The 288,358-nt window shown below is 39.3% G+C and overlaps 2 protein-coding genes, 1 non-coding gene and 1 pseudogene across 9 annotated transcripts; 3 read left to right on the plus strand and 1 right to left on the minus strand.

The window, feature by feature from the left end:
* Positions 1 to 53,581: 53,581 nt before the first annotated feature.
* Positions 53,582 to 95,710, plus strand: SEH1L (SEH1 like nucleoporin). 2 transcript variants are annotated; one of them, XM_037805600.1, is made up of 9 exons: positions 53,582 to 53,851; positions 57,778 to 57,828; positions 72,871 to 73,017; positions 74,897 to 75,108; positions 86,485 to 86,583; positions 90,325 to 90,465; positions 91,215 to 91,372; positions 92,197 to 92,347; positions 94,941 to 95,710. In XM_037805600.1, exons 1-9 carry the CDS (start codon positions 53,741 to 53,743, stop codon positions 95,122 to 95,124), a joined length of 1,254 nt encoding a protein of 417 aa, XP_037661528.1. In that variant the 5' UTR covers positions 53,582 to 53,740; the 3' UTR covers positions 95,125 to 95,710. The 2 variants fall into 2 exon arrangements, with proteins under 2 accessions (XP_037661528.1, XP_037661529.1); XM_037805601.1 differs by having other exon boundaries at positions 93,319 to 95,079.
* Positions 95,711 to 97,128: 1,418 nt separating this feature from the next.
* LOC119511316 lies at positions 97,129 to 103,631 on the minus strand (annotated as a pseudogene).
* A 408-nt stretch (positions 103,632 to 104,039) lies between these two features.
* On the plus strand, positions 104,040 to 236,946 carry CEP192 (centrosomal protein 192). 6 transcript variants are annotated; one of them, XM_037805595.1, is made up of 46 exons: positions 104,040 to 104,100; positions 104,517 to 104,581; positions 110,377 to 110,544; positions 112,192 to 112,317; positions 114,768 to 114,931; positions 117,897 to 117,949; positions 122,779 to 122,884; positions 125,081 to 125,229; positions 126,351 to 126,495; positions 126,933 to 127,066; positions 136,671 to 136,905; positions 137,360 to 137,503; positions 146,511 to 146,575; positions 147,099 to 147,308; positions 172,238 to 172,364; positions 173,278 to 173,408; positions 179,781 to 180,606; positions 180,688 to 180,814; positions 185,877 to 186,048; positions 187,582 to 188,503; positions 189,513 to 189,661; positions 191,145 to 191,375; positions 194,087 to 194,212; positions 194,404 to 194,547; positions 194,666 to 194,729; positions 195,140 to 195,279; positions 195,382 to 195,474; positions 196,025 to 196,143; positions 197,191 to 197,364; positions 201,295 to 201,385; positions 201,547 to 201,723; positions 205,238 to 205,498; positions 205,763 to 205,878; positions 207,414 to 207,523; positions 213,080 to 213,221; positions 216,047 to 216,225; positions 216,752 to 216,875; positions 218,318 to 218,423; positions 218,895 to 219,108; positions 220,149 to 220,228; positions 221,838 to 221,933; positions 226,785 to 226,904; positions 227,272 to 227,393; positions 228,060 to 228,186; positions 228,654 to 228,712; positions 236,486 to 236,946. In XM_037805595.1, the coding sequence occupies exons 3-46, from the start codon at positions 110,381 to 110,383 to the stop codon at positions 236,622 to 236,624; spliced, it is 7,503 nt and encodes a 2,500-aa protein (XP_037661523.1). In that variant the 5' UTR covers positions 104,040 to 104,100; positions 104,517 to 104,581; positions 110,377 to 110,380; the 3' UTR covers positions 236,625 to 236,946. The 6 variants fall into 6 exon arrangements, 5 of the variants coding, with proteins under 5 accessions (XP_037661523.1, XP_037661527.1, XP_037661526.1 ...); XM_037805596.1 differs by having other exon boundaries at positions 104,062 to 104,100; positions 104,431 to 104,581; XM_037805598.1 differs by lacking the exon at positions 104,517 to 104,581 and having other exon boundaries at positions 104,055 to 104,100.
* On the plus strand, positions 118,052 to 118,163 carry LOC119511913. Its single transcript, XR_005212260.1, has one exon. It is a non-coding gene; the product is annotated as a U5 spliceosomal RNA (small nuclear RNA).
* Positions 236,947 to 288,358: the final 51,412 nt, after the last annotated feature.

Genomic DNA, 288,358 nt, shown 5'->3' on the forward strand with positions numbered 1-288,358 from the left:
AAGTGCTGGAGAGGATGCAGAGAAAGAGGCACACTTATTCATTGCTGGTGGGAATATGGAATCATGCAACCACTCTGGAAGACAGTGTGGAGGTTCCTCAGGAAGCTAAGTATAGATCTGCCATATGACACAACTATTCCATTGCTAGTTATATACTCAAAGGAACTAAAAGACACAAATGGACATTTGTAAACTGATGTTTATCATGGCATTATTCACAATTGCCAAGAGATGTAAGCAGCCCAAATGTCCATCAGTGGACAAGTGGATAAACAAACTGTGGTATATACAAATGATGGAATATTATGCAGCTGGAAGACAGAACAAAGACATGGAACATATAATAATGTGGATGAACCTTGAGGACGTTATGTTGGGTGAAGTTAGCCAGAAACAAATGGACAAATACTTTATGGTCTCACTAATATGAATTAACATTATGAGCAAACTTTAAGAATTAAAACCTGATAACACATGTTACTAGGAGATAGAAAGAGGGTAGAGATCAGGCATTTATTGCTGAAGGACTACAGAAAGTTCAGCAGGATTGATTGTATAGATCCAGAAATAAATAGCATAATATTGTGTGAAGGTAGCACAATATTGTAAGTAAACTGAACAAAGATGTCTGTTAGTAAAGTTGAAAGAGGTGGGATAGGGGAATGTATGACACCAGAGGTAAAGATAGATGATAAAGACTGGGACTGTATAACTTGCCAAAAACTAGAGTGGCTAGCTACTGTTGCTAAATGTACAAATATAAAAATGTTTTTACATGTGGGAGAACAAATGAATGTCAACCATGCAGAGTGTTGAAAAAGGGATGGTATTTGGGAAAAAAAAACATAATCAAAGCAAACTGGAGTCTGTGGTCAACAGTAACATTGTAATATGCTTTCATTAAATGTAACAAAGGCAATATAACAAAGTTAAATGTGTATGAGAGAGGGATATATGGGAGGGATATGGGATTCTTGGTAGCTGTGTTGTTTTCTGTCATTATTATTATATTGCATAGTATGACATGTTATTTTTCTTTTTATTACCTTTTTTATTATTTGCCAAAAAAAAAAACACATACTTTTTCATGGCAATCAATATGTTCAAGTGCTGACTGTGGTGATAAATGTACAGTGGATGAGTGTACAGTATCACTCTATGATGATACTGTGAACAACTGACTGTACACTGTGAATAATTGTATGGTATGTGAATATATCTCTGTAAAATTGTAGGATAAAATATAAATATGGGTAAAAGTGCTGGAGAAAACATGGAGAGAGGGATGTACACATTTACTGTTGATGAGACAGAATGGTGTAGCCTTTCTGGAGGTCAGTGTGGTGATTCCACAAGAAGGTATGTGGGGGGCATAAAGTCCTGCAACCTCATTATGGGGTATGTCTTTGGAAGATCTGAGAGCAGAGACATGAATGGACATTTGCACACTGGTGTTTATGGAGGCAGTATTCATGATTTGCAATGGCTGGAGGTGGCCTAAGGGTTCACCAACTGAGGGACAGAATGGTGAACTGTGATGTATGCATACAGTGAATACTGAGTAACTATGAGGAGTGAAGCTGTGAGACACACGAGGTGAATGGATCCTGTAGACAGCATGTTGAGTGAAGTACACCAAAAACCAAGGCAAACATTATAATGCCTCACCAATATGGACTGACTACAATGTATAAACTCAGAATTGAACTTAGAGCACAGCCTAACAAGGAAATGCTTATAATTGTGCCTAAGAGTCTCCCCCTGAGTGCCTCTTTGTTCATCAGATGTGGCTCTTCCTCTCTAGCTAAGTGACCTCGGTGGGTGATCTCGCTGACCTCCACCCTACATGGGACCTCTCTTGCAGGGGTGTAAATCTCCCTGGCAACATGGGATATGACTCCCAGAGATTAATCTGGACCCAGCCATCATGGGATTGAGAACATCTTCCTGACCAAAAGGGGGCTGTGAAATGAAACAAAATAAAGCTTCAGTGGCTGAGATTTCAAATGGAGTTGAGAGGTCACTCTGGTGGGCACTCTTATGCACCATATAGATAACACTTTTCAGGTTTTAATGTATTGGTATAGCTGGAAGTAAAGACCTGAAATTACCAAACTCCAACCCAGTAGCTTTAACTCTTAAAGATGATTGTGTAACAGTGTAGCTTACAAGGGGTAAGACACTGTGATTGTGAAAACCTTGTGGATCACACTCCCTTTATCCAGTGTATGGTTGGATGAGTAGAAGAATGGGGACAAAGACTGATTTAAAAATAGGGTGGAAGGAGGGGATGATTTGGGTGTTCTTTTTTACTTTTATTTCTTATTCTTATTCTGATTCTTTCTGGTGTAAGGAAAGGGGTCAAAAATAGATTGTAATGATGATGGCATGACTATATGATGGTACTGTAAACAGTTGATTGTACACCATAGATGATTGTATGGTATGTGAATATATCTCAGTAAAACTGAATTTAATTAAAAAAAAAAAAAAAGAAACCCTGTACCCTTTAGCCATCACCATCCTATTTCCCTATCCTTCTTAGTCCTGAGCAATCACTAATCTACCTTCTGTGTGTATAGATTTCCCTATTTTTGACCTTTCATATAAATGGATTCATATAAAATATTAGTGGCTTTTGTAATTAGCCATACAGTTACCCTTACCAGAGTTCTTTATTTCTTTATGCCACTTTCATCCACTGTCTAGTGTACTTTCCTTTCAGTCTGAAGAACTCCATTTAGTGTTGTTTATAGGTTAGGTTTAGTGGTGAGAAATGCCCTTAGCTTTTGTTTATATGGGAATGTCTTAATCTCCCTGCATTTTTGAAAGACAGTGTCACCAGATATAAAATTCTTGGTTGACAATTGTTTTCTTTTAGCACTTTAAATATGTTTTCCCACTCCTTTCTTTTCTCTATGGTTTCTGATGAGAAATTGGAATTTAATCATGTTGGAACTCTCTTGTGCATAACACATTGCTTTTCTCTTGCAGCTTCCAGAACTCTCTTTTTCCTTGGCATTCAACAGTATTACTACTATGTGTCTGGAGGTGTTTCTCTTTGAGTTTATCCTGTTTGGGGCTCATTTGGGCCCAATGAGTAGGCATATTCATGTCTTTTGTTAAATTTGGGATGTTTTCTGCCTTTATTTCTTTTAATATTCCTGCTGTTCCTTTCTGTCTTTTTTCTCCTTCTGTAACTCCCATAATGCATATATTGGTACACCTGATAGTGTCCCATGGGTCTGTCAGGCTCTGTTCACATTTTGAACTTCTTTTTCCTTTCTGCTCCTCAGTCTCAATCATTTCAATTTTCTTGCATTCGGGTTTGTTGATTTTGCCTTCTGCCAGTTCAAGTCTGCTGTTGAAACGCTCTAGAGAATTTTTCATTCAGTTTTTATGATCTTCAACTCCAGTATTTTTGTTTGGTTTCTTTTTAAAATTTCTATCTCTTGATCATTTTGTTAATTCATTGCTTTCCTGATACCCTTTAGTGCTTTCTCTGTGTTTCCATTATTTTCTTGAGCATATGGAGGATCATTTTTAAAACAATTTTTATGGTGAAATTTAACATATAGAGAGAAAAGTAATAACTTTCAAAGTACAATCTAAGAAATAGAGAACAAATTTCAAAGAGTGTTATGGGTTACAGTTCCACAATTTAAGTTATTTCCTTATTGTGAAATATAATATATGGAGAAAAGTGATAACCTTCAAAGTACAATTTAACAAGTAGCTATAGAGCAAATTTCAAAGACTGTTATGGGTTACAGTTCCATCTTTTCAGTTATTTCCTTCTAGGTATTCTAATACCCTAAAAATTTAACAAAATGTATTTACATAAGGATTCAGTATTTATAATCCTTTGCTAAATCCTATCTTCTGTGTTGCTACTCTTCCCTCTCATTTGATCACTGTCTCAATCTTCAGGGATATCTGGGCAGTGACCACCCTAACTTATTCATACTGAAAGGGGGTATTGATATTATGGTGAAGGGGATGCATCTGGCTGATGTTCTTGGAAAGGCTGTTGCCTCTAAGTTTTGAGACTTATCTGGCATAGGAACACTAAAGTTTCTGAAAAGTAAACTTAGTGAGTGAAATTTTACAGTCTCAGATAGGGACTGTGCTAGTGTGAATCTATTATGTCTCCCCCAAAAGTCATGCTTTTTTTAGTCTAATTTTGTGAGTGCAGACTTATTATGGATGGGATCTTTTGATTAGGTTGTTTCCATTGAGATGTGACCTTAATGGGTGGGTCTTAGTTAGATCACTGGAGTTCTTAAGGGAGCTGAGAGTGCATACAGACCCAGATGGTTGGAAATGCTGAAGTTGCAGACAGAAAGACATTTGGAGATGCTAATCTTAAAGATGATGCCCAGAGCTTGTCCCAGAGAAGCTAAGAGAGGACCCCCAGATGCCTAGAGAGAAATGCACTGGGAGAAGAAGCAAGGATGCACAGGAGCTAAAAGAGAGAAGCTATGAGAGACAGAAACCCAGAGACATTTTGGAGAAAGTCATTTTGAAACCAGAACCCAGGAGCAAAGGATCAGCAGATGCCAGCCACATGCCTTCCCAGCTGAGAGAGGTTATCTAGACACCATTGGCCTTTCTTCAGTGAATGTATCATCTTCTTGATACCTTGGTTTGCACATTTTTATGACCTTAGAACTGTAAATTTGTAACTTAATAAATCCCCTTTATAAAAGCCTATCCATTTCTTTATTTTGCATAATGGCAGCTTTAGCAAACCAGAACAGGGACCTAGGTATTCTTTAGTATTTTGGGACTACTGTTGATTAGGGCTTGACATACTGTGGCCATTGGAATAGCCAGCTGATGCTTGCATAAGAGTGACCTCCAGGATAGCCTCTTGACTCTATTTGAAATCTCTTAGTCACTGAAACCATATTTTGCTAGCTTTCTTTTCCCCCTTTTGGTCAAGAAGGCAAAGTCAATCCACTGATGCCAGGGCCAGGCTCATTCCTGGGAGTCATATCCCACACTGGCTGGGAGATTCACTCCTCTGTGACTCCCACATAGTGGGGAGGGTAATGACTTTATTGCAGAATTGATCTTAGAGAAAGGTCACATCTGAGCAACAAAAGAGGTTCTTTGGAGGTGACCCCGAGGCATAATTATAGGTAGACTTAGCCTCTTCTTTATAGCCATAAGTTTCACAAAAGGAAGCCTCAAGAGTGAGGGCTTGACTTATTAAGTATGGGGTTCCTAATTACACAGAGCATATACTGTCACTAAGATAAACAATGTCTCACATTATCTTCACTTAGTTGTACAATCATCATCACTCAATTTTAAACAATTATCATAACCCAAAACACCCCAAAACTCTTATCAGCCCCTAATTTTTATCCTTAGTATTAGTGTGGTACTACAAGGTATTCCTACTAAATATAGTACCTAGTATGCAATAGGTAGTTATTCTTATATACTATTCTGTTTCTAACTCTTTGTACCTCTGTGGTACCTTAGAACTAGATCATGCAGGCACTTACTTATATTTGTAGTGCTAATCTGTGGGGTACATACCTTTAAACAACCCCTTTCAATCATATTTGCCTTGAATATGGCACTGATACCTATAATCCCATTGATGAACTACCATCACCCCTGTCCATTTCCATACATTAAGTTCACTCTCATTATCATGCCTGTACATATTAGGTTATCAACCACCTTCACTAGCTTCTGCCTATCTCTAGGTCCCCTATATTCCACATTATAAGACCCTCATTTTACATTGCTCAGGGGGTTCATAGTAGTGGTAACATACAATATCTCTCCTTTTGGGTCTGACTTATTTCACTCAGCATTATGTCTTCAAGGTTCATCCATGTTGTCAGATATTTCAAGACCTCATTCCTTCTTATTGATGCATAGTATTCCATCATATGTACATACCACATTTTGTTTGCCCATGCATCATTTGATGGACACCTGTGTTGTTTCCATCTCTTGGCAATTGTGAACAATGCTGCTATGAACATTGGTGTGCAAATGTCTGTTTGTGTCACTGCTTTCACATCTTGTGGGTATATGTGGATGAGTGAAATTGCCAGGTTGTGGGTTACCTCGATATTTAGTTTTCTGAGGAACTGCCAAACTGTCTTCCATAGTGGCTGTACCACCAGCAGTGGATAAATGTTCCGGTTTCTCCACATCCTCCCCAGCATTTGTAGTTTCCTGTTTGTTTAATGGCAGCCATTCATATTGGTGTGAGATGCTATCTCGTTGTGGTTTTGATTTGCATTTTCCTAATATTTATTGAAAATAAACATTTGCACATGTTTTTTAGACATTTCTGTTTCCTCTTTGGACAAATTTCTTTTCATGTCTTTTGCTTATTTTATAATTGGGCTGTTTGTACCATTGTTGAGTTGTAGGATTTCTTTATATGCTGGATATCAGTCTCTTATCAGATTTATGATTTTCAAATATTTTCTCCCTTTGTGTTGGCTGCCTCTTCACCTTTTTGACAATGTCCTTTGAGGCACACAAGCTTTTGATTTCAAGGAATTCCCATTGTCTATTTTCTTTCATTACTTGTGCTTTGGGTGTAAGGTCTAAGAAGCCACCTCCTATTAATAAATCTTGAAGATGTTTCCCTATATTATTTTCTAGGAATTTTATGGTACTATCTCTTATACTGTGGTCTTGGATCCATTTTGAGTTAAATTTTGTGTAGGGTTTGAGATAGGGGTCCTCTTTCTTTCTTTTCATTATTGATGTCCAGTTCTCCAGCCCCATTTGTTGAAGAGACTGTTCTGACCCAGTTCAGTGGATTTGTGGGCCTTATAAAAAAATGAGTTGACCATAGATCTGGGGATCTATTTCCAAACTCTCAATACAATTCTATTGATCAATATGTCTATCTGTGTGCCAATACCATGCTGAGTTTTTGTCCTTGCAATTTTATTGAGATATGGTTACATACAATTACAATCATCCAAAATGTACAATCAGTTGTTCACAGTATCATCATATAATTGTGCATTCACCACAATTTTTGAACATTTTCATTACTCCAAAAAAATAAAATAAAATAAGAATAAAAATAAAAGTGAAAAGGAACACCCAAAACAACCATTCCCCCCATCCCTTGCTATTATTCATTCACTTTTTGTCCCCATTTTTCTACTCATCTGTCCATACACTGGATAAAGGGAGTTTGAGACACAAAGTTCTCTACAATCACAGGGTTACACCATGCAAGCTACATAGTTATGCAATCATCTTCAAGAAACAATTCTACTGATTTGGAGTTCAACAGTTTCAGGTATTTCCTTCTATTTTAATACATTAAATACTAAAAAGGGATATCTATATAATGCATAAGAAAAATCTCCAGAATGACCTGACTCCATTTGAAATCTCAGCCCCTGACACTTTGTTTTATTTCTCTTCCCTCCTTTGGTCAAGAAGGCTTTCTCAATCCCATGATGCTGGGTCCAGGCTCATCCCCAGGAGTCATGTCCTGGGTTTCCAGGGAGAGTTACTCCCTTGGGAATCACGTCCCACAAAGGGGGAAGGCAGTGAGTCCGCCTGTCAAGATGGCTTAGAGATAGAGGCCACATCTGAGCTACAAAAGAAGTTCTCTGGGGATGATTCTTAGGCAAATTATAAGTAGGCTTAGCCTCTCCTTTGCAGTAACAGGCTTGATAAGGGCAAGCCCCAAGAATGAGGGCTTGGCCTATTAAATTGGTAGTTCCCAATGTTTGTAAGAATATAACAAATTCCCCAGGTGGGTAAATTTAGTATTTCCATGTTTTCCCTTGAGTCCCTCAAGGGGGCTTTTCAAATACTTCTTTATCCTCTGCCCAAACTACTCTGAGATGTATTGGTAATTCACACTAACCTAGTACCATGGTGTTTTGACTACTCTGGATTTATAGTAGGCTTAAACTCAGGAAGTGCAAGTCCTCCCACTTTGTTTCTTCATTTTTTAATTGTTTTTGGCAATTTGAGACCCCTTTCCCTTCCAAATAAATTTGATAACTAGATTTTCCAAGTCTACACTGTAGGTTGTTGGAATTTTGATTGGAAATGCATTGAATCTGTCAATTAGGTTTGGGTAGAATTGACATCTTAATGATGTTTAGCCTTCTTATCCATGAACATGGCATGTCTTTCCAACTATTTAGGTCCTCTTTGATTTCTTTTAGTAAAGTTTTGTAATTTTCTGTGTAGAGGTGTTTTACATCTTTTGTTAAGTTTATTCCCAGGTACTTGATTTTTTTAGTTGTTATTGTGAATGGAATTTTTTTCTTGATTCCCTCTTCAGTTAGGTGTATAGGAACACTACTGACTTTCACAGATTAATCTTGCATCCTACCACTTTACAGAACTTGTTTATTAGCTCAAGTAACTTTGTCATTGATTTCTCCAAATTTACCAAATATAAGATCATGTTATCTGCAAAATGACAGTATTATTTCTTCCTTTCCAACTTGGATGCCTTTTATTTCTATGTCTTGTCAAATTGCTCTGTCTAGAACCTCTAGCAAAATATTGAATAATAGTGGTGACAGTGGGCATAATTGCCTTACTCCTGATCTTCAATGGAGGAATTTCAGTCTCTCACTATTGAGTACTATGCTGGCTGTGAGCTTTTCATATATGCCCTTTATCATATTGAGGAAGTTTCCTTCAATTCCTACTTTTTGAAGAGTTTTTATGAAAAAACCTCTAGAAACAGGGTAGATGGTGGCATAGAGAGGAGTAGAAGCTAAGCAGTCCCCCTGGAACAACTGAAAAAAAAAAACAGAAACAACTAGTGAATGATCCAGAATAACTGCAGGGGGGAAGCAAATGAGACCATCCGCTCATCATATACCAACCTGAATTGGGAGGAATGCCCGAGATCACAGCATAAAATCTGTAAGTAAAACCTGCAGACCCAAGTCATGAGACACCCTCTCCCATAGCCTGAGCTGCAAAGCCTCATGGTGCCAGAGAAAAGCTCTCTACCAGCAAGTGAATATAGCTCAGCTGAGCTCCAACTGGGGTTTTAAGTAGCGAGTGTTAACTGCTCACTACAGATATGAATCCCCCAAAAATAGACAGAGGCTTTGGGTGATGACTGACCTTGGAGATCTGGAGGGTCACCTTGGACTAGGTTTGAAGGGGACTATCGGTTTCTTTTTTGGCTCAGTGGAGAAAGCCCCAGGCATTTTCAGTTCCTAGTGCTGTGACTCAGAGAAGGGTGGAGATAGCACAAGCAGAGAGAGAAACCATTGAAATGCTAATGACCTCCCCCTAGGGGGTCTATCTCTCCAAGAGGAAAGGAGTGGGGCCCTTTCCATTCAGAACCAGACCCAGAGCCTGGGGGAACATGGCCATACCTCCTCACACCAGTCAAGAATTATAGGCTAAAAATGAGAAAAAAATGCACAACTTGCAGCCATCTCCCCAGTGGGTGGGGGCACTCCTACCTGGGGCCAAACCCACAGCACAGAGCCATGCCAAAAAACCCAGTGTGACAGGGAGTCTTTCCTGCAGCACCTCACACATGCCACAATATCAGCCATGGACAGTGGTCTTGAATACACCCTCGGCTGATTGTCCCAAAGCTTGGAGGGCAGAGTTGAGTGGAAGGGGGAAGTTAATGTATCCCATTCAACCATCTTTGAAGCAGGCTGGGAATACCCCTGCACAGCCCAGCATCCCAGGGCTTCCCTGGAGGCCAGCATGTACTAGTGACATGGCACAGCCTTCCCTCAGCAGAGGTCCTAGAAGAGCACAGCAGGGAAGGGGGAACCACTTGGAAATCCCAGGGAACCCATGCCAATACCAAGGACTTTTGGGTCAGCAACAGAGAACAGCCTTAAATCTCTGGGAACACCTGGGATGTTTGATTATTAAAGCTGCTCTTCCTCCCTAACTGCTCAGACATAAACCCTTAATTCGGGGTGGATGGCACTGAGAGTATACCCAAATTAAGTGCACCAAGAGGACCCCATGGGGGTCTGATCCCCACATACCACAAAGACAGGGTTGGGGAGAGCTGACTTGAGGGGAATTGGTGACTCACAGATGCCATCTGCTGGTTGGTTGGAGAGAGTGTACGTCACCAAACTGCAATTCTGACAAATTAAAGGTCAAGTAAAGCAAATGCCAAGAGGCCAAAAACAACAGAAAATCTTAAAGCTTATGATAAAACCAGAGGATATGGAGAACTCAAACCTAAACACCCAAATTAAAAGATCAGAAGACACACAGTACTTGGTGCAATTAATCAAAGAAGTGCAGACAGGCAATGAGAGAATGGCACAGGATATAAAGGACTTGAAGAAGAGTATGGCACAGGATATAAGAGATAGAAAGAAGACCCTAGAAGACCATAAAGAAGAAATTGCAAGAGTAAATAAAAAAAATAGAAGATCTGATGGAAATTAAAGAAACTGTAGGCCAAATTAAAAAGACTCTGGATACTCATAATACAAGATTAGAAGAAGCTGAACAACAACTCAGCCTCCTAGAGGAGCACAGAACAGAAAATGAAAGAACAAAAGAAAGAATGGGGAAAAATTTTGAAAAAATTAAAATGGATCTCAGGGATATGATAGATAAAATAAAACTTCCAAATTTAAGACTCATTGGTGTCCCAGAAGGGGAAGAGAAGGGTAAGGGTCTAGAAAGAGTATTCAAAGATATTGTTAGGGAAAACTTCCCAAACCTTCTACACAATATAAATACACAAAGCATAAATGCCCAGTGAACTCCAAATAGAATAAATCCAAATAAACCCACTCCAAGACATATTCTGGTCAGACTGTCAAATACTGAAGAGAAGGAGCAAGTTCTGAAAGCAGTAAGAGAAAAGCAATTCACCACATACAAAGGAAACAACATAAGACTAAGTAGTGACTACTCCGTGGCCACCATGGAGGCAAGAATGTAGTGCATGACATATTTAAAATTCTGAGAGAGAAAAATTTCCAACGAAGAATACTTTATCCAGCAAAACTCTCCTTCAAATTTGAGGGAGAGCTTAAATTTTTCACAGACAAACAAATGCTGAGAGATTTTTGCTAATAAAAGACCTGCCCTACTTCAGATACTAAAGGGAGCCCTACCAACAGAGAAATAAAGAAAGGAGAGAGAGAGAGAGAGAGAATTTTAACAGATATATATAGAATATTACATCCCAGGTCACTGGGACACACATTCTTCTCTAGTGATCATGGATCTTTCTCCAGAATGGACTGTATGCTGGGACATAAAAACAAGCCTTGATAAAAAAAAATGAATTAGTTCAAAGCACATTCTCTGACCAGTGGAATACAAATAGAAGTCAATAACCATCAAAGACTTGGAGAATTCACAAACACCTGGAGGATAAAAACGAGGGGGAGATGAAAACATTCCTGGATAATCAAAAGCTGAGGGGCTTCATCACCAGTAATCAGTCCTATAAGAAATGCTAAAGGGAGTTGAGCAGGCTGAAAGGAAGGGACACTAAACAATTGACTGAAACTACATGAAGAAATAAAGATTTCCAGTAAAGATCACATGGTAAATATAAATACCAATACTACTATATTTTTGATTTATAACTCCACTATTTACTTCCTACAAGATCTAAAATACATAAACTGTAATGACAAATCAGTGGTTTTGGACTCAATGTAAAATACGTAATTTTTGACAAGAACTACATAAAGGTGGGGGAATGATGGAGTATAGGAACATAGTTTATGTGTCATATGGAAGTTAAGTTGGTATCAAAGAAAAACAAGATAGTTATAGATTTAAGATGTTAAATTTAAGCCCCACAGTAAACACAAAGAAAGTATCAGAGAATATGACCATAGAGATGAGAAGTAAAGTATGGGTTATGAGAAGTGGGGGAAGGGGCAGTGGGGAGTTAAGAAATGAGAGTAGGGTTTCTGTTTGGGGTGGAGGGAAACTTTTAGAAATAGATGGTGGGAAGGTGATAGCATTGCAACATTCTAAATGTGATTAATCCCACTAATGGAATGCTAGGGAGGGTGTGGAATGGGAAGATTTAGGTATATATATGTTTCCACAATTGAAAAAAAAAAAGACAGCCTAAATAGATGATAATTAAATGCCAAGGATGATCCTGGATGGGATCTGAGGATGGAGGAGAGGAGGCTCAAAGGGACATAGATGCGACACAAGAAAAAAAAAAAAAGGAAATACAGAATGTAAGCTTTATATCAATGTTGAATTTCTTGAACTTCTTAGCTGCACTTAATGAGATTGCATAAAAGAATGTTCTTGTCCATGGGAAAGGTATACGTGAATTACGTTGTTTGTTCAAAGATATGTGCAGCTTGCTCTCGTATGTTCAGAGGACAGAGCAATAGATGATGGATGATAGGGAGGGAGGGAGAGAGGGAGGGAAAAAAAGAAACGGTGGTGTGACAGGATGTTAAAGGTGGTGGATCAGGGTATCAGGGGAGTGGGTGTGATGGAGCTCTATGTAAGGCGTTGGTACTGTTTTTGCAACTGTTCCTGTAAGATTGAATTTATTTCAAAATAAAATTTATTAAAGAAAAACCCTCTATCAAGATGATCATTTGATTTTTCCCTTTTGATTTGTTAATGTGTTGTATTACAGTGATTGATTTTCTTATGTTAAAACCCCTTGCACACCTGGAATGAACCCCACTTGGTCATGGTGTATAATTCTTTTAATGTGCCTTTTTATTCAATTTGCAAGTATTCTGTTGAGAATTTTTTGCATCTATATTCATTAAGGAGATTGGCCTGTAGTTTTCCTTTTTCGTATCTTGTAGTATCTTTTTCTAGGTTTTGGTATTAAAGTCAGCTTCATAAAACAAATTAGGTAGTATTCTTTTTCTTCAATTTTTTGAAAGAATTTGAGCAGGAATGGTTCCAATTCTTTTTGGAAAGTTTGGTAAAATTCCCCTGTGAAGCCATCTGGCCCTGGGCTTTAGTTTGTAGAAAGTTTTTTTGATGACTGATTGGATCTCTTTACTTGTGATTGCTTTGTTGAGGTTCTTCTATTTTTGGGGGGGTCAGTCTAGGCTGTTCATGTGTTTCCAGGAAATTGACTATTCTTCTCTAAATTGTCTAGTTTGTGTGGTGCACAATTGTTCATAGTATTCTCTTATAATTTTTTAAATTTCTTGAGATCCATGGTAATGACCCCCTTCTCATTTCTGATTTTGTTTACTTGGGTCTTCTCTCTTTTTTTACTTTGTCATTCTAAGTCTTTGCCAATTTTGTTGATCTTCCCAAGAACCAACTTTGAGTTTTATTTATTCTCTCTATTGTTTTGTGTTCTCCAGCTGTAACGGTTAGGTTCATGCATTAACTTGGCCAGGTGATGGTACCCAGCTGTCTGGTCAAGCAAGCACTGGCCTAACCACTGCTGTGAGGATGTTTGTGTCTGGTTAATAAACCAACAGGCTGGTTTATCAAATCATGTCAATTGGCTGCAGCTGTGACCGATGACATCAGCAAAGAGTGTGTGTCTTCCACAATGAAAGCATGCAGTTGGCTGGATTTAATCCAGTCAATCAGTTGAAGACTTTTAAGTGAGCCAGATAGAGGACTTTCACTTCTTCTTTGGCTAACCAGTGAAGCATTTCCTGAGGAGTTTGTTGAAGTTGCCAGTTTGTTTCCTGAGGAGTTCATCAAACATGTTCATTGAAGTTGCCAGTTCATTTCCTGAGGAGTTTGTCGAAGTTGCCAGTTCATTTCATGAGGAGTTCATCAGACATCTTCATTGGAGTTGCCAGTTTGCTGCCTGCCCTATGGAATTTGGACTCATGAATACCCACAGTTGTGAGACACTTCTATAAATCTTATATTCATAGATATCTCTCATTGATTCTGTTTCCCTAGACAACCCTAACTAATACAATCTGGTACCATGAGTGGTTCTTGAGAAACAGAATCTTAAAACGAGCTTTTATAATTTGTTTTCTACTCTGATTAGATTCAAAGGTACTAATGACTCCATTTCCAATAATCAAGAGGGCACTGACAGTCCACGGCATGAGTTGGCAAAGGAGATATGCAAAATAGCACTGTTTGATTATCCTAATCATATTCTTGTATGAAGCAAGGCTCTGGGTGATAGTGTTTTTGACACCATCACAGAGTTTTGCAGAATTAAGAGGTATAGTGATGTTCACTGGCTGCTCTTAGATATGTTGGATAAAGTTATAAGAGAAAGGGATGAGCTAAAGGCTTCAAATTTAAAACTTAAATGCCGTATGACAGATGTAAAGGTTTCTATGTGTGTCCTGAAAGAAAGTCTTATTTCCTGTGGCCACAGACTTGAGATTTCTGAAAACCAGATGCAGACTCTCTTTGTGTCAGTAGCAGATTTACAATGTAACCTAAAATCTCAACCTCTCAAGGTGTCTGCTGTTAAAGTAAAGGCATTGATTGGAAAAGAATGGGATCCCAAAACTTGGGATGGGGACACGTGGATTGGTAATAATGGCAGTGAGGACATTGGAACCCTGGATTCTGCTGAGTCATTGTTAGATTTACCTGTAGAGGGCTGTCCTGAGGAAACAGCTTCCCCACCTCCAGTCTGCCCTAAGGAGCCTGCCATCCAACCCCCACCTACAGAGATTAACCCTTCAGTGCCTGCTAAACCTGTAATCACCTCCCCTGAGGAAGCAGCCCTCACTCCTCTGTCTGGAGAGATTAATCCTGTTTTAAGAGATGAAAATGAAACAGAATGACCAGAGGTAAATGGCTTGAGGGATAATTCTAATTCTTTTCATGACCCACCCCCACCATGAGTCTTTGCTTCATGACCTATAACTAGACTAAAGTTCCAACAGGCCCCGAAGGGTGAGGTACAAAGTGTGACCTATGAAGAAGTATGTTATACTCCAGAAGAAGTGTAAGAATTTTCCAACTTATACAGACAGAGACCAGGGGAATATGCATGGGAATGGATATTAAGGGTGTGGGATAATGGTGGAAGGAATATAAGGCTGGATCAGGCTGGATTTACTGATATGGGCCCACTAATCAGAGATTCTGCATTCAGTGTTGTAGCTCAAGGGGTTAGAAAGGGTGTTAACCATTTGGGTGGCTGGCTGAAACATGGATCAAAAGGTGGCCAGCATTACTGAGGTTGAAATGCTAGAACTGCCCTGGTATATTTAGAGGAGGGGATTCAAAGGCTTAGAGAGATTGGAATGTTAGAGTGGATTTATCATGGAAGACCTGCTCACACAGCCCTGGAATGTCCAGAGGACACACCTTTTACCGGGACTGTGAACAATAAATTTGTGAGACTAGCTCCATCATCCCTGAAGAGCTCTGTAGTTACACTTCTCTGTAGGTAAGACATTACTGTAGGAACTGTTGTCACTGAGCTGGAATCCTTAAACACAAAGGGGATAATTGGATCCCAAGTTGGCAGAAGCCAAGTGGCTGCAGTTAATTGCCATAGACAATATGGGCATGGCTACCATAATGGAAAACAGGCTCAAAGCAGCAATGAAAATCATCTGACTTGCAGACACTTATGGCATTGGCTAGTAGATCATGAAGTACCTACAAGTAAAATAGATGGGCAATCTATTTTATGAACTTTATAAGCAGAAGAATTCTAGGTCAAGTGAACAAAAGTCTCCCTTGAACTACAAAAACAGAGAGTCATGGTCCCTTAATCAATTCCAAGACTTGAGACACTTTACAGATCCAGAGCCCCTTGAATGAGGGGAAGGCCAGGTATCCTTGGGGAAGGACCCTGTTACACTGCCAAAAATTTATACCATTAATCTTCCTCCCAGCCTTCCCCAGGGGGACCTACAGCCTTTTACCAGGGTAACTGTGCATTGGGAAAAAGGAAATGATCAGATACTTCATGGATTATTAGACACTGGTTCAGAAGTGACATTAATTCCAGGAGACCCAAAACATCACTCTGGTCCACCAGTCAGAGTTGGGGCATATGGAGGTCAGGTGATTGATGGATTCTTAACTCAGGTCCATCTCACAGTGGGTCCAGTGGGCCCCTGGACCCATTCTGTGGTTATTTCCCCAGTGCTGGAATGCATAATTGGAATAGACATACTCAGCAACTGGCAGAATCCTCACATTGGTTCCCTGACTCATGGAGTGAGGGATATTATGGTGGGAAAGGCCAAGTGGAAGCTACTAGAACTGCCTCTGCCTAATAAAACAGCAAACCAGAAGCAATACCAGATTCCTGGAGGGATTGCAGAGATTAATGCCACTCATAAGGACTTGAAGGATGCAGAAGTAGTGATTCCCACCACATCCCCATTCAACTACCTTATTTGGTCTGTGCAGAAAACAGATGGGTCTTGGAGGATGACAATGGATTATCATAAGCATAACCAGGTGGTAACTCCAGTTGCAGCTACTGTTCCAGATGTGGTATCATTGCTTGATCAAATTAACACATCCCCTGGTACCTGGTATGCAGCTATTGATCTGGCAAATGCTATTTTCTCAATTGCTATTAGTAAGGACTACCAGAAACAGTTTGCATTCAGCTGGCAAGGCCAGCAGTTTACATTCACTGTGCTACTTCAGGGTTATATTAACTCTCCAGCCCTGTCATAATATTGTCCACAGAGAACTTGATTGTCTCTCTCTCCCACAAGACATCACACTGGTCCATTATATTGATGATATGTTGATTGGACCTAGTGAGCAAGAAATAGCAGCTACTCTAGATTTGTTGGTAAGGTATTTGTGTGGCAGAGGATGGGAGATAAATCCAACAAAAATACAGGGGCCTTCCACCTCAGTAAAATTTCTAGGTGTCCAGTGGTGTGGTGTCTGTCAAGATATCCCTTCTAAGGTGAAGGATAAGCTGTTGCATCTGGCCCCTCCTATGACCAAAAAAGAGGCACAATGCTTAGTTGGCCTCTTTGGATTTTGGAGACAACATGGTCCTCATTTGGGTGTGCCACTCCAGCCCATTTAACGAGTGACCAGAAAAGCTTCTAGTTTTGAGTGGGGACCAGAACAAGATAAGGCTCTGTGACAGGTCCAGGCTGCTGTGCAAGCTGCTCTGTCACTTGGACCATATGATCCAGCTGACCCAATGGTGCTGGAAATGTCAATGGCAAATAGAGATGCTGTTTGGAGCCTTTGTCAGGCTCCTATAAGAGAATCACAATGCAGACCCTTAGGATTTTGGAGCTTTAGCACCCTTTTTAGAGAACTACTCTCCATTTGAGAAACAGCTGTTGGCCTGCTACTGGGCCTTAGTAGAGACAGAATGCTTAACCATGGGCCACCAAGTTACCATGAGACCTGAGTTACCTATCATGAGTGGGTGTTGTCCAACTTGCCAAGCCATAAAGTTGGGTGTGTACAGCAGCACTCCATCATAAAATGGAAATGGTATACGAGATAGAGCTCGAGCGGGTCCTGAAGGCACAAGTAAGTTATATGAGGAAGTGGCCCAAATGCCCATGTTCCCCACTCCTTCCACCTTACCTTCTCTTTCCCAACCCACAGCTATGGCATCTTGGGGAGTTCCTTACAATCGGTTGACTGAGGAAGAGAAAACTCAGGCCTGGTTTACAGATGGTTCTGCATAATATGCAGGCACCACCTGAAAGTGGACAGCTGCAGCACTGCAGCCCTTCTCTGGGATGTCTCTGAAGGACAGTGGTGAGGGGAAATCCTCCCAGTGGGCAGAATTTTGAGCAGTGCACATGGTTGTTCACTTTGTTTGGAAGGAGAACGGGCCAGAGGTGCATTTGTATACTGATTCCTGGGCTGCTGCTAATGGTTTGGCTAGATGGTCAGGGACTTGGAAGAACATGATTGGAAGGTTGGTGACAAAGAAGTCTGGGGAAGGGGTATGTGGATAGACCTTTCTGAGTGGGCAAAAAACATGAAGATACTTGTGTCCCATGTGAATGCTCACCACAAGGTGACTTCAGCAGAAGAAAATTTTAATAACCAAGTGGATAAAATGACCCATTTGGTGGATACCAATCAGCCTCTTTCCCCAGCAACTCCTGTCATTGCCCAATGGGCTTATGCACAAAGTGGTCATGGTGGTAGGGATGGAGGTTATGCATGGGCTCAGCAACATGGACTTCCACTCACCAAGGCTGACCTGGCCACAGCCACTGCTGAGTGCCTAATCTGCCAGCAGCAGAGACCCACACTCAGTGCCCAATATGGTGCCATTCCCCAAGGTGATCAGCCTGCTACCTGGTAGCAGGTTGATTACATTTGACCACTTTCATCATGGAAGGGGCAGCAATTTGTTCTTACTGGAATAGACACATACTCCAGATGTGGGTTTGCCTTCCCTGCATGAAGTGCTTCTGCCAAAACCATCATCCATGGACTTTCAGAATGCCTTATCCACCATCATGATATTCCACACTGCATTGCTTCTGACCAAGGAACCCATTTCACAGCAAATGAAGTGAGGAAATGGGCACATGCTCATGGAATTCTATGGTCTTACCATGTTCCCCATCATCCAGAGGCAGCTGGGTTGATAGAACAGTGGAATGGCCTGTTGAAGACTCAATTACAGTGCCAACTAGATGGCAATACCTTGAAGTTCTGGGGCAGTGTTCTCCAGGAGGCTGTGTATGCTCTGAATCAGCATCCACTCTATGGTGCTGTTTCTCCTATAGCCAGGATTCACGGGTCCAGGAATCAAGGGATGGAAACAGGAGAGGTCCTATAGACCTCTGCTGGTCTACAAGTCTTTGTTCCAAAAGGAGGAGTGCTTCCACTGGGAAACACAACAATAATCCCATTGAATTGGAAGTTAAGACTGCCACCTGGCCACTTTGGGCTTCTTATGCCTCTGAATCAACATGCAAGGAAGGGGATTACTGTACTGGCTGGGGTGATTGGTCGGTCCTGACTATCAAGGGTAAATAGCACTGCAACTACACAATGGAAGTAAAGAAGAGTTTCATGGAATACAGGAGATCCCCTAGGGTGTCTGTTAGTACTACCATGCCCTGTGATTAAAGTCAATGGAAAACTGCAACAACCCAATCCAGGCAGGACTACCAATGGCCAAGAAACTTCAGGAATGAAGGTTTCAGTCACCCCACCAGGCAAAGAACCATCGCCAGCTGAAGTGCTTGCTGAGGGTAAAGGGAACATGGAATGGGTAGTGGAAGAAGGTAGTGATAAATATGAACTGTGGCCACATGATCAGTTACAGGAATGAGGACTATGATGGCATGAATATTTCCTCCCTGTTTTGTTTGGATTATGTTTGTATTTGTCTGTAAAGCAAATATCTTTGCTTTCTTCTCTGTCTTATCCCCTTATTATATGGCATAAGCTGTATCATTCATTTTGCTGTATTTAAGCTAAAGGAAATCAATTTTAAGAGTTAACGTCACCCAAGGACTTGCATCCTATTCTGCACTAAGTATTTCCAATTGTATGCTGCACAGTGGAGTATTGTTAGCAAAGTATATGTCTGTTATTGTTCTATACTTAGAGACAAAATATGGTTTTAGATGATGTGTATAACTGCCAGATTGACAAGGGGTGGACTGCGTGGGTAGGTTCATGTGCCAACTTGGCCAGTTGATGGTACCCAGTGTCTTGTCAAGCAAGCACTGGCCTAACTATTGCTGTGAGGATGTTTGTGGCTGGTTAATAAACCAACAGGCTGGTTTATCAAATCATCAATTAGCTGCAGCTATGACTGATGACGTCAACAAAAGGGCATGTGTTCCACAGTGAGAGAATGCAGTTGGATGGATTTAATCCAATCAATCAGTTGAAGACTTTTAAGCAAGCCCAATAAAGGAACTTCACTTCTTTGGCTAACCAGTGAAGCCTTTACTGAGGAGTTCATAAAAGTTGCCAGTTCATTTCCTGAGGAGTTTGTCAAAGTTGCCAGTTCATTTCCTGAGGAGTTCATCAAACAGCTTCATTGGAGTTGACAGTTTGCTGCTTGCCCTACAGCATTTGGACTCATGCATACCCACAGTTGCATGAGACACTTCTATAAATCTTATATTCATAGATATCTCTCATTGATTCTGTTTCCCTGGAGAACCCTAACTAATACACCAGCTCATTTATTTCTGCTTTAATCTTTGCTATTTCTTTTCATCTACTTGTTTTAGGGTTAGTTTGCTAATCATTCTCTAGCTTCTTCAGTTGTTCAGGTAGGTCTTTGTTTTTAGCTCTTTCTTCCTTTTTTTAAACAAATCATATTTTATTGTAGCATATAACAAATATACATAGAAGTGATAACTTTCCAAATGCACTAAGAAGTAGTTAGAGAGCAAATTTCAAAGAATATTATGGGTTACACCTCTACAGTTTCAAAGTATGATTTAACAAGTAGTTATATAGGTAATTTCCAAAGTTTATTATGAGTTACAGTGCCATAGTTTCAGTTATTCCCCCATTGTGAAATACATATACAAAAAGGTGATAGTTTTCAAATTACAATTTAACAAGTAGCAATAAAATTTAAAGTAAAATTTTAAAGGATGCTTTAGGTTACAGTTCCATCAATTCAATTCTTTCCTTCTAGTTATTCTATACTCTAGCAACTAAGAAAAAGAAAATTATATAGAGATTCAGTATGCATCATCCTTTGTTAAATTCCATCTTGTTTAATAACTTTCCCAATCTTCAGAGATGTCTAGGGGGTGACCACCCTAAGTTGTTCATATTGATAGGGTGTTGACATTATGAGAAAAGGATACACATCTGGTTGATGTTCATAGAGAGTCTATTGCCTCTGGGTTTTGGGACCTAGCTGACATAGAAGTTCTGTGAAGGATTTATGTTTCTGAGGAATAAACTTAGTGAATGAAACTTTTATAGAGTCTTAGATAAAGATCTGGGTATTCATTAAGGTTTTGAGGGCTACTATTGGCTAAGAGAATTCAAATGGAGTCAAGAGATTGTCCAGGAGGTTACTCCTATGTAAGCTTCACCTAGATATGCCAAATGACCACAATATGATAAGCCCAAGTCTTTCTTCCTTTTTAACATGCACAATTAGAGCTAAAAATTTCCCTTCTAGCACTGCCTGTGCTGCATCCCATAGGTTTTGCTATGTTGTGTTCCCATTTTCATTCATCTCTAGGTATTTACTGGTTTCTCTGCCATTTCTCCTTTGATCCCACTGATTGTTTAGGAGTGTGTTGTTTAACCTCCATTTATCAGTGAAAGTTCTGGTTCTTTGATGGTTATTCATTTCTAGTTGCATTCCATTGTGGTAAGAGGATGTGCTTTGAATTATTTCAATCTTTTTTTTTTATCTTCATTTTATTGAGATATATTCACATACCACACAGTCATACAAAACAAATCGTACTTTCGATTGTTCACAGTACCATTACACAGTTGTACATTCATCACCTAAATCAATCCCTGACACCTTCATTAGCACACACACAAAAATAACAAGAATAATAATTAGAGTGAAAAAGAGCAATTGAAGTAAAAAAGAACACTGGGTACCTTTGTTTGTTTCCTTCCCCTATTTTTCTACTCATCCATCCATAAACTAGACAAAGTGGAGTGTGGTCCTTATGGCTTTCCCAATCCCATTGTCACCCCTCATAAGCTACATTTTTATACAACTGTCTTCGAGATTCATGGGTTCTGGGTTGTAGTTTGATAGTTTCAGGTATCCACCACCAGCTACCCCAATTCTTTGGAACCTAAAAAGGGTTGTCTAAAGTGTGCATAAGAGTGCCCACCAGAGTGACCTCTCGGCTCCTTTTGGAATCTCTCTGCTACTGAAGCTTATTTCATTTCCTTTCACATCCCCCTTTTGGTCAAGAAGATGTTCTCCGTCCCACGATGCCAGGTCTACATTCTTCCCTGGGAGTCATATTCCACGTTGCCAGGGAGATTCAGTCCACTGGGTGTCTGATCCCACGTCGGGGGGAGGGCAGTGATTTCACCTTTCAAGTTGGCTTAGCCAGAGAGAGAGGGCCACATCTGAGCAACAAAGAGGCATTTGGGAGGAGGCTCTTAGGCACAACCATAGGGAGGCCTAGCCTCTCCTTTGCAGCAACCGTCTTCCCAAGTGTAAAACCTATGGTAGAAGGCTCAACCCATCCAACCACCAGTCCCCTATGTCTGTGGTCATGTTAGCAACCATCGAGGTGGGGTAGGCCAATACCCCTGCATTCTCCACAGGCTCCTCAAGGGGGCACTACATCTTTTTTTCCTTGTTTTTCTTTTCTTTTTTTTTTAACTTTCCCTTCTTTTTTAAATCAACTGTATGAAAAAAAAGTTAAAAAGAAAATAAACATATAATAAAAGAACATTTCAAAGAGACCATAACAAGGGAGTAAGAAAAAGACAACTAACCGAAGATAACTGCTTTACTTCCAACCTGTTCCTACTTTACCCCAAGAAAGTTACATAATATAGCAACATTTCTGTGAACTTGTTCCTACTATATCCATCAGAAATTAACAGACCATAGTCATTCCTGGGCATCCCCAGAACGTTAAATAGCTTATCTGTTCTTCTTGGATTATTGTTCCCCCTTCCTTAATTGCTCTCTATTGCTAGTTCCCCTACATTCTACATTATAAACCATCTGTTATACATTTTTCAAAGTTCACATTAGTGGTAGCATATAATATTTCTGTTTTTGTGCCTGGCTGATTTCACTCAGCATTATGTCTTCAAGGTTCATCCATGTTGTCATATGTTTCACCAGATCGTTCCTTTTTACTGCTGTGTAGTATTCCATCGTGTGTATATACCACATTTTATTTATCCACTCATCTGTTGAAGGACATTTGGGTTGTTTCCATCTCTTGGCGATTGTGAATAATGCTGCTATGAAGATTGGCGTGCAGATATCTGTTCGTGTCACTGCTTTCCGATCTTCCGGGTGTATACTGAGAAGTGCAATTGCTGGATCGAATGGTAACTCTATATCTAGTTTTCTAAGGAACTGCCAGACTGACTTCCAGAGTGGCTGAACCATTATACAGTCCCACCAACAATGAATAAGAGCTCCAATTTCTCCACATCCTCTCCAGCATTTGTAGTTTCCTGTTTGTTTAGTGGCAGCCATTCTAATCGGTGTTAGATGGTATCTCATTGTGGTCTTAATTTGCATCTCTCTAATAGCTAGTGAAGCTGAACATTTTTTCATGTGTTTCTTGGCCATTTGTATTTCCTCTTCAGAGAACTGTCTTTTCATATCTTTTGCCCATTTTATAATTGGGCTGTCTGTACTACTGTCATTGAGTTGTAGGATTTCTTTATATATGCAAGATATCAGTCTTTTGTCAGATACATGGTTTCCAAAAATTTTTTCCCATTGAGTTGGCTGCCTCTTTACCTTTTTGAGAAATTCCTTTGAGGTGCAGAAACTTCTAAGCTTGAGGAGTTCCCATTTATCTATTTTCTCTTTTGTTGCTTGTGCTTTGGGTGTAAAGTCTAGGAAGTGGCCGCCTAATACAAGGTCTTGAAGATGTTTTCCTACATTATCTTCTAGGAGTTTTATGGTACTTTCTTTTATATTGAGATCTTTCGTCCATTTTGAGTTCATTTTTGTGTAGGGTGTGAGGTAGGGGTCCTCTTTCATTCTTTTGGATATGGATATCCAACTCTCCCAGCCCCATTTGTTGAAAAGACCATTATGACTCAGTTCAGTGACTTTGGGGGCCTTATCAAAGATCAGTCGGCCATAGATCTGAGGGTCTATCTCTGAATTCTCAATTCGGTTCCATTGATCTATGTGTCTATCTTTGTGCCAGTACCATGCTGTTTTGACAACTGTGGTTTTATAATAAGCTTCAAAGTCAGGAAGTGTAAGTCCTCCCACTTCGTTTTTCTTTTTTAGACTGTCTTTAGCAATTCGAGGCATCTTCCCTTTCCAAATAATTTTGATAACTAGCTTTTCCAAGTCTGCAAAGTAGGTTGTTGGAATTTTGATTGGGATTGCATTGAATCTGTAGATGAGTTTGGGTAGAATTGACATCTTAATGACATTTAGCCTTCCTATCCATGAACATGGAATACTTTTCCATCTTTTAAGGTCCCCTTCTATTTCTTTTAGTAGAGTTATGTAGTTTTCTTTGTATTGGTCTTTTACATCTTTGGTTAAGTTTATTCCTAGGTACTTGATTTTTTTAGTTGCTATTGAAAATGGTATCTTTTTCTTGAGTGTCTCTTCAGTTTGTTCATTTCTAGCATATGGAAACATTACTGACTTATGTGCATTAATCTTGTATCCCGCTACTTTGCTAAATTTGTTTATTAGCTCTAGTAGCTGTATCGTCGATTTCTTGGGGTTTTCCAGATATAAGATCATATCATCTGCAAACAATGACAGTTTTACTTCTTCTTTTCCAATTTGGATGCCTTTTATTTCTTTGTCTTCCGGATTGCCCTGGGTAGCACTTCCAGCACAATGTTGAATAACAGTGGTGACAGCGGGCATCCTTGTCTTGTTCCTGATCTTTGAGGGAAGGCTTTCAGTCTCTCACCATTGAGTACTATGCTGGCTGTGGGTTTTTCATATATGCTCCTTATCATATTGAGGAAGTTTCCTTCAATTCCTACCTTTTGAAGTGTTTTTATCAAAAACAGATGTTGGATTTTGTCAAATGATTTTTCAGCATCTATTGAGATGATCATTTGATTTTTCCCTTTTGACTTGTTAATGTGTTGTAATACATTGATTGATTTTCTTATGTTGAACCATCCTTGCATGCCTGGAATGAACCCCACTTGGTCATGGTGTATGATTTTTTTAATGTGTCTTTGGATTCGATTTGCAAGTATTTTGTTGAGGATTTTTGCATCTATATTCATTAGGGAGATTGGCCGGTAGCTTTCCTTTTTTGTAGCATCTTTGCCTGGTTTTGGTATTAGATTGATGTTAGCTTCATAAAATGAGTTAGGTAGTGTTCCATTTTCTTCAATGTTTTGAAAGAGTTTGAGTAAGATTGGTGTCAGTTCTTTCTGGAAAGTTTGGTAGAATTCCCCTGTGAAGCCATCTGGCCCTGGGCATTTATTTGTGGGAAGATTTTTGATGACTGATTGGATCTCTTTGCTTGTGATGGGTTGGACTGAGGTCTTCTATTTCTTCTCTGGTCAGTCTAGGTTGTTCATATGTTTCCAGGAAATTGTCCATTTCCTCTACATTATCCAGTTTGTTGCCATACAGTTGTTCTTAGTATCCTCGTATAATTTTTTTAATTTCTTCAGGATCTGCAGTTATGTCACCCTTTTCATTCATTATTTTGTTTATATGGGTCTTCTCTTTTTTTGATTTTGTCAGTCTAGCTAGGGGCTTGTCAATCTTGTTGATCTTCTCAAAGAACCAACTTTTGGTGATATTTATCCTCTCTATTGTTTTTTTTGTTCTCTATGTCATTTATTTCTGCTTTAATCCTTGTTATTTCTTTTCTTGTACTTGGTTTAGGATTGGTTTGCTGTTCATTTTCTAGCTTCTTCAGTTGATCCCATTAGTTCTTTGATTTTGGCTCTTTCTTCCTTTTTAATATATGCGTTTAGTGCTATAAATTTCCCCCTCAGTACTGCTTTTGCTGCATCCCATAGGTTTTGGTATGTTGTGTTCTCATTTTCATTCGTCTCTATATATTTAGCAATTTCTCTTGCTATTTCTTCTTTAACCCACTGATTGTTTAGGAGTGTGTTGTTTAACCTCCAGGTATTTGTGAATTTTCTAAGTCTCTTAGGGTTATTGATTTCTAATTGTATTCCATTGTGGTCAGAGAATGTGCTTTGAATAATTTCAATCTTTTTAAATTTATTGAGGCTTGTTTTATGTCCCAGCATATGATCTATTCTGGAGAAAGTTCCATGAGCACCAGAAAAGTATGTGTATCCTGGTGTTTTGGGATGTAATGTTCTATACATATCTGTTAAATCTAATTCATTTGTGAGATTGTTTAGGTTTTCAATTTCCTTATTGTTCTTCTGTCTGGTTGATCTGTCTATAGGAGAGAGTGATGTGTTGAAGTCTCCCACAATTATTGTGGAAACATCAATTGCTTCCTTTAGTTTTGCCAGTGTTTCTCTCATGTATTTTGTGGCACCTTGATTGCGTGCATAAGCATTTATGATTGTTATTTCTTCTTGTTGAATTGACCCTTTTTTTAGTATGTAGTGGCCTTCTTTGTCTCTCAAAACATCCCTGCATTTAAAGTCTATTTTATCTGAGATTAATATTGCTACACCTGCTTTCTTTTGGCTGTAGCTTGCATGAAATATTTTTTTCCATCCTTTCACTTTCAATTTCTTTGTGTCTCTGTGTCTATGACGAGTCTCTTGTAGGCAACATATTGATGGTTCATTTTTTTTTGATCCATTCTGCCAATCTATATCTTTTAATTGGGGAGTTTAATCCATTTACATTCAACATTATAACCGTGAAGGCATTTCTTGAATCAGCCATCTTATCCTTTGGTTTATGTTTGTCATATATATTTTTCCCCCTCTCTCTATTAATATCCTTTATTGTACCCATACCGAATCTCTTTAGTACTGAACCTTTCTCCAAGTCTCTCTGTCCTTTCTTTGTTTCTCTGTCTGTAGGGCTTCCTTTAGTATCTCCAGTAGGGCAGGTCTCTTGTTAGCAAATTCTCTCAGCATTTGTTTGTCTGTGAAAAATTTAATCTCTCCCTCAAATTTGAAGGAGAGCTTTGCTGGATAAAGTATTCTTGGTTGGAAATTTTTCTCACTCAGAATTTTAAATATATCGTGCCACTGCCTTCTCGCCTCCATGGTGGCTGCTGAGTAGTCACTACTTAGTCTTATGCTGTTTCCTTTGTATGTGGTGAATTGCTTTTCTCTTGCTGCTTTCAGAACTTGCTCCTTCTCTTCTATGTTTGACAGCATGATCAGAATATGTCTCGGAGTGGGTTTATTTGGATTTATTCTATTTGGAGTTCGCTGGGCATTTATGATTTGTGTATTTATGTTGTTTAAAAGATTTGGGAAGTTTTCCCCAACAATTTCTTTGAATACTCTTCCTAGACCTTTACCCTTTTTTTCCCCTTCTGGAATACCAATGAGTCTTATATTCGGATGTTTTATATTGTCTATCATATCCCTGAGGTCCATTTCGATTTTTTCAATTTTTTTCCCCATTCTTTCTTTTATGCTTTCATTTTCCATTCTTTCATCTTCCAGGTCACTGATTCATTGTTCAACTTCCTCTAGTCTTGTACTATGAGTGTCCAGAATCTTTTTAATTTGGTCAACAGTTTCTTTAATTTCCATAAGATCATCCATTTTTTTTATTTAGTCTTACAATGTCTTCTTTATGCTCTTCTAGGGTCTTCTTGATATCCTTTGTATCCCGTACTATGGTCTCATTGTTCATCTTTAGTTCTTTGAGTAGCTGCTCTAGGTGCTGTGTCTCTTCTGGTCTTTTGATTTGGGTGCTTGGGTTTGGGTTATCCATATTGCCTGTTTTTTTCATATTTGCTTTATAATTTTCTGTTGTTTTTGGCCTCTTGGCATTTGCTGAACTTGATAGGGTTCTTTTAGGATTTGTAGACCAATTGAAGTCCTTATCTCTAATTTATCAGATCTACAGCTTCATGGAGTACACTTTCTCTAACTAACCAGCAGGTGGCGTCCACGAGCCACCTGTTCTTCACAAGCCAGTTCTCCCCTGCTTTGCCTTTGTGGTGAGTGGGGGAGTGAGTCTTGTGGGGTCCAATTGGTTTTACCTGTACCCCAAGCTTGCGTGTGTAGTTGGTGTTGCCCGCCCTGTATAAGGGGCGTGTTTCTGGGCAGTCAGGGAGTGGGGGGGCTCTAACAATCAAATCTCCCTGGTGATCCTGGAGTTTTAAAGCTGCTGCAATAGTCTAATCCTTCAGTTCAGTCCTGCCACAGTTTGTCTCTGCCACTGACCCACAAATCCTTGGTATTGGCATATGGCTCCTGAGACTTGCGAGTGGGTCCCTCTTCCAGCCCGTGCACCCCTTGGTCCTCTGTTGAGGGATGACTGTGCTATGTCACAGGTGAGTGCCATCCCCCCAGGGCAGTTCTGGGCTGCTGGGCTGTGTAGGGAGGCTCCTAGTCTGCTGAAATGATGGCTGAATGGGGCTTTGTTAATTCACAGTGCTCCACCTTCCCAACTCTGGGACAATCAGCTGAGGTTGCAGGGGAGGCTAATGTCCACACCCAGTTTTGTGGTGTGTGCCTGTTATTTGAAGCACTTCCGTCACACTGGGTTGTCTGGGGCAGCTCTGGGCTATGGGGGCTGGCGATGGGCAGGAGTGTTTCCTGTCCACCAGGATGATGGCTGTGAGCGGACACCCCCCTTTTCTTGGGAAGTTGTGGTGTATAGTGAATTTTCTCAGCCACTGGATTATTGCCTTTTGTCTCAGAGCTCTCTTAGTTCTGCTCTTGTCTTGACCTGCCCAAATTGCAAGTCTTTGAGGCTTTCTGTATTGGGCTTCGTAGAGTAATTGTTTTAGAAAAAGAAAAAAGGATTAAAAAAAAAAAGGTGCCCTCCTCACAGATGTAATGGGTTATGAAATGCTAAGAGACAAAGCAATCAGGGCCATTAAGGAAAGGTCCACAGGGCAGAGAGATCAGCTTTTCTTCGGGATTTGCACATGAGCCTCAGGGCCTGAGCTCTGCCCTTCCCCTTTCTATGTTCACCAGAACTCCAAAATTTATTTTTTAATTTTATTTTTGGAGTTTTATTTTTGGAGTTTTTCGTGCTGTTTTTTTCTATGCCTGTCTCCTCTCTGCTGGGCTGGCTGCTCTCAGATTCTCTGGTGTCTGGTCTCAGTCTATCTATGGTTGGAGTTTGGATTAGTAGAATGAGTTTCCGATAAGGGCTGCCACTGCAGTTCTCCCTTCTCCTTCCCGGAGCTGACAGCCCCTCCTCCAATGGGACTGAGCCTGGCAGGGAGGGGTGTGGGTCCCCTGGCCACAAAAATGTACAGATTTCGCTGATCTCAGCAGTTCGACATTTTCATGAGTGTTTGTATGAAGTATGCCCCAAAGTCAAGATTGCTCTGTGGTGTCCAGTCCCACGCAGTTCCTGGCTTTCTACCTACTTTCCTGGAGGAGTAAACTAAAACATACAGCTCCACCATGTCTGCCATCTTGGCCCTGCCTCCCCTAGAGTATATTTATAATTTGATCTACAGCATCTTTTATTTCCATAAGATCTTCTATTTTTTAAATTTGCTCTTTCAAATTCTTCTTTATGCTCTTCTAGAGTCTTCTTGATGTCCTTTATGTCTTTGGCCAACCCATTGAAGTTGTTTTGGAGATTTGTATGTACTTTCTTTTATTAATTGCTCCAAGTTCCTTGTCTCCTTGGCTTTTTAATATGGTCATTTTGCTTGTCCATATCTCCTGAGTCTTCATGTGCTTTGGGATTTTCTGTTGACTTTGGGGCATTTGCTCATCTTGATAAGGTTCTTTTGGGAAATGCAAGATTATTTGATCATTTATATAGAATGTGGCAGAACCATCACTTGCTGGAGTGCATTTTCCTGTCATCTAGCAGATAGCCCTCTTGAGCCTCCTCTTACCCTCAAGCCAGCTTTTCCCTAACTGCAGCCTGTGCAATTAGGTAGGAAGTCTGCTTAATAGCACAATAGGTCTGGTAATTCCTGTGCCTCTGAATGGATCACTCTTCAGCTGTGGGGCTGCACCTCTCACCCTCCAGCTCAAATGTGCCCCAGCCCCTGCCTGCCATGCACCCACAAGACTCTGGGGTGTGGGAGAGTCTCCTGGTGCTTCCATGTGGTGCCCTCACATATCTCCATCTCTTGCCCATGCACACTGTGGGCTTCCGTGGAAGAACAACAAATGCACTGGGTTTTCTTTGCAGATCGTCTGTTTTCCAAGTTCCCTCATGGGAGCTCCCAGCTGCAGGGCTGAGAAGGATCTTCTCCCCAGCTAATTGCTCAAGATCAGTATGTGGGAGTGGAGAGTTGCTTCCTTCCCTGCTTGGCAGCCAGCTCATAACTGCCAGACCCCTAGTGATCCCAGTTGAACAAACTCACCCCTACCTTTCAGACATAATTTCTCCACTTTTTCATCCAAGTCCCCACTACTTGTTTTAGCGGTTCTTTTCTGACATCTTGTACCCTGGAACCAATGTCCCAGGTTTTTTCTGCCTTTTCTCTAGTTTTTTTTTCACAGAGGAGAAGTTTGCTCTGCCTCTCCTATTCTGTCATCTTCCTAGGTATCCAGTCAATACTTACTGAATGAACATTTATCACAGGGCTAAAAAGCATGCAAATTTGGGCTGTCTGAAGATTCTGAATGTCTTCTCTTCTGGTTGTTATGACTCTTTAGGAGAATGAGATGGTGTCATGAAGGTAGAGGTCCTTCCAGTTAGCAGATAAGGGAGCTAAATTTGACAGTTCCCACAGAAGAACAAAGCAGGCCAGTCAGGACTGCAAGGAGAAAACAACAGGATCAGTCACAAGGCAAAGAGAGCCAGAATGAACAAAGTGAAGATCATTTTTTAATAGTGTTTGTCTGGTATGTTCATAATCTGATCTTCTCTGTTAATGGTTTCTGGGTTTTTATCCTGTTCCTTTGGATGGGCCATCATTCCTGTTTGTTTATCTTGTAATCTTTTGTTGCATCCTGCCACTTTACTATTTTAAAGTATTAACTCTGGGATTTAGTCCCTGAACTGTCTCTTTCTTAAGTTTGTAACCAACTAATGATATGACAGAGATTTCCCTGAGTGCCAAGAGCTAACAAAAATAAACACTCCAATGCAAAAACCACCTTTCACAGTCTTTGCAAATTGGCTTTGTGTGGTCTGTGGATCTCAGGTAGAATTCAACCCTCATCTTAAGAATATTCCTCTGAGATGAATGTGAAGTGCTGGGCCCTCCCTGTCTTTTCTGAGCTTGTGTCTTTTCTTGGGTTTTTGTTTGCTTGTGGCCTTAGGAATTCCCTTATTTACAGGAATTCAAAGGTCCCCTATACTTCCTAAAAAATAGACTTTCTCTCCATCCTGAGGGCTCTGTTTTATGACTTGAAGCAGATAATATTTTGCTTCAGGCCACTTAATTTTTCTTACACTGTTTTAGCTGTCAGTAAGTTTCTCCTGACTGTAGGGAAAGTTCTGGAAGGGTGAACCAAGGATGAATTTCCTGGTTCAGTCGTTCAAGCTGCCACCTGGTTGGCTGGCATCAACAAGTGGTACCCCAGTGTGTGCATAAGGGTTATTCTGCTCCTGCCAGATCACAGGTTGGTTCCATGTTGTGATGGGAAGGAGGTGGGGGAGGGGCCAGCGAGGACATCACAAGTATCTGCTACCATTTTTAAAGCTGTGTTTTCTTGATTCAGCAGTTTCCAATTACTGCAACCCTTTAACAGTTTTCCAGAGTTTTTTTGGAAGACAGCTCTTGCAGTTTTTCCCAATTGTTCAAAGATTCTGTGGAGGAATGGTACCCTGGAGTATCTCACACTGCCACCTTGGGCAACCAGTCAACTTATCCCTTGATGTTGAATTTGATCATCTTGTGAAAGTAATGTTTACCATGTTTCTTGACTATAAAGTTACCCTTTACTCCTTCTTGCTATACTATTCTTTTTGGGAGGAGGTCACTATGTGCAGCCCACAATTAAGGAGTGGAGTGTAATGCTTTCCCTTCTTGAAGGTAGAGAATTTATATAATTGTTTGTCATTCTTCCACATGGGAGATTTTTCTTTTGTATTTCATTTATTTATTTATTCAGTCATTAATTTATAATGTTATGGATTTAGGGATATTTCTTTAGACATTCTTTGGTTTATAACGTAGCAATATTTTATGTACTTTATTACTCAGATTGTTCCAGCTTTGGCTGATGGGAGCTGTTTCAGTTAGCTTCTGTGTTTCTTCAATGTACCCCCATCATTTGTTTGTTTTTTGTTTTTCTTCTTGAGCACTTCATTACTTTCATTACTTTAGATACTCTAGGTTTGGCTTGTATATTTTCTTCTCCATCTCCATAATCAATCATTTCTCCAAGGAGCTCTGGTTCTTTTTATTGGAGAATGATTTCAGAAACCAAGATCTTGTGGTGGTGGTTGCTTCTGGGCTGTCTCACCTGACCATGCAAGGAAACATATCTGTGTATGCTACTATCTGTCATTATTTCTATATCTATAGAAAGCTAAATAGAAGTTCATACTGATGTCTCCAATGCTAATCCATTACCACATAGATGCTTCCAGCTTTCTCCTTTTGCTTATCTGTAACCTCCCACCCCAACGTGACTCCCACCTGCACAGTTGTTTCAGAACCTCTTAAAAGGAATTTTGAGGCAGGCTAGAACAACTAAAGAAGAAAGAGGAGGTCAGGGAAGAGCCAAAGGGGGCCAATCAATATGGTGGAAGTTAAAACCTGAGGATTAAAGAGCCCAGTACGAAATTCTAGTTGCAGGACTCTGGAGGACTTATAAGAACCAAGATGTCTCCAACAAATGGGAAGAGATGTGCAACCTCACTTCTAAACAGAGAAGTGCAGAGTTAAGCAGTAAAGCCATTATTATCTATCATATAGGGGAAAAATTAAAAACTGTGATGTTACTCCCCTAATGGCTAAGCGTGTGTAGAAGATGTTGGTCAGATTACGAATTAATGCAAGCATTCCAAAGGCCAATATGTCAAATTTAATCAAAATGTAATGTGTGTATGCTCTTTGCCCCAGAAGTTTCACAAGGATATTTATTATTTCATTGTTTGCAATAGCAACACATTGGAACCTAAATGCCCATTGATAGGAGATGGCCTAAAATGCCTGGCACATGGGATATGCTCACTAAATGTGTATTGAATGAATGACTATGTACATCTATAAAATGAAACATGTTCAGCAGTTTAAATATATATATGTATACACATACATATACATATTCATGCATACATATATACACATGCAAAGATGGTCAAGATATAATGCTGAGTAAACAAACTAAATCACATAATACTATTATAATATGAGCATATTTTAAAAAATATGCTTGTATATCCATAACAAATCTCTGGAAAGATACATAAAAAAACATAATTCTGTCTATTTTACCGATGAGAGGATGTTTAGATGGAATCATGAAGAGTGAATAGACAAGTTTTCTAGAAGGACAGTGTTAGTGGAACACTCTAGGAATAGGAAAGACATGTGTTGATAGACATTAATAGCATTCATTAAGGTCCAGGGACTGTATTTCCTGGCCACCTTCCAGCTAGCCAGGGCCATATGACCAGTTTTGTCTGATGGGCTGTGAGTTCCAGGCTGAGGCCTCTGTTGAGCCTTCCAGCTCTCTCTTAAATGGCTGAGGCAACCTGAAGCCATGTGAAATGATAGAGACATGAGATGCATGCAGACTGAACCCCCGAGTCCCTTCACATAACAGCTCTCCTGGGGAGCTGAACATGGGTGAGCAAGAAACACATTCATGTGGTGAACCACTGGTATTCCAAGGCTAAGGTGTTGCTGCAGCATGACTTAGCCTGTAGAGACTAAGATGTGTGCTCCCTTCCTGGGGTTTGAATAGCACATGGCCTGGGAACTGGTGGAGGTTCATCCCATCTACCAGAGAGGCTTTGTGTGGACCACAGCAGAACTATGGTGTGAACTGTGCTACCATCTCTGCTGCCTCTGAAGCTCCTTTGTTTCCCACCTGCTCTCCAAGTCATATCCTCCAGCTATGCATGGATTGTGGGAGTCCCAGTATCTCTCCAGTAAATTTTGCCTACATGTATAATTACAACCAAGAAAGCTGATTGATAAATACATTAAATGTGGTAGAAACCAAATTCACCTTATACCAAATTTCACTCTACAGCAAAGATAATTATTTTACAGCTCCAGCATAGCTATAAGTGTACATGTTCCAGTTTGTTAATGCTGCCTTTTTGCAAAACACCAGAAATGGATTGGCTTTTATAAAGGGGGTTTATTTGGTTACAAAGTTACAGTCTTAAGGCCATAAAGTGTCCAATGTAAGGCATCAACAAAGGGTACTGTCATTGGAGAAAGGCCATTGGCATCCAAAAACCTCTGTTAGCTGGGAAGGCACATGGCTGGGGTCTGCTTGCTCCCAGGTTGTATTTCAAAGTGGTATTCTCCAAAGCATTGCTCTTGGGGCATTTTGTCCTCTCTTAGCTGTAGCTCCTCCATGTCCTGTCCTGTGTGGCTTTTTTAAAGTACTCCAGTGATCCAATAAAGACCCACCTTGAATGGGTGGGGCAACACCTCCATGGAAATAATCCAATGAAAGGTCTCACCCACAGTTGATTGAGTCACTTCTCCATAGAAACACTGAACCAATAGGTTCCAACATAATCAACACTAATATATCTGCCCCTACAGGATTGCATCAAAGAATATGGCTTTTTCTGGAGGACATAATATATACCAACTGGCACAGTACAGCTTTTGAATTAGTTTGGTATTTGCTGATATACTTGCAAAATTAGGGAATAGGTGACAAGACTGTCCTCACTTCTGACACCAAATGCAAATTTGGGAGGTTCCCCCAACCACCTTGAGGTACTTTAATTAGCTGGAAGGACTTACAGAACCCACAGAATGTTGTTATACTTGCAGTTATGGTTTATTACAGGGAAAAGATACTGATTAGCATCAGACAAGGGATCAAGCACATAGGCAGGAATCCAGGAAAGTACCAAACGTGTAGCTCCCAGCCTTGGTGTCCAGAGTCTTTACTGGGACTCCATCACTGCAGTAGATTGAATTATCTACCCCAATTTAAGCATGTTCTTTTTCTTAAATTCAGTTTTGTTGAGATGTATTCACGTACCATACAATCATCCACAGTGTACAATCACTGTTCATAGTACCATCAGATACTTGTGCATTCATCACCAAAATCAAATTTTGAACATTTTCATTACTCCAAAAAAATTAAAATAAGAATAAAAATACAAGTAAAGAAGAACACCCAAAACACCCCACCCCCCACCCCCCATTATTCATTTAATTTTTGTTCCCATTTTTCTACTCATCTGTCTATACACTGGATAAAGAGAGTGTGAGCCACAAGGTTTTCACAGTCACAAAATTACACTGTGTAAGCTACATAGTTATACAATTGTCTTCAAGAATCAAGGCTGCAGTTCAATGGTTTCAGGTACTTCCTTCTAGCTATTCTAAAACACTTAAAACTAAAAAGGATATCTATACAATGCATAAGAATAACCTCCAGAATGACCTCTTGACTCCATTTGAAATCTCTCAGCCCCTGAAATTTTACTTTGTTTTGTTTCTCTTCTCCCTTTTGGTCAAAAAGATGTTCTCAATCCCATGATGCTGGGTGCAGTCTCATCCCTGGGAGTCATGTCCCATGTTGCCAGGGAGATTTACATCCCTGGGAATCATGTCCCATGTAGGAAGGGGGAGGGCAGTGACTTTACCTGCAGTGTTGGCTTAGAGAGAAAGATTACATCTGAACAACAAAAGAGGTTCTCTCGGGGAGACTCTTAGGCACAACTATAGGTAGGCTTAGCCTTTCCTTTGCAGTAACAAGTTAAGCATGTTCTTAATCTTCATCCACATTCATGAGGGTATGAACAGATTGTAAATTGGACCCCTCAAAGATGTAATTTTTAGTGAAGGCATGGCCCAATGGAGTGAGGGTGGGTCTTACTGTGGATTACGGGAAGCCTTATAAAGAGCCAGAAGCTGGAAGTCTGTGGAGAACAAGAAGGACAGAAGGAAAGGGCATCCCCATGTGATGGGAAACCAAAGAGCCCTATGGCAGGCAGCCCCAGATTGCTACAGTCTTTTGGGAGAAAACAGACCTTGCTGATATTTCAGTGTTAGACTTCTGGCCACTGAACCTATGAGCCAATAAATGCTTGTTTAAGCCAACTCACTGGGTGGTATTTGTCATACTAGCCTGGTGAACTAAGACACTCTATAGGCACGGTTGACTGCCCATGTGACTGATCTCAGCCTCCAGCCCCTCACGAGGCTATGCTATTACCATGTGACACATGACCCATGTGACCCTAAACCACATTTTTTCTCTCTGACCCACATGACCCACATGACCCTAAACCACATTGTTACTCTCTGGCTGCCCCTAAGCCCCCAGGCAAACAAAGACTCTCCTATTGGGCATGGAAGTTACTCCCAAGAAGCTGAGGGCAAGGTTAACTTCTTTACTACACAATACCAAGTACCACCTGTGCATGTAAATGGTTTAGAAATAAAGTGTGATCTCATCTTTTGACATGGATGTCAGAAAGGAGCACAGGTAATTAGAAAGGCTTCTTGGAGATTACAGGCTTCAGCTGTCATAGGGATGTCCCAAGGATTTCACAACATGAATGCATGTACAGTGACAGTAAGATGCACAGGGGGGTGGTAGGCATATTGATTTAATTGGAGGAGACAGCCAAATAGGACAATGAAGTAAGGATCCCGAGGAAATACCAGGGTCAAAGGCAAGTAGAAGGGAGGTCTTTACTGTGGGGCTTAGACCATACTATTCTACTGTTACGCTATTCAAAATACCAGATTATACTACTCAAAATAAGAGACCTGGAGGAAGGAACAAGTGTGGAAGGCAGCTAGTAGAGTGACATTGCACTCTACATAGTACAGGCACACCTCGGAGAGACTGCAGGCCTGATTCCAGACCATAGCAGTAAAGCAAATTTCACAATAAAGTGAGTCATATGAATTTTTTTGGCTTCCCTGTGCATATAAAAGTTATGATTACATTATACTGCAATAGCACACTTAATAGACCTTAATTTAAAAATGCACAGACCTTAATTAAATACATTATTGCCAAAAAATGCTAACCATCACCTGAGTCTTTAGCAAACTGTGATCTTTTTGCTGGTGGAGGCTCTTGCTTCGATGTTGATGGCTGCTGACTGATCAGCTGTTTGATAGCATTTTACCCACAAACTGGAGACAATCCTCTCAAATCCTGCTGCTGCTTATGAACTAAGTTTCTGTAATATTCTAAATCCTTTATTGTAATTTCAACAATGTTCACAGCATCATCACCAAGAGTAGAGGGAATCTCAGGAAACCACTTTCTTTGCTCCTCTGTAGGAAGCAACTCCTCATCCATTTAAGTTTTATCATGAGATTGCAGCCATTTAGTCTCATCCACAGGCTCCACTTCTAATTCTAGTTCTCTTGCTATTTCCTCCATGTTCTAGTTTGCTAATGTTGCCAGAATGCAAAACACCAGAGACGGATTGGCTTTTATAAAAGGAGGGTTTATTTGGTTAAATAGTTACAGTCTTAAAACCATAAAGTGTCCAGGGTAACACATCAACAATCGGGTACCTTCACTGGAGGATGGCCAATGATGTCCAGAAAACCTCTGTTAGCTGGGAAGGCACATGGCTGGCATCTGCTCCAAAGTTCTGGTTTCAAAATGGCTTTCTCCCAGGATGTTCCTCTCTAGGCTGCAGTTCCTCAAAAATTTCACTCCTAGTTGCTCTTGGGGTGTTTGTCCTCTCTTAGCTTCTCTGGAGCAAAAGTCTGCTTTCAATGGCTGTCTTCAAACTGTCTCTCATCTGCAGCTACTCTCTCAGCTTCTGTGCAATCTTTGAAGTGTACCTCTTGGCTGTAGCAAGCTCGCTCCTTCTGTCTGAGCTTATATAGTGCTCCAGTGAACTAATTCAGACCCACCCTGAATGGGTGGGGCAACAACTCCATGGAGATTGTCCAACCAAAGTTCTTGTCCACAGTTGATTGAATCACATCTCCATGGAAACACCCAATGGATTCCAAAATCTAATCAACACTAATATGTCTGCCCACACAAGACTGCATCAAAGACAATGACATTTGGGGGGACATAATACATCAAACTGGCATACTCCACATCTGCAGTTACTTCCTCCACTGAAGTCTTGAACCTCTCAAAGTCACCCATGAAGGTTGGAATCAACTTCTTCCAAACTCCTGTTAATGTTGATATTTTGTTCTCCTCCCATGAATCATAAACGTTCTCAATAGCATTCAGAATGGTGAATCTTTTCCAGGAGGTTTTCAATTGACTTTGCCCAGATCCATCAGAGGAATCATTACTGGTGGCAGTTATAGCCTTATGAAATGTATTCTTTAAATAATAAGACTTGAAAGTCAAAATGACTCCTTGATCCATGGGCTGCAGAACGGATGTTGTGTCAGCAGGCATGAAAACAACATTCATCCCATTGTCCATTTCCATCAGAGCTCTTGGGTGACGAGGTGCATTGTCAATGAGAAGTAATATTTTGAAAAGAATCTTTTTTCTGAGCAATAGGTCTCAAAAGTTGGCTTAAAATATTCAGTCAACCATGTTATAAACAGATGCACTGTCATCCAGGCTTTGTTGCGCCATTTACAGAGCACAGGCAGAGTAGATTTAGCATAATTCTTAAGGGCCTCAGGATTTTCAGAATGATAAGTGAGCATTGGCTTCAACTTAAAGCTACAAGCTGCATTAGGCCCTAATAAGAGAGTCAGCCTATCCTGTGAAGCTTTGAAGCCAGGCATTGGCTTCTCTCTAGCTATGAAAGTCCTAGATGGCATCTTCTTCCAATAGAAGTCTACTTCACGTATATTGAAAATCTGTTGTTCAGCATAGCCACCTCCATCAGTGATCTTAGCCAGATTTTCTGGATAATTTGCTTCACCTTCTACATCAGCACTAGCTGCTTCACCCCGTACTTTGATGTTACGGAGAAGGCTTCTTTTCTTAAACCCCATGAATCAACTTCTGCTATCTTCAGACTTTTCTTCTGCAGCTTCCTCACCTCTCTCAGCCTTCATGGAATTAAAGAGATTTAGGGCCTTGCTCTGGATTAGGCTTCAGCTTAAAGGAATGTTGTGGCTGGTTTAATCTCCTATCCTGACCACTAACATTTTCTCCATATCTGCAATAAGGCTGTTTTGCCTTATCATTCATCTGTTCACCAGAGTAGCACTTTCAATTTCCTTCAAGAACTTTTTTTTTCATTCACAACTTGGCTAAGCATTTGGCACAAGAGGCCTGGCTTTCAGCCTGTCTCAGCTCTCGACATGTTTTCCTCCCTAAGCTTAATCATTTCTATCTTTTGATTTAAAGTGAGAGACTTTGACTCTTCCTTTCCCTTGAACACTTAGTGGCCATAGTAGGGTTATTAATTGGCCTGATTTTAATACTGTTGTGTCTCTCTGAGAGGGAGAGAGGTGGAACTGTGGGTCAGGAACGATCAGAACACAGGCAACATTTACTGGTTAAGCTCGCCCTCTCATATGGACATGGTTTACAGTGCCCCAAAACAATTGTAGTAGGAACATCCAAGATCACCCATCACAGATCACTATGACAAATATAGTATGTTCACCTAAATAATCTGTATTTAAGCCTTAATTAGCCAAAATTATCATCTTGAAAATGGGGAAATCAAGCCTCAGCCAAAGGTAAGTGCTTGCTGTAGCCCAGAAGGCCCAGAAAGCAGAGCTGGCAGCAAAGGGTGATGTGCTTCCACTATACCAGGGGGTCCCTTCCCAGAGAGCAGGCCAAGGAGAATGAAAAAGGGAAAGTGGAAGATTCAATTTGAGAGGTTTTTTGAGCTGCCCATTGCTAAGTGCAGGTGTCTGCTTGATCTGTGGGCCGTCCTGAGATGCAGTATAACCGTCTCAGAACACAGGCTGCAGTCCCTGCATCCCATTCCCCAGGTGACCGCATGGGAAGTTAAGGCCCCCATGCTTCTGCATTGCGCATGCGTGGGCCTGAGCCAGAAGTCCACCCATCCCTCACCTTAAGCCTACTGAGAGCCGGGGGATACGTAGGAGGGGTGAACAGAGGCAAAGTGTGGTGAGGGCGCCTTGTGGGAGGAGGTGTCTATACAGGGCTGTTCACCCATAGGCGTTGTTCCCAGTTCTGCGTCACAGGAAATGTGATTAGATTCACCAGGCTGTGGATAGTCCAGACCTTAGGAGGGGTATTCAGTTTAGGATTATTTTTAGTATAATGTAGGACTTTCCACGGTCTTATAGTTTCTATCTCAAGCCAGAAACTATATAAATTGTTGACTTATATGAGTACAATTGAAATTTTTGGATAAAAGTTATACGGGGCTGACTTTCATTCATTTATGATTTGAAAAAATACATGTGCATTTTACAACAGTTCTGTCCAGTTGGAACGTCATACTGTATAGGTACAGTGAGTAATGAAAGACCTTGGCGGTAACTGCCTGCGTTTTGCTCAGATATGGGAAAATTGTTTCCAGGTGGGAGTTCCTTCTTCCGAACTTCTCACCTTGAAGTAGACTTGAGTGTATGATAAAATCTCATTTATCACCCCCGTCCTCCACCCATGGTATAAAGAAGTTAACCACATTAAAAACACCCTTGATTTACTGTGAGAAATTGAATTAGAATGATGACAGATGAATCACAAAAATAGGTAGATGTAGACTGAGGTTTATTTTTGAATTAAAAGTTCCATTATAACTGCAGATTACTCAATGAGTTTTGAGTTATTATTAGCAAGTTCTATAAGTTGCCTGGAAAACATCCATCACTAGGCAGGGTAGCCACTAACGAGCAGGAATATGAACTGTGTGGAAGAAATCCATTAAGCTGCCCTCCAGTGTCCTTGCAGAAAAATGACTGTATGGAAATTCATTGTAAAGTCCTGCTCTCTACAAGGTCTTTATAAACAGTGATGGTAGCATATCCACTCATTGCGTGTATTGGTCAAAATGTACTTTTCATGCAACTTTCTAAGAATTAAAATTCATTCCAATGGAAAAATATCACTTATTTCTTCTTGTTGGAGTTCTGATTTATAATCATGAAAATCAATAACTTAATTTACTTGCTCTTTACCGTCAACTAAATCATTATTAAATGAAACCAAAAGATGAGCTTCTCTTTGTCTCTAAGTAGAAGTGTGCATACAATTTATGTTAAGATAGTTTGCAAAGCAACCTCACTTTCCGAAAACACTTAATAATGGCTTGGCAAATTGTCCTCTTAGGACCCAGTGCTATTTTTGGATTCAGGAGCATCTTGACGCAGAAAGACCTCAGGGGACTGAATAAACGACATCTTCTCTTAAGATGGGCCAAAGGGCAAGTCCAGACTCCCTAATCTCTTTCCCAAAACCAAGACCTTAAATTAGCTAAGTTTAGTCACCCTAACTCTCCGTTTGCTGATGGCTTGGTTTGCCGATCTCTGATGTCCACAGGAGCCAAAGCTGCCTCTTCTCATGCAGCACAGGTGCAGGCTCAGAGAGACACATGGGGGAGATGGGGCACCCCAGGAGAGTCTAGATGCTCAGGTGATTCATGTGTGTCTCAAAGGGAGAGAAGCCAGGTGCAGGCGCACAGATGTGGAGCCAGAAATCGAACTTCTTGTTGCAGCTCTGGGTTTTACTGTCACCTCTGAGCCTCAGCTCCTTTTTCTGCAAACCAGAGATGGTAATAATAGTCCATTCCATTCCTTCCTCAAAAGATTGTTATAAGGATTAAGTTAAAATAAATATATAAAAGCACTCTGGACGCTGTTCATCACTCTGCTTGAAGAGCCAGCGGGATAAGGACATGGTGTCAGGAACTCTGATTCCGTTCAGATCTACGATGGCCCATGACTCAGAGCTGCATGTGCTCCCGGTTGGACAACTGCCTGGTGGGTCTGAGCCCTGATCCCAAAGGAAACCAGGTGTGAGAGTGAACCAGTTTAGCAGTTTGAGTATTTGACATACCTGGGGCCAATTCCAGTTGCAAAATTTTGCATTTAGTATATCTTGCATGGTCAAACTCTGCATTTGTGAGGGCTGGCACAGGCCCACCCCATCTTCCCTTTTCCCTTTTTAGCTGGAGGCTATAGATACAAAGGCATTAAGGAAAGTCAATACTCCATTGGATACTATTTTCAAGGATTTCCTCATATGTCCAGAGTATTATAACTGCGCCTCCCACACAGCATAAAATAAAATCGAGGGCAAATACTGGTGACCTGAAAAATTTCCCTAAAATAGAATATATTCTATATAAGCCTGTGAAATTTTGAACTAAAAACCTGATACTGCCCTGAAGGTATCATAATCTACGTTTGTAGTGCCAGCTGCCATACTAAAGTTTCTGCGTACTACTTTAATTATTTTTTTTATTGTAGAACATATATATAATGAAAATTTGCCCCTTTAACCATTTTCAGTGTGCAATTCAGTGGCATTAATTACATTTATAATGTTGCACAAACATCACCACTCTCTATTTCCAAAATTTTTCATCAACCCAAACAGAAACTCTGTACCCATTAAGCAATAACTCCCCATTCCACCTTCTCCTCAGCCTCTGGTAACCTCTGATCCAATTTCTGTTTCTATGGATTTCCTTATTATGGATATTTCCGTAAGTGGAATCATACAATATTTGTCCTTTTGTGTCTGTCTTCTTTCACTTAGTGTAATGTTTTCTAGGTTCATCCATTTGTAGCATTTATCAGAAGCTCATTTCCTTTTTTGGATGTTATCTCCTTTACTTATTATTAACAGTACTATTATTAACTCTACTTTAGAAATGAGAAAATTGGGGTACAGAGCTATTATGTGATTTGCCTGAAGTCACACAGCAGGCAAGTGTTGAAGCCAAAGCCAAAGCCAGGCAGCCTGACTCCAAACTTTGCAGTTGACCCAATTTCACCCTTCCAGGACAAGCAGAAAATTAGCACTTGGTCAGTGGTCTCGCCCTTTGACTACATGTTACAGTCACCTGGGCAGCTTTAAAAAACACTGATGTCCCATAGACTGGGGTAAAAAAAAATCCACAGTTCATCTTTCTGTTAAAAGTCTTGTATTCAGAATATATAAAGAATTCCCACAAAAGAAAATAAAAAGATAAGCAACCCAGTTTAGAAAAAAAAAAACAGCAAGACTGAACAGCTGTGTCACAAAAGTATACGTATGAATGGGCAATAAGCACAGAGAGATAACTGAAAATAAAATGACAATGAGATGTCATTTCACACCCACTAGAATGACTAAAATCAAGAAGACTGTTAACACCAAATGTTGGCAAATATGTAGAGCAACAGAAACTCTCAGATGCAGCTGTTAGGAGTGTAAAACATTAAAACCATATTGGAGAACTGTGGCAATTTCACATAAAGTTGAGCAGTCATTTGCTCTTCAACCCAGCAAATCCCTTGGATGTTCTTAACCAAGAAAAAGGAATGCACAGTTCCCAAAACTGACTTCTTCCAGAATGTTCTCAGCAACATTGTTCCCATTATTCACTGTGGCTAAAAAACTACCCCTAAGTTGGTGGCATAAAACAACCACCACTGCTTGTACTTCTGGGTTTCACAGGTCAGGGACTCAGAGGGGACACCGTGGGGCAGGTCTTCTCTGGCTGGCACGGCCGTTCCCAGATGGTTTGTCTACTCAAGTGTCTAGCACCTGGTCTGGGCTCGGCTGGGACTGTCAACCAGATACCTGAGGGGACCCCTCCAGCACGGTGGTCTCAGGTGGGCAGACTGCTTTCACTGCAGCTGGGCTCCAAGGCAAGGGTCCCAGGGAATAAGGGGAAAGCTGCAAAGTCTTTTATAATACACCCTTGGAAGTCACATAGGTTTCCTTCCCCTCTTCTCTATTAGCCAAAGCAGCCCCAAGCTTGCCCAGCTGCAAGGGGAGGGGATCTACAGCCCATTTTTGATGAAGGGCTGTCAAAGACTTTGTGACCAGGTTTTTAAACCACTATGTAGTATTAATTATCCAAACCTGTAAGCCATATAAAAATCCATCAACACGAGCCTGGATAAATTATGATTTATTCATATAATCATATTCAACATTAAAAAGAAATGGACAACTGATGTATACAACCATGTGGGTGAGTCTCAAAATTATTATTTTGAGCAAAAGAAGCCAGAGGCCCCCTCCTCCCACCTAAATATGCTCTGTATGATTCCATTTATGTGAAGTTCAAGAACAGGCAAAACTTATCTACAGTGATAAAAGTCAGAAAACGGTTGCCTTTGGGTGGCTGGAATTCACTGCAAAGGAGCATGATACAACTTTCTGTTGAGATGGAAATTTTCCATAATTTGTTTTGGGTGGTTTTAGGTTACATGAGTGGTGTTTTAGTTTCTTAGGCTGCTCAAAGCATATAATATTACATGGGTTGGCTTTAAACAATGGGAATTCATTAGCTTACAGTTTGAGGCTGTGAGAATGTTCAAATGCAGGAATCATCACAGCAAAGCTTCCTTTCTGAAGATCAGCAGGCGATCCTTGGCTCCTCTGCCACAGAGCAAGGGACTTAGCAGTGTCTGCTGGTCTTTCCCTTCTCTTCTGGGTTTCATTGCTTTCAGCTTCTTGCTTCCATGGCTCTCTCTCCCTGTCTGAATTTCACTCCCTTATAAAGGACTCCAGTAGTAGGATTAAGACCCAGCCTGAATGAGGTGGGTCACACCTTAACTGAAGTAACCTCATCAAAAGGTCCTACTTACAATGAGGTCACACCCACAGGAATGGGTTAAGTTTCAGGACATGCTTTTCTGGGGCACATTCAGTTTCAAACCACCACAGGTGTGTACAACTGTCAAAACAAACACCTAAGATATGTACATTTTATTTTCATGTGGATGATTTCCCTGTTTAAAAAAAAATGAGTTTTGTTTAAGATTTGGACACATGACCCCAGATGGACCAATCAGAGTCCCTCTCTGTAGCTCTGTACCACACAATCTTGTGTGGGCAGACAAGTATTAGTGTTGATTAGATTGCAATTGCAATTCTTTGATTGAGAATTTCCATGGAGATGTGACCCACCCAACTGTAGGTGATAACTCTGACTGGATAATTTCCATGCAGGTGTGGCCCTGCCCATTCAGCGTGGGCCTTGATTAGTTTACTAGAGCACTATATAAGCTCAGAGAGAAGGAGCATCCTTGCTATAGCCAAGATGGACACTTTGAAGAATGCACAGAAGCTGAAAGAGTAGCTGCAGATGAGAGACGGTTTGAAGACAGCCATTGGAAGCTGATGCAGACATTTTGGAGAACACCATTTTAAAATGCAACCTGGGAGCAAGCAGACGCCAACCACATGCCTTCCCAGCTAACAGAAGTTTTTCAGACGCCATTGGCCATCCTCCAGTGAAGGTACCCCATTGTTGATGCCTTACTTTGGACACTTTATGGCCTTAAGACTGTAACTGTGTAACCAAATAAACTTCCATTTATAAAAGCCAATCCATTTCTGGTGTTTTCATCCTGGCAGCATTGGCAAACTGGAACACTCTCAAACAATTTTTTTTAATGGAGTTTGGATGAAAACCTCTTTTCTCTGTTGTTGGAGTTGTGAGGATGGAAACCCAGAGCTGCTGGTGGCCATGACCCCTGGTTAAGAAGAAGCTGAGGAGAACGAAGATGACGAGGCTCCCTCAACCCCATCTCCTCCGCAGTAATATCACCTCACTTCAAATGCCAAGGTGAGGCTCGCTGCTGGCAGATGCTTCTGGCCACATCTTACACAGTGTTCTCTCTCCTCTCACAGTGGGTCGATTTCCGTTATTTTCATGGTAAGTTCACATTTATGAATATGGGTGCCTATTGACCAACCTAAAGACAGAACCAGGCTGGATTCCCAGCCTGTTTGTGTGGTTTTTGTCAAAACACTTATTTGAGCCCCCGTTTCATCATTCAAAGCTTAGAAATGATAATCACACTTATTAAACTGGGTTACTGAGAAGATTGACTAGATATCATACATGCCTGGCTAAAGAAATACTTGTTTCTATCTTAAAAAAAATGATTCATGAGTTGTATTTCCAGATTCTGATTCAATTAATTTGGGATATATCTTGGACAAGAGGATCCTCCACAGTTCTCCATATGATTCCAACATAAAGCAAGGGTTGAGGACTGCTGTACCCAGTGAATACAAGGTCTTGGGTGGAAGGAGAGGCCTGAAAACCTCCTCTGTTAGGAGCCAGTGCTTGCAGTGTGTATTAGCTTCCTATGGCTGCCATAATAAATTACTACCAGCCTCGTGGCTGAAAATGGTGCATATTTATTCTCTTATAGTTTAGAGGTCAGAGATTTGAAATGAGTCCTAAGGGGCTAAAATCAAGGAGTTCCAGAGGTTCTGAGGAAGTATCTGTACCTTGCCTTTTCCAGTTTCTGGAGGCAGCTGTATTTCTTGGCTACTCTACTCATGGCCATACTCCTCCATTCTCTGCTTCTCATGGCACACCTTCTCCCACAACTTTGAATCCTCCTGCCTCCTGTTTTAAAGACTGCTGTGATGACACTGGGCCCACTTTGATAATCCCAGATAAGCTCCCCATCTCAAGATCCTTCACTTAGTCACACCTGCCAAGCCCCTTCACCATGTGAGGGGACATATTTGCAGGTTCTGGGGATTACAGCCTGGGCACCTTTGAGGCCATTTTTCAACTTCCTCACTGTGCTGTATTTGAGCCCAACGGGCTTAGAATGTTTCTACAGGCATCTTAAACTATTTCTTAAAAGTGACCTGCAAAAAATTTTCCATCTCTCCCTAGACTACGGCATTAAACATCAGCTGTCCCAAATAACCAGGCCCTGGGGTGGTGAACACATTAACCTAAAACTCAATTTCCTTCTCAGGTCCCAGCACAACAAGCCCCATTACAATTTGAGGCCTTGAGTGGGGCCAGGTGGAGGCAGGTGGTGTGGTCTGGGGTGTGTGTGGGGGCAGCTGGCTTCTCAGAGGTGCAACCCACACCCCAAATCCTCACCCCCTGGCTGGGTTCACTCCTCAGGTAACCATGAGCAACTGGAAGGTTGTGATGAAAAAATGCAGACACGTTGGAGGAGACGCAACAGACCTTGAAGAGCACGCTGCTCAGGCATTGGAGATATGGAACACAGAGAAGGACGTCATGGACCAGCCCAAGGAGTATGACAAGAAATACAACCCCACCTGGCATCGCATTGTGGGGAGCAACCTTGACAGGTGTGTGACTTGTGAAACCAAGCACTTCATCTACTTCCACCTGGCCTAAGAGACCTTTCTTGAGTACAAATCCCATGAAACCACTGACTGCACCACTTGCCTGGGAGCCATCAAAAACAGGGACCGCAGCCTAAACTCCAAATACCAGAGGCTGAAATCCTCAGCCTTGCTAAGGGAACACCTAATTTCTCAACCTTTATTGCATTGTTTTGTTCAGGACATTAAAAAAACAAACTTAATTTTGAAATAATTTCAAACTTACTGGACAGTTGCAAAAATCATACAAATTCCATACAGAGAATCCAACATGCCCCATACTCAGATGCCAGATCCAACTGTTTTTAACATTTTGCCACATTTGCTGTATGATTCTATAGCTTTCATCTGTCTGTCCATCCATCCACCATCCATCCAACCAGCCAGCCAGCCAGCCAGCCAGCCATCTATCTATCTAAATCTGTTTACTAAACATTTGAGAGTAGGTGGTACACGTCATGTTCTCTCCAAACATTTTTGAGAGCTGTCTGCGGGCCAGGCAATGAACACTAAGAAACTGGTCTTTCTCCACTCCCTCATTCTTCCAGTTTCCTCCAGATGACATTTCTAAAATACCCCCTTTTTATGTTGTTTCCCTGCATATGAACCACCAGTTCTCTCTTTTGCCTACAGGATAGAGACTAGTCTTTGGTCTGGAACTCAAGGCCTTTCATGATGTATCCCCAGCTGGTTCTCTCTCATGCTTACTGGCATGAATCTTGCACGAATCTAAATACAGATTCTCCAGTGTTTTCTACTATATCGCTCCAGTACTAAATTCTCGACACAAAGCATCATAAAGTATCCTTTTCTGCATTTTACAGTTGAAGACATGAAGGCTTAGATTAAGTAGTTTATCTCACATCTGCCTGATTCTGAAGTTGGTGCCTTCAGCTTCTTGCTCGAGGACTCCCAAGCACCCTGTTGGTCACTTCCCAGCTGGGGGCCGCACCCTCCCTGTGGCTCCCTTGGTCCATACTGCCTCTTCTTGCCCAAACTCCCACCACCAGTTCTGATCCCCAAATGAGAAACTTCTGGAGGGTCAGATGTGTCGTATGAGAGGGTTGGCCACAGTAGCCCAAGCAGTCCCATGATGCGTCATGCAGCTCCTTGGACAAGGTGGTCAGTCTCTGAGGTCCTTTCTACCAGTGAAAATCGGTTATTCTGTAATTTTCCTCCTAATGTGGCCTTTTAACATACAATACAAACGAGAACGGGAAGTAAAATCCCAGGGAAGTAACTAAGGTAGGCATGCCCTTCCCTGACTTCCAACAAGCCCAGGTGTCCCAGTATGAAAAAACAGACCCTTCTTGGAGTTCAATCCAAAAATGCCCTCTGAATCCTTTGCTGGAAAGAGATTGGGTCCTGCATCCTGCCCCAAACCCTGCTGTACACTGAGGGAGAGGCTAGCATAGCCAAGACTTCCCTCTGAGATGAGTCAGGGTTCTGGGGACCGTCTGGATTTCTACCAAGCCATGGCTTAGCTTGGAAAGGCCCCATGCAGCTCTCTGTGCTGGGCCGATTCCGGGGCTCGGCAGCCCCTCTGCTCTCTCTCCAGCCTCACTGAGCCTCAGTGTACCACCTCCCTCTCTTCAGAGACTTCTCTGCTCCAAGCTGAAAGGCAACTTGCCCCAGGGGTTCTCTGCCTCTGTTTAGGCAGGCTCTCTCTTGCAAAGCTTAGGAGCAGAGAAGCAGAGGGTGTGTGTGTGACATCCTTTCCTACCAGCTGCTATGGGGAGACAGAGGGGGAAGCTACCTTCTAGAAGGTTTAGAAGGAAAAAAGCAGGAAAGGCCCAGAGGCCCCAGGTCCATCTGTGGTCCCTAGGTTTGCAGCCTTCTTGCCCAGAGGGCTGAGGCTAAGCCTCACAAGCTTAGAGACTCCATCCTGTGACCATCTTTTCTGACCCCTCAAACCTCCTACCAAACCTCACCTTCCATCTCCTCCCTGTTGGGAGATGATTCTCCGTGTGATGATACACTCACATTTCTGCATGTGTTGCAAGCAAGGCACTGGCTTCCCTTTGTTCTGGATTGTCCTTTCAAGAATGTTTGTAGAGCCCACAGCCTTGCAGGATGGAAGATAGTGTCTTTCTGCAAAGCGAAGGGCAGGTTTGCTGGCAAGATAGAGAGCTAGACCAAGGTGATCGGTGGCCTACTGCCCATTGTCACATATTCAGGTCCCCTGAGCTCAGTGTGCCTTTCATATAAGGCAGCCTGCTGCAAGGGCAGTGGGCATCTGGTCCTGTCATGGTGGGGCTCAGGAAAATGGCAAGAAAATATGGCTATCTGGCTCCTGCTTTTGTTGTGAGTAACCAGGCATCTTCCACCACACCAAGGGACCTGTGGTCAGCTGAGCCGGTGGCTTGCAAAGAGGGTAGACCTCAGCCCCTTGCCGTGGGCCTTTGGAGTGTCAGACTCAGAGCACATCAGAACCCCTGACCTACTACCCTGACAAGGCCTCCAGTCCTGGGCACTCCAAATCGATTGAGTCAACTAGCATTGAATTTAGAAACTAACTACTTAAAGATTTCATTTCAGATGTAATGATTTGCTGTCTGTTCCATTTTAGGCCACTGAAAATTCAATTTCGGTTGTTGCTGGCACCCAGGAATCTGCACAGTCACTGGGCATTTGAAAATTTGATATAAAATGCTGTAACGCCCCCTACTGGCTACTTCCTAGACCTCCCAGTTGGTCAGTCTGAGGCCTGCAGCAGCATCCCAGGCCTTAGCCGAGTGGATGTGTGTGTGCAGCAAAAGACAAGACACAACAAAACAAAACAAAACTTGCCTGAACTTAAAAAATAAATTTTATGCTTCCCAACTGGCTGCTGGAGACCATGGAGAGATTGGACTCCTCAGGGCTGGCCCTTTGCCTGCTGTGATCTCTTTGTGACCCAAGCAAATCCACACTGCAGCTACAGAAGAGCAGCATCCGAAAGAGGGGAAAATTCCACTTGTAAAAACACTTTCTAAACAACTGTGGGGCTAAACATCAAACAAGAACTCAAATGATGTACTATTTAGAAATTAATAACAATGACAGAATTTCTCAGAGGAAAATAGATAAACTTGATTTTTCTAGGAAATGAAAGATTGAAAGCAAATGAATTAGGGTTTCTATATGACAAAGTAGAAAAACCATAAATACCTGAAGAAAGTACAAGAACTAATAAAGATAAAATAGACATGAATGAAATAGGAAAAGAAAAACAAGGAGACTCAGTCAATAGCATCCAACCTGTTGATACTAATACAACAGGCAAACCTCTAGGAAAAATGATTAAGAAATGAAAATGAAAAACACAATGAAATGCCATGATGCAGCCACAAGGATTACCATAACAGAAAAGATGACAAATACCAAATGTTGCTGAGACTGTGAAGAGACAGGAACGACCACACACTGCTGGGGTAGTGTAAAACGGTTCAACCATTTTGGAAAAATTATCAGCAGTATCTATTAAATCTGAACACGTGCATGCCCTATGGTCTAGCAATTCCTGTCCTAGGTATTATATCCAAGAAAAAAGCACACATACATTCACCAAAATTCAGGTACTAGAATGTTCACAGCAACACTATTAACAGATGCAAATTGGAACTTACCTGTATGTCCAAGAGTTGATGGACATTTGCAAAATACGGATGAATCTCACAAATATAGAGTAAAAGAAGCCAGAGAGAAAAGAGTATATATTGTATAATTTCATTTACATAAAGGACAAAACCAGGCAAAACTAATCTGTGCTGCTAGAAATCAGGATAGTAGTTATCTTTGGTTATCTTTAACACAAGGGAGCACAAGGAGAGCTTCTGGGATGCTGGCCATGTTCTGTGTCTTGATCTGATGATGGTTATATGGATGTGTTCAGGTTTGTGGGAAATTCTGTGAGCTGTATACTTATGATATGTGCACTTTTGGGAAAGAATATTATACTTCAGTGAAGTTTAAAATGTTAAGAAAAAAGAAGTGAGACAAAAAACAATGCAAACAACAAAAAATCATTGGAGGGAATTTTTAAAAAATCATAAGAAATTATGTGTAATTAAAATGATCAATTTTTTAAAGGAAAGCATAAATAATCAAAGTTGACTTGAGAAAAGGTAGAAAATTTGAAGAGACCAATGACAAAATATGTTTGAGAGCTAGTTAAAATTAACTACCTCCTTAACAGCAAGGCATGAAGTCTATATAATTTTATGGATGTCATCTACCAAATTTTCACAGAATACTAATTCCCATATCATTTGAACTGTTCCAGAGCAGAGAAAATATGAAAATTTTGTAATCTCTTATACCTGGTTAAAATAATTCAGAAACCATAAAAGGACAAGAACAGCACGCATGTAAATGTATAAGCAAAATATATACCAATAATACTTACAAATATAGAAGCAAAAATCCTAAATATTAGTGAATCACTAGCAATGTATTAAAACACAATGTACTAAAGCAGTAATGGTTCAGCATTTAGAAATTTATTAATGTACTGATAAGAAAAAAGTGATTAAAACACTAATTCCTAAGGAAGATTCCTATCAAGCTAGAAATAGAAACCTAGTCTTTTGAAAAGTTATGCCACATTAGAAGACTGTTTCATTAACATCTGGAACAGGATAAGTATGGCTATAGCTATGATTCATGACACTGTTGCTGGAATGGAGGAGAAAGAGAGAAGTCTTTTTTCCCCTTTTTTGTGGTGACATCTCAGACAGCTGCAGCAGTGGTGGCAGTGGGTGGTTCTGGCTTCCTGGCCTCCTGAGGAGGGGCTGGGATCCTAATGGTTGCAGGAGCAGTGGCGGAAGCTCCAGGACCCTTGGCTGTCCAGAGCTGGTGAACCCCAGCTCCATCAGCTGTTGCTATGTTGGACGCCTGCTGCATCAGGTGGAGAATTTGGCCCCTGACTTCCTACTGGATGGTGGTGAAGATTCCAGTATCAGCAGTCTCAGAGGTTCAGTGGTAGGCCCTAGGTAAAACTGTTTTCCCTTTCTTTTTTTTCCAGTCCTAAGAGTGGGAAGTTTATTGCAGTTACTAATCTCTGGATAACCTCACCTGTTCCCTTTTTGCTCTTACTTTGCCATTCCAATATACTTGTAACCAATTTCCTGTGTTAAATTCCCTGTGTTTGAAATAACTACAGAGGATACAAAGTATCTGTAACTCATTATTTGTAGCTAATATGATTATTTACCTGTATACCCAAAAGAACAAATGTAGAAGCTAAAAGAACTAAGAGTCCAAAATAAGGGAACAGATACAAAATGAACATACAGAATTTAATAGGTTTTTCATAAACAATATAGAAGAGCCCACTCATATGGTGTGGAAAATTATAAAAAGTTTTAATAAACCAAATGAGAAACATGCAAAGCTGTATGAAAACTTCAGAACTATAATGAACTATAATTCGATGAAGAAATAAATCATGTTTACAGTGATCTTTACATGCTTTCACATTAGAATAGGAATGCTTAAATAAAGCATAATACAGCTACATTTTGGAATGCATGGGTAAAAGATGGAAAGGATGAACTAGACCCATGTGGAAAGCTCTCCAAGACATATTGGATACTTTTAAAAAGACAAAGTATTTATCAATTTAAAAACAGCAAAATGACATTTCTACATTTCTGTGTACTATTACTTTATGTGCTACTACTAGGTACACGCATCTTACAAAAAGTGTGTAAGAGTACACAATAATAATGGTTATCTTGTGCAAGGACGTTAGATTGTGGGACGAAAAGAAACTTTTTTTACTCTATATACACCTGTGGCTTAACAAATTTCTTACAATAAACATGTAGTCCCATAGTAATTATGTAACTCTAAAAAAAAAAAAAAAAAAAAGACACATAAAGAAAATTCCAGAAAGCCTAGGTCGTTTCCCCGCCTCCCTTTGCAACCATCTGTGAAATCCATCAAGGGACAGCTGGGACTAACTGTTTTGAAAACTTTCTAGCCTGCTGATCTCATCATGCCTCGCACTCTTGTCATCCCTGAGCATAAGCCAAAATACAAACCCCTTCTGCGGTCTCATTTTCCATTTTTTTCCCCAGTAGTTTCACTCCCCTGACCCAATCTTCCAAGTTCCGACCCTCTCCGCCTTGTACCTCCCTCTTACTGTACCTGCCCTCTGACCTTTTAAAACCCTCATTTTCTCCTTCTCACCCCCATCTCAGCTATTAAGCCTGGCCTCCTTGGTTCATCTCTTCCATTTCTACATTCTTTCTTGCTCCTTAGTAGTTCCAGCAACGCTCCACTGGGACCAAGTCTCCGGGGATTCTTCCTAGCACTTTTCTGGGAGGAAACACCCAAATGTTGACACGCACTGACTTAGGGTCGAGGACTGTGCGTTTCTGATTATCTTTAATTTCCAGGCCTTCAACAATGAGCTCTTATTACGTAAAAAATAAGACAACATTTCTGGAAGCAAGGCGAATTCACGACCACGGGTTCTCACAAGCACCACCCACAGAGCAGACACAGAAGCATTAGCAGCGCCCGCAAGGCATGCCGGGGCCGAGAGGCGGGCCGCGCCTAGAGCGCAGACCCGGAAGCGCCTGCGAGGCATGCCGGGGCCGAGAGGGACAGCGCGGCCCAAGCAGAGACGCAGGAACTCCCAGCGGCGCTCGCGCGGCATGCCGGGGTCGGGGGGCGGGGCGCGGTAGCGCGCGCCCGCGGTGGGAGAGCGCGCGGCGTTGAGGGCCCTGCGAAGGGCCGGTCTGCACGCGCTGGTGCTCGGGCTCCTTCTCGGGGGTCGGACAGGGCCAGCGCAGTAGGCTTGGGCCCGGCGGGAGCGATGTTCGTAGCGCGCAGCATCGCGGCGGATCACAAGGATCTCATCCACGATGTGTCCTTCGACTTCCACGGGCGGCGGATGGCGACCTGCTCCAGTGACCAGAGCGTCAAGGTGCCCGCAGCGTCTGGGTTGGGCCGAGGCCGGAGGAAGCGGCGCTGGGAGCGGGCGGAAGACCCGGGGTCCGAGCAGGGAGATCTGGGGCGGGGGCTTCTCACGCGCAGTGCTTCCTGAGCCCCAGGCGTGCCTCCGGGCACGGGACCTGGAGCCTCCGGGAGCCGGTCAGACCCTGCCCCGCCCGTTGCCGCCGCCTCCCCAGCGCAGGGCCCGCCTTGCCGGCCGCATTGTGGGGTCACGGCTGCCCGGTGGGGCGCGCTCCCTTTGCGCCTGCGCGGATTGGCCCGCAGGGGTGGGCAGGTCTTCCTGCCCACGTGCTTGCTCCCTCCGACCGCCCTTTGGCTTTTGAGCCCCGGCCTTGAGGCTCACTGCACCCCTTGCGCTCAGATAGATGCCCCTCTCACGGGCATCCAGGGTGTAGACAAACTCAGTTGCTAATGTTAAGGTTGAGCACTCAACCTTGTCCGTTCTAGGAGTAGTTGGGAGTAGTTGACCTAACTCACCGAACTAGTTCAGGGCTTGTAGGAAAGTATTTCCCAGAGCTCGAGTTCTGTCTGCCTGCTCCTCACCTGGGAGATCCTTCTTCATTTGTGTTAAGAAAAGAAACAGTTTTTTTCGCGATGAAAGGAAAATCCAAAGTAGTTCTTCTGTGCTTCCGGTGTAGGAATTGGAATGTTTGTTTTCTGAAGTTCCTGTAAAGGACTGCAGGCTATTCTGATAAGCAGACTATTGGTATGAGGATAAACTTCAGAGATAGAAGTTACAGGGATATGATAATAGCTGGAGTGTGGTTTACATTCTCCACTCTTCCAACATAATTGAAAATCTGAAGGACAGGGTTTTTCTCCTTGCTTTTCACTTTCAAGTTTGTTACCAGTGGTCCCAAAGATAAAATTATAACAGCTAGTGTTACATTTTGAAGAAAGTACCACCAAATCCATCCAATAACTATAGTGTTGCAGCTTTTAAAAGGTGTTAAGAAATTAACTATATAGTGGACCTTTTGGAGGAAACATTTCTCATATATATATAATCGTTATAAATTACCTACATGAATAGTTCAGGTATACTGGTTAAATATATAATGAATTTATACACTGTATGACAACTTGAGATCAGTTTTATCGATTTATAAAGAGATTGCATAGGAAGGGTGTTTTTCCCTGAAAAAGTTATTAGGTGGGAATAATACTGAATTACAGATGTTTATATATCAATAGTGTTTCATTACTTTGTATCCTTATGTCCATTTCTTGCAGAGTACTTTTTCTTCCCGAAGGTCATATATTTATTTACACACACATATGCACATACATGCACATAAACACGTATGTTTTTAATTGTGCAAGTACTATGCCTTTTCTTTTTAGGAAAAGAAAAAAAATTATAGGCTTATTGGTCACCTTATCTCTCCTTGTTAAGATTTAGTGATTTCCTTATCCTTTTCCTTACAGTGTTTTAAGTAATTGTCATGGTGGTATATATAGGTAAACCTTTTCATGCAGAATTAAATTTTCCTCCGTTATTGCTGCATTGTCAACAACTAATAATCACCATTTCTAATCATTTAATTAATGTCTAACTGAATGGGCCATAATTTTTTCATTATTCGCTTATTGCCAGATCTTTCAGTAGATCTTTCAATTTGTAGGTTTTCTGTCTCAGAATGTTGCAGTGAAAATCCACATTAACTTAAATTTTTAAATATTTTGGATAAATTTCCTTAGACTAATTCTGGATGAAAATTAGTGAATGTTTTGAGCTTTTGAAAAGAATAGGCAAATTGTCTTTTTGAAGGTTGTACCATTTTATACTGCAATAAGAGTACTGATTTAATAGACTATGTTGGGCAAAATCATTTTTTAAAAGGTTAAAATGGTACCTTTAACAAGGTATAATCTGTATTTTTTTGTTGGTTGTGAGATTCAGTATTTTGCTGTAATGTTTGTTAATGTAAGGTCTAAAGTGCATCTGTTACCAGTTACTAGAGCTTGGGCTCTTTGATCTCTTAATGCATAGCCCAATTCCTGACACGTCCAGGGTTCTCAATAAATATTTCACTGAATGAATGAATGCTTGCATACTGGTAATTCTTTTCTGCATCTTATATTCACATCCTTTGCCCATATACTGATTTTGTTTGTTTGTTTGTTTAGTCATACTTGTGATTTATTTTGCATCAAGAACAGTGAAAAGATGAGCATCATCTGTCAGTATACAAGTCTGGAATATGCAGCAAAAATAACTGAAAACATCTTAAAAATACCACTTTTGTGGGTTAAGAAAATTAACTTTTATGTTTACAAGAGATGTTGAGTCTCTAAAGCTTGTAATTTTAAGACTTTGAATATAGAATATGGGGTGAAGGGCAAGTCATGGTAACTGTGTGCTAAATGCCCTTGTTTGGTGTGATACGTGCTTGCTAAGAAATAGAAAAGATACAAATCATTTTTATGAGATTAATACATACATTTTGAAGGAAACAGAGAATGGGTTGATAGTTTTAACAGCTGTTAATTTTGAGGCACAATAACAATATGATTCCAAGTGGAAATAAATTAAACAGAAAGTAAGCCTAAAGGGTTAGTTAGATGTGAGTGGAAAATTAAGCAATTATAATTAGGGATAGTTAGAAAGGCTTAAGGAGAAAATGAAAAATATTTTGGTTTCCTAGCTGCTAAAGCAAATACCATCAATGTGTTGACTTAAACAATGGGAATTTATTGACTCACAGTTTTGAGGCTAGGAGAGTCCAAAATCAAGGCTTCAAGACAGTGCTATCTCTCAAAAGACTGGCATTCTGGGGCTGTCTGCTGGTGATCTTTGGTCCTTAGTTTTTCTGTCAGGGGGCAGTGCAAATGGCAGCATCATCTGGCTTCTCAGTTGTTGACTTCCAGCTTCTGGCTGATCCCATGTGGCTTTCTCTCTCTCTTTCCTGCCCTATAAGGCCTTCCATATACTGATTTTTTTAATTTGCAAATTTTATTGAGATATATTCCCATACCATATATTCCATCTGAAGTATGGAATTTCTCACAGTATCACACCTAGCTGTGCAATCATCATCACATTCAATTACGGACCATTTTCATTGCTCCAAAAAGAAAAATATCAGAAAGAGATGAAAGAAGAACACTCCAAACACCCCATATCCCTTATCCCTCCCATTACTGACTCCTAGCATTGGCATGGCACACCTGCCACCATTGATGAAAGAACATTAAGGTATTACTGTTAACCATAGTCCATAGCTTGCAACAGGTAATTTTTCCCCATATACCATTCTATGATTAACTCTTTGTACAAGTGCTGTACATTTGTGCTAGTTCATGCAAGAACTTATTTGTATTTGTAGTGTTAATCGGAAACATACATCACTCTAAACAACCCCTTTCAACCAAATTCACCCACCATACAGCACTGTTACTCTTAATGCCAATAATGAGCTACTCTCACCTCCATCCATTTCCAAGCATTTAAGTTCAACCTTGTTAAAAACTTTACATATCAGGTAACCGCTCCCCTTCTCTAGCTTCTGTCTATTTCTAGGTACCCTATATTCTATGTTTTAAGACCTCCGAGTTTACATATTCTAGTTAGTTCATATTTGTGAAATCATACAATATCTATCCTTTTGTATCTGGTGTATTTCACTCAGCATTATGTCCTCGAGGTTTACTCATGTTGTCACATGTTTCAGGAACTCATTCCTTCTTACTGCTGCATAATATTCCATCATATGTGATACCACATTTTGTTTATCTATGCATCGGTTGATGGGCATTTGGTTTTCGTCTTTTGGCAATGTGAATAATGCTGCTGTGAACATTGGCATGCAGATGTCTGATTTTTCATCTTAATGTTTTTTGTCTTAATTTGTAGGAATTCTTTCTATAAACGATCTGACTTTTATTTTCTTATAGGTCTGGGATAAAAGTGAAAGTGGAGATTGGCATTGTACTGCTAGCTGGAAGGTTAGTGTTTATTTCTATGGTGATTTAAAAACATTGAAATGTTTACTGTTTATTATGTAGTATCAATGACTTGCTGTTCTTCTCAGAGAGAATTTATAGTTCTTTTCCTGAAAAGATATTATACAGTTTTTTACCTATTAAAATAACACAAATGCAGTTCAGAAAATTTGATGGTAAGAAATTTATAATTCTACAACATTTAAACATAATTTTTCTTAGCACTTCAGCATATTCCTTTATTGCTTTTTTTCCTTTATATATATACACACACACACACACATATTTTGTTAGAGCATTTGTAGGTATACAGAAAAATCATTCAGAAAATAGAGTTTATACTCCCCTCTCACACAAGCAGTGTTTTCTATTATTAACACTGTATTAGTGTGGTACATTTGTTACAATTGATGAAACAGTATCACACTGTTTATTATTCTAATTATTATATATTATAATTATGCTATTATTTTTACGGCATTGTTTACATTAAAGTTCACTCTTTGTGTTGTATGGTTCCGTGGGTTTATTTGTGTAGTAACTTATATATAATATATAAATTTCCATTATTATTCCTTTTCAAATATTCAATTCAGTGGTGTAAATTTCATTGCCAATTCATTGGATTTGGCAGCCTTGTCAAAAATCATTTGGCCATAGATGTGAGGGTCTATTTCTAAACTCTCACTTTGATTCCATTGGTCAATATCCTTGAACTAGTACTATGCTGTATAGCTTTGTAATAAGTTTTAAAGTCAGGAAATGTGAATCCTCCAACTTCGTTCTTTTTCAAGGTGGCTTGAGCTATTCGGAGTCTCTTACCCTTTCAAATAAATTTAATAGTTGGGTTTTCCATTTCTACAAAGTAGGCTATTGGAATTTCTTTTTTTAATACAGTTTTATTGACACACCATGCAAACCATCAGAAGTGTACAATCACTGGCTCATAATATCATCACATAGTTGTGCATACAACCCCATAATCAATTTTAAACATTTTCATTACTCCAGAAAAGAAATAAAAATAAAAACGAAAACCCAAATCCTCACATACCCCTTAGGCCCCCTTATTATTGACCTGTAATATTGATACAGACATTTGTTTCTATCGATGAAAGAGTACTAAAATATTACCATTAACTATAGTCAATATTTTGCAATAGGTACATTTTTCCCCATATACTCCCCTATTGTTAGCTCCTTGTAATTGTGTCACACATTTATTCTAGTTCCTGAAAGAACTTTTTTATATTTGCACAGTTAATCACGAACATTGTCCACCACAAGATTCACTGTGTTATGCATTCCCATGTTTTTTACCTCCAGTTTTCCTTCTGGTTACATATATGACTCTAAACTTCCCCTTTCTACCACATTCATACACTATTCAGCACTGTTAATTATTCTCACCGTAATGTGCTACCATTACCTCTGTCCATTTCCAGTTGTTTAAGTTCAACCTGGTTAAACATTTTGCACATACTAAGCAGCCACTCCTCATTCTTTAGCCTCATTCTATGTCCTGTTGTCCTTTATTCTATATTTTATGTCTATGAGGTTACGTATTATAATTAGTTTATATCAGTGAGATCCAATATTTGTCCTTTTGTGTCTGTCTTATTTCACATAACAGTTTCCTCAAGGTTCATCCATGTTGTTGCATGCTTCTTTTACTTTTTACTGCTGAATAATATTCTATCATATGTATATACCACATTTTATTTATCCATTCATCTGTTGATGGGCACTTGGGTTGTTTTCATCTTCTGGCAATTGGGTATATCAGTGTGCAAATGTCTGTTCATGTCCCTGCTTTCAGATCTTCTGGGTATATCTTGAGAAGCAGAATTGCCGGGTCCTAAGGCAGCTCTATACTTAGCTCCCTAAGGAACTGCCAAACCGTCATTCACAGCAGCTGTACCATTTTACATTCCCATCCACAGTGAATAAGTGTTCCAATTTCTCCACATCCTCCCCAACACTTCTAGTTGCCTGTTTATTTAACGCCAGCCATTCTAGTAGGTGTGAGATGATATCTCATGATTTTGATTTGCATTTCCCTAATAGCTAGTGAAGCTGAGCATCTTCTCATGTGCTTTTTAGCTATTTGTATTTCTTCTTTGGAGAAATGTCTATTCATGTCTTTTGCCCATTTTTAAATTGGATTGTTTGTCTTTTTATTATTGAGTAGTAGGATTCCTTTATATATTCTGGATATGAAACCCTTATCAGATATATGGTTTCCAAATATTTTCTCCCATTGAGTTGGTTGCCTTTTTACCCTTTTGACATAGTGTTTTGGAGCACTGAAGTATTCGATTTTGATGCGTTCCCATTTATCTATTTTTTCTTTCCCTGCTTGTGCTTTGGGTGTAAGGTCTAAGTAGCTATCCTATTACTAGATCTTGAAGATTTCTAAGAAACTACTGCCTATCATTAGATCTTGGAGATGTTTCCCTATACTTTCTTCTAGGAGTTTCATGGTACTGGTTCTTATATTTAGGTGTTTGATCCATTTTGAGTTAATTTTTGTATAGGGTGTGAAATAGAGGGTCCTCTTTTATTCTTTTGTTTATTTATTGAAGAGACTGTTCTGTCCCAGTTGAGCAGGCTTGGGAACCTTGTCAGAAATCAACTAGCCATAGATTTGAGGGTCTATTTCTTAACTCTCAGTTTGATTCCATTGATCAGCATGTCCATCTTTATGCCAGTGTCATGCTGTTTTGACTACTGTGGCTTTTTAGTATGCTTTCAAGTTAGGAAGTGTGATCTCTTCCACTTCATTCTTCTTTTTCAAGATGTTTTTAGCTATTCAGGGTTGCTTACCCTTCCAAATAAAATTGATAATTAGCTTTTCAATTTTTGCAAAGTAGTTTGTTGGAATTTTGATTGGTATTGTGTTGAAACTGTACATCAATTTGGGTAGAATTGGCATTTTAGTGACATTTTAGTCTTAAAATATCTTAATGATATTTTGTCTTCCTGTCCATGAACACAGAGTGTCCTTCCATTTATTTAAGTCTTGGATTTCTTTTAGCATTGTTTTGTACACAAGTCTTTTACATCCTTGATTAAATTTATTCCCAGATATTTGATTCGTTTAATTGCTGTTGTAATTGGATTTTTTTCCTTGATTCCCTCCTCAGATTGCTCATTACTAGTGTATCGAAACACTACCAATTTTTCTCTGTTGATCTTGTACTGTGCCATTTTGCTGAATTTATATAATAGTCCTGGTAGCTGTGTTGTAGATTGTTAGGGAGGATCACGTCATCTGCAAATAGTGAAAGTTTTACTTCTTCCTTTCCAATTTGGATGTCTTTTTTTTCTTTTCTTGCCTAACTGGTCTGGCTAGAACTTCTAGTACATTGTTGAATAACAGTGGTGGCAGTGGGCATCTTTGTATTGTTCCAGATTTTAGATGTAAAGCTTTCAATCTTTCACCATTGAGTATGATTTTAGCTGTGAAATTTTCCTATATGTCCTTTAATCATGTTGAGTAATTTTCCTTCTATTCCTATTTTTCTAAGTGGTTTTATCAAGAAGCGATGCTGGATTCTGTCAAATGCCTTTTCTGCATCGTTCAAGATGATCATGTGATTTTCCGTTTTGATTTGTTGATGTGGTATATTATGTTAATTGATTTTCTTATGTAGAACCACCCTTGAATATCTGGGATAAAAGCTACTGGGTATTGGTGTCTAATGCTTTAATATGCTTTGGATTTGATTTGCAAGTATTTTGTTGAGATTTTTTCTGTTTATATTCATAACAGAAATTCATGCATAATTTTCTTTTCTTGTAGTATCTCTATCTGACATTGGTATTAGGGTGATGTTGGTCTCAGAGAATGAGTTAGGTAATGTACCTTCCTCTTCAATTTTTTGGAAGAGTTTGAGCAGGAATGGTACTAATTCTTTCTAGAATGATTTGTAGAATTCCCCTGTGAAGCCATCTGGTCCTGGGCTTTTCTTTTTTGGGCAATTTTTGATGAGTGATTCAATCTCTTTACTTGTAATTGGTCTGTTGAAGTCTTCTATTTCTTCTAGAGTCAGTGTAGGTGGTTCATGTATTTCTAGGAATTTTTCCGTTTCATCGAGGTTGTCTAATTTGTTGGCATACAGTTGTTCATAGTATTATCTTATGATCTTTTTTCTCTGGTGTTTTAGTTTGCTAATGCTGCAGAATGCAAAACACCAGAGATGGGTAGGCTTTTATAAAACGGGGGTTTATTTCACTGCACAGTAACAGTCTTAAGGCCACAAAGCATCCAAGGTAACACCTCAGCAATTGGGTACCTACACTGTAGGATGGCCAATGGCGTCCGGAAAACCTCTGCTAGCTAGGAAGGCAGCTGGCATCTGCTCCAAAGCTCCGGCCTCAAAACGGCTTTCTCCCAGGACGTTCCTCTCTAGCAAGCTTGCTCCTCTTCAAAACATCACTCCCAGCTGCACTCTGTTCCCCACCCCCCAGTCGGCTCATTTATATAGCTCCACTGATCAAGGCCCACCCTGAATGGGCGGGGCCATGCCTCCATGGGAACATCTCATCAGAATCACTGCCCACAGCTGGGTGGGGCACATTCCAAGCAAATCCAACCATCACCAAAACGTCTGCCCCACAGGACTACAAAGATAATGGCATTTGGGGGACACAATACATTCAAACCGGCACATCTGGGGTCAGTGGTGATGTCCCCTCATTTCTTTTTTTTTTTTCTTTTTTGTAGGTGAGAACTTTAATGAATTGAATATCAGTAAAGTATTAAAAAATCAAAACCCTGTGCAACCTATAAGAAACTGCCATTTTATGTCAAGAGAAAATTTCTCAGGATGGCAAAAACACATGTCCTGTCCACGTGGCTGACATGTCCTATCCACCCTCATGGCGGGCACACTGAGACTTGGGGAACATGTTTATTTCTCAGAATAAAACCCCCTTTCTCTGAGAAAATACACAAGAGAGATGAAGGAAGAGGGTCTGTCCAGACGGAAGGAGGTGATGACTGGGGACACTGTTTGGAGAGCCTTTTTGGGGACCCTGTGCCCTGAAATTCCTCAGAATTTCAGGGGAATGACCAGCTGCTTCTTGTCGCAGTGCTTGTCGAAGCTCAGCTGCACTGCAGCCTCCATGGCCTGGATCTTGGCAGCACTGTCCCCATACGGGCACTTCATATCGGCCTGGTGCCTCTTGCCGGGCCTCTTGGAGGGGAATTCCCACTGCAGATGCCCACATTCTAGAAGGTCTAGACCCCATCCACATGACCTCCCTAATGTCCAGGCACCCATGAAAAAAGTCCTGGATCCATCCATGGAGGAGGAGATGGAGAGTGAGTCAGATGGGGAGACAGAATGCGACCTGAGCAACTGGGCGAGCAAGGCTTTATTTTTCACTGGGGAAGCGGAGGGGTTGTGAGTGTGAGAGGTGTTGCCTGCCACCAAGCAGCGGGTGTTGCAGTACAGGTTGTGGTTGGCTCTCACGTAGTCCTCCTCCAGGCGCTCCTGGTCCAGCTGCTGCTGCCACCATCGCTCTTCTCTGTGTCTCTTGGTCTCTGCAAAGTACTGGCGGAGCTCCTCAGTGATTTCCCTGTTGCTCAGGTCTTTGCTTCCATCTCTGACTGTGAAAGTCCAAGTAGGCACAGACACTTGCAGGAAGGCGCGTAGCTTGCATACCTCAGGCGCTGGGCGAGCAAGGCTTTATTTTTCACTGGGGAAGCGGAGGGGGTGTGAGTGCGAGAGGTGTTGCCTGAGCGAGCCCTCCTCATTTCTGATTTTATTTGTGTCTTCTGTTTTTTTGGTCAATTTGTCAATGTTATTAATCTTTTCAAAGAACTGACTTGGTTTTGTTGATTCTGTTGTTTTTTTTTTAATCTCAATTTCATTTATTTCTGTTCTAATCTTTTTTATTTTTTTTTTCCTTCTTGTTATTTTGGAATAGGTATGCCTTTAAGTCTCTGACCTTAGTTCTTTCTTCCTTTTTAATGTAAGTGTTTAGAGCTATAAATTCCCCCCTCGGCACTGCCTTCGCTGCCTCTCATAAGTTTTGATATGTTGTGTTCTCATTTTCATTCATCTCAAGATATTTACTGATTTTCCTTGCAATTTCTTCTTTGATCCACTGATTAGGTATGTTTTTTAACCTCCATATATAATCTCTGTCTGTTACTGATTTCCTGCTTCATTCCATTATGGACAGATGCAATGCTTTTCATAATTTCAATCGTTTTAAATTTTTTGAGACTTGTTTTGTGACCCAACATGTAGTCTATCCTGGAAAATGATCTGTGTGCACTTGAGAGGAATGTATATCCTGCTATTTGGGGTGCAGTATTCTGTATATGTCTGTTAGGTCTAGTTCTTTATCATATTATTCAAGTTCTGCGTTTCCTGATTGTTTTTTTCTGTCTGTTGATGAGATTATTGAATTGAAATCTCCAACTATTATTGTTAGAGTGTGTTTCTCCCTTCAGTTGGCTAATGTTTGCCTCATGTATTTTGGGGTACCATGATTAGATGCATAAATATTTGCGATTATGTCTCCTTGGTGGATTGTGCCTGTTATTAATACATTGTGTCCTCCTTTGTCTCTTATAACAGCATTTGATTTAAAGTCTATTTTGTCCGATACTAGTATAGCTACTATTCGCATGGAATATCTTTTGTCATCCTTTCATTTTCAACCTATTTGTGACTTTCAGTCTAAGGTGAGTCTCCTGTAAACAACGTATAGTTGGATCATGCTTGTTTTTTAATAAGAAATTTTATTTTGAGATAAATTCAAACTTACAGGAACAGTTGCAAAAACAGTACAAACTCATACATAGAACTCCATCGTACCCTGACCCCCCTCCACCGATACTGCAATCCACCATCTTTAACATCCTGTCACACCACCATTTCTTTCTTTCTTTCCCTCCCTCCCTCCCTCCCTATTATCCATCATCTATTGCTCTGTCTTCTGAACATATGAGAGCAAGCTGCACACATCCTTGAAAAAAACAATATAATTCACATATACATTTCCCATGAACAAGAACATTCTTTTATGCAATCCCGTTAAACGCAGCTAAGAAGTTCAAGAAATTCAACCTTGATACAAAGCTTACATTCTATATTTCCTTTTTTTTTTTTTTCCCCTTATGTCCCATCTGTGTCTCTTTGAGCCTCCTCTCCTCCATCCTCAGATCCCATCCCAAGATCATCCTTGGCATTTAATTGTCATCTATTTAGACTGTTTTTTTTTCAGTTGTGGAAACATATATACAGCCTAAATCTTTCCATTCCACCCCCTCCCTAGCATTCCATTAGTGGGATTAATCACATATAGAATGTTGCAATGCCATCACCTTACCACCATCCCTTTCTAGAAGTTTCCCTTCACCCCAAACAGAAACCCTATACTCATTTCTTAACTCCCATTGCCCCTTCCCCCACTTCTTGGAACCCCTACTCTACTTTTCATCTCTATGGTCATATTCTCTGATACCTTCTTTGTGTTTACCGTGGGGCTTAAATTCAACACCTTAAATCTATAACCATCTTGTTTTTCTTTGATACCAACTTAACTTCGATATGACACATGAACTATGTTCCTATACTCTCTCATTCCCCCACGTTTATGTAGTTCTGTCAAAAATTACATATTTTACATTGAGTCCAAAACCACTGATTTGTCATTACAGTTTATGTATTTTAGGTCCTGTAGGAAGTAAATAGTGGAGTTGCAAATCAAAAATACAGTAGTATTGGTATTTATATTTACCATGTGATTTTTAGTGATACCCTTTATTTCTTCATGTAGTTTCAGTCAGTTGTTTAGTGTCCCTTCCTTTCAGCCTGCTCAACTCCCTTTAGCATTTCTTATGGGACTGATCTACTGGTGGTGAAGTCCCTCAGCTTTTTTCTGTCGGTAGGGCTCCCTTTAGTATCTGAAGTAGGGCAGGTCTTTTATTAGCAAAATCTCTCAGCATTTGTTTGTCTGTGAAAAATTTAAGCTCTCCGTCAAATTTGAAGGAGCGTTTTGCTGGATAAAGTATTCTTGGTTGGAAATTTTTCTCTCTCAGAGTTTTAAATATGTCATGCCACTGCCTTCTTGCCTCCATGGTAGCCGTTGAGTAGTCGCTACTTAGTCTTATGTTGTTTCCTTTGTATGTGGTGAATTGCTTTTCTCTCGCTGCTTTCAGAACTTGCTCCTTGTCTTCAGTATTTGACAGTCTGTTCAGAATATGTCTTGGAGTGGGTTTATTTGGATTTATTCTATTTGGAGTTCACTGGGCATTTATGCTTTGTGTATTTATATTGTGTATAAGGTTTGGGAAGTTTTCCCCAGCAATTTCTTCGAATACTCTTTCTAGACCCTCTTCTCTTTCCCTTCTGGGACACCAATGAGTCTTAAATTTGGACTTTTTTTTTTATCTATCATATCCCTTAGATCCATTTCGATTTTTTCAGTTTTTCTCCCCATTCTTGCTTTTGTTCTTTCATTTTCTGTACTGTTGTCCTTGAGGAGGCTGAGTTGTTCAACTTCCTCTAATCTTGTATTATGAGTATCCAGAGTCTTTTTAATTTGGCCAGCAGTTTCTTTTATTTCCATAAGATCTTCTATTTTTTTTAATTTACTCTTACAGTTTCTTCTTTATGCTCTTCTAGGGCCTTCTTTATGTCCTTTATATCCTGTGCCATGCTCTTCTTCATGTACTTTATATCCTGAGCCATGCTCTTGTTGCCTGTCTGTAATTGTTTGATTAATTGTGCCAAGTACTGTGTGTCTTCTGATCTTTTGATTTGGGTGTTTTGGTTTGGGTTCTCCATATCGTCTGGTTTTATCATATGCTTTAAGATTTTCTGTTGTTTCTGGCCTCTTGGCATTTGCTTTACTTGATCTCTAATTTGACAGAACAGCAGCTTGGCGGCGTACACTTTCTCTAACTAATCAGCAGATGACGTCCGTGAGTCACCTGTTCCCCTCAAGTCAGTTCTCCCCAACTTTGTCTTTGTGGTGTGTGGGGGTCTGATTCTTGTGGGGTCCAATTGGTGCACCAAGCTTGGGTGTGTTGCTGGTGCTGTCCGCCCTGAATGTGGGGCGTGTGTCTGTGTGGTTAGGCAGGCAGGGCAGCTTTAATAATCAAATCTCCCAGGTGTTCCCGGAGATTTAAGGCTGTTGCAGGAGCCTAAGCCTTCATTTCAGTCTTCCCACCGATTGTCTCTGCTGCTGACCCACAAGTCCTTGTTATTCTCATAGAGTTCCTGGGATTTCCGAGTGGTTCCCCCTTTCCCAGCTGTGCTCTTCCAGGATCTCTGCTGAGGGAGGGTCGCGCCACGTCACTAGTGCGCGCCGGCCCGCCAGGGAAGCCCTGGGTCGCTGGGCTGTGCAGGGGAGCTCCCAGCCTGCTTCAAAGATGGTTGAATGGGACGCATTAACTTCCCCCTTTTCGCACAGTTCCGCCCTCCCAGCTCCGGGACAATCAGCCATGGATGTATTAAAGGCCACTGTCAACTGCCGGTATTGTGGCTTGTGTGTAGTGCTGTGGGAAAGATTCCCCATCACACTGGGTTTCTTAGCGCAGCTCTGGGCTATGGGTCTAGCCCCGGGCAGGAGTGTCCCCCACCCGCTGGGGAGACGGCTGCAAGGGATGCAGTTTTTTTTTCTCCTTTTGTCTCCCCTCTGCTCCTCTGGTCTCGAGACAGTCAGCAGTGGGTGTGGGAAGGGGTATTTATCCTCCACTCCAGACACCAAGGCGTTAGCCCAGCCCACTCCCGCCGTGCTTCACTGTATGGCTCTCCCTGTCGTATCTGCAGCCGCTCCTGGGCTTTTTTTTTTTTTTTTTAAATAACTAGTCTGTCTCCAAATGCCAGCCCACCATTTACCCACACTGTAGCGCGGCCACGGGACTTTCAGCTGGCTCACTCGTTTCAGAATGCAAGCTCCTGGTTTCACCAAATACACGTTCCCTGTGGATTTAGCAAACCTTGTCCGGCTGGTGCATCGCTGGCAGTGGTGTTCTGGGTCACTTTCTGGTTTTTATCTAGTATTTTTCACAGAGGTGTTTTTTTGCCCTGTCTCACCTAGCCGCTATCTTAGGTTCTCCTGGATCATGCTTTTTTATCCATTCTGCCGATCTTTGTCTTTTGATTGGGGAATTTAATTTGTTAACATTCAATGCTATTACTTTAAAGGCAATTCTTACTTTGGCCCTTTTTTCCTTTGACTTTAAATGTCACGTCTTTTCTCGTCTCTCTTTTCCTTTATTGCAACCTCTTTTTCTGTACCTCTTTTTTGATCTTTTGTGACGTATCTGACTGATCGGTTTCTCAGTTTTATTTCTGTATTTTAAAACAATGCTTTGTGGTTACCCTGAGGTTTATATCACACAACCTGCAACTGTAACCTACTAATTTGAGAAGATACCTACCTTGCTTCAATAGCATACATGTTCTCTGCTCCCATGTCCCTCTGTTTCCCCTCTTTATGTTATTTTGTCCCACTTTACCACTTTTTATTTTGCATGTCCATTATCAGGAAACAAGCCGTTTCTTTTCTCATTATATTCTTGCTCTGTAGGAGTTCAAGTGTAGAGTTATGTATTGAGGGTGCGGTACTGTTGTGTTTTGCATTTACCCTTTTAGTTACCCTTAGTGGTAATCTTTGTTTCTTCACACTACTCCAAGCCACTCTCTCCTGTCTTTTCCTTTTAGTCTGCTGGACTCCTTTTAATAATTGTTTTAGGGCAGGTCTCTTGTTGACAAACTGTTCAGTTTCTGTTTATTTGTGAACACTTTATCCTCTCCCTCATTTTTGAAGGACAGTTTTTCCAGATAAAGAATTCTTGGCTGGCAGTTTTTCTCTTTCAGTGCCTTAAAATATCTGTCATACACTGCCTTCTTGCCTCATGGACCTTGGTCTTATTTCAGATCCCTTGTATGTAATGAATCACTTTTCTCTTGCAGCTTTTAGAATTCTTTCTCTTTGGCATTTGACTTTTTGAATAATACATGTTTCAGGGTAAGTCCATTTGGATTTATTCTCTTTGGAGTGTGTTGCCTTCCTGGACGTGTATATTTATGTCTTTTATAAAAGAGTTGGGAAATTTTCAGCCATTGTGTTCTAAAATATTCTTTCTGCCCCCTTTCCCTTCTCTTCTCCTTCTGGGATACCCATGACACGTAGGTTTGTATACTTTGTGCTGTCACTCAAATCTCTGAGACACTGCTCAATTTTTTCTATTCATTTGTTCCTACTGTATGATTTTGATTGTCCTGGCTAATAGTTTGCTGATTCTTTCTCCTGCCTATTCATATCTGCTGTTGTATACCTCTGGTGTATCTTTATTCTCTTCTATTGTGCCTTTCATCCCCATAATGTCTGTTATGTTTCTTTTTATACTTTAAATTCTTCTTATACTCACAAACTGTCTTAATATCTTTTATCTCTTTATGCATATTTTCCTTAATCTCCTTCAATGGATTTAGGAGATTTGTTTGAACTTCTTTGATTAGTTGTTCCAAATTCTTTGTTTCCTCTGAAGTTTTAATTTGTCACTTGTCTGAGCCATGACTTGAGGTTTCTTACTGTGAATTTCAATTTTTTTCTGATGTCTAGGCTTCTGATTATCTTTATGAATTTACTCTGAAGGTCAGTTTCTCCCTCTTGCCTAGGGTTTTATTGTAAGTTGGCTGTGTGTTAAGGCTCTTCTTTGATGCATGGTCCAACTTATTTTAGACCTTTAGACTTGCCTGTGTTTAACTGACCAGATTTTCTCAGTTCTTCCTTATTTGATTCTAGCCCTGGAATGCGGTACAATTTTTAAGATTGCAAATTTTGTGTAATTGTTTCACCTCCTGGAGAAAATTTCCTTTACTGTTTCTTCTGTGGGAATCTTGACCTATTCTGTTAGTTTTTTTGTAGAGTTTACTCCCCAGCTCCTATGATTTGTTTAAATTCTCTCCCTCTCTTAGTGCCCTGTTTCTTTTCAGTCCTAGGACCCTCCTGTCTTACAGAAGTTTAGGTTAGTCTCTGCCTCTCCCTGCCAGCTTGGAGAGCAATCCTTGTGTGCTTGAGGAGAGTGTATCCTGCTGTTTGGGGTGCAGTGTTCTGTAAACGACTGTTAGAGCTCGTTCATTTAGAGTATTTTTCAAGTTTCCATTTCCTTATTGATTTTCTGTCTAGATGTTCTGTCTGTTGATGAGAGCGATATATTGAAGTCTCCATCATTATTGTGGAAGTGTCTATTCATTTTTTTCATGTATTTTGGGGCACTCATGTGTTTTCAGGCACTGTGGTTAGATACATAAATATTTATGATTGTTATTTCTTGGTGGATTGACCTTTTACTAATATATATAGTATCTTTTGTCTCTTGTAAGTTTTTGACTTATGTCTATTTTTTTGCTGATATTTGTAGCTACCCTAGCTCTATTTTGGTCAGTGTTTACATGGAGTATTTTTTTTCTGTCCTTTCATTGCTGACTTATTTGTCTTTGGGTGTAAACAGCATGTAATTTGTCTTGCTGTTTAAAATCCAATCTGCCAATCTTTGTCTTTTGATTGGCCAGTTTAATCCATTTGCATTCAGTGTAATTACAGATAAGACAGGACTTACTTCGCCATGTTGTCCTTTGTTTCTTATAAGTCTTATACCTTTTTTGTCCTTGTTTTCCTTTTGCAGACTTCTTTTGTGTATGGTTCATCATTTGTGATATAACTGATCTTTTGCTCATTTCCGTTTCCTTATATATTTTGAATACTTTCTTTGTGCTTACCCTGGGATTTGTGTTAAAACAACCTACATCTATAATTACTGGTTTGAAGAGATTCCAGCTTACCTTAAATAGCACACACAGTCTCTGCTTCTGTACCCTGCTGCTTCTCTTATATATGTTGTTTCTGCACACATTGTCTCTGTATATTTTGCTTGTCCCTAACCTGGAAATATGACTGTTTCTTATTCAGTTGTGTCCTAAACTTCAATGGAAATAAATAGACATACATACCAAGGATACCATACTTTCAGGGTTTGCATTCACCCATGTGATTACCTATACTGGGGAGCTGTACTCCCTCCACGTTGCTCCAAGCTAGTGTCGCCCATCCTGTCCTTGAAGCCTGAAGAACTCCCTTTGGCGTTTCTTGAAGAGTAGGTCTGTTGGTGATGAATTCTCAGTTTTTGTTTATCCATGAGGGTCTTAAACTCTTCCACATTTTTGAAGGACAGTTTTGCTGGATCAACAATTTTTGACTGGTGTTTTTTTCTTTCAGTGCCTTAACTATGTTGTACCACTGCGTTTTCTCCCCCTTAGTTTCCGAGGAGAAATCGGTACTTAGTCTTATTGAGGATCCCTTGTATTTTCTCTTGCTGCTTTCAGAATTCTCTCTGTCTTTGGCATTTGGCATTTTGTATGTGTATGTGTCTTGGAGTAGGTCTATTAGGGTTTATCCTGTTGGGAGTTCATTGCACTTCTTGGACTTGCATATTCATGTCTTTTGTAAGATTTGGGAAATTTTTGGCCATTATTTTCTCAAATATTCTTTCTGCCCTGTTTGCTTTCTCCTCTCCTTCTGAGACTGCCATAATGGGTGTGTTGGTGCACTTCATGTTGTCCCACAGGCCTCTTAGGCTCTGCTCACTTTTTTTCATTCTTTTCTCTATCTGTTCTTCTAACTGTGATTTTGATTGTCCTGTCTTCTGGTTCTCTGATTCTTTCTTCCGTCTGTTCAGATATGCTGTTGAATGCCTCTGTAGTGTATTTTTAATTTCAATTATTGTGTTTTTTACCCCCAAAAGTTCTATTATGTTACTTTTTAAACTTTCTAGTTATTTTTGTTTACATACTGTCTTCTTTATGTCCTTTAGTTCTATATCCAAATTAGTTTATTTCTATCCATATTTTCCTTTAGCTCTTTGATTTGATTTAGGTGATTTGACTGAATGCGTTTGAGTAGCTGTTCTTTTGTCTGAAGTTTTAATTTGTTTCCTTGACTGAGCCATCCCTTCCTGTTTCTTTGTATGGCTTGTGATTTTTTGTTGATGTCTGTGCATTTGATGTTCTAAGTCAGTTTCTCCCCCTTGTCTAGGGTTTTAGTGTAGATTGGCTGTGTGTTAAGGCTCTTCTTCAGTGTTTGGACTAGATGATTCCAATCCTTTAGAGCAGCCTGTATATAATAGTCTAGATTTTCTCAGGTCTTAACTGCACCTGCCTTTGCCATAGGCATGTGCAGTGACTGTTAAGATTACCCTGTTTTGTGCGACTTTTCTTTCCAGGGGAGGATTTACTTTCCTCTCTTCCTCCTCCAGGAGTCCTGGGCTGTTCTCTTTGTTTTAATAAACATTTTCCTCCCTGACAGCTACGATTTGCTCAACTCCTCTTCTTTGCTCTGGATGGCCTTTTCAATGCACCTTTCGGCCCTGCATTTGCCCTGCCTTACAGTAGTTGTTTCCCCTTTTCATGACATTTTCTGCCTCTGGTAACATTTACATTAGGGGATCCCAGCCCATGGAGCCAGATGGGCTTAGTGTTAAAAAATACCCAGTTTTTTCCTTTGGGTGCACCAGCAAGCATGGACTAGGCTGGGAAAATGCATAGTTCGCCAGTGGTTTTGCTGCAGGTAACGATGACTTCTTGGGGGCCGCTTTTTATAGGCTTGTGCGTGCTGACTATAGGGCCCTGCCTTGGAACCATACGGCCTCGGGTCCTGGTGCCCGAAGGGCTCTAAGTCACTGTTGTTCCTAGAACTCCAGCTTTTCTCACCTGATGCAGTCAACTTTATCAGGCTGGATTTTTATTAGTGAAATGTTAGAAGAACTTGACTCAAGGAAGGCCACAATTTTAAATAGAGAGTATTTTCTAAAGGTTAAAAAATTCTAGAATTTAACTTTTTAATTAACAATTAAATTGGGTAGATTTCTCTGATTGAAGCCAAAAACGCCTGTATTCTATGTCATCACATAAAACCTGTATGAAATATGAGCAAACTGTAAGGTTTTGTAAAGGGAAAGAAGAGTCCTAGGATATTGAGTATCTGTCTCCTTTTTTTTTTTTCATTCCGCAGACACATAGTGGTTCTGTGTGGCGTGTGACGTGGGCCCATCCTGAGTTTGGACAGGTTTTAGCTTCCTGCTCCTTTGACCGAACAGCAGCTGTTTGGGAAGAAATAGTAGGAGAATCGAACGACAAACTGCGAGGACAGAGTCACTGGGTAAGACATTTACTAGCGTTTGGGTGGTGGGGCAGGTGCCGCAGCCACGACCTATCCATCCTCGCAGGAACATCTTGGGTACTTGGTAGTATGCTACCACCACTGCTGTTTTTACCATTTCCAGTTTTTTCCTTCATATTTTTCTCCTACGTGCCTGCTTAATTTTTGTCTTGGGCCTAAAGTGGTCCTCTATGGCACCTATTGTTTAATATGTCTCATGGTGACTCCAGAACATCTGCTTTGTTTCTGAGTACCCCTAAGATCCTTTAAAATTTGTTTTTTTTTTCCCATTTTGTAGTTCATTTTGCTTTCCTATAAAATATATTTTCCTTTAACTGCATCTAGTTTTTAGTTCTCACCCTACCCTGATTGGATGCTTGTATTTGGGCCGGTAATAGAATCTGCTAACTGCATCTAGTTTTTAGTTCTTGCTCTGCCCTGATTGGATGCTTGCATTTGGGCTGGTAATATAATCTACATGCTGCTTAGGTTCCTCATCGATAAAGTGAGAAAATCGCACTAGATTGTCTTTAGGACCCTCTCCAGGATTTTCATTTTAAAGTTTTGTGATCTGCAGTCTCCTTTGTGCCTCTTTGTTTTTTTGGAATGAATAGTTAACGCCCATGGTGTAAAAGTCAGAAGGCATGAAGGGCTGTGTGCAGTGAGAACTTTCTCCTCTTGCTGCTGTCTGGTTCTCTCCTGGAAGCAAACACTGTTACCATTTTTTTGCATATCTTTCCTGATACAGTCTATGCTGCTGCCCCGTAGGCACCACTCACACGCACACGCACACTTGCATGCTGTTCCTGCTGTGCAAGTCTTTTTTTTGTGAGGGGGTGGGCTTGTCTGATTGCCTTTTCTCTCTGACTTCCCTAAAGCAAACAACTGTTTATGGGGAGAAGGGAAGGGAAGGCTTACAACTGCAGGGATATTTCTGACAGTCCGTCTGAGATACATTAGTTTATTATTCCTTAGGTTGGATTTACGAGTGATGGCATATAGAGGATTTTTTTCTTACACTTAAAGATGTATTTATTTGTATTTAGTTTAATTAGCTATCTTTAATACATTATTTTCTCCACGTTTGTGGTTTAATGTTCTTCAGAAGTGTTTGTAGAAAAAAATTTGCAAAGATGCTATCTTTGGGGTTTATGTCATATTATTCTTTTAATATAGGTAATCCTTAAGGGGTACCTTGGTAGCCATAGACCAGTGAACTGTTGATTTCTGTATTTTTTTGGTGTTTCCTTAAAGAAAAAAAATTGTCCTAAGTAGGTGGGAGAAAGTAGCTTGTAGGTACTGTGTTGAAGCTCTGTGACTATCACAGTGCCAGCTTTGTACCATTCCCCTGGTCTTTAGTAAATACCTTTGCTTAAAACTGGATAGTGGTGGACCAAGTAGGGTTGTGACATGCTTGAGAGAGGAAGTTGCATGCCTTCAGTTTTATTGTTAAAGAATCTTTATTCATTTAATTTACTGCTTGCAACATACTTTGCATTTTCTGGTTTTGTGACCAGGCTACTTAAGAAAGATTGCTTACACAATTTAATAAAGTCAGATGTTCTTATTCCTTAAGAGGAGTAATTAATGGGTTAGTGATTGCCAGCTCTGTATGGAGCAGTGCTTTATAGGAAACGGAGGCCTAGACAGGTTAAATAACTCACTCAAGGGTATACAGCTACTGAAGGGCAGAGGAATTTTGTGTGATCCACAGCCTGTTTTCCTTCCATTGTCATGCTTTTTAATATTATCATTATTATTATTATTATTATTAACTTTATTTGTTAGTTTAAACCAAGGCATGAAGGTCGGCAGTGAGCCACAAATGCTGCTACGTGCTTATTGTTTGCATGCAATTAAAATTGTTAATTTTTTTCAGGTGAAGAGAACAACTTTGGTGGATAGCAGAACATCAGTTACCGATGTGAAATTTGCTCCCAAGCATATGGGTCTTATGTTGGCAACCTGTTCAGCAGATGGTATCGTAAGAATATATGAGGCGCCCGACGTGATGAACCTCAGTCAGTGGTCTCTGCAGCATGAGATTTCATGTAAGCTGAGCTGTAGTTGTATTTCCTGGAATCCTTCAAGGTAAGGTAAATCTCTGATGGTATAATCTTAGGAAAGCAAAGTAGTGATATTTTTTCTTAAAATTTCATTTTGAAATTATTTCAAGCTTCCAGGACTGTGGCTAAAATAAAGAAAAATCCATACAGAGAACTCCAACAGACTATCCCTCCCCAAGTACCCAGATCAGCAGTTTCAGCATTTGATCACATGATGTATCATTCCATCTGTCCATTTATCTATCTGCTTACCTACCTACCTACCTACTTTCTAAACATTTAAAAGTAGATTACATGTATCATGCTCCTTGAACACATAATAATTCCATGCACATTTTCTAAAAACAAGCATATTCACTAATGTAACCACCTTAAATAAAGTATCAAGTTCAAGAACTTAAATATTGATATAAAGCTTTTAGTCTATATTCCAATTTCTTTTCTGTGTCCCAATAATGTCCTTTATGGGCCTTTTCTCCTTCATTCCTAGATCCAGTCTAGGATCATGTATTGCATTTAATTGTCATCTCTTTAGTTGCTCTTTTTTTTTTTTTTTTTTAAATTGTAGAACCATATACTACATAAAATTTCCCATTGCAAACACTTCCTAGCATATCATTCAGTGGAATTAATCACATTAACAATGTTGTGTTACCCTCTTCGACATCCATTACAAGATTTTCCCATCACTCCAAACAGAAACCCTACACCCATTATGCGTTAACTCCCCATTCCCTCTTTCCACTGCCCTTGGCAACCTGTACTCTACTTCTTGACTCTGTGTCTGCATAATCTAGCTATTTCATATAGGTGGAATCGTACAATATCTGTCCTTTTGTATCTTACTTACGTCACTCAACATGGTATCTTCAGGGTTTATCCATGTAGTGGCATGGATCTGGATTTTGTTTCTTTTTAAGGCTGAGTACCATGAGTCCATGGTATGTATACAATGGATTTGGTTTATTAGTTTGTCTACTGATGGACATTTTGGTTGCTTCTACTTTCTGGCTAGTGTGAATAATGCTGCTCTGAACATTGGTGCACAAATACCTGTCTGAGTCCTTTCTTTTCAGTTTTTTTGGGTATATATCTACAAGTGGAGTTGCTGGATTTTATGGTAATTTCATGTTTAAATTTTTGTGGAACTGCCAAACTTTTCCATAGCAGTGGCAGCATTTTACCTTTGCACCAACAATGTACGAGGGTTTTCTATTTCTCCGCATCCTGGCCAGCACTTAACTGTTTTACAATTTTTGAAAAATAGCCGTTCCATTATCTCTTTATGGCTTTGAGTTGCATTGCCCTAATCACTAATTTGTTGAGCATCTTTTCATGTGCTTATTGGCCATCTGTATATGGTTTTTTTTGGAGAAATGTTTATTCAGTCTTTTGCCCATTTTAAATTGGGTTGTTTGTCTTTTCATCGTTGAATTGTAGTTCTTTACATGTATATATTTATACTACACCCTTGTCATACATAAGGTTTCCAAATATTTTCTCTCATTCTGTTGGTTATCTTTTCACTTTCTTAATAAAGTTCTTAGATGCACAAAAGTTTTTAATTGTGGTGAAGTCCGATATATCTATTTTTTCTTTTGTTACTCGTGCTTTTGGTATAAGGTCTAGGAATTCATTACCTAATTCAAGTTCCTACAGTTATTTCTTTGTTTTCCTCTAAGAGTTCTGTAGTTTTAGCTCTTATATATAAGTCATTGGTTCATTTTGATTTAATTTTTGTGTACTGTATGAGGTAGGGGTCCACTTTCATTTTTTTGCATGTGGATATACAGTTTTCCCAGCACACTTTGTTGAAGAGAGTATTCTTTCCCCATTGAGTGGAGTTGGTTCCCTTGTCAAAAACCAATGACTATAAATGTGTGAGGTTATTTCTGTGCTTTCAGTTCTATTCCATTAGTCCATGTGTTTGTCCTTGTGCCAGTACACACTGTTTTGTTTATTGTAGCAATGAGTTTTGAACTGGAATGTTTGAGTCCTTCAAATTTGTTCTTCTTTTGTAATTTGATTTGGCTATTTGGAGTACTCTACCCTTCCAAATGAATTTGATGAGTAGCTTTTCCATTTCTGTGAAGAAAGCCGTTGGAATTTTGACTGGGATTGTGTTGAATCTGTAAGTCACTTTGGATAGTATCAACACCTTAATGATATTAAGTCTTCCAATCCATGAGCATTTATTTAGTCTTGTTTAATTTCTTTGTTATAATTTGTGTTTTTTTGCATTCAAGTCCCCTAATCCTTGGTTAAATTTATTCTTAGATATTTTATTCTTTTATGGCTATACTAAATGAAGTTATTTATTGATTTTCTTTTCAGATTGTTCATTGCTGGTATATGGAAAAACCTCTGATTTTTGAGTATGGATTTTGTACCCTGCCACTTTGTTGAATTCGTTTATTAGTTCTAGTATCTTTGTTGTGGATTTTTCAGGTTTTCTCTGTGTAGGATTATGCCATCTCCAAATAGAGGATTGTTTTACTTTTTCCTTTCCAATTCAGATGCTTTTTATTTCTTCTTGGCTAATTGTGCTGGCTAACACTTCCAGCACAGTGTTGAGTAGCAATGATGATGGTGGGCATCTTTATCTTGTTCCTGGTCTTAGGGGGATATCTTTCAGTCTTTCTCTATTGAATGTGCTATTACCTGTGTTATTTTCACAAATGCCTTGTATTTGTCAGGGTTCTCTAGGGAAACAGAACCAACAGGAGATACCTGTAAGTATGAGATTTTATAAAAGTGTCTCATGCAAGTGTGGGGATGTATGAGTCCAAATTCTGTAGGGCAGGCTGTGAGCTGGCAATTCCGAAAAAGGTCTTAGATGAACTCCTCAGAAGAGGCTGACTGGTTGGCTGGCTGGCTGGCTGGTGAAGAAGTGAAAGTTGTCTCTTCTCCGTTACAAGTCTTCAGCTGATTGAACTAACTCCAACTAATAGGATTCTCTCATTGTGGAAGACACTCCCTTAGTTGATAGTAGACTTAATCAGCCACAGATGAAATCAGTTGGCTGATGACTTAATAAACCAGCCTTCTGGTTTATTAACCAGCCATGAAATGTCCTTGCAGTAACGGTAGTTACAGACACTTGGACACCATCACCTGGCCAAGTTGATATATGAACCTAACCATCACATGCCTTTTATCGTGTTGAAGAAGTTACCTTCTATTCCTATTTTTTTAAGTTTTTTTTTTTTCAAGAAAAGGATTTTATCATTTGTGTTTTCTGCATCGAGATGATCACGTGTTTTTTTTTTTTTCCCTTCATTCTGTTAATGTGGGGTATTACATTGATTTTCTTATCTTGAACCATCCTTACTGTTACCCTTTCACTGTTTTCCAGAGCTCTGAGAAAGTTGGTTTTGCCAGTTTCTGCGTGTTTTTCAGTGTTTTCTGTAGGGGAATTGAATTTTGGAGCTTCTTAGTCTGCAGTCTTACTTATATTACTCACCATAGTTGAGTTTTTAAAAGCTGTTTTAAAGAAATTAAAAGTACAATTACAGGTACAGAATATTCAAATAAGAATGTATAGATGTTGTGTTTTCTTTCTTGATTCCTTTGCTTCTGGGTTATAACCTAGCTGAAACAATTTTTCAGGTTACATGTTGTCTTTAGATTCTTTTTCATTTTGGTGGCACGACCATTTCAAGTAATTTTTTTCCCCTATGGGATAGATGGCAAACTCCTTGAATTCTAGCATACTTGAAAATGTCTTAATTTTACCCCATGCTTAATTGCTGGCTTGGCTAGTTTTAGAGTTTCTACGTTCAAAATGGAAGAATTTTGAAGATAACTGTTGTCTTGTCTTTTAAACTTCAGGTTTTAATGAGAAGTCTTAGGGTCAGTTTGATGATGCTGCTTTTGCAGGTAGCTTGTTCTTTCTGGACGTTTTTAGGATTTTGTAGTTTTAAATTTGAACTTTGTGAGTATATTCTTCTCACAGTATGTGGTTTGTCATTTGATAATTTTTTGATGACTTGATAATCAACAGAAAATTCTTAATTTCAGTGTTGCCAGATTTATCAGTCTTTGCTTTATTGTGATAGGGCTTTTTGTGTTTTCCTTGAGAAATTCTTCCTCCCTTTGAGGTTGTGAATATATTCTGAAAGGTTTTTGGTTTTGCCTTTCACATTTAGGTCATTAAACATTCTGGAATTTCATTGTATTGTTTGAGAATTTTAAAATTTAATCAGGATGTTTCTAGATATTTTCTACATTTTAAAAGGTCTTTTTTTTTTAACTAGGGAAAATTTCATATATAGTAAAGGTAAGGTTTAACAAAGATGTAATGTACCGTTCCTCATATTTATCAATTAGCTGCAATAATTATGTTTTTTCTTAATTTTTTAAAATTATTTCAGTAATATATATGCAACCTAAAATTTCCCCTTTTAATTGCATTCAAATATATAATTCAGTGCTGTTAATTATGTTCGCAGTGTTGTGCTACTATTGGCACCATCTGTTACAAAACTTTCCATCATCCCAAATAGAAACTCTGTACAGTTTACGCATCAATTCCCTCTTCCCCACCCCCGCCTTGTCTCCTGGTAACCTGTATTCTGGATTCTGACTCTATGAGTTTGCTTATTCTAATTATTTCATATCAGTAACGTCATATAGTATTTGTTCTTTTCCTTCTGGCTTATTTCACTCAGCATGATGTCTTCAAGGTTCAAAGTGGAATAAAGAAATATAATTCAAAGTACTCTTGCTTCACATATATATGCCTTTCCCTTTTCCCTCAGGACCCCTTCAAAAAAAAAAAAAAAAAACAACTGCTATTTTGAAGTAAATGCAAATGTATAATATTAGATGTTTATTTATTTATTTATTTTTAAATCCTGCTTGGCATTTAGTGGTCCCTATCCAAATGAAGGTTCTTGTCTTCAGATTGACGATGCATTATATTTCTTTGATGATTTCTTTTTTTCTGTTGTGTCTCTTCTCTCTGGAACTCATATTTGATTGTTCATGGATTTACTCTCCATTTCTTTGAAATTATTTGGAGATTTATTAGTCTTTCTTCCAGCTCTCCAATTTGTTATCCAGGTATACATTTTATCCCATCCATTGAATTTGAGTGGGCGGGTTGGGAGTGGAGATGAGGGCAGCAGTCATTTTTAATTTTTAAGAAGTCTTTCTTAATTAGAGGTCTGTCTCAATTAGATTTTTTGATTTACAATTGTTCTCTGAATTATCTACTGTTAAAAGAAAAACTTGTCAAGAACTTTAAATTTTGGATCTCACAGCTTTATTGAGTGATTAATGAATTGGGCAGCATCCCACTCAGTAAGCAGAAGAGAGCTCCGCAGAGGAGTGGAAAGGAGAAGCTCATATGGCAGACATGGAAGCAAGTGAGGAAATGTTCTGATTGGCTCATGTTAAGTTTCCATTTTGCTTGGGGTGAGGGGCTCTTACAAAGTGGGGAGCAGATATATAGTGATTAGTATGGTATGCTTGTCCATTCTGGACCCAAGCTAGTTTTATCACCAGGCCTTGCTTATCTGCAGTTCTGTAGGGTGCCTTCTGTTTTCTTGGAAAGCCCCAGCAGGTCATTTGGTTTTGTCTTCTAGAAATGCCCTTTTCCTGGCAACACCCAATGTAGGCAACCATTTTATTTTTCTCAGCACTTTTCTCAACAATCAGTTGTTCTGTGTGGGTACCTTGGTCTTTATTGTTCATGCCCTCTTTTTTCCTCCAGTCTTTGATTATTTATGTTTATGAAAAAGGGTCCGTTATTGTTCATAGAGAAAACTGGTATTGTTATTCTGCTCCTGTTATGGGCTCAGTTTTCTCTGAAATAGGAAGGCTGACATTTTACAGACAGGTTTCCTTGTAGGGTGTGTGGACTAAGAGCAAGCTCGCAGATTGGGATGCCCACAAATTGCCTTTCTTTGGGGCAGAGCACCTTACCGTATATTATTCCTCCTTGCCATATTCCCTGCCAGTTTTGGAGTACTGCTGTACATTGTTTCAGATTCTTAACACTGCTCTTTCAAACTCTAGTCATCTCACTAGGATCCTTCCTCAGACTTTCTCTAGGGCAGAGAAAGATTATTCATTTAAATAAATTCTTTGCATTTATTTTGCATTTATTGATTGGAGGTTGAGCTTCTGGAATTTCCTATTTACCAAATCTGATCTCCTTTTGCTTCCTCTCTTCTAGAATTCCTCCACCTTACTTTATTTCTTGACTTTTGGATTAGATTGGTGTTCATTTTCTAGCTTCTCCAGTTGTTTTATTAGTTCTTTGATTTTAGCTCTTTCTTCCTTTTTAATGTATGCATTTAGAGCTGTAAATTTCCCCCTCAGTACCTTCTTTGCTGCATCCCATAGGTTTTGATATGTTGTGCTCTCATTTTCATTCGTCTCTAAATATTTAGCAATTTCTCCTGCAATTTCTTCTTTGGTCCATTGATTGTTTAGGAGTGTGTTGTTTAACCTCCAGATATTGTGAATGTTCTAGATCTTTGATGGTTATTGACTTCTAGTTGTATTCCATTGTGATCAGAAAATGTGCTTTGAATAATTTCAGTCTTTTTAAATTTTTTAAGGCTTGTTTTATGCCCCAGCATATGATCTATCCTGGAGAAAGTTCCGTGAGCACTGGAGAAGAATGTGTATCCTGCTAATTTTGGGTGTAATGCTCTACATATGTCTGTTAAGTCTAATTCATTTATCACATTGTTTAGGTTCTCAGTTTCCTTATTGGTTGTCTCTCTGGTTGATTTGTCTATAGGAGAGAGTGATGTATTGAAGTTGCCCATCTATTGCTTCCTTCAGTTTTGCCAATGTTTGTCTCATGTACTTAGGGGCACCTTGATTGGGTGCATAAACATTTATGGTTATTTCTTCTTGTTGAATTGTCCCTTTTATTAGTATTTTAGTGTCCTTTTTCACTTACGACATCCTTGCATTTAAAGTCTATTTTATCTGAAATTGATTACTGCTACCACTGCTTTCTTTTGGCTGTAGCTTGCATTGAATATTTTTTTTTCCATCCTTTCACTTTCAATTTCTTTGTGTCACTGGGACTAAAATGGGTCTCTTGTAAGCAACATATTGATGGTTCATATTTTTTAATCCAGTCTGCCAGTCTATATCTTTTGATAGCAGAGTTGAGTCCATTCACATTCAGTGTTATTACTGTGAAGGCAGTTCTTGAATCAGCCGTCATATCCTTTGGTTTTTATTTGTCAGATGTGTTTTCTCTCCTTTCTCTCTTTATTTCCTTTAAGGTATCCTTACTAAAACTCTTCAGTTCTGTGCCATTTTCCAGACCTCTCTTGCCTTTTTTTTTTTCTCAGCTAGTAGCATTCCCTTTAGCATTTCTTGTAGGGTAGGTTTCTTGTTAGCAGATTTTCTCAGCATTTGTTTGTCTGTGAAAATTTTAAACTCTCCCTCAATTTTGAAGGAGAACTTTGCTAGATAAAGAATTCTTGGTTGGCAATTTTTCTCTTTCAGAATTTTAAATATGTCATACCACTGCCTTCTCACCTCCATGGTGGCTGCTGAGTAGTCACTGCTTATTCTTATGTTGTTTCCCTTGTGTGTGGTGAATTGCTTCTCTCTTACTGCTCTTAGAACTTTCTCCTTCTCTTTAGCATTTGTCAATCTGATCAGAATATGCCTCGGAATGGGTTTATTTAGATTTATTCTATTTGGAGTTTGTTGGGCATCTGTGATTTGCATATTTATGTCATTAAGAAGGGTTGGGAAGTTTTCCCCGACAATGTCTTCGAATACTCTCCCTAGCCCTTTTATTCTCTTCCCCTTCTGGGACTCCGATAATTCTTTTATTCATGTGCTTCATGTTGTACATCATTTCCCTGAGATCTAGTTCAAATTTTTCAGTTTTTTTCACCATTTGTTCTTTTGCGCTTTCACTTTCCGTCATGCTATACTTGAGTTTGCTAATTCTTTTCTGTCTCTTCAAATCTGGTAGTATGTGTCTCAAGAATCTTTTTAATTTGATCAACACAATCTTATATTTCTGTAAGATCTGCTATTTTTTTTATTTACTCTTGCAGATTCTTCTTTATGCTCTTCTAGGGTCTTCATGTCCTTTGTATCCTGAGCCATGTTATTGATGTTTGTGAATACTTCTTTGATTAATTGCTCCAAGTTCTGTGCCTCCTCTGGGTTTTTAATTTGGGTATTTGGGTTACCCATATATTCTGTTTTTTCATATGCTTTATAATTTTCTGTTGTTTTTGGCCTCGTCACATTTGCTTATCTTGATAGGGTTCTTTTAGGATATGCAGGCTTATTTGTATAATTATCTATAATTTGGCAGAGCTGCAGTTTGGTAGAAGGAACTTTCCCTGATCTACCAGCAGATGGTGCTCCTTAGCCTCCTCTTATCCTCAAGCTAGTTCTTCCCAACTTTGTCCATGCACAATTTGGGGTTCCAAACCATGTGGAGGTCTAATCAGTGCACCAGTTTGCCATGTGCAGTGAGGACTGCCAGCCCTGTGGGTGGTGGACGCACTGTGCAGTTTGGCAGAGAGTCTGCTCCAGGACACAGTGGTCCCAGTCATTCCTGGGGCTGCGGTTGGAGTACTCTGGGGTTGTAGAACTGCGTCTCTCACCCTCCACCTCAAATGCCCCATAGTCCCTCTCTGGCAGGTACCCACAAGTCCCTGAAATTGAGGTGGGGAGGGCTCCTGGCACTTCCATGCTGCACCCCTGACTGTAGGGTGTGCGCACTGCGGACTTCCGTGGAGGAAGAATGGGAGCCATCACAAGCCTGCCAAATTCCAAATTCCCTCAAAGAAGCTCTTGGCTGCGGTGCTGTGAAGGGGTTTCTCCCAGCAAGCTGTGAAGATGGCTGCAGGGGCGTGGAAAGCTACCCCCTTCCATGATCGTCTCCAATGGCCAGGGGAGCCCCTAGTACGGGGGCTTTTAGCTGTGGGTCTGTGAGGGTTATCACCCGTGATAGGTACTGAGGAAGTGCCTGGGGCCTGGAAGGCTACTCCTTACCATGCTCTTCTGGGGCTCCGCGACTGCCTGTTTTCCAGCGGCGTTCCAGGCTGAATACTAACCCTTCTCTGAATGCAGCCTCTGTTTCTCCAATTGCATAGTCCCTGACCAGCTGGTGTAGCCCTGGAACTGCTATTCTGGAGCGCTTTCTGTACTTTATCTACTGTTTTTCATGGAGGCAAATTTTGCTCTGTTGCTCCTAATCCGCCATCTTTGATTCCTCCTCCTCCCCCTTACTTTATTTCTTATGGCACACTTTCTAGCAGGGAGGAGGTGTAGATGAGGATGGTCAGTCTACTGCGGGCATATCTCGGTGACATTGCAGGTTCAGTTCCAGACCACTGTGATCAAGCGAATAGCACAATAAAGGGAATATGCAATAAAGCAAGTTACATGATTTTTTTTGGCTTCCCAGTGCATATAAAGTTGTGTTTGCTTTATACTGTAATCTCTTATGTGTGCAGTAGCATTATGTCTAAAAACACAATGTACATACCTTGATTAAAATGTGACAGAGAGACATGAATTGAGCACATGTTGTTGGAAAAGTGGTACCTACAGACTTGCTAGATGCAGGGCTGCCACAAACCTTCAATTTGTAAAAATGCAGTTATCTGTGAAGCATAATAAAGTGACTAACAATGAAACAAGGTATGCCTGTATATTCATTTGGAAGTGGGATGTGTTTCTCACTGTTTGTGAGTTATGTTTGAAAAACAGTTTAAATGTAAACATCTTATTTCTGGATGTACAAATGAAGAAATCCTTAATTCAGGTTGTTATCTGGAGGTTTTATAATTTGATTTAAAAATGTTTTAAAAACCCTAGTGCTTAATATTTTAAGTAATTTTATAATATGTTATTGTAAGTATACGTATGGTCTTCATTGAAGTATTTAAAATTATAAAGTAAAACCATATATTTGTAGAAGATTGAAGAAAGTTTGTGAGATATAGAAACTGCTGTGGAATTTATAACTATCTGAATGACCAATTATTAATTATTATACATAACTTATAATTTTATCACTGAGCACTTAGCAGTTTACCTGTTTTTTCTTATGGTAGATGAGTTTATCTAATTACCTGAAGCTTTAGTAATAAAACTTTACTAAAAAAGAATTAAGCTTTCTTTTTTAAATGTCCATGTTTCCTTTCAGTTTTAAGAGGTTAACAGATGATGATATAAACATTCAAGGTTAAGCAAGAGTGCCAAGTTCATATGCCAAGATTATTTACTCTGGAGGAGGTAGACAAAGGAAATCAACATCTAGGAAAATGGAAAGGAAAAAGCCATTTATTTAACTTAAAACAATGCTTTACTTCAGGAGAACCATTCTCTTATTGAATGAGATTGACCACGAATAAGGTCACCTGTGTTTTCTCATTTCTTGTCCAAAGCACTTAAAATATTTTTGTCACAATCTTGGTATCCCAGGGTATCATTGGGTTACTTTTCATTCCCTCATTAATGACCAAATCTTTCAGGAGGAAAAATTACAAAGACATCTGAGGATATTTTATATCTGTTTAATGCTTAAAATCTTTTTCTTTGTGGGAAGAGAACTACTTTCTATCCAAGTGATAAGAAAATGTGTTAAAAACAATCCAGAAGGATGGCATCCTGAACGACTGTGTTCAGCATTCTCAGGGACACATACTTACAGCATGGGTTTTTGTCTGACACATGGCATGGATCATCTAGACATCATAATAGTGATGTACTGATTCGTAGGCTATGTATCTGCTTGATTCCAGTTTCAATTTAATTTTATTTTTATTGTGGTACCATATATATCATAAAATTTGCCATTTGAGCCATTTTTAAGTATGCAATACAGTGACATTAGTTCTGTCTACAATGTTTTGCCACCTTCACCACCATCCATTACCAAAACTTTGTCATCACTTGAAAAGGAAACTCTGTACCCATTAAGCTATAATTGCCCATTTCTCCTTCCCCTAGTCCCTGGTAACTTCTAATCTACTTTCAGTCTCTCTGAATTTGCTTTTAAGATATTTCTCCTAACTGGAATCATGCAGTATTTGTCGTTCTGTCTGGCTTCTTTCACTCAACAGGTCTAAAAGGTTTATCAATGTATCCTTTTTATGGCTGAATAGTATTCCATAGTATGTATTTACTACATTCTGTTTATCAGTTCATCTGTTGATGGGCAGTTGAGTCATGAATAACAAATGCTGCTATGAATATTGGTGTATAAGTATCTGAGTCCCTGCTTTCGATTCTTTTGGTTGTACAACAAAGAGTGGAATTGCTGGATTATATGCTAATTATATGTTTAACTTTTTGTTGACTCCTGTGTTTTGTTTTGTTTTTTAATTTTCTGAATTACATGCGTGTTTATTTTATCATTATGTAAAATATTTTTTGTCTTCATTTCTAGCTCCCGTGCTCATTCTCCCATGATAGCTGTAGGAAGTGATGACAGTGGCCCAAATGCAATGGCCAAGGTGCAGATATTTGAATATAATGAAAATACCAGGTCAGTTCTGTTTTGGTTTTAATTATTGTTCCTAATTGCTTTTAATTTTTGTAAAAGGTGTTTCTTTATGCATTAATTGAATTACTCATTATTCATGGTATATGTATTGATTTCCTATGATATACCAAGTTCTGTGCCAGGCTCTGATAAGATAGGATTGAATAATGTAGAGAAGGTACTTTTTCTCAGGGAAAACAAAAAGTAATTATGAAAAAGGGTAATGAATTTTGTGAACTAGGAGAATCAGAGTGTTAAAGAGTTTTCTCCTGGGAAGAACCTGCTCTAGTTGAGGGATCCAGGAAGGTTGACCAAGAAGACCTTTAGGATGTGTAGGAGCTTGGCAGACAGAGAAGGCACTAGGTGGAGAAAAGCGCATGTGGCAGGGCCTTGGGCAGGAGAGAGCCATCTGTGCCAACTATGGAGTGGTGGGAAAAGCAAGGCTCAGGTCCACAAACCCTCTTGCTCAGCGAGTTTTCTTTCATTCGTTAGGGTCCTGAAGCGATCAGATGGCAGTTTAATCTTTCACAGTGTGGCTAGCACACTGGAGGGCTACATGCAGTGGTTGCAGCATTAGGATGTTGTATAACAGTCCAGATGAGAGATTATAGTTGCTTTGGAATAGAGGAGTGGCAGTGCAATGGAGAAAAGAGGACAAGTTTGAGAATAATTTAAGTGGTTACAATAGGATCTGGTGATCTGTTGGATGTGAGAGGTGACAGAGAAGGGGAGAGGAGCCATGGCTGATTTCCAAGGTTATGGCTTAATAGTTCAATGGAGATAGTGTGTAATTTCTTGAGATGTGTAACTCTGGAGAAAGGGCAGATTTGAATAGGGTGGGGCAGGATGTGAAGATAAATTTAATTTTGGTCTGCAGAATATCCGAGAGCCCCGAGCACTGTGTGGCTCCCACTTTACAGAGAACATCTCACTGAAGGTCAGACAGTCAGGGACTGAATTAGCCTGGACTCAAACCTAGGTATTTGGACTGCCGAGTTTGTGTTCCTAACTACCACCCCTGTCCTATCTCTGGCCTTTGGGAGAAGTGACTGCACTGGAGATAGTAGATTAGGAATTACTGGGTCATAGTGAAACCATAGGTATGTCTTTCATGTCTGTGCGAATCATGGGGAATGTTGCTAAAATGTAGGTTCTGATTCAGGAGGCCTGGAGTAGGGCCTGAGATTCTGCAGTTCTCCCAAGCCTCCATGTTTTGGGGTCAGTGGACCATGGGAAAGCAAGGGTATAGAGAAGATTGCTCAGGGTACTGGGATCTGCTTGACTTCCGGATGATGTACTGTATAATACACAGCCTGAAATTTCCTATGGAGTAATATACCAAGAAAATGCCAGTCACTTTCTGAAATGTAAAATTCAGATGATTGTCCCTAGGTGGGGGCAGGGCAAGGTTATACTCAGGTATGCTGATACTTGCTGTCTTTCTCCCACTTTTTACAAAAGTCGATTGTGGTTATTAAGTTTTGAGTAAAATTTGTCATCAAGCCATCCTTAAAAACCGTTTATTAAGTATCCAAATAATTAAATATGCTTTGTCTTTGATTGTAACCATTTTTTAATTTACCTTTCTCCCACCTTGACAGTGAGTTTACACAGTGGTCAATCACTGTTTTGTTTTGTTTTTTTTATTCTGTTTTATTGAGATATATTCACATACCATATAGTCATCCATGGTGTACAATCAGCTGTTCACAGTACCATCATATAGTTGTGCATTCATCACCCCAATCTATTTTTGAACCTTTTCCTTATACCAGAATCAGAATAAAAAATAAAAATAAAAAAGAACACCCAAATCATCCCCCCATCCCACCCTATTTTTCATTCAGTTTTTGTCCCCATTTATCTACTCATTTATCCATACACTGGATAAAGGGAGTGCGATCCACAAGGTTTTCACAATCACACTGTCACCCATTATAAGCTACAGTCGTCTTCAAGAGTCGAGGCTACTGGGTTGGAGTTTGGTAGTTTCAGGTATTTACTTCTGGCTATTCCAATACAATAAAACCTAAAAAGTGTTACCTATATAGTGCATAAGAATGTCCACCAGAGTGACCTCTCGACTCCATTTGAAATCTCTCAGCCACTGAGGCTTTATTTCGTTTCGCATCCCCCTTTTGGTCAAGAAGATGTTCTCAATCTCACGATGCCGGGTCCAGATTCATCCCTGGGAGTCATATCCTGTGTTGCCAGGGAGTCAATCACTGTTTTTTAATGAATGTCTACACAAGGTTATCTAATTTGAGTTAAAAAGAATTACATAGCACAATAAAAGCACAATAAAAGTATAATAACAGAAGTAATGTAAGTATTAAAGGTTTGAAGTTGCCAGCCAGAAGGCCACGTTCCTATCTAGCTCTGCTCCTTATTGGTTGTTTGAACTTGGGCAGGTCTCAATATCTAAATCTTATTTCCTCATCTGTAAAATGGAACTAATATTTGCTCTACTTACCTCATGGGGTTATTGTAAAAGTCAAATGAGCCAGTAGATTTTAAAGTGTTTTTGTGCTATAAAGTACCTTGCTAATGTTACTTATTTCAATAAACAAATATATATTAAAAAAAAGATTGCATAGGGTGATCATACAGGCTAAGAAGAGGTCATGGAAAGAACCTGGAGGCATGCCAGCTTTGTAGATATTTCAGAAGAATGTTGGGATGAAAGAAGGTCTGGTGTAGAATGCTGGAACACCAATATTTAGAGGAGGGTGGTGGAGAATTGGTACAGGGACATTTCTCTAAACCTCTTCTTCAACACATGGGGTATGTGTTTTAGTTTAGTCCACGATTTTCAGTCTAAGACAGGAAAACCTATTAGAAACTCAGACCTGTCATCTCCCTCCTTGTCTTTCTATATTGCTCTATTTACAGGTATAGAAACAGAATCGGAAGGATTAAATACACTTTGGCATTGCTTCCTTTTATCTCTACTTTATAAAAAAAAATTTCTTGCTGTTATTAGCTTTATTTTTAAATTTACACTCAAATATTTCAGAAATTCAGTTACCCTTTTCTTAAAAAAATATTAATGACGAATAAATCAAGACCTATTTTAAATTACGTTTTTATTAAACCCTTTTAAGCTAAACTTAAAATACCAAAGGAAGAAGTCTGGGAGGTTGTATTAAGTTTCCCAGGGCTGCAGTAACAAATTATCCCAAACTGGGTGGCCTAAAACATGAATTTATTCTCTTGCTTTTGGAAGCCAAAGCCTAAAACCAAGGTGTTGGCAGGGCCGGGCGCCCACCGAGGGCTGTGGGCAGACCCTGCCTTCCCCCTTCCGGCTCCTGGTAGCCACAGGCCTCCCTTGGCCTGCAGTGGCCCTGTAGTCCCTGCCCATGCCTTCCCATGGCCTTCTCTGGGTCCTCTGTGTCCCCTGCCAATTCTCGTAAGGATGCTGGTCATTGGGGTCCGGGCCCCCTGAAATTCTGGGTGATCTCATCTGGAGCATATTTGGCTGTGAGGCCCAGATAAACTACATTATATTTTGAACTCAGTGGTCTGTCGTTAGAATTGCTCATGACTTTGTTTAACTTAATTATATCTGCAGAGACCCTTTTTCCAAATAAGGTCACGTCCATAGGTTCTGGGGATCAAGATTTGGACAAACCTCTTTGGGGGCCACTGTCAACTCACCAAGAGGTAAACACTGATTGATTATGAAGCCTGGATTTTATTTTTTTATTTCTGAAATGTTTAATGTAAATTTTCTTTTTCCATTAGGAAATACGCAAAAGCAGAAACTCTTATGACTGTCACTGATCCTGTGCATGATATTGCATTTGCTCCGAATTTGGGAAGGTCTTTCCACATTCTGGCTATAGCCACCAAAGATGTGAGAATTTTTACTCTAAAACCTGTGAGGTGAGTTTTAGAAACAGTTCCTAATTTGTAAGTACTCCTGACCCTTGACTATCTTTGCTTGCAGAGGAGAGAGTAGAGGCAACTGTGAGCTGAAGAGAATGGATTCTTTAATAAACATTATGTGTAAATATGTGATTTTGGGGGAAGGGGAATTGAGTAAAGAGAGGACATTTATATTCTCTTAATTGTGTTTTATTTTCGCTAAAACTAACAGTGATTTGGACCTTCTGAATGTGATTAGTACTCGAAATGTTTGAATGAAGGAGAAATAGTCTGTTTAAGGAAAACTAAATTAGCTGAGCCATTCTTATGAATACCTATTTAAATTTTAATGTTTTTGAATTGTGAATGTTAGTTCTTTTTCCTTTTTTCCTTTTTCCTTCTCTTCATCCATTTCTTCCCCTTCCTCCCACTCTTCCTTGTTTTTAAGTTAATTGACATCTATTTTATTCCTCAACATTGTTTGGGGGAAATAAAGTCCCCCTTTTCTTGTTCTTTTTTTCCATGATCTAGTCTCTGAATATGCATGATGTGCTAGGTTGCACCAGGTCCTGGAGAGTCACGTGAAAGTGACACTGGCCCAGCTTTCAGTGAGCTGACGTGGTGGTAGTGGTGGGGTTATACATATGTACATTATTATAAAATAATGTGGTAAGTGTGGGAGACTATTCGTATTTTTTATTAAAACAGTATATATAGTTTTAAAAATCTTTCCTCAGAATTCCTCAGGAAAATTTTTTTATTAACAGGAAAGAACTGACTTCCTCTGGTGGGCCAACAAAATTTGAAATCCATGTAGTGGCTCAGTTTGATAATCATAATTCCCAGGTCTGGAGAGTGAGTTGGAATATAACGGGAACAGTACTAGCATCTTCAGGAGATGATGGCTGTGTGAGATTGTGGAAAGGTAAGGTTTCATGAAGAAATAATTATGTTTTATATTTCTAGAACAGAAGTTTCATTGAAAAAAGAAAACTCTGAAATATAGTCTTTTGGAAAATGTATCTTTTACGGCTACTTTTAAATCAGTGTCTTATGTTGATTTATAATATTTTGCACCTTCGTGAACTTATTTAGTTCATAGCAGTAAAGACTAATTGAATTGTTATTAAATTTCCTTGTAAAACAAACAAATTTTAACAACTAATTGTAACATAATATATAATGTGTCCAATAAAAAGACATTTGTTAGGACTACCCCAGCAGGCTCCCTTACTTGGGTTTCCTGGGCTCATTATCGCCAGTGCCCAATTTTGCATTCAAAGAATTAGGCCATGTTGGAGAAGCCACTAAAATGCCAAAGGTTTGTTACACACATCCATCTCCTGGGACAGTTGGCACCACATGACTTACTTACATTTGTGTAACCAAGAAGACAACTCTATTGCCCAAATATCTATGGTAACTGAAATTCAGGATAACAAAGACAAAGATTTTCTTTTGCTATTACCTTGAGAATTATCTCTGCTAGTATCTTTCTTGTAATGAAGATGGACATGAGCAGGGAAAGCTTTATGTTTTTTAAATGGTACTTTTCTTAAACCTTATTGAAAAAGAATTGTTAACATCGAGGTAGTATTTATTTCATTTTTAAAATGTCTCATGTTTATCCTGAAGAACTTTAGCCAAGTCATTCTCGCTTCTTTTACTGTGGTTTGAGGGCAGGGGCACAGGTCTGTGCCCTTGAGCGTGGTGCTGCTGTGTTGACATGAGTGACCGCTTTCCTTTCAGCCAATTACATGGACAACTGGAAGTGCACTGGTATCCTGAAAGGTAATGGGAGCCCAGTCAGTGGGAGTTCCCAGCAGGGAAACGCAAACCCTTCCCTAGGCTCAAACGTTCCAAATCTGCAAAATTCATTACATGGACCTTCTGCTGGCAGGTAGGGGTTGTCTTGTGGAAAATTGGGAATTATCCTCTTTTAAAGTCATCCTGGCTTGTTATCTCATGCCTTTTAAATGGAATGAAGAAATTTGCAGCAAAACTATGACACTAGAGTTTAAAAACTCCCTTTACTAGCTCTGTATGTGGTTTACTCAGTCACAGTATGTACAAGTAGGTTGTGGGGACAAAATAAACTAAATTGCATTCTGAAATGTAGTGGTCTATCATTAGACATGTTTATAACTTCTTTAGAGATTCTACTTTGCTTCCAAAATACTGAGAGGAAGAGAAATGTGGGTTCATAGGAGGGTTGCAGTCCTGGCTGAGCATAGAAGAGTGAGTTAGTCTGGCTGTTGTGTTAAAACTTCAATGGAGCTTGTAAGAGGAAATGATAAATTCTAAAATCTTGATTTTTAGAACAATTAGCATATTTTAGATTCTTTTTCTTAATAAGTAATGTTTGATGTGGTCTAAAGAGACATCCTTTTGTTTTCATATTCAGATTTTAAATATGTGCGTTTGTAAGATTTCTCTTATCTTAATATTGCTTTCTGAATAATTTGGAATAGGATTCAGGAAAGGTCCAAACACAGCCTTAACAGGTTTCCTGTGATCATCCTGTTGTCCTCTTAAGTAAAAGAGAAGTAAATTTAAAACTTCAACTATTTTTATGTTGTTAAATTTTTATATATATAAAAAGAAGTTCTGTTACTTCATTTCGAGGTTTTAAGTATTTTCAGCAAAAGTTTACCATAGAGAGATCTCAGATTATGAAGACAATTTCATGAAGCAAAAAAAAAAATTAGTGTTAATTTTTTAAAATTCTGGTGTTTGGTTGCTGTCTCTCTTGCCTACTTTTTTGTACATAGCTGTGAAGTTTTGATCTGTATTCTTAACTTTGCCAATAACCGTGTGTGTTGGATCTGTGATGCATTCTCCCTTCTCCATTTGTATTATGTCCTCTAACAGAAAGCACAGCTGAGTACAAGCTAACGGAGTAACTTTGCTGTTTGCTGCTTGTTGCATGCACACGGGAATGGAGAGCGAGCTCCTTTTCCCCTTCCCCAGCGCCGTTTGACCTCTCCCAAGATACACCAGCAGCCTGCTTACTACTAAACGCAGTCCAAAAGGCCTTTAAAAAACCATGTATTTCATTTTTTTGTACTAGCTAGTTTATTGACACTATTTGAAACTTTTGAAATATAAATGGAGAGGCTTTTTGTTGAGACATTGTCACCACAAGTTTTTTGAAATGTTCCTGAAACTAACAGGAGTTTAAAAGTTTTTAAAAGGATATCATCCTTATAGCTGGGAGGAGGGAAAAATATCACTTGGTTCCAATTGGAGAATATAGGCTTGTTTCTTTTGTTTCCTAAAAGAGTAAGCTAAAAAGATGAATTTCTATAGTTTCAATTTGAAGACTGAATAAGTAATTTTCATAAGATTGTTTTGAGTGCTAATTTGTTTACCTTTTGTAGAATTGGTTTTTTTATCATATTATTCAGTACAACTCTGTCATTTCTTTGTAATACTTAAAAAAATTAGTAAAGGAGTGAGAGAAATAGTAGTAGTAAAATGAAAGTAAGTTGACTGTACAGTTTGTAGCAAAGTAAAGCATTTGGTATTGCTTCATTTATAATTTGGTAGTAAAATGAAAACACCTTTGTAAGTTTTTAATGAGTATTCACTAAAGAGATAAATGTTTGTGATAATGTGCTTGTATATTTTTATGGTGTGATTCCATGACTTAAGGTTTCCTCCCCAAGTCAAAATTTGGAAACATACTATAATTTGAAAAGAAGTTAAAATTTTGCTAAAATTGTGCATGCAAATGGACTTCAACCTTTCATGTTGCAGGATTTTCTTAACTTAGTTAGCTGTTTCCATTAATGCATATCCTCTAGAGCTCTGATGTTGATGACAAAGCTGTAAATTTTCAAGTTTGCTAAAATATATATTACGGGTAAGTGATAAAATGGCAGAAGACTAACAATATGGCATTTCTTTGAGCCCTTTTATGTATGAAAATTCTGTAGTTAAAGTTTTTGCAGAACTATTCTGTATGTTCAGTGATTGTATTTCTTCAACAGTATGTTGCAATAGTAGCTATACTATGTGAAGTATATTTGAACAAGTTCTCCGTATCACGTGTGCACAGAAAAAGGTGCGCCTGCTGCTGCTACAAATGAAAGCACTGCGCAGAAGAGCTTATTAGATGTGTACATTTACAGGATAGCATCACATATGTTTCTGACAAAGTAGAAAATATTTTAAATATATAAAATTAATGTCTTTATTTGTAAAATTCATACTGATGATCTTTTAGAAACAGTTTAACAGATTATATTCTTTCAAGTTTCTACACTTGCTTAAGCAATCTTGATTTGAGTAAGGGTCTTGATTTTTGCTATTATGTTCTGTTAGTTTTGGCATGAGTATACTAAACTTTTTTTATTTCCAGCATGTGTTTTCTCCTCTTTGGTTCTCTTTGTATTTACTACTTTTCTCTTTTTCTTCTGTTTTTTCCTTTTTTTTTTCTCTGTTGTTTTTGCTTTGTTTTGGTGTTTTCGTTCCTGTCTTCCTTGTTTCAGGTATTTCTTTCCCCCTCTGGATTCCCCAAGGGCTGGATCGCGATGGTCCAGTTCTGCCCAGCTCCCTCCTCCTCCTCTGGTAGAGCACTCTTGCGATGCTGCCACTGCCAGCCTCCAGCATCCTCACCCTCGCAGATATCTCCCTCGGCCTCTTAACCCCGTACCTGAGAAGGAAGGGGTTTAAAACCCTGATTTCACCCTTCAAAGGCCTTATCCACATGCTTGTAAATGCATTCATTTCTGGCTGCTTTTTGTTTTTCTTTATTTTCTTTCAGAAGATTTTTCTGATTTAGGGTCTGTCTTGCATGTATTACAACCAGAGCACAGTATTTGGAACCTAAATGTGTTTGTGCTTCTGCATCAAAGGAACATTTATTTCATTTATTGCCTTTGATGAAATAAGATGTGTACAAGCAACATTAACTGTGAAAGTGACACTCAGTAGCTGACTTCAAAGTGCTTGTTCTGTAAATTTTATTTTGAATCGTTATCATGGTCCTAAGTTTCTTATGCTTTGTCATTGGGTTAATGTGAAAGTATATCATTATGACATTCACTCTGCCTTTGAGGCATTTTATAGGCTCATGTTGCAACTGATCAATATATAAAATAAATCATTCCTGTGTATAAAGCAGCAAAACATAATATGGACTGTTGATCTTTTTTTTTTTTTTAAAGGAAATTGCCTTTCACTACTTGGAATTACTGTGTAAAGCTTTTGTAATTATCATCCTAGGTTGTTTAATAAAATCTATTTTTAAAAATATGAATCTGTTGCCTTATAAAAATGGAATATTTTATTTGACAGCTGGTAAGGTTTACTCCTTCAAGTACCATGTTGCTAAAACCATACAAAAAAACTACAGGGCGTGAAGACTACATTTATTTAAAATGTAGAAAATCATTATATAGACTAACATCTAGAACTGATAGATGTTGTCTTCTAATCTAATTAGACAACATTAGAATATATTCTTTTCTAAAAAATTTAAAATTTGAAATCAGTGTAGACTTGACACTAATTATGGTAAAATGATTAAAACTGTGGGGCTAGTTATTTTTGGTTCAATTTTCTCAGGAATTGTCAGAGTTAACTGACTTCAGGGCTGGAGAGAGATTTATTTTGAACAGTATTTCTTATTTTCTGTCAGTTAATTTCACATAGAGGAACCAATTGTTATAACTCTACATATTTGTAATCTAATTTTAGGAGATAGTTTTCCTAGGATAGTGTCATGTCCCCATTACTTCTTAACATGGAAAGGATAAAATGCTGATAAAATATATTCTTTTAATTTTTTTTTTTAACAAAAAAACCTCCTTTTAAAATTCTGATTGCCAAATTATTTAAGGCAGGTATAAAAAAGGAAAGCATATACTATACATTTTACATAAACTATTTACAGCATAAAACAAGTAACCAGACAATGGCATTTAAAGTCTGTCTCTTCTAAAACTGGATAATAGTAAACATTAAAAAAGAAAGAAAGAAAAAAAAGACTGCCAGACCATTCCAAGTAATAGAACAATCACAGATGTCTCTGGTACACAGGCTGTTGGCTTATTTGCCATTCAAGATCATCAAAAAATGACACCTTATTATTCACAGATCCTCATTATTTCCCCATTTTACTCTTTACATTATATACAATACAGTTTTTGTGGTACTGGCAACTCCATGCCTTCCAAAGATATATTTTCCACAATGCCCAAGTACAATGAAACAGTGACTACAGAAACATTTTACACTGATACATCTTTAGCAGGAGCCACCAAATAGACCTCTAAATTGTACCAAAGTATCATCATCACCGTTAGCCTTTTTGAGAGGCTTATGGGAAATAACCGAAGGGTATGTGAGGTTCAGCACACTGATGAGTAACATTATTTACGATTTAAAAGGAAAAGAAAATAAGCAGCCTTTTGTGGCTATCACTTTTCAACATGACGAATACATTTGCAGCAGACCCTGTAGGTGTGAGCCTGGTTGGTGATCTAAAAAGTAAAGAATATACATATAGGTGTATGTATACATATATGTATATGCATGTTTAAGTACAGCAACATTTATTACCCTGATAAAATCTATAATTTACAAAAATGAAATGGTTGGTTTTTGCCTGTCATTAAGGCATTTCAGATTAACACCATGAAACTTATGTCTGTATAAAGCACTTCCCCATGTGATCTAGTCACATGACAACATACATTTCCAATCTTGTTGTTCTCTTTGTGCAGGCATCATTCCTGATGCAGATGTCTGGGCAGCCACCTGCTGAGAGGCAACAAGGGCAGCAGAGGTCAAGTCTTGAAAAGAGCCATATTGACCTGGGATTAGTGGGCGGCCCATGCCAATGTGGGTGTGGTGATGTGTATGCAGGTGTCGTTGGCCAGAGGGAGAGTGGCGGTCCCTTCCTCTTTCCTCTTCCAGTTCCCGGTCAGCTGTAGCCTTTCCACAGGAACAGGAGACTTGCTCTGGTACTGGTTGGCATACTGTTGGAGCAAATCCAGTGCTTTAGATTCAGTGGCTGTTTCCCTGTTGATGCTAGGGCTGGTGTTAACTTTCTCTGCCTCTTCTTTCCCTGACATCTTCCCATAAACAGGATAATAAAATCCTGGAAAGAGAGAGGCCCCAGGGAAACAGTGCGTTAGGATGGGAAAGACGGCCTGCTAAGCAGGGTGGCTGGGGTCATGGTCTGTGGGTCAGGATAAGCATGCAGGTATTTCATGTATGACTGATGCTGACTCATGGGTGAAGAGGCAGCCACCCCCATTCCCAAGACTCCTCCCAGTTTACAGGGGTCTTTCCATCATCTTAGGTTGTTCTCTTCTACCGATTGAGAATCGTGACGCTTGGCCTCTTTGGGCTCTTCTTTGATGCTTGTTAATGAAACAGGGAGGTCAGGCACACCACTCTACTAGGAGTTTTCCTTGGACTATCCTCTTTAATTTTTTCTATCAAGTAGTTCTGACTTGCTGGTCCAGGTATTTGGGTTGATATATGTAGTCATGCCATGTCCTTGAAGCTGGATCCTTTAATCCTGTATCATTTTTTAATTAGGCCAGCAAATCAGATGCCTTTCCTACTCCACTTGACAAACAAGCCTGTGCCTTATTTTACTTAAATACCAAATGATCAAGAAGGAAGAAACCCAATAATACATCTCAGCCAGAATAATCACTTGATAACATTATTTCACCACCCCACCCTCCCACCCCCTTTTGGCAAATGGATTGAGAGTCTTCTCCTTAAGAAAAGGTGTCACTGTACAGCTGGAAGATAATGTTCCATATTCACAACAGAAGCACCAAGGGTATTTTTCCCTCTTGACAAGCATTGAGAATAACAGTTAAAAAGAGAGAGCACGAGCAAGAGAGCTTAGAGAAAAATGTTTTCCCAACTTCTCATTCTGCCTTCAGTTGCAGACTTCAGGGTCACCGTGATCAATAAGTAATGATCCCATGTAGCAAACCTACAGGTGTCTGCTGGGAACAAGACAGAATGTGCTAACATCGGGATCAATTAGTGAAAGAGAAGAAAGAATAAAAAGGAAGGACTGAAAATCTGGGGTGGATTTTGCCTGTTAGTCGGGAAGTGACAGATATGATTTCTTGAACTAACTTAAGAGACGAGGGGAAAGAAAAGGTGGGATAGGGAGCTGGGCAAGAAGAGAAAAAGGTGTGGAGGGAGAGGGGAGATGATTCCTGTATTTTCTTTACTTTAAAGAATATTTGAATTTTGTTTTGTCTAATCATTATAATGCCTTTCTGTAATGTTGGTATTCCAAAAGGGGTAAGAAAAAAAGGAAAGCCTTCCTTGTGTTAAATGACTGGCTTTGGACTTTCAGACTAGTTTAGGTTTAAAGCAAGGGGTCTAACTTAAGGCTGAGTCTAGCTCAGAATTAAGCATTCATATCTTTAAGGTTTCAACCACTATAGAGGTAGCTGGGGTTAGAGTAAGAAAGAAAATGAATTTAAAGTCTCCAGTTTAATCTGGTGAATACTGGTCATCTATGTTCAAGATACTGTGCTAAACACTTGGGTAGGTAAAACTTAGATGGTCTGCCCACAAACTATCCTTGTGGGAGAAGACATTTACAGAATTTACAAACAGTAATGGGTGTTCAGCTTTGTTATAAAGGTAGAAACAGTGTAGAAGGCATAAAAGAGTGACTTTTTCAGCTAGGAGGACTGGCTGTAGAAGACTGGATATTGGTAGCTGAGGTGTTGCCACATTAGTCAGCCGATAAAGGGGAGCTATGGGATATCTGAATTGGATAAGCATCGCTTCTCCCAATCCCTTGGTAGGCTCTGCAGGCTCAATATCTAAGGAGATTTGGGAATCACAGTGGGAGTTCCTATTCCTCCTTTCAGTTGGCAAGTAAGTTAATCGCTACTATTTTGCTGAATGCTCTTTTAAATACCTTACATGAATTAACTGATTTTATCCTGCAACAAAGCCTGTAAGGCCTGTGCTCTAATTATCTCCATTTCACAGATGAGGGAGCTGGCATAGGAAGTTAACCTGTTTGCCCAGGCTACACAGCTGGAAGTGGAAAACCAGGATTCAGATTGAGGCAGTCTGGCATTAGAGTCCAGACTCCTACTGCCTGCAGATCCTTTGTAGATCCCTGTCACTAGATATTCATGGTGGGTTGCTGGGTGTGGTGGGGAGAGCTCTGGTGATTGCAAGACATTTATTGAGTCAGGTACCAGGGCTACAAGGTGAATGAACTGCTAGAATGTGAGTGTCTCTAGCAGTTCTCCTTCTTCAGTATGTGGCCACTGTGTACGTACACAGATGGTTAAGATACTTTGTGAACGAAGGGTGGCTCCTTATCTCAAATAGCATCCTTTCAGCAGCCTTAGAGCTAAGCATTTGGTTAATTGTTCAAGTTTAGCCAACCTTATTTGAGAATTTTTCCATACTCATTGGGTAGGCACAAAGGTAGAACAGGAATAATGACACTTTGCATATGCCAAGGCTGCAGGGTTTCAAGAAGAAATGTCAAGAGCACTGAGAGATAGATCACTGAATTTGACAATTAGGAGGTCATTTCTGATTAAAGGAAGTAGTAGAGCAGTGGTCAGGACCAAGCTAGATAATACGGAATGAGTGAAACAGGTGTGAAAGTGGAGGCAGTGGAGCAAAGGAGAGTGGTCTGTAGGTGATAAAGCAGAATCTAAAGATTTATCTTCTGGATGGGCAGTTTTTATATGTAGAGGGAAAGGAGCCAGTGGAGGTGATCAAGTGTACCCAGGAATGAAAGCTGAGCAATGTTTTGGAGGAGGTAGAAAGGCACAAATAGCACACAAAGGGTTGGCGTAAACATCTGGAAATTATTTCAGAGGCTGGAAGGCTTGCTTCCAAGGTCAGTGGTGTTCTTGTGCTGACTACTGGCAATCCTTAGGGTTCCTTGGCTTTTTTCTCTGCTTCCTGTCACATGGTGATGTCTTCACCAGATTAAGACCCACTCTCAATCGGGTATTTATTTATTTATTTATTTATTTATTTATTTATTTATTTTTATTAAATTCAGTTTTATTAAAATAACATTCACGCACCATACAATCATCCATGGTATACAATCTGCTGTCCACAGTATGATAACATAGTTATGCGTTCATCACCACAATCTATCTCTGAACATTTTCCTTACATCAGAAAGAACCAGAACAAGAATAAAAAATAAAAGTGAAAAAAGAACACCCAAATCATCCCCCCATCCCACCCCATTTGTCCTTTAGTTTTTATCTCCATTTTTCTACTCATCCATACACTAGATAAAGGGGGTATGATCCACAAGGTCTTCACAATCACACTGTCACCCCTTGTAATCTACATTATTATATAATTGTCTTCAGGAGTCCAGACTGCTGGGTTGGAGTTTGGTAGTTTCAGGTATTTACTTCTAGCTATTCCAATACATTAAAACCCAAGACATGTTATCTATATAGTGCATAAGAATGTCCACCAGAGTGACCTCTTGACTCCATTTGAAATCTCTCAGCCACGGAAACCATTTTGTCTCATTTTGCACCCCCGTTTTCAGTCGGGTTTTAACTAAACTTAACTCTGCACCTTAACTAAAAATCACACCTTTAAGAGGTACTATTTACAATGGGTTCACACTCCCAGGAATGCAGATTAAATACATGTTTTATTCTGGGGTACATAACTCAAATCTACCACAGTCTGCCCCTTGGACCCCCAAGACATGTTCTTCCACATGCAAAATACATTCACCCATCCCAACATCCCAAAAGCCTTATGTCATTTCATTAATAACTCAAGTACAAACTTAAGCCCCATCAAAACTGGTTATGGGTTTGGTACATCCTGGGGCAAAATTCCCTCCCTCTGTGGATCTGTGAAACTTAGAAAACAGGTTATCTTTCAAAATACAATGATGGAAAAGGCATAGCACAGATATTCCCATTCAGAAGGTAGAAACTGGGTGGAAGATGGTCATGGGTCCCAAGCAAGTAGAAAACCCAGCAGGGCCAATGCCATTAGATTTCAGGGTCTCAGTTGTCTGTGGATTGAAGCTTCGTCCCCTGGGCCTGCTGGAGTGTAGCCCCGCCCTTTCCAAGCACTTGCACAGCGGCCCCCTCTCCCTGAACACATGGGCATAGGTCCTAGCCTTTACACACATCTGGGTGATGGCTGAATTCTCCCCGCTGTGGAGTGTAGGCCCCGCCCCTTGGTGGGCTGTGGTGGACCCATCCTTTGCACACACGTGAGTGGGCCCCCTCTATCTGAGACCTCTTGTGTCCAGACCTCTGCTCCCATGCTTCTGCCCTTAAAGTCATTCTTCCTTCAAGTTGTCTCTTCTGGGTCCCTTTCAGTTCAGACTGCTACGTTTCTGCTCATACAAAATTCTAATAAACTGAGTTAGGTTTCTGTGCAGTTTAAGGGAGTCCAAATCATCAGACAAAAGGACTTTCCATAGATCCTTCCTAGACAGATAAATTTCCAATTCTGACTTCCTCTGAAATGGCAGACTGGATCCATGTTCAGCCGGACCTTTTACAAAGAGCTGTTTAGCCACGCCTTTGCAAGGAGCCCTGGCCTCTGGGAATTCACCTCTCGGGAGTTCAGGGAGGGCTCTGATAGAGCCAATTCTGGCCCTAGTCTCAGAGAACACTGTCTGGATAGGCTGAGAATTTCCCTCATCAATTTCTGGTTCCTTTGTGCTTAAGAGTTCAGTCTGCAGTTTTTCTTTCCTCTCTCCTTTAACTGTAAGCAGCAAAGAGAAACCAGGCTTCACCTTCTGCACTGTGCTTGAAAATCTGCTAAATACCCAAGCTCACTGCTTACAAGTTCTGTCTTCTGTCAGAACACACTTTCAGCAAGTTCTCTGCCACTTTATAACAAGGGTCGCCTTTCCTCTGGTTTCCAGTAACACAGTCATCACTTCCTTCTAGAGTCTCACCAGAAGTACCTTTAATGTCCATATTTCTACCAACAGTCTCTCATTTTTTAAAATTAAATTTTATTGAGATATATTCACAAACCATACAATCATCCAGTGTACAATCAACCAACAGTCTCCTGAAAACGATTTAGGCTTTCTCTACCAAGTGCCTCAAAATTCTCCCAGCCTCTACCCATTACTCAATGTCAGGTTGCTATCACACATACCACACAGTGGGTTGGCTTAAACATTGGAAATTCATTGCCTGGTGGTTTCACAGGCTAGAAGGCTTGCTTCCTCCTAGGGTGGGTAGCCTGGTGTTGGCTGTGGGCAATCCTTGTGGTTCCTTGGCTTTTATCTCTGCTTCCCATCACATGGTGATGTCCTCTCCTTTCTCCCTTCTGTGACTTCCATGTCCCCTTTATAAGGCTTTCAATAATTCTGATTAAAACCCATCCTCACTTAGTTGGAGCACACCTTAACTAAAAATGAATCGTTAAGAGGTCTAATTATAATGGGTTTACACCTACTGGAATGCAGATTAAGAACGTGTTTTTCTGGGAGCACACAACTCAATCTACCAAATAAAAGATGTTTTTCCCCACCAGACCAGTATCACTAAGAGTAGCAGCTGTTAAACTCAACTCTCTGTTTTCCCTTTTCTCCTTCAAGTGAGCCCTGCATCTTAAACATTCAATAACTCTTGGATGAATGAAGTTAAGGAATTTGGCTTGGAAAAGGGGGACACTTCCCTCTGAGACTGTTGAAGTTTTGAGATAAAGGGAAGTGAAAGGAGTGAAACTGAATTACTTGTATGGTCTCAGTAGTAGTTCAGGGCTTGTGCTGAATAGGTGGTGGGCGTGGGATCTGTGACTCAAGGATGATGGGAAAACTAGAGAGTTAAATTAGGGATGATAGGCTTCCTCCCCTCGCCCCTCCCACCCAGACTAGCCTGCCTCCTTCGCAAAGGTGCGCTTAGGGATGGGGAACTCTCAGGAAGCTCGGATCCCGACGAATGGCTTGCTGTGAAGGTCTACAGCAGTGTGTAACATCAGTGTCCACCCCACGGGGAGAGAAAGACGTGCAGCTATCACGCGAGGACCCCACGGCGAGAGAAAAGAGTGCACCGGCTAGTGAGGCCCCCACAGCGATAGACGTGTGCACCTGTCTCGTGAGGTCCCCCTGGCGACAGAAAGATGTGTACCTGCCAGAGAGACCCCACGGCGACAGAAAGGAGTGCACCTGCCACGCGAGGTCCCCACGGCGCCGGCATTACCAAACTCGATCTCTTTCAGGCGGCTTCTTCATCAGAAATATGTCCGTGTGTTGAAGGCGAGGGACGTGCTTTTGGGTTCCAAAGGGAATAAGGACTTCGTTATTTCGAAGTTGGCCAAGGCTCGGGAACCCGGCCCTCTCCGCGCCGGCCCCAGTTGTAACGGAAGCCCCGCCCATGCTCGCAGCCCGCGGTGCGCGGCGCCTCGCTTCAAACGCAGGCGCGCAGTCTTCGCCCAATCGCCGGGCTCTGCGGCATCGCGGCCCGCCCACCCCGTGCGGCGGCCATTCCAGAGCCCGGCCCCCGAGGCCCCGCCCCTCACCTGGGGTCCGCCAACGGACGTCCCCGGGCTAGGGGGCTCGCACACGCACGCATACGCGCATGCGTTCACGGACGCCCGCTGGGGCCGCCCCTTTCCTCTGTGGCCGCTCTCCTCCGCCTCTGTTCCTGTCGGCGGGTTCCCGGCTCGGTGAGGGAGGGGCTGTCGGCGTCTGTCGTGCTGCTTGGCGGGCGGCGGGCGAGGTCCGCTTCTCGTTTGCGCGGGGCAGGGCGGTTGGGCCGGGGTCGCCGGCGGGTGGTTGGGTGCTACTCGGCGCTGCTCCGGCCTGCGGGAACCTGCCCGTGGCTGTTCTGGGCCCGGGCCTGAGTCGCTGTCCGCGGCGGCGGGGTCTGCAGCCCCGAGGGGCGAGCGCGCTGCGCCTGCCCTGCGCTTTCTCCCCGCGGCGCGCCGGGGACTGGTGGGGTTTGCTCTGTGTATGTATGTGGTGGTGGACGGTGGTTTCTCCTTTCCCGGAAAAAGCCCGGCCCGGAAAGTGCTGCCGTGAGCCCTGTGCTGAGAGCGTGCCGTGTCCTCCGGTTTCTCACTCGTGATTTGGTTTCGCCTAGGCTCCGTGTGTGTTACATTCTCAACCCGTTCCCTGCCCGTGATTGCATTATCAAAAGAGAGTGAAGTAAGTTAAGAATGTTAAGTAAAGCACTTCTACTTTTGCCTTGCTAATTTCAGACTTTGTATAGTGAAACACAGGGCCCTTTTTCACTCAGCCATTTGGAGAGGAACTTTTTAAGACAATGTTTCCATTTGCTCATCATTTTGAGGTCATCCTACTGGCGTATTTACATCAGAATCACCTTTTTCTCGGAATTTCAGTTTTGTGAGCAGTTTACGGTAAGGTTTGAAAAGTAATCTACCGAATGCCTACCTAATTCTAGAATAGATCTTAAAATACAATGCACGGTGTAAAGGATGAGGTTTGAGGAAGTTTGGCTAGGTTTTTGGTGCCACAGTGGGTTGTATATGCCAAACGACATATTCCACTCCATTTCATTCATGCATCCCGCATATTCCACAGCAGATGTTCATGTAATCTTTAAGGACTAAAGTTATTAATTTTTTTGTGTACTAAGAAATGTAGATAATATTAATAAACCGCAAGCAAAATTTGAGGTTGATATTATAAGGAAATAGCAAGGGAAATCTCAAAGATGACTACTTAGTTCAAATATAGTATAAAAAGAAAGATAACATTGTTTTGCCTTCATTTTAGATGATGGAGGAGAGTTGGGTAATGTGATACAGAAAGCATTTAGGGTATTTTTCCCTACTAGGAAAGCTTTAGGAATGTGGCATATCCATGAATGGTGTAGAACAAGTGTAATCCTTTCTGCAAATGAGAGACTTGGTATTAGATTACCAATTGAGGAATCTTCCATTGGATTTTGTGTTACCATAGCACCCACAGCAAATCTCTTTTAAAGCCTTGTATCTGAATGGACAGATTGGAAGCTCCTTGAGGGTAGCTGGCTGCCTCATTTAGTTTTGTATTCCTGGTGCCAAATAGACTGTCCTTCTTGGTTCATATTAGATAATGATTGTTGCATGAATGTGTGACTGTTGCTTAATACCTGAATTTTCTTTGTATTTGATTCCTAAACAGATAACTGTTAAGAGTTTGGCGTATATTTCAATGTGGTTTACGTATCTGTGAAATGAGTGAATCACTTAATCATGAAAACACTAGAGAAGCAGAGAGGCTAGTTGGGAGACTTGTGCATTAATTTAGATTTGAAAGTATTGGGTGACAGGCCTTGGAATATAGAAGTGGGTCTTGGATCCATATATATATTTGAAGTAACTAATTGAGAGAGAGAAGGAAGGCTCAAAATGATCCCAGGTGTCTGGCTTGTGTGGCTAGTGAATGGGGATGCCATGGATTAAACTAAAGATTACAGGAGGAGTGGGTGGAGGGAAAGTAACAAGTTTGGGTTTGCATTTGCTGAATTTGTGCTACCTGAAAGACACTGAGGGATAAGATAGATGTCAAAGGGCCATCTGGAAATATGGGTCTAGAGCTCAGCACTGAGGTCTGGGCTGAGGGTCTGATTCGAAGTGATCGCATTCATGCAGAGGAAAGAGTGTCCTGGAGTTAGACATGATTAGATGTGACTCCTCTGCTCCCACTTTGCACTGTGTGGCCTGTGAAAGTCTCTTAATTTTCTCTGGGCCTCAGTTTCCTCCATTGCAGGGATAAAGGTTAGCTTGCAAATTTGATGCAGAGATTAGGGAAATGTATACAAAATATTTCTCCTTGCTTGATAATAGAGTAGGCACTAAATATCAGCTAGCGGGCTAGAGGATATAGATTATTTTTTCAACTCATTTCCAGCCCTATCAGGTACTGGGAATATTTGGATGAATAAGATAGACATGACACCCAAGAAGCGGACATTCTAAATATATAGGGACCAAAGTCAAGATGAGTTCACCCACTGAGAATGTTGTTATACATTCATTTATTGAGCACCCACTACATGCTAGGTGTTATTCTAAGTGTTGGGAAATAGTGATGGACAGATAGATGAGGCCTTGGCGATTAGGAGATATACATTCTAGTGGAAGAAGACAAATACAAAAATAAGTAGATAATGATAACTACTGGGAATAAATGAAAACTTGATATGATTGACTGTGTGGCTCCATTTGATCTGGTAAACAAGGGCTCACTCTTTAAGAAGGTAACATTTACGATGAAGTGAATGTCAGGAAGGAGCTAGATGTTCAAAGATCCAGAAGAAATGGGCCAAGGAGCATTACAGAAATAGAGAAACTAGTACGTGTTAGTGAACCTGAGAGGGGTAGAAGATGAGATGGGAGAGGTTGGCCGGGGCTCACTGAGTTTCTCAGTAGAGGCATATCTGAATTATATTTTTTAATGATCCTTTCAATTGCTGTGTAGAGAATTCATTGTAGGGTGACAAAAATAGAAGAATGGAGACCAGTTAGTAGGCTTTTCAGTATGGTGGTGGTAGTGGAGACAGACAGATGTAGAGTGATTTAAGCGTGTTTTGGCGTTGGACCCAAGTTTTGTAGAGGTTGCATACCAGTGGCCCTCAGGAATGGATTTCACCAACAGATGTGCTTTGTTAGGCAGCAGTGTTTTATTGAGTTGAAATGGCTTCCAGTGGGGCATGTAATTTCCAGTTGACCTCAGTCCTTATGGTCCTATTGTCTAACCCTCTTCAGCTTTCTATATTTGCATTTGCACCTGAAGCATTTAAGTTTGAGATCCTTAGAGTGAAAGATGTACATTGCATGACCTAAGGTCTGAAGTCAGAATCCTGGGTAATTTGGAACAGACAGAGCAAGAAGTTGTCAAGTGAGAAGTAGAAATAGTAATTGAGGTGTCTTGTAAGAGCTTGACTGTGAAGGAAAGGTGAGAGGATGGTAGCGGGAACTGAAAATAAAAGATCAAGTGAAATGAAAGATTGGGGCAGGTGGTTTGTCTTCTCCATCCTAATGTGAGTGAGTTTTGAACATGTTTATTACTGAAGAGGGAGTAGTTAGAAATATCAAAGAGAGAGAAATGTTGGAACATGGTCTGAGAGGACCATGGTGGTTATTATATACAGTTGGTGATTATCTTGCTGTGTATTAACACAGTTTGAAAACATTCATTCATTCATTCAACTAATTTTTTTGAATCTACTCTTTGCTAAGCACTGAATTCTCAGTAAGAATTCAGTGGTAAACAAAATAGGTGAAGCCCCTGCCCTCGGGGAGCTTATATTCTAATGTGGAGTGAAAAAAAAAAACAGAGAAATGAATGAATTATGTATCATGCCAGATGGGGATAAGTACAATAGAACAAAGAAAGCAGGGCAAGAGGTTGGGAGTGCCATGCTTCAGCATGTAGGTGGATCAGAGAAGACCTTACTGTTAAGTGGACATTTGAGCAAAGACATGAAAGAAGTGAAGGAGCAAGGTGTGGAGATCTGGGGCCTAGTGCTAGGCAGAGGCTGTGAGGTGAGAGGAAACCTGGCATGTTTCGGGGACAGCAGGAGGTTGGGATGACCAGAATGGGAGTGAGCAGGGAAGAAGAGTAGTGGAGATGAGGTCAGAGATTATGTAGTCCCCTGTTGGCCTTCATAAGGATCTTGACTTTTCCTATGAATGATATGCGGAACCAGTGGAAGGTTTTGAGCTAAGGAGTGATGACATTGGCCTTATTTTAAAGGGTTGACTTTAGTGTGGAGGTATGGATACCAGGGAGAAGCTGTGGCAATGATTATCCAGGCAAGAGCTGGTAATGGAGCTTGACCAAAGTGGTAGCAGTTGAAGGAATGAGAAGTGGGAAGATTCTGGTTATGTTTTGGAAGCACAGTTTTGTTCAGGGGAAAGGCCCGGTCTGGAAATGTTCGTTTCATTTGGTATTTAAACTTTGAAATTGAGGGCAATCACCTGGAGAGGGAGGGGGGATAGAAGAGCTGAAGGATTGAGTCCTGGACATTGCAGTGTGCAGAGGCTGTAGAGATGAGGAGGAACCAGCCAAGGAAACCAAACATAAGCAGCTGGTGAAGTTGGAGGAACACGAGACAGCTGCGTATTGGAAATCAAGTGAAGAAAGTATTTCATATTATTAGGATGAGGAAGATAAGGATTGCAGATTGACCGTAGGATCACTGGTGATCTTGACAAAAATTGTTTTAGTGGGGTGGTGGGATGAAAGCCTGCTTGGAGGAGGATCAGGTGATGATAGGAGAGGAACTCGACGGCAAGTATTAATTCATGTTCAGAGGGGTTTTGTGGTAAAGGGAGCATAGATAGATGTGGTGGTAGCCAAAGGGGGAAAATGGATATGGGAGAGAGGACGGTTTTTTAAAGATTGGAGAATGTGATAGTCTGCTGGTGGGGACGATTCCAGAGATGTGTGAGGGGATCACTGATGGAGTGATTGGCATTGCAGTGGGGAAAGGAGTTGGGATCAGGTGCAGAGTGGAGAGGTGAGTATGGATAGGAGCCCGGATACTTCATGCATAACCAAATTGTTTTTATACTTGCCTGGTGGTCTCAAAACCTCTTTTACTTTATATAGAGTTATAAAATTAGTCCGTGAATACCTAAAATCTACGCACTAATACTTTTGTCTTTGCCCCTAGTACTGTCCTTCAGCATTCATCTTACCAATTATAGAAGCCCTTTGAATAGTGTTCCAGGCTTTAATTTCTCTCCCTTCCTATACTATAGGTTTCTCAGTTCTTTTCTTGGTTGCAGAACACTGTCCAAAAGTCCTAATATGCCATTGAAGGCTTTTAGGATCTTACTCCATTCTGGTATTCTAGTTGGATTTCTTACCGTTTTCTTTTGTACACCCACTGCCAAAATACACTGGAGTACTTGCTGTTGCCACAACAGTCCTGAATTTTGGAGTCAGAGCTGGGTTTGAATTTTACTAATTATACCACGTTGGGTAAATCTGGCTATTTTTGCCTGGGTTTGTTTCCTCATCCATAAAATGGGGCTTAATGTGTCATAAGGCTTTTCTGTGGGTTCAGTGAGTTAAAGTGGTAGATATTGGTTAAGTTTTAATTCTCTTTCCCCCTTTGTTCATGTTTGTCATCCTAAAAAGCCCCCTCATCCCATTCTTTGCCTATAAAAGTTCTGCTCGTTCTTCAAAGTAAAGTGCCCATACCCCCTCAGTTATTGAGCCTTTGCTGATTTAATTATTTTCTCCTTTTCCCCTCGTTAGTTTCATTACTGTGTTCCACACAGCCCTTCCATTATAAGCACTCTGAAATATTTTCAAGATTGAGGACCATGTCAGTACTGTAGTCATTGTCAAGTTGAACCAAGACCTGTGTCGCCTGATGGTACAACTCATGGTGTAGATTCTGTGCCAGCATTCTCCAGACTTAGTCATTTGTGTACCACTTAGTTGGTCCATGTGCCAGCTATACTTTTGTTAACTTAGACATTTTCTTTGAATTTACTCATTTTTTAAACTGTTTACTCAAGCTTAATCTCTTAAATCACTGGCTAGATATTGCTAGTTACGTTTCTTCTGTTCCATGTTAAAATGAGTATATAACTGTTACTGTTTAAATACTTCCCCAAATCGTCTGTATGTACTGTGTGTTATGCCTTCTTTGCTTTCTTTATTAGGCAAATTTGTGGTAATTCATATTCCTTGCTCCTCTTAGCCAAAAGCAAATTAAGCTTTGTTGTGTTTCATTATTATGTTAATTATAAGAATATAATTTGATGTTTGATGTTTGTATTGACAGCAATAAAGTAGCAAAATATTCCGAGAATTACTTCAGAATATTTGCCAGTAGTATCCTCTTAGTGATGTTCCAAAATTTTTTTTCCTAAGGTTTATACATTTTCTAAGATTTATGAGACATGTGATCTTAGTCATTTGAAAAAGTTTAGTGGTTATATTTGATTTATAAAATACTTTTGTTATTGCAGTGAGATGGAAGATTTTCGAGGTATAACAGAGGAGTCGTTTCCAAGCTTTTTAACCAGTTCATTCCTTAATAATAGTGGGATTTTGGAAAATGTCACTCTTTCTTCAAATCTTGGCTTGCCTGTTGCTGTTTCCACACTTGCTAGAAATAGATCCAGCACTGAAAACAGGTAAGAATTGTTTGAACAGATGATGTAATTTCTTTCTTTTTAGGTCCATAAAACCTATGATATACTAGTACTTAGAGAAAATTTCTGTCAAGCTTGAGCTTTTTGTTTTGTCTATGAGGGAGATGGCAAATATCTAAAATTAATATAGAAAAGATAAAACTTATTGTCTCTTTCTCCATCCTTATTAGTGAGTGGGTGAGTGGGTTTGGGTTAAGCACTAATTTTTTTTCTGTCCATCGTGTTTTGAGTTTGTATTAGCTCAGCCTTTCTGGTTGCTGGTAACATAAACCAGTTGAGTTAGTAAAACTCAAAAGGGAAATTGATCATGAAAGTACAGGAGTGAAATCAGGGGAGGGAATGCAGAGCTCTGTCTAAAGAAGGGATGGGAATCAGAATCCAGAAAGTCAATGGGTTATTGGTTTCTGTCTTTCCTTTCCTCTTCTTTGTGTAACTATTTCACTCTCTTTCTTTCATCGCACTGGTTTGATCTGCTTTTTTGCTTCACATTGTAAAGTATTTATCACTTTTCCAGCTACATGAGGAGACTAATGAATTGTCTCTTAAAATCTCATGATTTGTTGGTCCAGCTTAGGTTAGGGTCCATCCCAAGTCCTTATCACCTGTGGCTAGGGTTTTGAGTCGTCGTGTGTTTTTAGAGCTATGACATGGTATCCCCCTCCTTTATTGTAACATGTAATGTAAATTTTCCAATTTAATCATTTTAAGTGTACAAGTCATTGACATTAATTGCATTTACAGTGTTGTCTTACCATCACCACCATCCATTACTAAAACTTTTTTATCACCCAAAATAGAAAACTGTACCTATTAAGCATACCCCCCCACCCCCATTTTCCACCTTTCCCAGCCCCTAGTAACCTCCAATCTACTTCCTGTCTATGTGGAATCATATAATATGTATCCTTTTATGTTTGGCTTACTTCACTTAGCAGAATGATTTCGGGGTTTATCCATGTTGTAGCACGTACAGCATCCCCTTTTAGTTCATTTCAGCCAAGTTCATTGCTTTTCCGTACTTGAATGATTGTCTTTCTTTTCCAAACCTTCACTTTGTTGTATATTTCTGAAATAACTTAGCTTATTATTATTGTTCTAATAATTTTCAGTTCTCTAAGTCAAGTTCCTCTTCTTTAGTAGAACTAAATCAGCTTTTATTTTCTTAAGCTTTTTTATTCCTTCCATTTTTCTAACCAAATGGATATTTGGTTAAATATATCTTATTTTGCATCTCCAAATGTGATACGTTTAGTTCATGCATCCATTATATATAGGGTCCCTGTGTAATGTGTAAAATTTGCCCATGCTCAAATATCTAACCACTTACCTGTCCTCAACCTGAAGATTTGGTAAGGCCATCATCTTTATCCTTGGAATGAAGGGCTGGATTGGCTCTCTTTATAAAAACTCTTTTAGCTGTAAGATTTCTGGGTCTGCCTTGTTTAATACATGTCAACACCCTGTTGCTGATACACAGGTTTACAGTGCTTTTGAACACTGTGGGCGCTATTCGTTTTTGTACTTAGGTGCGTGGTTTTATTATTATGCAACTTTATGTCATGCTGAGTTGTAAATGTGCATTATTTACTGCTTAGCAATTAAAACAGTTTTTTTTTTTAATGTGTATAGGTGTTCTGATATCCAGGCATCTTACTTAGTAGAAAGGAGATTTTCTGTTCCATCTGAATCATCTCACAGTAGCCAAAGTGATGCTGAACCAAAAGAGAGGTTACAACTTAGATTCCAAGATGATGAGTAAGTTCATACCTTAATCTTACTTTCACTATGTTAAGTAAGTCTTGTGAGTCTCATTCAGTCTTGGAGAATATGAAAGTGTGATTGTTTCTGATTCATTCTAATTCTAAGAATCATTGAGCATTTTCTTTTTGTGATTTTAATCACAAAAATTTTTAGTCTTTCAAAAAAAATTTTTTTTCTGATTCTAAAACTAATATAAGCTTGCTGAAAAAAGTAGAAAATATAGAGAATTAGAAGGATGACAATAAAGGTCTGTAATCCCACTAACTCCAGAATAGCCATTGATTACATTTTCATCTATAGTCTTCCAGACTTTCTGTGCACATATACATGTGTATGTATATAATACATGTATTTAAATTTTTTTAACAAATTGGATTGAACTAAACATTTTGTTTGTAACTTTAAAAATTAATGTGCTGTGCTCATCTTTCAGTTTCAATTAATGTAGATCTATATCATAATTTTAATGGCTGCATATTCATTTAAGTCCATGTTGAGCATTTAGATTATTGCAATTTTGCTATTATATCATGGACTTTGTTATTATACATATATTTTGGACACGAAGAAGATTATTTTAAGGTAAATTCCTAGAATTGAAATTGCTGAGTTAAGAATATTTACTTTTAAAGACCATCAGATATTGCCCTTTGGAAAACTCATACCAGTTTACACTCCTACTAGAAGTATATAAGAACACGTACTTCTCCAAACCTTACCGCACATTTGGTGGCATTATTTTTCATCTTTGCTGATTTTTAGTTTTAGAGGTAGAAATGTATACACATGCTTATACATAGAGAAGAAAGTCTGGGAAGGCTAAAAACCAAAATGTAGACAGTAGTTATTTCTTGGTGGTGGTATTAGGGATAATCTTAAACTTTTCTGTGCTTGAATTCATATTTGAGTATTTGTGAGATTAAACATTAAAGTTTGTTCATTATTTGTATTTCTGTTGTGAGTTGCCTTGTTATAGATAGCCTTGATATATAAGTGCTTTCTACATATTAAAGATGTTTACCCTTTATCTATTCATTCACTCAAGTGTATTTTTGATGAAGTGCCTGTTATGGGCCAGGCACTCTTCTAGGTGCATAGGAAATATTAATGAACAAAACAGATGGAAATTACACAAAAAGACATTAAAAATATGCCAATTTTAGAGTGTATGAGAAGGAGTAAATGCTTGAAAAAGTAGAACTTGATACAGAGAGGTATGGGGAGGAGTGAAGCAGTTGCTGGTGTAGGTCTCTTAAAAGGGTAGATATGAGTAGAGATTTGAAGTGGGGAGTTAGCTGAGTAGACATCAGGAGGAAGAGGGTTTCAGGTGGAGGTTAGAGCCAGCAGAAAAGCACCGAGGTAGGCGCATACAGTGGGTGCAAAGAGCAGCAAGGAGGCTGGAATGGGGAGAGCAAGGACTTTGCTTTTAAAATATGAAAATTGACCTAAATGTCCTGATTTGGATTTGTTTACTTACTTGTTTCATGTCATCATCTGCCTTCCCATTTCCTTTTTTTCTGTCCTGTCTACCACATGACTTTGTATCTATTTAATATCTTTTTACTTGCCTCTCTATTATTCAGCCTCTGTTTGATTAGGTTGAAATTTTTGTAAACGTACCCAAGAGTACATCTTAGGCTTAAGTTAATGGCTTTCCTTGGAGTACAGTCCCAATAAATTGATGGAGAAGCTGAGAAGTAGATGATAGCTAAGGTTGGTGAGTTGCCCCAGCCACCAAAGGTTGATTTGGAAAATATGGAAGGACTCTTCTTTTCATCCAGTCTAGTCTCCTTTATGCGTGGCCCTAGGAGGCAGTTTGTCAAATGATGAAAGTGATAATGCTTTCAGAGGCTTTTTTACTGAAGTTGTTTCCCCACCTCTGCTCTTGCTGGTGAAGAACCTGTGGTGAGCTGCTACAGACCCTCTCTCGAGCTTTTACAGTAGGGTGGGAAGAAAATTGCCTTTAAGGAAAACCCTTTTCATCCACATACAGAACAGCAGAGGTGGGTAGGATAGGAATCAGTGGCAGGGCTTTCAGGAATTAGGTATTTTGACACATTTACCAGTTTCTTTTAAGCCTGTCTTGTTTTTTAGGAAGCTGAGTTTTTCTCTCCAGACATGATAGTTTCAGAGATACTTATTTGAGAGAGAGAAAAATAATCTCATCTTACAACTGGAGGGGCCAAATAGCAGTGCGGTATTTTGGTAGACTGTACATCACTGGCCCTAATATGTTCATGAGTCTGCAGGATACCCAGCAGTGTCACCAGTTGTAGATCCTGACAGGACCCAGAAATGTTTCTTTTTACTGTATCCATGTTTCCTTTTTGAGAGATAAAATACATAACTGAATAGTGGATATTTTGTAGATTTACCCAAGTTAACTAATATTGTACAGTTATTCTGTTCCCTTAATTACTTGAATGTAATAAAAAATTCTCTAGGAAAAAGAATCAGATGGAAACTCAGCATCTGTCAGTTGCTCTAATCAAAGAGTCCGCTTCTCAGAGTGATGCAGCACGAGTAGAAGGGAAGCAAGCTGCAGCCATGCCGTCATTTCAGGGCCAAGGGGGTCTCGATGGGGCTTCATCATGGGAACAAGTGCAAGGTATGGAACTATCAGAAATTATTTCTTCATATGTATTTTTAAATTTCTTTCTCCAGTCTTTGAACCAGTTTCTTATGCTGTCTTTCAGCAAACTGGAAATGCTTTGGTTGGCATTTACCTATGTTTACTATCCTTTATGGGAAAAGATCTCTTAACCTTCTCGGCCAATTAAACAGGAATATTCTTTCCTTATGAAAGCACGTTGTCTAGCAGCCATGGCATTTATGCTCAAGACAAAGGGGCTCTTGTTTGATACCTGCTACCTCCCCCCACCCCCAGGTGTATTCTCATCATTCTGCTTCCTAAACTCATATAATTGGTGAATTATAAATTCTAAAGGAAGTTATTATTTCTAAGAAAAACAAGCTGAATGCTTTGGAAGTACTGTAAGGTAAATCATTTAAAGAGCTGCTATCAGATTAGATGTATGAAAGAAAACTTCCAAAATATTGGGGAAAATTGTAGAAAACAGTCTTCTGTTGTTGGTTTTTTTTTGTTTGTTTTTTTTAATGTACTCTAAATTCTTTCACTTTTTTCAAAGAAATCTAAACTGGAAATTCAAAATTACAAGTGATAGGTTTATGTAAGAAAGACACTGTGTTATTCCAAACTGGAGCTCTATTTTTAAAAGACCCTGGTTAACCCTATAAGATTGATAAGTGGATACACAATTATATGTTTAAGTGAAAAAATTTAAGGGACATTTCTGTTTCTCTTGATGAAAAATCTTAAATATACATAAAAGTAGAGAGAATAGTATTAACTCCCTCATAAGCAACAAAATAAAAAATAAATTGTACTTCACCAAAATTAAAGATTTTGTGCTTCAAAGGATTGACTATCAAGAAAATGAAAAGATAATCCACAGGATCGGAGAAAATATTTATAAATCATGTATCTGATAAAGGATGACTATACAGAATATATAACTCTTACAACTCAACCATGAAAAGACATCCCACTTTTTAAAAATGGGCTAAAGATTTGAATAAACATTTCTCGAAGAAGGTATGTGAATAACCAACAAGATTCTCAACATCGTTAGTCTTTAGGGAAATGCAGATCAAAACTACATTGAGATACCTTTTCATACCCACTAGGATGATATTATTAAAAAACAAAACAAAACAAAAATCATAAATGTGGGTGAGGACGCGGAGAAATGGGAACCCTCGCACATTGCTGGTAGGGATATAAAATGGTGAAGTTCTGGAAAACACTGGCAGTTTCTCAGAATGTTAAACATAGAATTACCATAGGACCCAGCAATCCACTCCAGTAGAAATAAAACCATACATCTACCCCAAAACTTTTACCTGAATGATCATGGCAGCATTATTCGTAATAGCCAAAAAGTTGAAACAACCCAAATGTTATTCAACTGAAGAATGGATAAACAAAATATAGTCTCCCCAAGCAATGGAATATAATTTGGCCCTAAAATGGAGTCAGGTACTGATAAAAGCTATAATACAGATGAGCGTTGAAAGCACTGTGCTAACCAAAAGAAGACAGACAAAAAAGACCACATAATATGGTGTCATTTATATGGAATGTCCAGAATAGGCAAGTCAGAAAATTCAGAATGTAGACTAGTGAATGCTGGGGGCTGGCTGCTAATGGTTTTTTTTCTTGAGTGATGAAAATTTTCTGAATTAAATAGTGATGGTTGCAAAACTTTGGGAATATACTAAAAGCCACTGAATTATGCATTTTAAAAAGGTGAATTTTATGATATGTGAGTTAAAAATTAAATATCATTTAAAAAAAATAACTTACCACGTGCCTATCCCTTCGGTTCATGTGGTATGTGATCTTGTCACCCTTGCTTCATGTATCCTAATTTTAGTACCATTTTTTTTTCTGAAATTTTAAAGCAAATTCCAGACATTGCCATTTTACTCCTATATATTTTAGTATGCATCTCTAAAAATATGGATATTTTCTTCCATAAGCACAGTGCCATTATCACAGGTAACAAAGGTACCAATTCTTTCTTATCATCTAGTGCCTAGTCCCTTTTCAGATTTACTGCTTATCTCCACTGTTGCACTTGGATTGGGATCAAGCAAGATTGCATTGTGTTATGGTACATTTGTTGTTGTGTCTGAAGTCATTTAATATAGTACAGTCTTTTACCCTTTTTCCCTCCATGCTTAGTTCCCTGTTAATTGCTAGGTTAGTCCCTTTGTATGTGGTCTCACTGTTTGAGTTTGTGTATTTGCTTACTCATGGTGTCATTTACCTTGTTTCTCTCATCCCCACATCCCCTGTGAAGCAGAAGTTGGCTTTAAAGCCTTGATTAAATTCATGTCCAAGTTTTATGCCATTGTATAATGTATTAGTTATGGTTCTCTAGGGAAACAATCAACAAGAAATGTCTGTAAATAGAAGATTTAATAAAAGTGTTTCACGCAACTGTGGGCTTGCACGAGTCCAAATTCCATAGGGCAGGCAGCAAACTGGCAACTCTGATGAAGGTGTTGGATGAACTCTTCAGGAAATGCTTAGCCAAAGGAGAAGGGAAGGTGCTCTCTCTCTCTCTCTTCTTAAAAGTCTTCAACTGATTGGGTTAAATCCAGCTGATTGAATTCTCTCATTGTGGAAGATACGCCCTTTGTTGATATAGTTAGTTACAGGTGCAGTCAACTGACTGATGATTTAATAAAGCAGCCTTCTGGCTTATTAACCAGCCATAAATGTCCTTGCAGTAATGGTTAGGCCAGTGCTTGCTTGACCAGACACCTGGGCACTATCACCTGGCCGAGTTGGCACATAAATCTAACCATCACATACAATTTTTATGCTTCCCCACCTTAACTCTTTTTAGTTTAACTGAAAAAAAAAAGTGCTCCTATTCCAGTTTAAGCTTTATTTCATTAATTTGCTGTTATTAGGTGTTATTGGGTATTTAATTGATACCTAATACTTGGTTTCTCAGGTTTTTGGTTTTTTTTTTGAACAGGCTCACCTATTGATTTCTGTGTACAATCATGGATGAATAATAAGGACCATGAGGTAAAGTTTTATATATTTGTTATAAATTTGTGGAATGTTATAGGGGAGTGAATGTTCATATTTCACACATGTAAATTTTACTATTAATATTGAAGTCTTCTAATACCCTGGTTTCTTTTCAGATGATATAAATCTTTCACTTTTTACCGAAGATTTCTGTGGAGGAATAACTGAGTTATTCCTCAGTTTTTTAAGGCCTTGTTTTAGCAGGGCTGAAAAAGGTAATAAAATAAAAAGAAATCTTCTACTTGTAAACAGCAGAAATCCACCTTATCTAGTTTCAGCAAAAAATGAGAGTTGATTATCTGCAGTAATTAGAGTGTTCAGGGGCATTGCTGGCTCAAGGGCTGTGCTCCTGGGCTCACTAATGTCTGTGCTGTCTCCATCTCTTCATGCTGCATCTTCTATGCTGGCTTCATCCAGAATGTTAGCTCCCGAGGGAAAGGATTGCTGTTCTGTTTGTCGAATCCTGAAGGCCTGGAGCAGTGCTTGGCACATTGTTGACTGTCAATGATGTTTTTTTTTTTTTTTCTCAATCTTCATTTCATTGAGGTATATTCACATACCACGCAGTCATACAAAACAAATCGTACATTCGATTGTTCACAGTACCATTACACAGTACATTCATTACACAGTACATTCATCACCTAAATCAATCCCTGACACCTTCATTAGCACACACACAAAAATAACAAGAATAATAATTAAAGTGAAAAAGAGCAATTAAAGTAAAAAAGAACACTGGGTACCTTTGTCTGTTTGTTTGTTTGTTTCCTTCCCCGATTTTTCTACTCATGTGTCCATAAACTAGACAAAGGGGAGTGTGGTCCTTATGGCTTTCCCAATCCCATTGTCACCCCTCATAAGCTACATTTTTATACAATTGTCTTTGAGATTCATGGGTTCTGGGTTGTAGTTTGATAGTTTCAGGTATCTACCATCAGCTATCCCAATTCTTTAGAACCTAAAAAGGGTCATCTAAATTGTGCGTAAGAGTGCCCACCAGAGTGACCTCTCAGCTCCTTTTGGAATCTCTCTGCCACTGAAGTTTATTTGATTTTCTTTCACATCCCCCTTTTGGTCAAGAAGATGTTCTCCATCCCACGATGCCGGGTCTGTATTCCTCCCCGGGAATCATGTTCCACGTTGCCAGGGAGATTCACTCCCTTGGGTGTCTGATCCCACGTAGTGGGGAGGGCAGTGACTTCACCTTTCAAGTTGGCTTAGGTAGAGAGAGAGGGCCACATCTGAGCAACAAAGAGACATTTGGGAGGAGGCTCTTAGGCACAATTATAGGGAGGCCTAGCCTCTCCTTTGTAGCAACAGTCAATGATGTTTTTGAACAGGCAGGCTATCTTCATTCATCTGTAGACAGCCCAACCCTATGCTCTTCAAAATTGTAATCAGAAAAGAAAGGCCTGATCTTTCTGCTAGTGTAAATTAAAAAAAAAGAAAAAAACAAAAGATAACTCCAAGTCACCCTACTTGGGGCATGTGCCCTCGCTGTATAAAAGTCACTGCACTAAGGGGAGGGTGTCATCAGGTCCTCTGAATTGAACCTTGATTTCATGTTCACTTGTGGTGCGTGCATGCGTGTGTGTGTACACGTGTCCATGCACAGAGAGACGGCTGTGACTGACAGCCCTACTGAGAGCATGTGGGTCAGGCAGTAGCGATCTGGGATTTCAAATGGGTGGTCTCACATTCATGAGACTTGCTTATAAAATATAAACTGAAAGTTCTTTTAAACATTATAAAATGAAAGTGCAATTTTGTTTTATTTTAATTTTGTAAACATTTTAAAAGATCATTTTTATAAAATGGTTACAAAAGAAACTAAAGTAAAAGTTATTTCCCTATATCAGAGGTTAATAAGCTACAGCTCATGGATCAAATGCAATCTGCTGCCTGTTTTTGTGAATAAAGTTTTATTTATTTAATAATAAGTTCTTGCTTATTTATATATTGTTTATGGCTGCTTTTGCATTACCACAGCAGAATTGAGAGGTCGCAACAGAGATTTACTATCTGACCCTTTATGGAAAATATTTGTTAACCCCTGCCCTTCACAGTGTTCCTCATATGTAACCGCTAATAAATTTCATATGTGAGAGATGCATTTTAGAGAAGGTTCAGGGGTAGGGAAATGGAAATTTAGTTAGAAATCATGATTTCTTAAACATTGAATGTAATTCTTATTCTAAAACGAATTACATTCACTGGCTTATTTTCAGAAACTTTTTTTAAAGGGTGAACATAACTTTTCCCTTATATTGGATAATTTATTTTCTTAGGATGACTGAAGAATTAACTTCCTAAATATTAGAGATCACAGATATTAAAGGGACAGTACAATAGGAAAGCAACAGAACAAGGGTAGAACCATGAGCTTCTTGATTAAAAGGGGAAGAAGTAGGAGCAGGGGAAAGTAAATATGTTGAAAAACCTAGACTAGAGGGAACTACTAGTGCATTTATATTTTGATTTAGCTTTGCCTATCCAGGCAGCCAAGTCAGTGAAGCAAAGATGCATTTTTATGAGTGTGGACTGTCTAAAATGTGAAAGCTATACTGTGTTACAGAATAGAGGCTTTCTCCAGGGTCTTTAGTTCACTTGGCCTATGTGTAAGGGACCAAGGATAGCAGAGTAGGTGGAGAGAGGGTTCTAAATAGCAGACCTGACTCAGAATACAGAGATGTTTTGCATATTGCTTTTCCCATATAGATTTTTTCCCCAGTTTTTTTTTATGAAAAGTTTTAAAACAGCTTATATTCAGCAATTGTCAACATTTGCCATGTTCTAAGTGAACACGTGGTTAAATAATGGTAGATCACAGTAGCCATTGGTGCCCCCAGTGCCTTAGATATTTGTGGGTACAGCTCAGCACTGTCTTCTACAAATGTACAATTACATTGAGGTTCCATGTCTTTGTCTTAAAAATTAGTGATCATTTTGCAATCTAATTCCTCAGGTGGTGTTCTGGTTTGCTAATGCTGCTGTTACGCAAAACACCAGAAATGGTTTGGCTTTTATAAAGGGGGTTTATTTGGTTACAGAATTACAGTCTTAAGGCCATAAAGTATCCAAGGTAAGGCATCAACAATAGGTACCTTAACTGGAGAAAGGCCAGTGGCATCCAGAAAATCTGTTAGCTAGGTAGGCACTTGGCTGGCATCTGCTTGCTCCCAGGTTGCCTTTTAAAATGACAACCTTCGGGGTGTTCTCCGAAATGTCAGTGTCAGTTTTCAACAGCCATCTTCAAAATGTCTGTCTAAGCTGCTTTCCAAAATGTCACTCACAGCTGTTCTGAGGTCCTTCTGTTTATTGAGCTCTTTTTATACAGCTCCAGTGATTAAATCAATGACCCATGCTGAGTGGGTGGGGCCACATCTCCATGGAAACACTCAATCAAAAGGTTCCACCCTAATAAGCACTAATTCGTCTGCCCCCACAAGATTGTATTAAAAAACATGTCATTTTGGGGGGCATAATACATCCAAACCAGCACAGGTGGTATTATTTATATTTTTAATATGTATTTTAAATGACTGAGAAATAGAATTGATGCCTAGAGGAAGACTTGACCATGTTTATTTTGGGCCTTGAGTGTCTGTAGTAAGCTGCTATGTCCCTTCAGGGCACAGGGGCCTGGAAAGAGGAGCAGGGAAATAGATAGCTCCAATGTAAGGGAATCAACAGAATGAGAAATTACTTAGGGAAAAATTACAGAGACCAAATTTGCTAGTGTCTTTACCTTTCTTCAGCCTTGTGTTGTCAGATTCAGTGGTGTGCGTATTAGTATACAAACTATATTCTGAGGTCTTTTGAACATGTGCAAAAAATATGAGAGGCCTTAATTTTTTTTAAAATTCATTTTTATTGAGATATATTCACATACATGCACATACAAAACAAAGTATACATTCAGTTGTTTACGGTACTATTATATAGTTGTGCATTCATCACCAAAATTAATTTTTGACATTTTCATTACCACACATACAAAATAATAAGAATAAAAATTAAAGTGAAAAAGAACAATTAAAGTAAAAAAGAACACTGGGTGCCTTTTTTGTTTTTCTTCCCCCATTTTTCTACTTATCCATCCATAAACTACACGAAGGGGAGTGTGGTCCACATGGCTTTCCCAATCCCATTGTCACCCCTCATAAGCTACATTTTTATACAATTGTCTTCAAGATTCAAGGGTTCTGGGTTGTAGTTTGATAGTTTCAGGTATTTACTGCTAGCTGTTCCAATTCATTAGAACCTGAAAAGGGTTGTCTATATTGTGCGTAAGAGTGCCCACCAGAGTGACTTCTTGGCTCCTTTGGGAATCTCTCTGCCACTGAAACTTATTTCATTTCCTTTCACATCCCCCTTTTGGTGAAGAAGATGTTCTCCTTCCCACGATGCCAGGTCTAGATTCCTCCCTGGGAGTTATATTCCACGTTGCTGGGATATTCACTCCCCTGGGTATCAGATCCCACATAGGAGGGAGGGCAGTGATTTCACCTGCCAAGTCGGCTTAGCTAGAGAGACAAGGCCACGTCTGAGCAACAAAGAGGCATTCGGGAGGATGAGAGACCTTAAATTTTAAGGATGTCTTATTCAGTGGGTTGGGGGAGGGTGGTGGTGTGGGGCAGGGTAAAAAGGTGTTAGTAACTATAAAAAACTAGGAAAAAACCTTTCATTTCCTTAGTTGTGAATTATAGATACTGAGCACATTGGAGGCCAAGAAAATTCTCATTCTCTTTTTGCAGCCTTATACCATACTTTTTGAAGGAGCAAATGTGCTTCTCTTATTTTCTTTTTACTTCTTATAGATTATTATAACCAAAGAAGAAAAGACTCCCAACAGTGACTTCAGCCGTACTGTCTTACTGGAAAATGAGAAGCTTATGTCGTTGGCAAGCTTCGAAGATTCTTCTGGTACTGTAAAGTGACTTGGTTTTTCCTAGTCCATATCTTGCCACTCCACTTCATTCTGCTTCTTTGTGGTAGTAGTTATTGTGCCATGTTTTCATTTCTTTGCTCTTCTGTTTACCTCGTTTGCTCTGATCTACCCACATTCAAATGGTCACTTCTATTCAGTGACAGGATTTTTTAAACCTATATTTCTATACATCTCAATATATTTTTATGTATCATTTCTGATTTAATTGTATTTGTATCTCAATTTAACATCATTAGGATACAAAGTAGTCACCTTGAGGTACCACTCAGTATAAAACACTATGTTAAAAATATTGGAGGAAGGCTTCTAGCCTTTGTGAGAGTGCCCACATGTTCTCTCATATGTGTACCTAATAAATTTTCTGCCTGCTTCCTCTAAAAAAAAAAAAATTAAAAAAAAAAAAAATTGGAGAAACAATAAAATATTTAGCCTCTATTCTCCAGGAACCGTAGCCTATTGCAGAAAAGGGATACCTAGCTAACTTTTAGATTGGATTACATATACTTCAACAGTACAGGAATGTGCTTGGGAATGAGAGTGGGAAGATAAGTTAATTCTGATTGAGGAGTGTATCTGTGAAGCTTTCTTGAAGGAGGATGGGCTTGAGATAGGTTTACTTAGATGCAGGAAGAGGACATTTCACAAAGGGGGACCAGCTTGAGCAATGGCACTGAAGTAGTCCTGACCCCTAAGGGTCATGATTGGGGGATATAGCCGGTGGTTTCATGTGCTAGGTTATGGCACCTGTAAGAGGCTGAACTGGGAAGTCTTTGAGTTCACTAAAGCTGCTGACATACAGTATACCAGAAATGAACTGGCTTAACAATGGGGATTTATTAGTTTACAAGCTTACAGTTCTGAGGCTGTAAAAATGTCCAAATCAAGGCATCATCAGACGGATACCTGAGCTTTTCTATCAGATGACAAGGCACATGGTATCTGCTGGTCCTTCCCTCCTGGGTTTCGGTGCTTTCAGCTTCTGGCTCTCCTTTGGTGGCTTATTCTCTGAGCTTCTGTGTCTTCTTCTCTGTCTTCTATTTGTGTCCCCCTCTCTCAGCTTCTGTTGTTTCTTTCTATTTCAGCCTCTTATAAAGGACTCCATTGACAGGATTAAGACCCACCTGGGGCTCACCTCAACTGAAGTAACCTAATCAGAAGGACCCACCCAAAATAGGTCTACACCCACAGGAATGGATTAGTGTTCAGAACATGATTTTGTGGGGTACATACAGCTTTAGACCATCACAGGAAGTAAACAGAAAAGTGTGCAGGGGCCAAATTATTCTTGGCTTTGAAGGCCAGGCTAATGAGGTGACAGGGATAAATAGAACCTATAAATGGCCTTATGTCACTTCAGGACAGGTTTTGTTGCCAAAGGAGTTCTTCAGACCTTTTTGGATGGCTGAATTTTGGATAAGGAATTGTTGGCTTGAATTCATGCAGATCTTTGTTTTGCTATGCAAGGTTCTTAGAGGTGAAATTGCTAAGTCAAAGGTTATGAGCATTTTTAAGACTCTTAATATTGATTGCAAAATTAAAGAAGGCAGAGTCAAGTTACAATACCATTGCTAGTGTTTGAGTGATCCTGTTTGTGTGGCCCTTGCTGAGCTGGATGTTAACACCTGCCAGTGTCATTTCATTATTTATTTGCAACTTTTTGGCTTTGGAGGAGGATGAATATTTTATAATATCTATCAGTGTTTGACTTTGTTATATCTTTTTTCCTGGTAGGTTCTTTCTCATATTAAGGTCAGATAATCTGAGGTTTCATTTTACATTTAATTATTTAATTCACATAGAGTTTATTTTTACTTCCTTTAAGATATAATTATCTTTCTTCTTTTGATAGTTAAGCTTTTCCCACACCATTTTCTGAATATAGTTTATCCTTTCTCCACTCATTTTGTGATGGCACATTTATCATATACTAATTTTTTATATATACAAGGATCATTTTTTGTGATGTCCTCTCAAAAAGGTTGAATATTTAGTTTGTATTAGAATGTCCAGTAACCACTAGACTTGTAATCAGTTTTCCATGTCAAGAATTAAATCAAAATCACATAGGCCATTGACCCATTTATATTTTATTAGCCTTTTTTATTAAAAATTGCTTATACTGCAGTGGCTACTTTAAAGTCTATATTACTTTTTCTTCATTTTATCAATAGATGATGATATTGATGATGAAGAATTTTATGATGATCACTTGGAAGCTTATTTTGAACAACTGGCAATTCCAGGGATGATATATGAAGACCTAGAAGGACAGGAACCTTCAGAGAAAGATTTTCAGTTACCTACGAGTAATCCTAGTCAGGTATGCTCCAATCTTTATGGAGTTTCAGAAATTTGACATTAGAAAATTATCGCTTTGCTCATTGGCTATTAATATTAAATTTGAGCCTCTGGTTTTCTTTGGGCTCTTAGTTTCCTCAGAAATGAGTTGATAAGACATCTTTCCCACTCTTTCCTGCTTCCTCTTACATTCTCTCAGCTACAGGGAAAAAGAATAGTACAGTGAACATCTGTGTACCCCTCATCCAGATAAACCAGATGTTAGCATTTTGCCACAATTGTATTTTCTTTGTCTCTCCGTAAATACAGCTTTTCCCCTGAATCATTAAAAGTAAGTTGCAGATATTATAACATTTTCCCCAATTCTTCAGTATTTGTTTCTAGAATAAGGACATTTCCCTACACAATCACAATTCTATTTCTCTAGAATATTTACATCTGTTATAGTAGTTTAAATTAATGTACAATCCACATTCAAATGTACCCAGTTGTCTCCAAAATGGCCTTTATTTTTATTTATTTCTGTTGAGAATTTAATCAAGGATTACACTCGCACTTGGTTGTCATGTCTTTTTATTCTCTTTTAACATGGAGTAGTTCTTTCATGACATTGTTTTGTACAATGACCCACAATCGAGATATATCTGATTGCTTTTATCCTCGTAATTAGATTAGATTAAACATTTTGGAAAGAGTTCGGATTAAACGGTTTTCTCACGGTTAGATTCAGATTAAACATGAGCAATGTTTATTTCTCATTGCATCAAGTCAGGAGATAAAGACCCATTAGTAGTGATGCTGTGTTTGATAATACTTGGTTATGGTCGTATTGGCTGCGTGTCTCATTGTGAAGGTGCCTTTTCACCTTCATTGTTAATATTTAACCTGTGGGCTGATCCACTGAGGTCTTGGGACCCTCCAACTCCCAGTGGCCTCCCCCAGGGCTCGCACTTTTGTTGCGGAAGGCTCCCTGAAACATGGACCACGTCAGTGGGTACTATGGTGGCTTTTCTAACCCTTTCTACATTTACTAGCTGGCATCCTTCTGTAAAGCAAACTTTTCCTGCTCTCCACCTACCCCTTCCCCAAAAATGTTTTATTATTAACTTGAAAAATAATAGAGCTGAGATACTCTTTCAACAGGCAAATGAAAACAGTACCCTAAAAGCTAACTCTCGATCAGAAAACAGCAGCTCTCTGACTTCCCTTGGCTTTCATGCTGTGGGTAGTGCTGAAATGAATCGTGAGGGGTCTGAGGAAAGCCATGCTGTTTGTCCACCTGGGACCAGTAAGTATCGACATAATTCCTTGGTTCTTAAATTGTATGTGTGGCTTTACTTTAAAATATAATTATTTCTTTGATATGATTTAGCATATGTTAACTCTGTTACCTACTCAAATCTTTATACTCTTAAACTTTTCAGAAGAGCTTTTAATGATGATTCCTGGGTAAAATGGTATTACTGAAAATGCAGTATTATAAATTTCTTAGATTGGGGTATTATAAATGATTGTATTCCACTCAGATATTTGAGAATTAGAAATTAGTTCTCTGTATGGTAGCAGTTTGTCTTGTTTATTACTATTATCTCTTACTGATGCCTGTTTTCTGTCTTATGTAAATTGCTGAATTTCTCAAATGAATGTTAATTATCAGGTTTACAAAAAATTTGAATAGCAAGAAGGAATATTACATTAGATTTCTGGAACTTTGACATTTTTCAGATAATTCTGTAGGTACTGAAGATAACAGAAGGCATGTAGATGGCGTGTTACCATTTTCCTCTAGTACTTTGAGAATTGAAAAAGAGACAGGAAGGGCAGAAAGCTTGGAGGGTATTGCTCCAGATCACAGCAGAGTAAGTTTACAACATTTTCTTTGAATTTTCTATGAAAAAATCTTTTGTGTTTGTATGATGTCAGTTTTCCTTAAAGTAGCAATTGTTGATTTATAGAAAAAAGGAAAAAGCATAAAGACTGTAAAAATCACTACTGATGATGTTTTCTATGTGTCTGTGTGTTTGTATGTATGTTTTATATTACTAAGATTATATGAAATATACAATTGCGTATGTTTTCCTAAATTTAAATATTTAGTGACTTGCATTTGGATTATTCATTTGAAAAGTCTTTTGGCTAATGTTTAACCATTACATACAAAAGGTAAGCCAGTTATCTTTTACCTTGCTCAAACATGTTTGTCTTTGTCTTTTTTCTCCTTGTTAATGGCACCTCATTTCTCCTATGCTTGAAATTTAGTAGTCATCTCTTAGTCATATCTTTTCTTTGTCTCCTTTTTAGTAATACATGCTTAGGGACTGTATGATGGATTTTACTATTTAGAGAGAGTGTGTGTGGGTTTGTATAAAGAGAGAGACCATCATTTTATCCTCACAGTAATAATTGGAGTGCATTTAAAGCAGCAAATGATGGGATTTTAAGAAGATAAAGCTCAGGTTCTGAGACACTCAGAAGACCTAAATGCCATTGGTATTTGCTCAAGTCTGTCGTAACTTTGTCCTCTGTGGTTTACTTCTTTTACAAGGTGTTTACTGCCACCTGCCTGATTGATTGCACCCTCTCCGTTATTTTTACTGCTCTGTAATGCTTGCCACTGCCAGATTATTTTTGTTACAATGAATTTTTAAGAATTATCTCTATGTTTCCATGTTTCACAGTAATAGACCTTAAAGGTGCTATGTAATCTGGCCCCATAGTGCCTGTTTTTTTTTTCCTACAAATTCCTTGTTCCTACTCTTCTCCTTTCCTTCCCCAATCCAGATTATATCCATCCTTCATGTCTTGATCAAGTCCCTGGTTACTTTTCAATAGCTCTAGGCTACATTCCTTTATTTGAACTCCTGTTACAGTAGTAGTATTCTACAGTCTTGTACGTTATTGTATACAGGAATTTTTTACTTATTCAAAAGTTGCCTATTCAGCAGTTTTGGCAATTTGAGCTCATCAGAGGAACCAGTAATACAAATAATATACAAAACCTCCTTTTCTTAGGTTACTGGAATGGCAGTCTCACAGTGCATGTGCTTTCCTCCTAGGACAATGCTGTGGACCCTTTGTCATCTAACTATAAATAGTTATATAACTCTAATATATTTAGTTAATAGATTTCTAATCCTCTGTATATTAGAGCCAACAAATTTCCCTAATTATTTTCGTATTAACATTACCATATATAAGAAATTGAGGGTTTTCTTAAGTGATTGAAATTGGGAGAGCCTTCTGGTGGTGAAAGCTCTCCTTATCTAAATAGGAAACTGAAAAAGTAAGTTACTTGTCAAGGGGAATTTAGGTCTCAATGTAATATTTGTATGATTTTTGGATTGTTAGATTTTTGTCTCTTTCACAATTCCTCCATTCCTTGTGTTTTTTGTATTTGTATTTTATTACCTATCATTGCACGAACGTTCTTCACAGAATCCTGCGTTGTTGTCTCCTCTGTTTTTCCACTGGTCGGGAAGTGGTTTTCACCCTGCAACATTTTTTTCCTGATCCTATTACAATTTTACAAATCGTGGTGTGTTTTAATTCTGGATTTATTTCCACTGTTACCCACTTGTCCCGTTTTATTAAATAATACTTGATTTTTAAAAAATAATAAGAGCACTTGGAGGTTTACAGAAAAATTATTCAGAAAGTACAGAGTTCCCATATACCCCCCTCTAACACACAGAGTTTTCCCTATTGTTAATGTTTTGCTTTTGGTGGTGGCACCTTTGTTATAATTGGTGAAATAATATTATTATAATTATCCTGTTAACTTTACCTCCCTGCTTACATTAGGGTTCACTCTTTGTGTTGTACAGTTCTATGTTGTTGATGGTAACTTATAAACAACCTAAAATTTCCTTTTTTTTAATCCCTTTTCAAATATACAATTCAGTGGTATTAGTTACCTTCACAAAGTTGCACCTTCATCATTGCTCACTGCAACACTTTTCCATCTCCCCAAACTGAAAGTCCATACCAGTTAAACATTGACCCCTATCCCCCCCCCCCACCTGACTCCTGGTAGCATGTTTTCTAGTTTCTGACTTTATGAATTTGCCTATTCTGCTTGTTTCATGTAAGTGAGATCATACAATATTTGTCCTTTTGTGTCTGGCTTATTTTAACAGCATGTTATCTTCAAGATTCATCCATGTTGTAGCACATATCAGAACTTGATTCATTTTTACTTCTAAATAATATTTCACTGTGTATATACCACATTTTTTTTATTCATCATTTCTTGAACACTTGGGTTGCCTCCTCCTTTTGACAATTGTGAATAATGCCTCTGTGAACGTTGTGCAAAATCTGTTCAAGTCCCTGCTTTCAGTTATTTTGGATGTATATCTAGAAGTGGGATTGCCGGGTCACGTGGAAATTCTTTACTAAACTTTGAGAAACCATCAAACTGTTTTCAACAGTGGCTGCCAACATTTACTTTCCCACCAATGATGTTTGAGTGTTCCTTTTTCTCCACACCTTCTCCAGCATTTGTTTTTTTCACTTTTTTATAATAGCCACTACGATGGGTGTAAGCTAGTATCTCATTGTGGTTTTGATTTGCATTTTCCTGATGGTAATGATGTTGAGCATCTTTTCATGTATTTACTTGCCATTTGTGTATCTTTTTTGGAAAAATGTATATCATCTTTTTCTCATTTTTTTAGTTGGGTTGTCTTTTTGTTGTTGAGTTAGAGGAGTCCTTTATATATTCTCAATATTGAACCCTTTTCAGATATATGTTTTCCAAATATTTTTTCCCATTCTGCGGGTTGTCTTTTTACTTTCTTGATAAAGTCCTCAGTTGCACAGAATTTTAAAATTTTGATTAGGTCCTATTTATCTGTTTTTTTTATCTAGTTGCTTGTGCTTTGGGTACAAAGTCAAAGAAAGCACTGCCTAACAAAAGGTTCTGAAGATTCTTCCCTATGTTTTCTTCTAGGAGTTTTATAGTTCTGGTTCTTATATTTAAGTCTTTGATCATTTCAAGTTAATTTTTTAATGTGGTGTGACGTGGGATCCACTTTCATTCTTTTACATATGCTATCAAGTTCTTTCAGTGTCATTTTTTAAATATCATTTTATTGAGATATATTCACACACCCTATAGTCATCCACAGTGTACAGTTACTCCTAGCACCATCATATAGTTGTGCATTCATCACCAGAATCAATTTTTAACCTTTTCCTCATTCCAAAATAAAAATAAAAGCAAAAAAGAACACCTAACTCTTTCCATCCCCTTCATCTCACGCAGTTCTTCATCTAATTTTTGTCCCCATTTTTCCATTCATCTGTCCATACACTGGATAAAGGGAGTGCGAGCCACAAGGTTTTCACAATCACATAGTCACAGTGTGCAAGCTACGTAGCTATTCAATTGTCTTCAAGAATCAAGGTCACTGGGTTGCAGTTTGATGGCTTCAGGTGTTTCCCTCTAGCCATTCTAACACACTAAAAACTTAAAAGTGATGTCTGTATAGTGGATAAGAATATCCTCCAAAGGGACCTGTTGACTCCATTTGAAATCTCTCAACCACTGGAACCTTACTTGGTTTCATCTTTCTTCCCCCTTTTGGTCAAGAAGATCCTCTCAATCCCACAGTGCTGGGTCCAGGCTCATCTCCAGGAGTCGTTTCCTGTGTTGCCAAGGAGATTTACACCCCTGGGTATTATCCAGCATCATTTTTTAAAGAGACTATTCTTTCTGAATTCTGTGGACTTGGCACCTTTGCCAAAAATTAATTAGCCATCGGTATGAAGGTTTATTTCTGAATTCTCAATTCACTCCCTTTGGTCTATATGTCTGTCCTCATGACAGCATCACACTTACCAAGGCAAGGAAACAGCCACCAGCTGCTGCTTCCCTCAAGGGTGGGTGAAGGGCTTTCAGACCCAGGGCTGGAAATACAGTTTCTGTCCACGTTTTCTCCATCTCTTTGTCTCTCATTGACCTGAGCCTTGAATTGTCCTCCCCTGTCCCCTAAGTCTTCAAATGATGGGGGTATGTCTCATTGCTGTTAGAGATTTTTTAGTCTATGTCCCTGGTGGGAGGGTTCCGGTCTGCAGTTTCTGTGCCTGTCCCACACGAGACTGAGGGAGGGGGAGGAGAGAGGACCGGTTGGTCCGGGACAGAAGATTCCTACCTGATATTTCTTCTCTTTCTTCAGTTCGGCACATGCAGAGTTCTTCTCCAGTCTATATCCTCCTCCAGAGTTTTAAACACTCTGGAGAGAAGTTTTTTATAGCTGTTTACATCACCATGTTGATCGAAATTCACTTTTTTTGTTTTGTTTTGTTTTTTTAATATATATTTTTTATTGAGATTGTTCACATACCATAAAACTATCCAAAGATCCAAAGTGTACAATCAGTTGCCCATGATACCATCGTCCAGCTATGCATCCATCTCCACAATTTTTTTTTCCAATTTTTGGAACATTTTCATTACTCCAGAAAAGAAATAAAGACAAAAAAAAGGAAACTCATTTCCTCCCATACCCCTCACCACCTGCCCCCCTCCGTTATTGATTCATAGTTTTGGTATAGTACATTTGTTACTGTTGATGAAAGAATGTTAAAATACTAACTATAGTGTATAGTTTGTAATGGGTATTTATTTTTTTCCCATATGCCTCTCTGTTATTAACTTCTAGTTATAGTATCATACATTTGTTCTAGTTCATGAGAGAGATTTCTAATATTTGTACAGTTATTCACAGACATTGTCCATCACAAGATTCATTGTTTTATACATTCCCATCTTAACCTCCAACTTTCCTTCTGGTGACATATGTAATTCAGATCTTACCCTTTCCACCACCTTTGCACACCTTTCAGCACTGTTAGTTATTCTCACAACATGCTACCATCACCCCTGTCCGTTTCCAAACATTTAAGTTCACCCTAGTTGAACATTCTGCTCATCATAAGCAACCACTCTTCATTCTTTAGCCTCATTCTATATCCTGGTAACTTATATTTCACATCTGTGAGTTTACATATTATACTAAGTTCACATCAGTGAGACCCTGCAATATTTGCCTTTATATGTCTGTCTTATTTCACTCAATATAGTGCCCTCCAGGTTTCTTCATCAACCTGTTTCTTTAAAGACGATTTTGTTCACACACCATACATTCTGTCCTAGGTAAACAATCATTGGTTCCCTGTATAGTCATGTATTTATGTATTCAGCACCATTGCCACTATCTATATAAGGACATCTGCATTTCTTCCACAAAGAAGGAGGAGTCAAAGAAGTCAGAGAGACAAAAGAAAAGAGAAAGAGAGAGAAAAAAAGCAACATCAACAACAAAAAAACATGACAGCTAGAAAGTAACAAAAGGAAAGATAGCATTAACCTAAAGTAGAATAAAGAGTCAGCCAACATCACCAATGCCAGGAGTCCCATACCCTTCCCCTATGTCTCCCTCCCCACCCCCCATATGCATTTAGCTTTGGTGTATTGCCTTTGTTATAATAAAGGAAGCATAATACAATGTTTCTATTAATTATAGTCTCTAGTTTGCATTGGTTGTATTTTCCCCGCAATCCCACCCTATTTTTAACACCTTGCAATGTTGACATTCATTTGTTCTACCTCATGTAAAAACATATTTGTACCCTTTATACAATTGTTGAGCACCCTAGGTTTCACTGAGTTATACAGTCCCAGTCTTTTTCGTCTTTTGTTCTGGTGTCCCACATGGTCCCAGCCTTCCTCTTTCACAGTCATCTTTGTTCAGTATACTTACATTGCTGTGCTACTATCTCCTCAAATTGTTTTCCAAAGCTCTCACTCCTGTCTTTTCCTTTCTGTCTGAAGTGTTTCCTTTAGTGTTTCCTGTAGAACAGGTATCTTGTTCACAAACTGTCATTGTCTGTTTGTCAATATTTTAAGCTCTCCCTCAAATTTGAAGGACAGTTTTGCCGGATATAGGATTCTTGGTTGGTGGTTTTTCTCTTTCAGTATCTTAACTATATCATCCCACTTCCTACTTGCCTCTGTGGTTTCTATTGAGACATTCGCACATAGTCTTAAAATAAGCTTCCTTTGTATGTGATGGATTGTTTTTCTCTTGCTGCTTTCAGGATTCTCTTTTTATCTTTGAAGTTTGATAATCTGATTATTAAGTGTCTTGGCATAGGCCTATTCGGATCTATTCTGTTTGGGGCATGCTGTGCTTCTTGGATCCATAATTTCATGTCTTTCCTCAGAGATGGGAAATTTTCATTGATTATTTCCTCTGTTATTGCTTCTGCCCCTTTTCTCTTCCACTCCTCTCTGTACCCCCATCTTCTTCTATCTCCTTCATCCCTTTATTTTTAATTTTTCTTTATTCTTTGTTTATAGAGTGTATTATTCGGGGTTCTCCAGAAAAACAGAACTGACAGGATAAATGTCTGGGTGTCTGTGTGAAAATATTAAAGAGATTTATTATGAGAATTGTCTCATGGGACTGTGGGGATTAACAAGTTTGAATTACATAGGGCTGCAAGTTGGGAACTCAGTGGTGACCTTGAGTTCTCCAGGAGGAGCTGCAAGTTGGGTACTGATGAAGGTGAAGATAAATTCCCCAGGAGAAGCTTAGTGGCTGAAGTAGAAATGGAAATTATTTTTTCTGAATGTAAAAATTCTCGGTTTTTGCTTTAAGGCCTCCAACTAATTGACTGAGTAGATTTTTCTCATTGCCGAATGGGGTCTCCATTTCTGATTGTAGATATAATCAGCCATAGATAAAAATCAGCTGGCTAATGATTTAAACCCATGAAATTACCCTCACAGTAGTAATCAGGCCAGTGCTTACTTGACTAATCAGCAACTAGAAACCATAACCTAGCCAAGTTGACACATGAAATTAGCCATCATAGAAGGTTTCTCATAAACAGCATGTAGGTGGGTTTTATTTTTTAGTGCAATCTGCTAGTCTCTATCTTTAATAAGCAAATTAATTCTCTTACATTTAATGTAATTGTTGATATACTTCATTTTATTTCTTCTGTTTTACTTTGTTTAGTATTTATTTGACATGGTTCTCACCATTTCCAAATTTTTTTGTTGCATTGTCATACCTCCCCCACCCAGACCCCCCACCCCCACCCCCCAAGTCTCAGTTCCCATTTTCTTCCTCCTGGTTTATTTGGAAGTTTTGTTATTCACATTTCATGGATTCTAAGATAAACATTTTTGCATATTTTAACATTTCTGAAATCAGTATAACTTATAAATACTAAGGTGTCAGAGTTTAATATTTTCTTTCTTAGTACGTAAAATAGTAGCAAATGTTAAACTCAGTTGTTAGATTCAGTGAAGTTATGCTGTTTTCTCATTCTTTGGAGGACTTGAAGAAGGTCTCTTTCTTTTCCCTCATTTATTATCAGACGTATTTCTTAACTACTTTTTGAGGCAATACCAACTCCTTTACCCCCCATGTACTTTTACTCCACCAAGTTCCACCAAGATGCTGTGTTTCACTTTCTGTTTCCCTTTACTCCAATAAAATAAGACTTTCAGAATACTTTGATTACCTCCTCTGTAAACCCCTAGGAGAAGTTTGGATTGTCTTTATTTTTTTCCCTTCTCCTCTCATTCCCTTGCTAAGTTTTGCTGAGAGAGTTACACTGTCAAATTGTAACTATTTTGTGTTTATATTTAAATCCTGTCAGAGCAACTCCATGCTTTATTTAAGATTGTTTTAAGTTATTTTATGTGGGAGAAAGCAAGTTTCCCACAGTCTGGTTCTTTTTTAAATCTTTGCTAGTTCCATATGTGAAAAATGGTTATCTAGTTTTAAACAGCATGTCTTGGTCTTTTCTTCTGTTGGGGTATTCATATTCTAAATATTGATTTTACAAGCTTTCTCTGTTGTGAAATATGTTGGTTTTAATATTTGTATTGGTCTACTCGTGCTTCCATGACAAATCGCCACAAACTGGGTTCCTTAAAACAACAGAAATTTGTTCCCGCAGATCTGTAGGCTTGAAGTCCGAGGTCCGGGTGTTTAGGGCTGAGCTCCCTCTGCAGACTAGGGGTGAGGCTTTCCTGCCTCTTCAGCCTCTGGTGGCTTCTGACCATCCTTGGCTGGGGTCACAGCCTTCTGATGTCTGTCGCTGTCTTCTCATGGCATTCCCTGTGTCTCAAACCACCTTCCCTCTCTTATGAGGTTGCTTGTGATTGGATTTAAGGCCCATGGCAAATCCAGGAAGATGTCACCTTGAGATCCTTAACTTAATGACATCTGCAAAGGCCATCTTTCCAAATAGAGTCCCGTTTGCAGGTACCAGGAGTTAGGACTTGGGCGTGTCTTTTTTGGGGGACACAAGCCAACCCACAACACTGTTACGCCTAGATGTTATCCACCAAGGAATATAAAACTGTACATCTATTTTCTTCTGGTACTTTTACATCTAAGTCTTTAAGCCATCTATTTGAAATTTATTTTGATATTAAGTAGAGGTGTAAGTGTATTTTTGTTTAACAATGTTGGCAAATTCCAGTTAATAAATAGGTACTACAATTTGAACCTATGACTTTCTTATTCCAAAATGAGCATCACTTCTTTTTTGTAGAACTATCTCCTTTTAGTTTTCTAACTTTAAAACTTTGCTTATCAGTCTGCTTTTGTCATCATATGTCTTATAACAGAAAAGATTGCTGTTACGGGTTTCATTGGCACTTGACATAATGGCAGTAGCTGAATATCTGAAAGAATTATTCCAGGCCCTTGAGCACCTTTTCAGCAGTTGTTATTTTAGGAAAGAATAAGAAGTACCATTTGGAAAATTTTATTGGAAAGCATGATTGTGAGCACAGACCTAATTTGAAGTGTCTGATACAATTGTTTTGGGTCTCATCAGAGTAAAAAACATATTTCAGGATCATTTATAGTATTTGCTGTTTTACTCTTATAAAAAGGTTTTAATACCTGTGTTTTCAAGGATAGTTGTTGTATTAATTTTAGTGAGGCTGGTCACAGTAATGGATTTACCAATAATGGATTTACCAATCTTCTAGTGACTTTTCGCAGTGATTATAAAAATTAACCTAATATTTCTAATATTCTGTAATGTAAGGGACATGTAGGACCAGATTTTGGTACCTGAATCTGATGATATGCATATGCATTTGTCATGACTGCATTTTAAATTTTGGTTTATAAAAATTGCTAAACCTTAGTTCATTTTTATCCAGAATACAGCGACTAGTACGTAGTGTGTTTCCATTATATAGTAAACATTTTAAATCAATTATATAAGTTTTCCCTGTAAAATTTTAGATTGAATTATGAAAAACACTTAACCTACTGCTGCTCTGTTACTGATTTTTAAAGGAAAGCACAAGAGGTGAAGTTCTGGTGAAGACTGTCAGGGCTACAAACATGACACTTAGGCCTGTTTATTTTCATGACACAAGTGTTGGTTGATTTTGATGTGACTGGCTCCTTAACACAGGTGGCAGAGTCTCCTCATCAAAACAGGCATTTGGCGTCAGGTTCAGAAGCAGTTTTGCACCTGGATGGATGTTTAGACACTGAGATTCCTGAAGCGACCATTCAAAAAAAAGTGGATGTGGCATCTTTGAAGCCTGTGAATGACAATAGAATTAATTCCACTGATGTTCTTCGATCACCGACTAGTGAAAGGCGAGCATGTGTCTGTTACGAGTCCGTTGGAAAGAATAAAGACCGTAAGTGGGTTTTTTTTTTTTTAAAGTAAAGAAATACATGAAATGCTTGTGTGTTTCGAGTAGGATCATTTTCAAGTGGAACTTGCCTAATCTTGCATATTGAAACATCAAGCGTTTTGTAGATCTTAAAGATTTTAAAATATACTAGTATAGGAGGATTGTATTTCAAAAATGGTATCTCTGATCCAAGTCTAATGGAGATGTACCTTTCAAAGCTAGTTTTCTTTTTTTCTTCTGCCTTTTTCTCCAGTATAGATTTTTACTGATTAAGGCTTGTCCACCATCAGTGAGATACTTTTCTTTTGGAGAAATGGATCGTCTTTTTTTCTAACTAGTTTTGGGCAGACTTCAGTACTGTTGATAACTAAGGCAGTTAATTAAAAAAATTAAGAATGTTGTGTCATTTTAGTTGTTACATGCATCATTGGATATTTTTGGAATTTTAATTTTTTAGAAATGGATTTGCCACAAGGTGTGGTCTATCAAAATGAAGAGGGCAAATGGGTAACTGATCTGGCCTATTATACATCTTTTAATAAAGAAGAAAATTTAAATATGTCCCTAACCAATGAGATGAATGAAGACTTCAGAACTGGTTGTAAGTATATTGATAACCAATTTTATTCTACCCTGTTTTCATGTGTCTGGTGCTGTTTCTGAGATGACCCTGTAGACATTGGTCAGAAACATCCAGTCTCTTCTGGAATATATAATATATAGCTGTTCACTTCTTTTATAGGAACAAAAGCTAGAATTAATCTTAGAATGGGCTAAACCTTTTCCTTAGGGAAGAACAAGTAACAATAGTTGGAAGGGAATAGCACCCTATCAACTCTACTATTGCAGAGTTGGAAGGGAACTTAGGGTTTACTTAGTCATGTTTTTAATTCCTTCCTGAACAAAAGAAATATTCTGATACACAAGCGAACACAAAAGCCAATCTGTTTAAGAAGTATGGTGGAAATGATGGAAAAAAAGTGGCAACAAAGATAAAGAGCACTCAGAAACGAATTAGGTTTGTTGATTAGCAGAAGCTGTGACAGTAAAAATGAAAACTGGGTTGGATCTGAAGAACGCTGGTGCACAGCATTGTAAGCCTTAGTCCATGAAGATATTGTGTGCTACAGAGGCCTCTGTACCTGAGCATCTCTGTAACCTCTTGTGAGGAAAGGTGTTCCTGGCTTATCAAGCCTAGTTTTGTTTTTAATGGGCTCATAAGGTGCCAGGACAAGAAGTTCCTGTAACTGCTGCTTGAACTAAGCTTCTACTAAATGTCTGATGTTTAATACAGAGATCAGGAAGGCATTTTTCCAGCTCTGAAGAAACTCAGTCAAATAAGAGGGTTATGAGAGTAATATAAAATATAGTGATTAGCATAATAAGAGATGCAAAGCAAATGATTTTGGAGTTTAGCGAAAGGAGAAATAATTTGCATGAGTGAGTAGCAAAGAGATTTTATGTAAGAGGTGGCTTTTGAGGTAGAGGTTCAACAGGTAAATATTTGGGGGCACCAGAAATTCGAAATGGAGGGAGCACCCAGTTGAAAGAGGTTGGAAAGCATGGGTATGTTTTGAGAATGGTTAATAGTCTAGTGTGGCTGCTGTTTGGGGCAAAATAAGGGAGGAAAGAGTAATGAGAGATTAAGAGATGAAGCTGGAGAGGTAAAGTAGGGTCAGGGAGAGGATGGAGCTTTGAATACCATGCCAAACCTGATTACATTTATAAAGACACTGTTTTCAGATATGGTAACAGGTTCCAGGTAGACGTGAATTTCGGGGGCGCACCATTCAACTCAGTATAGGAAGCAACAGGGAGCCCCTGAAGAATTGCTTGTATAGCTGGCTCTGTGAGCCTTCTTCCAACAGCTATGACTGGGATCAGTTGAATAGGGAAACAGCCCAGGAGGTTATAATAGTCCAGGTGTCAGTCTCAGGGAGAATTAAAAGAAAGTGGCTGATCAAAGATGTGAAAGTAGATTTGGTGGCTGGATATCAGGGGATAATTGAGAGGCAAGAAAAGATTGAGCTTGGTGGCCTGAATTTCTTGGGAAAATGACAGTGCTGTTAACTGAAGTGGAGGAAATCAGGAGAAATGTAGGTTTTTGGATGATTGTGGTTTGAGTAGGAGATCTGAATTCAGTAGTTGGAAATAGGGTCAGAAATTTGAGGTTTAAGTTACAGTTGCATATAGTTTTTTTAAGAATAATGCACACAGAAATGATAGTAAGATCATGAAGTGCTTAGGTGCAACCTGTGCAATAGCTACATCTTGGAGCAGAAGTTATATTAGAGTTATCAAAACAGTGGCTGAGATGTAAGAAGAAAACAATATTGGGGCCATAGTATGGTAGAATTTCAAGGAGAACATGCTCAATAATATCTTGATTTAGAAAGCACAGTGTGCATACAGAATGAACAGTGGATGCTAGCTCTGTTACCACGTCATGGTCGTGGAATTCTTATACATTGTTGGTGGGACTGGAAATTGATTCAGCCATTTTGGAAACCTGTTTGACAATACGTTGTGAAAGGATGAACTTCATACTTCATGACCCAATAAATTGTACACCTAAGTGTATACCCAGTGGATAGGGTATATATATATTCACCGAAAGACACATACTAAAACGTTTAGAATAGAAGCACTATTTATATTACCCCTAATTGGAATCCTCCCAAATCCTGTCAATAGTTGAATGGATTGCATTTATTTATACAAATAAATATATATTTATATATTTATGCACTGAGGAGTGCCGCATGCAAAAGTGCCCGCAGGGAAAATAGAACTGTTGGCAAGAGGTGTACACGCTCAATCCACTCTCTATTTGCTCGACCACCAAACACAATTGGACCTTTCTAGATTGACCCCATCTGGTTCTTTCGGGGCAGGGTATCTTAATGGGGAAATAACTGGAGGCAGAAAAGACTCACAGGAAAAAAGGAAGAAACTGAACTGCTGTAAGGCAGGACAGATGCCAGAACTGACAATTATAATAAGAAGGGGGTACAAAATGAGGGAGAGAATTTAAATAAATCATAGGAGCAGGGGAGAAAATTGGCACAAAAAGAGAACAGATCAGGACTCCTGGAGAAGGAGCAGAGGAAAGGAAGCTTTCTCCTAGAGGTGAAACAATTGTACATAAAGGGCAGTCTTAAATGTTGTAGCACATATCCAAAGTGAGAATCAGGTGCAGAAGACTTGAGAAAATTTGAACAGTTAAACATGAGACACTTGAAAGATCCAGGATAAATTGGACCAACATCAAAGAAGAGCCTTAACACATAGCCAGTCTGCAGTAAAAGCCTAGGTAAGGGAGAAACTGACCTTCAGATGTAGCACATCAAAATAATAAAATGGCCAGACATAAGCAAAAAATTACATGTCGTACTAAGAAAGAGGTAGATATGGCTCAGTCGAAGGAACAAAGTAAAACACATCATAGGTGTTCCAAAAGGAGAACAGAAGGGACAAGGGGCAGAAAGAGTATTTGAAGAAATAATGGCCCAAAATTTCTCAACTCTTAAGAAAGACATAAATATATGTGTCCAAAAACATACTCCAAAATAATAAACCCTGATAGACCTACTCTTAGACACACACTGATCAGAATGTCAAATGCAAGAGATAAAGAGAAAGTTCTGAAAGCAGCAAGAGAAAATTGATTTCTGACATACAAGGAATCCTAATGCTGATTTCCAGTTGGAAACCATGAAGGCGAGAAAGCAATGGTGCAATATGTTTAGCATACCAAAAAACTGCCAGCTCCAAATTCTTTATTCAGGAAAACTGTCCTTCAAAAATGAGGGAGAGTTTAAAATATTCACAGATGAACACAAACTGAGAAAGTTCATCAATAAAAGACCTGCCCTACAGGAATTTCTAAAGCAGGTTCTTAAGGTTGAAAGGAAAAGCAGGAAAGAGTGGCTTGAAACAATGTGAAGAAATGAAGATTATCATTAAGGGAAAAATAAAAGAGTAAATGCAAAACCCAATAGTACTGTATCTTCAATATTCAGCTCTACTCCTTAATTCCTGTAAGTTAGCATACAGTTGAATAAGAGAGTCATATTTCCTGATAATGGACCTGCAAAATATAAAGAGGTAATGTGGGATGAAACAACATAAAGAGGGAAAATGGAGGGATACAGGAGCAGAGGACATGTATGTTACTGAAGCTAAGTTGGTATGTTTTCAGATTAGTAGGTTATACATGTAGGTTGTGTAATACAAACTCCAGAGTAACCACAAAGAAAATATTTTAAAAATATACAGAAACAGAAATGAGAAAGGGATCAGACAGATACATTACAAAAATAACTTGTACAAAAAGGAGCCTGCAATAAAGGAAAAGATTGACATTAAAAATATGACATATAAAAACTGAAGGACAACAAGGCTGAAGTCAGTACTGCCTTTACAGTAATAACCCTGAATATTAATGGATTTAACTCCCCAATCAAAAGATAAGATGGGCAGAATGGATAAAAGAGCATGATCCAACTATATGTGTCCCTGTGCCTACCATGGTGATGGCAGGTGATAGGGAAAGAGGATTCAATTCAAGAGAGGGAGCAAAGCACATATAGGTTAAAAGTGACAGGATGGAGAAAGATATTCCATGCAAATAGTAACCGAAGAAGAGCTGGGGTAGCTATACTAATATAGGACAAAATAGACTTTTAAGTTAAAAATCGTTAGAATAAAAGAATGACACTATATATTAATAAAAGGGGCAATCCACCAGGAAGAAATAACAATCATAAATATTTATACATCTAACTATGGTGCTCCAAAATATATGAGGCAAACACTGGCAAATCAGAAAGGAGAAATAGACACCTCTACCTTTTTATTTACCACTCTCATCAAAGGATAGAATGTCTAGACAGAACATCAATATAGAAACAGAGAACTTGAATAATATGATAAATGAACTAGACCTAATAGACATATACAGAGCATTGCGCCCCAAAATAGCAGGATATACTTTCTTCTCAAGCACTCATGGATCATTCTCCAGGAGAGACCACATGTTGGGTCACAAAACAAGTCTCAATAAAAAGATTGAAATTATACAGAGCATCTTCTCTGCACACAATGGAATGAAACTGGAGTTCAATAACAGGCAGAGGACTAAAAAATCCACAGATATGTAGAAGTTAAATAACACACTTTAAACAACCAGTGGGTCAAAGAAGAAATTGCAAGGGAAATCAGTGAATATCTTGAGATGAATGGAAACAAGAACAGAACATATCAAAACTTATGGGATGCAGCAGAGGCCATGCTGAGCGGAAAATTTAAAGCCCTAAATGTTGGTAAGGGTGGTTCAACATAAGAAAATCAACTAATGTAATAAACCAAATGATCACCTCAATTGATGTAGAAAGAAATTTACAAAATCCAGCATGCTTTCTTGATAAAAACACTTCCAGGGGGTGGGGAGGGAGTGGAGTGTTTTGTTTTGGTTTTTTTTTTTTAAGAAAAAAGAAGAAAGTATTCAGCAAAATATGAAATTTCCCCCTCAAGCATCATGCTCAATTAATACATCTTTAACGTCAGCTTTGAGTTTGTTCCTTTGTACTGTGATCTGTTTACCCAACATAGTGAGGAAGAGGGAGATTTGACTAGCTTAAATGCGTTTGAAGACCGGACCTGCCGCAAATATCATGTTATCTCTTTAAGTGGATATACTTTACCAAGAATTGCCACATATGCATCGTTCTCAGTGAATTCTCTTCCAAATTTAAAATACAGTAAATAACTTTACACTAATTACATCAAATCTAATTTATGTTACCTGATTCTGACAACAAAATGTTTCCCTATACTTTGGTCATCATTACCAGCAGGAAATTACTCTTTGTAGTACTAGTGAAGATTTTATAACTTGGATTCTTTATTTACCAGGATTTGTTAAGCAAAAGTAACACACTGATAAATATTTGCAATTCATTACAGATTAGGGGCCCATTTGCTTAATATATAAACAGTTCCAGTAATCAATGAGTTGAAGACTGACCACTGAATATAGAATTGGGCAAAGGCTGTAAATAGATAATTTATAGAAAAGGAAGTAATAATGGTTAAGTATATGAACTAATGTTCAATTTCACCCATGGAAAGAAATGCAGAGTAAAACCACCCAGTGATACCTTTTTTGCAGTTGTCTCATTGGCAACAATGTAAAAATTTGGTAATAAAATTGTGTTGGCATCTCCAAGCATTACAGATGCACATACTGCGACCAAGTAGTTTTGCTTCTCGGAATTCATTCTCCAGATACACATACACAAATGCTATGTGATATGTGTACAGGCTTATTACTTGTAGCATTGTTTGCTGTAACAAAAGATCAGAAGCAACCTAGATATAAAAAAAAAAATAGGGGACTGACTAAATAAGATAGGGTACATCTATATGAGGTAACACCCTGTGCCCATCCAAAAGAATACAGGAGCTTTTCAAATACTAGTATAAAATGATCAGCAAGATAAATTATTTAAAATCGAATATACTGAACAGCATATAAAGTATTCTAACATTTGTGTAAAAAGGCAGCAATGAGAGGAGACACACACATGTATTTGTAAATACATGCAATAGAAAGATAAAAAGAAACTGATGATGGGATCTGTGCCAGTTTGGGTGTGTTGTGTCCCCCAAATGCCATTATCTTTGTGGTCTTGTGTGGGGCAGAGGTTTTGGTGCTGGTTGGATTTGTTGGAGTGTGCCCCACTCAGCTGTGGGAGATGATGCTGATGGGGTGTTCCCATGGAGGCATGGCCCCGCCCATTCAGGGTGGGCCTTGATCGGTGGAGCCATATAAATGAGCTGATTCAGAGAGAGGGAACTAAAGAGAGTGCAGCTGGGAGTGATGTTTTGAAGAGGAGCAAGCTTGCTAGAGAGGAACGTCCTGGGAGAAAGCCGTTTTGAGGCCGGAGCTTTGGAGCAGATGCCAGCTGCCTTCCCAGCTAGCAGGGGTTTTCTGAATGCCACTGGCCATCCTCCGGTGAAGGTACCCGATTGCTGAGGTGTTACCTTGGACGCTTTGGGGCCTTAAGACTGTAACTGTGTAGCTAAATAAATCCCCGTTTTATAAAAGCCTATCCATCTCTGGTGTTTTGCGTTCTGCAGCATTAGCAAACTAGGACAGGATCCATAGCTAGTTTAACTCAAAAAATCTAATAGATGATAATAGGGAGGGACTTAAGGGATACTTGGTCCATTGGTTTCTTCAGGGATGTGGGGGGACTGGGGTCAGGGACAACAGGGAGACATCAGTGCATTCCTTATGTCTTTTGTTTAATTTTTAATGCTTTATTGAAGAGCAATATATAGACATATTTTTTTTGAATTTTGAACTGATAAAGGAAAATTTAAATAGAAAACAATGGAAAGTTTCATGAGAACATCCTTGCAATTAGGGAATGGTAGCTGGGTTGGAAAGAATGAGCAGCATTGGAAGTGAGGAAGCGGAGACAGTGAACATGGAAAACTGTCAAGAAGTCTGACAGAAGGTGAGGGTGGGAGCTGGAAAGATGAACTTGGTCAAGATTATTGGGGTGGGGGTGGGAGAGCATTAGTAAAACTGCAGTCTTTTCTAGAAGGGAGAGAATAGTTTTGAAACTGGAGAGGAGTTGTTCAGAAGAGGAAAATTGAACCAAGGGCATAATTTTATAATGCCCCAATCTAAATGAAAATTTACGTACTTACAAACTTTATTCAGAAACTTTACTTGAGATAACATCTTGAATTCTTCCCCATTTCTGTCTTCCCCATTTCTGTCTTCCCCTTGCCTGGTATGTCTGAGATATTATATTCAGCCTATGGCACAGGTTTGTAAAACATTGGGGAACAAAATGTAAGGGTTGCTCTGAAAAGTTAAATATTGAAGGCTTAGGTGATGTTTAAGAGGACTAACTTTTTAGGTTTGACAAAACATTAGGCATAGATTCCTATAAAAAATGACATTCTGGTTTTTCATGATGTGGGACAGATTTCTGATGACCACACAAGGCAACAGTATCATTTTAGCTGTTTCTTTATCTGAAGAGTCTCTTAAACTTCAGAGAATAAGCATTCAGAATTATAATAGTATTCACAAATTATTATAAATACACATACAGAATTTGCCATTTTAACCATTTTTAAGTGTACAATTCAGTGGTGTTAGTTACATTCACATTGTTGTGAAACTATCACACTATTTCCAAAATTCATCATCTCAAACAGAAACACTGTACTCATTAAGTAATAAATAAGTAAAATTTTAAAGCGACTACCCAATGATTCAAAAACCATTTAACCCATCAAAGTAAATGAAGTTTTTTTTACTGGGCTCCCTTATGGGCTGAGTTTTCTACTTCCGCTCTCTTGGCTGTTTGATTATTTGATTGGTTCATACTTTGCCATTCTAGGGCAATAGTTTTTAACTTCCTTTGAGTCACAGACCCTTCAGAGAATCTTCCCAGGAAGATATTTATGTGGAGTATGCTATTTTTCATGTAATTTGGAGGGCTTCATGGTTCTCCGCGTGCTCATTCATCAACCTCAAGGTTAAGAAAGTGTTTACATAAGAAAGAGCCAGTCACACAGTAAGGAAATAACACTGTTCTGACAAGTAAGGGATCCTGAGCTAATCCTAACTGCTCTGCTTTCCCTGACTTCTCATTTTTTCTCTCAGGTTGTTAAGGTGGGATGGTGAGAGTTTCCAAAGGACAGTTTGAATCTGACTAGCCTCTGAGAGCAGGGACCCTCTCTCACTGGGGCCATGAACTGAACTGGCCCTTCTGGCAGCAGCTGGCTCTTGCCCTCCTGCCTCTGTGCTGAAGTGCTGGGTGAATGTCTGAAGTGTGGCCTGCAGACTTGTCTGATTTAGCTAACGCGTTCAAAGTTCTTTGTAATTCTAGTATTTGAGTCAGGGTCCTCTGCTGCCTGGGTTGCCACTGTCCCCACCACTCTCTGTTACTTACCCCCAGTGCTCTGCTCGTCCGCCTCCAGCTCTGGAGGCATTTTAGTTGAGGGCCTTTGGCCTAGAGACGCCAGGGCTAGTGTGCGTTTGTTTCCCCAGCGTGAGCTCTGAGGTGTTCAGCAGGTGACCACCTCTCACTGTTTGCCTAGAGTCTGTGATTTCCTGGGACGTGGGACTTATTTCTGACATTGGGACAGTCCTGGGCAAACTGGGATGGATGGACACCATGGTAGGCATTTACATGAAGCACTCAGAGAGAGACTTGATCAGTCTGAGTGTTCCAGATGAAATTCCAGAGGACATGAGTACCTTAACTCAGACGTGGCAAACTCTTCAAAGCTGAAATTAGTTTGAATATCTTAAAAATACAAAGCTTATGTCATAAAGTCCCTTTAGCAAGTTAGGGCAAGTTAGTAAGTGATAAAATCAATCACTGTAGGACAACCACAAACTGAAGTATTTAGCAGTACAAAGGCATCAGTTACATGAGTGGAAGCTTTCACATACTTCCATCAATTTTATTTCCTTGGTATTTTTTTTTTTTCCCAGCTAGCAAAGTTGTATTTGTGTGTTAGTTTTTAGTTAGGCATTCGTGCAATATAATTACATAAACTTCTTATTTTTTAAGCTGAAGCATTGGCTATGATTGAGCGAGATGAAGAAGAATTTAATAAAGAGCATCAGTTTATACAGGTTTGTAATTATTTGCATTAATCAAAGTTTAAAAATTTTCTTCTATTAATTTAAATGTTGGCAAACTTGATTTTTTATTGAACAGGTATAGTGAGTATAGAATTATTTCCTAGTTTTCTCATGTTAAGACAATTTCTGCTTTTTCCTTCATATTCTTAATTGTTAATTCAAAAATACTGGTATACTTAAATAGCCTTATAGGCTGCATAGATATTTCCAGTCTTTATCTATGTTTTAAAATGAGGTAATCATATTTGTTTTTGTTGAAAATGTACTTCTTTCTAAGGATTTTGATTTGTGACAGTGTTTGATTAAACAGTATATTAAGACAATTCTCATATATTTGAAAATGAATTTCTCCTTTTCTGAAGTTCATTACCTTTAGGTTCTTAAACTTGAATTTATCTAATTTTTAAAAAATTAAAATAAAAATAATTTAGTTTTGCTTATTAGAAGAACACAGAAAGAAGGCTTTTTTTTCCCCTGGGGAAAAAAATTAAACAATAACTTTCTTTCTTTTTAGGAAGAAAACATTGATGGCCGAAACACTTCGGATGAACTTGGAGATACATCCTGGGGAATTTCAGTTAATTACAATCTGTTAAGGAAATCACTTAGCACATCAGATTTGGACAAAAATGATGCCAGTTATTTACGTCTATCTTTAGGAGAGTTCTTTGCTCAGAGATCTGAAGCTCTTGGTTGCCTTGGTGGTGATAACAATGTGAAAAGAGTAAGTATGAGATGTGCCAGAAGTGGTTAAAGCCACCAGGTTTTTATGTTTTGAATATTATAACGCACAGCTAGAATATGGTATCTTTAAAACAGGGAGTAGGGGTGTGATAATATAATGGGTAAAAGCTTAGGTTTTACAATCAGTCAGACCCTACTTCCAGTCCTAGGTCTACTTTTTAACTACTTCTGTGACAATGGACACTTCTGTGCCTTAGTTTCCACATTTCTGTAATGGGATGGTTTTTTGTGGGGTTTTATATGAATTAAATGTGGTAGTGCACAACACATGGTAAGTACTTAGTATCTATTAATTGCTAATGTTATTTTTATATAATTGGTTGGCAGGAAGAATTCTAACATTATTTAACCTATTGTTTGAAAATATAACTTGAAATATAGTAGTGTTTTGGTTTAATAAAATGTAATATATGTAAAAATTTTAAGAATGCAGTTGATTTAGATAGTGATAAGTGGTATGGAGAATGACAAGAAGGAGCTGCTTTTAGTTGTGGTGGTCAGAGTGACACCTGAGGGAATGGGGTTTGAACTAAGACATAATTGACGAGAAGGATGCAGCCACCCAAAGACAGAAGGAAGAGTGTTCCCACCAAAGGGAAACAGGATATGTGAAGGGCTAGAGATAAAAACTAGATCGTCATAGTGGAGGAACAGAAAGCAGGCAAATAGAGCTAATGTGAGTGGAAGGGAAGGGGGTTGTAGTGAAGTTGTGTGGGATAATTTTAGAAGTAGACAGACCAGATCAAGAGGGATCCTTGTAGGAGCTGGGTTTTGACTAAAATGAACTGAGAAGAAGTGATTGGAGCCAGGGAGCTCCTTTAGTATGGGGCGTAGGCTCATCTCCAGGTGTACATTATCTGTTCAGTAAGCATATACATGTGCCACCATATGTGTCAGGAGCCTGGGGAATGGCAGTGAGACTCTGCAAAGGCAGCTTTGTGTACAGCCTGGGCCAGAGGACTTGTCAGAGGAAGGCTGGGGACTGGGATGATGGAACGAAAACAGGAAAAAGTAGAAGGAATTAAAATATATTTTGGAAGTAGCATTAAAGGGTAAGTTCAATGTGGGGATTAGAGCTTTTGGAGGGAGCATTTATTAAAACTAGATCCCACTAAGTTTAGTTTTAAAAAATAGATATAATGTTAAAAATCACAATTTATAGAACTTAAATTTGATACTGAACTATGGTCTGGTCTGTGCAGTGATTTGAGAAATGAAAATAAATACTTTTTTTTTGCCTGGTTCTGTTTGGCATTTTGATGTTCTGAGAGAAGTTGAAGAGTAACTGAATTTCCTATTGAACAGATGAACAAAGTAGTGGATCATGAAAATATAGGCTTATTATTAGGAATTTTTATTTTGGTTTCTTGTGAGAAATCAGCACTTAATCTTGTGCCTTGTAAATGATGGGTGCTTCTCTCTTGGTGCTTTCAGAATTCTCTTATCTTTGACATTTGGCAGTTTGATTTGCATGTATCTCTGTCTCTGTCTATTTGGATTTATCCAGTTTGGAGTTAGTTGGGTTTCTTGGATGTGTATTTTTATGTCTTCATCATTTTGGGGAAGTTTTGGCCATTATTTCTTAATATATTGTTCCTGCCCCTTTCTCTTCTCTTTCTGACATGCCTAAAGTGCATCTGTGGGTGTGCTTCATGTTGTCCCACAGGTGCCTTAGGCTCTGCTTATTTTTTTTTTATTCTTTGTGAAGGAATTTCAATTATCCTATCTTCCGGTTTGCTGATTTTTTCTTCTACTTCTTCAAATCTGCTCTTAAAACCTCTCTGTATTTGATTTGTTATTGTGGTTTTCATCCCCCCAATTTCTTTTTGGTTCCTTTTTGTTCATGCATTGTCTCCTTGATTTCTGTTAGGTTGTTATCCATGTTTTCCTTTAGCTCATTGGACTTAGTTACAAGAGTTGAATTAATGCCTTGGATTATTCAGTGTCTGTGCTTCCTTTGTTGTTTTGTCTTGTTCCTTTGGATGGGCCATCTTTTTCTGTTGTTTATATGTCTTAAGATCTTTTGTTGGTGTGCTAACTCCCCCCACTTACCCAGACTTTTAGTGTAGATTGGTTATGTTGAGTCTTCTTTTCCATTTAGCCCAGTTTATCCTGAACCTGTAAAATAGACCCGGGGTGAACAGTTAGGTTCTTCTCAAGTCTCTCTGATCCCCTTGGCGTGCATGGTAGCTTTCAAGTATTCACCATTATATACGAATGTTTTCCTTCCAGAAAGGGAGTTTCTCTCCAGCTTCCCCTCCCTGTGCCTTAGGCTGTGCCTTTTGTCTTAATCTTAATTATAGTCTTTACTCCCTGGTATCTATGGCACCTTAGCTCCGCTCCTACGCTTTTCATAAAGCTCCAGCTTTCAGCACTGGCTCTGTTCCATGGCTTACCCTTTCTACACAGCCTCTGCCCCCAGGTAAACTCCGGGTCAGGGCACCCAGTCTTGTGCCCATAGTCAGTCTGCCACAGAACCAGGTGGGGCCAAGGTACAGAAATACCCCATATTTTTGCTTAGGTGTGTGAGTTAAGCAGGCCCTAGTGACCCGCACTTGAACACAGGTGGACCACCAAGGTGCTTCGCACATCAAGTGGCCTGCTGTGGGAGCCACTGAGAGGGGTGGGGGCCTGGCTAAATAAACTTGTCCTGTGTTTCTCCTATCAATGTTAGTATATGTTTTCCCCACTCAGTGATGTTGAGGTGTTCTCTAGCCTTAAGTGTTATGTAGAGTTTTGGGAAAGTGGATTCTGACAGATTCTGCCTGCATAATGTCAGCATAATGTCTTCAAGTTTCAGACATGTTGTTGCATACATCAGAACTTCATTCCTTTTTACAGCTGAATAATAGTCCGTTGTAGGTATATACCACATTTTGTTTATCTGTTCATCGGTTGATGGACACTTGGGTTGCTTCCCTCTTTTAGCTATTGTAAATAATGCTGCTATGAACATTGGTGTGCAAGTGTCTGTTGGAGTCTCAGCTTTCAGTCCTTCTAGGTATATACCTAGTTAATGGGATTGCTGAGTTATATGGTATTCTTTATTTAGCTCCCTAAGGAACTTCTAAACTGTCTTCTACAGTGGCTGCAGCATTTTACATTCCTACCAGCAATGAATAAGTGTTCCCATTTCTCCACGTCCTTTCCAACACTTATAATTTTCTGTTTTTTTAATAGTGCCCATTCTATGCTAAATTCGATTTGCCTTTCCCTAATAGCTAGTAATGTTGAGCATATTTTCATGTGCTCTTTAGCCATTTAGAAAAAATGTTTATTCAAGTCTTTTTTGTCCATTTTTTCGTTAGGTTGCTTTTCTTTTTATTGTTGGGTTAAAAGATCGCTTTATATGTTCTGAATATTAAACCTTTATCAGATACAGTGTTTCCAAATATTTACTCCCATTGGGTAGGTTGTCTTTTCATTTTCGTCTTTTCTTTCTAATACAATTTTATTGAGATATATTCACACACCATATAATCCATACACAGTGGATGGATTATCCAGTGAGTGGCTCACAGTATCATCATATAGTTGTGCATTCATCACCACAATCAATTTTAGAACATTTTCATTACTCCAAAATAACAAAAAAAATAGAAATAAAAAAGAATACCCAAAACATCCCATACCTCTTATTCCCCCCGTTATATATGTGTGTATGTGTATATATATATATGCACATGTACATATACATATGCATACATATATATCTATCTTTATTTTATTACTCATCTTCCGGTACACTGAGTAAAGGGAGTGTCAGTCACAAGGTTTTCACAGTCGCATGGTCACATGATAAAAGCTATATAGTTAGACAGTCATCATCAAGGATCAAGTCTACTGGATTACAGTTCAACAGATTCAGATATTTCCTTCTAGCTATTCTAAAATACTAGAAGCTAAAATGGAATATTTATATAATGCATAAGAATAACCTCCAGAATGACCTTTTGACTCTATTTGAAATTTCTTAGCCATGGAAACTTTATTTTATTTCATTTCTTTTTCCTCTGTTGATCAAGAAGTCATTCTGAATCCCATGATGCTAGAGCCAGGCTCATCCCTGGGAGTCATGTCCCACATTGCCAGGGAGATGGATACCCTAGGAGTCATGGCCCATGTAGGGGGGCAGATAGTGAGTTTATTTGCAGAGTTGGCTGAGAGAAAGAGGCTTGTGATAGTCTTTTGATGTACAAAAGTTTTTAATTTTGTGGAGGTCTCATTTATCTATTTTTTGTTTCTTTGCTTGTGCTTTGGGTGTGAAGTCTAAGAAAACTATTGCCTGACATAAGATCCTTAAAATGTTTCCTTAAATTTTTTCTTGGAGCTTTATAGTCCTGATTCTTTTATTTAGATCTTTGATCCATTTTGCATTCAGTTTTGTAAATGGTATTGTTCTGGTTTGCTAATGCTGCTGTTATGCAACATACCAGAAATAGATTGGCTTTTATAAAGGGGATTTTTTAGGTTACAGATTTACAGTTCTGAGGTCATAAAAGTATCCACACTAAGGCATCAACAAGAAGATACCTTCACTGAAGGGTGGACGACGGTGTCCAGAACACCTCTGTCAGCTGGGAAGGCAGATGGCTGGCGTCTGCTGTTCCTTTGTTCCCAGGTTGCATTTCAAAATAGCTTTCTCCAGAATATCTCTGGGTCTCTCTTAGATTCTTCAGCTCCTATACGTCTTGTTCCAGTTTGCTAATGCTGCTGTTATGCAAAATACCAGAAATGGATTGGCTTTTATAGAAGGGGTTTATTTGGTTACAGAGTTACAGTCTTTAGGCCATAAAGTGTCCAAACTAAGGCATGAAGATGAGTATACCTTCACCGGAGAAGGGCTGTTGGCATCTGGAAAACCTGTAGCTCAGAGGCACGTGGCTGGCGTCTGCTGATCCCAGGTTGCATTTCAAAATGGGGTTCTCCAAAATGTCTCTGCATCAGCTTCTCAGGGCAAACTTGGGGCTACTACCTGCAAAGCGCCAGCAAAAGTCTGCTTTCAACAACTGTCTCCAAAATGTCTCTCTAAGCTGCAGCAGCGAGCTCCTTCTGTCTGAGCTCTTATAGGGCTGATTTGATTTAATTAAGACCCACACTGAATGGGCAGGGCAACAGCTTCATGGAAATAATCTAATCAAAGTTATTACCCACAGTTGGGTGGGTCACATCTCCATGGAAACAATCTAGTACAGAGATTCCAACCTCATCAACACTAATACATCTGCCCCCACAAGATTTCATTAAAGAACATGGCGTTTTGGGGGACATAATGCATCCAAACCGGCACAGCATCTAAGCGTCAGGGTCCTCTCTCAGCTTCTCTGGAGCAAACTCTGGGCTAACATGTCCAAACATCTCCAAGTGATCTTCATGTGTCGGCGACACTGTCAGCACTTAGCTTCTCTCCAAAATGTCCCTCTCAGCTGCTCTGAGCTACTTCTTTTTGTGAGATCTTTTATAGGACTCCAGTGATTAAGACCCACCCTGAATGGGCAGGTCTTTATCTCCATAGTTAAACATTTCGCTCACAGTTGACCAAGTCTCCTCTCCTTGGAAACACTCAATGAAAAGATTCCAACCTAATCAACACTAATATGTCTGTCCCCACAAGATTGCATTAAAGAATATGGCTTTTGGGGGGGGGACATAATATATCCAAACTGGCACAGCTTGGATAGAATATCCAATTCTCCCAGCACCATTTTTTGAAGAGACTATTCTTTCCCAATTGAGTGGACCTGGTAGCCTTGTGAAAAATCATTTGGCAGTAGATGTGAGGGTCTATTTCTAAACTCTCAATTTGATTCCATTGGTCAATATATCTATCCTTGTGCCAGTTCCATGTTATGTTGATCACTGTAGCTTTGTAATATGCTTTAAAGTCAGGAAATGTGAGTCCTCCTACTTTGTTCTTCTTTTTAAAGATGTTTTGTCTATTCGGGCCCCCTTACCCTTCTGAATAGGTTTGATAATTAGCTTTTCCATGTCTACAAGTAGCCTGTTGTAATATTGATTGAGATTGTGCTAAAAATCTGTAAATCCTTTTGGGTAAAATTGACATTTTAATGGTAGTTTAGTTTTCCAGTCCATGAACACAGAACGTCCTTCCATTTATTTAGGTCTTTTTTTAAATTTCTTGTAGCAATGTTTTGAATTTTTCTGCGTACAAGTCCTTTATATCCTTGGTTAAATATATTCCTTGATTCTTTTAATTGCTATTGTAAATGGAATTATTTTCTTGATTTTTTTTCCTTCAGATTGCTCTTTACTAATATATAGAAACACTACTGATTTTCGCATGTTGATCTTGTGTACCATGTCACTTTGCTGAATTAGTTTGTTAGCTTTAGTAACTTTGTTGTAGATTTTTTGGGACTTTCTATATATTGGATCACATCATCTGCGAATAGTGGAACTTTTGCTTCTTCCTGCCTGATTTGGATCCCTTTTATTTCTTTTCCTTGTCTAATTTTTCTGGCGAGAACTTCCAGTGCAGTGTTGAATAAGAGTGGTGACAGTGGGCATTAATATCTTGTTCCAGATCTTAGAGGAGAAGCTTTCAGTTTTAAACCATTGAGTATGATGTGATGTTAGGTATGGGTTTTTCATATATCCCCTTTATCATGTTGATGATGTTTCTTTCTATTCCTATTTTGTAAATGTTTTTATCAAGAAAGGCTGATAGATTTGGTCAAATGCCTTTTCTGCATCTATCGAGGTGATCATTTGTTTTTTTCCCTTTGTTTTGTTAATGTGATGTATTACCTTAATTGATTTGCTTATATTGAATCACTCTTGCATACTTGGGATAAAACCCACTTGATTAGGGTGCATAAATTTTTTGCTGTGTTTTGCATTTGATTGCAAGTATTTTGAGGATTTTTGCATCTATATTCATAGGAGATACTGGTTTGTAATTTTCTTTTCCTGTAGTATCTCTGTCTGGCTTTGATATTAGGGTGACGGTAGCTTCTTAGAATGAGTTAGGTAGTGTTCCTTCCTTATTTTTTTTGGAAGACTTTGAACAGGATTTCTATTAATTCTTGGAATGTTTGGTAGAATTCCCTTGTGAAGCCTTTAGGTCCTGAGCTTTTCTTTGTTGTGCATTTTTATGACTGATTCAATGTCTTTACTTGTTGTGCCAGTTTGAAACTGTTATGGACCCCAGAAGAGCCATGCTCTTTTTAATCCAGTCTTGTTGGGTGGAACCTTTTGATTCCATGGAGATGTGACTTACCCAAGTGTGGGTGAGACCGTTGATTAAATTGTTTCCATGGAAGTGTGGTCCTGCCCATTCAGGGTGGGTCTTGATTGGTTCACTGGAATTCTTAAGATAGCTCAAGAATCCACACAGATGCTGACAGTTGGAGTCACTTTGAGATGAAGACAGAACGACTTTTGGAGATGCTAAGCTAAGAGAAGAAGCCCAGAGTTTGCCTCGGAGAAGCTGAGAGAGGCCCTCCAGACGCTTAGAGAGAAATGTCCTGGGAGAAAGAAGCCAAGATGCTCAGGAGCTGAGAGAGAGGAGCAAAGACAGAAGCCCAGAGACATTTTGGAGAAAGACATTTTGAAACACAAGCCGTGAGCAAAGTTATGAGCAGACATCAGCCGTGTGCCTTCCCAGCTAACAGATGTGTGCCGGATGCCATCAGCCTTTCTTTAGTGAAGGTATCCTCTTATTGATGCCTTAGTTTGGACACCTTTATGACGTTAGAATTGTAAATTTGTAACCTAATAAATCCCCTTTATAAAAGCCAATGCACTTTTGGTAGTTTGCATAATGGCAGCATTAGCAAGTCAGAACACTTGTAATTAGTCTGCTGAGGTTTTCTAATGTATCTAGAGTCAGTGTAGGTTGTTCCTGTGTTTCCAGGAGTTTGTCTATTTCACCTAGGTTGCGTAATTTGTTGGCATAACTGTGTTCATATTACCTTTTTTTGATCCTTTTTATTTGAATGGGGTTGATGGTAATGTCCCTCCTCTCATTTCTGATTTTGAGTCTTTTCTCCTTTTTTTTCTGTGTCTGTCTTTATGTTTGCTTTGGGATTAGTTTGCTGTTCTTTTCCCAGTTCCTCTAAGCATGCAGTTAGAGCTTCAGTTGTAGCTCTTCCTTCTTTTTTTTTTTTTTTTTTAATTCAGTTTTATTGAAATATATTCACAAACCATACAGTCATCCATGGTATACAATCAACTGTTCACAGTATGATCATATAGTTATGCGTTCATCACCACAATCTATTTCTGAACATTTTCCTTGCATCAGAAAGAATCAGAAAAAGAATAAAAAATAAAAGTGAAAAGAGAATACCCAAACCATCCCCTATCCCACCCTATTTGTCATTTAGTTTTTACTCCCATTTTTCTACTGATTTTTTTTCAATTTTTAACTTTGTTTATCAAAAAATTAAAAACAAACAGGCAAACAACAACCAAAAAAACCCCACAACATTTCAAACAAAGCAATGGATTAAGGAAAACAAATAACCTAAAATAACTACTTTGCTTCCAATATGTTCCTACCATACCCCAAGAAAATTAATAAACCATGTCCAAACAGAGGAGTAAGAAAAACAAATAATCTAAAATAACTACATTGCTTCCAACATGTTCCTACCATACCCCAAGAAAATTAACAACCCCTGAGAAAACAAAGGAATAAGAGAAAAAAAAAACCTAAAATAACTCTATTGCTTCCAACATGATCTTACTATATCCAAGAAAGTTTACAAATCATAATCATTCCTGAGCATTCCCATAACATTGAGATTACCCTCCATAGTTTATCTGTTCTTATTAGATTATCATTCCCCCTCCACTAATTGGTATCTCTAGGTCCCCTACATTCTACAGTATAAAACATTGTACATTTTTCACAGAATTCACATTAGTGGTAACATACAATATCTCTCTTTTTGTACCTGGCTTATTTTGCTCAGCATTATGTCTTTTTTTTTTTTTTTTTTTTAATCTTCATTTTATTGAGATATATTCATATACCACGCACTCATACAAAACAAATCGTACTTTCGATTGTTCACAGTACCATTACATAGTTGTACATTCATCACCCAAATCAATCCCTGACACCTTCATTAGCACACACACAAGAATAACAAGAATAATAATTAGAGTGAAAAAGAGCAATTGAAGTAAAAAAGAACACTGGGTACCTTTGTCTGTTTGTTTCCTTCCCCTATTTTTCTACTCATCCATCCATAAACTAGACAAAGTGGAGTGTGGTCCTTATGGCTTTCCCAATCCCCTTGTCACCCCTCATAAGCTACATTTTTATACAACTGTCTTCGAGATTCATGGGTTCTGGGTTGTAGTTTGATAGTTTCAGGTATCCACCACCAGCTACCCCAATTCTTTAGAACCTAAAAAGGGTTGTCTAAAGTGTGCGTAAGAGTGCCCACCAGAGTGACCTCTCGGCTCCTTTTGGATTCTCTCTGCCACTGAAGCTTATTTCATTTCCTTTCACATCCCCCTTTTGGTCAAGAAGATGTTCTCCGTCCCACGATGCCAGGTCTACATTCCTCCCCAGGAGTCATATTCCACGTTGCCAGGGAGATTCACTCCCCTGGGTGTCTGATCCCACGTAGGGGGGAGGGCAGTGATTTCACCTTTCAAGTTGGCTTAGCTAGAGAGACAGGGCCACATCTGAGCAACAAAGAGGCATTCGGGAGGAGGCTCTTAGGCACAACCATAGGGAGGCCTAGCCTCTCCTTTGCAGCAACCGTCTTCCCAAGGGTAAAACCTGTGGTAGAGGGCTCAACCCATCAAACCACCAGTCCCCTATGTCTGTGGTCATGTTAGCAACCATGGAGGTGGGGTAGGCGAATACCCCTGCATTCTCCACAGGCTCTTCAAGGGGACACTGCATCTTTTTTTTTTTCCTTGTTTTTTTTTTAACTTTCCCTTCTTTTTTAAATCAACTGTATGAAAAAAAAGTTAAAAAGAAAACAAACATACAATAAAAGAACATTTCAAAGAGACCATAACAAGGGAGTCAGAAAAAGACAACTAACCTAAGATAACTGCTTAACTTCCAACATGTTCCTACTTTACCCCAAGAAAGTTACCTAATATAGCAACATTTCTGTGAACTTGCTCCTACTATATCCATCAGAAACTAACAGACCATAGTCATTCCTGGGCATCCCCAGAACGTTAAATAGCTTATCTGTTCTTCTTGGATTATTGTTCCCCCTTCCTTAATTCCTCTCTATTGCTAGTTCCCCTACATTCTACATTATAAGCCATTTGTTTTACATTTTTCAAAGTTCATATTAGTGGTAGCATATAATATTTCTCTTTTTGTGCCTGGCTTATTTCGCTTAGCATTATGTCTTCAAGGTTCATCCATGTTGTCATATGTTTCACGAGATCGTTGCTTCTTACTGCCGCGTAGTATTCCATCGTGTGTATATACCACATTTTATTTATCCACTCATCTGTTGAAGGACATTTGGGTTGTTTCCATCTCTTGGCAATTGTGAATAATGCTGCTATGAACATTGGCGTGCAGATATCTGTTCGTGTCACTGCTTTCCGATCTTCCGGGTATATACCGAGAAGTGCAATCGCTGGATCGAATGGTAACTCTATATCTAGTTTTCTAAGTAACTGCCAGACTGACTTCCAGAGTGGCTGAACCATTATACAGTCCCACCAACAGTGAATAAGAGTTCCAGTTTCTCCACATCCCCTCCAGCATTTGTAGTTTCCTGTTTGTTTAATGGCAGCCATTCTAACCGGTGTTAGATGGTATCTCATTGTGGTCTTAATTTGCATCTCTCTAATAGCTAGTGAAGCTGAACATTTTTTCATGTGTTTCTTGGCCATTTCTATTTCCTCTTCAGAGAACTGTCTTTTCATATCTTTTGCCCATTTTATAATTGGGCCTACTGTACTATTGTCATTGAGTTGTAGGATTTCTTTATATATGCAAGATATCAGTCTTTTGTCAGATACATGGTTTCCAAAAATTTTTTCCCATTGAGTTGGCTGCCTCTTTACCTTTTTGAGAAATTCCTTTGAGGTGCAGAAACTTCTAAGCTTGAGGAGTTCCCATTTATCTATTTTCTCTTTTGTTGCTTGTGCTTTGGGCGTAAAGTCTAGGAAGTGGCCGCCTAATACAAGGTCTTGAAGATGTTTTCCTACATTATCTTCTAGGAGTTTTATGGTACTTTCTTTTATATTGAGATCTTTGGTCCATTTTGAGTTAATTTTTGTGTAGGGGGTGAGGTAGGGGTCCTCTTTCATTCTTTTGGATATGGATATCCAACTCTCCCAGCCCCATTTGTTGAAAAGACCATTATGGCTCAGTTCGGTGACTTTGGGGGCCTTATCAAAGATCAGTCGGCCATAGATCTGAGGGTCTATCTCTGAATTCTCAATTCGATTCCATTGATCTATATGTCTATCTTTGTGCCAGTACCATGCTGTTTTGGCAACTGTGGCTTTATAATAAGCTTCAAAGTCAGGGAGTGTAAGTCCTCCCACTTCGTTTTTCTTTTTTAGAGTGTCTTTAGCAATTCGAGGCATCTTCCTTTTCCAAATAAATTTGATCACTAGCTTTTCCAAGTGTGCAAAGTAGGTTGTTGGAATTTTGATTGGGATTGCATTGAATCTGTAGATGAGTTTGGGTAGAATTGACATCTTAATGACATTTAGTCTTCCTATCCATGAACATGGAATATTTTTCCATCTTTTAAGGTCCCCTTCTATTTCTTTTAGTAGAGTTATGTAGTTTTCTTTGTATAGGTCTTTTACATCTTTGGTTAAGTTTATTCCTAGGTACTTGATTTTTTTAGTTGCTATTGAAAATGGTATCTTTTTCTTGAGTGTCTCTTCAGTTTGTTCATTTCTAGCATATAGAAACATTACTGACTTATGTGCATTAACCTTGTATCCCGCTACTTTGCTAAATTTGTTTATTAGCTCTAGTAGCTGTATCGTCGATTTCTCAGGGTTTTCTAGATATAATATCATATCATCTGCAAACAATGACAGTTTTACTTCTTCTTTTCCAATTTGGATGCCTTTTATTTCTTTGTCTTGCCGGATTGCCCTGGCTAGCACTTCCAGCACGATGTTGAATAACAGTGGTGATAGCGGGCATCCTTGTCTTGTTCCTGATCTTAGAGGGAAGGCTTTCAGTCTCTCACCATTGAGTACTATGCTGGCTGTGGGTTTTTCATATATGCTCTTTATCATGTTGAGGAAGTTTCCTTCAATTCCTACCTTTTGAAGTGTTTTTATCAAAAAGGGATGTTGGATTTTGTCAAATGCTTTTTCAGCATCTATTGAGATGATCAATTGATTTTTCCCTTTTGACTTGTTAATGTGTTGTAATACATTGATTGATTTTCTTATGTTGAACCATCCTTGCATGCCTGGAATAAACCCCACTTGGTCATGGTGTATGATTTTTTTAATGTGTCTTTGGATTCGATTTGCAAGTATTTTGTTGAGGATTTTTGCATCTATATTCATTAGGGAGATTGGCCGGTAGTTTTCCTTTTTTGTAACATCTTTGCCTGGTTTTGGTATTAGATTGATGTTAGCTTCATAAAATGAGTTAGGTAGTGTTCCATTTTCTTCAGTGTTTTGAAAGAGTTTGAGTAAGATTGGTGTCAGTTCTTTCTGGAAAGTTTGGTAGAATTCCCCTGTGAAGCCATCTGGCCCTGGGCATTTATTTGTGGGAAGATTTTTGATGACTGATTGGATCTCTTTGCTTGTGATGGGTTGGTTGAGGTCTTCTGTTTCTTCTCTGGTCAGTCTAGGTTGTTCATATGTTTCCAGGAAATTGTCCATTTCTTCTACATTATCCAGTTTGTTGCCATACAGTTGTTCATAGTATCCTCTTATAATTTTTTTAATTTCTTCAGGATCTGCAGTTATGTCACCTTTTTCATTCATTATTTTGTTTATATGGGTCTTCTCTCTCCTTCTTTTTTAAAGTAGGTGTTTAGGACTATGAATTTCCCTCTCAGCACTGCCTTTGCTGCATCCTATAAATTTTGATATATTCTTGTTTTCATTTATCTGAAGATACTTGTCGGTTTTCCTTGCAGTTTTTTCTTTGACCCACTGAGTGCTTAAGAGTGTGTTATCTAACTTCCATGTATTTGTGGATTTTCCAGTTCTCTGCCTGTTGTTGAAATCTAGCTTCATTACTTTGTGCTCAGAGAAGATGCTTTATATAATGTCAGTCTTTTTAAATTTATTGAGACTTGTTTTGTGACCCAACATGTTGTCTATCCTGGAGAATGATTCATGTGCACCTGAGAAGAATGTATGTTCTGCTGCTTTGGGGTTCAATGTTCTGAATATGTCTGTTATGTCTAGTTAATTTATCATATTCAAGTTGTGTGTTTCTTCACTGATCTTATGTCCAGATGTTCTGTCTATCGATGATGGTGGTGCATTGACGCCTCCAACTGTTATTTAGAGGTATCTGTTTCTCTCTTCAGTTTTGCAGTGTTTGTCTCGTGTATTTTGGAGACTGTGGTTAGGTGCATAAACATTTATGATTATTATTTCTTCTTGATAGAGTGCTCATTTTATTAATATATTGCATTCTTCTTTGACTTTTACTTAAAGTCTATTTTGTTCATAATAGTATAGGCACCCCAGCTCGTTTTTGGTTACTCTTTGCAATATCTTTCTCCGTCTTTTTTCTTTCAATCTATTTGTATCTTTGTGTTTAAGGTGAGTCTCCTGTAAACAACATATAGTTGAATCATGCTTTTTTATCCATTTGCCAATTAGTGTCTTTTTTTAAATGCAATTTTAGTGAGATATAGTCACATAACATACAGTCACTCAAAGTGTACAATCAGTTGTTCACAGTATCGTCATATAGTTGTGCATTCCTCACCACAATCAAACCTTGAACACTTTCATTATCCAAGAAATAAAATAAAGATTAAAATAAAAAAGAACATCCAAAACATCCCATTCCCCTCCTCCTACCCCATTGTTCATCCACCCCTTTTTTAAAATACAGTTTAACTGAGCTATATTCACACACCCTGCAGTCACTCACAGTGTACAGTTATGCACAGCACCATCATATATTTATGCGTTCATCACTAGGATCAATTTCCAAACCCTTGCCTCACTCCAAAATAAAAATAAAAGCAAGAAAGCACAATTAAATCTGTCCATCCCTGCCATCCCACCCATTCTTCATCTAATTTTTGTCCCTATTTTTCCACTCATTTGTTCATACACTGGATAATGGGAGTGCGAACCACAAGGTTTTCATGGTCACACAGTCACACGGCGCAAGCTACACAGTTATACAGTCATCTTCAACAATCAAGGTCACTGGGTTGCAGTTTGACAGCTTCAGGTATTTCCCTCTAGCCATTCCAACACACTGAAAACTAAAGAATGATATCTATATAGTGCATAAGAATACCCTCCAGAGTGACTGCTTGACTCCATTTGAAATCTCTCAGCTACTGGAACCTTATTTTGTTTCATCACTTTTCCCCCTTTTGGTCAAGAAGATCCTCTCAATTCCACAGTGCTGGGTCCAGGCTTATCCCCAGGAGTCATTTCTTGTGTTGTCAGGGGGATTTACACTCCTGGGTGTCATGTCCCAAATAGTGGAGAGGGTAGTGAGTTTCCCTGCCGAGTGGGCTTAGAGGGGGCAGGGGCACATCTGCGCAACAGAGAGGCTCTCGGGGGGTGGGGGTACAATTACAAGTAGGCTTAGCCTCTCTTTTGTGGCAACTAGCTTCACAAGGGAAAGCCCCAGATGGAGGGCTTGGCCCACTAAATTGGCAGTCCTCAATGTTTGCAGGAAAATCAGCAATAACCCGGGTAGGGAAGTCCAATATTTCCACATTTCTCCCCAGTTCCTCGGGGGCCCCACGAATACACTTTTACTCTCTGCCCATGTCACTCTGGGATGTGTCAGGATTTCACCCCAGCCTGTACAAACTCACCAAATTCCACTTCCCATTCACTGCTCCATGCACCTGTGGTGTTGAAACAAACTGTACAAGTTAAATTATCTAGTGTGCTACAGAAAATATAGATCCTGCAACAAAAAACTTCTCCTCCCTTGGACTCACACAAAAGTTGTAGTTTTAAAACCCAGTCAGTAATGTCCTTTACCCTTGGGCCTGATTTGCTCTAGTCCTAACCAGATCCACTTTGTTCATATCTCTAATTGAAGTCTGAATTCTTTTTCAGCTCTTTCAACAGTTGCTGTATGGGGTAATACTGACATTCATAGCTGCCAAGCTCTAGCTCTGAGCCTCGTGTGTCACACAGATCCCTAAAGTTTGAGAGACTAACCAGATTATACACAAGGGGCTCAGCATCTCAGGATTTAGAGATAATCATTACAACTAAGGAATAGATGTGGCTGCTTTAAGAGCTTACAATCTAGGGACCATTACAACAAATATTCCCAATAAGCTGTGCCCTAAGATTCAGTTCTCAGAGTTTACACATTATAGTTAGTCCATATTAGTAAAACATTATGTTTGTCCTCTCATTTCTGGTGTGCTTCACTCAAAATGGTGTCCTCAACATCCATTTACCTAGTTGCAGGTCTTACAGCTTCATTGCTTCTTGTAGGCACCCAGTATTCTGTTGTATGCATACACCACAGTTCCCCATTCTGTTCATCAGTCAGTGTACTCTTAGGCCACCTCCAACCACTGCAAATCGTGAATACTGCCACCATATATACTGGTGCGTAAATGTCCATTTGTGTCCCTGCTCTCCAGTCTTCCAAGTATATACCCCATAATGAGGTTGCAGGACTTTGTGACACCCACATACCTAGCTTCTTGTGGAACCACCACGCTGTCCTCCAGGTAGGCTACACCATTCTACTTCCCCACCAACAGTGAATACATACATCTCTCTCTCCAAGTTCTCTCCAGCACTTGTGTCCTTCTTTTTATTTTTTTTTCCCTGCAATTTTATAGGGATGTGTTCAAATACCATGCAGTCATCTGCAGTATACAATCAGTTGTTTACAGTATCATCATATAGGTGTGCGTTTATTACCACAGTTAGCACTTACACATATTCATTACTCAAAAAAAAGAATCGAAACAAGAGAATATTAAAAAGGATAAAAGGAAAAGTAAAAATAAAAGAGAGCAATAGTCAGTCAGCAGCACCACTACCAAGAATCCCGTACCCCTACCTTACATCCCCCTCTCTCAGACACTTAGCTTTGGTATTTTGCCTTTGTTACATTTAAAGGGAGCATATTACAATGTTGCTGTTAACCCCAGAGTCCAGTTGCATTGATTATATTTTTCCCCAATACCATCTCTTTTTCAGCACCTTGCAAGGTTAACATTCGTTTGTTCTCCCACACGTAAAAACATTTTTACATTTGCATATTTAGTCACTGTCACTGACCAGTCTAGGTTTCACTGAGTTACACAATCACAGTCTTTATCGTCCATCCTCCCCTCTGGTATAATATATGCCCCCAAACCTCCTCTTTCAACTTTACTCACAGATATCTTTGGTCAGTGTACATACAATACTGTGCTACCATCACACAGCACTGTACTCTCCATTTCCGGATCTGCACAGTCAGTCCTGTTGAATATTTTATAATCCTTCAGCATCAAGTGTCAGTCAGTGTCTTTTGATTGGGGAGTTTAATCCATTAACATTCAGTGTTATTACTGTAAAGGCTATACTTCCGTCCTTTTGTCTTTTGGTTTTTATATGTCATGTATTTATTTGTCCCTCTTTTTCCTTATTACAACCTCCTTTTTTGTATAGTTGATCTTTTGTGATGTGTCTGATCCCATTCTCATTGCTGTTTCTGAATATTTTAAAAATACTTTATTTGTAAGTATCCTTAGGTTTATATTATACAACCTATGTCTATAGCCTACTAATTTGAAGAGATACCAGCTTAGTGTCAATAGCATACCCATCCTCTGCTCCCACATCCCTCCATTTCCCCTCTTATGTTGCTTTTGCTCTACTTTACCACTTTATGTTTTGCATTCTATTATCAGGAAATATGCTTTTTCCTTGTTCAATTGTATTCTGACTCTTATAGGACTTAAAGAATAGAGGTATATACTGAGGATACAATGCTATTGTGTTTTGCATTTACCCTTTTAGTTACCCTTACTGATGACCTTCATTTCTTCACATTTCTTCCTTGTCTTTTCCTTTCAGTCTGCAGAGCTCCTTTTAGTAGTCCTTATAGTTCACATCTCCTGTTGATGAGCTCTCAGATTCTTTTATGCTCTCTCTCTCTTATTTATTTATTTATTTATTTATTTATTTATTTATTTGTCTTTTCTGTCCAGCTATTTATTTTATTGAGATTGTTCACATACCATACAATTATCCAAAAATCTGAAGTGTACAATCAGTTGCCCATGGTACCATCATACAGCTGTGCATCTATCACGACAATTAGTTTTTTTTTTTTTTTCAACTTCTAGAACATTTTTATTACTCCAGAAAAGAAATAAAGACAAAAAAAGGAAACTCCAGTCCTCCCATACCCCCTCCATTATTGATTCATAGTTTTGGTGTAGTATATTTGTTACTGTTGATGAAAGAATGTTAAAATACTACTAACGGCAGTATATAGTTTGCAATAGGTATATATTTTTCCCTATATGCCCCTCTATTATTAACTTCTAGTTATGGTGTCATACATTTGTTCTAGTACATGTGAAAGATTTCTAATATTTGTACAGTTAATTACAGACATTGTCCAACACAAGATTCACTGTTTTATACATTCCCATCTTTTGACCTCCAGCTTTCCTTCTGGTGACATACATGACTCTCAGCTTACCCTTTCCACCACAGTCACACACCTTTCAGCGCTGTTAGTTATTCTAACAACGTGCTACCATCACCTCTGTCCTTTTCCAAATGTTTAAGTTCACCCTAATTGAACATTCTGCTCATCATAAACAACTGCTCCTCATTCTTTAGCCTAGTTTTATATCCTGGTAACTTATATTTCATGTCTAGGAGTTTATATATTATAATTAGTTCATATCAGTGAGACCCTGCAATATTTGTCCTTATGTATCTGTCTTGTTTCACTCAATATAGTGCCCTCAGGATTTCTTCATCAACCTATTTTTTTAAGATGGTTTTGTTAACACACCGTACATTCTGACATAAGTAAATGATCGTTGGTTCCCTGTATAGTCACGTATTTATGTATTCAGCAGCATCACCACTATCTATATAAGGACATCTCCATTTCTTCCACAAAGAAGGATGAAGAGTCAAAGAAGGTAGAGCGACAAAAGGAAAAGAAAAAAGAGAGAGAAAAAAACCAAACATGACAGCTAGAAAGCAACAGTAGGAAAGATAGCATTAAACTAAAGTAGAATAAAGAGTCAGACAACATCACCAATGCCAGGAGTCTCATACCCTTCCCTTAGTCCCTCCCCCCTCCCATATTCATTTAGCTTTGGTGTATTCCCTTTGTTATATTAAAGGAAGCATAATACAATGTTTCCATTAATTATAGTCTAGTTTGCATTGGTTGTGTTTTCCCCCCAATCCCACCCTACTTTTAACACCTTGCAATGTTGACGTTCATTTGTTCTACCTCATGTGAAAACATATTTGTACCTTTTATTACAACCATTGAGCACCCTAGGTGTGCCAGTTTGATGTATTATCTCCCCCAAAATGCCATTATCTTTGATGCAGTCTTGTGTGGGCAGATGTATTAGTGTTGATAAGATTGTAATTCTTTGAGGGTTTCCATGGAGATGCTACCCGCCCCACTGCAGGTAATAATTCTAATTGGATAATTTTCATGGAGGCGTGGCCTCACCCATTCAGCATAGGCCTTGATTAATTCACTGATAAGCTCAGACAGAAGGAGTGAGCTTGCTACAGCTAAGAGGGACACTCTAAAGAATGCCCAGGAGCTGAGAGAGGAGCTGCAGATGAGAAACAGTTTGAAGATGGCCGTTGAAAGCAGACCCTTGCTCCGTAGAAGCCAAGAGAGGACAAACGCCCCAAGAGCAACTGAGAATGACATTTTGGAGAGAAGCTGAAGCCTAGAGAGGAATATCCTGGGAGAAAGCCATTTTGAAATCAGAACTCTGGAGCAGATGCCAGCCACGTGCCTTCCCAGCTAGCAGAGGTTTTCCGGACACCATTGGGCATCCTCCCGTGAAGGTACCCGATTGTTGATGCGTTACCTTGGACACTCTATGGCCTTAAGACTGTAACAGTGTAACCAAATAAACCCCCTTTTATAAAAGCCAATCCATTTCTGGTGTTTTGCATTCTGGCAGCATTAGCAAACTAGACCAATAGGTTTCTCTGAATCTATACAGTTGCAGTCTTTATCTTTCATCTTTTATTCTGGTGCCTCACGTGCTCCTAACCTTCATCTTTCAATCATGTTCATAGTCATCTTTGTTCAGTGTCTCAGAGTAGGTCTATTAAGGTTTATTCTTTTTGGAGTTCCTTGTTCTTCTTGGACATATACATTTATAAGGGTTCATAAGGGTTGGGAAATTTTGGGCCATTATTTTTTCAAATATTCTTTCTGCCCATTTTCCCTTCTCTTTTTTCTGGGACACCTGTGGCACTTTTGTTTGTGTGCTTCATGCTGTCATTCAAATCCCTGAGACACTGCTCATTTTTTTCTTTTCTCTCTCTGTTATTCTGAGTGTATGATTTCAGTTGTCTTGTCTTCTAGTTCATTGATTCTACTGCCTGCTCAAATCTGCTGTTGTATGCCTTTAGTGCATTTTTTAAATGCAATTTTGTTGAGATACATTTGCATACCGTATAATCTATCCAGAGTATACAATCTGTGGCTCACAGTATCATTATATAGTTGTGCATTCATCCCCAGTCAATTTCAGAATGTTTTCATTACTCCAAAAATAAAAATACAAAAAGAAATCCAATACATCCCTTACCCCTTATTCCCCCCCCCCATTGTTGACCCCTAATATTGTTGTGGTACATTTCTTACAGTTGGTGAAAGGAAATGAAGATATTACCATTAATTATAATCCATAGCCTGCAATAGGAACATTTTTTTACATATACCTCTCTGTTATTAACTCCTTGTAAAAGTGTCGTATGTTTGCTCTGGTTCATGAAAGAATTTATGTGTATTTGTAGTGTTAATCACAGTCATTGTCCATTACCAGGTTCGCTGTGTTACACCTTCCATATTTTAACATCCATCTTTACTTCTGGTGACATACATGACTCTAAACAACCACTTTTAACCATACTGACGTACAATTAAGCACTATTAATTATGCTGACAATAACATGCCACCATCTTCTCTGTCCATTTCCAAACATTTAAGTGCAACCTAATTAAACATTCTGCACATATTAAGCAGCTGCTCCCCATTGTCTAGCCTCATTCTATCTCCTGGTAACCTATATTCTAGATTTGATGACTGTGAGTTTATACATTATAATTGGTTCATATTAGTGAAATAAAACACTGTACATTTGTGTCTGACTTATTTCACTTAGCATAATGTTCTCTAGGTTCATCCATTTTTCGCATGCTTCATAATTCATTCCTTCTTACTGCTGAATAATATTCCATTGTATATATATATACCACATTTTGTTTATCCATTCATCGATTGATGGACACTTGTGTTGTTTCCGTCTTTGGCAATTGTGAATAATGCAGCTATGAGCATTGGTGTGCAAATGTCTGTTTGTGTCCCTGCTTTCAGATCTTCTGGGTATGTCCTGAGTAGTGCGATTGCCAGATCATAAGTCAGCTCCATATTCAATTTTCTGAGGAACTGCCAAACCATCTTCCACAGTGACTGTAACATTTGACGTTCCCATCAGCAGTGAATAAGTTTTCCTATTTCTCCACATCCTCTCCAACACCTGTATTTTCCTGTTTGTTTAATAGCGGCCACTGTAGTGGGTATGAAATGGCACCTCATTCTGGTTTTGATTTGCCTTTCTCCAAAAGCTAGTGAAGATGAGCATCTTTTCATGTGCTTTTTAGCTATTTGTATTCCTCTTTGGAAAACTGTCTATGTCTTTTGCCTGTTTTTTGATTGGGTTGTTTGTCTTTTTATTGTTGAGTTGTAGGATTTCTTTGTATATTCTGGATATCAAATCCTTATCAGATATGTGGTTTCCAAATATTTTCTTCCCTGGAGTTGGCTGCCTTTTCACCCTTTCAACAACAGCCTTTGACGCACAGAAGTATTCAGCTTTGAGAAAGTCTCATTTATCTATTTTTTCTTTTGTTGCTTGTGCTTTGGGTGTAAGGTCTGAGAAGCTACCTCCTATCACTAGGTCTTGAATATGTTGCCCTGTATTTCCTTCTAGGAGTTTTATGGTACAGGCTCTTATGTTTAGGCCTGTGACCCACTTAGAGTTAATTTTGTATAGGATGTGAGATAGGGGTCCTCTTTCTTTCCTTTATATATGGATATCCAGTTCTCCTAACACCATTTATTGAAGAGTCCCAGTTGAGTGGAGTTGGGAGCTGTGTCAAAAATTAGTTGACCATAGATCTGAGGGTCTATTTCTGAACTCTCCAGTTTGATTCTGTTGATCACTGTGTCTGTCTTTTTGCTAGTACCATGCTGTTTTGACCACTGGCCTTATAATAAGCTTTAAAGTCAGGAAGTGTGAGTCCTCCCTCTTAATTCTTTTTCAGGATGTTTTTGGCTATTCAAGGCCCCTTTCCCTTCCAAATAAATTTGATAACTAACTTTTCCAATTCTGCAAAGTAGGTTTTTGGAATTTTGATTGGTATTGCATTGAATCTGTACATCAATTTAAGTAAATTGACATGCTTGTGACATTTAGCCTGCCAATCCATGAACACAGAATGTCCATCCATTTATTTAGGACTTTGATTTCTTTTAGCTATATTTTGTAGTTCCTGGATATTTGATTGTTTTATCTGCTATTGTGAATGGAATCTTTTTCTTGATTACCTCCAAGGATAGCTCATTACTAGTGTATAGAAACCCTACTTATTTTTGCATGTTGATCTTGTATCCTGTCACTTTGCTGAACTTGTTTATTAGCTCAAGTAGCTTTGTCATTGTTTTTCCTGGATTTTCTAAATACAGGATCATGTCATCTGCAAACAGTGAAAGTTTTACTTCTTCCTTTCTAGTTTGGATGCCTTTTATTTCTTTTTCTTGCCTAATTGGTCTAGCTAGAACTTCTAGTACAGTGCTGAATAACAATGACAGTGGGCATCCTTGTACTGTTCTTGATCTTAGAGGAAAAGATTTCAGTCTTTCACCCTTGAGTATGGTGTTAGCTGTGGGTTTTTCATATATACCCATTATCGTGTTAAGGAAGTTTCCTTCAATTCCTACCTTTTGAATTGTTTTTATCAAGAAAGAATGCTTAGTTTTGTCAGATTGCTTTTCTCCATCAGTCAAGTTGATCATGTGGTTTTTCCCTTTTGATTTATTGATGTGGTGTATACCAATTGATTTTCTCGTGTTGAACCACCCTTGCATATCTGGAATAAACCCCATTTGGTTGTGGTGTGTAATTCTTTTAATGTGTTGTTGGATTCATTTGCATTTATTTTGTTGAGGATATTTGCACCTATATTAATTAGAGCGATTGGTGCCTATTTTTCTTTACCTGTAGTATTTTATCAGGCTTTGATATTAGGGTGATATTGGCTTCATAGTACAAGTTAGGTAATGTTCCCTTTTCTTTAATTTTTTTGGAAGAATTTGAGCAGAAATGGTTTTACTTCCTCTTGGAAAGCTTGCCAGAATTCTACTGTGAAGCTGTCTGGTCCTGGGGCTTTCTTTTTTGGTGGGTTTTTGATGACTGATTTAATCTCTTTATTTGTGATTGGTTTGTTGAGATTTTCTGTTTCTTCCCAAGTCAGTATAGGTTGTTTGTGTGTTTCTGAGAAATTGTACATTTCATCTAAGTTGTCTAGTTTGTTGACATATAGTTGTTCATAGTATCCTCTTATTATCTCTTTTCTTTCTTTGGGGTCTGTTGTAATGACTCCCCCTCCCCCATTTCTGATTTTATTTATCAACATCTTCTCTTTTTGTCATTGTCAGTCTGGCTAATATCTTCTGAATGAACCAACGTTTGGTTTTATTGACTCTTCTCTATTGCTCTACAGTTCTAGTTGAAATCTCTACTATTGTGCCTTTAATCCCCATAATTTGTTGTTTCTTTTTATAGTTTCAAATTCTTTATGCTCACACATCGTCTTCTTGATATCCTTTATCTCTGTATACATATTTTTCTTTATCTCATTGAATTCATTTGGTAGATTTGCTTCAACTTCTTTATTAGTTGTTCCAAATTCATTGTCCCGTCAGGAGTTTTAATTTGGTCTCTTGACTGAGCCGTATCTTCATGTTTCTTACTACAGCATGTAATTTTTGATCATGTCTAGTAGTATGATTATCTTGATGTGTTAACTCTGAAGGGCAGTTTCTCCCTTGTGTCTAGGGTTTTATTGTTGATTGATTTTTGTGTTAAGGCTCTTCTTTGTTGCTTGGCCCAACTTATTTTACACCTTTAGAATAGCCCGTTTTTAACTGATCAGTTTTCTCACTTCTCCTTCATTTGATTCTTGCCCTGGACATGTGGTTTAATTTTTAAGATTGCAATTTTTGTGTAGTTGTTTCTCTTCCATGAGAAAGCTTCCTATACTCTTTTCCTTCTCCAGGAATTTTGATCTGTTCTGTTCATTTTTGTGGATCGTTTTCTCCCCATCCCCTATCATTTGTTTAAATTCTCTTCCTCACTCAGTGCCCCCTTTACTTACACTTCTCAGTTCTTGGGCCCTCTTGTTTTACAGTTATTTGGTTTAAACCCTCCCACCCCCCTTATTTTTTCTCTGTGAGCTTTTTCTCCCTCATGTGTCTTCCCATTAGGGTATCCTACCCCAGGGAGCCAGGTGAGTCCACCCAGAAAGGTGGGTTACTCCAGAAAAATCTGTTTTGCGTTTAGATGGTCCAGCCAACAGAAACTGGATTGAGCATCTGGAGTACTTGCCAGCCTTTCTACCCCAAGCCCTTTTGTACGCAACAGTCTTCAGCGGCTTGTGTTCTGCCCTGGGACCCTGTGTCTGGATATGCATGGGGTTCTGACTTGCTGTAGTGTGTGTCCCCAGAGGGAGGGATGCGGGCTGTGCTGCCTCTGTGACTCCCATGCTGCTCAGGACTGAGCGAGCAGGAGGGAAGTGAACTGACAGTTCTGGACGGAAATTTCTTACTTGATGTTTTTCTTTCTTTTTTTTCTTCTTTCAATTCAGCATTTGTAGAGTCTTTCTCCGGTCTTTACCGTCCTCCAGAATTCTGAGCGAGTGGGATTTGTCCTGTGATTTGTTGAGTCTCTGGGGAGGTTTTTTCTTACAGGATGTCTTATTGCCAAGTTGATAACATCACCTTTGCTTGTTTTTGATGTTACTGTGGAAGTCCTGGAGCCTGGAGCTGCCTCCTCTGCCATCTTGCACATGTCACTTGGCTCATACCTAATGTTAATAGAGATTTTTAAGATATTTATCCCATAAAATGAAATATCCTTGTATTGTAATTCCTTAGAAGGGTGGAATTTTTACCTTTTTTTCCTCTCCATGATATGTCACTGAGGATAGGCCACTTTCAGGCACATAGTAGGTGTGTAGTAATAATTGTTGAAGGAGTAGAGTGTCATTTCTTAGTTGTTTTAATTGGGAATTCTTACGGGCATGTTATTTGAAAGTATTCTGGTCATTAAAATAGCTTTGCATTATTTAATCTCATCTTTAGTAGTTTAAGATTAAGTGGAAAGAACAGATGTATTTAGTATGTTGAAGTCAATTAGGTTACTGAAATTGAGATAAAATCATCTCAATTTCTGAAAGCAGTTGTAAATTATGGAAACAATTTACATTTAATTATTTTGTAGCCATCATTTGGTTATTTTATAAGATCACCGGAGAAGAGAGAACCTGTTGCTTTAATAAGAAAATCTGATGTCTCAAGAAGCGACTTGGAAAAAGAAACGGGTCATCTTAACCATGATCTAGTTTCAGGTAATAGATTAAATAATGAAGGGGTTTTTAGGAACCTGTTTTTTTTCTTCCCCTTTTAACCTGTGTCTTAGTGGTTGCTTGATTGTGTCCTTTGTAAGTGAAAATGTACATACTGCTTTTAATTTTTTCAGTGTTGGTTATAGATTTGATTCATATGTAATCACACTTACACTTCTCAATCTAACATGGAAACAAGTTGGACAAAATCCACATAAATCCTTTCGTAAAAACCAAAGTAAATGAAATAATGTGTTCAATTGGGCTATTTTACTTTGGCCTTGTCAACTACTGAGTTAGTGAATTATAGATATATTTATTATTTAGGTGAACTTTTTAAGAGGTGTTTTGAGATTTACGCTATGATAATCTATGTACTATAAATACTTATAAAAATCTGTGACATTTAAAATGAAATTTTCTTGGCCAGAACACAATTGCTGAGCACCTACTTTTTGCTGGTATATTTCCTGTTGCTGTGTATCATATAAATTTGTCCAAAATTTGCATACTTCCTTAAAGAAGCTGTATTCCAACAAGGGAGATGGAATACTGTGTCTGTATAGGTAGTTGATTTTCTGTTGCTGTAAAGTAGTACTTGCTTTTGAGCTGAACTTATTTATATTTATGAAATGTTTAAAGCTGAAAAATACTAAGTCTGTGTGAGTATTTTCAAGGAAGAGATTAAAATCTACAGTTTTCCTTCAGAGTTTAGACTTTGCACAGTTGAGCCAAGTTAACAGTGTTTTTGTCCTTTGTCCTGGTCACTACACTTTTAAACAAATTTTGTGAGCCTAACTGATGATATTTGGGGTAAAAGGACTTTTTCCCTGGTGTTTAATATTTTGACTGGACCATATCCAGTTTCTGCAAGATAGTGCATATTTGTAAATTGAATATTCTGTATTTTCTACAGGAGATTTAAATGAGCAATCTAAGACACAGCTCAGTGAAGGATCAGTTACACTTCAGTTTGAAGGACTAGAGAATACTTCAGAAGTGGATGAAAATGATGTGACACTAATTGCTGATAAAGGCAAAATAGAGGTATTTTGTGCTTTTCATGAAGGAAAGCTAAAATCAAGTTGTCAGTTCTTTTATAAGATCAAGACAAGGGCATGTGAAAAATATATGCAGTATGCAATTTAACTTTTTTTTGTTGTTTCAATTTTATTACAAGGGTCCTTTAAAATTTTTTAAAACATTTTTATCATTGTTTAATAGGCACATAAAAGAATTTATAACTTATTTATAAATTTACACCTCATTGGATTCTCACAAATTGTACTCCAGTGTACACCCCAGGTCAAGACAGAAAGCATTCACACCTCCCTTAGTGCTGTGATTTCTAACTCGGTAATTATTTCACCTGTTTTTATACTTTGTGTTAAAGAAATCCAATATTATATAATCTTTTTAAAAATTTATTTCACTTTACCTAGTGTTTGTGAGATTCAACTATATTGTTGAGTATTACAGAAGCTTACTTATTTTCCTTATGCATTGTATCTTATTATATGAATATTCAGAATTTTGTGTATCTAGTCTGTTGATGGACATTTTGGATATTTCCTGTGTGGGGCAATTATAAAATAATGCTCTCTGAACATCCTAGTATCTGTTTTGTTGACAGTGTGCATGCATTTATCCAAGGTATATACTAAAGAGTGGAGTTGTTGGGCTATGGGGTTTGCTTACCTTCAACCTTGGCAGATTTGGCATAGGGTTTTTTTCAGTGATTTTACCAGTTTAGGTTCCTTCTAGCTTGTGTGATGATCCTGGTAGAGCACCACTTCACCAGCACCTGGTATTGTTGGTCTCTCTGCCAGGTGTGCACTGCTACCTCCTTTTAGTTTTAGTTTGCATTTTCCTGATTACTATTGGGGTTGGTTACTTTTATGCTTGTTGGAAAACTTCTTTTGTGAAGTTCTTGTTAGAGTCTCTTGTGCATTCTTGTAATAGATCATTTGTCATATCGATTTGTAGAAGTTGTTTTCATATTCTTGATAGGAGCCTTTGTCAGTTACAAGTGTTTCACATGTTTTCCCATCTATGACTTGTCTTTTCACTCTTTAAATGGTATTGTTATTTATTGATGAGGTTACCCTTTCCATGTTTCTGTTATTTGCCAGCTTTGTCATAAATGAAATATCCATTTAATGTATGGATCTATTTTTGGATTCTCTATTCTGTTTCTTTGGTCACTTTGTCTCTCTTGTGTCAGTATGACCCTGTTAAATAATGTGGCCTTTTTTATAATGCAATTTTACTGTGATATATGCACACACTATGTAATCCATCCCAAGTGTACTGTCAGTGGCTCACAGTATCATCATATAGTTGTGCGTTCATCACCACAATCAATTTTGTGTATGTGTGTGTAAAAATGTATTTCGGTATGTGCAAAAAAAAAAAAAAGACAAAACGGTGACAAAGGATTTGTAGTTATGACAGCAAATGAGACCTATCCTAAGTACATAAATGCCTTACATAAATTGAACAACAACAAGGTAACAATAGAATAAAGAACCAAAGAACTTATTCATTCATTCTATTCATTTCACAATCAATTTTTGAACATTTCATTACTAAAAAATAAAAAAGAACACCAAAAACATCCCAAACATCCCATACCTCTTATCCCCACCCCCCTTATTTATATGTGTTTGTCTTTATTACTCATCTGCCCATACACTGGGTATGGGAGTGTCAGTCCTGCGGTTTTCACAATCATGTGGTTACACGATAAAAGCTATATAGTTAATACAGTCATCATCAAGGATCAAGGCTACTGAATTACAGTTCAACAGTTTCAGGTATTTCCTTCTAGCTATTCTAATATACCAGAAACTAATAAAAAATATCTATATAATGCATAAGAATAACCTCCAGAATGACCTCTCTACTCTATTTGAAATCTCTCAGCCACTGAAACTTAAGTATTTTGCTTCATTTCTTTTCTCCCTTTTGGTCAAGAAGGCATTCTCAACCCCGCAATGCCAGGGCCAGGCTCATCCCTGGGAGTCATGTCCCACATTGCCAGGGGACTTACACCCCTGGGAGTCATGACCCACATAGGGGGGAGTGTAGTGAGTTATTTGCAGAGATGGCTTAGGAAAAGGAAAAGTTTTTTTACTTGAGGGAGAACAAATGAATGTCACTATTGCAATAATGTGGCTTTATAATAAGTTTTGACGTGTAGGAGAGCAAATCTTCCCATCTTATTTTTCTTTAACAAGTACTCAGCTAGTCTCAGCCCTTTTCATTTTCATATTTTTAAAAATCAGATTATTAGATTCCACATAGCAACCAACCAATTTTAACAAGCCTTATTGTATTTTTGAATGGGATTTTATTTACTCTATAGAATGGTCTGTGCAAAATTAACATCTTTATGGTATTTAAAGTTCTATTCCATGGAAATTATATGTATATTCATTTACTTAAGTTTTCATTTCTCTGTGTTTATGGTTTTTTTATATAAAGATTTTTGCATGTCTTTTGTTAGACTTCTTCCTAAATTGTTGAAACCTTATTTTAATATCTTTTTCTTAACTTCATTTTCTTTGTTGTGGCTAAGCAGAAATATAATTTTAAAAATATATACTTACCTCGCCTTTAGCAACCTTGCTAAATGTAGATTTTTAAATTTTCTAAATGTACAGTTATATCACCTGAAAATAATAGCAGTTTTATTTCTTCCTTTCTAATTTTTATATTTTTATTCCCTTGTCTTCCTTTACTTGACTGGACCTCAGAATATTGTTAAATTGAAGTGATATTAGGTTTCTATGACTCAGTGGGAAAACTTCAGTATTTTCTCTTTATGTCTGCTATATACATTCTTTTTTTTTTTAATTTAGATTAAGAAAATTCTCTTCTGATTTTTTGTTTCTTTTTAGTTTTGTCTTTTTACCTTGAAAGGAGGTTGGATCTTTTCAGATGCTTTTCTTCATCTATCAAAATGAACAAGTTTTCTCTTCTTTTGGTAATGTGGTAAATTCATCAAATAGTGTTTGAATATTAAACTATTCTTCTATACTTGGAATAAACCCTATTTATGTCATGATATATTATCTGTTTTATATATTTGGTTGTTAACAATTTGTTTAGAATTTAGCATCTGTCTTCTGTAGCGAGAAGAGTGTTCGTTCTTATATTGCCCTTGCTTGGTTTTAGTATTAAGGTTTTGTTGGTCTTATTTTACTATTATCTGGGAGAACTTTTGTAAGATTGATACTGTTTTTCATTAGATCTTGGTAGAATACATTGGTGTAGCCATCTGCATCTAGAATTTTCTTTATTTGATGTGTTTTGCTGATTCAATTTCTTTAGTAGTTATAGGACTATTCAGATTTTTAAAATATTGGTATCAGTTTTAGTAAGTTGTAGTTTTCTAGGAAGTGTAATCTTTCATTTCAACTTGAGAATTTATCGTCCAGAAGTCGATGATAATATCTGCATGATCATTTAATATCTTAAGTTTTTAAGCAATGTCTCTGTTATTTCTAATATTGGTTATTTCGTTTCCTTTTTCTTGATCAGTTTTACCAGCTATTTCTCAATTTTATTAATCTCTCAATTTAAAAAAAAATTTATTCTATTACATATGTTTTCTGTTTCACGTTTTCTGGTCTTTATTTCCTTCTTTCTACTTTCTGCGGATTTCATTTGTCTTTTTTTTAACTTTTTGAGGTGGATGCTTATTATCTCATTGATTTTTATGACATTTTGCTTTTCTAATTTAAGTATCGAATATTATAAATTTCCCTGAAAGCAGTGCTTTAGTTGCATCCCATTCAATGTTTTCATCCCATATGTCATATTTTCATTATCATTCAGTTCAATATGTTTTCCGATTATTTTGGTCCATGGGTTTTTTGAAGTGTGTTGGTTAGTTTCCAAACATTTAGGGAATTCTCCAATTTTTAAAATATTGATTCTTAGCCAATTGCATTGTGGTCAGAAGACATTTTTTGGTTTGGAAGTTTGTTGGTTTGAAGTTTGTTGAGATGTGATTTGTGGTTTATGGCTCAGCACCTGGTCAATATTTGGAACTGTTTTCTGTGCACTTGAAGGGAATGTCTTCTGTACTTGGTTGCAGTCTTTTGTATGTTCATTTAGGTGAAGTTTATTAAAAATCATGCTCAAACTGTCTATATTCTTAAAATTATTTTGCTTCTTCTTTCAGTTACTTAAGCATTAACACCTCCCACTACGATTATTTATTATTCATTTTGGGTCTGTCAGTATTTGCTTTAAACATTTCAAGGCTGTTGTTCCAGTTTGCCAATGCTGCCGTTAAGCAAAATACCAGGAATGGATTGGTTTTTTTAAAGGGGGTTTATTTGGTTACAAAGTTACAGTCTTAAGGCCATAAATTGCAATGTAAGGGGGTACCTTTACTGGAGGATGGCCAGTGGTGTCTGGAAAACCTCTGTTAGCTGGGAAGGCACATGGCTGGATCTGCTCCAAAGTTCTGGTTTCAAAATGGTTTTCTCCCAGGACGTTCCTCTCTAGGCTGCAGCTCCTCTCTCAGCTCCTGTGTGTTCTTCAAAGTGTCCCTCTTGGCTGTAGCAAGCCAACTTCTTCTGTCTGAGCTTATATAGTGCTCTAGTAAACTAATCAAGGCCCATGCTGAATGGGCGGGGCCACACCTTCATGGAAATTATATAATCAGAGCTGTCACCTACAGTTGGGTGGGTCACATCTCCATGGAAACACTCAAAGAATTACAATCTAATCAACACTAACATGTCTGCCCATGTAAGATTGCATCAAATATAATGGTGTTTTGGGGGACATAATACATTCAAACTAGCATAGCTGTATTTACGTGCCTACAAATTAGAATTGTTCTTTTTCATGAATTGAACCTTTTATAAAAAATCATTTTGTGTTCCTCCCTTTGTCTCTAGGGACAATTTTTGCTTTAATTTTAGTCTGATAGTAACATAGTTGCAACAGCTTTCTTTGCTTACTGTTTGCATGGTATGTCTTTTTCCATTATTTACTTTCAATCTTTCTATATCTTTATCTTTCAGACATTTCTCTCAAACAACATGTAGTTGGGTTTCCTTTTTTACTGTATTTTTGACATCTCCCAGTCTTTCTTTCTAGTTACATTTATGTTTACTTGATCCTTACGTGGGGGTTTTGAATCCTTTCTCATTATTTGCTTTCTATTTGTCTCACCCAGGCTTTGTTCCTTTTTTTTTTATTGTTTAAATATTTCATATTATTCCAATTTTCTTCCTTTATTAACTTGGTAATTATATATACTTTTCTTGTTGTTTTAGTGATACCCTAGAAATTACAACCAGTCTCCTTGGCTTACTAATGCCTAATATAAATTGCTTCCTTTTTTTTTTTTTTTTAACTTTTTATCTACGTTACAAGGATCATAAAACACTCCATTTACTATGCCCCCCTCCCCAATGCCCAGACAGACTTAAAAGCCATTATTGTTGTATATTTTAATTCTCTCTGTTTAAACAACATAGAACTTGATGGTGATGATTACTGTTGTTACATAACAACCATCCACCTGAGATTAATTTTCTTCTGCTTGAAGAATGTTGGTACTGTTTTTTTTAGTAAGCATTTGCTAGTAAAGAATTCTCTTTGTTTCTCTAACAAGGTCTTTATTTCACCTTCTTTTTTTGAAGTATGTTTTTGTTTGGTATAGAATTTTAAGTTAGAAACAACTTTTAGCACTTTGTATCATTTCTCATTGTTTGAAAGTTGGTCTTCAGACACCAGAAAGAGACCCATGGGGAATATAGATAATTGAGTTATTAGAATCTGAAGTACCTCTGCTGAAAATATTTAAGGAAATAAAAGACAGCATTGAGAATGCCAGCAGAAGGTTAATTTGGTATTGTATTTTCAATTACAGAATTTATATTTATATTTAGTTCTTTATGATTTTTAGTCCTCCACTAGATACAACTTCTTTTTCTTTGCCTTTGGACCCATTAAATTTCTTTTTTTTTTTACTTCGTGGTTTCCATTTATGTCCTGCTTATAAATAATTCTGACAATTAAATTATCAAGACTTACACTTGCAATCATGCTGGATCAATGTCTTCTCCATCTCAATATCTTAAGTTTTGGTTTTAAATTATCTTCCCTTTTTTTGTTGTTTTAATTAGAGAATTTGTAGGTTTTCCATTCAGTTTAAGAATTCTTTAACTCCTGAAGATTTTTTTTGAACAATCAGATTTTGTAAATAATACTGGTAGAATGTAATTAAAGTTGATAACAGTTGTCTTTTTCCGATAGGATATTTAGCTGGTATACCATTGATGTCTTCCTGCTGCTAAATCTTATTAGTGCTTATAAATGAAAGTTAAACTAATATGTAAATGTCTATGAATCTGAGGTAAATTTATCTGATTTAAATTTTCTCATTTCTAGGCCTCTGTCTTCACGAACAGCAAACCCAGAAGGCACAAAGACGAGTTCCTTGATAATGGTGATTCAGTGCTTAGGATAAGCACCATTGCCTCGGCCATCGCAAATGCATCAGTTAACACCGATCCGTCCCAGCTCGCTGCCATGATAAAGGCCCTTTCAAATAAAGCCAGAGATAAGACTTTTCAGGAAGATGAGAAGCAAAAAGACTGTTCCATTGCGCCTCATTTCTTACCTTATGATTTAGAAAAAAGTAGTGAATCCAATGCATTTGATATGGAGAAATACCTTAAAAAAACAGAAGTTAGTAGATGTGAAGGTGGATTGGAAAACTTTTCAAGAGGTGGTGTGTCTGATATTTGGGATTTATCTTTGTCAAAAGAACAAACCCCACAGGCTTTCCACACAGGGGATTTAGGTGCTACCAACATAAGCGTAAGGGAACCAGAAGAAAAAACAGCAGCTATTTTTTATAGCGAAAATGGACAGAATGAGAACCAGGAATCATTCAGAATTCAAAACTCTTCAAATCTTTCAACTATAAGAGAAGATGAGAATGTGGTTGGTGATGTGGTGACATGTTCTACTGATACTAAATTACCAGATGTTAGTAATGGCGAAAAGCCTACATCACATTCCACTCCAGCACCTGATGGTTATCCATTAGTAAGGAACTCCAAAATAACACCTGTTTGGCTGTTAGAAGATTGTGAACAAATACAAATTAATAGTGAAGATCAGAGGCAAAATGAGTATGTTATTGAATCAAGCAGCAGTGAAAAGCACGTGACTTTTGATAAACATTCCATAATCTCACCTGAAGATGTGGGTGAGTGTCAAGTAACTGATTATATTCACAAAACTACACAGAGTTCTTTCTGTTCTCATTGAAAAATATCCTTTCTGATAGATTTGAAAGATACTTCTCCTGAGCAAGGCGATCACGGCTCAGAGGATGGCCAGGACAGCTTCAGACCGTCAACCTCGCCACTGAGTCATTCTTCTCCTAGTGAGGTTTCTGGAACAAGTTCATCAGGGTAGGGGTTCACTTTTTTTTTTAAATCGTAACAGTAGTTGATCAGTATATGAAATTTGGAAAAAAGTATATAAAGAAGAAAGTTAATCATGGTTAGGGTCACTACTCAGAGGTTACTGTTGTAAATATTTTGTGAATTTCTTTCAGCCATTTTTATGTGCAAATTTTTATATTCTATTTTTTTCCCTTGTTATAGCAATCATTCTCCATGTTTAAAACAAAGTTCATGCTGTAGACTGCATAATGGATCTGTCATGGTTTATTTGATATTTCTGATGGATAGTTATACCTTACTGTTTTTCTGCTGTTTTAATGATGTTGATATGAACAACTTTGCTCATAAAATTCTGTATTTTGACCGATTTCCTTAAGCTAGATATCTAGAAATAAAATTACCAAGTCGGGAGTAAGAATATTTTTAGGCTCTCAATATTGGCATATTATTTTCTAAAAGAGTTTTGAAGATTTTCACTCTTTACCGTCTCGCTGTTTTCTGATCAGAATTTTAAATAATACTTTAAAGTTTTGATAATTTAATTTTTTCCCTATCTTATAGTATTAATTTACATTTTTAATAGTATTGAGATAGGTGTTTTTTGAAGGGTTAAAATAGGAATCCTAATATTTCACAGATTTTAACCCAAGCTTTAACATTCTTACCTTCAAGTCATGAGAACTATTTTAAATGTAATTTTTAGAAAGGGCTATAAATTTACATTGTTCAAATGTAATATTGTATATATGTGTGTATGTGTCCATGTCCCCCACTATTCCTTGCCTTCCTAGATCCCCAGTGCCCTCACAGAGAACTGCTGTTATTTTAGGTGTCCTTCTATAGATTCTTTACTCAAGTATAAACAAATATGAATATATATTCTTATTTTCCTACCTTTTTATACACAATGTGGGTACTACACACACTTCTTGTGTTTTCCTATTACAAAGTTACTTATTACAGCCTCGTGTAATATAGTCACTTTGGACATCTGCCAGGATAAATTCCCAGAAATGAGAATGCCAGGTCAAAAAGTATATGCATTCATATTCATATTAGTCCAACCCCTTTATGGAGATGGTGTTAATTTCAATTTCTACCCATAGTTTAGCCGAGTGCCTTTTTAAATTTCTACCCATAGTTTAGCCTAGTGCCTAGTTTCCCACATCCCCGTCAACATAGTATTTATCAAACTTTTTGATTGTTGACAGTCTTATAGGTGAAAAAAATGCTATTTCAGCATAATTTTAAATTCATATTTCTTTTATTATGCAACAGTGAACATTTTTTACCCTGTGTTTGTATTTCCTTTTCTATCAACTATCTATATGTCTTTGTTGCCTACTTTTTGTAGATCATTTGTCTTTTTCTTCTCAGTTTCTAGGAGCCCTTTATATATTAGGGAGAATGAATAGTCTTTTATTTGTGATCTAAGTTACTAATTCCCAATTTTTAAAAGTTTTTGACTTTGCTTTTATTTTTTGCCATGCAGAAAGTTTATTTTTATTAAATTGGAGTCTTTTCTTTAATGGGCTTTATAAAAGATGTTTCTATATTTCTCTATTGAAAGATTTTTTTAAAAAGGGAAAATTTGCCTAATGAAATTATAAAAAATGTTAAAATATAGTTTTAATTTGTTTAAAAATATTGGATTTCAGAGTTATCTATTAACAATTTTCCAAACAGCATTGAAATTTTCATACTCATTTGAAATGTGGGGTGGGCCTGCTAGAGCTAAATCTCAGTAGAGAGCTTAGTTCTTTCATGTTTCGGCAACTACTTACAGATGCCACCTTTGAAATCGGCCTCGATGCCCAGCCAATTTTTATTTAACAGTTAATTTCATGTTTTGAAGGACCTTAAAAGTTACCTAGCCCAACCAAATTTGAATGTTCTGACTATGATGCATGTCATCATTGATCTAATTGAGTAATTTTCTCCTTGCTGTCCCAGTATTTGTCAATATAATTATCTAAGTGTTTGTCTTTGTACCATTAAATATGCATCTACTCTGGTATTCATTTTGCCAGCTTTTAAATGCTGTTCTTTAACTATTACCAATGCAGTAATTAGTGATCTTATTCATATTTTCTTTTCCTTTTGCCCTTCAACTTAAAAAAAATTAAATAATTTCTACTTAGGCAGTGCATTTACATCGTGATTTTTCACTATATCCATCACTTGTTTTAGCTTCAACTATTACCAGTGAGATAATTAGTGATCTTAATTCATTTTTTCTGTTCCTTTTCCCCTTCAACTTAAAAAATATATATATAATTTCTACTTAGGCAGTACATTTACATCTTGATTTCTTACTATAACCAACACTTGTTTTAGCTTTTGTTCTATGTTTACATATACTGAGTTCTCATCACCAGACATTTCCTCTCTTGATTAACTGAAGAATATCGTGTAGTAGTTTTCTCAAAGAAGGGCCGAGAGAGTGAGTTCCATAATCTCTCTCATGTTCGAAGGTTAGTCTGAGGCTTTTGTAATTGAAAGTCAGCATGGCTGCATTCAGAATCTTTGGCTTATATGTTCTTTCCTTAAGTTTCTTGTAGGGTTTGCTTTACTGTCTGCTGGCATTGAATGTTGGAGGGAAATCTGAGACTCACCTAAGTCTTTTTGTCTTAGAATTGACTTGGCCTTTTTGAAGGTATGCCAAAGATTCATTATCTTTAAAGTCTAGTAGTTTCATTAGACTGTATCTCTGTGTTGACTCTTCATGCTTGCTTTTCCCTGTCACCTAGTACACCTTTTTAATATATGGATTCAAGTATTCTTTTATTTAAGAGAAGTTTTCTTGAACTACTTCTTGAATTGGTTCTGTTCCTTTGTTTTGTTTTCCTTTGGGGACTCTAGTGATATATATGTGGGCTTTGTGTCACTTGGCTTCTGCATTAATTTTCTCTCCAATCCTTTTTTTTAAATATTTATTTTGAAGTAAATGTAGATTCACAGTAAATTGCAAAGATAGTGCAGAGAGGCCTCCTCTACCCTTCACCCAGTCTCCCCCACTGGCTGGTTATCTCTCCCATAGTTATAGTACAATATCAGACAGGAATTGACATTGTTACAATATGTGCATATAATTCTGTGTCATTTTGTCACAGGCGTAGATTTGTGTAGACCTCTTTGCAATCAAAAATCATTATTCCATGACCTCAGTGATCTGCCCACTTTCATAATTCCTGTTTCATTTTGTCGCATTTCTTATTTCTGATCCCTGGGTTTCTTACAACCTGTTCTACTTTGTGCATTTTCCAGTTTCTTCTTGTTTTCTTTGGTTTTTATATTTTTCTTCTACCTTTTTTTTTCACGTGTGTGTGGGGGGGTATTCTTGGCAGCCCATATTCCATTTTTTCCTGGTTCCTCTATTTCTTCATCTATCTCTTCCTTGATGACTTGTGTTTCTGCTTTGTGATCATTGTTCAGAGAGGTGATTGCATCTTTAAGTTTTTTTATATTCATGGCAAAATATTGGTCAGAATTTTCATCTGTTCAATGGCAACATTTTTCTGATGAATGTTCTTTATCTGGTAAGTTTTGCTTCTTAAGACTTCTGGCCTCTAGCTACTTTTCAGCTTGTCTGAAATGCTGAGTTAGGGCTTCTAACTTCAGAACTGCATTTGAGTCTCTATGTGGGACCACACCTTGGCAGTTCTTGGATTCCTTTGATGCCTCACCTTCAACAGAAATTTCTGTTCTTTTATTTTCCGTGGGTTTTCCTACAGTTCACTTCTTATTACTTAGGGTAATTTAACCTAAATGCATTTGTCTCTTTCAGCCCAAAGAGCCAGACTAACATAATACATCACTCCAATAATTCAGAAGTTTTTCCATGTGTCATGTCATCGGTGTGTGTATGCGTGTGTGTATGCACGCGTGTATGAGTGTGTATGTGTGCGTGTGTGTGGTGTATGCGTGTGTGTGCACATGTGTGTATGAGTGTGTATGTGTGTGTATACATGTGCATACAGGCCCCATGTAGGTACATGTAATGTAGAGGCTAAAAGGACTGAAGCAATTTGGTTAATGATTTCTCTACACTGGCTAGAAACTCAGTGGCATTTTGATAATAATATCTTGATTTGGGGCTTTTTAAAAATCCAAAATTGAAATTTGAGTTTTCTGTCTGTCCAATATGATGGAATAAAATACAGTCAAACTAAATGCTAAAGAAACCACATGGCACAGTATTCAGTAGCTGTGGAAATTGTTTCCAGTGATGGCTCCAGCAGTATTTTCCATCCCACATGCTCTTTTGTAATTGACCTTGCTATTTCGCCTCTCTTTGAATCTGGGTTGGTGCTGTGACTAGTATTGACTAAGAGAATAAGCAGAAGTAACCTGTGTGTGAGAAAGAGATGTGAAATCTTACTACTTACTGCTTTCTGATCTTTTTTTTTTTAACTTAATATGTCATGAACATCTTTCTAAATCAAAGGGTGTAGTATTCTACAGCATGATTTTTGATGGCTGCTTAGTGTTTTATTTCATGTTTCATAATTTCCATAACCTAGTTCTTCCTATATGACATTTAAGGTTTCCTGTTTTATTTTCAGTAGTTCTTCCTATATGACATTTAAGATTTCCTGTTTTATTTTCAGTAGTGACATATCAATGACATATCCTTTTATAAAAGTGAAGTATTTATTTTTATCATTAATTTTTTTTCTTAGGGTAAATTCCTAGATGTAGAATATCTGAGTCAAGAGACATAGATATATTTAAGGTTTTCAGTATGCTTAAATATATACACGTCCCTTGTATATGGTACTTTATATACATGTCCCTTACATGTGGTACTTTATATATACCATATATAAGCAGTACCTTTTATATGGTTCTGCTTAATCATGCAGCCAAAAGATGATCCACTTTATCTTCCTGTCAGTGATTTATGACTTCCTATTTCTTGGAATCCATGGTTGAGTTATATGTGGCAGCCAGGGCAGAGACTAGATTAACAAGATTGTAGGCAGTCAGGAACATTTTTTCACTGATGCAGATAAATTAAGTAAAGGAGTAGGTAACTCGAGGCCTGCGGTTTTCTTCTTTCTTTCAGGTTTGCTTTAGAGTCTTTGGGTTCAGCAAGTTGTCATCTGAAGCCCCCTTGTGAGAGTGCGCTGTCTCAGTTGGTGTGTGCACGTGCCAGTATGAGCAGGCTGACTTACATGCCTGAGTGCGAGAGCACTTACCCCACCTCAGCATCGGATGGTGGCCTTGAGGACCACAAGGTAGGAAGGCATTCCTCTAATTTTTATGCCAGGCTTCCACTCTAAAGTACTGATGTGTGAGTCTGATTCAAATTCAGGTCTGGATAACCTCTGTGTTGCTGTGTTACCTTTGAAATTAATGTTTTTGTTCCTGAGTGTATGTGTGTATTGATCAAATAGCCATTCAGGCTGAGTTGGCACTGGAGATACAGACCTTTCATAGTCTGCCCTCAAAAAGCTCTCAGTCTGGTGGAGGACACATGCAAGACACGCTGTGAAGTGATGGCACAGAGTGAGGCCCTCTGGGGTTGACGTGCACAGGCGCTGTGGGAATTCAGAAGACAGAGCAGTGCACAGAAGCTGCACTCTGCATGACTTGGAGTTAGGCAGGGAGGAAGCAGAGTAACATATGGAGGAACATGTGGAATAGTGAAATGCACACTGCATTTGGGGAATTCCAAGCATTCAGAATGGCTCTGGTGAGTCATGTACATGGGGCAGTGGTATGAGATGAGGCTGGAAACAAAGGAGAGACGAAACCATGAGGAGCCTTGGATGTAAAATGTGGGAGGATGGAGGCTTTTCAGCAGGATCCTGACATGATCTCCTTTGCTGTTTTCCAAGCCCACCCCAGCAGCAGCGTGGAGGAGGGATGAGGGGCAGGAGTAGAATCCAGAGTCTCTGACGTGAGGCTGTGGCCGTCACTCAGGCGGGAGGCAGTGCCTGGGTTGGAGGCAGAGGTGGTTAGGGATAGGGGGGTGGAGAGGGAGCTCGGAGAGATTCATGTGGGAAATAGTGTTAGTTGATTATCTGTTTTTGTATGTGTATATTTTGTGAATGTGACAATATCCGTTTTTTAATGAGCTGAATGTATCTTTATGAGGAGACCATATAGGTTACTAAATGTATGATGTGTTGGATAAAACATTATACCAACTTAATTGAAAGCTTTATTTTTATTTAGCTGCTGTTAGTTATTGAATCTATATTTTCTTTAGCATAGAGGTTAAGAGCTGAATTATGTAGTCAGCCAATCCCTCTGCTAATTCCTCAGACAAATCATAAGGCCTATAGTAATGTATGGACAGTGCTTGGTACCTAGCGAGTGCTCAGTGTATGTTATTATTGTTTATTACTCTTATTACTATTGACAGCAGACGAATTATCTGGTCTTTATCTCTCAGCATCTTTCTAAAACTTTGGTCCAGGAGAAATTTCCAAACCAAGTATCAAAATTAATTGTCAGGGAAGGCTAAGTATATGTAAAATTGTCCATAATGTAAATGTTTTTAGAGATGTAATTGGTGTATACATTTTATTTAGCTTCCTCATGTCATAATTACTTTTTATAAAACAATGGATGCAAATTTCCTGACTTTTAAGCTTGAATTTCATGACTGCAAAACTTCTTTTCTTTGGGTAAAATGAAATTTTTTTAGAAAAGGATGTAATGTAGATTTCTTTATTGCAATACTTAAGATCATACCTGCATGGTTTGAATTTATAATATTCAGTTGGGCTGTGGATTACTAAAAAACTTTTTGTTACACTCAGAGTGATATCACCAGTGAGTTGAGCACCACAATTATTCAAGCCAGTCCAACTCCATCGGAGGAACAGACTCTGCAAAAGTTGAAAGAAAAAGTTCCATTTCAAAGTAAAGAAAAAGGGACATTATCATATGTAATTCAGAATGACTTGGATAAGAAAAAAGTGACTGAAACTACTTATCTGACTAGCAAAACTGAAGATGTAAAACCTAACGTTAGATTGTGCAAAGATCCTTCCTCTAAGAAGGGAGATCTATTTGAAACTAATCTGATAGGCTTGGCACAACATCCTAAGGAATCAGACCAGATCCATGCAGCTTTACTGAACAAGTCATGTCTTGGCAATCAGGCTTTGTCAGTGCCTGCAGACGTCCCTGTATCAAGCCAGGCGTCTGTAGACAAAGGTCCGAGAATAACTCCTCAAGATATGTTAACTGGCCACAGAAACTCCAGCGGCCAGGATCCTAATCAGATGGCTTCTGGTACCCAGTACCCCCCTGTTCCCAGTTTTCCGGTTGACAGCACTGCTCCTGAGATGCAGAGCTTGCCTGCTGCAGGTCCTGCACTCCTGGCTCGACAGTCCCTGGCCACAGCTGCTTTTGTCCCGCATTATTTGGGAGCTCTCCCTTCAGCCGGAAATGTGGCTTTGCCTCAGTGCCACGTGGGCAGGGCTGCAGTCTGTGGCTTCTCGGGTGCCTGTCCTTACCCGGCCATTTCCGGAGAGCAGGTCCCGAGTTCCGTGGCTGTGGGACTTTGTCTGGGACAAAATGTCACCTCTGGATTGGTGGGCACCTCCTCCCTTTGTGACCCATATGCAGATGCCTTAAATCAGAACCTCTTTGGTACAGCAAAACCTTTTCCCATGCAATCTGTTGGTACAAGTTGTGCAGTTGAACCATGGGATGCAGGAATGATGTCAAGATCTGGTAAGATACTTTTTCTCTGTTACGGCTCATTGTTGCTTGCCATTATTTAAAAATTGAGTTCTCTCAAGTCAAACCACAAAATTCATTTGTTTCTAGAAGATACTGGTTGACCATGATTTCTTATAATGTAAGATTTTTTTCTTTGCCCTAAATTGAGAACAAGGCCATAAGTATTTCTGCACAAGGGTGCCTGAAGATGCCTTAGAAAAACACTAAAATTTATGCAGGTGGAAAGCTCCCCATGTATGCCTTTGCCTTCCTTATCTCTCTTTTGCTCTGAACTTGAGTTTTTTTATTCTTTCAACTAAGAAATGTCCAGATTAGAGTTGGACCCATGAATGCAAGTGGGCCATCTTTTGGAGAGTAACTGCTATGGCAAGACAGCATTCCTCTCCTCATCTCTGGACCAGTGGTGGAGCTGGACCCTTGTTTGCTTTCAGTTCATTCCTTTCTTGGGCTTTTACTTGCCTTCAGTGGCTCTATGAGGCCAGAATTGGTGGCATACTTTTCCTGATACAGTGCACACAGCCCCTGGAGTGTTCTTCTCTGTCCTCTTTTTTCTTCTCAAAAATCAAAGTTACTGCACATAAGGATGGTGAAAGGATTGGTAGTAATCATAAAAAATCCAAGTAGGTAAGGACCTCTTGGAAGTTACAGCCTCTGTCATTTTTATTCTGGTAGGGAGTAGCTTATAATTTGTGAGAGAAGGAAGGAAGTGGAGGTTACTAACAGATTATAACATCAAAGAGTTGATTAGCTTTCAATTGTAGATTTGATTAATTTCAGTGTATCTTTGTTTCCTGGGCTGGATGTGGAAGGAAAAAATTGTTGGCAGGCCTACACTGAGGGTTGTACAATGTCAAGGACTCCTAAATACCTGGGGCACTTAATACTGTAGCTCTTGGGGATGAATAGGTAGCCTTATGTAATCATTTCCATTTAACCAATTGTGCTTTTAAACAGGTATTTGATATAACTTGCAATTTGGTTATGCTTTATACTCACCCAGGGAGTGTAAGAGTGCCTGAGGAGCTGAAGTTTCCTCATGCGTGCTGTGTGGGTATTGCTTCACAAACCCACCTTCCTCTGCTTAATCCAACTGACCACTGGTTGCAGGTCAGCGTTGGGGTTCTCAGTGTTAGTGTGGATGGTGAAAAGGTAAGCTTTCTGTATTGTTCTTATTTGACTTGGCAATTGCATCATGATTAAATGCTTGATTTCTCCTTTCTTAAGTACTTCTGTACTTTAATACCACAGAATCTACTCCCACCTGCCCCTCCACTACTGTGTACACAATCACTGGAATTGTATTTTTTTTTCTTAGTTTTGTTGTGGCACTTTCAGTGTAAGAAATGAAATCTGAATATTTCTCATTTTCCATAATTTATTATTAATTATTTATAAAGTCACTGTAAACTCTGTTTATGGTCTTTACTTTTTGATTTTGTTAAATATGATTGACTATAAGTTTCTGTTGCTTATTAAAAAAAAACAACAGTTACTTTGGGACCTACACCTTCATTTACTAAGGGGAGTTTTTTTGATTTATTTATCTATCTGATCATTTTCTTACATGATCTTTTGAAATACCTGAAAGTATCATTATAACATTAACTTGAATAGCAGAGTTCTCTCACAAAATCAGTTATCGCTGATTGAGTTCTGGAATCAAATAATACTCCTTTTCTGATTACAGTGACCATTAGAAATTCAGAGGGTAGGAAACACGGTCACAGCCACTGTTTTGGAATGTGTGCTTTCGCTACTGCTACTTGCAAACCAATATTGGTAGATGGGTTTACTCTCCCAGACTCTTAATTTCTAGCAGCCTTTACTTACCTGGTAAAATAAGATTTTCACTATCTCTCCCCATTTCATAGTCCTTTCCCTCTGCTTGCAGATCCTGAGATTAGAGGAGAAGCAGGTGATTGGAAAAGAAGTTGAGGGTGGAGGGATGGGTGAGACTTGAGGATTTTTTAGTGGTTGTCTATGGAAGTGGGGGTAGGAAAGAGACCCCATTTACAGTGAGGAGGGAGGAGATGGGAGTTAGTCATAATCACAGACTGTGGTCTGATGAGCACCTTCGAGATGAGTCTCACTGCCCTGCATTTTCTAGCTGCAGACACCATGTCCCTGAGTGAGTACAGACATTGAGTCCAAGTCACCAGCCGCTCTGCAGCCGAGTACACAGCGGCCATGCCAGCTGCCTCCACTCTTGGCACTTTCATTAGCCTGCTTTCTCATTTGTGTCACAGTTGGGCTAAACTAGGGATTGCACGCAGCGTGAAAGCTGGCTTGTTATCCATAACTATAGGGTTTGTTTCTCTCCGGTACCAAAATGGATTTTAAAAAATTATAGGGCTATGAAGTAAGAAAAGCCATGGTTTAGATAAGTGCATTCACTTTAAAATAGACTGGGGATGTGGTTTTAATTCAGAATATAGTTCAGTTTATAAAGCATTTTGACTAGCCATACTTTACGTATAGTGAGTTATGATTTGAATATTTTTGAAGAGGTAATCAGATGCTTAAATTTTGTAGTTAAAGTGACTGGGAGAAAGAATCTTAAATTAGTTGATTCTACTTGTATTTCTATATGAAGCCATTTCTTAATAATCCACATGGTTCTTTAATTTTAAAGGTGGATCTTTCGACGTATCCTTGTTTAGTTTTCAAGAATAAAGTCATCGTAAGACCTCATACCACAGAGGAGATAAAAGTGCTTTTTATACCATCCAGTCCTGGAATTTTCAGATGTATATTCAGTGTTGCTTCTTGGCCCTTTTCAGCAGATGTTGAGACAATTGTCCAGGCGGAAGCCCTGGCAAGCAGAGTTATCCTCACGGCTATTGCCGAGAGCCCTGTTATCGAGGTAACTATTGGTAAACGAACCTTTGTGATACCTGGTATTCTAGTGAAGGCTGTGCAGCCTTAGAAGATCAGAACGTAAGCCACTTCTAAAGCAGTGCCCAGAACATAGTAGGGCTCCGTATTTGCTGAACTATTGATTCAGATTGAAAGTGTAAACAGCAGTATTTCTAAATTTATATAGTTTATTTAATATTATATTAAATATGTATGTACCCATATTTAATATGGTCCGTTAGCCATTTCATCCTTGTTTGCTAAAAGTTTATATTATAAAGTTGACCAAAAAGCCTTTTTGGCTTTTGTCTTATTCTGCCAGGGCTGCTGTGGCAGACACCACACAGCGGGTCGGCTTAGACAGCAGGAGTTCATTGTCTCCTGGTTTGTGGGCTGGAGGTCCAACATGGGGGTCTTGGCAGGGCTGTCTCTCCCAGGGTCTGTGTTGCCACGCAGCCCTCTGTCCCGGGACAGCCTCTTGGGCCCGTGTCTGCACCTCTGTTTTCCGCAGGCTCTTGGCTGCCTTGGAGTCTCATTTGCTTACAATGACTCTTTCTTACGCACCAAGGCCCACCCTGATTCAATTTGGTCTCACCTAAATGGGATCTTCGAAGATCCTATTCATAGTTGAGTCTACACCTTAGCTAGTAATCGCTTCTTTAAGGCCTGTGACACTTACAGAGGGGCTCGCACCCACAGGGCCGGGGGTGGGACTTGATTCTTTTTGGGAAATTGAATTGCTGTGTGTTTTAAGGGCATTTGTAGTTTCCAAACGTGTGGGGGTGGGGGGTGCTTTTTCTTTTCCTTCATTCCACCCCCTGTGATGTTGTGGTCAGAATATGGGACATAAATAGATGGGCAGATAGACAGGCAGACATTCATACACACACATTTTGATTCTGTAGTCTAGCATATTTCAGTTTATGTTTCTTGTGTGCTTAAAAAGAATGACTCTTCTCTTTCTCTTTCTCTTTCTTAGTTCTCTTCATGCCTCTTAGCTCTGGTTTGTAATTCTGTAGCTAAACCTCTCTTTATTAATGTTTTTGCTTACTTAGCCTCTCAGCTTCTGAGAGAGGTGGTTGTGGATTTTCAGCCGTCAACCTCTACTTCATTGTTTTAATAATGTCTCAAAAATTCAGCCAAAATGTTTTCCTTAGTTGTCCCGCCCCCCCCACTTCCTTTCTTGACTCCTATTGGTTGACTCTAATTTTTTTCATCCTTCTTTTCCCTCTATATTAGTTTGGAAGTTAAACATTTCTGTTTCCATTTATTCAAATTGGCTACCCTGAAAATTTATTTAATTCAGTCTAAAGTTAATCAGTAGATCTATTCTCTTCCTAAATTACACAAGAATCTGTTATCATTAAAAGTTCATCTTTTCCTTTCATATTATCTTTGTCTAATATTTAGTTCCAAATGGTTTTTAAAGCCCCAGCATTACAAATTTTTAACAGATTGCTCAAGCTTTTTATACATTTTTTCCCCACCATTACTTCTTTAATCTTACTCCTGTTCTCCCTCCTTGAGGGCCCATATTATCTGTATTTAAATTGTACTTATTTTCTAGTTTATTCAGATTATTTCTAATTTTGGGGTGCTGATTCTTCCAGTAGTCACTTTTGTTGGCTCCTTCTGATTTTCCTTTTGTGGTTTCTAATTTTTAATTGGTTTTTAAATTTTTACTGTGAGCTCACCTTTTTGGGGGGTGCTTTTTGTTAACAGGAATCCCATGTGTCCTGGTTTGTGAATGTCCCTAGAGAGCACTCTGTAGAAATGTTGGGGCACTAGAGGTTTCAGTGATTGTGAGCTTGGGGTGTCCAAATGTGGTGGGCCACGGGCCTAGGGCTTCACTTTTCATGCTCCCCCATGCTTGCACATCTGCATGTCGTTTCCCCAGACATGTGAACAGAGCTTTTCTAGCTCCCTTTTCATAGAAAAGGCCCTCTGTGCATTTTGGGGCTTTCTGTAGGAAGTTCACTTTCCTTTCCAGCTCTCACTGCCTGCAGTATGTCTGAAGCTCTCTCTTCTGCTCCAAGGAGAACTTTCAAGCTCTCCCACCTTGGGCCAGATCTAGGACACAAGGGAAGGCAGCTCCCCTAGCTGGTCTGGCTCTGATTTCCCTTTATTTTACGTTTGGCCAGCTTCCCCCTCCCCCCAGATTTATTTTGTTACTGAGTATTGTCCAGCATTTTTACGTGTGGGGTGTGTTATTTGGTGTCCTGTGTTTAAAAAAGTCTGCTGTGATTGAGCATCTAGAACCGTACTTGGCATACATTAGGCACTCATCTTAGATGTTTTAAACTCTGATGCATCCGTTTTGATATTAACTTAAACATTTTCAGTATTGTTAGAAATTCAGATTGAATCTGAAAATGCCAGCATATGTTCTGAAGTGAGCTGAGAAGTCATTATTCTAATATAGAACTCATTGAAGGGAGGTTTATGTATTTTATATAATTGTCAGTTTGCCTTAAGATCAAGTAGTCTTTTCAAATCAGCAGAGCTAAGACATTCCTTTGTTCTGTAGTATGTTTGGGTACACGGGCCACCTCAGAAGTAGAATTTATTTTTGTAGCAAATAGTAGTTGTAAAATTATCTGAGAAAACAGGTAGGTTTCCCTTCAATGCTGAATCTTAATTTGTGGCTAGAAATGGTGGTGATATGAACATAATTAATATATCACTTTTTGAAAATCAGTACTTCTTTTTAAACATTAGGTAGAAACCGAAAAAGAAGATGTTCTTGATTTTGGTGACTTGACTTATGGAAGCTGGAAAGCTCTCCCATTAAAACTGATGAACAGGACACATGCCACTGTGCCTGTCAGACTTATTATTAATGCTGTAAGTACTAAAATACGGTAAGAAATTGTTTAGAAAGTTCATTTACTTGGAATTGTAGACACTGCTGATATCGTTCTTGGTTAATTTTTCTTATAAAAGTAGTTCTTGTTAATGATTCTGTGTCTTTAGAATATTTCCCTGAACATTATACTTCTAGCTTTACTGAAACTGATTCTCCTGTTACTGAATAGAACGTGATAGCCTGGCGCTGCTTCACGTTCTCCAGGAAACCAGTTGATGCCTCTATGAGAGCCGCCCCCTACGCCGATGTGGTTGCTCAGCTAGCAGCCCCTTCTGTTATCAACCAGGTGATGCGGGCCAGCTGTGATGGACAGGTGAGCTGGGAGAAGGGCAGATCAGCTTAGAGTTAGAGGAAGTTAACTCTCCAAGCTGCTGGTCTTTCATTGCCAATTCAATCTTAATACTAGTGTATATTTTTGTTTTATTTTACAGGACCCAGAATTTCTGATAGTTTGGGTTCTTTTCCATAGTCCAAGGAAACGGATTTCTTCTTCAGGTATCATGTTTACATTTGTGGAAATTGCTTTGCTTTACTTTACAGCTAAGTAAACTACAAATTTGAGGCTTATTTCTTCTGCCAATAAATGTGAATATGTTGAGTAATTTATCAAGTATTTCATGTTTCGAAAATGAGGCAGATGGCAGCTGTTCTGGGTGAAACTTCTGGAAATGTGGGTAACTTGAACACTGAAAAGCTTGGGATCATTTCTCTTATTTGATCTTGTCACACTTACCAGTTGGATGTTTTCTTCCTTTTTCCTCTTTTCTTTTCATTCATGTCTGTTCCCCTTCAAATTCTTTTAAAAATCTTCTTGCCCAAGATTTCTCATGATTCATAAGGACCCATGGTGGCATTTTGAATTAAGTAACACTGGTATATAAACCAAAGATACGATCTTTTTATAGAGATTCTGGACTCAGCAGAAGAATTCTTGGCAAGGGTTGATATAGAAGTTGATAGCCCAAACCCTACTCCAGTTATTAAAAGTGTGTGTCTTCGAGCAAGAGCAGGAATAGCTAGGATACATGCTCCAAAAGACCTACAGGTACCCTAAGCTCTCCTTTCTGTTGTAATTGTTTTATGTTCAGATTGAGGTCATTGTGATTGTGACGCTGTTTTTAAATGCCTAATTTACCCTTTTCTCTAGACTATGCATTTGTTTGCCTGTATGGGTTCCTCAACAAAGCAGCACTTACCTTTAAAAAATGCTGGGAATATTGAAGTTTATTTGGATAACAAGGTAAGAATTTCTTTCAGAATGCTACAAAATATTATTTCCTCAGAGAGATTATGAGTGCCCACACTCTGAGGTTGCTGTGCTACCTGCTCTGTCAGAGTGTCGTGGGGATGAAATGGAAGAATCTGTGCAGGTGTTCTAAAACCGGGGTTGCTATACTGGTATAAAATGCATGCTCTAGTGCTTTAACTTTGAAGTCTGTGTTGTGAATATAACAGCCAAATTCTAGATTCGTTCCCGAACAATTTAGATGTCATCCTGTGGCTAGGTAGAATTGGAGAAGAGTGATGCACACACCTAGACATTATTTCTGAGATGGTGGGTGAGCGATAGATAATTGGGGGTGGTATGGGGAGTGAGGTTTGTTATGCAGGAGGAAGGAAGAAAAAGTATCCTTTCTAAGATAGTAAGACAGGCCTGGCATGGACAGGGAGGAAGGGGAAATAAACTGTCATTCTTTACCAAATAAGAACAGGACCTAAGTCAAAGAGCAACTGAGTAGAAGACATGTCTGCATTAGTAGACATTTAGTAATCATTATATTAATATTTAGATCCCAGGTCAAGGAAGTCACTTTTCAGTGGATCCAGAGAATCTATTCCTTAAACCTGGAGAAGAACATGAAGTTATAGTTTCATTTACTCCAAAGAATCCCAAAGCCTGTGAGGAAAGGTAATTTACAATTATTTATAATAACAAGTTTGTATTCCTTTCTCAGAACAGCCACTTATTGAGACGTGCTTCATTCCACAGCCCTGCATAATAATGTACACATTTTACTTCACCTGGTAGATAACATAGCTCTGTTCAATTTCTTTTCATTTAGCTTCAGATTTTCCTATTTTTTTTTTATTAGAGAAGTTGTGGGTTTACCGAACAATCATGCATAAAATTCAGGATTCCCATTTATCACCCCACCAACAACACCTTACACTGGTGTGGCACATTTGTTACAATTGATGATAGCACATTTTTATAATTATACTATTAACTAAAATCTGTGGTTTAACTTAGGGTTCACTGCTTGTGTTGTATAGTGGATTTTTTTAGATTTTCCTCTTTTTATTTGCTAAAAATCTCCTTTTAAAGCCAACTGAATAGAAATTAAGAAATCACTATTTTCAAGTATATTCTGATGAAAGTAAATTCTAAAACATCAATTATAGTTGTTTCCCATTAACTCTTTGTCCAAAGGAATCATTGGTTGGTCTTGTCAGTTGTTAATTTAAGATACTTTTCCCCATCCATTCTCATGGCTTGTGACTTTTCTGCATGGAAATCATAAATGAATATCAGCTTACAGTTAAAATACCATTGTCATTAGTATTTAAACTTGATTGCCTAAAACTAGCTTAAAAGCACATCCTTCTCCCAGACGGTAGAACGGTTTATTCCCCGGTTACACCTGGGCTGTAGAAGCCTGAATGTGTGCAGCCTGACCTTCACAGGTGTGAGTGCAGGTGCCTGGGACACTCTACCTCCATTTCACTGGGTTAACTCCTTCATCTGGGAAGTGTTCCTTGACTCCTCCCAATTTCTTCATAAATAGTATTCCTGTAGCTCCATGGACTTCTCTAGAATATGAGCTCTAAGGGTGGGACTAAAAAATTGTATCCCCAGCACCTAGCTCAGTCTCCTAAACAAAAGAAAGCATGCAGGAAACAGTTGCCAAAAGAATTGAATTATAGGACATTTAACTTAGATTTTTTTCTTTCTTAGGATCTTGAAAATATTTGTGCTACCATTTGGTCCTCAGTATGAAGTAGTGTTAAAAGGTGAAGTAATTTCTTCAGAAAATAAACCTCTGGCCACTGGGTCTTGCTCAGACGTTCCATCCATTTTGTCCAATCGGCAGTTTCTGGCGTGGGGAGGTGTTCCCCTTGGTAGAGCACAGTAAGTATGAGCACAGCAGCTCCTGAGGGCCAGTGCCGTTCCCTGCTGTGTTGATTAGGACCATGTTGCTGTTCTTAGACTCGAGATACGCTATCTTATCTTTGCTTAATCTTCCTGTCATGAATCTTAATTTTTTAATTAAATTTTTCACCTCTCTTTTAAAAATTCAACAAAAAATAGGTTTCATTTTTTTTAAGCTCTTTGGTGAATTTTCTGCTTATTACCAAATTTAGCCAATTAAGAATATCTGTGTTCTTTCTATGGAAAGTACTTTGGAAAGGAAGGGAGAAAATGTAAATAGAGATGTACTCTGTTTAAGGAGTTTACAATTTAGTTGGTGCATATAATACCATATAAAAGTGTATAAGGATCTTTGTTGAAGCAGATATATTCTTTCATAATTTAATGTGAATTGTATCTCTTTAATTTTTACTTTCACTGTAAATTATGAATAACTAGATTAATAAAATTATTTAGCATATAATATATAGTGTAGTAATATTTCTTTCCCCTTCATAAGCTTAGCAGCATATCAGAAAATTTTTACCAACCTCAAACTCAGTAAATGCTGCTAAGTAATAATCTAGGTAATTTTTAAATCTGAATGTTTACTATCTCATTTTTGGCACTTTTGTTTTTATTCAAAATGTGTTAGCCCATACATTTTATGGTACCCAAGGGATAAGAAATTTCTGGTCCTAATCTCTACTACAAGGGTGAAGAAGTTACTTCTTTTAAAATTATGGTTTTGTTAATGCAAAAAGGATCTAATTGAACTTCCTAACTTCATAGGTTTCACCCATTTGTTTAACCATCCATTTAAGTAATTTGTACCTTCTCCAATTTCAAAAGTGGCTTTCAGATAAGATAAAAGCTTAATGAAGTTAGAAAATCACTTCTGTGGGAAAATGACATGCGGTCATGCATAAAAGTAGGGCAGGGAATACTGGCTTTGAGAATGCTACACTCACCTGGAGGTGGGTCTTGGGCTTGGTGCTGACAGTTCAGCCACTGTAAAGACAGTCATATGGTCAGTTATGCTTAGGAGACTTTGGACTGACCTGAGAGATGCTTCTTCCAGGGATCCTTTTAAAGATAAATGGTGGCATGTAACAGTCTCAAGTAAAAAGCAACTTTTCAGGAAATATTAATCAAATTTCAGAGGATGCCCCCCCTCCCCATCTATATACTTTTTATGTGCTTCATTTCAGTTTGGAAGCATGGCACCCAAATATGGGTCATCAAAAAGCCTTGGTTTGTGTTGCATAAGAGAACATAGGGTCTCTAGAGAATGGATAGACGGCTTGTTCTTTAGGCTGCTCTGTAAGTGCTTCTCCCAGCTGGGCTTGTGAGAGGTCCTGAGAGGCTCCTCTTCTGCAGCTGCCACGCTACTGGGGGGCTGTGTCATGGGTGTTGTGCTTTTTGCAGCCAGCTGAGGTGGAATCAGGATTGACGTGTGTGTTGAAGGGACAGGCTGAACTGGACCCTCGTACCTCTGTAGGCTTTTCTAGTTCTGTGTATGACACGGTCTTCCTCAAAACGGTAATTTGTGATCCCCTCCAACAACAGGTACAAACAGTTGATTGAGGCCCGGGGATAAGGGAGGTGGCCTAAGTAAACAGCCCACCCGTCAGTGCCTAAGTTAGAAAGAGGAGGGAAAAGGCCCGACAGCATGCCTTCACCGGTACCATCCTTCCTCAGGTGCAGGCCCTAGGGACCACCAGTTACCAATGTCTCTCTTGATACTTAGGCCCTGTGTCCTGTCACTGATTCTTGTCTGTTAAGTCAAAGGCAGGGGAAAGTTCAGCGAAGGGCCATGGCTCTCTGGGTTTGCTTCCTCACAGAGGTTTCTGCATTGTGATAAAATTTGTAACAATGGTAGCTGTTCTTAAAATCCAGCTGCTGCTCACATGGTCTGCCATCCTGAAATCTCACTTTTAGCTCATCAAAACCAAAATTAATGTGTACTAAACGTTTCTGTAATCAAGATTTTAGTATCCCATTAAGGTGGAAACGGGCACTGTCCATGGCATTTCTAACCCAGCCCTCCCTGGGCCATCCTCACTTACTCTTCGATGTCACTTCTTCATGGAGAGCCCGTGGGAATCCTCCTAATCCAGCAGGTGTGTGAGTCAGTCCCAGAGCAGTACAGGGAGTAGACCTGAAGGGCCTGTGATTCCCGTTTCCAGGAGATGATTAGATATGTTATACCTCAGCCTGCATGAGCTGGCCAGTCCTGCAAGAACCCGTTTTCCTTTAGTTACCTGAGGTTTAGCCATTGAGGGCTAAAATTGGGCTTGTGAGAGCAACAATCCCAAAGCATTCAATGGTTAAGTCTATTGATAACATATAAAGTATTTAGTGCAGCACTGAGCTCAGTTAAGATTTGTGTTTCTTTAATTCTCCACACTCGCTTCTTGATGTCTTGCATGGAAAAATGCTTTTTCCCACCATCGGTAGTTTGTCCTGCTCCTTTGCAGGATGCTGCAGAGTTAAGGTTGAACAGGTCTGCATCTGCTTAGGAGGGAAATGGCCTGGAGGAGTCCCCATGCAGGCTAGAGAGGGTTCGAGGAACCTGGGAGCAGTAGATAGTTTTACTCTACTGTCTGCTGTTCCCCCACGATACCCACCTCCTCCTTGATCTGACATCCCATCGTAGACGGAGGTGACAGTGCCTCTTGTAAAATGGAAAGTAAGTGGACTCTTATTCCAGAGTACTGAGGAAAAACTAGTAATACCTAATTAGGGGACAGTATCATCATTTAGATAATGGGTTTATCCTTAATTATAGATAGGAATGATAATTACTAAATTAAAATTGTTTTCTGAGTATAATAAGTAATCTAAAGTGGTGTTTCATGCCAACTTGAAATTTTTGGGTCTCTAGTTATGGTTCTTCATTTTTTGTATATTTAATATTAGTTTCTCTATGATAAGTCTGCTTATATGCTTAGCATATTGATTAGGATCTTAATTTGTTTAATCTGTGTGGACTGTATATAAAAAAGTTGTGAACTCTTTTTAGTTCTTATAGTTCCTTTTTAAACTAAAGCCTGAGGACCCCTGCTCAATGACTATACTACTTGAAAATGAGTATAAACACATACTGTATAAATACATACATACATACATACGTACATACATACTTTTACAAGTGATGTTTCTTTCAGGTAAGTCTTTCACACAGTCAGTGAACCTGTGGGAAGGTTTTTCCCAGGTATGCTAATATCCAGAGGTCTTAGATTTTATTCTGAGTTCAGACTCAGCAATTTTTCCCTTTTAATGTGGACAAGGTATAGATTACAACTTAAATTTATTAACTGCTGATTTTCATGATAAAAATTAGATTTACTCACGTATTCTCTATTATTCTACAATGAAAAGAGGATTCATATGCAGCCAGCTATTCATATCTTCATTCTACTTGCATTGTAACTTTTTAAAAGTAAGGTTAATTCAATATACTGTTTAAAAGACTACTTTTTGCAAATGAACCTCTTAGTGAAAAACCTGGGCAGTGTACCTGGACGCCGTGTGTCCATGAAAGCTGGGTTGAGCTGGGAATTCAGGCTCTCGGCTTGGTATTGACTTCATGAATTTCTTCACCTGGATTTTCATGTATTGTTGTTTTATAAGACAAATAATACCCATATACTAAAGTATAAGCAAAAAGAGCAACTAAGGGTCCATCCTAGGAGAGAAATTAAGCCAAAAGGATTCTCCAATAAGGTGAGTTTTGAGCCTGTATTTTTAGAAATGTAGAGTTCTAGAAAGACTGTGCAGAGAGAGTTCTAGGCTGCTAAGATGACAAATGTAATCAGCCTGTTTCTAAACTTTGCAAAGCATTGCAATTTTAATTGGTTTGTTTTTATACTTGGAAAATCTGTGGAGGAAAACCACATTCTTATTAAAATGTGTAATTGTTTTCAGCCTTCAGAAACTAGTTCTAAGGAATAATTCTGCATCTGTAACGCAACATTTACGACTGCTTATCAGAGGACAGGATCAGGACTGCTTTCAGGTCTGTAGAGTGCATGGCTGTTCTGCTTTATGTTTTTGCTGCATCCAGATCACTCACACATGAAGACCATTTTGTGTTATTCATCTCTTAAGAATTTGTGTTAATGGTGTGCTTTTTGTGCTGCAGCTTTGTTTTATGTGGTGATTGTTTTTAAATTGTAGCTTCAGAATACTTTTGGTTCAGAAGAGCGATTGACTAGTAACTGCGAGATCAGAATTCATCCAAAAGAAGACATTAACATCTGCATATTATTTGCACCCACTCGGCTGTCTTGTATGTTGGCTAAACTAGAAATTAAACAACTCGGAATTCGATCCCAACCAGGCATTAAGTTTACGGTAAGATCATTTTATTGCCTTTGTCTTCCATCAGAGTCCATGACATAACTATTGATTTAATGTTGATAAATTTTATATACTGTGCTTATTATAAGTCAAAATGTGTGACTATCTAGGTTTCCAAACAAGTTAGGAAGTAATTATATGCTTTGTAGAATCGTCATGCTATAAAAGCAGCTATCACAATCTCTTCTAATGCTTTTAAATTTCGTTTTAGTTTCAGAATTTGGAAAGGTACCTAACTTTCTTTTCAGGATCCCATTTTTGGGTAATTCCAGGTGGAACTGTTTAAGATACTGACTTTTCAAGTAAATTTTATACTTTCAGTTAGCAAGTATCTATTGATACCATTTGCTAGACCATTCCAGATATGGGGAATACAAAGACAAGTTATATATTTTTTTCATTCCAAGCTTCATTTTTAAAAAGTATTTCAAGCCATTTATATAAACACATTTAAAGCAATAAGAAATAAAAGTGATAAATCATTTTTCACACTTGCCAAAAGGTAGAAACAACCCAAATGCCCATCAGCAACTGAATGGATGAACCAAAGGTGGTCCATACACATAATGGAATATTATTCGGCCAGAGACATGCTACAACATGGAAGAACCTTGAAAACGTTATGCTGAATAAAATAAACAAGGCACATGAGGGCAAATATAGTATGATTTCACTCAAATGTCTAGAAATTGCAAATTTGCATCGATAGAAAGTAGGTTAGAGGGTACCAGGGGATAGGAGGAGCAGTGGGAGTGTCTCTTTGACACATAAGGGGTATTTGTAACTTTAAATAAATGGTGATGAATCATCGAGGAAATGGAATTTGGGCAAGGTAGTCAAAAGGACCTTGGGCTGTGTAAAGTGTATACCTTTAACTGCCCAGGTGTTTGGTGGTGGGGCAGAACTAAAGTGTTGATTCCTTTCCCGATGTCAAAGAGGGAATGGGAGCAGTGGCAAGAGTAACAATGTCTAAATGTTTTTCTACAAATAGGCATTGATAGCAAATATAGCAAATATGACACGAGCTCAGTATAGTCTCCACAGAATCACTTGAGGGCCCCAAAAGCAGTGGTGGGCAAGACCATTTAAGTTGCTGAACGGTGCTTTTAAACAGCTTCCTTCTGCATGAGCCCAGGATACGATGCCCAACTCCAAAAGCCCGTGGGCGTGTAGCCCTCTGATGGCCTGGTTTCACGGAAGGGTCATGGTTGGTCGTGGAGAGGACAAAATGGTCTGTTAGTCTTTCAGACTCTCCTCAATACGTTCTTTTTTCCTGAATACATTTTGGTTCATTTCAGGTATACTAACCAAGATTTTGAGGTTATTCTTAAAGAATCTTTGGAGAACTAGTAATTTCTGATGATAAAGGGCAGAGCTACTCGATTAACAATCAGCCCAGTGGAAGTTTGGGTTTGATGTCCTCTTAAGAAAAATTAGGATCCTTACTGGAATTCCAACCAAAACAGGTGTCCATCCCATCTTCTCACAGAAGTTGACTGAAAGGGGATTTTGTCTCTCAAGAAGACTTGGACTTTTAATATTGATGTATCTTTCTAAAGATTAGGCAGCTGAATTTAGTGGTGAAAGAGCATTTACCTCCAGAGATAAGAAAATCCAGGGAACCAGCTCCAACTCAGTTACTTGCATGTATCTTAGATAAGACACTTCACTTGCTCATGCCTTGCTTTTCTTACTCTAAAATGCACCTACTTGCCATCCCAATGGTTCAATTTGGCTCTGAGGAACAAATGAAATTATCTATGCTTTGTGTTCCATAAAGCACACTACAAATGCAATAAAAATGTGTTTATTGAATGCTGGACTATGCCTGGCACTACCCTTAATCACTAAATGGATTATCACATTTTGTCTTCAGAACAACACTGTGAGATATGCCATTATCCCCATTTACACACATGGAAACTGAGGCCCATGGCCACACATCTTACGTGCCAGTCAGTGGCAAAGGCCCAGTTCAAATTCACCCTGCCTGACTGCAGAGCCCCTGTCGATGTGCTAGGCATGCTGTAGGCTCTGTGTTTGCAGGCCTCTGGGGAGGCAGTTCTCAACCAGAGGCATTTTGGGGTGCCTGGAGATTTGTAATAATTGGGGACTGGGCAAAGGTGTGCATCTGGCCTCTAGTGGACATCCTACAGTGCCCAGGATGAATTAGCTGGCTCAAAAGGTCAGTAGGTAAGAAACCTTGCAGGTTAAGAAACCCTGCTCTCCTGTCGAATCTGTGAATTATTGGCGTAAGCCTGATTTCATCTTAAGTAATCATTAATTCTTCCTCTTATCTTTTACTGAATGGTAATTTGTGACTCCTTATGCTTTGAAAACACAGGAAGAATACTTATATTAAAATTTGCTTGCATATTTCTGTGGAAAAAAAAGAAAAATTGAGAAAGGTTTTTGGCTTCTCGAAACTACCAGAACTTACTTTGAATGATGTGGGATTTGTAGCTTTGGATCTGAAGGCCTTTTAAAGGGCAAGCCAATGCAAATTCATAAGGAGCCTAAATTTAATCCTTCAAAATGCTATTTTGATTAAGTTCCTAACACAACTCAGGTTAATCTGTTGATGTTTTCAAGTTTGGATGGGATTCTTTGGGACCTCTTTTAATAATTAATTTGGAATGAATGATAATTTTTGAAGGAGTACATTTTAAAAGTTGATTTTCTAGCTGGGTAATTATCGTTACATTCTTTTTTTTTATTTTTTTTATTTTTTTAATCTTCATTTTATTGAGATATATTCACATACCACGCAGTCGTTACATTCTTATTTATAGAATTTATTCTGTGAATACTTTCATAGTAGTACTGGGCCCTTCTGAAACGGGTTTTGGCAGACAGCAGCACTGTGGAAGGAATCCCAAAACCCTGCTCCTCTGGTCCATCATTTCCTGCTTATTAGCAGAGTGTCTGTCTTTGGATTGTTGTTTGAATTCTGGTCTTTAATTTGGTTTCTTTTGCATAGTTCTCTCTGACACTGTTAGACCAAAAGCTAAGAAAATTAGGTTATAGTAGATGTTCCTACAAAACATTTTATTCTGAAAATTTTTGGGATTACTGAGAAGTCAAAAGAATTATATGCCAAACACCCACATACCCTACCACTTAGATTCTGCAGTTAACATGTTGCCATATTTTTTGATCACAGATCTGACTAGCAGTTGATCAACTCATCTCTTTTTTTAGTGCATTTCAAAGTAAATGACAAAGATCGGTAGGTTTCACACTTCTTTAACAAGCCTTTCTAGCTTGGCTATTATAATGCTGAAGTGATTATTCTTAACATGTTGGAAGGTAAGTTTCCAGTTCTTTGATTTGTTTTTCTCTCAAAACAAAATCCTTAATGTAATGCTGTTCTTGGCTTGTGACCACAAGCCAAAGTACCCACATATTAAAAATTTTAAGTGTGTTAAATTTGTATGTCTGTTCTCTGACTATAATTCAACCTCCTGCTGTAAAGATAATTTTGGATGTGTGTATCCTGTGCTTTCAGATACCTTTATCTGGATATGGAGGAACAAGTAATCTTATTTTGGAAGATGTTAAAAAATTATCTGACAGTTACATGGTAATGGTGAATGGCTTAATACCTGGTAAAGAAAGTAGAATTGTTTTTTCTGTTCGAAACACTGGCTCTCGAGCAGCTTTCGTTAAAGCAGTATGTTTTAAGGATTCCCAGAAAAGAGCTTTACTGGATCCTAAAGTGATGAGGATTTTTCCAGATAAATTTGTGCTCAAGGAAAGAACACAAGAAGTAAGTATAAAAGTTCTGCACTACAAACAGGAACTAAATTTTAGATTAAGTTCATAATTATGTAATTTATGGCAATGAGCTAAAATAATAATTGAAAGTATTGAAGGAGTAGAAATGTTTATTGATTATCTGATCTTGGATATGCTATACATATGAATTTGTGTCTATGTTTAATGTTTAGACTCATAAGATCATTTATTCAGAATGAAATGACTTAAGAAAAATGTTGTTAATATTCTCACCCGATTTTTTTCTTGATATCAGAATGTTACTATAATATATAATCCATCAGACAGAGAGAGCAGTTGTAAAACTGCAACAGAACTGTCAACTGTATATTTCTTTGGTGGAGATGAAATTTTAAGACAACAGTATCGAAGGTAGGTGTCCTAAAGAATATTTTGAACTATTTTAGTAGCAGAAATGTTGAAGACTTAAATGGGTTGGGATTTGAGATTTATAGAACATTAGTGAAATGTAGATTGAAAGGCTTGGCACCATTTTTTTGGCTGGTAATCTACCATAATTTGAGGGAGAGATATGTGTCCTTGCCATGTGCCTTCTCTGGATGTGTTGTGCCTCTTTGCCTTTACTGGCTAGGCACTTCATACTTCACGATGGGATCATATTCATAAAGTACTGGAGGAGATAGAATTGATGGTGAATCAGGTTCAGAAAAGATGTAAGTTCTACCTAAATGGTATTTGTGTAACACACCTGACTTAATTTGGGTTTTTCCTGGGAATGCTTTAAATTATTTGAAAGGATCAAGTCATATTTTAGAAATGTGTAGAATATGTAACTAGGCTAACTATGTAAAGCATGTCCTTTTAGCAAATTTTGATATATCTGACTTAAATATAGTTTAATATGCTGAAATGTTGCTAAATTTAGGATATTGATTTAGGACTCGGTGTGATTTAAATATAAATAAAATTCTGGTATGTTAAATTCTGGGTTCTTCTGTTGTAAAATTTTGTTTCCCAGCCTGGAGGACCTGAATATAAAGTAGGTGAATCTAACAAAGTTTTCATCTGTTAGTAGGAAATTATTAATTCCCAGTAGGGGAGAAAGTATATACGTATATTCTTCCAAACCTTTGTGATGTACTGTCTGCTGTATTTTTTTCCAGTAAATAACTTGGCAAGTTTTTTTTTTTTTTTTTTTTTTTCAATCTGTTGAGGATCATTGGAATGCTTATAAAGAGGAAATTTAATAAGTTGCTACTTGATGGTAGAACAGACCAAATGTGAAGTGCTCAACTTTTAACCTGGTTTTGTTTTTCAATTAAATATTTTAGAAATAGAAACTATTAGAAAATCAGTTTACCAGGCTTTTTGGGTTCTTTTTTCTTTCTATAGAAATCACTGCATTGTTTTAGAATTTCTCTTTGCAGTAAATTTGCAAAAGGAGATTTCTTCTATTTGTGAACATCTGAGTGTTACAGAGAAATTTACATTGCAGTTCTCTCACCGAATCTTGGGAAGAGCCCAGATAAACATAGTCATATGGCAATTTAAATGTTGCTCTCTGGTGTCTTGATGTACCATTTTCTTAGTATTTTCTTTTTTTCTGAGACAAACTTTCAACTAGTACCAAATTATCACAAATAATGAAAATATAAGATCTGAAAAGAATCTAATTGTACTTTTACCCCTCTACTCTTAAGAATGTTAGGGGAGGATCTTGTTTTGATGTTGTTATTTAATGAAACTGTGATGGTTTGCTTCCGTGTAGTCTCTTAAAAGAGAACATCCAAAACAGGTTTTCTTTTTTAAAGTACTTAAATTAGGTCCTAAAACATGAGATCTATGTAATATATGATGATATTAGTGGGATTTGCTAAATGCTTTAATGAATACCTAAGGTCACTTTATATGTAAAACTACTTTTGAATAAAAATCTCTCCTGGCAGAGCCCTGTTGCCTAATCCAGGGATTATAGAGCAGATACTTCCAGAATACAGTCTGCTGCAGAGCATTAATTTTGCTGAAACATTTCAAGATGAACTACTAGTAACTGAAGGTAAAATTTTCCACGTCTTAACTCTTTTGAGTCATCTGTAGTATTACCTAGGTCCAGGGCTGTGATGTAAGTAGGAAGAGTGTTCACTTAGATGTGGTGTCCTGCCAAGTTTGAGCTATAGCTCTGCTATATGACTTTGGATGAAATACTTAACATTACTGAAATTCAGTTTTCTTAACAATAAAATGGGAAAAATAAATAATAATTAGCTTCTCATACATACAGAGTGATGAGGATCAAATGTGATAATGTTCATGAAAGAGCTTTGCTATACAAATGTTAGGTGTTATGAATATATTATTGCACTTAGTCAAGATGGATAGGCTCACACATAGTGGAGGAGGGGGAGGGTGGCCATTCAACTCACGTTCATTACCACTTAAGATTTAATAAGTGTGAACCTACACTCATTTTGAGATTTCTTTGCTATTGTGCCTGTTGTAAGATTTATGAAGCATATGATGGTGGCAGAAGGGTCCAAAATAGAGTGACTCTAACTTAGAAGGTTAGCCATATTTGAGCTAGTATTTAATAGTGTTTATTATAAACTCAAAAAATACGTATTAAGAAGTAACAAACTATGAAAGTATGGGTACAGAGATTTTAATCAGTATTGTTTATAATAGCAAGAAGGTAGAAGTTGCCTAAATGTTCTAGAATAAGGGATTGTTTAATTATGCAGTAGGATATTTTGAAGCCTTTAAAACAATTGTGTGAATCTATATTAAATGACATGGAAGGCTCTTCATTTGTTAAGAGAAATAAAAGTTTGGTAGTAAGATCTCAATTTGGTTAAAAAAAATTTGTCTCTATATAGTTGCATAGGTAAAATTATAGCAGGTTACACAACAAAATATTAATAATGGTTATATTTTAGTGGTAGAATTTTGGGTGGTAGGTGGTTTTTGTGTTTTTTCTACTTTTATATTCTAAAAGTTTTTTAAATTATAGACTATATATTGCTTCTGAAATATAAAGGGAAAGGGATTTATGCCCTTGTAGGGTCACATAGAGTGGTCTGTGATCTTTTCAATAAATTGGGAGTCTAGGTTGTCTGCTAAGAGGGTAGATAGGGACAGTTAGTTAAAATGATGAAAATATGTGGAATGGACTTGTAAACAGTGTTCTAAAGGAGCAGAGTATAGAGGAAAGAACCTTAGATTTGGAGATGAAACTTGATTCAGGACCTTTGTCTGTCACTTCAGCCCCTCTAAGCTTTTTTTCATTTTTTCCTCATAACAACAATCACATTAAGAGAGAAAGTGAATCATGCTATGTCCAGGGAACACAAACATTAAATAACATGTTGCAACAATAGTGAAGACTGTGATTAAAAAGTAGGTGGTAGCATGAGTTTGTAGTTGTTCAAAAGTTGGGACAATTTCACAGTTCAGCAACATTTCATGCATTTATCAAAGGGATGTATATTGAGAAGACAAGGTGCCAGCAAGTATATTAGATACTGGGATGTAAGTAGAAAAGATGCAAAGCTTGCCCTTGAGGAGCTTACAAAGAAGACAGATGATTAAAGTATAGTATGAAAAGTGCTGTGCTAGAGCTGTATTTAGGAATCTGGGAGAGCCCAGAGGAAGGGCCCCTCACTTAGAATGAGGTAGCCTTGAAGAGTGAGGAGGAGTGGACAAGGTGAGGAATTATGTTCCAGATAGAGAACCACATGTGCCAAAATTCAAGAAATGTGTTATATTCAGAGTTGTGTTGACAAACAACCAAAAGTAACCTGCCAAGATCACTTATATGAAACAGGGTTAAGCTGGGACTTAAGCTAGATCCTTGGGACATCAGAATTCTGTTCATGGAACGTGGTGCTCTTTGCGATGGTATATTTATTGTCTACGTGAAGGGAAGAACTGACCCCACATTGTTTTGCCTGGGTTAGAACAGTAGATCACCTATGAGAATGTTGAACTTTTTACTTGATTATTTGAATAACATGCTCAAGCATATTACTGTTACACATATTTGCAATGACGACCATCTTGCTTTTGAGAAATAGGTGATTTGTGGCAAGTATCGTTAGTTGATTTAAACTTTTTTACTCGAATGTCTTTGTTAATATAAATTTCAATTTACATTTACTGTGTTATTTTAAATTTTTCGTTTTCAAAAATTCATAATTCTCAAAAGAATATTTGATTTTTTCCATACAAGTGTATTCAATGTAAGTTCTTGTACAGGCATACCTCATTTTATTATTATTCGCATTTACTGTGTTTTTTACAAATTGAAGGTCTGTGGCAACCCTGCATCAGGCAGGTCTGTTGGCGCCGTTTTTCCAACAGCTTGTGCTCACTATGTGTCTCTGTCACATGTTGGTAATTCTTGCAATATTTCAGATTTCTTCATTATCATTATATCTGTTACGGTGATCTGTGATCAATGATCATTGATGTTCCTATTATAATTGTTTTGGGGTTACTGCAAACCACGCCCATGAACTTAATCCATAAGTGTTGTGTGTGTTCTCACTGCTTCACTCACTGGCCATTCCACATCCCTCTCCTCGGCCTCCCTGGTCCCTGAGACACAACAGTATTGAAATTAGGCCAAGTAATAACCCTGCAATGGCCTCTAAGTGTTCAAGTGAAAGGAAGAGTCGCATGTTTCTCACTTTAAATCAAAAGATAGAAATGATTAAGTTTAGAGAGGAAAGCATGTCAAAAGCCTTTCAGCCTCTTGTGCCAAACAGTTCACCGAGTTTTGAATGCAAGGGAAAAGTTATTGAGGGAAATTAAAAGTGCTACTCCACTGAACACACAAATGATAAAAAAGCAAAATAGCCTTATTGCTGATATGGAGAAAGTTTTAGTGGTCTGGGTAGAAGATCAAAGCAGCCACAACATTCCCATTCCCTTAAGCCAGAGCCTAATCCAGAGCAAGGCCCTAACTCTTTTCAATTCTGTGAAGGCTGAGAGAGATGAGGAAGATGCTGAAGAAGGCTGAGAGAGATGAGGAAGATGCTGAAGAATAGTTTGGAGCTAGCTGTGGTTGGAGTAAAGAAAGGAGCCGTCTCCATAACATAAAAGTGCAAGGTGAAGCAACAAGTGCTGATGCAGAAGCTGCAGCAAGTTATCCAGAAGATCTAGCTAAGATAATAGATGAAGGTGGCTATGTGTAACAACAGGTTTTTAATGTAGACGAAACTGCCTTCTTTGGAGGAAGTTGCCATGTAGGACTTTACTAGCTAGAGAGAAGTCAATGCCTGGCTTCAAAGCTTCAGAGGACAGGCGGACGCTCTTGTTATGGGTGAATGAAACTGGTGAAGCCAGTGCTCATTTACCATTCTGAAAATCCTAGGGCCCTTCAGAATTTTGTTATGCTAAACCTACTTTCCCTAAGCTCTAGTGATGGAACAGCGAAGCCTGGGCAACAGTGCTTTAATGGAATATTTTAAGCCCACTGTTAAGACCTATTGCTCAGAATAAAAGATTGCTTTCAAAATATTACTGATCATTGACAATGCGCTTGGTCACTCAAAGGCTCTGATGGAGATGTACAATGAGATGAAAGTTGTTTTCATGTCTGCTAACACAACATCCATACTGTGGCTCATGGATCAAGGAGTCATTTCAACTTTCAAGTCTTGTTTTTTAAGAAATACATTTCATAAGGCTATAGCTGCCATAGCTAGTGATTCCTCTGATGGCTGTGTGCTAAGTCAGTTGAAAACCTTCTGGAAAATATTCACTATTCTAGATGCAGTTAAGAATATTTGTGATTCATAGGAGATCAGAATATCAACATTAACAGCAGTTTGGAAGAAGTTGATTCCAATCTTAATGGATGACTTTGAGAGGCTCAGGACTTCAGTAGAAGTAACTGTGGATGTGGTAGAAATGTGGAGCCTGAAGATGTGACTTGAATGGATGAGGATTTGCTACTTATGGATGAGCAAAGAAAGTAGTTTGAGATGAAATCTACTGGTGACATTGTTGAAATGTCAACAAAGGATATAGAATTTTATCTTAATTTCCTAGACTGTCCAAGCAAATGCCAACAATTGGGGCTTGTTAAACAAAGGAAATTTATTAGCTTCTGGTTTTGAGGCTAAAAGAGGGTCCAAATCAGGGCATCATCAGGCAGTGCTTTCTCCCTAAAGACTGTGGCGTTCTGGAGCTGGCTGCCGGCAATCTTTGGTCCTCAGTTTGTCCCATGGCAAGACACACGACGGCGTTTTTTGGCCTCTCCATTCTCTTCCAGGTTTCGTTGATTTTAGCTTCTTTCCATGGCTTTCTCTCTGTTTGTCTGCATTTCACTCCTCCTATAAAGGTCTCCGGTAATAGGATTAAGACTCATGCTGATTGAGATGGGCCACCCCTCAACTAAAGTAACCTCATGAAAGAGCCCTACTTAGGATAGGTTATCACCCACAGGAATGGATTAGGTTTAAGAGCTAAACCACCGCAAATATTGTATACACTTAGTTGATAAAGCAGTGGATTGACTTCCAATTTTGAAAGAAGTTTTACTATGGATAAAATGCTATCAAACAGCATTGTATGCTACAGAGAAATCTTTTGTGAAAGGAAGAGTGATTTGATGTGGCAGACTTCGTTGGCTTATTTTAAGAAATTAATAATGCAACCTTCAGCAGTCACCACCCTGATGAGTCAGCAGCCATCAACATCAAGGCAAGACCCTCCAACAGCAAAAAGATTATGACTCATGAAGGCTCAGATGATGTGTTAGCATTTTTTAGCAATAAACTATTTTTAAATTAAGGTATGTACATTGGTTTTTTAAGACATAATTCTATTGCATACTTCAGAGACTCTTGTATAGTGTAAACATAACTTTTATATGTACTGGGGAACCAAAATATTCATGAGACTTGCTTTATTGTGGTATTCACTTTATTACCATGGTCTGGAACCAACCCCACAATATATGTCTGTATATACACAAACTCAGGTAGACAGATGTAAAGATGTTCAACTTGAGCATGATTTTATTAATCTAGATATCTTTAGTTACATTTAATAGTGCCTGGTTTCTGGATTTGATTCAATGTCCATGAGGCTGCCTCTTTTTGTTTGCCCTTGAGCAAGCTACTCAGGCACAGAGGAGCTTCGGAGTCCTCATCTTTGAAGTGGAGATAAGAGTAATAACTGCCTCAAAGAGTTGGGAAGACTAACAAAGTTAATATTTATAAGGAGATTAGAACTGTGCCTGTCCCACAGTCAGCTTTATATGACTGTTTACCTCTGTATATATCTTTAGAAGCTTCCTTATTTAATGCTTACAACAGCCTCCTACTCTGAGTTACAGTGGAGGAAGCTAAAGCCTGGAGTGGGGAAGTGACTTGCCACGGATCCCAGCTGGTGAGTGGCAAAGCTGTAGTTTCGATCCAGGGCAGAGCTTGAGCTCCCGACCACTGGTGCTGAACTGCCTAGAATTTAATGCCATAATCAAAATTTCAGCTAGCCCCAACCTAAGAAAATAGTGTTCTGTGTCTGTACATATATAAAATTATCTGTTACTTTTGTTGTGTGATTATGTGAAGATTCAAGTATTTCCAAACATTATTTTCTGTTTTAGTATATGATCTCCCCCAACAACCTAATGATGTTCAGCTCTTCTATGGAAGCATGCGTAAAATCATACTTTCAATAATTGGAGAATTCAGAGATTGCGTTTCTAGCAGAGAGCCTTCTTCCAGAACTAGCTTGGAATTGACAAGGTAAAAAAAAAAAAAAAAAGCCCTTTCACCAGATTTCAAGATTGATTCATAGTAGAACTGATCTTTTCCCTGTACTTTATTACTACTTGTTTTCTGAGAATGTTTATTTCACCTTCAGTTTTTAGTTTAAGTTTACATAATTTTAAACTTACAGAAAAGTTGAAAATTAGTACAAAGAACTCCCATATACCCTGTGCTCAGATTCCTCAGTTGTTAACATTTTACCATATTTGCCTTATTGTTTATTATGGATCTATAACTTTTCCTGAACCATTTAAGAATAAGTTGCAGGCATGGTAACTTCTTAGTCCTAAATACCTGTAAACTTAGAAAATGTGAATTTCCTAAAAACACAAGACTCTCTCTCCTATATAGCCATAGTAAACCCATCAAAATTAGAACGTTCTCAGGTGTACTGCCATCCAGTCAACAGAGCCCATTCAGAGTTTGCCATTGTCCCTAAAGTGTCCTTTGCTGTTAAACAAACAGAAATCTTCCTCTTTCTGCCTGCTTGTCTGGTCCAGAATCTAATACAGGTCACTGCTGCATTTGCTTAGCTGGTCTTGATAGTTTTTGAGAGAGAGCACTTCCTCACTCTTCCCTGTCCTCTCATTACCGGATTGTCAAATCAGATCCTTGGAATCTAAGATCTTTTCCAGAATCAAGCTTTTCTGATGATCTCGGTGAGGCCTAGGGAAGTCTGAGGCTGCCATGGCTCTTCCTAGGTCCTCCATGCAACTTTAGCACTAGCCTCCTGCCTCCGACGAAACACAGGCCTCCTGGCTGTGCACAAAAGGAGGAGCTATTTCAATTGTGAAAGTGCTCTTGTTTTATTCTTTGATAATTACATAGCATAAGTGGGATTTTCCAAAGAGCTGTGCACCATAAAATCAAAATTTCAGGTTTCTTTACCATTAACAATTCTAGAAAGACCAGGTATACCCTGTTAAAAGTATTCATAGATAAGGACAGTAGTGTGTTTGCTGGCAGATCTTTCATTAGCAAGATTATAAGGGGATTTGACCAAATCATCTTTCATTTTTTTCTGGGCATTCCCTGGAAGAAAGGAGAAAATAGGTTGCAGGCCAGCTGCTAACCCTTTTCTTACCAACGACCTTGATGTTCTTAAAGAGCACAGGCCTGTTACTTCGTAACATGTTCCTCAGTTTCTGTTTACAGGTGGAGGTTTCACATATTTGGTGGAACATCACAGAAATTATGCTCTTTGTTTTCTCAGTGCATCTTCTCCAGTGGTATAAAATGTTGATTGTCCCATTACTAGTAATAGTTTTATCACTTAGTTAAGATAGCGCCTGCTAGGTCTCTCCACTGTAAAATTAACAAGTATCTTGTAGGGAGATACTTAGAGATGATAAAATATCTTGTTCCTCATCAAACTTTTAGCAACCAGTGATGATTCTTGCCTGAATCATGTTACTATCATGGTTACCAAATGGTGATTTTCTGATTCCATCTTTCTCCATTTATTAGTTGGCTTTCTGCTGTGAGGAAGAGATTTACTTTTCCCCTTTTATTTATTTATTTGTTCATGTTAGGTGAACTTAGGGATCGAATGGGTTGCAATCTTTTACTGTCATTATGTGATCCCTTCAAGTTGGGTCCTTGATCATTTTAATGTGGTCCACATTGGTCTTCGAGCGCTTCCTTATTCACTGGCACAACAGAGTATTCTAGATTCAGCTTACACTTTCCCTGCCCAGCTCTTAGAAGCCCAAGTTCTTTTCAGTAGAGAATGTACTAGAAAACAGGATCCAGGCACAACAGCTTATTGCTAATGAGGTGTCATTGCTTCTAGGCCCTCCCAGTAGGCAGAGCTAGGAAATACATCTACAGCTATGTCACATTATAAATATGTTAGAAACCATGCATTTACACTGATACTTCCAATTCTAATCTAACACCAGATAGTATTTTTCAAAGGTAATCAATTGAAATAATTAAAGAAAGTAGTTATGTATGTTAAAAAATTATCTTGAAAATCACTTAAATTGTGAGGACTTGGTTCTTAGGAAGGTAAAAAACCAGAAATCAACTTTTTGAAAGAATCATTTCTGTGTTTTGGCTGGTGCCCCCATGACTTCACAGGGGCTGTGGAAGTCTGATTTGGAAAGGAGGGGGTGAGAGGCCAGTGGGTAGGAGTTAAAGCAGGAATTTGTTCCTCTCTTTGCTGAGCATTAACTTGCAATAAGCAAAGCTATAGCTCCACTCTGGTAGGAGAATTTGGGTACTGCACAGTTAAACTTCAATTAAGTCATGTGCTTTAGTGTATACAAAATTCATCTGAATTACAGTTAGGTAACACTTTTTTACCACATAATAAAAAATCTTCCTAAACTGTAATAGCACTCTGCCCAGAAGACTCTCCTGTTGTTAAAAGTCTTTGTGGTGTCGGTATTGTGAAGCCAGTTATCTTTATGGACTTAAAGATGTATTTAAGAGGTTGAACTGAATGTTTGGTTTTTTTTAAGTTCCTGATATTGGGGTTATTTTTTGGTCAATCTTTTAACGGACTTCTGATGGCATGCTGAATTCAAGGCTTGAAAGAGACTGAATTGTTGAATAATCTAACTTCAGTTTTACTATAATAATTTGACCTACACTGTACTTTATTTTTTACACATTCCTTTAAATATACATAATAGGAAGGATTTTTGTTCTCTGGAAAATACACAGTATGTAATACACTTTCAGTCTTTTCTTAATGGTTTCAGATGTATGAAGAAATAATATAAACATGTGACTGAATTTTTCTTTTTATCATTTTTAATTTCTTCTCTCTTTTCAAATTTTAAATAATTTTCTAGAGACTCTGGACCTTCTGAAAAACACAGTGGCAATGTCTCTTTGGATGTTCTGCCAGTTAAAGGTCCTCAGGGTTCTCCGCTTGCTTCTCAAGCTAGTCCCCCAGCTCAGGATAAATCGGCCTCTGAAGAAACATGGACTGTCCACCCGGGACACCTGATTCTGCTCGCTCCTGCTTCTTGTGAGTGCATCCGCTGACTACATGCATGGCCCCCTGGGTACCTTCGGCTCATCTAGGTCATTCACCAGCCTCCTGTGGGACTGATAGAGGTTCTGCTTTGCTCAGGTTTAAGCCCCAAATTCCCAGGATAGCAGAGCCTCTCATCCTTTAGCCCTTCCCCCTCCCATCCCCAGAGAACTCACTACCGGGTTATAACCCCACCCCAGATAACCCTTAGCCAGGGTATGGTTGGTTCCAAGAGCAAGCAGATCTGTTTCCGTCTGTGCCAAAATTAAGACTGCAGAGTAATGGATTTCAGGGTTCCTCTTTTCCCTAACTTTGTTCAGTATTACAAGTCTCTCTGGTCTCCAAATGTGTGAACAATACATGGACTGGCTTTACCATTGAAATTCCTGTGATTGAATAACTGGTCAAGTACAATAAGTCGGTTCATGAATGTGTTTATTTAGGATTTATTTTTATTGTTTATTAGCATTTGTCTTTTTCTTTGATGCTGAATGTAAGTAACATGTTATCTGTATAATAGGTGAAATGGCAAAAACCGGACGTTTCCGTATTTTAAATAATTCTGTCACGTCACTGAAATTTGAACTGTACTGGCCGGCACATTGCCTTACAGTGACACCGCAGCATGGAGTTATTGCACCAGAGTAAGTAGGGCCCTCTTCTGTCTTTCTCTGGGTATATTCAGATGCTATCATGGTGGCCTTGAAGGATCAGTAATATGCCATGTTAATTTATTCAGTAAATTTTTGCCCCATGCTGACTCTGTAGAAAGCATCCAGCTTGGCTCTGTGGGACGACAGTGAGCTCAGGGCCCATGCAATTCCAAAGTAGAGCTCCTGTACGCAGCCCGTGGGGTTTAACTTAAAATGGTAAGAAGTGCTGCTTAGTACAAAGTGTTAAAGATAGTGCGAGCTGGGAAAGATAACCTGATGTGAATGAAATCAGAGTGTTTTTTGAAGTATTACAAAGCAAGGAATAACATGCTTGTGGGCAGTGGTGTCTCCAGGGCTCAGGTGGCCCTGCTGTTTGTGGCCTTTGTTTTGGCTCATTTGTGCTGCTGCCTTTGTCTAGGGGTATTTTTTGGACAAAGCTTCCTGCGTTACACCCTAACTTAATGTTTTCTACATAGAATGCAAAGACAGGGAAGGTCTTTGGGGGCCAAATGTTAATAAGCAGTTGTTCTCTGTACAGAGCTGAATTGCTGATGTGAGGTAAGCCAGAGAGCCCTGTGGTTTTTCAGGGACAAGCACAGAACGTCCGAAAGGTGCTTCCTGCTTGGGATTAGCAACTTTACAGAAAAACGTGAGGTTTACTTACTTCTGCAAAATGATGAGTGCATTTCAGGAGGGTCCCCTTGACTGAGACTGTACTAAGGAAGAGTAACGGACACCCCAGGGCCCAGGAAGCCAAGGAGACATGTATTGGGTTAATAAATTAACTATGTACAGCATACCCTTTCCAACAAATGGGTGAGAAGATAGGGAGATGGCAAGACAGCTTTTCCACAAATAACTTTTTACAGAGCCCCATATATTGGCTATTAACATTGGAAAGTTATCTTGCAATGTCATTTTGGACATGTCTACCTAAATACCTTTTATAACTACCTGGAGATATCTTTTAAATCACAAATCTGATTATACCATCCACATTTAAATTGGCATGCCACAGCTCATAGACCATGAGCCTGGAAAATGTTAGCGGCTGGATTAATGAAAAGACTTTTTTTTCCATTCCTTTTCTGATTCTCCCTCCACTTTTCTTCCATTTTTACTGTGACTCATACTCCAGAGCTGCATCATTCTTTGTTATCAAGTGGTTAAGAGCTTTGTAGTATTATTCTTTTCACTCCAAAAAATATTTATTTTGAATTGCTTTTAAAATGGTGTTTCTATAGCATGATTTATTTTCATGTGAGTTTTGCCCTTAGGTTCATTCAGCTTTTTGTTAGCTAGAAGAGTCTGCTCTCTGCTCTTCCTGACCAAAAAGAAAATAGTTTGTTATTAGTATGGTATTTATAACTATTGTGCTTATTGCTGTTAAAGTATAGGATATTCTTGGTTTTCATTCTTATATTCTTTTTAAGGAGTAAACTGCAAATTCTTGTGAGTCCTAATTCCTCCCTGTCCACAAAATATTCAACAATCCCATGGAGTGGTTTGATCTATATACACTGTGACAATGGACAGAAGGTACTTTTTAAAGTGTGTGTGTGTGTGTGTGTGTGTTTGAGCATCATTTATACTATTTGCAGCCTTAAGTTTTTATAATGCTAGCACTTACATTTCAGAAATCCCATGCAGATATAGTGCATCTGTTGTTCTCTCAGCCCAACTGGATTTATTTAAATGTGGTACTTAGTGCAGAGTCCTTCTGTTAGTGAGCTGAATGAGTCTTTTGGTTGGGGGTGGTTCATGCAGTGGGCTGAAGAGTGAGCCCCAGAAGCCATTATTAATTTGTAGTCTATGCTTTAAAAAAACAGAAGGGGTGAGGGAGTAGAGTCAAAGATTTATTTTGTTTGAGATTTGGATATACTGTAATTTCTAAATCTGTCAGTGTTTCCTTTGTTTGGCATTATTTTTCTCTACCATGATTTTAAAATATTGTGTCTTTTAAAATGATAGCTATATTTGTGACTCATCCCTTTATTTGGCTTATTTCAGAAAATTGTAAAAGTTCAAATTCGAGAAGACTTGACCCCAGAAGAACTTCCTTTCACAAAACATGTGGCCTCCAGCCCATTCAGAGTCCTTCCCCCAGGGTCTGAGCTTTCCTTCAGTCATTTGCTAAAACCAGTGACAAAGCCACCTTCCACAAAAGTTGAAATAAGAAACAAGAACATTACTTTTCCCACAACAGAACCTGGTGAAACTTCAGGTATTTTATCACAAAATTATGTAATTCAAACGTCTACTGATATATTGAGTCCAATGCTATATTCTTGGTTAACTATAAGTTAGTATAGGTACAAATTTTTACATTCCTTCCAACACTTCAGGAGAAAATCAGGTGCTCATCAACAATAATTTCAATGATGGGCGGGGATTCAGTTGTGCTTAAAATTTAAATCTCTGCTTTTAATAACTGTACGTATTTTAGGATCTTAAATGTTATTTGATGGTCAGAACAATCCCTCACCAGCTCTCAACAAATCTTTGACCAGGATTGCTAATAAATTAGTAGCTGAAGGAGAGAGGAAAGAGACGAAAGCATGGCTGTGTCACTTACTAATCTGACTTTGAAGCTCTAGAGAGGTTAAATCAAATTGCATAGTTTCCCCATTTGTAAAATGGCCATTGTGATCAAAGCCTACAACATAGGTTTGTGAGGATTAAATGAAATAATATATGTAAAGCACTCAGCATACTGTTTGTCATCTCATGAGCACTCAGTAGGTGTTAGCTCAGTTTCAAGCCTGGCACTTCCTGATCATCACTCCCTCTTCCCAGCTCATTTTCTCTAGAATTCTCTGGCCTCATCAGCTCTCCAGTTCCCTGACCCCACTACCTTTCCACTTTTTACACCATCCTACTCCATCACCTGCTTGTATCCCAATTCTCTGCAAGCCTCCTTAAATTTTGTGGACTGTCGTAATGAGTGCTCACAAACTCCCTTAACTGCCTTGTGCCTCTCTGTCTGGGTTTGGCCTGGTTGGAATTTTGCCAGGAGGAAATTATCTTATTGCTCCTTTGCTTAATTCCTTCAGTAGCTTTCCATTGCTCTTAAAGTACCAAAGAGTATATGTGTCAAACTTGATTTTGTTAGAAAATACTATAGTTGCTGTTGAACTCCTTTTGGGATCTAAAAAGTGCTTTTTTTCCCCCTATGATGAGATAAAGAGACCGATTACATTAATCTGCTTGTTTACATACCTCACCAAGATTTCATCTGAGTTGTTTTACATGTGTTCCTTTTAGAAAATTATCTAGAACTTGAGAATCATGGCAACACAGAAGTAAAGTGGCATTTGTCATCTTTAGCGCCACCCTATGTCAAGGTCAGTAAAAATTGACTCCTATGTTTATTTTAACATTTAAAATTTATGCACTATATTTTAAAAACTAACTATGAGCATATGTTGATACTGTTCATTTAGTTGATTTTCTTTATGATGGGAAAAATACATGCCCAGTCTTTTTTCTCCAGGTGGCTTTGAGATTCAGATTATAGAATATATGTTAAAATACATGCTTCCTCAATTTGATGCTATCTCCCACAGTCTTGATTTTTTCCTGAAATAACTTCATTTTTAAAAACAGATTTAAAAAGTTTTTACACACATTTTCCTTCTCTGTGCTCTGAGTGCTTTTTTTTTAGCTATTTTTTCTTTTTTTTATTTATCTTATTTTTTTATTGTAGAATATAACATATATCCATAAAAGTTATAACTTTCCAAGTGCAATTTAACAAATAGTTAGAGAGCAAATTTCAAAGAATATTATAGGTTACAATTCCACAGTTTGTTATTTCCTGATTATGAAATATATATATACAAAAAGGTAATATCTTTCAAAGTATGATTTAGCTAGTAGATATATAGGAAATTTCCAAAGTTATTATGAGTTATAGTACCATAGATTTCCTTATTGTGAAATCTAACATATATACAAAAAGGTGTAGCTTTCAAGTTACAATTTAACAAGTAGCTATAGAACAAATTTCAAAGGATGTTAAAGAGTTATAGTTCCACCATTTTAATTTTTTGCTTCTAACTATTCTAATACCCTAGCAACTAAGGAAAAGAAAATCATATAAAGATTAAGTATTCACAATCCTTTGTTAAATTCCATTTTGTCTGTTTCTACCCCTTACTCTAGTTTAATCACTTTCCCCATCTTTAGGGATATCTAGGCAGTGACCACCCTCACCTGTTCATGTTGAAAAGGGATGTCAGCTTTATGAGCAAAGGGGACACATCTAGTTGATGTTCTTGAAGAGGCTATTGCCTCTGGGTTTTGGGACTTAGCTGGCATAGGGCTGAATGCTCTTGTATGTTTTCAACAAGTGACAGCTAGCATGACAGACGGAATTAAAGTGTTAGCCTACTGTATACCGTAGGTAGTCCCTGCCAGTGAGTACAGCCTGAATTAAGGACTATATGTATATTATACATGCATATTGTTATATATGCTGTATGTATTGTTTAGAGCCCTGTGGCCTCTCTGCCATGTATTTTGTGTGATAGTAAAAATTTTAACCCATAATATTAACAAAATATATGCAAAAGATAGTGCCGGACCTACTGAAAAGAAATCAAGATCGGTATTGCATGGATGTTAAAATGTATATTTAGTAGGGTTTTAAAAGTGTTTGAGGGAAAAGGTGGAGACAAGTTAAAACCAGTAGGCAAATAAGGATCATCAGGCAGTTCTTAGTAAGGACAGCATCATGGAGAGCCCTGCGGCCAGGGGCAGTGGCCACTTCCATGGTGTGAGAGACTCTCGCGTGACGGCGCTTGTGTAGTGCTGATTCAGGTAGCACTCCCATTTCTGGGAATGTGCTGAGTTCTCCCTGTCTGCTGTGAAACAGGCTTTGTGTGTCCCTGTGGAATTGATCCATCGACTTTTACAGTTTTCCATTTGATTGCTTAAATGATTACTTTGTAGGGAGTTGACCAAAGTGGAGATGTTTTTAGAGCTACCTATGCAGCATTCAGATGTTCTCCTATTTCTGGTGTTCTGAAAAGCCATGGAATCCAGAAGGTGAGTTTTGACATTTTTTTCTATGGTCAGCTGGTAAGAACGTGTTCTTTAAAGCCAGAAGTGCCTCATTGGATTCTATATGGATTAGTTTGTTTTACCTAGATCAGCGCAATTCACAGTGCCAGTCTGCCACAAGAGAAGAGTCTTGCACCAGAATGTAAATCAATGCACTGATCCTATAGCAAGAAGGCCTTGCTCTGAATAAATTGTCAGTTGAACTCTGTAATATAGGTCATTTACATTCTGACACCAGCTCTCCTTGTTGCGCTGGCACAGTGTGCAGGTTGCCAGTGCTTAGAACATACTTTGAGTAGCCTGACCTAATGAGTTGTTTTGTCTACCAGCCATAGCCAGAAAAACCTACCACTGCTTAAAAACAGATCGGTGTCCATGTCATAGTGAACATTGTATGACAAATCCTTCTAGCTACTGTGACCCTCTTACATTTTAATTGATTTGTAGACCTATCATAGTCCCCTAAAATACCTCTCAGTGGCTTTAGTCATCCACTTGGCCTCAGTAATGTACTTTTCTTTTTCACATTAATTGCTTATTTACTTATTATACTGTAGCACTTATATTGGCCCATTTATTCAGAGATTCAGACTTCTAAGAAATTCTAGAAAATAGCTGTGTACTCATAACTGACTGCATAAGAATTTTGAGTAGCTTTAATTGTTGTCACAAACACTGTGTACGTTGGGTCAGAGGGTTTCCGATTTTCTTAGACGAAGCTCTACAAGCATAGTTTATTTCATTTCCCAGATCACAACAGGGACAAACAGCAGAATAAGGGTCTCAGTTTCCCGCCTGCCGTGACAAACACCACATGATTGGTGGGCTTAACAGCAGGAATGTATTGGCTCACAGTTTCACAGGCTGGAAGGCTGGGCTCCTCCCAGGGTCAGTAGCCTTCTGGCTGGACCTGGGCTTTCCTGTCACAGGGTAGCATCCTCTCCTTCCTTTTCCGTGTTCCCTTGACTTCCAGTAATAGGATTAAGGCCATCTGATTGAGGTGGCCACACCTTAACTAAAATAACGTCTTCAGAAAGTCTTTTTTACTATAGGTTCACACCCACGGGGATAGATTAAGAGCATGTTTGGTACCCCCCTCCCTCCTGGGGTTCATGACTCAATCTGCCACAATAGGAAACAAACACATTGCTGAATAAAAGTTCAGTATCTGAGGGGGGGTCGCAAAAGAAAGAGAAGAGAACAGCAACAACAACAACAAAAATGACAGGAAAGACTTACCAAGGTTATGGATTATAAGGTCTAACTTTATAGCGATACTCCCTAAATTGATCTGTAGATTCAAAACAATCCTTATCAAAGCTTATGCAGAAATTGGCACTCTTATCTTAAAATTCATACAGAAATACAAGGGACTCAAAATAGCAAAAATAATCTTGAAAAAGAAGAACAAAGTTGGAGGACTCATATTTCCCAATTTCACAACTTACTACAATGCTACGGTAATCAAAACAGTGTGTACTGGCATAAGGACAGACCTATAGAATATGTGGAATAAATTGAAAATTCCAGAATAAACCATCATATTTCTGGTCACTTGATTTTTGATGAGGGTACCTAAGACAACACAATGGGGAAGGAATTTTTTTTTTTTTTTTCCAAAAAACTGCTGGAACTACTGGATTTCCACATGCAAAAGAATGAATTTGCACCTCTTCCTCATACCATACACAAACGCTAAAACTGTAAAACTCTTGGAACAAACCATAGAAGTAATTCTTTGTGAGCTTGGGTTAAGGATTAGTTTCTTAGGTATGACACCAAAAGCCCAAGTGACAAAAGAAATATGTAGATGAATTATCAAAGTTAAAAAACTTCTGTGCATCAAAGAACACCATCAAAAAGTGGAAAGACAGACTACAGAATAGGTGAAAATACTTGCAGAATATAAAATATTTGACAAAGAACTTGTGTCTAGAAAATATATAAAGAACTTGTACAACAGTAATAAAAAGACAATCCAATTTTAAAAGTAGGCAATAAACACATGAAAAGATACTCAACATTATTAGTCATTAGGGAAATTAAAATCAAAACCATGGTGAGTTACCATTTCATATCCACTAGGATGGCTATAAACAAAGAGTAAGTGATGGCAAGATGTGGAGAAACCCTTACACTGCCAGTGGGAATGTAAAATGGTGCAGCTGCTCTGGGAAACAGTTGGGTGATTTCTCAATAAGTTAATCATAGAATGTGATGGTTAGGTGCATGTGTCAGCTTGGCCAGGTGATGGTATCCAGGTGTCTGGTCAAGCAAGCACTGGCCTAACCATTAGTGCAAGGACATCTGTGGCTGGTTAATAAACCAGAAGGCCGGTTTATTAAATCATCAGTCAACAGGCTGCAGCTGTGACTGATTACATCAACGAAGGGCATGTCTTCTGCAATGAGAGAATTCAGTCAGCTGGATTTAATCCAATTAGTTGACTTTTAAGCAAGAAAGTTAGAGGACCTTAACATCTTCTTCAGCTAGCCAGCGAAGCATTTCCTGAGGAGTTTCCTGAGAGTTCCCTCAGGAGTTCATCAAACATGTTCATCAAAGTTACCAGTGTGCTGCCTGAGGAGTTCATCCAACACCTTCATTGGAGTTGCCAGTTTGCTGCCTGCCCTACAGAATTTGGACTGTGCATCCCCACAGTTGTGTGAGACACATTTATAAAATCTTATCTTTATAGATATCTCATTGATTCCATTTCCCTAGAGAACACTAACTAACATAGAATTTTCATATAACCCAGCAATTCTATTCCTGGGTATATATCCAATAGAATTGATGAAGTTTTCAAACAAAAACTTGTACACGAATGTTTACAGCAGCACTATTCACAGTAACCAAAAGGTGGAGACAACAGATGAACGGATAAAGAAAATGTAGTATATGCACACAATGGACTATTATTCAGCCATAAAAAGGAATGAAGTCCTGATACATGGTCCTACATGGATGAATTTTGAAAAAAATGCCAAGTGAAAGGAGCCAGGCACAAAAGGTCACATACTGTATGATGCCATTTATATGAAATGTCCAGAATAGGGAAATCCATAGAGAAAGAAAGTAGATTAGTGGTTACTTGGGACTGGAGATTGGGGGAGGTTGTAGAAATGAGGAGTAATTTCTGATTTGTATGGAGTTTGTTTTGGGGGCATTGAAAATGTTCTAAAATTAGATTGTGGTGATGGCTCCACGATTATTTGAATATGGTAAAAACTACTGAATATGTGTACTTGAATTGTTTGATATGTGAATTATATCTCAATAAAGCTGTTTTTAAAAAAAAGCAGAAGAAGCTTTTCTCCCAGGAATTATCTCTCATTTTCAGATGATACCATAAAAATGGCAGCTTCATGAGGTCTTTGATTTTTTTTTTTTTTTTTTTGCACATTCATCACCCTATCCTGGACTGAACTAAATGCTTATATTGCAGGTTCTTCGTAAATTTCTGTCAAGTGAATTTTAGGTCTCGTTCCTTCATTAACGTTGGGGGGTGGATGTGGGGGTGGAGACGGATCTAGCAAAGCACAAAATTCTGGGACCGTTCAGGAAGGTATTATAAAATAGAACAATTACTGATGCATATATTATGCATTATAGTAGTGACCCAGAGGAAAATAAATCAGTCTGTTAGTTACGATCTGTGTCTTAAAGTAGGAGAAGTTTACAACAATTTTTTGAAACATTTGTCATCTGATGCAGGATTAAATGAGGTAATGAATGTTAAGGTACCCAGATGTGCCCAGTGTGTAGCATGCAGCAGTATTTTCCCTCTTCTTTCTTTCGAAGGGAGTATAATTGGGAATTGTGGAATGTGTAATACTGTAGTCTCCACTGATTCCAGATAAATTGAGTATTTTTACATTAGGAGACAGTTGTTTTCACCCACTCTTCTTCCTTAGTCTTCTCAGTGGCCATATCATCTTCAACGGTTTTATCCCCTCCCCCGTCTTTATCTTATTGCCTTGATCAGATTCCCCCCGTTGCCTCCTTTCTCCCAAAAGCCCTCTTGTTCAGGCTTGCTAGGCTCGTTGTTTCTGATGCTCTGCATTGGCAGAATTTGGGTCACTTGTTTGATTTTTAAGTCCATTCTCAAAGGTTCATTGCTAACTTAATTGGAAGTCATTATTATCACTTAATTCTTTGATAAAGCTAAGAGTCTTAACTCTGGTAAACTTTATAAAATACTATTTTAAAATATTGTAACTTTATCATTATTGAGCTGTTTACAGTTTGTACGTGTACAGGTTGTGTATATAACTTGGAGTTTTTGGTTAAAATAACTGGTTCTGACTGACATTCTGAAGTTAAGCATAAGAGCTGCTGTTAGCATGGCGGTGCTCTCTTATTCTCTCTCCTCTCCCTTCACACTTGTGCATGTAGGTCATCACATGTTTCTCTAGAAATCGCAGTTCTTTGTCTCCCTGTCCCTCGGCCAGCAGAAGGTTCCATGAGTGCTGCCATGAAGACTCACAACGACGTCTTGGTTGTGTTTCTGTCAGGAGGTCTTGTTAGATCTTGTACTTGACAGTTCTGTTTCATTTTGAGACACACACACACACACACACCCCCAAACATTTTTTTGATTCTACATTTTGAGAAATATTTTGTACAAAGCCATAAATGGAAATATTTTGGATCTGGTATAATAGCCTACAAGAAATAATAGAATTGTTCAAATCCTTTTTCAATAAGTGGCAAAACTAGCCAAGGTTAAAGCATTTGTTCCTTCAGTTTTTTCTTACTAGAACTTTCAGTTGGTAATCTAACTACATGTGCGTGGGTTCAACGTCCAAATTTCTCTCTTGGGTGTGTGTTTTGTAGGTCTCTATCACATTCTTGCCCAGAGATAGAGGGAATTATGCCCAGTTTTGGGATGTTGAGTGTCACCCCCTTAAAGAGCCTCACGTGAAGCACACATTGAGGTTTCAGCTTTCTGGACAAGTGAGTATTATACGTGAATTTAAGTGAAACCAACTTGGAAGACTGGCCTGAAATTGCAGAATATTCTCCTGATATTATTTTAATTTAATTAATTCTGTTGTCCAGCCCCATAATTTTAAGTTTATTGATTGTCTTTATTGATTGGCCTGTCTGGATTTGACTTAATTGCCTAAGACATTGTGTATGCCTGTGTATTTGGAAGAAACTAGACAGTACAATGTACAGTGTATGTTGGGGCATTAAAAAATCTTAAGTCTTTTTGAAAATTTTTAAAGGCAATAACATTCAAATGGGAAAATGTTGTATATTTTCCTAGCGTTTGTTCCCCTCCCCATCCTGTGATTCTTTTTTTTTTATATATATATAGAGTGTCAAGGCAGAAAAGGAGCCTGAAAATGCATGTATTTCCACAGATACCCTCATTAAAATAGATGATTTGGTTAAGCCCCGAAGAGAAGTTCTATCAGAGTCGTCTGCTCTCTTACCTGGGTATGTTGTTTTTGTCATTCCTATGAATGTTTTTCTGGATCTTTATGAAGCATTAATTATATTCAGTAAGACATTCAATGACTTTTCCCCTTATTTCACATGGATTATCACCTCCTGATCGAGGTCTGGAATATTTCTTTCACCCCAGGAAGTTCCTGTGTGTCCCTTGTAGTTCACTCCCACCCCTACCCCAAGGTTTGTTCTGTTCTATTCTGTTCTGATGTCTGTCACTGTAGGTTGGTTTCGCTTGAGATTCATATGCATATGTACTCTTTGGGTCTGGCCTCTGTCACTCAGTGTAATGTTTTTTGGGAATTTATTCATGTTATTGAGTATACCAGTGTGTTGTTCCTTTTTATTGTTTAGTATTCCATTTTGAATACATTACAATTTATTTATTTTCCTGTCGACATATGAGTGACTTCTGGCAGTTTCTTTCAAGTGCAGGCATTGCTGCTGTTTTATCTTAGGTAGCATCTCCCAACCCAGCCCCTCCTGCGGTCTTTATTTTACTCTAATATGAATTATATAAATTGCCATTACAAAATCATTTTTAAACTAAATTGTGAGAAAAAAACACGAAGCAACTGTTCATAATTTAATATATAGCAGTAATTTGTTACTATGAATTTTAAAGTTAAGTTTTAAACCTGTTTTTCAAAACAGGCAGGTTGACTTGTCGCACCGTGGAGTTTATGCCCCAGAAGATGTATATATGTTTTTGCCGACTAGAGTTGGGGAATCAAGGACACTGAAAATCAATTTGCGAAATAATTCTTTTATCACCCACTCAGTAAGTTGGGAATATTATTCTGGGTTTTGGAAAAGTAAATGTATTCAACTCTTTGCTAATGAACATTTACTTTATAATTAGATACTTGTGTTATAGATTTTTTTTTAATGTCTTAATACTGTATTTGAAAAGAAACTTGTGAGAAGTTCAGTTTGAAAATTGAAAATAATTACCATTGGTATTCACATTTTAGTATTTTAAACTTTTTCCCTTGTTAGTTTTCTTTCTTTTGTACCATCACACATACCTTTTCCTGGATAACATTTACTATAGTCAAAGCTAGAGAAAATTCATACTAAAATTCCCTTAAATGTGTTTATATCATACAAGCATTTGTTTTATCTAATTTTGTGGCAATACCTAAATTTACAGACTGCATCTTTAATTAAAGAAATGCATGGTATGTTTTATATATGCTAAATATCTAACTTGCATAACTTCATAAAGTGTTTCATATTAAATTCCAGCTGAAGTTTTTAAGTCCCAGAGAGCCTTTCTACGTCAAACATTCAAAATATTCCTTGAGGTGAGTTTATCATAAATGAAAATGTTCTCTGTAGTGCAGGCTTTGTTTTCAGGACAGAGATTCCTCTTGGGAAGTCGAGCTTGTGGTGTCCCTCTCTGTGTAGGGCCCTTGGCACCAACACCAGAAGCATTGAGCACACATCCTCACAGAAGCTGACAGGGAAGGCATTGCTGCCTGCCCACATGTGTACTTCAAAGTGCAGCCATCCAGACTTCTAGCTTTCTTTTTGGACTTGGCATATGATTCCTGTTACCAAGGATTTTCCCAGTCATAGAACCCTAATCATCTTACGATTAACTTTTAGAATAGTTCCTGCTTCAAAGATTATTTTCACCGACACTCTAAGAGTCAAGGATTTAAACACTAATTAGACTAAAAACCTTCCCAGATTAATTGGGGAAAGTTTTATTGAGGTACTTTGCATTTGTCATTCTTCAAATACTCTGTATTGTTCTTAAATCAGGGCCTCATTTTCCTATCAGCTTGCTAACTTTTTTTTTTTCTGTATGAAGAACATTTAGGTTGGGATCTCAAACTGGATGTCATTGTTACTTAGAATTTAATAGTAGGGTTCTATTGGACTAATACCAAGGAATAATTTTAACTTCATCTTTGAATCTTTAATTACTCTTTAATTTTATTGTAAGGCCTCTCATGTTAGCATCAGGGGAATATTCCACACAGATGTTCTGTTCTGTGAAAACCTGGACCATTCCTCACATAATTCCAGGACTGTCTTCCACAGTCATGGAGACCAGCAGTGCTGTGCTGTGGGTGCTCGTCCTCGATGTCATCAGTCACTTGCTAAGGACTGTCTTTTCAGGCTTCCATCTCTCCCACCACCTCTTCCCTGTCCTGTGTCCTATAAAACATGCGATCAGTATACTTGAGAACTGACCACTGCCTTTTCCTCCCAGGAGGCTGACCTAAAGGCACAAACTAGATTTCAGTCCTGCAGGGTCAGCTGTGAATATGTCTAGGAAATTATCATAGGCTTAATCTCTCTAAGGCTCACTTTCCTTGTTTGTGAAATGGAGATAATGTTGCTGACAGCATGGGGTTCTTTTTTTTTTTAATTCAGTTTTATTGGGATATATTCACATATCATACAGTCATCTGTGGTGTACAATCAACTGTTCACAGTACCACCATATAGTTGTGCATTCATCACCCCAATCTATTTTTTTAACATTTTCCTTATACCAGAAAAAGTAAAAACAAGAATAAAAAATAAAAGTAAAAAAGAACACCCAAATCACCCCCCACCCTATTTTTCATTTAGTTTTTGTCCCCATTTTTCTACTCATCCATCCATATGCTGGATAAAGGGCGTGTGATCCACAAGGCTTTCACTGTCACCCCTCGTGAGCTTCATTGTTACACAATCGTCTTCAAGAGTCAAGGCTACTGGGTTGCAGTTTGATAGTTTCAGATATTTACTTCTAGCTATTCCAATACCTTAAAAACCTAAAATGGGTTATCTGTATAGTGCGTAAGAGTGCCCACCAGAATGACCTCTCGACTCCATTTGAAATCTCTCAGCCAGTGAAACTTTATTTAGAGTCATTTCACATCCCCCTTTTGGTCAAGAAGATGTTCTCAATATCACAATGTTGGATCCAGATTCATCCTCAGGAGTCATATCCTGCGTTGCCAGGGAGATTTACACCCCTGGGAGTCAGGTCCCACATAGTGGGGAGGGCAGTGAGTTCACTGCCCAGTTGGGTTAGCTAGAGAGAGAGGGGGCCACATCTGAGCAACAAGGAGGTACTCAGGGGGAGACTCTTAGGCACAATTATAAGCAGATTTAGCCTCTCCTTTGCAGTTCCATAAGGGCAAGCACCAAGACAGAGGGCTTGGCATACCAAACCACCAGCCCTGAATGTTTGTGAGAACATCAGCAACAATCCTGGTTAGGAAGTACAACACTTCCACATTCCCCACCTCCACCCCCGCCGGCTCTTCAGGGGGGCCCTGCATATATATATTTGTTCTCTGTCCAAATTATTTTAGGATGTGTTGCTATTTCACACTAACCTGTACAAAACTACCAGGTCTCACTTTTATTCAAAGTTCTATGTAATTTTGGTATTTGAACATATTGTACGAGTTAAATTGTTTAGGAATAGAGATCCTGCAGCAAATAAACATCTCTTCCCTTGGTCTCACATGGAAGTTGAAGTTTTCAAACACAGTCAGTATCGTCCTTTACACTTTGGTCCAGTTTGCCCTAGTCCTAACTAGATCTGCTTCATTCATATCTCTAATTAAAGTCTGGCCTCTTTTTCAGCATGAAGTTCTTCTGATGAGTAAGTGTAAAGCAAGCCATGGTAAACACTCAGCACTTGTTAGTATCTTGTTAAGTTCTTTCTCTGGCTGGGTTGCACTGGGGGATCCAAGAATACCACCTCCACAGATTTTGATAAGACTATTGCAGTTTCGTGTCAGTGCTTTCCCATTTAATCCTTTCAGCTATGAAGAGGAGAAGAGCCCAAGTTTAAAACACTACTGAATCCAGGTTTCTATGTTCTGTCTGAATTCTTTTCGTCAGTGGATCTCTCCAGATACTGTAGGTTTGCGCCAGTTGATTTAAGGCTAGTGATGTTATCCTCAGTATAATATTAATTTGGGTACTATGAAAGTGCTCATTGGCACAACTGTGTGGCAGTTAGTTTATTTAGAAATAGATCATTTAAAATTCCCAATTGTGTTAACTGTTTTTAGTAACTGAGTACAAATTATCTGTCATGAACACTTACTACCTGAATTCCAATTTTATCATAAATGGCTTATTAACTTCGCTTCCCCATTAGCTCTGTGACTGATTTACATCCCCAGTCTTAACCAGCTCTTTGCAGGTGTATACTTTAAACCCCAAGTAGACCGGTGAAATACTTCTGGGTAAGCTAGCATACCTCTGTCACAACCATTTGGAAGGACTGCGGATTTTTATTTCCAGGCACTTCCTATATAAAAAATTGTTTTTTTTTAAAGCTTCTAAGAAAAGTTCCAAGAAATATTACTGATCATTTTTAAAAATTCCCTTGAAGAGCTTAGTACCAACTCTTTAAACCATGTTTACATACAATTCGTCTTTAATTTTAGTAAAGAATCATTATTCAAAATAGCTGATTAAATTGCTTGGTAAATTGCCTGAGCTTTATTGTAACTCTTTACCATTTTATGGCTAGAGAGTGAGGCAGTCAAACTTGCCTAGAGTTAAAAATTCATTTTCCAACTTTCATCACTGAGTACATTGTACCTTCAGATTCTCATTTGATATTATATTTTTCCCTTAATTTGCTTTCACAGATTTTTAAAAGATTCAATTTTAGCTGAAATCCTTGCCAAATCAGCCATTTTCTTGACCCTTTCCAGAAAATGAATCTAACCGTGTTTCATTGCAGTAGTGCTCCAAGTGGTAGAGAGATTTCTAATGTGGAATTTAGGAACAAGACCAGATGAATGGACCAATTCCAGTAAGAGGTGTGGGGGGAATTTTGGATGGTGAATCCTGTAGGGTAGTTAGTTGTCATTTGAGGTATTATAAATTCATAAGATGTTACCTAAACTGAAGTAAATTTTACAATTAAAATGTGAAATTACTTTCATATTGGTCATCTTTATTTTTCATTGTCTTAATTTTTTAAACAAAAGTAACATTTTTTGCTTGTGCCTCTACCTAGATTTAATAGGCATCTTAACAAGAGGGAAAAACGAACCTCAAATTTATGCTTAAAACATTTTAGGGAGAAATTCAACTTATAAATGAGATGGATTGTGCTTAACTTTTGCTTGTTTTCTAAACGCTAATTTTAAAATACAAAATGTGTTCATTGCTAGCCATTTAAAAGTAGACATTTTTATAGAGTTGAGCTTGTTGACTTGCTGTTCCAGAGCTAGAAAATTTTAAACTGTCATATACTGACACACTGCTTTTCTTTGCCTAGTTAATTTAATGGCATTTAAAAGAACTTAGAAACATGAGAAAATATTTTTTAAAATTTAGCAAAATTTGGACAGTTTACTTAAACTAGCACTTTAAACATTACAAGATCCATTTTGTTTGCTTTGTACTCTTATAATATAACTTTAAAATCTTGTTAAACTTTCATGCTTTAAAGATAAATTTAAGTAAGATAATATTATACTCTATTAATGGCAGATAATTAAGTTAATATGTGTTCTAGTTTGCTAATGCTGTCGGAATGCAAAACACCAGAAATGGATTGGCTTTTATAAAAGGGACTTTATTTGGTTACACAGTTACAGTCTTAAGGCCACTAAGTGTCCAAGGTAATGCATCAACAATCAGGTACCTTTTATGGAGGATGGCCAATGGTGTCTGGAAAACCTGTTAGCTGGGAAGGCACATGGCTGGCGTGTGCTCCAGAGTTGTGGTTTCAAAATGGTTTTCTCCCAGGATGTTCCTCTCTAGGCTGCAGTTCCTCAAAAATGTCACTCTCATTTGCTCTTTGGGCGTTTGTCCTCTCTTAGCTTCTCCGGAGCAAAAGTCTGCTTTCAACGGCCGTCTTCAAACTATCTCTCATCTGCAGCTACTCTCTCAGCTTCTGTGCATTCTTCAAAGTGTCCCTCTTGGCTGTAGCAAGTTTGCTCCTTCTGTCTGAGCTTGTATAGTGCTCCAGTAAACTAATCAAGGCCCATGCTGAATGGGCAGGGCCACACGTCCATGGAAATCATACAGTCAGAGTTATCACCTACAGTTGGGTGGGTTGCATCTCCATGGAAACTCTCAAAGAATTACAATCCAATCAACACAAAATACCTCTACCCACACAAGATTACATCAAAGATAATGGCATTTTGGGGGACATAATACATTCAAACCGGCATAATATGATGATGAATTTCCAGAAAGTATTTGTCCTCATTCATTATTATTATGGAACTTTGGGATAAATATATAATATTACAAATTCCAGTATTAATTTTAGTAGCAGCAACTTGATTTATTTGGATGACTTTGTTTTACATGGTCTGAATTTGGTTAAGATACGTAAGAAAAGCATGTCTATCAGCGTGCTATGGAGAGCTAATTCTGATTTGTTCAGCCAGATGAAGTAAACCTCAATTTCAGAAAACTGGCACAGAGATAAGCTAAAATTTTATGTAGATGATGGCAGAAAAGCTGGTTTCTTTATAATGAATAACTTCTCGATCTTGGAGAAACAAAAAGTTGCTACAGTAGTCTTATTGAGAATCTTTACCACAAAACAAGCTAACTAGTGAGTACTTCCCATATTATTAACGCTGAGTGCTTTTGTACTTGTCCAAATGCTGCACACTTTGGCTTTGGATGGGGCTCATGAAGTATCGCTGCTGGTTGAGAGCGACCGTTGGCTTTGGCAGGTGCAACAAATCTCTATTCTGAGAAGAGTGAGAAGCAATTCCCGGCCTTTCCTCAATCACATTTCCCTTGTCAAGTTACTCCCTGCTCTGTGAGGCCACCAGTTCCACACTAACCCACACTAAACCTACCCTTCCGGAGTTGGAACGTGGCTGTGGTCATCTGTAGTTTACAGGAGCAAACAGTTACCTCCAAATGTGTGCCTACCCCCAGGCTGTCGTGAGCAGCTTACCTGGGGCAGCTGCTATTGGCAGGTTCTAGGGCCGGACGAAGCCCCAAAAGTTCCAGTGCCTGCTTGAGTAAGATGGGCGGGTGGTCCATGGCACGGGCTGATGGCAATAGAAATAGACAGATGCCTCCCCGGAGTTGCAGGGGTTTGCTCAGTGTAGGGGTGGGTGACTGAGCCTGAGTGATGACCAGAGAGCGTGCGTCAGGGATATGTCGCCCACTTCAAGTGGCAGACTATAAATAAAGCAGTAGGTTTATTCAAGGGTTCTGTTTTGAGTTCTGGTTGACCATCTCTGTCTGGTATCTCTGCAGAAAGGATTTGGCCATGGTTCTCCTGAGTCCTGCCAGGCATGCCTTCTCTCCACCTGCCGTCGTGTGCATTTGGCCTCTGTGGAGGCACGTGGCTGGTGGGTGTCCTCTCATGCTGTGCCTGCCTCCACAAGGGGCTGCGTGTGGGACACTGGCGAGCTTCCGCCTCTGAGCCCCCAGCATGGGAGAGGGAAAAGCCTCAAGCCAGGAGCCATGCATAGCAACCAAATAATTCCTTACTGCTTTCCTCTTACTTTGGATGTGTTAATGTGCTAGTTTTTTCCTACGAAGAGTATTCCTTCTAAATTAAAAAAAAAAAGAAAAAGGAAAATCATGGTTTATATAGTTTGTAGGCTCTGATAAGCCCTTTAAATGTGATGGGAGGCCTGTGGTGAGCGAGGCTGGATCCTCTGGGCTTAGAGCACTTCACAGTCACTGGCTTCTGCTGGACACATGTTTACCCTCCTGGCCCTTTGCCCTGAAATTGGGTTCAGGATACTTCATGATTAGGAGGTGTGGGTGTGGGTGGGAGAGAGAGAGAGACAGAGAGAGAGAGAGAGAGAGGAGAGAGAGAGAGAAGTTAAAGTGGTCCTTAATTATGTTCATCTTGCTGGTTGTGTTCTGGAGCTGCATTCAACTTAATGGTTCTTTCTGACTTGCATTCCAGCTTATTCAAAGTGTCTGTAAATCTAAAGTAACTGATATATGTCTATTACAATATACTTTCTCAGTCAAATATAGAATATGTCTATATTCCATACTGAAATTTGTTAATAATGGGATCTTCCAGAGATTATTTTGGGACATTTTATTATTTTTAATAATTTGTAAACTCTAAAGCCTCTTAAGTTGGCAAATTGTATGAGATTCTTCTGAGAATTGAAATGCTAACAAGAAAGGATATTATTGGCAGTCAGTGACACAAGGCTAGGTTTCATTTTTTTTGAAAAAAGACACATTAGCTTTTACATGGGAAAATAAGGTATAATGCACTTGCGGAAAAAACCCAGTTGTATCCAGGTTAAAGTCCTTTTCTATATTTCTAGCCCAGTGTGCTATTGTATACCAAAAAGCTAACATGATACTGAGTTTTATCAGAGAGATACTGGAAACAGAAGCATATGTCAGTTCTGACTGCTGAACTTTAAAGCATGTAGCTCTGAGATGAGACTAAAGGATGAAGTGCCTTCTCTCGGAGCAAAGTCTAAAAGCTATAAATTTTCACTTAAAAAACGTTAAGACTGAGAAGTCAGTACTTCCCAAAGGCTATGGATAGAGTGTCTGTAGTCTCATTTACCACTGTAATAAAGGTTATTTTGAAGCTCTTTGAAGAGTTTTATGGACAAAAACAAGTCCCCAAAATACTACTCATTACCTGCCTCTGTATAATCTGAAAATAAAGTTTCAAGATTTTTGATAAAAGTTTCATATGAATTTTGGAGCAAAAACTATATAGCTTTGTTAATGATAGGAACGGAACAAGTTGGTTTAATATTCTTTCCAGTACAGTATGCTGCCGGAATTAAAGTGGGGATACTTAGGGTGTTCCTCTAGCCCTGTTTTTATGTAGATAGCTACCTGCTTTTGGGGACACAATGCAAAGATATAGATAGATAGATAGATAGATAGATAGATAGATAGATAGATAGATAGATAGATATGGAGCTCTGTTTACTGTTTGAATCAGGTTTTAGATATTTCTTTCCTTTGTGCCCATTTCCTATTAAATAATAGAAATTTTAAGCTCAATGTAACTAGACTGTCTCCCCCACACCTCGCTGGGCTGCACCCCAGGCTCTGCTGAGGGTGGCTGCGGGAGGCTCATTGCCGTGGCGTCACGTTGCTGACGTCTTCCGTTCTCTCCACAGAGCCCAGCACTACATCAACATGCCTGTGCAGTTCAAGCCAAAGTCGGTGGGCAGATTCGAAGCTCTGCTGGTTATTCAAACAGATGAAGGCAAGAGTGTTGCTATTCGACTAATTGGTGAAGCTCTTGAAAAAAATTAACTGGACTACATTTTGTGTAAAGTAAATTACTTAAGTTATATTTTGGTAACTTCATTTTTCTACACTACAATTATGCTTTTGTATATATTTTGTATGATAACTTTGATATGTTTAACTGTAGATTTGTTTTGTTTTGTTTTGCTTTGAGAAGCCAGTACCAAAGACCTGACTAAACTATCATGTATTCAACCTATGTAGTATTATCCTTAATTTTTACAAGGGAGAAAATAGTTCTATTTTTGCATTGATTATGATATTCTGAATAAATATGACCTTTATTTTAATGTGGTAAACCCAGAAATAAACTTAATTCTTCATTGAACTTGTCTTTTCATATATGTATATATGGTGTTGTATACGGAAATTAGAATATCACTTCATTCTGCTAATTATTTTCAAGTTTCTGGAGCTGTTCTGTGATTTTTCTCCTCCTTTACAGTTTCTTTTCCCTGAGGAAATCTCTTTTGTTTCTTCTGTCCTTTAGCTGATAGTGCAGAGCAGAAAGGACAGCTTATTTTCAAGGAAATTGTTTTTCTCCACAGTGGGGGAAGCCTTCATCTTCTGGGCAAATGTAGTAGAGAGGTTGACGTACTTTTTAACTGATATTTATTATAATTAAAACTAGACAGGACAGCTGCTCCAGAACACATTTAGGAGGGACATGTGGTGGCAGGTGCGTGTGGGGCTCCTGATGGAACAGGTGGGTTGTCTTCAGGTGACGTCTTCCCCGTGGCCAGGCCTGAGGCAGAGAAGGCGGTGCCCGAGAGGAGCAAGATCAGTCATTGCTTCTCTGACCAGTACCAGTAAATCTGATGAAGTTTTCTGAGCCCCAGCTGCCATCCTAGATTGCGAGTATTTGTAGGGTAGCTAGGAGTTGATCACAGTTGGATACGACTGATGGAGGAGGAGGACTGCAGAACTTGTAAAAAGCTGCCTAGACAGCTTAACCCAGTAAGAACCAATGATTGTGACTTTGAGATCGTAAAACAAATTCCTTCTTTCTTCTTCACCTGACTTTTCTCTTACCTAGAATGTCCTGCTTAGAAATCAAATTTGTGAAGACATTTTTCACAAGATAAACAGTTGTTGCTTTACTGAAACTGGCCTACTCCAGTTCTAGATTTTTCTGTCAATTGTGAGCTGACTTTACACTTGGGTGTGTATTTCTTTGACAAATTTTGGCCTCAAAAATTTCTTTAAAACGGTTTTGTTTTTTTGAAAACGTTTACCATGGTCTTTCAATTCATAAGGGTTGTGCTATTTCTATTTGTTTCACTGTGGAAGTTGAAAGGGGAGGATTAAACAAACAGAAACTTCACAGTGAGATTCTAAGTAGACCATATACTTTTTATGGATATGCAATTCTTCCTACTGCTCCAGATTTTGGAAACTTGATGTTGGAGTAAGAGCAGCCAGGTGTGAACAAGTGATTCATTACAACTGGTTGTCACTACAGCAACTACTGCAGGCCGTGGGCTGTCTTCATTTATACTTTCTAATGTGGAGGCGCATTTCGTAGGCAAGGCTCCCATACAGGCTTTCCATCTGGAAGCTGCTTCCCCTTTCCATCCCTTCCCAAATTGATTCCTGAGTCTCCACCTCTCTCTGAGCGCCAGCATTTTCCGGTTGGTTATCTAATGGACATCTCAGACTTTGATTCCCTGCCTGCCTGGAACGTATCCTTCCCTAATTTTCCTTATCTCAGTAGATGGCATCACTGTCCATGCAATGCCCCCTTCGCCCCCACTTGGGCTCTTTCCTTAACCTTGTCTGAAATAAGTCATCTTCAGTCCATCTGCACTGTCTGCAAACCAGCCCAAGCCACCATCACCTCTCTGAGACCACTGCAGTCACCTCACCAGGCTCCCTGCATCTAATAGGCAGTTGCATTTAAAAAAAAACATAGACCAGAGCAAACGCCCCTCTGCGTATAATCCAGTCTTCTAACGTGTTCCCTTGGCCCTTTGTCTAAATTCCTGGCTCCTCCCCCTTGGCTGTGAGGCCCTCCATCATTTGACCCCACCTACCACCCACCCCACCTGTTCTCAGCAGCTGTGCTGGCCTTCGTTTCCTTCCAGTCCTCAGGGCCTTTCCGCTTGCTGGGCCCCTGCCTTTTTTTTTTTTTTTTTATCTTCATTTTATTGAGATATATTCACATACCACGCAGTCATACAAAACAAATCGTACTTTCGATTGTTTACAGTGCCATTACATAGTTGTACATTCATCACCTAAATCAATCCCTGACACCTTCATTAGCACACACACAAAAATAACAAGAATAATAATTAGAGTGAAAAAGAGCAATTGAAGAAAAAAAGAACACTGGGTACCTTTGTCTGTTTGTTTCCTTCCCCTATTTTTCTACTCATCCATCCATAAACTAGACAAAGGGGAGTGTGGTCCTTATGGCTTTCCCAATCCCATTGTCACCCCTCATAAGCTACATTTTTATACAACTGTCTTCGAGATTCATGGGTTCTGGGTTGTAGTTTGATAGTTTCAGGTATCCACCACCAGCTACCCCAATTCTTTAGAACCTAAAAAGGGTTGTCTAAAGTGTGCGTAAGAGTGCCCACCAGAGTGACCTCTCGGCTCCTTTTGGAATCTCTCTGCCACTGAAGCTTATTTCATTTCCTGTCACATCCCCCTTTTGGTCAAGAAGATGTTCTCCGTCCCACGATGCCAGGTCTACATTCCTCCCCGGGAGTCATATTCCACATTGCCAGGGAGATTCACTCCCCTGGGTGTCTGATCCCACATCGGGGGGAGGGCAGTGATTTCACCTTTCAAGTTGGCTTAGCCAGAGAGAGAGGGCCACATCTGAGCAACAAAGAGGCATTCGGGAGGAGGCTCTTAGGCACAACCATAGGGAGGCCTAGCCTCTCCTTTGCAGCAACCGTCTTCCCAAGGGTAAAACCTATGGTAGAGGGCTCAACCCATCCAACCACCAGTCCCCTATATCTGTGGTCATGTTAGCAACCATCGAGGTGGGGTAGGCGAATACCCCTGCATTCTCCACAGGCTCCTCAAGGGGGCACTACATCTTTTTTTTCCTTGTTTTTCTTTTTTTTTTTTAACTTTCCCTTCTTTTTTAAATCAACTGTATGAAAAAAAAGTTAAAAAGAAAACAAACATACAATAAAAGAACATTTTAAAGAGACCATAACAAGGGAGTAAGAAAAAGACAACTAACCTAAGATAACTGCTTAACTTCCAACATGTTCCTACTTTACCCCAAGAAAGTTACCTAATATAGCAACATTTCTGTGAACTTGTTCCTACTATATCCATCAGAAATTAACAGACCATAGTCATTCCTGGGCATCCCCAGAACGTTAAATAGCTTATCTGTTTTTCTTGGATTATTGTTCCCCCTTCCTTAATTGCTCTCTACTGCTAGTTCCCCTACATTCTACATTATAAACCATTTGTTTTACATTTTTCAAAGTTCACATTAGTGGTAGCATATAATATTTCTCTTTTTGTGCCTGGCTTATTTCGCTCAGCATTATGTCTTCAAGGTTCATCCATATTGTCATATGTTTCACGAGATCGTTCCTTCTTACTGCCGCGTACTATTCCATCGTGTGTATATACCACATTTTATTTATCCACTCATCTGTTGAAGGACATTTGGGTTGTTTCCATCTCTTGGCAATTGTGAATAATGCTGCTATGAACATTGGCGTGCAGATATCTGTTCGTGTCACTGCTTTCCGATCTTCCGGGTATATACCGAGAAGTGCAATCGCTGGATCGAATGGTAACTCTATATCTAGTTTTCTAAGGAACTGCCAGACTGACTTCCAGAGTGGCTGAACCATTATACAGTTCCACCAACAATGAATAAGAGTTCCAATTTCTCCACATCCCCTCTAGCATTTGTAGTTTCCTGTTTGTTTAATGGCAGCCATTCTAACCGGTGTTAGATGGTATCTCATTGTGGTCTTAATTTGCATCTCTCTAATAGCTAGTGAAGCTGAACATTTTTTCATGTGTTTCTTGGCCATTTGTATTTCCTCTTCAGAGAACTGTCTTTTCATATCTTTTGCCCATTTTATAATTGGGCTGTCTGTACTATTGTCATTGAGTTGTAGGATTTCTTTATATATGCAAGATATCAGTCTTTTGTCAGATACATGGTTTCCAAAAATTTTTTCCCATTGAGTTGGCTGCCTCTTTACCTTTTTGAGAAATTCCTTTGAGGTGCAGAAACTTCTAAGCTTGAGGAGTTCCCATTTATCTATTTTCTCTTTTGTTGCTTGTGCTTTGGGTGTAAAGTCTAGGAAGTGGCCGCCTAATACAAGGTCTTGAAGATGTTTTCCTACATTATCTTCTAGGAGTTTTATGGTACTTTCTTTTATATTGAGATCTTTGGTCCATTTTGAGTTAATTTTTGTGTAAGGGGTGAGGTAGGGGTCCTCTTTCATTCTTTTGGATATGGCTATCCAACTCTCCCAGCCCCATTTGTTGAAAAGACCATTATGACTCAGTTCAGTGACTTTGGGGGCCTTATCAAAGATCACTCGGCCATAGATCTGAGGGTCTATCTCTGAATTCTCAATTCGATTCCATTGATCTATATGTCTATCTTTGTGCCAGTACCATGCTGTTTTGGCAACTGTGGCTTTATAATAAGCTTCAAAGTCAGGGAGTGTAAGTCCTCCCACTTCGTTTTTCTTTTTTAGAGTGTCTTTAGCAATTCGAGGCATCTTCCCTTTCCAAATAAATTTGATCACTAGCTTTTCCAAGTCTGCAAAGTAGGTTGTTGGAATTTTGATTGGGATTGCATTGAATCTGTAGATGAGTTTGGGTAGAATTGACATCTTAATGACATTTAGTCTTCCTATCCATGAACATGGAATATTTTTCCATCTTTTAAGGTCCCCTTCTATTTCTTTTAGTAGAGTTATATAGTTTTCTTTGTATAGGTCTTTTACATCTTTGGTTAAGTTTATTCCTAGGTACTTGATTTTTTTAGTTGCTATTGAAAATGGTATCTTTTTCTTGAGTGTCTCTTCAGTTTGTTCATTTCTAGCATATAGAAACATTACTGACTTATGTGCATTAACCTTGTATCCCACTACTTTGCTAAATTTGTTTATTAGCTCTAGTAGCTGCATCGTCAATTTCTCAGGGTTTTCTAGATATAAGATCATATCATCTGCAAACAATGACAGTTTTACTTCTTCTTTTCCAATTTGGATGCCTTTTATTTCTTTGTCTTGCCAGATTGCCCTGGCTAGCATTTCCAGCACAATGTTGAATACCAGTGGTGACAGCGGGCATCCTTGTCTTGTTCCTGATCTTAGAGGGAAGGCTTTCAGTCTCTCACCATTGAGTACTATGCTGGCTGTGGGTTTTTCATATATGCTCTTTATCATGTTGAGGAAGTTTCCTTCAATTCCTACCTTTTGAAGTGTTTTTATCAAAAAGGGATGTTGGATTTTGTCAAATGCTTTTTCAGCATCTATTGAGATGATCAATTGATTTTTCCCTTTTGACTTGTTAATGTGTTGTAATGCATTGATTGATTTTCTTATGTTGAACCATCCTTGCATGCCTGGAATAAACCCCACTTGGTCATGGTGTATGATTTTTTTACTGTGTCTTTGGATTCGATTTGCAAGTATTTTGTTGAGGATTTTTGCATCTATATTCATTAGGGAGATTGGCCGGTAGTTTTCCTTTTTTGTAGCATCTTTGCCTGGTTTTGGTATTAGATTGATGTTAGCTTCATCAAATGAGTTAGGTAGTGTTCCATTTTCTTCAATGTTTTGAAAGAGTTTGAGTAAGATTGGTGTCAGTTCTTTCTGGAAAGTTTGGTAGAATTCCCCTGTGAAGCCATCTGGCCCTGGGCATTTATTTGGGGGAAGATTTTTGATGACTGATTGGATCTCTTTGCTTGTGATGGGTTGGTTGAGGTCTTCTATTTCTTCTCTGGTCAGTCTAGGTTGTTCATATGTTTCCAGAAAATTGTCTATTTCTTCTACATTATCCAGTTTGTTGCCATACAGTTGTTCATAGTATCCTCTTATAATTTTTTTAATTTCTTCAGGATCTGCAGTTATGTCACCTTTTTCATTCATTATTTTGTTTATATGGGTCTTCTCTCTTTTTGATTTTGTCAGTCTAGCTAGGGGCTTATCAGTCTTGTTGATCTTCTCAAAGAACCAACTTTTGGTGATATTTATCCTCTCTTTTGTTTTTTTGTTCTCTATGTCATTTATTTCTGCTTTAATCCTTGTTATTTCTTTTCTTGTACTTGGTTTAGGATTGGTTTGCTGTTCATTTTCTAGCTTCTTCAGTTGATCCATTAGTTCTTTGATTTTGGCTCTTTCTTCCTTTTTAATATATGCGTTTAGTGCTATAAATTTCCCCCGTAGCACTGCTTTTGCTGCATCCCGTAGGTTTTGGTATGTTGTGTTCTCATTTTCATTCATCTCTATATATTTAGCAATTTCTCTTGCTATTTCTTCTTTAACCCACTGATTGTTTAGGAGTGTGTTGTTTAACCTCCAGGTATTTGTGGATTTTCTAAGTCTCTGATGGTTATTGACTTCTAATTGTATTCCATTGTGGTCAGAGAATGTGCTTTGAATAATTTCAATCTTTTTAAATTTATTGAGGCTTGTTTTATGTCCCAGCATATGATCTATTCTGGAGAAAGTTCCATGAGCACTAGAAAAGTATGTGTATCCTGGTGATTTGGGATGTAATGTCCTGTATATGTCTGTTAAATCTAAATCATATATCAGATTGTTTAGGTTTTCAATTTCCTTATTGGTCTTCTGTCTGGTTGATCTATCTATAGGAGAGAGTGATGTGTTGAAGTCTCCCACAATTATTGTGGAAACATCAATTGCTTCCTTTAGTTTTGCCAGTGTTTCTCTCATGTATTTTGTGGCACCTTGATTGGGTGCATAGACATTTACAATTGTTATTTCTTCTTGCTGAATTGTCCCTTTTATTAGTATGTAGTGGCCTTCTTTGTCTCTCAAAACATCCCTGCATTTGAAGTCTATTTTATCTGAGATTAATATTGCTACACCCGCTTTCTTTTGGCTGTAGCTTGCATGAAATATTTTTTTCCATCCTTTCACTTTCAGTTTCTTTGTGTCCCTGTGTCTAAGATGAGTCTCTTGTATGCAACATATTGATGGTTCATTTTTTTGATCCATTCTGCGAATCTATATCTTTTAATTGGGGAGTTTAATCCATTTACATTCAACGTTATAACTGTGAAGGCATTTCTTGAATCAGCCATCTTATCCTTTGGTTTATGTTTGTCATATTTTTCCCTCTCTCTATTAATATCCTTTATTGTACCCATACCGAATCTCTTTAGTACTGAACCTTTCTCCAAGTCTCTCTGTCCTGTCTTTGTTTTTCTGTCTGTAGGGCTCCCTTTAGTATCTCCAGTAGGGCAGGTCTCTTGTTAGCAAATTCTCTCAGCATTTGTTTGTCTGTGAAAAATTTAAGCTCTCCCTCAAATTTGAAGGAGAGCTTTGCTGGATAAAGTATTCTTGGCTGGAAATTTTTCTCACTCAGAATTTTAAATATATCGTGCCACTGCCTTCTCACCTCCATGGTGGCTGCTGAGTAGTCACTACTTAGTCTTATGCTGTTTCCTTTGTATGTGGTGAATTGCTTTTCTCTTGCTGCTTTCAGAACTTGCTCCTTCTCTTCTGTGTTTGACAGTGTGATCAGTATATGTCTCGGAGTGGGTTTATTTGGATTAATTCTATTTGGAGTTCGCTGAGCATTTATGATTTGTGTATTTATGTTGTTTAGAAGATTTGGGAAGTTTTCCCCAACAATTTCTTTGAATACTCTTCCTAGACCTTTACCCTTTTCTTCCCCTTCTGGGACACCAATGAGTCTTATATTCGGACGTTTCATATTATCTATCATATCCCTGAGGTCCATTTCGATTTTTTCAATTTTTTTCCCCATTCTTTCTTTTATGCTTTCATTTTCCATTCTGTCATCTTCCAGGTCAGTGATTCATTGTTCAACTTCCTCTAGTCTTGTACTATGAGTGTCCAGAATCTTTTTAATTTGGTCAACAGTTTCTTTAATTTCCATAAGATCATCCATTTTTTTAATTTAGTCTTGCAATGTCTTCTTTATGCTCTTCTAGGGTCTTCTTGATATCCTTTGTATCCCGTACTATGGTCTCATTTTTCATCTTTAGTTCTTTGAGTAGCTGCTCTAGGTGCTGTGTCTCTTCTGGTCTTTTGATTTGGGTGCTTGGGTTTGGGTTATCCATATTGCCTGTTTTTTTCATATGCTTTATAATTTTCTGTTGTTTTTGGCCTCTTGGCATTTGCTGAACTTGATAGGGTTCTTTTAGGATTTGTAGACCAATTGAAGTCCTTATCTCTAATTTATCAGATCTACAGCTTCGTGGAGTACACTTTCTCTAACTAACCAGCAGGTGGCGTCCACGAGCCACCTGTTCTTCACAAGCCAGTTCTCCCCTGCTTTGCCTTTGTGGTGAGTGGGGGAGTGAGTCTTGTGGGGTCCAATTGGTGTACCAAGCTTGCGTGTGTAGTTGGTGTTGCCCGCCCTGTATAAGGGGCGTGTTTCTGGGCAGTCAGGGAGTGGGGGGGCTCTAACAATCAAATCTCCCTGGTGATCCTGGAGTTTTAAAGCTGCTGCAATAGTCTAATCCTTCAGTTCAGTCCTGCCACAGTTTGTCTCTGCCACTGACCCACAAATCCTTGGTATTGGCATATGGCTCCTGAGACTTGCGAGTGGGTCCCTCTTCCAGCCCGTGCACCCCTTGGTCCTCTGTTGAGGGATGACTGTGCTATGTCACAGGTGAGTGCCGTCCCCCCAGGGCAGTTCTGGGCTGCTGGGCTGTGTAGGGAGGCTCCCAGTCTGCTGAAATGATGGCTGAATGGGGCTTTGTTAATTCACAGTGCTCCACCTTCCCAACTCTGGGACAATCAGCTGAGGTTGCAGGGGAGGCTAATGTCCACACCCAGTTTTGTGGTGTGCGCCTGTTATTTGAAGCACTTCCGTCACACTGGGTTGTCTGGGGCAGCTCTGGGCTATGGGGCTGGCGATGGGCAGGAGTGTTTCCTGTCCACCAGGATGATGGCTGTGAGCGGACACCCCCCTTTTCTTGGGAAGTTGTGGTGTATAGTGAATTTTCTCAGCCACTGGATTATTGCCTTTTGTCTCAGAGCTCTCTTAGTTCTGCTCTTGTCTTGACCTGCCCAAATTGCAAGTCTTTGAGGCTTTCTGTATTGGGCTTCTTAGAGTAATTGTTTTAGAAAAAGAAAAAAGGATTAAAAAAAAAAGGGGGCCCTCCTCACAGATCTAATGGGTTATGAAATGCTAAGAGACAAAGCAATCAGGGCCATTAAGGAAAGGTCCACAGGGCAGAGAGATCAGCTTTTCTTCGGGATTTGCACATGAGCCTCAGGGCCTGAGCTCTGCCCTTCCCCTTTCTATGTTCACCAGAACTCCAAAATTTATTTTTTAATTTTATTTTTGGAGTTTTATTTTGGAGTTTTTCGTGCTGTTTTTTTCTATGCCTGTCTCCTCTCTGCTGGGCTGGCTGCTCTCAGATTCTCTGGTGTCTGGTCTCAGTCTATCTATGGTTGGAGTTTGGATCAGTAGAATGAGTTTCCGATAAGGGCTGCCACTGCAGTTCTCCCTTCTCCTTCCCGGAGCTGACAGCCCCTCCTCCCACGGGACTGAGCCTGGCAGGGAGGGGCGCGGGTCCCCTGGCCGCAAAAACTTACAGATTTCGCTGATCTCAGCAGTTCCACGTTTTCATGAGTGTTGTATGAAGTATGCCCAAAGTCAGATTGCTCTGTGGTGTCCAGTCCACGCAGTTCCTGGCTTTCTACCTACTTTCCTGGAGGAGTAACTAAAACATACAGCTCACCAGTCCGCCATCTTGCCCCGCCTCTCGGGCCCCTGCCTTTTAAAGCTCTTCCCCAAATCTTCAGAGAGCTGGTTCCTCTTCACGGAGGTCTCAGTGGCCTTTCCTGACCACTTTACCCAGGGACCTTCCTCACTGTTCCTTGTCAGATGACACTGCTGTATTTGCATTCTAGCAGCATGTCTTGCAGCTGGTACTGTTCTTGTTTTCCCTCTTCTAGATCGTAAGCTATGAGTATAAACACCTGGTCTACCTTGCTTACCACTGAATCCCTAGTACCTGAAACAGCACCTAGTACGTGTGACTATGGCCCATTGCCCAGCGCTGCTTCTGTTCTGGAAGTTTCTGTGTTCACTGCCTGACCCAGGAGGGCCCCTAAACTCAGGTGCCCTGGCCAACCCCATCTGACTGCTCCCAGTAATCATCTCAGGCAGGACTTGACTTGTGCCCCAGGTTTCTTGCCTGGTCTCCTACCAGTCTCCAAATAATAATAGCTAGACATTTATCAAGTGCTGCCTGTGTATCAAGCAGTGTCATAAGTGTTCTATACACTATCCAGTTTACTCTCAACAACTTTACAGCTATCATCGGGGTGAGGAAGGGAGGTGCAGGAGGGCTTCCTCCTGCGCAGCCTTCAGGTTTCTCCGTGGGCATCCGTGCACAGGCAGGTAGGCGGTGTGGGGCTTGGCAGCAGGAGGCAGGGGGATGGCCTGGTTGGCCTTGAGGCTGATGCTGGTGTTACCATCATCACGTAGGTGAAGAAGCTAAAGCTCAGTGTGCTGAAAGTCTCACAGCCGCAGAGGATTGGAGCCATGATTCAAACCTTGGTTTTTCTGACTCTGTCCCCAGTTGCCGTTAATGGAAACTGTTCTTGATGTGAATAGAGGAAACTTTAATATATGGCTGCTTTTAAAAACTTGATTCCCTTTTGTTATACAGTAGCTGCATGGTTGTATATTAACGTATCCTGCTTCGTTTAGCTGGTCTAAGCACACCTAAGTGAGAACACGTCATGCTTTGAGTCTTGCTTGTCAACAAGGTAAGACATTCTGCAAACATATCCTAAAGTTCTCTGGAATTCAGTGATGATCAATGTATAATGTTACTCATTTAATTAGTCCAGAAATGAGATTGGATTAGAGGGCATCTAGTTTTAGTCTTCAGTTAAAGACTAAAAGGTTAGGATGATTTTATACATATAATACATATGTTTTATGGAACATAATCTCTGGGTAGAATTATATTGGGCTGTCACATAATGAAACTATTCACTTTCCTCTGTTTCTTTGATGGTTCCTTCTCTTTTCAGAATTAATTCAGATTGTTTCTTAGATGTCTTTTCCATTTATTTATCCTAAAGATATTTAAATTCCTTGCCCTCTACACATTTTGGATATACAGATTGGTTAGGATATGTGGGTTTCATATTGTTGGTTTCCAAACTCAAGCAGCAGATTCCTCTGGCGTTTGATAAATTTTACTTACTCTTAAAATGTTTCCCAAGTTTTATAAAGGTTTGCTAGATGTCTTTTATTGAATTTCAAAATACCACTTCATGGAGTCACACAACCACAGGTCCTGCTTCTTGCCTGTTGACGTGTCCAGAATTCACTCTTCCTTACAAGCCTTGAAACCACTTCCTAAATCCAAAATTCCTCCAGGGCCTCTCTTGGGGAAACTGATATTGTTCCTTCTGCTTTCATTATTGTTAACAGGCCACTGAACATAAATCCAGCGAAACTAAACAGTTAAGTATTAAATTTATTTTCTTTAAGGAAAGGTTAATTAGTTCATTTGTTCATGTGTTCTCACACCATTTCCTATATTACTTTAGTCAGTCTAGTGTAGAATATTGAGCAGATGACTTAAGGATGTTCAGAGCTGTGATCTCATAGAAAGAGTTGCTTTGCAAATAAGGGTTATTAAAGACCAGCGTGGGGTTGGTGGGCAGCTTCAAGACGGCCCCTGCAGAGCCTCAACCCCAGTGTTCACAGCCCTGTGCAGCCCCCTTCCCTTGAGGAATTTCCTCCTAACCGTTAGCATGTGGCTACCTTGGGGGTGTTAATGCCGTGGTTAGATTACAGATGATTCTGACTCCTGTCTTGCTACAACTCTCACTTGTTGTCTTTAATGAAGCGCCTTGACATCTCGGGAGACCCAGGGTGGCCTCCGATCAACAGCCAGCTGGGAAGTGGGGTCCTCAGTCCTCAGGACAAAAGAGAGTGAGTCCTGTCAAGATCCATGTGGACAAGCTTACAAGCAGGTCCTTCTCCCGTAGGGCCTTAGTACGAGAACCCAGCCTTGGCGGACACCTTTTGACAGCTGGATAGTTGGGAAAATGCTCAGTATAATCCTTTAGCTGTTAAATGCGTAGTATAGACTTTGGTAGCTAGAAATGTTGTTATAATCACTTCACTCAGGTAGCTTTGATTCAAGCCTAAAAGCCATTGGTGGCATAGTTTGCTCTGATCTGATCTCAAAAGTTTACTCTTTGTTCCTGGTTGCATTAATGAGACCTTCCCAGCTTTGCTTGCAGGGATAAGGTAACAGCCAAAGCAGGATGAAGCGACACCAGAAACACTATGTGGACTAATAAATCAGCACCTTCTCATCTTTGAAAGACAAGATTAAAGCCTGGATGATCAGCCAAGAGAGGAGGACGTATAAGATAACAGGATATGATGACCAAACAAAATGAAGCAGGTGACAATTACTCAATTTTAATGAATTGTGTGACTTTTACTTATTTCTTTTTCTTATTATTTTCTGTTTCTTCTGGACCCTTGCCATTTCTCTCCTTGGGCTATAGAAGTCCAAATCACCTTTCTTACTTTGAACTGATTTGGAAAGATTTTCCTCCAGTTCCTTGTGGATGCATTCTCAATGAAACTCAGCTTCTCACCAAGATGAAGAGACTTGTTTCTCTGTCAATGGGGGATCAGGCGGGCCTAACTACTGAAGACCGTGTTTTCTGACGTAACACCTGATCACAGCCTCATGAGACCCTAAAGCAGTGCACCCCGTAAGCCACACCCAGATGCCTGACCATCAGGCAGTGTGAGATCACAAACGTGTGTTGTCTTAGGCCACTAAGGTTGTGTAATTTATTATGCACTAATAGATAGCTAATGCTATCTATTAATAAAATAGCAAAAGAACTGCACTGTACATTTACCAAGCTCTTACAGACCAGCCACACTGGTAAATACATAAAAAGGATGGAGACAATCCAACAGCTACTGATATTTTTATGATTGAAAAGCTGTCTCTTTGATATAAAATGGAAACTCCCCTCTTTTGTATCTTTGGAAATTAAACTCTAGGTAAAGATCTAGGCATTCTGGAGCAGAGAATCCTATCAGTGAGCTTTAAAATGCACACGAATCTGGAAGATCATAAGCATTCAGATTATTGGACACTAAAGAACACTATGAGAATGAAAGAAGTGTTGCCTCTCCTCTGACCCTGTGAAGATTAGCTATCCAGACAGGAGAGGAGCTGTGGTGTGGGCTGGTGGCGCAGTCAGACAAGCACCCCAAAGCGAACCCCGCTTTGACTAAAGTTGCTTTGAAAGACGATGGGCCCCGAGGGAGAGGAGCAGTTGCTGAGGTGGAGTATCACTGCAGTTCTCATCCTCCTGGGCCTTTTTATAACTCACCATTCTCCCACTTCAGTGCCCACCCCAAAAGATACGTATACATGCATGAAAATGACTGTGTATTTAATTCTGTTAGGGTTGACACATAGCCAAGGACGCTACCTCCTCAGTATGCTTGGTTCAGCCAGATCCCCCTTACATTTTGGTAGACCCACAAGTTTGCCCTTCTGTAGAATCGGCTTGAGGAAATGCCATTGTGGTGGTTTGAAACTGTGTATACCCCAGAATAGCATGTCATTAAATCTGATACATTCCTGTGGTGTAACTCAGTGGGACCTGGTGATGAGGCTAGTTCAGTTAAGGTGTGGCCCACCTCAGTCAGGATGGGTCTTAATCCTCTTAGTAGAGTCCTTCATATACGGAATGAATACAGATCAGGGGGCGGGGCGAGAGAGAGAGAGAGGAGAGGCGGCGGTGGCGGCCACGGAAGCAAAAAACTGCAACCTGAAGCAGCAAAACCCACAAGAGAAGGGAGAGACCAGTAGACACTGCCATATGCTTTGCCATGTGACTAGAGTTGTCTTCGGAAAGAAAGTAACACCCTGATGATGCTTTAATTTGTACACTTCTCCTGGACTCTAACCATAAGCGAGTAAATTCTCACTGTTCAAGCCGAGCCACCTTCATTCATTCATTCATTAATGGCTGCCTGGTATATCTTTGCATGGCTGTACCATTATTTCAGCAATCCCTATTTGATGGGCATATTGGTTGTTTCAGTCTTTTTGTATTGCAAACAGTACTACAAAGACTGTCTTTGTACATGTTCAAGTATATCTGTAGGATGAAATACTAGAAGTGTGGCATTGCTGGGTCAAACGGTAAGAGTACTTTTAATTTTGATAGATATTGCCTGTTTTAGTTTGCTAATGCTGCAGAATGCAAAACACCAGAGATGGATAGGCTTTTATAAAACGTGGGTTTATTTTGCTACACAGTTACAGTCTTAAGGCCACAAAGCGTCCAAGGTAACACCTCAGCAATCGGGTATCTTCACCGGAGGACGGCCAATGGTGTCCGGAAAACCTCTGTTAGCTAGGAAGGCAGCTGGCGTCTGCTCCAAAGCTCTGGCCTCAAAATGGCTTTCTCCCAGGACATTCCTCTCTAGCAAGCTTGCTCCTCTTCAAAACATCACTCCCAGCTGCACTCCCTTTCCTCCCCGCCCCATTCAGCTCATTTATATAGCTCCACCGATCAAGGCCCACCCTGAATGGGCGGGGCCATGCCTCCATGGGAACATCTCATCAGAATCATCTCCCACAGCTGGGTGGGGCACATTCCAAGCAAATCCAACCATCACCAAAACGCCTGCCCCACAAAACTATAAAGATAATGGCATTTGGGGGACACAATACATTCAAACCGGCACATTGCCAAACTGCTTTCCATAGAGGTGTTACCAAGTTTTATCCCTGCCAGAAATATATGTCTATTTCTCTACATCCATGCCAACACAGTGTGTTATCAAACTTTTATTTTTTCCAAACTAATAGGAGGGAGATGCTATCATTTAATGTGCTTACTGGCTTTTAAATGTAAGAGTAGAGGGACAGGACACCCCGCCCCATTGGGTCAGCCAGGCCCTCCTTGGCCAGCAGCCATTCCACTCACCTAGTGGCCTTCCAGGCCAGGCCTGACCCCAGCAAAGAAGGCTGAGTGTGCGGGATGCTGGCTTCCCTGTGGGGTAACCCTGCAAGCAAGCTCAAGGGAGAGAGATGCTGTTGGGGAGGGCCCCTCCCTCCCTTTGTGCTTTGGGTGCTGTCCTGTGAGGCCTGGGAACCCAGCCATCTTGACCATGAGGTGGCTCCTGTATACATAAGGCACCAATGAGCAGAGCAGGGGGCACCCCAGGCCATCGGGCTGCCAGGTCCACTCTCCACTCCTGTTATGAGAAGAAGGGCACCTGCCTAGTACTGGCTTGTTAGTCTAGGGATCCTGCATATAACTCACGCTGTCTTCACAACAGTCCTGTGCAGAAATAAGACTATCATCCCCACTCTGAGGAGGAAGACATTGAGAATCCAGTTAAACCCCCTGAGATCGCACAGCTATTCAGGGGCAGATTCAGCATGGTAGGCCCGGTGGCTCGGATGTGGGGCCAGTGAGTGTTCTCAGGGTTAAACCACAAGGTGACTGAGTGGTCTGTTAATGCTCAACCAAAGCCTGATACCCCCAATCTCATTCATCGGAGAAAAGTGTTCAAAACTACACTGAGGGGAGAAATTGTTTATGAGAGCGAAGCTTTAACTTCACATGAATGCCTTAATACTGGAAAGCAACCAGAAAACTGTTGAATCTGCCCAAAATGTTTCCAGGGAGTAAAAGAATGCAAGATTTTGTTTGGAGATGGCGGTTGGGGAAAAAACATCCCCCACCAAATTGGTATTCATGCCGTGTGCTGGCCTCAGCATCATATACCTGCCCACTGTGCTCCGTGTTTCCAGGAACACCACGGGGGGCTTACGGAGAAAGAAGGCTTTCCACTAGATTGTTAATTTTGTTTTCATGTTTAAGTATTAACTATTTTTGTAATGAATACAATTTTAAAAGGTAAACATAACACATGCAGTTGCTCTAGTAAGAGATTTTAAAATCTGAGCATGATATTTTCTGCTGACAGTCATTAAACTTGATAGAAGCGTATGACTATTATTCAGGTATTTGTCTGGGCTGGTTTATTGGACAGTCAAATGCGGCCTATTGCCTATACTATTTTTCAGAAGGCTCTTGAAATGGCATCAGTCCATAAGGTTCCAGATCAGTTTTTTCTCCTAAAGCATCTCAGTTTGGGATTCCAAAGCACACTGACAAGGGCTCTTCTGAACCACTGAGACTCATGGGAATTCTCAAGACAGCAGAGTCACATGGGAGCTCAACACTCATTTGTCAGCTTTGCTCCAGTTACCTTCCAGGCCAGGCACCGTGACATCTTTTTGATGAGAGGAAGACTGTAAAGAGCCCGAGGAGCCTGGAACGTTCCCTGCTAACTCTTGACCTGAGGGCTGCTCTTAGCAGCTGCCCTGCCTTCAGGGAGCTCGACTCTCACCAGACCTGTTGTCCTCGGTGGTGGCAGCTTCCAGCTGTCCTGGTGCTCTGCGTGTTTGGTTTTTCCATCAGCTACTTGGCATCTATCTTAAAGCCCCTTGAGAGGTTTTTTCTTTTGTTTGTTTTTGTTTTTTAATGTTTCTAGTTATTTAACTCTTAAGACCACGAAGAAAGGTGCAGTTTTCCTCTGTGCTGAGGGCAGAGGCACTGGGCCAGTTGCCTTCCAGAGGACAGGGTCTTACTTCAGCTCTGGGGAAGGAAGCCGGGCTGCATGTCTTTGGTTGCCACACTGTCTCCCTCAGTGACTGTCTTGGTCCACCAGGGCTGAGATAGCCAATGCCTCAGATTAGACAGCTTAAACAGCAGGAGTTTATTACTCGCAATTTTGGAGGCTGGAGGTCCAAGTCAGGGTGTGGGATCGTGCTTTCTTTGGAGGCTGTAGTACTCGGGTGGTGGCTCACTGGCCTAACTCAGCCACTGTCTCCATCAAATGGGCCCAAATTTCCATGGTCAGAAACTCCACATCTATGAGGATGTGCCAGTTTGGATGCATTGTGTCCGCCAAAACACCATGTTCTTTAATGGAATCTTGTGGGGGCAGATGTATTAGTGTTGATTGGGTTGGAATCCTTTAAATGAATGTTTCCATGGAGGTGTGATAATCAACCTTGTAGCGAAACATTTGATTGGATAATTTCCATGGAGATACAGACCCCGCCCATTCACAGTGGGTCTTGATTTAATCACCAGAGTCCTATAAAAGAGCTCACAGACACTCGGGCAAGATGGCGGCATAGAGAGGAGTGGAAGCTAAGTAGTTCCCCTGGAACAACTACAAAAAACCAGAAACAACTAGTAAATAATCCAGAATAACTGCAGGGGGACAAACGAGACCATCCACTCACCATACACCAACCTGAATTGGGAGGAATGCCTGTGAACACAGCATAAAATCTGTAAGTAAAACCTGTGGAACCAGGTCGGGAGACCCCCCTCCCCCATAGCCCGAGCTGCGGAGCCGCGTGGTGCCAGAGAGAAGCTCTCTCCCAGCAAGCGAATACAGCTCAGCTGAGCTCCAGCTGGGGTTTTAAGTAGCGAGTGTGAACTGCTCACTACAGGTACGCAGCCCCAAAAAACAGACAGAGGCTTTGGGTGATGACTGACCTGGGAGAGCCGGAGGGTCTCCTTGGACCGAGTCTGAAGAGGACTATCTGTTTCTTTTTCGGCTCAGTGGAGAAAGCCCCAGTCATTTTCAGTTTCCAGGGCTGTGACTCCGGGAAGGGTGGAGACACCACAAGCAGAGAGCGAGACCATTGAAATGCTAATGACCTCCACCTGAGGGGTCTGTCTTCTCTAGGAGGAAAGGGGTGGGGCCCTTTCCATTCAGAACCAGACCCCAGAGCCTGGGGGAACACGGCCATACCTCCTCACACCAGTCAAGAATTATAGGCTAACAGGCGTCACCTGCTGGGCAGAAAAGCACAGAGACCCGAGGCATCAAAGGGTGGAGCAATTTTCTAAGACACACCCTCAGGGAAACCAGATACTGAATATTTCTTCTTTCTGGGACCTGAGCCTGTTCTGGTCTGGGAAAACCTGATTTGGATAACCAAGGAAACCATGCCTAGAGAACAGAAAATTACAACCTACACTAAGAAAAACAAAGTTATGGCCCAGTCAAAGGAACAAACGTACACTTCAACTGAGATACAGGAATTTAAACAACTAATGCTAAATCAATTCAAAAAGTTTAGAGAAGATGTTACAAAAGAGATAGAGGCTGTAAAGGAAGCACTGGACATGTATACAGCAGAAATCAAAAGTTCAAAAAACCTATTAGTAGAATCTATGGAAATGAAAGGCACAACACAAGAGATGAAAGACACAATGGAAACATACAACAGCAGATCTCAAGAGGCAGAAGAAAACACTCAGGAACTGGAGAACAAAACACCTGAAAGCCTACACGCAAAGGAGCAGATGGAGAAAAGAATGAAAAAATATGAGCAACGTCTCCGGGAACTCAAGGATGAAAGAAAGTACAATAATGTACGTATCATTGGTGTCCCAGAAGGAGAAGAGAAGGGAAAGGGGGCAGAAGCAATAATAGAGGAAAAAATTAATGAAAATTTCCCATCTCTTGTGAAAGACATAAAATTACAGATCCAAGAAGCGCAGCGTACTCCAAACAGAAGAGATCTGAATAGGCCTACGCCAAGACACTTAATCAGATTATCAAATGTCAAAGACAAAGAGAGAATCCTGAAAGCAGCAAGAGAAAAGCGATCCATTACATACAAAGGAAGCTTAATAAGACTATGTGCGGATCTCTCAGCAGAAACCATGGAGGCAAGAAGGAAGTGGTGTGATATATTTAAGATACTGAAAGAGAAAAACCAACAACCAAGAATCTTGTATCCAGCAAAGCTGTCCTTCAAATACGAGGGAGAGCTCAAAATATTTTCTGACAGACAATGAGAGACTTTGTGAACAAGACACCTGCCCTACAGGAAATACTAAAGGGAGCACTACAGGGTGATAGAAGACAGGAGTGTGTGGTTTGGAACACAATTTTGGGAGATGGTAGCACAACAATGTAAGTACACTGAACAAAGGTAACTATGAATACGGTTGAGAGAGGAAGGTGGGAAGCATGTGAGACACCACAAGAAAGGAGGAAAGATAACGACTGGGACTGTGTAACTTGGTGAAATCTAGAGTATTCAACAATTGTGATAAAATGTACAAATATGTTCTTTTATGAGGGAGAGCAAGCAAATGTCAACCTTGCAAGGTGTTAAAAATGGGGAGGCATTGGGGGAGGGATGCAATCAGCATAAACTAGAGACTGTAACTAATAGAATCATTGTATTGTGCTTCCTTTAATGTAGCAAAGGTGATATACCAAGGTGAATGCAGATAAGAGGTGGGGATAGGGGAGGCATGTTAGACACTTGACATTGGTGGTATTGTCTGATTCTTTATTCTACTTTGGTTTAAGGTTATTTTTCCTTTTGCTGCTTCCTAGCTGTCATTTTTTTGTTTCCTCTTTCTTTTGCCTCTCTACCTTCTTTGACTCTCCCTCCTGCCTTGTGGAAGAAATGTAGATGCTCTTGCTTAGTATGAGCAGAATGTTCAATTAGGATGAACTTAAATGTTTGGAAATGAACAGGGGTGTTGGTAGCAAGATGTGAGAATAACTAACAGTGCCGAATGGTGTGTGAATGAGGTGGAAAGGGGAAGCTCAGAGTCATATATGTCACCAGAAGGAAAGTTGGAGGTCAAAAGATGGAAATGTATAAAACTGAATCCTATGGTGGGCAATGTCCATGATCAGCTGTACAAATACTAGAAATCACTTCATGAACCAGAACAAATGTATGACAATACAATTAGAAGTTAATAATAGAGGGGCATATAGGGAAGAACTATATACCTATTACAAACTATATACTACAGTTAGTAGTATTTCAACATTTTTTCATAAACAGTAACAAACGTACTATATCAATACTAGGAGTCAACAATTGAGGGGGGTTGGTTAGGGATAGGGGAGGATTAGAGTTTCCTTTTCTTTTTTTCTTTTTTTCATCTTTCACTTTATTTCTTGTCTGGAGTAATGAAAAGTTTCTAAAAATTGAACAAAAATTAAGTGTGATGGATGCACAGCTGTATGAGGGTACCTGGGGGCAAGTGATTGTACACTTTGGATCTTTGGATAATTGTATGGTATCTGAACAATCTCAATAAAAATGGAAAAAAAAAAAAATCATACGTCAAAAGTTTAAAAAAAAAGAAAAAAAAAAAAGAGCCCACAGACAGAAGGACCTCAGAGCACCTGAGAGTGACATTTTGGAGATGGCTGTTGAAAGCAGGCTTTTGCTGACCGTTTGGGGATGCTAGCCTAGTGTTTGCTCTGGAGAAGCTAAGAGAGGACAAAATGCCCCAAGAGCAACATTTTGAGGAGCTGAGAGAGGAGCTGGAACACAACCTGGGAGCAGCAAATGCCAGCCATGTGCCTTCCCAGCTAACAGAGGTTTTCCGGACGCCATTGGCCTTCCTTCAGTGAAAGTATACTCATGTTGAAGCCTTAATTTGGACATTTTCATGGGCTTCAGACTGTAGCTTTATAACCAAATAAATCCTCTTTATAAAAGCCAATCCATTTCTGATGTTTTGCGTAACGGCAACGTTAGCAAACCAGAAGGGAAGATTATTTAAAAAACCAACAAATGAACAGCTCCAGTAGTAGGACTAAGTAGTCCTCAAATTTATCAGAACTTAGGGTGAGGTTTTGAACATGTCTGCGGGAACATGACTCAGAGCTTGACAGCACCTGAGCCTGAGATGGCCTCCTGGAGATTACAGACCAGTTACTAAAACTGTCAGCCATGCCATAATGGTTAAGATAGAGTAAAAGGAAAACACGGGTTTGAAAACAAAGAACACTCTGGTCTCTTTCCATGAGGGTGGAGTAAAGGCACAGGGAAGGCCATTTTGGAGAGCACGTGCCGTGCTGTTACACAGGCTGCCTTTGGGCAGGTGGGGGTGGTGGGGATGTTTATTTCTCACATGATGTCTTTCCTCCATGCTTGAATTTTGAACTATAGATATGTATTTCTGTGATGTGAAAAATAAAGTGGGGGGAAAAAAGACGAAAAATCAGAGAATCTTTCCCTCCCAATGCACCAGAAATGAGCTGAGCCTTCTGAGCTGCTCACGAGTGAGTTCGTGTAGATTCCACCAGGCAGTGGGCTGCACCTCTGGCTGCGGGGAGCCAGGGCTCTTCCTGTGGGACTCGGTGCGTGTGCAAGTGAGGAGGCCTGCCTCCCTCCGGCCAGGCCGCTCAGTGTCTGCAGCCGGGCTCCAGCCAGTCAGTCTGGTCACCCACCCCAGCTGGCAGGGCCCAGGATGGCCTGAATGGCAGGCAGGTCTGGGGAGCAGGCGCAAGTCCAAAGGTCAAATCCAGGGGCAATTCCAGGAGCAGGGGCAGGGCTGGGGGCAGGGCTGGAGTCAGTGTCTAACTGGCACCTTACTCCGGTTGTCATTTAATGACTTGTTTTCAAGTCTGGGGGCAGGGGCAGGTCTGGGCAGGGGCAGGTCCGGGGGCAGGTCTGCTCACGGCTCTGGAGTGCAGGGCAGGTGCTTGGTGTTCAGTCAGCACAGGCGGGAGGGCCACCTGGCCAGCAAGTTTAAAAGGGGACGGAAGCCGCGGGGCAGGCAGGGAAGCGGGGCGTCCCTCTCCACCTCCCTGCCCGGCTCCCTCACCGGTGACTGGCTACTCATCCCACAAAGGCCAGGCCTCCTGCAGCCTCTCTCACCGGCCAGAGCTGTCAGGTCCGTCAGTCGTGTGCTTTGTGGCTGTGTCACTGGCATAATCGGCCAGATTAGGTGGCCTCAGAAAGCCATGAATGGGGGGGCGACAGCACTCGAGGAAAAGGAGCTAAAGAAAGGAATTCTCGTTTCTCACAAGATCCCTGAAAGAGGTGACAGTGAATATTTTAAAGCTGGAACAAGGTAATTGTGGTAAGAGATCTTTGTATGTTCTCTGGAAAATGCTGCATGTGCACAATAAATATTCAAATACTCATTTGGTGCTGTGAATACCAGACAACCATTTGCAGCAAAACCGCTTACATTTGCCATTTTGGAAAGTTTAAAGCTGGGACCTGTGGTATAGGAATAATCAGACCACACAGCCCAAGGAGAATACAAATGTGGCATCAGACCACTGAAGGGACTTCACTAGGGACAGCTTTGGAGCTAAATGGCAGGCTGAAGCACACATGCATTCCCCCTTTTTTGCCTCCCCACCCCCCCAAAAAAAACTTCGTAAGGGGAAGCAAAATGCAACTTCAATATCTCAGCCCATTGCCACTTGGCACTTAACTTTCTCACTGCTTTTATCAGAGAAGAAAATCCAACAACTTGGCAGTTTTTAGGAAAGGATAAGTGAAAAGAAAAGAATACAGGAAAAAGATAAAAAGGCATGCAGTCAGCTGGCCTAGCGGAAAAGCAACCTCTTTTCTAGTAGACAATTTGTAAAGCTTGGCACAGAAAGGCACCCGAGCCTGGTGGCGGCTCTGTCAGATGACAGTGTCCGGGGGGCCTGCGTGTGGGTGGCAGGGGGCCTCTGGAGCTGTGGAGGGGCCAGGCCCAGCTGCAGTGCCCTGGGGGGACAGACAGGCCAGTTTGGGCCTTAGTGCAGGGAAGACATTCGGATGCGATTGCCTTGTGTGTGGAGACAGAGACCGCCCCCTTTCTGGAGCTCCTCAGGGCACCCAGGGCTGTTCAGCACACGGGGCTTTTCGGGTTTTCAGCACCCCAAATTGAATGTGTCTCACATTTCATCACAATCCTTTATCGGTCTTCAGAGTTCCCTTTTACGTTTCAGCCTTGCCCCCTCAAAGTCCCTGGTGATGAGAATCCATGAGCCTCGAGCCACCCCCAGACTCGAGGGGGCCGGGTGAAACCTCTGCACAAGCCCCTGCAAGAGGCCAGGCTTTTATGCCCCTGCATGTTCTACAGACAGGGAACGACAAGGGACCCCCATTACAGCCTCTGCGCTATGCAGAAAGGGGGAGCGCAGCTTTTCTCAGAGTGTCGCCTTAGTGGTATGCTGAAGCAATCCTGGTGGCCCCCCAACCTCGAAAGCCTTCAAGCCACCAGGACCCTGCATTAGAAAATGGCCCAGAGGATCAGTGCCCCCCTCAGAGCCAGCCATGGCCTGGCTGCATTGAAGGGATCGCTTCTGTCCTGCCATGTCTTGAGTCTTTCAGGTGCAGGCTTTGCCCACAGAACCCACCACAAGCAGCACCAGCTCTGAAACACCACAGACAGCAGCAGGACAAAAAGCAGAGCCTCTGGAGCAAGGAGCAATTGTTCCCAGTAACCCAGGGGTCCCATCTCACCGCAGTTTTGGCCTTGGGGGCCTGGCCCTCTTAGCATCTGCCATTTCCTGGGTGCTTGTTTTCAGATGGGTTCTGGGCCAAGAGAAAGGGATGGTTAGCAAATTGTTGGGTGCTCAGGCATCTTCCAGGTGACAGGCATGGGCACCCGTATGAGGCCACTCCACCCCACAGGCCTGAAGGAGCGCCAGGAGGGCAGAAGCAAGGGCTCAGGGTGCTGCGGGGTCGGCTCACCAGGCTACAGGGTGAAGCAGCCCCCACAGTGGTAAGCGGGTGACAGTGTGCGGCTGCAGGGCCCCCCAGGATCAGGATCACGGGGCACTTCTCCCACCACACACACACACCTCTTGAGTTTTTTTAATGCAACTTTATTGAGATAATCACATGACATACAATCATTCAAAGTGTACAATCAGTTGCTTACAGTATCGTCATATAGTTGTACTTTCACCACCATGGTCAATCTTTGAACATTTTCATTATTCCAAAAAATAAAATAAAAAGAATATCCGAAACATCCCATTCCTCTCCCCCCATTGTCCATTTACTTTTTAATACAGTTTAATTGAGATATATTCACACACCCTGCAGTCATCCACAGTGTACAATTATTCACAGCACCATCATACAGTTGTGTGTTCATCACCAGAATCAATTTTTGAACCTTTTCCATACTCCAAAATAAAAATAAAAGCAAAAATCACACCTAAATCTTTCCATCCACTCCATCCCACCCTGTTCTTCATCTAATTTTTGTCCCCATTTTTCCACTCATCTGTCCATGCACTGGATAAAGGGAGTGCGAGTCACGAGGTTTTCAGTCACACAGTCACACTATGCTATTACATAGTTATACAATTGTCTTCAAGGATCAAGCAGTTAGACAGCTTCGGGTATCTCCCTGTAGTCATTCCAACACACCAAATACTAAAAAGTGATATCTATATAGCGCATAAGTATACCAGGTGTTACTGATGCCATCAGCTATTCTTCAGTGAAGGTATCATCTTGATACCTTAGTTTGGACACTTTTATGGCCTTAGAACTTTAAATTTGTAACCAAATAAACCCCCTTTATAAAAGCCAATCTATTTCTGGTATTTTGCATAATGACAGCATTAGCAGACCAGAACAATGGTAAATGCACCTGTTTAGACCCTTTGTCTCATGGAGAATGGGAAAGTTTTGTTCATTCAGTGCACTGCTTTTAATGAACTATACCACCTATATTAATCCTACAAGAGCTTCATCTAAGCAGAGGGATGACTTTGCTCTAAATATCTGTGGTGCCTAAACAACACACAAATGCCAGTTCCATCCAGTAGCTCACTCGGCATCCAGTGTCTCATGGGGAATTCCTCACCATCGCTCCTTGCAATGCTGGTTACCACCCTACTATGTGTCCCAGACTGACACAGGTGCAGCACAGTGACTGCTTATTAATGTATTTGTTTATTTAATTAAAGTTTAAAACACTGATTATTGAGATAGCATTTCAATGCAAAAGAGTTTTAAATCAAGCAAAATATCTACAGGATTTGGGTGTTGAAAATGACAAAGCTCTAACAAAAGAAATAGAAACCAAATAAATCAAAAGATGTACCATGTTCATGGATTCGAAAACTCAATATTGCTAAGATGGCAATTCCTCCCAAACTGAGCTATAGATTTACTGCAATTCCAATCAAAACCTTAGCAGGGTATTTTGTAGATTTTGACTACGTGATTCAAAAATTTAAATAGACAAAGGGACTATTTACTATTAAACAATTTTGAAAAAGAAGAACAAGTTTGGAAGAAGTACACTACCTAATTTCAAAGCTTATTATAAAGCTACATTAATCAAGGCAGTGTGATGTTGACAAAATGAAAGAAAACAGATCCATAGAATAGAATAGAAATCTCAGAAGTAGACCCACACAAATACATTCAACAGATTTTGACAAATGTGCAAAGGCAATTCAATGGAAAAGAACAGTCTTTTCAATAAATGGTGCTAGAAAAATTGGATTTCCATATGCACAAAAATGAACCTAGATGCATACCTTACATCTGATACAAAAGTGAAGTTAAAACAGATCACAGACCTGCACATAGATAGTCCATTGGTCTTTTTTTAAAATTCAGTTTTATTGATAAATATACACATACCATACAATCATCTTAAGCGTGCAGTCAGTTGATCACGCTATCATCATATGGTTGTGCATTCATCTCCACAGTCAATTTTTGAACCTTTTCATTACTCTAAAAATAAAAATAAAAATAAAAGTAAAAAAGAACACCCACAACATCTCAAACCCCTCTTCCACCCTATTATTCATTTACTTTTTGTCCCCATTTTTATATTCATCTGTCAATACACTGGATAAAGGGAATATAAGCCAAAGGGTTTTCACAATCACACAGTCACACCATGAAGCTATACAGTTATACAGTCATCTTCAAGAATCAAGGCTACTGGGTTGCAGTTCAACAGTTTCAGGTATTCCTTTCTAGCAGTTCTAATACACTAAAAAGGGATATCTATGTAATACATAAGAATAACCTCCAGAATGAACTCTCGACTCCACTTGAGATCTCTCAGCCACTGAAACTTAATTTTGTTTCATTCCTCTTCTCCTTTTTGGTCCAGAAGTCTTCCTCAATCCTACAATACCGGGTCCAGGCTCATCCCCAGGAGTCATGACAACCCTATAGTTAGCTCCTGTGGAACTACCACACTGTCCTCCAGATGGGCTGCCCCATTCTATTTCCCTACTAACATCCCTCTTTCCACATTTTCTCCAGAACTTGTATCCCTCTGTTTGTTTTTTAAACAGTTTTATTCACACCCCATACAATCCATCCTAAGTAAACAATCAATGATTCCTGGTATAATCACATAGTTATGCATTCACCACAACAATCTATATGAAGATATTCCCATTTCTTCTGCAAAGAAGAGGAAGAGGAGGAAAAAAGACGAAGAATTAAAAATAAAAGAAGGAAAATAAAATAAATTACAATGAAAGCATATTACACTACTATTGTTAACTATAGACTCTAGTTTGCATTGACTGTATTTTTTTCCCTATACCATACATTTTTGAACCCCTTGCAATATTGACATTCATTTGTTCTCCTTCATGTAAAAACATTCTTACTTTTGTACATTTAATCACCATCATTGACCACTCCAGGTTTTGCTAAGTCATACAGTCCCAGTCTTTATCTTCTTTCTTTCCTTCTGTTGTCATACATGCCCCAGCCTTCCTCTTTCAACTGTACTCACACTCATCTTTGTTCAGAGTACTTACAATATTGTACTACCATCACACAGTATTATGCTATCCATTTCTGGATCTAAACAGTCAATCCTCAGGAAAACTAAGATGGCGGCTAGGTGAGACAGGACGAAAAAACACCTCCATGAAAAACACTAGATAAAAACCAGAGGGTGATCCAGAATACCGGTTACAGTGATGCACCAGCTGGACAAGATCTTCTAGTTCCAAAGGGGCTGTATACTTGGTGAAACTGGGAGTCTGCTTTCTGAAACAAGTGAGTGAGCTGGCTGGAAGACCCGCAGCCACGTGGCAGTCTGGGGAAGCCGGGGTTTGGCGTTTGGAGACCGATGGGCTCTTTTTAAAAAAAAAAAAAAAAGGGAAAAACCCCAGAGCGGCAGCAGCAGTGATAGTGGGAACCATGCAGTAAAACGCAGCAAGAGGGGCTGGGCCGGCCTCTCGGTATCTGGCCTGGAGCCCGCTGCAGATACCCCTGGGGCTGGGGGAACGGAGGGGAGAGCTGGAAATCGAAAGAAACCCCGCAGCTAGCAGCTCGCTCCCGGTAGGAGCCCTGCCAGTTGTCCTGGAGCTGGGAAGGAGGAACTGTGTGAGGTGGGGGGTGAGGAGATGCCCCATTTGGCCATCTTTGCATCAGGCTGAAAGCGAGCTGGCACAGCCCGGCAGCCCAGGGCTTCCCTTGAGGGACGGCGCACACTGGTGACATAGCATGGCATTCCCTCGGCAAAGGTCCTGGAGGATTGCAGCTGGGCGGGGGGACCCACTTGGAGAACCCAGGGACACTACGCCAAGTCCGCTGGTTTGTGGGACAGTGAGAGAGAGGGTCTGGGGCTGAAATGAAATGAAGGCTTAGACTCTTGCGGCAGCCTTGAATCTCCGGGAACCTGGGAGATTTGAGTATTAAAACTGTCCTTCCTCCCTGGCCACCTGTGCACACACCCCACATTCAGGGCGGATGGCTCCAGCAACACACCCAAGCTGAGTTCTCCAACGAAACCCCACAAGAATCATTTCCCTACACACCACAGGGACAAGGTGGAGAACTGACTTGAGGGGTATAGGTGACTCACAGATGCCATCTGCTGGTTAGTTAGAGAAAGTGTACACCACCAAACTGTTTCTGAAAAATTAGATAGGTATTTTTTTTTTCAACTTGAAAGAACCCTATCAAGCAAAGCAAATGCCAAGAGGCCAAAAAACAACAGAAAATCTTAATGCATATGATAAAACCAGATGATATGAAGAATCCAACTTCAAACACACAAATCAAGATATCAGAAGAAACACTATACCTTGCACAATTAATCGAAGAACTACAATCGAGGAAGAAAACATGGCAAAGGATTTAAAGGACATCAAGAAGACCATGGCCCAGGATATAAGTGACATAAAGAAGACCCTAGAAGAGCATAAAGAAGACATTGCAAGAGTAAATAAAAAAATAGAAGATCTTATGGAAATAAAAGAAACTGTGGGCCAAATTAAAATGACTCTGGGTATTCACAATACAAGACTAGAGGAAGCTGAACAACATCTCAGTGTCCTAGAAGTCCACCGAACAGAAAATGAAAGAACAAAAGAAAGACTGGAGAAAAAAATCGAAAAAATCAAAATGGATCTCAGGGATATGATAGATAAAATAAAACGTCCAAATTTAAGACTCATTGGTGTCCCAGAAGGGGAAGAGAAGGGTAAAGGTCTAGAAAGAGTATTCAAAGAAATTGTTGGGGAAAACTTCCCAAACCTTATACACAATATAAATACACAAAGCATAAATGCCCAGTGAACTCCAAATAGAATAAATCCAAATAAACCCACTCCAAGACATATTCTGATCAGACTGTCAAATACTGAAGAGAAGGAGCAAGTTCTGAAAGCAGCAAGAGAAAAGAAATTCACCACATACAAAGGAAACAACAGAAGACTAAGTTGTGACTACTCAGCAGCCACCATGGAGGCGAGAAGGCAGTGGCATGACATATTTAAAACTCTGAGAGAGAAAAATTTCCAACCAAGAATACTGTATCCAGCAAAACGTTCCTTCAAATTTGAGGGAGAGCTTAAATTTTTCAAAGACAAACAAATGCTGAGAGACTTTGCCAATAAAAGACCTGCCCTACTTCAGATACTAGAAGGATCCCTACCAACAGAAAAACAAAGAAAGGAGAAAGAGATATAGAGAATTTTAACTGACATATATAGTACCTTACATTCCAAATCACCAGGACACTCATTTTTCTCCAGTGGTCATGGATCTTTCTCCAGAAGGGACCATAAGCTGGGACATAAAACAATCCTCAAGAAATTAAAAAAAAAATTGAATATACTCAAAGCACATTCTCCAACCACAATGGAATACAAATAGAACTCAATAATTTTTGAACTGTAACTCCACTATTTACTTCGCACATGATATAAAATACACAAACTCTAATGACAAATCAGAGGTTTTGAACTCAATGTAAAATACGTAATTTTAGACAACTATATAAAGGTGGGGGAATGGAGGAGTATAGGAACATAGTTTATGTGTCCTATTGAAGTGAAGGTGGTATCAAAGAAAAATAAGATTGATATGGATTTAAGAGATTAATTTTAAGCCCCACAGTAAACACAAAGAAATTATCAGAGAATATAACCATAGAGATGAAAAGTAGAGTTTGAGTTAAGAGAAATGGGGGAAGGGGCAATGGGGAGTTAAGAAATGAGTGTAGGGTTGCTGTTTGAGGTGAAGGGAAATTTCTAGTAATGGATGGTGGGAAAGAGCATTACAACATTCTAAATGTGATTAATCCCACTAATGGAAGGCTAGGGAGGGGGTGGAATGGGAAGATTTAGGCTGTATATATGTTTCCACAATTGGAAAAAAAAAAAAAGTCTGAGTAGATGACAATTGAATGCCAAGGATGAACTTGGATGGGATTGGAGGATAGAGGACAGGTGGCTCAGAGACACAGTTGAGACATAGGGAAAAGGAAATATAGAATGTAAGCTTCGTATCATTGTTGAATCTCTTGTACTTCTTAGCTGCGCTTAATGGGATTGCATAAAAGAATGTTCTTGTTCATGGGAAGTGTATACGTGAATTATAGTGTATGTTCAAGGATGTGTGCAGCTAGCTCTCATATGTTCAGAAGACGGAGCAGTAGATGATGGATGATAGATAGGCAGGGATGGAGGGAGGGAAAGAAATAGCGATGTGACAGCAGGTTAAAGTTGGTGGATTGAGCTATCGGGGGAGGGGGGTCAGGGTATGATGGAATTCGGTGTATGGGGTTAGTATTGTTTTTGCAACTGTTCCTATAACTTTGAATTTATTTCAAAATAAAAACAAAAAAGAAATGGGGAATAAAGGGAGAATGGCAGCAAACATTTACTGCAGTGTACATTAACAAAGAAGTCTATACCTAAAAGACCTAAAATTTTCAACTTACTGGCATTTTGTTTGTTTGTTTTTTTTCCTCTCCCTTTGGTTTGTTTTTTGTTTTGACTTCTTTCCCTTGCAAAGCTTAATATACAGTTCTTTGCCAGTTTGGATGTATTATGTCCCCCAAAATGACATGTTCTATAATGCAATCTAGTGGGGGCAGACATATTAGTGTTGGAATCCTTTGATTGAGTGTTTCCATTGAGCTGTTATGCAATCAACTGTGAGTGAAAACATTTGATTGACTTATTTCCATGGAGATATGGACCCTGCCCATTCAGGGTGGGTCTTAATTTAATCACTGGAGTCCCAAAAAGAGTTCACAAACAGAAGGACCTCAGAGCAGCTGCAGCTTAGAGAGACATTTTGGAGATGGCTGTTGAAAGCAGACTTTGGCTGACACTTGGGAGGTAAGAGTCCAGAGTTTGTTTGGGAGAAGCTAAGAGAGGACAAAACATCCCAAGAGCAACATTTTGAAGGACACACAAGAGCTGATACAGGAGTGGAACACAACCTGCAATCAGCAGACACCAGCCACATGCCTTCCCAGCTACCAGAGGTTTTCTGGGTGCCATTGGCCTTCCTTCGATGAAGGTATACTCATGTTGATGCCTTAATTTGGAAATTTTCATGGCCTTCAGACTGTAAATTTGTAACCAAATAAACCCCCTTTATAAAAGCCAAAAAACAAAACAAACAAACAAAAAAAAACAACAGTCAATCCTGTTGAAGCTTCTGCACTCCTTCAGTATCAAATGCCTGATCTCTACCTCTTTCTATCTCCTGATAACTTGCATTCTCAACTTTAACTCTCAACATTCGCTCATCAATGTTAGATCATATTAGTGAAACCATATAGTATTTGTCCTTTTGTTTCTGGCTAACTTCACTCAATGTAATGTCTACTGTCCACCATTTTGTCTTTTGGATTTTATATGTCATATTTTATTTTATTTTTATTTTCCCTCTCTCTTTTTACCCTTGCTGACAGTCTTAATTTCTACACTGTTCTCCAAACCTCTCTCTCCTGTTTTTTCCTAACTGTCTGTAGTGCTTCCTTTAGTATTTTTGGTAGAGCAGGTATCTTGTTCACAAACTCTCTCAGTGTCTGTTTGTCTGAAAATATTTTAAACTCTCCTTCATTTTTGAAGGACAGTTTTGACAGTCAATTCTTATTTTGTAGTTTTTCCTTTCAATATCTTAAACATATAACACACCTCTGCCTTCTTACCCCCATGATTTCTACTGAGAAATCCACACATAGTTTTATCAGGCTTCCCTTGTATGTGATGGATTGCTTTCCTCTTGCTGCTTTCAGAATTCTCTCTTTGTCTTTGACATTTGATAATCTGATTATTAAGTGTCTTGGAGTATCTCTATTTAGGTCTATTCTGCTTGGGGTATGCTAAGCTTCTTGGATCTGTAATTTTATGTCCTTTCAGTCAGAGATAGGAAATTTTCAGTGATTATTTCCTCCATTCTTCTTTCTGCCCCCTTTCCCTTCTCTTCTCCTTCTGGGACACCCATGATGCATATATTCATGTGCTTCATGTTGTCCTTCAATTCCCTGAGCCCCTGATCATATTTTTCTGTTCTTTTCCCTATCTGTTCTTTTGTGTGTAGGATTCTGATGTCCTGTCCTCTAGTTCATGAATCCTTTCTTCTGCCCCTTAAAATCTGCTGTTGTATGTATCCCTTGTATTTTTCATCTCTTCTGTCATGCCTTTCATTTTCATAATTTCTGCCATTTGTTTTTTCAAACTTACAATTTTTTTTTAATGGTCATCCAGTGTCTTCTTTATATCCTTCATCTCTTTTGCCACATTTTCCTTCAGCTCATTGATTTGATTTAGAAGATTTGTTTCAACATCTTTAATTAGTTGTTTCAACTCCTGTATCTCACTTGAAGTGTAAATTTGTTCCCTTAACTGGGCCATATCTTCATTTTTCCTTGTGTGAATCATAATTTTTGTTGTCTGGGCATATGGTTTCCTTGATTACCCCAATCAGATTTTCCCAGAGTAGATGGGCCCAGGTCTCAGGAGGAGGGTGTGATCAGTATCTAGTTTCCCTGAGAATGAGACCCAGAAGATTGTCAGACTTTCCTGTGAGGCCTCTAGACTCTGTGTTTTTCCTATCCTGTCCGGCAGGTGGTGCTTGTCAGCCTGCAGCTCCCCACCAGTGTAAAGACATGCAGTGCCTTTAATTCTCATCAGACCCTGTCCCTGTCAGGGGCTGACAGTGAATCAGAAGCTAAGCTTAAGCTCTTTCTGTTCCCCCCCCCCAAGCCCTGAGGTCTGAATTCCTTGAGGGAGGGCAGTCACTTGAGCTGGTCCCCACCCCCCTTTTTCTTAGGGAAGATATGCCCTTCAGGGTTTTAACTCCTACATTTGACTTCTTCCTTTGTCTCTCTATCTTAACTCCACCCTTGCCTGGGTCAACTCTGACTATTGTAAATGCCTGAGACTTCCTCTAATGAGCTACTTAGAATGAGAGAAAAAAAAAGAAAAAGAAAGAAATCCCCTTTTCAGAGCCAGTGCCTAGCCGCCCAATTTCACTGGTTGATTGGAGTTGGTACCCAGTTCTATGGTCCCCCTTTTCTTGGGACACAGCCCTTTTCCAGTATTCTGAGCTCAGCCAACTCCAAAAGACTCTGTTTTTATTTATATTATTAATATTTTTTCCATCAGCCCTTCCTCCTCTCTGCTGGGAGAGACCTCAGGGTTCCTTTCCTGCTTGCTCCAGGTTTATCTGTGCTCATAGCTTGTATTCAGTAGTTCAAATTTGTTAACTAAAACTGCAGTTGGAGCTTGGTTGAGCTACCTTCCCTTGCTCCCATTCAGATATCACTTCTTTTATCCACAGAGAAGTGTTTCAATGCAGCTGGGGGGGAGAGGTGCACTAGCTTTGCAGTTTGGGGAGCTTTACCTACAGGTCTATGCTACAGTCTCAGCCATTCCACCCATTCCAGACTGGTGTATGATGTGTGTCTGGTCATGGATGTTTCCCCAACAGTTGTTCCAGACTATTTTCTAGTTATTCCTGGCTATTTACTAGTTGCTCTAGGGGACTAACTATGTTCCACTCCTTTCCATGCCACCATTTTGCCCTGCCTCTGAGTCCATTGGTATTTGACAAAACTACAAAGAAATTTCCAGGGAGAAAGAAGAGCCTTTTTGACAAATTATGGTGAGCTAATTGGCCATACATACATAAATTACTCCAGCCTTTCCTTGCACCTTGTACAAAAACTAACTCAAAGTGGATCTTAAGCCTAAATGTAGACTCTAAAACTATAAACTTTTATAAGAAAACCTAGGATATCTTCATGACCTTGGGGTATGCAAAGACTTTTTAGATACAACACCAAAAATGTGATGCATAAAAGAAAAATCTGATAAAGTGGACTTCATAAAAATTAAAAATTCCAGTTCTACAAAAGAGAAAATATATTGCCAGGAGAATGATAAAACAAGACACAGACTGGGAGAAAATCTTTGATATCATATACCTGACAAATGATTTGTATCCATCATCTATAAAGAACTCTCAAAACTCAGAATAAGAAAACAAGTCAGTAATGAATGGGCAAAATATTTGATCAGACACTTCGTCAAAGAAGAGATAGTAACTAAAGACAGGAAAAGATGCTCAAGATAATGAGTCATTAGGAAAATGCAAATTAAAACCACAAGGAGATGCCACTGCATATCTGTTAGAATGAAGAGCAATGAAGGCTTATGTTCACACAAAAACCCTTACATGAATGTTTATAACAGTTTTATTCATAACTGCAAAAACTAGAAACAACCCAAGTGTCTTTCACCTGGTAAATGGGCAAGCAGAATGTGATAATTGATACAGTGGAAAGCTACTCAGCAATATAAAGCAAGAACTATTGATATACCAATAACACAACTAAATCTCCAACTGTATTTTGCTAAATAAAAAACAGTCAAAATGGAAGATTTTATAATTTCATTTATGAGACATCCTGGAAAAGGCAAAATTACTGGAACCAAAAACAGATAAGTGTTTTCCAGGGATTGTACGTGAGGAGAGGGGTTCATTATAAAGGGTCAGCATGAGGGAATTTTGGGGGATGATAGAACTGTTTTATATCATTGTATTAGTTAGGGTTCTCTAGGAAAACAGAATCAATGTGAGGTGTCTATGACTATAAAATTTATAAAAGAGACTCACGCAACTGTGGGTATGCATGAGTACAAATTCTGTAGAGCAGTCAGCAAACTATCAACTCCAAGGAAGATGTCCAATGAAACCCTCAGGAAATGAACCGGCAACTTCAATGAACTCCTCAGGGAATGCTTCGCTGGGCAGCTGAAGAAGTGAAGGTCCTCCATCTGTCTTGCTTATAAGTCTTCAACTGATTAATTGGATTAAATTCATCCAATTGCATTCTCTCATTGTGGAAGACACGACCTTTGGTGAGTCATCAGTCACAGCTGCAGTCAGTTGACTGATGATTTAATAAACCAGCCTGTTAGTTTATTAACCAGCCACAAACATCCTCAAAGCAATTGTTAAGCCAGTGTTTGACCAGACAGCTGGGTACCATCACCTGGCCAAGTTGACACATGAACCTAACCTTCACAGTCCACCCCTTGTCAACTTGGCAGTTATACACATCACCTAAAACCATACTTTATCTCTAAATAGATAACAATAACAGATATATATTTTGCCTAACAATACTCCACTGTGCAGCATACAACTGGAAACTCACTAAATCTCTCCAGAATAGGGTGCAAGTCCTTGGGTGACATTAGCTCTTAAAATTGATTTCCTTTAGCTTAAATACAGCAAAATGAACAGTACAGGTTAAGCCATATGATAAGGGGATAAGACAGAGAGGAAAGCAAAGATATTTGCTTTACGAACAAATAAAAACATAATCGTAACAAAACAAGGAGGAAATATTCATGCCACCATAGTCCTCATTTCTATAACTGGTCACATGGCCATAGTTCATATTTATCACTACCTTCTTCCACTACCCATTCCATGTTACCTTTACCCTCAGCAAGCACTTCAGCTGGCTGTGGTTCTTTGCCTGGTGGGGTGACCCAAACCTTCATTCCTGAAGTTTCTTGGCCATTGGTAGTCCTGCCTGGATTGGGTTGTTGCAGTTTTCCATTGACTTTAATCACAGGGCATGGTAGTACTAACAGACACCCTAGGGGATCTCCTGTATTCCATGAAACTCTTCTTTACTTCCATTGTGTAGTTGCAGTGCTATTTACCCTTGATAGGATCAATCACCCCAGCCAGTACAGTAACCCCCTTCCTTGCCTGTTGATTCAGAGGCATAAGAAGACCAAAGTGGCCAGGTGGCAGTCTTAACTTCCAGTTCAATGGGATTATTATTGTTTCCTGGTGGAAGCACTCCTTCTTTTGGAACCAAGACCTGTAGACCAGCAGAGCTTAAGCTTGCAGGGACAGGAAGCAAAACTTTACCTAGTGGATCACTAGGAGTGATAGTGAGTGGTGCCACTCCTGTTTCCACCCCTTGATTCCTGGACCCATGAATCCTGGCTATGGGAGAAACAGCACCATAGAGTGGATGCTGATTCAGAGCACACACAGCCTCCTGGAGAACACTGCCCCAACCCTGCAAGGCATTGCCACCTAGTTGGTGCCATAATTGAGTCTTCAACAGACCATTCCACCGATCTATCAACCTAGCTGCCTCTGGATGATGGGGATATGGTAAGACCACAGAATTCCATGAGCATGTGCCCATTCCCTGACTTCATTTGCTGTGAAGTGGGTTCCTTGGTCTGAAGCAATGCTGTGTGGGATACCATGATGATGGATAAGGCATTCTGTAAGTCCATGGATGGTAGTTTTGGCAGAAGCATGTCATGCAGGGAAGGCAAACCCATATTGGGAGTATGTGTCTATTCCAGTAAGAACAAATTGCTGCCCCTTCCATGATGAAAGTGGTCCAATGTAATCAACCTGCCACCAGGTAGCAGGCTGATCACCCCGAGGAATGGCGCCATATTGGGGACTGAGTGTGGGTCTCTGCTGCTGGCAGATTGGACACTCAGCGGTGGCTGTGGCCAGGTCAGCCTTGGTGAGTGGAAGTCCATGTTGCTGAGCTCAGGCATAACCTCCATCCCTACCACCACAACCACTTTGTTCATGAGCCCTTTGGGCAACGACAGGAGTTGCTGGGGAAAGAGGCTGGTTGGTATCCACCTAATGGGTCATTTTATCCACTTGGTTATGAAAACCTTCTGCTGAAGTCACCCTCTGGTGAGCATTCACATGGGACACAAATATCTTCATATTGTTTGCCCACTCAGAAAGGTCTATCCACATACCCCTTCCCCAGACTTCTTTGTCACCAATCTTCCAATCATGTTCCTTCCAAGTCCCTGACCATCCAGCCAAACCATTAGCAACAGACCAGGAATAAGTACACAAATACACCTCTTGCCAGTTCTCCTTCCAAGCAAAGTGAACAACCAGATGCACTGCTCGAAGTTCTGCCACTGGGAGGATTTCCCCTCACCACTGTCCTTCAGGGACATCCCAGAAAGGGGCTGCAGTGCTGCAGCTGTCCACTTTTGGGTGGTGCCTGCATATCGTGCAGAACCATCTGTAAACCAGGCCCAAGTTTTCTCTTCCTCAGTCTACTGATTGTAAGGAACTCCCAAGATGCCATAGCTGTGGGCTGGGAAAGAGAAGGTAAGGTGGAAGGAGTGGGGGCCATGGGCATTTGGGCCACTTTCTCGTGTAACTTACTTGTGCTTTCAGGACCTGCTCAGGCTCTATCTCGTATATACCATTTCCATTTTATGATGGAGTGCTGCTGTGCATGCCCAACTTTATGGCTTGGTGGGTCAGACAATACCCAGCTCATGACAGGTAACTCAGGTCTCATGGTAACTTGGTGGCCCATAGTTAAGCATTCTGTCTCTACTAAGGCCCACTAGCAGGCCAAAAGCTATTTTTGAAATGGAGAGTAGTTATCTGCAAAGGATGGTAAAGCTTTACTCCAAAATCCTAAGGGCCTGCATTGTGATTCTCCTATAGGAGCCTGCCAAAGGCTCCAAACAGCATCTCTCTTTGCCACTGACACTTCCAGCACCATTGGGTCAGCTGGATCATGTGGTCCAAGCAGCAGAGCAGCTTGCACAGCAGCCTGGACCTGTCACAGAACCTCATCTTGTTCCAGTCCCCACTCAAAACTAGAAGCTTTTATGGTCACTTGGTAAATGGGCCAGAGTAGCACACCTAAATGATGAATATGTTGTCTCCAAAATCCAAAGAGGCCAAGTAAGCATTGTGCCTCTTTTTCATCATAGGAGGGGCCAGATGCAATAGCTTATCCTTCACCTTAGAAGCAGTATCTTGACAAGCCCCACACCACTCTACACCTAGAAATTTTACTGAGGTGGAAGTCCTCTGTATTTTTGTTGGATTTATCTTCCATTCTTGGCCATGCAAATACTTTACCAACAAATCTAGAGTAGTTGCTACTTCTTGCTCACTAGGTCCAATCAACATGATATCATCAATATAATGGACCAGTATGATATCTTGTGGGAGGGAATAATGATCAAGATCCTGCTGACAGTATTATGATATAGGGCTGGAGAGTTGATATACCCCTGAGGTAGCACAGTGGATGTAAACTGCTGGCCTTGCCAGCTGAATGCAAACTGTTTCTGGTGGTCCTTCCTGACAGCAATTGAGAAAAAAGCATTTTCCAGCTCAATAGCTGCATACCAGGTACCAGAGGATGTGTTGATTTGCTCAAGCAATGATACCACATCTGGAACAGCAGCTGCAACTGGAGTCACCACCTGGTTAAGCTTACGATAATCCACAGTCATCCTCCAAGACCCATCTGTTTTCTACACAGGCCAAATAGGAGAGTTGAATGGGGATGTGTTGGGAATCATCACCCTTGCATCCTTTAAGTCCTTAAGGGTGGCATTAATCTCCGCAATCCCTCCAGGAATCTGGTATTGCTTCTGGTTCACTAGTTTGCTAGGCAGGAGCAGTTCTAGTGGCTTCCACTTGGGCTTTCCCACCATAATATCCCTCACTCCATGAGTCAGGGAACCAATGTGAGGATTCTGCCAGTTGCTGAGAATTTCTATTCCAATTATGCATTCCGGCACTGGGGAAATAACCACAGAATGGGTCCGGGGACCACTGGACCCACTGTGAGATGGACCTGAGCTAAAACTCCATCAATCTCCTGACCTCCATAAGCCCCAACTCTGACTGGTGGACGAGAGTGACATTTTGGGTCTCCCTGGAATTAATGTCACTTCTGAACCAGTGTCTAATAATCCACAAAATATCTGATCATTTCCTTTTCCCCAATGCACAGTTACCCTGGTAAAAGGCCACAGGTCCCCCTGGGGAAGGCTGGGAGGAAGATTAACAGTATAAATTTTTGGCAGCATAACAGGGTCCTCCCCCAAGGGTACCTGGCCTTCCCTTCATTCAAGGGGCTCTGGATCTGTAAACTGTCTCAAGTCTGGGAATTGATTAAGGGGCCATGACTCTGTTTTTGTAATTCAAGGGAGGCTTTTGTTCACGTGACCTAGAATTCTTCTACCTATATAGTTCAAACAAGAATTTAGTTGATTGCCCCTCTATTTTACTACTTGGTACTCCATGATCCACTAGCCAACGCCATAAGTCTCTGTGAGTCATATTATTTTGATTGCTGCTTTGAGCCTGTTTTCCATTATGGTAGCCACACTCACCTTGTCTGTGGTGATTAACTGCAGCCACTTGGCTTCTGCCGACTTGGGACCCAATTATCCCCATTGTGTTTAAGGATTCCAGCTCAGTGACAGCAGTCCCTACAGTGATATCTGACCTACAGAGAAGGGCAACGACAGAGCTCTTCAGTTATGATGGAGTTAGTCTCACAAATTTATTTCTCACAGTCCTGGTAAAAGGTGTGTCCTCTGGACATTCCAGGGGTGTGTGAGCAGGTCCTCCATGATAAATCCACTCTAACATTCCAATCTCTCTAAGTGTTTGAATCCCCTCCTCCACATTGTACCAGGACAGTTCTGGCATTTCAACCTCTGGTAATGCTGGCCATCTTTTGATCCATGTTTTAGCCACCCAAACAAACTGTTAACACCCTTTCTAACCTCTCAAGCTACAACACTGAATGCAGAATCTCTGCTTAGTGGGCCCATATCAGTAAATTCAGCCTGATCCAACCTTATATTCCTTCCACCATTATCCCACACCCTTAATATCCATTCCCACACATATTCCCCTGGTTTCTGTCTAAGTTGGAAAACTCATACAGTTCTTTTGGAGTATAGCGCACTTCTTCATGAGTCACACTTTGTACCTCACCCTTCGGGTCCTGTTGGGACTTTAGTCTAGTTATGGGTCTTGAAGCAAAGACTGGTGGTGGGGGTGGGCCATGAAAATAGTTAGAGTTATCCCCAAGCCATTTACCTCAGGACATTCTGTTGCATTTTCATCTCTTAAAACAGGATTAATCTCTCCAGACAGAGGAATGAGGGCTGCTTCCTCAGGGGAGGTGATTACAGGATTAGCAGGCAGTGAAGGGTTAATCTCTGTAGGTGGGGGTTGGATGGCAGGCTCCTTAGGGCAGACTGGAGGTGGGGAAGCTATTTCCTCAGGACAGCCCTCAACAGGTAAATCTAATAATGACTCAGCATAATCCAGGGTTCCAATGTCCTCACTGCCATTATTATCAATCCATATGTCTCCATCCCAAGTTTCTGGATCCCATTCTTTTCCAATCAATGCCTTTACTTTAACAGCAGACACGCTGAGAGGTTGAGATTTTAGTTTACATTGTAAATCTGCTACTCATACAGTGAGAGTCTGCATCTGGTTTTCAGAAACCTCAAGTCTGCGGGCACAGGACATAAGATTTCCTTTCAGGGCACACATGGAAACCTTTACATCTGTCGTACGGCATTTAAGTTTTGAATTTGAAGCCTTCAGCTCATCCCTTTCTCTTACAACTTTATCCAAAGTATCTAAGAGCAGCCAGCCAACATCATTATACCTCTTAATTCTGCAAAACTCTGTGAAGGTGTCGAAAACACTGTCACCCAGAGCCTTGTTTCATACTAGAGTATGATTAGGAGAATCAAACAGTTTTATTTTGCACATCTCCTTTGCAAACTCATGCCATGGACTGTCAGTGCCCTCTTGATTATTGGAAATGGAGTCATGAGTGTCTTTGAATCTAATCAGAGTAGAAAACAAATTATAAAAGCCCATTTTAAGATTCCATTTCTCAAGAACCACTCCCAGTACCAAATTGTGTTAGTTAGGGTTCTCTAGGGAAGCAGAATCAAAGAGAGGTGTCTATGACTATAAAATTTATAAAAGTGACTCATGCAACTGTGGGTATGCATGAGTCCAAATTATGTAGAGCAGTCAGCAAACTGTCAACTCCAGGAAGATGTCCGATGAACTTCTCAGGAAACGAACTGGCAACTTCCACGAACTCCTCAGGAAACGAACTGGAATCTTCAACAAACGTGTTTGATGAACTCCTCAGGAAACGAACCGGCAACTTCAATGAACTCCTCAGGAAATGCTTCGCTGGGCAGCCAAAGAAGAAGTGAAAGTCCTCTATCTGTCTCGCTTATAAGTCTTCAACTTATTAATTGGATTAAATTCAGCCAATTGCATTCTCTCATTGTGGAAGACACACCCTTTGGTGAGTCATCAGTCACAGCTGCAGTCAGTTGACTGATGATTTAATAAACCAGCCTGTTAGTTTATTAACCAGCCACAAATGTCCTCACAACAATTGTTAGGCCAGTGTTTGCTTAACCAGACAGCTGGGTACCATCACCTGGCCAAGTTAACACGTGAACCTAACCATCACAATCATGATTGTGGTGGTATGCAATTGTTGAAGCTCATAAAACTGTACACCAAAAAAGTTAATTGTACTGTACAAAAATTTCATAAAGAGAATAAAGTGGAAGTGAAACAAAAGGAATGAAGAAATATTTCTATGTACTTTATTGCGATGCCTTGTAGAAAATATTGGTAAGTAAAGATAGCAAGTTCAGAATGGTGTAAATATGCTTTAATCTTAGAAAGGGAGTAGGGTAGGTAGGATCCTAAACGGTTCCCAACATTCCCACCCATTTGTATACACACTTCGTGTAATCCTCTTGAGTGTTGTGGAAACTGTGGCTATGATGGGATTCTACTCCTGTGAATATTTTTTTTAATGGCAAAGGAGGATAATCTGGGTGGTCTGGCCTAATCAGGCGAGCTCATTAAAAGCCACGTTTTCTCTGCTAGTTGAAGAGGAAGAAGACAAAAGCTGCACTCCTGATGGTCTGGGAGAAAGCAAACAGTTATGCTGTGAATTGGCGGAGAAGCCAGGAGAAGCCTCTAGGTGCTGACGGTGACCCCTGGTCAACAGCCAGCCAGGGACTGAAATCTGCCAGCAACCTGAATAAGCATGGAGAAGGAACCCAAGCTCCAGATGAGGACACAGTTGACCAACACGTTGATTTCAGCCTCATGAAATTCTGAGCAGAGAACTAGCCACACTGTGCCCAGACTTCTAACTTACAGATGAGTGAGCTGACAAATTGGTGTTTTAAGCTGCTTAGTTTATGGTAATTTGTGATGCAGCAGTAGAAAACTAATACAGGGGAGCACAAACACAAATATATATATATATTTTCACATTTTTTTAAAACAAAAGAGTAAATTAAAAGCTAATAAAAGTTTTTATTTATAGGGTCAGGGAGAAAGGAACAAGAGATGGAAGTTAGAGTAAACTGAATGTATCTTGCTTTGCAGATTTGACTTTAAAACCATGTAAGTGTTTCACATAATTATAAATCAAAATTAAAAGAAAATTTAAGAACGATCTCTAAAAGTCAGAATCAAAATAAAACAAATGAAACTAACTCTATTGAATTTTGGCTTAACCCCACATAGAAAGAAATTATTTCAAGTGACTTTGGATTTCAGTTGTGCATCCCTCGTGGGATATGACCTAAGGATAAAAAGCACTGCAAATATATGTTCAACTGTTACTAGTAATCATATTGGGAAGAACTAGATACCCACATTGTTGTTAATAACATAATTGCTACTACTACTATTATATTGTTATTCAAAAACTATTATGTATAGTAGGATAAAATAAATATTTGTGTTATGTCATTAGGAACCAAGATATTCAGCAAAAGAGAAGAGAGAGAAATATAAAATCAAAGAAATTAAATAAAAAATCCTTACTACTAATTTGAATTGCAAATATTAGAATAAACTCATGATGTGTTTTCTAAAAAAATGCATTTCCTGGCTCTGTCCATTTAAAAAGGCTAAAATCTATGTTAATGCAGTAGTGATGAGTATCCCTAATTCCCAGATTAGCTTCTACACTAAAAAGAACTAGAGTTCCTTAGATAAATTCATGATTCCAGTCCTCAGGCGCAAAATGTACAAGTTGAGTCTGGAATCTCTTGTCATAATAGAAGGCAAGGAAGCTATCAAAGGCTACAGGGTCATGTCAGAAGAGTCAAAGCCAACTTGAAGAGGTTTCCTTAGGCCAAAAATTGTGACAATCTGAACATTAAAAGAATAATATTTGAAAGGAATGAAGCACATTTACGATGTTTAAATCTATGACTTCATAAAAATATTAAAGAAAACAAACATGCGGAAACTACAATTCATTGCTTTACCTTTGGATGATGCCAAGAAACAAAGACTTTATTCTAAAAACCTGTTAAAAAAAAGGAAAAGAATCCTGACTCATCCACCTTTGTTATAAACTGTATCTCAGAGTGATCAAAGAGTGGATGGAAAATTATTCTTTATGGAGGAATTCCAGCTTATTGCCTGGAATAAAGAAAGAATAATAAGGTGACATCACAGAAGATAGCAGAGTAGGAACCAGGTATTGTCCATCCACTGAAAAAACAACCATTGAGTTGTTTCAAGAAGGGTCAGAATCAGCAACTTCAGAACTGAGGTCTAGTTGAGCCACTTGCAGTATCCAGGAGGATGCCTGAAAATAAAGAGGCTGGTACATTTCTGTGAATTACAGCATTTTATGTTCCAGCTGCCATTCCCCATCCATCCAGGCAGCTGTGGGGATGGTGGCCCTCCATCCCTAGGGAGCTTGCTGGTGCCACGGTGGGCAATGGGAACCTTGTCCTCCAAAACATGGGGCAGCATGCATTGATCTGCCTAGATCTACTGAGGGCAGTGCAGAGGATGGCCATTGTTTGAGCTTCCTCAGGCTTCAGCAGCTTCCCAGGAGGCATCTATCAGGAAGAATTTAGAGAGATAGAACACTTCTTTTCTTATTGGATCCAGGCACTTAAGGAATTCTTTTTCAGGTCCTAGCTGACCAAGGGGATAATGGAACAAGACTTCAGTGATCACACATGACAAGGAAAACAGTTCTCTGCAAAATATCTTGAAAAAAAGTCATGAAACAGACCAACTGCTACCCTCAACAAGTAACAATAACAATCCTGGGGGTGGGGTAGAATCGAATGTTCAGAGTTACCCCAGTACAGTATTAAAAATGCCCAGTTCTCAACAGAAAATTACAAAACAGGAATGTAGTCCCATTCATGAGAAAAAATGAAATGAACAGAAACCCTCCCTGAGGAGGACCAACATTGGACTTTCTAGACAAAGACTTTACATTGATGGTTTTAAATGGATACAGAGAATGGGAGGAAACCACAAACAAAAACTAAAGAAAACCAGGAGGATGACACATGAACAAGTAAGGAATACCATTAAAGTGATAGAAAGTCTAGAAAGGAACCAAAAGAAATTCCGGAGTTCAGGAGTACAATAGTTGGAATGACACAGGGGTTCAGTAGCAGATTTGAACAGGCAGAAGCATCAGAGAACTTGAATATAGGAAAATTGAGATTACTGATAACCAGTAAGGGGAAATGAAGGCATTCCCAGGTAAACAAAATCTAAAGGAGTCAGTCACTAGTAGACCTACTCTACAAGAAATACTACAGGGACTCCTTCAGTCTGCAGTGAAAGGACACTGGTCAGAAGCTTGAAGTTGTATGAAGAAATAAAGAAACCCAGTGTTGGGGAGTGAACCATGTCCCCCACAAGGCATGTTTGGGTCCCAACCCCTGGTACTGTGGGTGTGAACCCACTTGTATACAAGACCTTTAAAGATGTTATTAGTTAAGGTGCCCAAATGGAATGAAGGCAGGCCTTAATCCAACCTGACTGAAGTCCTTATTAAAAAAGAAAGTCATGAGAAGATCAAGAAACCAATGGAACCTGGAAGAGAAAGGAGAAGATGCTGCCTTATGCATCACCATGTGACAGAAAAGCCAAAGGATCACCAGCAGTCAGCCCCAGAATGCCACAATCTTCAAAAAGAAAGTCTTGCCCTTACTGATGCCTCAATTTGTGGATTTCTCCTAGCCTCAAAAACATGAGTCAATAAATTCCTATCATTTAAGCTGGCCCATTGTATGGTATTTGTTTTAGCAGTGGTAAACTAATACCACCCAGTAAAGACAGCTTGATAGGTAAACATGAAAGCAGTAATTATTGTATTTTGGTTCACAACTCCTCTTTTTTCCTTTATGATTTAAAAGACAAATGTGTAAGATCATTATAAATCAATATAACAAGTTCACAATGTATAAAGATTGTAATTTTGGCAATGATAATATAACAGGTAGGCCAGAGCTGTGTAGAAGCAGAATTTTCTATGCTATTGAAGCTGAGTTTGTATCAAATAAAAACTAGACTGTTATAAATTTAGGGCAACTCTAATCACCATGGTAACCACTAATAAAATAACAAAAGTATACAAAAAAAGGACAGAAGGGAATCAAGATGATACACTATAAAAAATCAACTAATTATAAAAAAAAAAGCATAGTAATGGAGTGTTCCGCTTTGCTAATGCTGTCATTATGCAAAGTACCAAAAATGGATTGGCTTTATAACAGGGGTTTATTTGTTACAAAGCTACAATCTTAAAGGCCATAAAAGGGTCCAAGTTATGGTGTCAAGAAGTATACCTTCACTGAAAGAAGGCCAATGGCATCCAGAAAACGTCTGTTAGCTGGGAAGGCATGTAGCTGGCATTTGCTGATCCCAGGCTGTGTTCCAGTTCCTCTCTCAGCTCCTGTGCATTCTTCAAAGTGTCCTTCTTGGCTGTAGCTCCTCTTCACAGTGTCACTCTCAGTTGCTCTCCAAAATGTCACTTACAGCTACTCTGAGTTCCTTCTGTTTATCAGCTCATTCATTATGGTTGATTTAATTCAGACCCACTCTGAATGGGTGCGGTAACACCTCCATGGAAATTATCAAATCAAAGTCATCACCCACAGTTGGGTGGGTCATATCTCCATGGAAACATCCAATCAAAAGGTCACACGTGATCAAAAAGATTAATTGATCTGCCCCCATAAGATTGCATCAAAAATAATGGCATTTTGGGGGCCATAATACATCCAACCAGCATATGGAGTAATTACAAAAAATACGATATGCAGAAAACATAGCTCAATGTTAGAAGTAAATCCTTCTTTATGATTAATTACCTAAAACGCAAAAGGATTAAAATTGTCCATTAAAAGGCAGAGATTCACAGGTTGGGGGAAAAACATGAACCATCAATATGTTGTCTTAAGAGATTCACTTTACATACAAAGACACAGAGAGGTTGAAATTAAGAGGATGGAAAAAAATGTTCCATGCAAATAGTAACTAAAAAAGAGCTGTCTGGCTATGAGATAAAACAGTCCTTAGATCAGAAATTATTAGAAGATACAAAGAAGGATATTATATACTGATAAACGAGTCAATTCATAAAGATGATATAACGTTTATAAACATGTATGAGCCAAACAACAAAGTCCCCAAATTTGAAGCAAATATTGAAGGAATTGAAGGGAGAACAAGACAAGTTCTGTAACAATAGCCAGAGACTTCAATACTCCACCTTCAGTAATGGATTGAGCACCTAGACAAGGTCAATAAGGAAGTAAAGGACTTGAACAACAGTATAAACCAATTAGAATAACAGACAAATACAGAATACTCACCCAATAACAGCAGAAGACATGGGGTTTGGCAGTGCACTTGGATCATTCCCTAGGATAGACCACATGCTAGACCATGAAACAACTCTAAATAAATTTAAAAAGACTGAAATCATGCAAATAATCTTCTCTGGCACAATAGAATGAGGACAGAAATCAATAACAGAAGGAAAACTGAAAAATTTACAAATACATGAGGAGAAAAATAGAGTAAAGGAGCTATTTCACAGGCAAGAGGTCTATGAACAACTGAGCCTTGTTTATAACATTGGCTTCCTAGAGGGTAAACAGTTATTATCCCCATTTCCCAGACAAGGAAGCTGAGTAAGCACCCACATCCTTACATTCCCAATCAGGCCTCTCTGCTGCATTCTGATGGATGCCAGCCTCCATGAACATGGCTATGCTTGGTCTGTGTACAAAGTTATCTCCCAGGATGGACATATGGGGCCAGAGCTGGTTAACTGCAGGTGGTGGCTGTGATTGGATTCCGAGCCACCTGAGCTGGACCTTCTGTCCTCAGGATGCCACCACTTTGATGTTAGCCAACCAAGAGAATGGGCTTTGCCATGTTGAGGAAGTGGTTTGTATTTCACATTTATATGAATTCCGTTTGCTTCTGCACGTTGTCGGTCAGTGACCAGCTGGGCCCTGGAATGCAGATGTTACAGTTGGCAAGTGGTGTCCTGCCTGGTGGCTCAGCTGTATGGAGCCGAAGAAAGTCCTGAGGATAGATCTTGGAGGTGTAGGAGATGCTCTGCTGTTCGGAGGGAGATAGGAAGGGTCATAGGACCCTCTGGTATAAGTTCCTTGGGGTTCCTGTCAAAGCCATGAGTTCTGGTTTGCTAAAGCTGCGTTTTGCAAAATACCAGAAATGGATTGGCTTTTATAAAGGGGGTTTATTTGCTTACAAAGTTACAGCCTTAAGGCCATTAAGTGTCTGAGGTAAGGCATCAACAATAGGGTACCTTCAGTGGAGAAAGGCCATGGACATCTGGAAAACCTCTATTAGCTGGGAAGGCATGTGGCTGGCATCTGCTTGCCCCCAGGTTGTGTTTCACAATGGTGTTCTCCAAAATTTCTGCTTTCAGCGGTTGTCTTCAAAATGTCTGTTTCAGCTGCAGCAAGTTCCTTTTGTCTGAGCTCTTACATAGGGCTCCAGTGAACTAATCAAGGCCCACACTGAATAGGTGGGGCCGCACTTCCATGGAAATTACTCAGAGTTACAACCTACAATTGGGTGGGTCACATCTCCATGGAAACAACCTAATCCAAAGGTTCCAACATAGTCAACACTAATATGTCTGCCCCCACAAGACTGCATCAAAGAACATGGCTTTTTATGGGGGACAAAATATAGCCAAACCAACACTCTATGCCACAGAGAATGAGGCTCCTCTCCCTATCCTTCTCCAGGAAGGACTTTCACGTTAACTTCCCCTGAGCATTTTCTTTTCCCTCAGGAATGGGGAATAACTTAACTCAGGCCATAGAAAGATTCTTACTATAACTTCTGCCAGCTTCCAAACCCAGCTGGGCCATTTTTCAGAACAACATTACCTCACAAAGACCCAAGTCAATGTTGGATGTGTCGGGCACCAAGCTTTTCCTCTGCCTTATGGTCTCGTGCTGGCTTAGCTGTCAGGGTCCTGACATTAGGTATTTGACAAGAGTCAGAATCCTCTACAGGGCAGCATGAGTCTGCTCCATAATGGGGAAACTCTCCTCCGAGAATGCAGGAGGGGTTTCCTGGAACCTGAGAACTGCGTCACTGAGTGCTGTACCCACCTCCAGGGAGACCAGTCAGAGCCCAAGGAGGGCCGGAGGGGCTGGTGGAGCCCCCCACAGACAGCCTGGCATCTGGCGGACCTGAGACACAATGAACCAGAGTTTCAATTAAAAAACAGCAAAGCCTTCTCTAAAGAGCTCTTTACTTAGGCTTTTCTTGTTTAACAATGAGCATGTGGCAATCATTTATTTAATTCCTTAATGAGCAGACTAGCGGGATGGTAGAGCTGGTTTGGAAATATATTTCAGCCACTGAAAGAATGTCTGATTAAAGTTGCTAAATTTTATACAAAAACTGGTCAATTTCCCAGGGCAATAACACTGTAACCTTTGGGTTTCGATCTTTTCTATCAGGCAGTCACCATTTGTATCCGTACAGGGCAAATTCAAGAGTGTCGCTATTGGACAAGGATAGTAAGTTTCCTACAGTTAACATCCACCCCTACAGAGTTGTGAATAGTTAGTCAATAATACATATTAATTCAAAACAGAAGTGCATTCCCCAAGAGAACTGGTGGCCCTTAAGTGGATCTGATGTTCAGGGCTTTGGTCTAACATGGAAAGAACTGCTGCCAGCCTTTTCTCCTATTTCCAGGAGTGTCAATTAGTTTTTTCCTTAATGTTTCCCCCTTTGTAATCATAGGTGATCTCCAAATATTATTCTTCACACAGGAAGGATGGTCTCACAGTGCCAGGCCTGATTCATTTGCAGAGGAGCAGTGCGAGGTGTTGACTAACCCATGCACATCTTTTAGCAGGATGGTCAGCAAAACTAGTGCTAAGCAGTGCTGAGTAACAAATGAGGCCAGAAAATTAACTTTGGTTTGGAGATTCCATAAGGAATCAAGGATTGCATTTCTAATAGCCAGAGACTTAAAAAAAAAAATTGTCTTATTTGTTCTTCTAATTTGAGGCTGGAAAATTAAACCTGCCAGATTTTGCCTGAAGTACCTATAAAATGAGTGGATTCTACTTTCCTAGAGGTGCCTAAAATGTGCTATTCCTGGCCTGCCAGAACACGGTCTTTCTTATTCTTTGTGACTACAGAAAGACACCGAACCTTCTCCTTGAGGGGAATGAGAGAAGTTAATACACATGTGAAGATCAACCCTCGTCCCTCAATCATGGGTTTGTCACACCTGATCAAATAGAATTTATTCTCAAATATAACACTACAATAATTCAAACAATTTGGATGCACAATTAATTTGTCCAATTATATCCTGATAATAAGGAAGACAGACTCTTTTGAACCTATGCAAATAATGCCCTCCAAAGCAGAGAAATGTTTGTGAATTCTGAGAGGTAATTAAGAATAAGGTACTATTTTATTATTTGTTTGTGAATTCTGAGAGGTAATTAAGAATAAAGTACTATTTTAAGAATGTTTCATGTTAGCTTGCAAAAGCATAGTCTATTCAACTGAAGGTTTGCAACAGACCAAGAAGAGAAAGGGCTTAATCATATACCAATGGGAAAATAAAACATTAAAAATAATACCAAGAAAAATTAGATTTCCCTCTATCATTCACTTACTCCTACTTAGTTCAAAGATCTTGCACCTGAAGTTATCTTGTTCTGGACTAAAAGTAGTCCTGAAAATCCTAACTCAGTTCCCTGGTACAGCCTGACAACATCTAAGCAATGTCAACTCAAAGCCTTGAATTGTCAATAGATTGAGCTTCTTTGTAGAGCCTGTTCCATGAGACTCTGAGACTCTTCTTTTTTGTTGATGACATGAATTCCAATCTGGTTTTTGGCTGTGTCTATCTGCCTAAGCTAGAGCTGTGGCCCTCCAAATCCTGGCTCTGCATGGGGTGGGGTTAGAGTTAGCCCAAAGAAGAACTGCATGAAGTTCAGAAGGCAGGGTGAGAGAGTAGCATCACTCCCTGAAGGTCGATAGGGTTAAATGCAGCAGAGACCCAGCCCCACCATCAGAACATAGAAGCAGTGGTCTCCTGTTGACTGCTCCCCAGCAGCTGCCGCATCCCATCTGGACTCCTCAGGACCTGGCGTCCCATGTCCCCAACCAGCTTTGACCTGTCCTTACTGCATGTGTCTACTTCCAGCTCCCCCTAGGACTACTCTCCCCAGGGCTTTTGCAATTTTGTAAAATCTGTTTTCTATCCTGAACCCCTTACTCTACAAGACTCATAGCATGCTGCTTTCCTATCAAACCCTGGGTGGAGCCTCAGGTGATAAAATTAATTCTTTTGGTGGTCCAAGGGTCTTCTGTGAAACCTCAAAGATAGTTATAGTGTAAGACACATTTTGAAATTTCTATTTTTCTGACTTTAGAGTCTGATCTTGGAGATTGACCACTTGATGGTGGGATAGGTGTCTTAGAATGAGTGCTTGTAGCTTGACTAGCTATAAATCAGAAGGACAACATTTAAAAATAAACAGGGTATCAAGGTGGTGGCCTAAGCCATCCCCTGAAAGAACTTCCAGAAATGTTCATGGAAATAAAGGACAAATCCCACTTGCTTAGAACTCTGGAGGATGGTACACACTGGAGAAGGACTCCACAAATGTTGAAGCAAAGAAAGAGAAAAATACCAGGTAGGAAATTCCATCCTGACCCACCAACCCCCCTCCCTCCCCTTGCTTGGTCCCACACAGCTTGGGAGTTGCTCAGAGGCAGTGGCCTGGATCCCTTCCTCCCACTGGGGATATTGACTATAAAACCACTCACAGAGATGAGTTAGAACCCCACACATATCCAGGCACAGATACCCAAGTCCACAGAGATCCTGGGCAGAACATAAGATGCTGAGGAGTGCTGCATACAAAAGGACCCCCCTCAGGGGGGGAATAAAAAGAGAGAGACTACAGTAGAACTGTGGCTACCAAGTGGTGCACTCACTCATTCCATTACTGTCAGCTGGACACCTAAACAGAAAACAGAATTTTCTGGAGTGACCCGCCTTTCTGGACTGACCTCATTTGGACCCCCTGGAGTGGGATACCATAACGGGGAAGAAACCAGGGGCAGAAAAGCCTCACAGAAGAAATAAAGGGGAGGGTTGCAAATGGAATTGCTGTAAGAGAGGAGGCCCCAGAACTGAAAAGAGTAAGGAAAATGGGGTACTGATTGAGGGAGAGAAATTAAAGAAAACGTAGGAGCAGAGGAAGAAATTCTGCACAAAAACAAACAGAACAAATCAAGATGCCCAGAGAAGGAGCAGAGGAAAGAAAGCTTTCTCATGGAGGTGAAATAATTACACACCAAAAATCATGCTGCATATCCAAGGCAAGAATCAGATGAACTAGGGCTGAAAAAATCAAATCAGTTACATTTGGGCCATTCTAAATGTCTAGAATAAGTTGGATCAAGTTTCAAGGAAGAGCCTTAACACAAAGCTAATCAAAAATTAGACCCTAGACAAGAGGGAGAAACTGACCTTCAGAGTTAGCTCATCAAGATAACCAGATGCCTAGACATGAGTGTGCTAGTTTGAATGTATTGTGTCCCCCAAATGCCATTATCTTTGATGTAATCTTGTGTGGGCAGATGTTATCAGTGTTGATTAGATTGTAATTCTTTGAGTGTTTCTTTGGAATGTGCCCCACCCAGTGGTGGGTGATGACTCTGATTGGATAATTTCCATGGTGGTGTTGCTCCACCCATT

Source organism: Choloepus didactylus, chromosome 16, assembly GCF_015220235.1.
Source record: "Choloepus didactylus isolate mChoDid1 chromosome 16, mChoDid1.pri, whole genome shotgun sequence".
Taxonomy (NCBI): domain Eukaryota; kingdom Metazoa; phylum Chordata; class Mammalia; order Pilosa; family Megalonychidae; genus Choloepus; species Choloepus didactylus.

What these genes read in the sequence shown, in the direction of transcription:
- SEH1L (XM_037805600.1), top strand. Translation starts at nt 53,741, where the DNA reads ATGTTCGTAGCGCGCAGCATCGCGGCGGATCACAAGGATCTCATCCAC. An exon ending in GAATATAATGAAAATACCAG is followed by an intron (nt 86,584 to 90,324) that starts GTCAGTTCTGTT and finishes TTTTTCCATTAG; the next exon opens with GAAATACGCAAAAGCAGAAA. An exon ending in TTTACTCTAAAACCTGTGAG is followed by an intron (nt 90,466 to 91,214) that starts GTGAGTTTTAGA and finishes TTTTATTAACAG; the next exon opens with GAAAGAACTGACTTCCTCTG.
- CEP192 (XM_037805595.1), top strand. Translation starts at nt 110,381, where the DNA reads ATGGAAGATTTTCGAGGTATAACAGAGGAGTCGTTTCCAAGCTTTTTA. An exon ending in TTAGTGTGGATGGTGAAAAG is followed by an intron (nt 189,662 to 191,144) that starts GTAAGCTTTCTG and finishes TTAATTTTAAAG; the next exon opens with GTGGATCTTTCGACGTATCC. An exon ending in ATGCTCCAAAAGACCTACAG is followed by an intron (nt 195,280 to 195,381) that starts GTACCCTAAGCT and finishes CCTTTTCTCTAG; the next exon opens with ACTATGCATTTGTTTGCCTG.